Source organism: Trematomus bernacchii, unplaced genomic scaffold (assembly GCF_902827165.1).
Source record: "Trematomus bernacchii unplaced genomic scaffold, fTreBer1.1, whole genome shotgun sequence".
NCBI lineage: Eukaryota > Metazoa > Chordata > Actinopteri > Perciformes > Nototheniidae > Trematomus > Trematomus bernacchii.
Genome location: NW_022987560.1, coordinates 13,238 through 301,595, shown reverse-complemented (window position 1 = coordinate 301,595; position 288,358 = coordinate 13,238). Strand labels below are relative to the sequence as shown.

The window sequence follows — 288,358 nt, the reverse complement described above, 5'->3', positions numbered from 1 at the left end:
GATTCACTTTGGAAATAAGTGCAGAAACATTTGATGGGCACTCAGATCAGAGTTTTAAGATATGTGTATATAAACTCATTTTTGTGGAGTTTTTATACTTTAGTTATAAAAAAAAATTGGAATACCTTTACCCAAGATATCTTGCAAACCATTGTATGATGTATTTCTGTAAACGTCATCATTTCTATTAGCTGAGGTCTGTTGGTATTTGATCACAAATTAAAGGTACAGACAGCTGGAAATCAAAGCTGGAAAACATGTTCACCAACGCTTTAAAACTCCAGTTAACATTTAATGCAACTATATTTTATGCATAAGTTAAAGGTGGGGTAGGTAAGTTTGAGAAACCGGCTCGAGATACACTTTTTGTTATATTCCATGGAATGCTCTCAACATCCCGATAGCAATGAATATCTGAAGTGCTTTGACAAAAAATCCATAAATAAATATCATCTGTGGAAGCCGTAATACTGTTAAAAACACGACCAATCATTTTAGCCGGCCCGGCTAAAATAACTGGATGGCCTACCTGCCTGTCAGCCTTCCATCTGTGCACAAACTTATCTCGTGCCCTCATTGGTCATGTGCGCGTTCGTGTGTGTTGGAGGAGGGGCAAATTCTAGCGATCTCGAGCCGGTTTCTCCAAAATTACCTACCCCACCTTTAAAGGAACCTCAGCCTGTAATGGACACAACCAATCACACTCAGAAACAGAAGAACTGGATCGTTTTCACATGCGTGAGGATAGGAATTACTATGTTGTCTGTCATTAAAGTGAAAATGTGAGGAACAGATGCATTCAGAGCTGAGAGCGTAAAACCAAAGGATGATCCTCTTACTGCAACTCTAGTAAAACATTTTGTTTGATTCTTTCATTTGTGATCATTTACCAGCAAAGTTATACATTCCCATCAACTCCAGCAAATGTAAACTATGATCGTGAACATACGTATCCTCATACAAAGAATTTGATGATATCTTACAAATAATTATTACATTTTTGTTGTTTATAAAGTAAATTCTCATTCAAAAATGTCCCCAAAAAGCATTTTTAAGCAAATATGGATATGTGCAGTCTCGTATGAATGTGTGAATTTCCAGCCTTTTGAAGTTAAGTTTTCACAGGAATCAACTTGGATAGGTTTAGGAAAAGACTGTGGCTTTATTTAAGTGTGGAAGCTACGTCATAAATAAGCAAACGATGGTTTCATACGGGACACGGACAATTGATTGTGGGAGAAGGTACGCCTTTATTAGACCCATGCATTCACCCCAATTTATGCCTACACCGTCCTTGTAGCTCTTTGTACTTCCTTGTTACCAATTACATTGAATATAAATGTATTTGTTTTGGATATAAACACAAATTAAAGTGTATTACCTACAAACAGTGCATGAGAATACCCTGATTTGCCTACATCTGGTAAACATCATAATGTTAGCACAGTCATTGCTAGCATGCTTACATTAGCAATTAGCTCAAAGCCACGTGCCCAAAAGCATGTAACTGTTAGCGTGACTTCAGTGTTGTATTTCCTGGAAGGACTCTCCTGATCTGGCCTCAGTTCCTTCTTTAATCTAATCAAACAAAAGGATGAAAGTTACGTTTTCACAGGAACCTGTTGAGGTTGAGGAAAAGATTGTGGTTACCATAAAATAAAAGTGGCCAAAAATAAGCTGGTTTCATACGGGAAACGAACAATTGATTGTGGATTAAGGTACGCCTTTTTTAGACCCTCCACCATCTTTCTAGTTCTTTGTACTTGTACCCAATTACGTTGAATTTAAATATATTTATGTTTGGGATATATACACACATTAGAGTGAATTATCTTTAATAGGTTACAAACAGTGGATGAGAATAGCCTGAAACATAAACCTAAATCTGCTAAATATCTGACTTTAGCATTTAGCTTAAAGACACGTGCCCAAAAGCATGTAACTGTTAGCATGACTATTTCCTGGAAGGACTCTCCTGATCTGGCCTCAGTTCCTTCTTTAATCTAATCAAACATTGAGCATGCACTCAGCCTCTCCTCCATAATTCATCCATGGAGCTGAGCAGCGACATGAGGAGACACATAAGAGACACATGAGGGACGAGAGGATGCTCTCTGCAGGGCTGGGGTTAGAAAGGAGGCGCTAACGAGGAGAAACAGAACGACGTGGTGACGGATCCCTCAGGGCGCTGATGGATGGAGGGACGAAACATTGGCTCACAACGAGTGTAGCCTCGAGGAAACTGAAGCAACGACAAGAGTCTCCAGCTGAGCTCCAGTTAATCCAAACACCATGCTTTTACTGCGTCTCCCAGCAGAGCCTCACTCCACACACACTCACACACTCGCACATACTCTCCACTCACTCCCCGCTCATGCATTTTTTAATCCGCTGTCTGCTTTTGTTATGCATCTTTGTGACTGTGCAAGAAGTTTGAAACAAATATCATAGCTGCAGAGGGAGTCTGGTACAACATTTTTTAATGCTTTAAAAAATGTCTGCAGACATTTAGAAAGACAAGACTCTGGAATTTAATTTCAATGGAATCTTCACCCTGCAAATATGCAATACTTTATGTCCTAAAATCTCTTTTTACTTGTGTTTTTTACATATTGAATGACCATTATTAGAGGAAGCATGACATTTGGAACTTGTATTGTTTCTCGTTGTCTTTACAGATTCAGATCAAGGTTTTTTACAGCATCCGTCGTCCCCAACACCATACATGCACTATCTACATTGATATTATATGGATGATTAATGGTTTCTGCATGCCTGACTGCAGAGTATAAGATCAGATACTGGTTTCTTTTTGTCTTAACCAACAACAGAGCGACTGCAGCAGGTACAACCTTAGCTTTCAAGAAAACTTCTCTCTGCAGCTTCACTGAGTCTGAAAGTGTTTTAAAGCTATGTAAGATATAAAACTCAACAAAGATGGAGAGAATGAGTCTCCTCAGAGTCTCAGCTACTGCATTTTATAATTGTTCAGCGTGAAGCGCTCCTCGTACCAATTACAGCGCATTAGCAGCCGCCGCCAAAGTCATTTTAGCGCCACTCATCGGGGAGCTGAAAACAAGAAGAAGAAGAAGAAAGAGGAAAAAGAAGAGGAAGCCACCCTCCCTCTCGCCGCCTGCAGCCTCACAGCATCAAATGAGCTGAGGACTTAAGATGGAGGAGATAAGATGAGATTTAAAGATTAGACGGAGAGATGTGAGTGAACCTTTGGTGACTTGTTTTAAAACCACGAGATGAAGCAAGTCCCGCTGCTGCGAGGGTGACAGGAAGCTTCTTCAGAAACACAACACAGGAAAGATGGTTTCAATAAAACCACAACACAAAGAAAGATCCTCTTAGATAACATCAGAGGATGCATCATTTATACTTCTGGTATATGTGTATACTTCTACATACTTCAGAATATCTAACATGCTGTTGTAAAACAGCAGATATACCTGAAAGCACCTGTGTGTTACATTACGTTTTTTACATGGATTTAGTTTTGAGTGTGAATGTGACAAAACCATAAATCAGGGATAGTCATGTTTTTGTATTTACGGAAATATCCTACAAGAGACAATTAAGTGATTAATGGCCGATGTTTCCTAAGAAGTACATTCAGAAGTTATTGCGTTTTTTTTTTACAGCATGCATCGTCCCCGCCACTATATACAGACTATTGACGTTGAGATAAATGGGAGAGGAAGCTTTTTCTCCATGCTCGACTGAAGCCTACAAGATCAAACATCTGGTTCCACTGGGGATTGAACCCAGGACCTTCTGCGTGTAAAGCAGACGTGATGACTACAACACTATGGAACCCCTGTGAGAATGTAATTTAACTAATTGGAATATAAACATGGTTCTGAATATAGTTCAGGAGTTAAAAAGCCGCATTCAGAGTCTCAAAATAAATGTTAGACATACAGTACTTCTGGGGATTGAACCCAGAACCTTCTGTGTGTGAAGCATGACATGATGACTGCTAAATTAATTGCATCATTCATGTCATTCTCTTAAATATGTTGGTGTCTTGGTCACATAAGTCACAGTGGATGTACAGAGACTGATGTTAGGTTTCATTGTTATTTAGTTCAAGCATTGTTTTAAATCTAATCAACGTTTATTTTTACATTTTCTCTATTTACAGTTGGTAATGATTAATTAGGCACAAAGACTTGTGATTTCCAATAGGTTCTTGGAACAAACCCTATTGACTCGACGATTGACCGGATGCTATAAGACCAAAGTCTGGTTCCACTGGGGATTGAACCCAGGACCTTCTGCGTGTAAAGCAGACGTGATAACCACTACACTATGGAGCCTCTGTAATGTAGACTTTTTAAATGAATGGGGATGTATCTGGTTCTCACGAAAGTTTATTTTTTACTAACAATTGTAAGAGTTTGTGGGTTACATTGATGCAAGGTCAGAGTAAGTATATGGCTTCGCCCTCTAAGGCTATCGCTATTGGGTAATCCCCCTGCGCACCCGCGCAGCACTGAAACACTTGTAGTCCACGCCCGCCCGCAAGGTGGGCCCCACCCTCGGGCTCCCTTCCGGTATAAATAGGAAGGAGGCCCGACAATCTGCTCCCTCTTTTTCTTCAGCACCCCGTTACCGAAGCACAAGAGACACGTAGTATATCCGAGAACATGAGCAACAATTGCGTTAGAGATTGTCCCTCATGTGGATCCGGCTATATTATGAGCTACGATCAGCACACAGTATGCGAATCCTGCCTGGGGTCAGAGCACGCGTACGCGGCTCTCAGCCAGCAGGTCGCATGCCAGCACTGTGCCCGTCTCCCCTCGGACGACAGGAAGCGTAGAGCGGACGCTCTCGCTGCTGCGGCCGAGGAGGACGATTGGCCCGTCCACGGGCTCGTGGACGGCAGCCTCGTGTCCCTGGAGCCGAGTGCCGGGCAGGAGTCGGACGACTCCTACCCCATCTCCCTCCACGGTTCACCGTATGGTTCTCCCCTCCCTCCTCTCCCCCGGACGGGGGAGACAGAGTCGGAGCAGGGTGCCGACTTGGCGGCCGAGCACGCGGTCCCCTTCTCCGTCACCACGGCGCTGCCGGCGATAGGTGGCATCTTGGGGGAACTACCAGGGATCATTTGCAAGGAGAGGTGTGCTCCGGACGACATGGCCGGAGTTTTTTCGCGGGTGCAGACGGTCAGGAGTGACCCGATCTGGCCACACTTCCCCGCCATCAGGAGGTACCAGGAGGGGGCGGCGGCGAACCCGAGGACCCTGAAGGCTCCGGTGGCCACATTTGTTCCCCTCACCAAGGTGGAGGGATTTACAGATGCTGGATTCCCAGCCACCCCTTCGCTGGAGCCGGGCCTGACGGCGTTTTTTGGGGTGAGGCAGGCCAACATGATCGCCGGACAGCGCCCTACGTTGGCCTCCCCCAGGGACCAGTATGTCGCCCGCCAGGCCGACCGGGTGCACCAGTGTGCCTTTCAGGCGTCGGCGGCGGCGAACAACATCGTGCTGCTGTCTAACTCGGTGGTGACGCTGGTGGAGCGGTCCACCACCTTGGCCGCTGATGAAGCGGAGGAGATCGCCAAGGCTGCCAGCACGGCGCTCACACTGTGCGTGTCTGTCGCTGTCTCCCAGGCTAGGATCGCCGCGTGGGTGACGCAGATCCAGCGCCAGCAGCCGCAACAGCCGCAGCAGCCGCAACAGCCGCAGCAGCCGCAGCGTCCAACCCGGCCACAGCGGCAGGCGGAGAGCTCTCAACCGCAGCCGCGGCGTCAGCCCCCGTCGGCGGCGGCAGGGGCTCCGCCCCGCGTCTCCGCTCCCCCGCCACCCCAGAGACGGAGGGGTCTCTCGGCGGTGAGTCAACGGGGAGTGAGGCACTCCCGCTCTGTTTCTGCTCCACGTGAGCCTCCAAGGAAACAGAGCCGCTTCTGACGTGTTGGGGGGGATAGTGAGAAAAATAAAATGGGTTCATTTTCCAACTTTTTGTCTGAGTCATCAGTATCAAGTGTTTCTCACATATCCTCCACTCTGTGTAAACCAGCTGTCTATAACCTATCGGTTAGTAGCCAGCAGGGTTCGTTGCAAAAACCTGCACTTTTTAATCTATCGGTTAATAAACTGCAGAGTTCGCTAACTAAGCCAGCTGCCACCAATCTGTTGATTAGTAGACAGCAGGGCTCTTTGCAGAAGCCTGCTGGTTTTAACCTATCGGTTAATAAACCGCAGAGCTCGCGGCATTCCTCTGTCCGAGATACGTCTCCTACACACGGTCATAATAAACCCATGAGCGCCGTTAAAACGCCTCATGTGGTCAACACTGCATACATCTCCATTTATCCCCTGAGCGTGTACACGCCTCATGATGAGAGCCAGAGTGAAACGCAGCGTGTGGAGGCTCCCTCAAAGCCCTTTCGCTTCAGGCCCACCTTGGGTTGCCTCACAGGCAGCGGCGGCAAGGGCTCTGACGTGGCTCGTCGCCATGACGACTACAACACATCTCGAGCATGTGCGCCCGCTCTCAGAGAATTTCTCAGAGTGGCAGCGCGTGTGTCTGATGGACAGATGGATGAGCAGGCTGATCAGCAGAGGGTACACCCTGCAGTTCGCCTCCCCCCCCCCCACAGTTCAATGGGATACAGGAAACACTCCTGTCATCCCAGGAACAGTGTCTTGCGCTCCAGGCAGAGCTGCGGGAACTCCTGTTGAAAGAGGCTATTTTCAGGGTTCCTCAAGGGGAAGAAAATCAGGGGTATTACTCCCGCTATTTTCTTGTCCCGAAAAAGACGGGGGGAATGAGACCCATCCTCGATCTGTCAGTTTTCAACAAGGTCATAATGAAAAGGCCTTTTCACATGCTGACGATCAGACAGGTGCTGGAGTGTGTTCACCAGGGGGACTGGTTCACATTGATAGACCTGAAGGATGCATACTTCCACGTAGCCATCATCCCAAAACACAGGAAATACCTGCGTTTCTCTTTCCAGGGAATATCGTACCAGTACAACCGTCTGCCGTTCGGTTATTCCCTGGCTCCTCGCACTTTTTCGAAGTGTGTAGAGACGGCGCTGCAGCCGCTACACAGAGGAGGGATGAGAGTGCTGTTTTACCTGGACGACTTGCTATTGCTGGCTCGCTCCAGAGAGGAAGTTGCTTTACAGACGGTACAGCTCGTATCACATCTGTCAAAGCTGGGTTTCATCATAAACTGGAAGAAGAGCTGCCCTCTTCCCTCCCAGAGTATTATTTACCTGGGTGTGGAATTGAACTCAGCCCGCATGAGAGCGCGACTCTCACAGCAGAGAGTGGAGGCACTGACAGCTCTTCTCCGACGCGTCACACCTCGCAGCGTGGTGACAGCCCTCTCCGTGATGCAGCTGCTTGGCATGATGGCAGCTGGTCACGTGGTGATTCCCCTGGGTCTCCTTCACATGAGGAGACTCCAGAGGTGGTTTATTCGCCTGCGCATCGACCCCGTGCGACAGAAGAGGCGCATGGTGGCCATCCCTCCTTCCGTGGGTTCAGACTTAACCTATTGGAAAAGTCCCCACGTCCTGTCAGCGGGTGTGCCCCTGGGCAGAGTTACGTCACACATCTCGGTGTTCACAGACGCATCTCTCTCAGGGTGGGGAGGAACGTGTATGTCACAGGCAGTGGGGGGACAGTGGCCGGCTCACATGTCCCTCCACATAAACGTGCTGGAATTGCTCTCCGTACGGAGAGTAATCCAGTATTTTGCCCCGTTGCTGCGGAATCAGCATGTGTTGATTCGCACAGACAACAAAGCCGCGGCAGCCTACATCAATCGCCAGGGCGGAGTACGCTCAGCGCAGCTTCTGAACACAGCCAGGCCGCTGTTGATCTGGGCGTGCGCACACTTGCTCTCTATCAGAGCAATGTATGTTCCCGGCGAACTGAACAAAGGGGCAGACCTCATGTCCAGTGGAGGTCCTCGCCAGGGGGACTGGAGCCTCCATCCCGAGCTGGTCTCCCAGGTATGGAGCCGGTTCGGGAGAGCAGAGGTGGATCTGTTCGCCGCACGCGGGAACGCGCAATGCGCCCTCTTGTTTTCCCTGAAAGCGCAGGGCCACCCCCCCCCTGGGGGTGGACGCGTTCGCACATCGACCATGGCCCAGGGGACTGTTGTACGCTTTTCCACCAGTCCCGCTGATCCCTCGGCTCCTGGACCGAGTGCAGGAGGAGCGACTGTCAGTGATCCTAATTGCCCCGGAGCGCACGGGCGCTTCCTGGTTTCCATGCCTACAGCGTACGCTGTCAGGCAGACCGTGGGAAATTCCGTGGCGCGGGGACGCTCTCTCGCAGGTGGAGGGAGCGATCAACAGTCACCCTGTGATAGGCCAGCACTTATGGGCATGGCCTCTGAACGGGAACACTTAGAGGGGCTGGGCCTCTCTCAAGATGTTGTACGGACCATTCAGGGAGCCAGGGCCGCGTCTACCAGAGCGTCCTACACAGCCAAGTGGACAGCTTTCCAGCGTTGGTGTGTAGAAAAAAGCCTGGACCCCATTACGTGCCCCCTGCCTCACGTGCTGTCATTCCTCCTGCTGTTGTTGGACAGGAATTTGGCTTTCAACACAATCAAGGTGTATGCTGCTGCCATATCATCTTGTCATGTGGGTTTCGGGGTCGGGACGGTGTTTAGTCACCCCCTGATGAAACGTTTTCTGCGAGGAGTACGGAGACTCAGACCTGTGTCACGCGCACTAGCGCCTCAGTGGGATTTGGCTTTGGTGTTACGCGCACTAAGCAAAGCCCCATTTGAACCTTTAGATCAGGTTCCCCTTAAGATGTTATCAGCCAAAGTAGTACTACTTTTGGCTCTAACATCAACAAAGAGGGTGAGTGATTTGTCTGCTCTCTCTGTGGCTCCGTCATGCCTCCGGATCCAAGGAGATGGCAGTTCAGCTGTTTTACGCCCAAACCCAGCTTTTATGCCAAAGGTCATCACAAGCTCTTTTAGGTCAAGAGAGGAAGAAGCCAGGTCTCATCTCCTCTGTCCTGTGCGCGCGCTGTCCTGCTATGTGGCGCGCACGGCTGCCTTGCGCCATTCTCAGCGCCTGTTTGTGCATTACAGAGAGCGCTCGATCGGGCAGCCTCTGTCTGCACAGCGGCTGTCACACTGGCTGTGTGAGGCTGTGTCACAGGCATATGTCTCCTCTGGGGTGGATCCCCCGGAGAACATCAATGCGCACTCCAGAGGAATTTCCTCCTCCACGGCTTTGCACGGAGGAATGTCAGTGGAAGACATTTGCACTGCTGAATCTTGGTCTTCTCCCTGTTCATTTATTCAATTTTATTTGAGGGATGTCTCCCATTCCTCTCTGACACACCCTGTGCTGAGTGTCCTGTCAGAGTGAGTGACGTCAGGGATCCAGCTGTGCGCCTCTCTCCTGCCTCGGCACACGGAGAATGGCCTGTATTCCCTCTTATGAGAGGAACGTCCCCCTTTTTCCCCTGACACATTTCGTACGGAATGTCTTGTCAGAGTGAGTGATGTTGGGGACCCAGCTGTGCGCTCTTCTGCCTGTCTGCACGCAGAGAGCTGCTATTTCCCCTCCTTTCTGTCACTGGGCAAAGTGTGACCTTCGTCTCTACTTTCTCACAGCGGCAGGTATGTATTATTCCCAGCCTTCGTCCCCTCATGGTAAATATTCATGTTATGATATATTCCAGGGACTGTGATGCGCCATTCGCATGGCGCAATAGGCATGGGTTATTATCTGAGCAGGTGTGTTTGTGCTTCTTGTACCGGGGCGACCCAGTGGGGCGCAGACTACATCTTGCTTCGCCCTTAACCCAATAGCGATAGCCTTAGAGGGCGAAGCCATATACGAAATAGAACTGAAGTTACCTACTGTAACTCCAGCTTCTATGAGTATTGGCGTAGCCCTCTAAATTCTGGGCCCCACTGGCTCCACGAATAGCTGAAGAAAAGTTGTTTTGTGTGGGAGCAGATTGTCGGGCCTCCTTCCTATTTATACCGGAAGGGAGCCCGAGGGTGGGGCCCACCTTGCGGGCGGGCGTGGACTACAAGTGTTTCAGTGCTGCGCGGGTGCGCAGGGGGATTACCCAATAGCGATAGCCTTAGAGGGCTACGCCAATACTCATAGAAGCTGGAGTTACAGTAGGTAACTTCAGGTTATGAACATGGTTTTCCATTTTTTAAGGCGGAATCTTGATTCATTTTACCTGAAATAAGACCCAGGTAACAACAAGACAGACATCCACTGGTTCTTGGAACAAACCCTATTGACTCGACGATTGACCGGATGCTATAAGACCAAAGTCTGGTTCCACTGGGGATTGAACCCAGGACCTTCTGCGTGTAAAGCAGAGGTGATCACCACTACACTATGGAACCTCTGTAATATTACATTTCCTAATCAAACCTTTAACACATGGTAGAATATAAATGACTAGCATAAAATACTACTAGTGATGGCAGCCAATAGGATAAAGCTTTGGTTCCACTGGGGATTGAACCCAGGACCTTCTGCTTGTAAAGCAGACTTGATGACTACTATATGGAAACTCTGTGACATTTAAATTGCTAATCAAATATCCAAGACAAGGTAGAATATATATGACTACTATATATAATACTACCAGTGAGGTCAGGTGAGCATAAAGCTTTGGTTCCACTGGGGATTGAACCCAGGACCTTCTGCTTGTAAAGCAGACTTGATGACTACTATATGGAAACTCTGTGACATTTAAATTGCTAATCAAATATCCAAGACAAGGTAGAATATATATGACTACTATATATAATACTACCAGTGAGGTCAGGTGAGCATAAAGCTTTGGTTCCACTGGGGATTGAACCCAGGACCTTCTGCGTGTAAAGCAGACGTAATAACCACTACACTATGGAACCTCTGTCATGTAGACTTTTTAAATGAATGGGGATGCCTCTGGTTCTCACCAAAGTTTATTTTTTACTAAGAATTGTAAGAGTTTGTGGGTTACATTGATGCAAGGTCAGGGTAAGGTTATGAACATGATTTTCCATTTTTTAAGGCGCAATCTTGATTCATTTTACCTGAAATAAGACCCAGGTAACAACAAGACAGACGTCAAGTTCCACTGGGGATTGAACCCAGGACCTTCTGCGTGTAAAGCAGACGTGATAACCACTACACTATGGAACCTCTGTAATATTACATTTCCTAATCAAACCTTTAACACATGGTAGAATATAAATGACTAGCATAAAATACTACTAGTGATGGCAGCCAATAGGATAAAGCTTTGGTTCCACTGGGGATTGAACCCAGGACCTTCTGCGTGTAAAGCAGACTTGATGACTACTATATGGAAACTCTGTGACATTTAAATTGCTAATCAAATATCCAAGACATGGTAGAATATATATGACTACTATAAAAATACTACCAGTGAGGATAAAGCTTTGGTTCCACTGGGGATTGAACCCAGGACCTTCTGCGTGTAAAGCAGACGTGATGACTACTACACTATGGAACCCCTGTGAGAATGTAATTTAACTAATTGCAATATAAACATGGTTCTGAATATAGTTCAGGAGTTAAAAAGCCGCATTCAGAGTCTCAAAAGAAATGTTAGACATACAGTACTTCTGGGGATTGAACCCAGAACCTTCTGTGTGTGAAGCATGACATGATGACTGCTAAATTAATTGCATCATTCATGTCATTCTCTCAAATATGTTGGTGTTTTGGTCACATAAGTCACAGTGGATGTCCAGAGACTGATGTTAGGTTTCATTGTTATTTAGTTCAAGCATTGTTTTAAATCTAATCAACGTTTATTTTTACATTTTGTCTATTTACAGTTGGTAATGATTAATTAGGCACAAAGACTTGTGATTTCCACTTGTTCTTGGAACAAACCCTATTGACTCGACGATTGACCGGATGCTATAAGACCAAAGTCTGGTTCCACTGGGGATTGAACCCAGGACCTTCTGCGTGTAAAGCAGACGTGATAACCACTACACTATGGAACCTCTGTCATGTGGACTTTTTAAATTAATGGGGATGTATCTGGTTCTCTCCAAAGTTAATTTTTTACTAACAATTGTAAGAGTTTGTGGGTTACATTGATGCAAGGTCAGGGTAAGATTATGAACATGGTTTTCCATTTTTTAAGGCGCAATCTTGATTGATTTTACCTGAAATAAGACCCAGGTAACAACAAGACAGACCTCAGGTTCCACTGGGGATTGAACCCAGGTCCTTCTGCGTGTAAAGCAGACGTGATAACCACTACACTATGGAACCTCTGTAATATTACATTTCCTAATCAAACCTTTAACACATGGTAGAATATAAATGACTAGCATACAATACTACTAGTGATGGCAGCCAATAGGATAAAGCACTGGGGATTGAACCCAGGACCTTCTGCGTGTAAAGCAGACGTGATGACTACTACACTATGGAACCCCTGTGAGAATGTAATTTAACTAATTGCAATATAAACATGGTTTTGAATATAGTTCAGGAGTTAAAAAGCCGCATTCAGAGTCTCAAAAGAAATATTAGACATACAGTACTTCTGGGGATTGAACCCAGAACCTTCTGTGTGTGAAGCATGACATGATGACTGCTAAATTAATTGCATCATTCATATCATTCTCTCAAATATGTTGGTGTTTTGGTCACATAAGTCACAGTGGATGTGCAGAGACTGATGTTAGGTTTCATTGTTATTTAGTTCAAGCATTGTTTTAAATCTAATCAACGTTTATTTTTACATTTTCTCTATTTACAGTTGGTAATGATTAATTAGGCAGAAAGACTTGTGATTTCCAATAGGTTCTTGGAACAAACCCTATTGACTCGACGATTGACCGGATGCTATAAGACCAAAGTCTGGTTCCACTGGGGATTGAACCCAGGACCTTCTGCGTGTAAAGCAGACGTGATAACCACTACACTATGGAACCTCTGTCATGTATACTTTTTTAATTAATGCGGATGCCTCTGGTTCTCACCAAAGTTTATTTTTTACTAACAATTGTAAGAGTCTGTGGGTTACATTGATGCAAGGTCAGGGTAAGGTTATGAACATGGTTAGGTTATGAACATGGTTTTCCATTTTTTAAGGCGCAATCTTGAAATAAGACCCAGGTAACAACAAGACAGACGTCAGGTTCCACTGGGGATTGAACCCAGGTCCTTCTGCGTGTAAAGCAGACGTGATAACCACTACACTATGGAACCTCTGTAATATTAAATTTCCTAATCAAACCTTTAACACATGGTAGATTATAAATGAGTAGCATAAAATACTACTAGTGATGGCAGCCAATAGGATAAAGCCATTGTTCCACTGGGGATTGAACCCAGGACCTTCTGCGTGTAAAGCAGACGTGATAACCACTACACTATGGAACCTCTGTAATATTACATTTCCTAATCAAACCTTTAACACATGGTAGAATATAAATGACTAGCATAAAATACTACTAGTGATGACAGCCAATAGGATAAAGCTTTGGTTCCACTGGGGATTGAACCCAGGTCCTTCTGCGCGGGGAGCGCGTATAGTAAGGTCTAACTCTCTTAACTTTACCATTCATTCTCTATGGTAGTTCTTACACTGTGACTGCAATATATTTCTGGCCACAAGCGAGAAATTGGGGGCGCTGTTGCACCCTTTTGGTAGAAGTAAGGAGACCCCGTTTCCAGTGACAGAGAGTGAGGCCCCAGCTCCACGGGAACCCATACGGCAAAACGCATCGGAGTAACGCAAATGCAACGGCAAAAAACCTTCCGCCCACACGCAATATACACCGGATTGTGTCAAGCTCCACGAGACGGCTCCGTTTACATCCAACCGCTGGAAAAGCTGCAGTACATATGCCAAACCTGTACGTGGCGCTGTAACTTCCTCCACAAAAGCAGCAACTTCCTCCACAAAAGCAGCGAAGAAGAATGGTTGTCATGGCTGCACTTCTGTTTATTCTCCGCGGTGGGGGCGGAGGGAACCGCGCAGAGTTTTTCGCCGGTCAATGTGTGTTAAAGTTTAAATCTTCATGCTTCCTCATGCAGCAGCTGATCCAGTAAGTAAACCCGACAGTAAAAACAAACATATTTATAACTAGTTTAGGTAGTTTGAGAGGTAATTAAAATAGCTAAGGGTGATGATCTGACTTGAAGTGTGTGTTTTGCTCCCGCTGCTTCACAGCCGGAGGAGCTGCGTGTCTCCGTCCTGTCAGATTAGACTTCACTCGCGTTTATGTTCATATCGAGATAAAGATAAATAATCTGAATTCAGTGTGCAGTGTACTTTTGCGGGGGTGAGCAGCAGAGGTGGGGAGAGGCGGGGAGAGGCGGGGCTATGAAACGGATGACCGTATAGGCGACCCCACGGCCCCGTTGGACCCCCCAGAGCGCTCCGTTCCCAGATCTATCCACCTTTGGACCCGTTGTCGTTTGCGGGGGTCTGTTTCTACGTTTCTGTTATGGCGTCGTCGAGCTTAAAGGGCTATACGCATGAGAAATATGCGGATTCAACCCGTTTTCGTCCTCGTGGAGCCTAGGCCTGAGAGACAGAGCAACAGCAGCAGCATCTTGCAGACAACGACACAATTCGACTTCTAACATCACGTCAAACTTATCAAACGTAAGTGGGGCTTATTTTTCTATGACTGAATTAACACTTATCATATTGTTACACTGTTTTTGCAATAGTTGTTAGTTGTTTGTTTGTTTGTCTTTAACTCTGTGTGTCTGAGGTACTGTAACTTTTGTTAGCTAACGTTACACTAACGTCATGTATTTACAGTAAATGTCAGCGTTAACAGCAGCTGATTTATTACTCATTACACATGGCAAAAGAGCTGTCAAATGTGTTTTACAGGTGTATCTTGTTAACACTGATCCAAAATACTGCATTATTATTGCTGCAGTTCTTAATCGGGTAAATACTACAGTATTCAGTCTTAAAACTCTTTTTTTGCAATCTTCTATTGTACTTTTGTTATTATTTTATGGCTAACGATGTTACCCATCTGCTTTTCAGTCTGTCTGTTCATGTAATAGAGAAGTTGTTACCTAGTCATTACAAATCCCAATTAATGTAAACATGAAATAAAGTGAGTTCACTCACATTGACAGTGCAATACATAACACATCTTCCTGCCCACCTGCCCCTCTGTTTGTTTGTTTGTTTGTTTGTCTACCTGTCTGATCATGTAATATAAATGTGTTACCTATACAAATCCTGGTTAACGTGAATGAATGAAATGAATAACTCTGCTAATATAACAGTATGATGATTTTTGCACTTCTTAATATATATACTTTGCATTGTGTTTTTCTGTGTGCAGGAGATAATGAAGAAAACCATATTCTTCCCAGGAAAGATGAGAGTGTCTTTCAGGAAGGGTCCATCTGGCCACCTGAGACAGGACCCTTCAGAGGAGGGTATGAGAATAAAAAAAAATCCTTCCCTTCAGGACAAGTCTGCCGCTCAGAAGCATGAGCATGTGAGGACAAATGCTCTCACTGAGGTCCTTCAAAGGGGAGGGGATGTATCTGACCGACTCAAGGTGATGGGGGAGTACGTGCTACAGTTCGGAAAGTATAAGGGGAAACTGTACAGGTGGCTCCTTGAGAATGACGTCGGCTACACCCTCTACCTGATGGACAAGGTGGACGAGGAGGGGAGAGGTGGGACCTTCAACCCCCAAGGGCCTAGCAAGGACAGCCTGCTGTCGTTTCTGGACTACGCCAGGAGCTTCCAGGAAATTAAGGATCTGAGGAAGTACCTGTGCTCCAGGAAGCCTGCCCCACCAGTGGCGTCAGAGGGGGAACATACTGTCGGCTTTGGAGCCAGGGCCAAAGACACCTGGAAGCAGATCTGGGATAGCAGGGCTGATGGTTATGCTGCCTTCGTTTTAGGAGTGAAGTGCATCACTAACAGCAAGATGTACAACCTTCAGCAGTACATCCTCAAGCAGCAGAGGGCTGAGCCCTGTCCACCACCTGCTGAAGGCTGCATTGCATCAGCTAGCTCCACTCTGACATCCAGCACTCCAGGTCAGCTCACAGTAATATGCAAATACTGCTTTAAGGTGAACATGACATTGACATAATAAATGTTATTGTTTAATCTCCTAGTGATGGAGGAGGACGAGGAACTGGAGAGGGCGATGTTGAATCTGTCTCCTTCAAAACTCTACACTGAACGAAGTAGGTGGATCCAGTTAGATATACAGTGATTATATAAACTTACTGTACATGTTAAAACTTTGTTCATTGTCACCTGTGCTTTATAGGGCCACCAGCAGCAGTCTCCAGAGCCCCGGCTGTGTCTACACCAACAGGTTTTTCTCCAGCAGTGTGGAGGGATAACTCTGTGTTCAACAGATTTCCCTGCCATTACTATTCTCAACTAGTTTGTTATTTTGGCCGTGTTCTGGTCTGTTCTGATGCTTGTGTTATTCTGTTCTCCAACTAACTGAAGGAATTAACATGTCAGCAATGATAGTAAGTGTTTTTCCTTTTTTGCATGCTTTTTTTAGACTGTCATACAAGGATTTGGCATTTTAAATATTGGCTTAGGAAACGTAGCTTCTTACCCTCTAAGATATCATGCCACACCTTTGAATGAAAGATGTGCTTGCTATATATGTATGCTGTTTCTCTGCTTTACCAGTTTCCAAACACATATAGACATTATGTTTTTCTATTTCAAATAATTGGGATTCACAAGTTAATACAACGGGGTATTTTAATTCTGTTAAAGAGACAACAGGTAAAGACAGATTGTGAAGCTTGAAACAACTTAACACTTGAGGAACATGACACAGCATTGTTTCTACAGCCCACAGGACTTATCCAACTGCCACAGCCACTGTGTCCAGACCCGATGGACCTGCTCCTCTGAAAGGTTATTGGGTTTTTATACTCCTCACTTGGATCCATCTTGAATCTTTTTCATACATATTATGTATATATACCCTCATGTTTGCCTTTCATCCTTCAGCCACAGTGAAGGCACCGCTGCCGGTCCCTCCTCAGCTGCTCGCCATTGCCCCAAAGCTCGGGATAGAAGAGCAGGCGCCAAATGTGTTGAGACAAAGTATGTGTTCTTCTTATACTACCAGTGTATCTCACAAAAACTTCAATTTCATTCTGACAAACTACATTGTCACGGTGTCATACAGTATAGTGCTCAGGTAAAGTTAAGTAATGATATCATCGTCTCTGTTTTCATTTTTCACACCTTCTTAAATGCTGCTTCTGAATTTCGATGTATAATGTGTATACATCACTTGCCTGTTTGTATCTCATCATCCCAGATTCATCACCACATAATATGGCCCCTGTGGAAGCGCAGGGAGACACTGTCCTCGATGAAGGTATGGATATCTGTGACACTGTATTATAGCAGTCATTTATATAGAGCTTTATTCAATTGTATCTGATGTAACTGGTGTTTTACTGTGTTTTACAGCTCTGACTTGCCCAGGGAAGTATATCTACTGCCCCTCCAGAGTCTTCTCCTTATATAATGCACAGGGCATGGAGCAGGAGATGACGTGGCCGGAGTTCCAGCAGTCGGACTTCTATGATGCTGAAAGGGACAGATGGATTGCAGACAAAAGGAAGCCCTAACCTACCCTCACATACACACAGGCACGCCACTTCCTGGGTCTACTAAGTTGCATACTAACTTAACATACAAACTAAGACGTTTTGCCTGCAACAAAAGCGAGACCCCTAAACTATCAGCCTTTTCCTCAGTCCTGACAATCCTGCCAATAACAAAACAGTTTTGGTTAATGCCCTCAAAAAACTCAATTCATAATAAAGAATAATAATCATTTCAGGGATTTCTATAGGTCCTCCACTCCAACCTTGTCTGTGCTGGGGCCTTAAACATGTAATGTATTTAAATGTTGCACTAGAATATTATATACTATACTAGAATAAATAAATGAACAATAATTGCACTAGAATAAATATAATTATTGCACTAGAATAAATTAAAAAACAAATACCAAGTAAGAGGGTATAAATCACTAAAATGAGAATAGAATGCAGAATAGAAACCATACAAGAACATGAGGTGAAAAACATTTCAGATAATGGATGGTGGTGAGATCAAATACATCTATAACAAAACAATACACTATCTTAGACTAAATTATAATATTATAATAAATATAAAGGTGCAATATAACCTATCATATAGTACAAAGAATATAATATAGTTCAATCCTTTTTTCAGGATATGATTGTTCTCTCTGTATTATGTTTTCAGTGTTTTTTATATATTTGTAGTTCTATTTGTAATATTTCTGTTTTTGAATAAATGATCTTGAATGCATCACTGTGACTGTCTTTACTTGATAGAGGAAGTAATAGTGATAGAAATGAAACAATGAAGCACACTCATATGCTCAATGTAAACATCTGTACAATCAACATATTTAAAATATTAATTATAAGTAAAAATACAAAGATATTATATAAAACATTAGTATTACTAACATTATGATATCATTATTTGTGTTATTATTGTTATGATTGCTATATATTAATATTAAAATAACTATTATAAGAAGCAGCAAGGAAAGAATAATTCATTTCTAACTCCAAATATCAGTTTCAACTCTAACTTTAAACGTTTGAAAAGATAAATGTAGTGTTTGTGTATAATGAGCAACATTTTGAAACTGAATGTGGGAAATTTTGTTTGGGTCAGGTGGGTTTCGAACCGTCGTTCTTTTGAAAAGGCTTCTGGCCAATAGAAAGTCTTCTATGGGTATACACGGCTTACCTTCGTGTGTAAAGCAGACATGATAACCACTACACTATGGAACTTCTGTCATGTACACTTTTTAAATTAATGGGGATGTATCTGGTTCTCACCAAAGTTTATTTTTTACTAACAATTGTAAGAGTTTCTAGGTTACATTGATGCAAGGTCAGAGTAAGGTTATGAACATGATTTTCCATTTTTTAAGGCGCAATCTTGATTCATTTTACCTGAAATAAGACCCAGGTAACAACAAGACAGACGTCAGGTTCCACTGGGGATTGAACCCAGGACCTTCTGCGTGTAAAGCAGACGTGATAACCACTACACTATGGAACCTCTGTAAAACTAAGTGTCCTAATCAAACCTTTAACACATGATAGAATATAAATGACTAGCATAAAATACTACTAGTGATGGCAGCCAATAGGATAAAGCTTTGGTTCCACTGGGGATTGAACCCAGGACCTTCTGCGTGTAAAGCAGACGTGATGACTACTACACTATGGAACCCCTGTGAGAATGTAATTTAACTAATTGCAATATAAACATGGTTCTGAATATAGTTCAGGAGTTAAAAAGCCGCATTCAGAGTCTCAAAAGAAATATTAGACATACAGTACTTCTGGGGATTGAACCCAGAACCTTCTGTGTGTGAAGCATGACATGATGACTGCTAAATTAATTGCATGATTCATGTCATTCTCTCAAATATGTTGGTGTTTTGGTCACATAAGTCACAGTGGATGTCCAGAGACTGATGTTAGGTTTCATTGTTATTTAGTTCAAGCATTGTTTTAAATCTAATCAACGTTTATTTTTACATTTTCTCTATTTACAGTTGGTAATGATTAATTAGGTACAAAGACTTGTGATTTCCACTGGTTCTAAGAACAAACCCTATTGACTCGACGATTGACCGGATGCTATAAGACCAAAGTCTGGTTCCACTGGGGATTGAACCCAGGACCTTCTGCGTGTAAAGCAGACGTGATAACCACTACACTATGGAACCTCTGTCATGTACACTTTTTAAATTAATAGGGATGTGTCTGGATCTCACCAAAGTTTATTTTTTACTAACAATTGTAAGAGTTTCTAGGTTACATTGATGCAAGGTCAGAGTAAGGTTATGAACATGGTTTTCCATTTTTTAAGGCGCAATCTTGATTCATTTTACCTGAAATAAGACCCAGGTAACAACAAGACAGACGTCAGGTTCCACTGGGGATTGAACCCAGGAGCTTCTGCGTGTAAAGCAGACCTGATAACCACTACACTATAGAACCTCTGTAATATTAAATGTCCTAATCAAACCTTTAACACATGGTAGAATATAAATGACTAGCATAAAATCCTACTAGTGATGGCAGCCAATAGGATAAAGCTTTGGTTCCACTGGGGATTGAACCCAGGTCCTTCTGCGTGTAAAGCAGACGTGATAACCACTACACTATAGAACCTCTGTAAAATTAAGTGTCCTAATCAAACCTTTAACACATGGTAGAATATAAATGACTAGCATAAAATACTACTAGTGATGGCAGCCAATAGGATAAAGCTTTGGTTCCACTGGGGATTGAACCCAGGACCTTCTGCGTGTAAAGCAGACGTGATGACTACTACACAAGGCTCTGCCCTTGCATGGTTCAGGTCCTACCTGACAGACCGTAGCTTCTCGGTACAGCTAGGTGCCTTCTCCTCTGCCAAAGCCCCTCTTACCTGTGGGGTTCCCCAAGGCTCGATTCTGGGCCCCATCCTTTTTCTACTGTACATACTGCCCCTAGGTTCAATACTCACAAAACATAACATTCCCTTCCACTGCTACGCCGACGATGTACAGATATATCTGCCTCTCAAAGCAAATGTCAAACGCTCACTACAGCAGCTGATGGACTGCTTAGCAGAGATAAAATCCTGGCTGAGCAAAAACTTCCTCAACCTCAATGAGAGCAAGACCGAGGTAATCTTTTTTGGACCGCAACCTCCAGCCTCTCCGGTTGATATTCTGGGCTCTATCAAAAAAAACATCCTCCCCTCGGTCATGAACCTTGGAGTGACATTCACCAGCACTTTTAAATTTGACAAGCAGGTCAGCACCGTAGTAAAATCCTGCTTTTTTAAAATAAGACTATTGGCCAAAACCAAGTCGTATTTATCTTTTAAAGACTTAGAAAGGGTTATTAACGCCTTTGTAACCTCGAGACTGGACTATTGTAACGCTCTGTATGTGGGTATGGACCAGGCCTCAATCAAACGCTTACAGCTAGTCCAAAACGCTGCTGCACGTTTGCTGACTGGTCACAAAAAGCGCGACCACATCACCCCTATTCTGGCCTCACTACACTGGCTTCCAGTTCGGTTCAGAATTGATTTTAAAATCCTTTTATTTGTTTTTAAAGCCCTAAATGGGCTGGCTCCGGCCTATATAGCTGAACTCCTCCAGCGCTACACCCCAGCCAGAGCTTTAAGGTCTGCTGACCAGCTGCTGCTGGTAGTGCCCAAGACCAGGCTAAAAACCCGAGGGCACCGAGCCTTCGCAGCAGCTGGCCCTAGGCTCTGGAACACTCTGCCCCTCCATGTGAGGTCGGCCCAGACCCTAGGGGTTTTTAAATCAAAACTAAAAACACACTTCTTCTCTCTGGCTTTCTAGTTAGAGCGGAGCACGACTCCTGACTTTTCCGTGTGTTCTATTCTTATTTTGTTTTTTGTTTTTTTAAGTTATATCTGTTGTAATTTATTGTCGTTTATTGTGTTTTGTAGTAATGTGTTTTTATTACATGTACAGCACTTTGGCTCGACCAAAAATCGCTTTTAAATGTGCTTTATAAATAAAACCTGATTTGATTTGATTTGATTTGATGGAACCCCTGTGAGAATGTAATTTAACTAATTGCAATATAAACATGGTTCTGAATATAGTTCAGGAGTTAAAAAGCCGCATTCAGAGTCTCAAAAGAAATATTAGACATACAGTACTTCTGGGGATTGAACCCAGAACCTTCTGTGTGTGAAGCATGACATGATGACTGCTAAATTAATTGCATCATTCATGTCATTCTCTCAAATATGTTGGTGTTTTGGTCACATAAGTCACAGTGGATGTACAGAGACTGATGTTAGGTTTCATTGTTATTTAGTTCAAGCATTGTTTTAAATCTAATCAACGTTTATTTTTACATTTTCTCTATTTACAGTTGGTAATGATTAATTAGGCACAAAGACTTGTGATTTCCAATAGGTTCTTGGAACAAACCCTATTGACTCGACGATTGACCGGATGCTATAAGACCAAAGTCTGGTTCCACTGGGGATTGAACCCAGGACCTTCTGCCTTTAAAGCAGACGTGATAACCACTACACTATGGAACCTCTGTCATGTAGATTTTTTAAATTAATGGGGATGTATCTGGTTCTCTCCAAAGTTTATTTTTTACTAACAATTGGAAGAGTTTGTGGGTTACATTGATGCAAGGTCAGGGTAAGGTTATGAACATGGTTTTCCATTTTTTAAGGTGCAATCTTGAAATAAGACCCAGGTAACAACAAGACAGACATCAGGTTCCACTGGGGATTGAACCCAGGTCCTTCTGCATGTAAAGCAGACGTGATAACCACTACACTATGGAACCTCTGTAATATTAAATGTCCTAATCAAACCTTTAACACATGGTTGAATATAAATGACTAGCATAAAATACTACTAGTGATGGCAGCCAATAGGATAAAGCTTTGGTTCCACTGGGGATTGAACCCAGGACATTCCGCGTGTAAAGCAGACGTGATAACCACTACACTATGGAATCTCTCTAATATTAAATGTCCTAATCAAACCTTTAACACATGTTAGAATATAAATGACTAGCATACAATACTACTAGTGATGGCAGCCAATAGGATAAAGCTTTGGTTCCACTAGGGATTGAACCCAGGACCTTCTGCGTGTAAAGCAGACGTGATGACTACTACACTATGGAACCTCTGTGACATGTAAATTGCTAATCAAATATCCAAGACATGGTAGAATATATATGACTACTGTATATGTCACCAGTGTGTGACCGGTCAACTTGACTGGCACGAAGGGTAATTGTTGTGGGAACACTGAGGCACTTCTTTATCGGTGTTTGTGGGCTCTAGGATGTGAAATCCTTGAGGCCATGAGCGTCGGACGCAGGTGACTCAGTGTTTAGTCTACTCCTTCAGAGATGTTGATTTCTCTCTGTGAACCCGTTAAAAGGTCTAGCATAGAGAGAGGTTCTTCAGAATTGACGTGGCAACTCTACCGTGTAGTCAGAACCTCTGACTCTTTGATTTGTGATGTGAATCCTCCGGCCGAATACTCTGAATAAACCCATCAGTGTTTGACATCAAAGCTCCAACTCTCACCGTGTCTCCTTCCTGAGTCGGTGACTCCATGCATTACTACACAGAAGTGTCCTCCACAAATTGGCGTTGTCGGCAGGATACCAACAGATCTTCAGAAACTGGTAAGTGTGATTTCAAATCTACATTTGGACATTGCCTTACCAGAATCTGTGATTGACGGTATCCTAAAATTATCTGTGAAGCTAAGCGGCTGCATTTCGTTTTGGTTAATGAACATTTGGGGCTAGTAACCCCAGGGGATCATCCAGGGACTCTGTCTTGGCTGGTTCCCTCTGTGTGTGCTGCTCGGGACGTATGTGCCGTGCAGGCATACACGGAGATGTTTAAAAAGACCTTAATGAGGGCAGCAGTAAAGTGGAACTTCTGTGTGAAATCAAAATAGAGATTTGTAATGAACAAATCGCCGAGATTCCAGGGGTTTCAGCGGCCAACACTAGCAGTTAACTAAAGCAGCCAGAGATATTACCCCCAGCGCCTCTAAAAAAAACACGGCTCCAGCTGCGGCTCCGGGTGTGTGTGTCCTCTGTGTGTGCTGCTCGGGACATGTGTGCCGCACAGGCAGCCGTTTTGCTGCTCGGGGCATGTGTTCCGCACAGGCAGTCGCAGGGATGCAAAATACCTCCCCGTATCTGCATGGGCTGGTGAAGTGAACTCAGAGGGAGAAAATCACAGCTTTTGTCTATAACTTTAACTCACACCACCGCCGTCTCTATTAAAAACGAGACTGTTTAAAAGCACTCTCGTGGCTTGTGGCCGTTTACGACGTGCTGGCCGGTGCGAGTTGCGTGCATTACCTGATGCGACAGGCTCCCTACATTGCTGGAGGAGCTGGTGTCGGTCCGGGGTGCATACATAAAATTATAGGCTAATTGATCATGGGTGGGCAGTGGTATGCAAGTGTAGAGCAAAACTGTGTTTTATCGTTGTGATGAACATGATGGGAGGTGTGTAGGCTGGTCGAGTAGGACTACAGTTAACTGTGTGGTTTCGGATAGAAAGGGTAGAGGAAAAAAGTCTATGTGCTCCAGATCGGGGGGGGCATAGCACCACTAGAGCAGGGATAGTGGGGTCGCAAGAGGATAAGCTAGTTATTGCTCTTGGACGGTCTTCAGGCACCGATCTAAGGACTTGTATACAAGGGTGGGCGCACGAGTCAAGGTGCCCCACTGGATTCCCCATTGGGGAGAGATCATATAGTCCCTACCCCCTCTGAAACCTCTTTAATCCGGACTAAATTGAGCTGGATGAACTTTGCTGTCGCACTGGTGTTTATTACGAGTTCATCATGTTTGTTTGTCTGATTGTTTGTATCAGGGGTCTATATTGGTTTGTCTAACCGCCGTCTTGTGCATGTTTTGTAACAACTAATAATGAATCAGTCCATAGCCAGGGTAAAATAAACTAAGCTTTAGTTAACTCACCAAAAGTAAATGACTTGAGAAAGATAAATAATATATAGTGTTTTGCAAAATTCTGGTAGTATAGATGTGCTGCAAAATGAAAATAAATAGCAAAAGAGTGTTTTTATGTCCTGCATCTGAGTGTGCAGAGGAAACGTAAACAAGAAGCACACTGTTCAGGGTGTGCGCTGCATCTAAGTGTGCAGAGGAAATGTAAACAAGGAGCACACTGTTCAGGGTGTGCGCTGTAGGTGTAAGAAGAAAATAAGATTATATTACTTTTAAGAATACATTCTTAAATTGTATTGCTGGTATGTTAAGATATGTTTGTGACCTTTTATAAACCCTATGCCCCGTCCTGCACCCTGAGACCCTCAGAGGCATCACTGCTGGTCGTAAAAAACCTGCCTGAGGAGGTCAGGGTGGCAAAATCTGTCTGCTGTTTTAGGTCAATATTGTATTATTTGTTTCATTTATTCTTAAATCTATGTATTGTATGGTAATAATGAAAAAAAACGTAATGTATTGAACACATTCCGAAACAAAGCTGATAAGACAGAACTTGACTCAGACATAATACAAATTATTGTTGAAACCTTTTGCGCTGTTGCTGCAAAATGGAAACTTTGTTGATTATCTGTTCCAACTGGCCACTGGATTCAGATAATTAATATAAGTTGAAGTTTAATTACAGTTTTAAATATAGTTTAACATTCTTTATTAAACTGCTTCAAATGATTTCTCGTATCAACCAATTGGTCTCCATAGACATTACTAAAATTCTAATAGTTGTTAAACTACTGACAAGTTTTCTGAATCCGAGCTTATGAACAAAAGAGTAAAGGTCGCTGGTTAAGCCAGGATCAATATATTTGTTGACGTTTTCATTACAGTGTGCATAATAAATGTGTTAAATGAATTGAGCAATTATTTAAAAAGTATAATGTTGCAATCTCTTTACAATAAGTAATTACAGTTAACAAAGAAGTAGAGGTTGTTTTCCAAGGGCCTCACCTTCACAGCCCTACACTTTAAATCATGAGACTTTCAAATCATAACAGACAGAGATCGGTATCACTTTGTGTTGCAAGCCAAATCCATGTAAAGGTTCTACTTGAGCCCAATTTAAATACCATAAAGAAAGTATTGAACCCAGCTCAAGCTAAATGTCAAATGTATTTAATTAATGTACAAGTGTTTTGATTTATTTCAAATGTTCTAATCTCAGCTTCTTTCGAGTTCAGTCTAAGCAACAAATTGTTTCTCATAACATTCTCACTGCTGTCCCAAATGTTTTAACCTTGGGCAGACAAGCTGTTCACACACCCACACACACACACACACACACACACACACACACACACCCACACACTTTGGATAAGTAGTCACCTTATCCACATTGTAAATTGTTGCCTTCTTTAAAGTTATTAGTAATTTAAGATTAATTATTAAATTAAATGTGGTACATAAGATAAAATAAATAAAATAACTTGACTTGATCATTTTGTTCACAACATTAGACCTGTCCTCTAATCTCTACTAGAATAAGATAAGTGTGCATGTTTGAATGTTTTAACACTCCTGTAATGTACCTAATCTTGATATCCTTTTCATTACAGAGCTGGGAAAATGGTGTATTGATTAGATTCTGATCCGTGCAAGTCCAATTTTGACTGACTTTAGTTCTAATGTTAATTTGACTTCAACCCATAAGTAATTATTTAAATTAACTCTAAATGTCACATGATGATGGATTAGGGTTCCACATTTCTTCCACTAATTTGTTTTACAATTAGGCCAAAGGTAAAGAGAGACATTGATGACCTTGTGTCCCTTTTGTTAGTACGTGGTTCCATTTTGTCTATGGCCTTGGACGGCTTCACTAAAAGTCACCCAGTTCTGCCCTGCTGCAGTCCGGCTGAGTGCAGTCACAGAGATGCTATGGCTGCTCTACATGACATTAATGGTCTGGTCTGAATGGACACCATTTCCTGCTCCCAGAGAGAATGACACTCCTCAAACTGAACATTACAGCTGTTGATACTGTCTCACATGTATCCCCCCCACTGAGCCATGAACTGAAAGCATGACATCTGCTATGAACACTTGGAAGCCTCCCTGTCACACCAGCACCAACCCTTGGGTCAGTCAGATGAGACTAACGGCTTCACTTAGGGCATTTGGTTCAGATACATGACTCTCGTTACCGCAGAGTGGGTTGTTTTTAAGGCTATTCATACTGCTATGCAGAGGATGCCTGTAAGTTGGCGAGCTAGTAAAAGCCCCTACTATTGTTTCAAATAGGCCTAATGTCAGGGGTCTCTTAATGTCTAGTTCTACATGTATTCACATTATATAGACAATGTTTCCACCTGGTAAAACTAAAGGCTGCACAAAACTCAGGCTACAATACAACCATTATGTTCTGCTCTAACGATTCAATATATAGATTCTACATCAAAACAATTAGCTTTTATTGTTTCCAATGATAACGTCACCTTCAGTGGAGGAATGCAAACCTGTTTTCAAATGTAAGGTTTTGATTTTGTTTGACATTTCTCAGTAATGACACCCTCAGACACCCAGTATCATTCATGCTATGCCATCAGTAATAACTCAGATGTTAAAGGGATGAAACTTTTCCTCCCAAATCAGATATGCTTTGTTTTTCAACAAATGTATCAATTTCCTGCATAATATAAGTTTCTCACAATGGTTTTTTGTAAGCTGCACACAGGTGATACTGAGTCTTCTCGATTAATAGATTATAAACTATACCATGTTTAAATAGACTCCTATGTTATTATTTCATATGTACCATATGTAAGAAAAGGGAGGGAAGAGTCAATTATATTGAGTAATTTATTTCTCAAACCTATGTTTTATGGAAGAGACAAAATATTTCTGATAAACCAACATTTTATCAAAAGGTAAATGGTGAATTAATATACATTTAGAATCATTGAGAAGGGGTTATATCCACAGGGACAAGCTCACCTTTAACTTACAATAACATGTCTCTGCTATGGACTGATGAGTATATGATTCTTGCATGTTAAATGACTAACACAAACCTTCAAAATGATAATGTGCATGTGTCAGGAAGGCTCCCAAATAATTCTGAGGGGCCTATCCTATTTTTGTAATTAAATGATAATGTGCTAATCCATTACTTTGACTTGTCTTCACTCAGAAAAACATCCCTATCAGGTGTTAACCCAATAACTAGGACAGCTCTCAAGGCCAAGGGTCAGAGAGGGAGGGTCACACTCTCCGGGTGCAGAGAGCACCCCCAGCCACATGCAAGGAAGCACGAGGTCGTTCGAGATGGGATGCTTCTCTTCACCTTTCTGCTAAGAGGGGGTTCTTCTCTTCATCTTTCTGCTCGGTGGGCTCTAGCAGACAACCCTGCAGGACGAGCGAGGGTTTCAGAGGCTTCTATAATACAAGGTTCCATGTTTCTTGGAGGAGTTTGATGTCTTCCTAACCTCTCCCATCACGGGGGGGACACCTGGATGCATCAGGAATACGCAGTTGTACTCAAGCAGATAGCAGAAGGAATACCGGCAGATGAGCCTCCGTCTCACTGGGGGATTAACTACAGTGCTCACTGAATGAGCCACACAAAAGCAGAGCAATTGGGGGGGGTTGAAATATGGCGCTCTGATGAAGAAGAGTTTGAGCCAATCAGCACCTCAGTGCTAATCTACAGTATCAGGATGCCTTTACACACCAGACACTCGGTGTCATAAAGGGAGGAGGAGAACGAGTCAGGAAGACTGACGGACATGTTCTTCCAGCTCTCGTACAAAGATGAACTTTGAATTGAATGACCAGATGTTTAAAGATGTACAATTAATGATTGTTTTTTATATTTCCAATGACCAGACATGTGTTAAATAGTGGTGATAAATATATTTAGTCAGATCAGATTACATTTTCACACTAAACAAAATTAATAAATAAATATTCTCAGATTATAAGGTATTGAATAATAAGGTATTTCTAATATTATAACAGATAATGTTAATATCCTTAATCATCCAGCACTCAGGCTTAACAACACTACTCTGTAATGTATTACCCATGCACAGACAGACCTACAATGATGTTTCAAGTACACTGGATTAATTTCAGTTTTGGCCCAAAACAAATATTTATAATAATTCATATAACAATTATGTAGCATATTTGATCCTCAAATTAGAGAAGTATAATTTAAAGAAATTGATATTCTATATTCAACATTAGATAAACACAGAAGAACCCTTTCCAAGTACCATAAGTAGATGATCAGGTAAGTATGGTTAATAAGAATAATTGATAGACTTAATTTGGTACAGATCAGTTGTAGCATTTACAAATGTATGAATTAAAGTTTTAAGAATGTTTAATCCTTCCTTTCCAGGTTTTTACAAAAGTCTTTGAATATTTGCCTAACTTTTCCTTTTCAGATTTTGAACAATGTACTTGACTAAAATTAATGTATTGATTTTACTAAGACTAAGTGCCTTACTCTTGGCTAAAGCGTAATTAAGTAAACGTAAAGTAATCCTAAAATTGAGGACACTGCAACTTTGCTGATTACAGATTGATCAAATCACCACTGTGAATTTTATGCCTTAGCTGGATCTCTTATGATCCTACGTTTTAAATGCTTTTGACTAGTGATTGTCTTAAAGCAAATCTTTAAGCTGCTGCTGGTTTTGATTTTATAGTTTGATAAATGACATTAACTAATGGTTTAAATGATAAAAGATATTAGTTTAAAACAAATATTTTGCTATTATGTATCTGTGTTTTTATGTGTGTTCATTATTGTACTTATTGACAAAAGATGCTCCAAACACTGATGAGAGATAATTGTTCCTATTATGATTGCCTGTATCAATCATTGTGATTGAATGTTTCAATCTCATTCTACTTTGTGATGTAATTGAATGTAAGGTGAGACCACACTCGAATCTGAAGACGCCTATTGATTTAAGTATTGAACAGAATTATTAGACTAATGTTTTAAGGTTATCAAAAATGATAAAAAGAGAGGAACTGTTAAGGAATAATTCTTCTAGATATCTAACCTTTTACTCTGACATGTGTTATCTCCTCTAAGGAAAGGCCTTGGTGCCATATGTGTTGTTGTCACCAGTGTGTGACCGGTCAACTTGACTGGCACGAAGGGTAATTGTTGTGGGAACACTGAGGCACTTCTTTATCGGTGTTTGTGGGCTCTAGGATGTGAAATCCTTGAGGCCATGAGCGTCGGACGCAGATGATTCAGTGTTTACTCTACTCCTTCAGAGATGTTGATTTCTCTCTGTGAACCTGTTAAAAGGTCTAGCATAGAGAGGTTCTTCAGAATTGACGTGGCAACTCTACCGTGTAGTCAGAACCTCTGACTCTTTGATTTGTGATGTGAATCCTCCGGCCTAATACTCTGAATAAACCCATCAGTGTTTGACATCAAAGCTCCAACTCTCACCGTGTCTCCTTCCTGAGTCGGTGACTCCATGCATTACTACACAGAAGTTTCCTCCACAATAACCACTACACTATGGAACCTCTGTAATATTACATTTCCTAATCAAACCTTTAACACATGATAGAATATAAATGACTAGCATAAAATACTACTAGTGATGGCAGCCAATAGGATAAAGCTTTAGTTCCACTGGGGATTGAACCCAGGACCTTCTGCTTGTAAAGCAGACTTGATGACTACTATATGGAAACTCTGTGACATTTAAATTGCTAATCAAATATCCAAGACATGGTAGAATATATATGACTACTATAAAAATACTACCTGTGAGGTCAGGTGAGGATAAAGCTCTGGTCCCACTGGGGATTGAACCCAGGACCTTCTGCGTGTAAAGCAGACGTGATGACTACTACACTATGGAACCCCTGTGAGAACGTAATTAACTAATTGCAATATAAACATGGTTCTGAATATAGTTCAGGAGTTAAAAAGCTGCATTCAGAGTCTCAAAATAAATTTTAGACATACAGTACTTCTGGGGATTGAACCCAGAACCTTCTGTGTGTGAAGCATGACATGATGACTGCTAAATTAATTGCATCATTCATATCATTCTCTCAAATATGTTGGTGTCTTGGTCACATAAGTCACAGTGGATGTACAGAGACTGATGTTAGGTTTCATTGTTATTTAGTTCAAGCATTGTTTTAAATCTAATCAACGTTTATTTTTACATTTTCTCTATTTACAGTTGGTAATGATTAATTAGGCACAAAGACTTTTGATTTCCAATAGGTTCTTGGAACAAACCCTATTAACTCGACGATTCACCGGATGCTATAAGACCAAAGTCTGGTTCCACTGGGGATTGAACCCAGGACCTTCTGCGTGTAAAGCAGACGTGATAACCACTACACTATGGAACCTCTGTCATGTAGACTTTTTTAATTAATGGGGATGTATCTGGTTCTCTCCAAAGTTTATTTTTTACTAACAATTGGAAGAGTTTGTGGGTTACATTGATGCAAGGTCAGGGTAAGGTTATGAACATGGTTTTCCATTTTTTAAGGCGCAATCTTGAAATAAGACCCAGGTAACAACAAGACAGACGTCAGGTTCCACTGGGGATTGAACCCAGGTCCTTCTGCGTGTAAAGCAGACGTGACAACCACTACACTATGGAACCTCTGTAATATTACATTTCCTAATCAAACCTTTAACACATGGTAGAATATAAATGAATGGCATAAAATACTACTAGTGATGGCAGCCAATAGGATAAAGCTTTGGTTCCACTGGGGATTGAACCCAGGACCTTCTGCGTGTAAAGCGTCTTTGGGTCTTAGAAAAGCGCTATATAAATAGAATTTATTATTATTATTATTATTAAAGCAGACGTGATGACTACTATATGGAAACTCTGTGACATTTAAATTGCTAATCAAATATCCAAGACAAGGTAGAATATATATGACTACTATATATAATACTACCAGTGAGGTCAGGTGAGGAGAAAGCTCTGGTTCCACTGGGGATTGAACCCAGGACCTTCTGCGTGTAAAGCAGACGTGATAACCACTACACTATGGAACCTCTGTCATGTAGACTTTTTAAATTAATGGGGATGTATCTGGTTCTCACCAAAGTTTATTTTTTAATAACAATTGGAAGAGTTTGTGGGTTACATTGATGCAAGGTCAGAGGAAGGTTATGAACATGGTTTTCCATTTGTTAAGGCGCAATCTTGATTCATTTTACCTGAAATAAGACCCAGGTAACAACAAGACAGACCTCAGGTTCCACTGGGGATTGAACCCAGGACCTTCTGCGTGTAAAGCAGATGTGATACCCACTATACTATGGAACCCCTGTGAGAATGTAATTTAACTAATTGCAATATAAACATGGTTCTGAATATAGTTCAGGAGTTAAAAAGCCGCATTCAGAGTCTCAAAAGAAATGTTAGACATACAGTACTTCTGGGGATTGAACCCAGAACCTTCTGTGTGTGAAGCATGACATGATGACTGCTAAATTAATTGCATCATTCATGTCATTCTCTCAAATATGTTGGTGTTTTGGTCACATAAGTCACAGTGGATGTTCAGAGACTGATGTTAGGTTTCATTGTTATTTAGTTCAAGCATTGTTTTAAATCTAATCAACGTTTATTTTTACATTTTCTCTATTTACAGTTGGTAATGATTAATTAGGCACAAAGACTTTTGATTTCCACTGGTTCTTGGAACAAACCCTATTGACTCGACGATTGACCGGATGCTATAAGACCAAAGTCTGGTTCCACTGGGGATTGAACCCAGGACCTTCTGCGTGTAAAGCAGACGTGATAACCACTACACTATGGAACCTCTGTCATGTAGACTTTTTTAATTAATGGGATGTATCTGGTTCTCACCAAAGTTTATTTTTTACTAACAATTGGAAGAGTTTGTGGGTTACATTGATGCAAGGTCAGGGTAAGGTTATGAACATGATTTCCATTTTTTAAGGCGCAATCTTGATTCATTTTACCTGAAATAAGACGCAGGTAACAACAAGACACACGTCAGGTCCCACTGGGGATTGAACCCAGGACCTTCTGCGTGTAAAGCAGACGTGATAACCACTACACTCTAGAACCTCTGTAATATGAAATATCCTAATCAAACCTTTAACACATGGTAGAATATAAATGACTAGCATAAAATACTACTAGTGATGGCAGCCAATAGGATAAAGCTTTGGTTCCACTGGGGATTGAACCCAGGACCTTCTGCGTGTAAAGCAGACGTGATAACCACTACACTATGGAACCTCTGTCATGTAGACTTTTTTAATTAATGGGGATGTATCTGGTTCTCTCCAAAGTTTATTTTTTACTAACAATTGGAAGAGTTTGTGGGTTACATTGATGCAAGGTCAGGGTAAGGTTATGAACATGGTTTTCCATTTTTTAAGGCGCAATCTTGAAATAAGACCCAGGTAACAACAAGACAGACGTCAGGTTCCACTGGGGATTGAACCCAGGTCCTTCTGCGTGTAAAGCAGACGTGACAACCACTACACTATGGAACCTCTGTAATATTACATTTCCTAATCAAACCTTTAACACATGGTAGAATATAAATGAATGGCATAAATACTACTAGTGATGGCAGCCAATAGGATAAAGCTTTGGTTCCACTGGGGATTGAACCCAGGACCTTCTGCGTGTAAAGCGTCTTTGGGTCTTAGAAAAGCGCTATATAAATAGAATTTATTATTATTATTATTATTAAAGCAGACGTGATGACTACTATATGGAAACTCTGTGACATTTAAATTGCTAATCAAATATCCAAGACAAGGTAGAATATATATGACTACTATATATAATACTACCAGTGAGGTCAGGTGAGGAGAAAGCTCTGGTTCCACTGGGGATTGAACCCAGGACCTTCTGCGTGTAAAGCAGACGTGATAACCACTACACTATGGAACCTCTGTCATGTAGACTTTTTAAATTAATGGGGATGTATCTGGTTCTCACCAAAGTTTATTTTTTAATAACAATTGGAAGAGTTTGTGGGTTACATTGATGCAAGGTCAGAGGAAGGTTATGAACATGGTTTTCCATTTGTTAAGGCGCAATCTTGATTCATTTTACCTGAAATAAGACCCAGGTAACAACAAGACAGACCTCAGGTTCCACTGGGGATTGAACCCAGGACCTTCTGCGTGTAAAGCAGATGTGATACCCACTATACTATGGAACCCATGTGAGAATGTAATTTAACTAATTGCAATATAAACATGGTTCTGAATATAGTTCAGGAGTTAAAAAGCCGCATTCAGAGTCTCAAAAGAAATGTTAGACATACAGTACTTCTGGGGATTGAACCCAGAACCTTCTGTGTGTGAAGCATGACATGATGACTGCTAAATTAATTGCATCATTCATGTCATTCTCTCAAATATGTTGGTGTTTTGGTCACATAAGTCACAGTGGATGTTCAGAGACTGATGTTAGGTTTCATTGTTATTTAGTTCAAGCATTGTTTTAAATCTAATCAACGTTTATTTTTACATTTTCTCTATTTACAGTTGGTAATGATTAATTAGGCACAAAGACTTTTGATTTCCACTGGTTCTTGGAACAAACCCTATTGACTCGACGATTGACCGGATGCTATAAGACCAAAGTCTGGTTCCACTGGGGATTGAACCCAGGACCTTCTGCGTGTAAAGCAGACGTGATAACCACTACACTATGGAACCTCTGTCATGTAGACTTTTTTAATTAATGGGGATGTATCTGGTTCTCACCAAAGTTTATTTTTTACTAACAATTGGAAGAGTTTGTGGGTTACATTGATGCAAGGTCAGGGTAAGGTTATGAACATGATTTTCCATTTTTTAAGGCGCAATCTTGATTCATTTTACCTGAAATAAGACGCAGGTAACAACAAGACACACGTCAGGTCCCACTGGGGATTGAACCCAGGACCTTCTGCGTGTAAAGCAGACGTGATAACCACTACACTCTAGAACCTCTGTAATATGAAATATCCTAATCAAACCTTTAACACATGGTAGAATATAAATGACTAGCATAAAATACTACTAGTGATGGCAGCCAATAGGATAAAGCTTTGGTTCCACTGGGGATTGAACCCAGGACCTTCTGCGTGTAAAGCAGACGTGATGACTACTACACTATGGAACCTCTGTGACATGTAAGTTGCTAATCAAATATCCAAGACATGGTAGAATATATATGACTACTATAAAAATACTACCAGTGAGGTCAGGGGCCTCATTTATAAAGGGATATATGCTCAAAAAATGGCGTACGCCAGTTTCTACGCAATGTTTGGGATTTATAAAATACTAACTTGACGGGAAAATGTGCGGTCCTCCACGCAAACTCTAACCCATGCGTACGCACTAAGCACAACAACGGGAGAGACGAGAAACTGCGACACCGTTGGCAGAAGGAAGAATGGAGAGAAATATGTGGAAATAAATAAAATGTTACCTCTCATTTATCATATATGAAGAATTCATTTTCAAACATTGATTAAAGCCAATCTTAAAATGATTAAACAAACGCCTGTTTGAGACTACTCAGTGCACATAAAAACATAACTTGGAGAAATAAATAAATACGGATATGTTATTTAAAACCACCTCGAATATATTGTGTTAATGTTATGAAATGTTTTCTCATAAATGATGCGGTAAGCAGGAGGACAGAATAACGTCTAAACTAATGCCGTTTTGCTTTTCTATAGGTTGTAGATACGAGCATGGTTTCATATACTATCACGTTTAATCGTATTTTATGCCGTTTGCCAAGACTTGATAAGTCACTCGTAAAACACAGGAGGTATGGAAACTAAGAACACCATATGTGGTAAATTGTACAGCTAATATAACACAACACATTGTATTTCCTTTAACTGGTGGATTATGGATATATAGTTGCTGATCGACAGCTGGAACACAAACCACCAAATACAACAAAATAATTCAGATCCAGTCGTCATGACTCCACTCCGGAGGGATTCCCCGATCATTTCTTACAGTTTCTCATCAAGGGGGGGTCTCCTGTCCCCGGGACAAACACACTGCCTGAGGAAGGTTATGTGTATTTTTTTTGCCATTAACTTTTTTCGGACCACTTATTTATTCATTTTGGTGACGATCCGACCTCCATGCTGCTACTCTGGTTCAAACTGCATCCACCAAACAATATGATTTATCTCCACCTTCCCAAAATAACCAAAATCTGACACGGTGTGAGATGTCTTTTTTAGCTGTTCTATCGTCATTTCCTGCGATCTTCTTCATGCAGTCAGTCAGAATGAATGAATGAATGGGCGTTTCTTTGACTATGTATAGGCAAATATGGGCGTTACGAGTCGATTGTGATTTATAAAGGGAAACAGGCGTAGGAAGTGCCGTCCGCACTTCTCTCACCGGTACGCAATGTTTTGTGAATCGGAAAATGGCGGAAAATGTATGTACCTATTTTTGTGCTTTGTACTACGTAAGCAACCTTCCTACGTCAATCCTACGCAAGGCGTTATAAATGAGGCCCCAGGTGAGAATAAAGCTCTGGTTCCACTGGGGATTGAACCCAGGACCTTCTGCGTGTAAAGCAGACGTGATGACTACTACACTATGGAACCCCTGTGACATGTAAGTTGCTAATCAAATATCCAAGACATGGTAGAATATATATGACTACTATACAAATACTACCAGTGAGGTCAGGTGAGGATAAAGCTCTGGTTCCACTGGGGATTGAACACAGGACCTTCTGCGTGTAAAGCAGACGTGATGACTACTACACTATGGAACCCCTGTGAGAATGTAATTGAACTAATTGCAATATAAACATGGTTCTGAATATAGTTCAGGAGTTAAAAAGCCGCATTCAGAGTCTCAAAAGAAATATTAGACATACAGTACTTCTGGGGATTGAACCCAGAACCTTCTGTGTGTGAAGCATGACATGATGACTGCTACATTAATTGCATCATTCATGTCATTCTCTCAAATATGTTGGTGTTTTGGTCACATAAGTCACAGTGGATGTACAGAGACTGATGTTAGGTTTCATTGTTATTTAGTTCAAGCATTGTTTTAAATCTAATCAACGTTTATTTTTACATTTTCTCTATTTACAGTTGGTAATGATTAATTAGGCACAAAGACTTTTGATTTCCACTGGTTCTTGGAACAAACCCTATTGACTCGACGATTGACCGGATGCTATAATACCAAAGTCTGGTTTCACTGGGGAATGAACCCAGGACCTTCTGCGTGTAAAGCAGACGTGATAACCACTACACTATGGAACCTCTGACATGTAGTCTTTTTAAATGAATGGGGATGCATCTGGTTCCCACCAAAGTTTATTTTTTACTAACAATTGTAAGAGTTTGTGGGTTACATTGATGCAAGGTCAGGGTAAGGTTATGAACATGGTTTTCCATTTTTTAAGGCGCAATCTTGATTCATTTTACCTGAAATAAGACCCAGATAACAACAAGACAGACGTCAGGTTCCACTGGGGATTGAACCCAGGACCTTCTGCGTGTAAAGCAGACGTGATAACCACTACACTATAGAACCTCTGTAATATTACATTTCCTAATCAAACCTTTAACACATGGTAGAATATAAATGACTAGCATAAAATACTACTAGTGAGGGCAGTGAATAGGAAAAAGCTTTGGGGACTGGGGATTGAACCATGCAGGACCTTCTGCGTGTAAAGCAGACGTGATGACTACTACACTATGGAACCTCTACAAGGAACCTTTCACCATTCGGAAACTTACATATAGGATTGAAATAACACAATATATATAAAACCCTTAAACATTCATATAAAATAACTAGGGCTGTCAGTCGATTAAAATAGTTAATCGCGATTAATCGCAAATTAATCGCACATTTTTTATCTGTTCTAAATGTACCTCAGAGGGATATTTTTCAAGTTTGTAATACTCTTATCAACATATGAGTGGACAAATATGCTTTATATGTTTGTTTATTATCATTTGAACAATGACAAATATTCTCATGAATATTAAACACAACAACCTCTGAACATTACAAATATTCGCCTCAATTCAACCTGGAACCTCTCTCATACAATAATACAATACAAAGTGTGTGTGTGTGTGTGTCTGGCTCGTGCGAGTCGCGCCACACATACACACACCCTCCCGGTCTTCCCGATGGCCAGTCCGGGCTTGCCGGTGAGCGTGGAAGTGTGGTCTGCCACAAGCGGGCGGCAGGAGCGGGGCTGTCAGCATCAGCTCGTACAGTAGATGGTATTTTAATCTCGATGCGCTCTGAAACTACGGGGCGGGGCGGCCGAGGACAAAAAATACACATGCGTTAATCGCGTTAAAATAATTTGTGGCGTTAATTTTTTTTTGCGTTAACGCGTTATTAACGTGTTAACTTGACAGCCCTAAAAATAACCCAATTGCCCCTTGGCTCCACCAACACACACACCACCCCATGCTTATTGAATATATTAAATAGGTAGTTTGAACCTCTTGGTGCTCCAATTTGACTCTGCCAGAGAAACATGCTGCTCAGCCTTCTGTGCCCCTTCCCCAAACACACACACACACACACACACACACACACCACACACACACACACACACATACACACACACACACACACAAACACACAGATCCCCTTTCCGCCCTCAGGGCCCCCATATGGACTCGATGGATGAGCCTTTTCAAGACTCCTCGTACAGAGATTTCAGAAGTGTCTGCACATGTCCAACATTGCAGTACACAGTAAAGATATACCAGAGTTCAGTACTAACAGTATAGTAAAAATATTGTCAGCATCAATCCAGCATGGACCTTTTATAATGTAGTTTGAATTTAACCAATAAATGATAACATCTGTTCAAAGAATCTCACAAAAGAGACTTGGATTACCTTAACAAAATGTGATAGTTTGTAAATGTGTTCAAGGTAACATGGGTTGCGTAAACATTTTCCAGCGGTGAAACATTCCCATCAATCATTCAAAGTTAAACAGTGAGATGTCATACAACAGAGGTTCCATAGTGTAGTAGTCATTACGTCTGCTTTACACGCAGAATGTCCTGGGTTCAATCCACTGGAGCCAGAAGTTTCTCTTGTTGTTACCTTGCTGATGCCTTATCTCAGGTAAAAGGAATCAAGATTGCCCTATAATAAATGGAAAACCATGTTCATAACCTTACCCTGACCTTGCCTTAATCTAACCCTCAAACTCTTGCATATTTGTACAAATGACGCTGTGGTCAGAACCACATATATGTGTTTTAACTTAAAAAGTCTACATGATGGAGGTTCCATAGTGTAGTAGTTATGTCTGCTTTATATGCAGAAGTTACTGGGTTCAATCCCCAGTGGAACCAACATTATTATCACATGCGTCCAATCGACTGTTAGAACAATGAACTTTAAAAACGGATAAACCTGCTCTGTTAGGTCAGTGTTGGTATGACTGTCTCCTATTATACCTGCATGAAGTCTGCAGTTTGTGGACGTCAGCAGAGGAGGATACATCTGTTCCTCGCATGTGCACTAAACACCAAAACCTATATGAGTGTATGCAGCATTATTCTGCAAAATGTGCACAGATATGCATCGCAATAACCACCGACACACGTCTAGTCTCAGGAAGAATTTTAGAATACGTAGCGGCTGATATAAAGAAAAATATGTTCTCTTATGTTCTCACACGTCAAGTTTTTCATGCAATAGTGACACGATCTGTAAGTGTGTGTGTGTGTGTGTGTGTGTGTGTGTGTGTGTGTGTGTGTGTGTGTGTGTGTGTGTGTGTGTGTGTGTGTGTGTGTGTGTGTGTGTAGAAGCCTCAAGGGTAAACACAGCTATGCGACAGCTCCGTGGGTGTGTGTGTGTGTGTGTATGTGTGTGTGTGTGTGTGTGTATGTGTGTGTGTGTGTGTGTGTGTGTGTGTGTGTGTGTGTGTGTGTGTGGTGTGTGTGTGTGTGTGTGTGTGTGTGTGTGTGGTGGTGTGTGTGTGTGTGTGTGTGTGTGTGTGTGTTATCTTTGCTCTCACTGATGTTCGTCTGCAGACAGGCTGGAAATATGTCTGTGTGATTCAATCTCTTGTCTTTTTTTGTATTTTGCACACAGCATGTGCATCATATCTTTTTAATAACCAGTCGCAAGGCTTTGTTCATACACAAGCAACTCACAAAACTATTTTACACATTACATTACATGTTACTTGTGGTAAGAGCGATATTTAACTGAAAATAATAGGGAAATGTTTACTCAGAAGTTTTCTTCCACCCTTGCCCCTGCTAACATCTCAGTAAATGAGCTAGTAGATCATTTTAATTAAAAATTAAAAATGTTATAAATGCCATTACTCCAACTAAGGTAAAGGAAGTGACTGGGAAGAAAATATCTCCATGGAGAAAGGCCATGACCGTGAGAACAGAGAACAAAAGAGTTTTGAAAAGCTGAACGTAGGTGGCGAAAAACAAATCTCCAGGTTCACTTTGAAATCTATAAAGAGAGACTTGGCCTTTATAATTTGGAATTGAAAATTGCCCGACAGTCTTTCTTCTCTGACATCATTGCCAAAAACAAAAACAATGACAATGACTTTGCCTCCTTCTTCACTGACAAAATTCAGAAAATCAGACAAGCAGTCAGTCCCTCTGCATCAGGTACAGCAGCATTTTTTTAAATGTTTTCGGATTTCACATCGCATAAACACCAAATCCCAGCGTGCATAGCGGAATATCAGTATGAGAAAAACTGCTTCATCTGTCCTTTGACCCTCACATCGTACAAGGAAAAACTTCCAGAGAAAAACCCACAGTTAATATACACACATTCCTTCACATTTACATTTAAATTTACATTTTTTTTAAATATAACTACGGTTGTAGTTGAAGAGTTTGTAAATTAACATGAACCGAAGCTGTTGCCTGTTGCAATATACAGTCTATGGTTGCTACAGAGGATTGTGGGTAATGTAATGTCTTCGGCCATCCAAAACTCATAGAAAACGACTTGTTTCTCAGAATTGAAGGGGAAAACGTGACAAAAGCTTTGTACACACACTAAAACCTATCAATGTCGTTTAATTAACAAGGATAATCTGGTGTTTTTGAGTTGATGAGTAGTGGAGATATCACTGTCAAATCAATCGACAGTAAGGGGAATACTTACTTCCGGGTGTACAATTCTCCGTTATCCAATGGGAATGGACGCTCACATTGCCTTTAACAGCCTCCGACACAAACGAAAGCCGTGCTTCCATGAGCGTCAAATCCCGCCGCAGATGGGAATACATTGCAATCAGTTGAAAGCTATTTGCGTCTGTTTATGAAGCTGAAGGAGCCTAGGAGCGTCCCAACTGCACGCCTCGGGACCCTGACCAAGCGTCGCTCCTGGACGTTTATGGAGTGAGAGTGTGTTGCAGTGTGAGGAGCACACTACTGAGCATTAACCCCCGCAAGACTGCAGGACCTGACAACATTCCTGGTCGTGCGCTGAGGGACTGCGCGGAGGTCACAGATGTCCTCACAGACATTTTTAACATCTCCCTGAGCCAGGCTGTTGTTCCCTCATGCTTAAAGGAAACCACCATCATTCCAGTGCCAAAGAAGTCATCTCCATCCGGCTTCAACGACTACCGCCCCGTCGCACTAACTTCTACCATCATGAAGTGCTTCGAAAGGCTGGTCATGAAGCAGATCAAATCCACCCTCCCCCCATCGCTGGACCCATTTCAGTTTGCCTACCGAGCTAAATGGTCCACAGAGGATGCAATCTCCTCCGCTCTCCACCCAGCCCTCACACACCTGGACACTAAGACCAATAACTCATATGTTAGAATGCTATTTATAGACTTCAGCTCAGCATTCAACACTATCATCGCCCAGCAGCTTGTACAAAAACTTACAGACCTGGGCCTCAGCCCCTCTCTCTGCAACTGGTTGCTGGACTTCCTCACAGAGAGACCACAAGCTGTACGGGTCAACAACAACACCTCAAACACCCTCATACTGAGTATGGGGGCCCCCCAAGGATGTGTGCTCAGCCCCCTTCTCTTCACTCTGCTGACCCACGACTGCAAACCCATCTTCAGCTCCAACCACATCGTGAAGTTTGCAGACGACACTACTGTGGTGGGTCTCATCAACAACAACGATGAGACTAACTACAGGAAGGAAGTGAACCAGCTGGCCTTGTGGTGCCAAAATAACAACCTCTTCCTCAACCTGGAGAAAACAAAGGAGAGAGTTGTTGACTTCAGGAGAACCCACCGCCGACCCCCTCTCCCCCTGACCATCAATGGCGCTGCATTGATTCCTTGGTGTGACCATCACTGATGACCTCACCTGGGAAAACAACACCACCGCACTAGCGAAGAAAGCCCAGCAGCGCCTGTACTTCATCCGGAAGCTCAAGCGAGCCGGAGCATCACCCCCCCATCATGCTGTCTTTTTACCGAGGCGCCACTGAGAGCATCCTCAGCAGCTGTATCACGCTGTGGTTTGGAAGCAGCTGCGCCGCCGACCGCAAGAGCCTGCAGCGCATAGTGAACTCTGCCCAGAGGATCATCGGTGCCTCACTCCCATCACTACAGGACATATATAACACCCGCCTCACCCGCAAAGCACTCAGCATTGCGGGTGACTCCACCCACCCCTCCAACAGCCTCTTCAGCCTCCTGCCTTCAGGAAGAAGGTTCCTCAGCCTCAGCTCGCGCACCTCCAGGCTGGGGAACAGCTTCCTCCACCAGGCGGTCAGGATGCTGAACTCTCTCCCCCCTCCCTCCCCTCCCCCTCTCTCTGACATCTCTCCCCTGAACTCTCCACCCTGCCTCCCACCCTTCTCCCCTGCCCCAAATGGTCCTGGACTTTAACCTTCCCCCCCCCCCCCACACACACACACACAACCTTCCCTCATCCAGCACCAGTCACTTTTCTGCCCATCTCCGCTGCTACTGCACTGAAACTGTACTTTGAACACTTTAAATATATTATTAACATTTTAAACTGTATACCATGTTTATCTAGGCCCTTTTTGTTTTGTTTTATGTATACATGTCACACTGTAGGACTGCGGGAAACGATATTTCGATATTTCTGGATGTATAACACATGTAGAAGTTTTGACAATAAAGCTGACTTTGACTTTGATTATTCTGCAAATATCTGGAACAAACTCCCAGGAACCTGCAGGTCCGCTGCAACTCTGACTACTTTTAAATCCAGGCTGAAGACTTATCTTTTTGCCGCTACTTTTAATTGAACTATTCACATCTTAAACAGCACTGCAACTTTTTATTCATGTCCCTTTTATTCATGTACTTTTTATTCATGTACTTTTTATTCATGTACTTTTTATTCATGTTTTTTTTTCTTTTAATGTTTCTTTTATTATCTTTTCTTCTTAATGACTGTTTTTAAATGCCTTTGTCTGAATGTCTTTCATTTTTGTAAAGCACCTTGGATTGCCTTGTGTTGAAAGGTGCTATATAAATAAACTTGCCTTGCCTTGCCTTGTTAGACGCTTTTATCCAAAGCGACTTACATACTCAACACTGTGGGCAATCCCCACAGGAGCAATTTGGGGTGAAGTGTCTCAGGGACACAACGACATGCTGACTGCAGTGCGGTTTAAATCTGTGACACCCTGATCCCAACAACAAGGCACTAGTCCACTGTGCCACACGCATCTTTGCACAGAAGCTAGGATCATTTTAATTTAATGAACAGGATCCCGTTTAGTTATTTTTTGAGTGCAGAGGGAGTTGGAGTGCAGCAGCCTTCATTCATCTTCACTGCCACATGTGCCACGTGTTATCATGTTCTCAATCAGCTGAATGTGCACATCACCTGGCTGCAGAAGGTCACACACACTCTTCAGGACAAGCCTTATCTGTCATATCCAAATATTATGTGACATCTCAAAGCATCATATGAACAAAGTGAGTGTTTCTGCTGATCAGTGTCACCTTCAACGACCTGAAAGCTGTTTCTAGATATCATAAACCTGTTTAAACCTGAAAAGCTAACATTAGCCACCATATGGTTTTTATTATATTCTGATACATATAACTATAAAACTACAATATTGTACGATGTTTTGATATGTTTTAAGGCATGTGTGTGTGTGTGTGTGTGTGTGTGTGTGTGTGTGTGTGTGTGTGTGTGTGTGTGTGTGTGTGGTGTGTGTGTTTGTTTGTTTGTTTGTTTGTTTGTGTGGGTGTGTGTTTGTTTGTGTGTGTGTTTGTGTTTATTTGTGTTAGATTAAATATGTTTTCGACAGTTGTTACCTTTAATAGTATAACTAGTACTCTGAATGGAAATAATAAGTATGACACCCTTCCGGCAAAACATGTTTTTAATTAACTGTTACATCTTGAAATTGTTTGGGCTATTTTGCTTCAATAACAAGTCTTCTTTCAGACTATTGTAAGGATAACTAAAAAATACAGATTGATGTCTTGATTTTACTTAAATTTACTCTGTTTGTGTCTGAAGATTTCTCCCAAATTCACCAAAAGTTAGCATTACATAATGCCTCATTTGCATATTTTAAAATAACATTTCAGAAAACTTGCAATATAAAAATAAATTGTGTTAATCTCAGTAATGAGGTGGGGAAGTTTCATGGTGATATATGTTAGTTCGTTTTTTTACCCTATTCAACTTTAGTGACCTTGTGCTTATCGTATCTAAATAATCCCAAAACATGGATTTAAAGCTGGATATATTTAATTTTTGGACTAATTATGACCTGAGACAGTTTTTATCCCAGACAATTATCTCTGGTTTGGTCTCCACCACCTAAAAATCTTTATATCCAATAAGAGTTACCCTTTCACATTTGTCATTTAGTCCATATTATAGATAAGATTAGTTTAAAAAGTATTTTTATGACTGAATTCTGTCGGCTCTGACTGTTTATACCTTTTCCTCTTTGGTTTTCTTCCAATCATAAGCCTTAAGACTCCCCCTGCTTTGAACATTGAACACGGCTGTGTGAAATAAACAGGGGAAATGAATTTAACTGGTGTTGAAAGAAGCCTCTCTGGCATCCATTTCGTAAATGTTTCAGGGGGGGCGTCAGGCTGAGTTTAAGAGCTCTAAACTGGATAAAGTTAATCCTTTTATCCGTATCCTTGCCGCGGGGTGACCAAAATAAACGCTGGAGTCAAGAGGAATCGTAGAGAAAGAGCTGTGACTGTGAGAAGAGAGAAATACAGAAGGGAATTCATAAAGATGTGCTTTTATTTGACTTGGAAAGTGACTTCTGGCTAATAGATTTATCACAGCTTCGCCCTCACTAACTCTTGTCTTGTCTCTGTACCATGTTGTGTATAGAAATGGCCAATACAGCAACACATAAAAGGTTGGGGGTCATATAAAGAATATAAAGTCGAGAAATATAACCTGGATAAAAGCTTCCATGCAAAACAAATATGCTGTGTTGTTAATGGCATGTGTTTCTATGTGTGCAGACTTGGGTAGAATACAACAATAGGTTTGATGAACTCATCAAATGATATCCCTGCATCTGACCAACACTATCGCCGGTATTCTACAAAACGCAAGATTATGTTTAATGCAGTGTCAGAAACTAAGGGGTACAAAGGGGTAAAATTACCCAAGGTGATGGTACAGACGGGTACAAATGGACCCCAGTTTTCCAAATAGAGAAGTTGATACCAAAACCAGTGAGTGTCCGCAATTACCACAGTAACAACAACACAATAAATCCCATGTGCTTTATAGTACAATGATCCGGTCATATATGCATTTATTATATTCCAGATTGATTGTCTACATGAATTCCCCGTTGTGTTACTTCCAAACCAGTTCTGACGTTGGGAAGTCAACGTCCTAGTATTGACTAATAAGTCATGTTGGCCATAGAAGAGCTTGTATCATTTATCATGTTTTATCCTTTAGCTCAGAAATGCTTTTTGAAGTGGTAACCCTAACCCATAACAGTTAATAAGAAGTCTATGATGGGAGGTTAACTCTAGTCTCCTGCATGCAAACTTGACACGATTATCAGCCACATTGACCTCAATATTCGTACTTTCCCACCTCTCTAAGTCCCTACATTAACCTTTAGCTTGCAATGGCATATAAACAAACTATATTTAAACCACAAGGTGCAAAATATTAAACTAGGACGCAGTTCTGCACCTTCAGAATCCACTGACTCTATCAAAGTCTGGATTTAGAGCAAATGCATTTACAATCCTGGCCGCCTAAAATAACCCAGAGTGAGTGAGCAGGTGACGGCCGCTCATTCATCCTGATCGACTCTCACCTGAGCAGCAGAGAGGCTGAATAAATCACAGCAGCGTCTCTAGACACCCAGGAGCTAAAAACAGGACGGAGGAAACGGAGAGACTCCATCGCAACGAGACACAGTAGTGTCGTCTGCAAACTTCACGATGTGGTTGGAGCTGAAGCTGGGTTTGCAGTCGTGGGTCAGCAGAGTGAAGAGAAGGGGGCTGAGCACACATCCTTGGGGGGCCCCCGTACTCAGTATGAGGGTGTTTGAGGGGTTGTTGTTGACCCGTACAGCTTGTGGTCTCTCTGTGAGGAAGTCCAGCAACCAGTTGCAGAGAGGGGGCTGAGGCCCAGGTCTGTAAGTTTTTGTACAAGCTGCTGGGCGATGATAGTGTTGAATGCTGAGCTGAAGTCTATAAATAGCATTCTAACATATGAGTTATTGGTCTTAGTGTCCAGGTGTGTGAGGGCTGGGTGGAGAGCGGAGGAAATTGCATCCTCTGTGGACCGTTTAGCTCGGTAGGCAAACTGAAACGGGTCCAGCGATGGGGGGAGGGTGGATTTGATATGCTTCATGACCAGCCTTTCGAAGCACTTCATGATGGTAGAAGTTAGTGCGACGGGGTGGTAGTCGTTGAAGCCGGATGGAGATGACTTATTTGGCACTGGAATGATGGTGGTTTCCTTTAAGCACGAGGGAACAACAGCCTGAAGAATCTCCGCTGCCCGGTAAAGGCTGCCGGAGGAAACTGAGGGATAAAACGTTTTCAATGATGCACCAATGAATGACTCCTAAAGTGATCTCTGAAGAACAGAACTGTTTATTATGCTAACCCACCAAGACCAGAGACTTTTCCTGACATTTTCCATGGTATTTTTACTTTGATGTTATAAGAGTTACAGTACAATGAGGCAGGATTTGATGGTAATGTTTTCTGGTTCCCAACCTTTCATATTCACAAAGCCTTCTCCATCGAATGAACAGCCTCAAACTGCTGTAGAAAAGTACTAATTAAAGGCAACAGAACAACGACAAAGCATCAGCGAAAATAAAACACAACATTTGTCAGAAACAAGCTTATTAAGCAAGTATGGTAGAGAAAGTGCTTAAAAATACCCAACCTAGATTTTATTAGATGGGACTGTTTCTGTATTTAACCATTGGTTCCCAACTTCATTAAGAAAAGTACGTAGTTAAAACAACCAAAGATTAAATTATCAAGAATAAGGGAAAAGAAAACACTGAATTATTCATAAAAAAGCGCATTAAATATGTTTGATTGAAAAAAAAGAGGAATATTTATCGGATGTAATATTCACAAGAAAAATTCTGCTTGATATTAATTTATTTTAAACTCACTTCCTGCAGTTACTGTGTTTAGTATTGGTGCTATTTGTTCTCTTGTTGGTTATTGTTATGCATTCAATATACAATTAAACATACATCACATAACATATCATAAAATTGCTAGCTGACTAAATAAACAGGTAACGATGCATTCTAGGACATTTTAGGAAAATAATTGTGCTTATCGTATCTAAATAATTCAAAAACATGGAATTTAAAGCTGCATTTATTACATTTTTGGACGATTTTATGACCTAACATTTATCACAGACGATTAGCTCTGGTTTGGTTTCCACCACCTAAATATCTATATATAAAAAATAAATAAGATGTGTCACATGTCAAGGGTTGTCAGTCCTTTAAAGACAACGTTTTAAAACCACTTTCTTAAGCCACTGGACCGGCAGAAGTACCAACAACCAAGATGACTTTGCTCAAAGTGGAGAAATCGTTTCTCAGCTCATTCCCTTCCCTTCTCATTTGTACGTACTTGCCCGCCTATATCAAATAATTGTACTTACTTAAGTTATCTTAATTTGTATCAACTTCTCTATTTGGAATACTGTATATTTTTCTACTTTTTAATGCTGTTTTAATTCTATTTTGAGATTTATTTCTACTCTTTAATTTCTATTTATGTGCAATGCTTGGTTTTGTTTTGTTGTTTTTTATGCTGCAATGCAAACATTTCCGTATTTCGGATCAATAAAGTACCTCTTATCTTATCTTACATGCGTTTTCAGATGTGTCAATTTGCACTTTTTTTTAGCTCTGCTCTGCAAGGGCAGATTCAGTGAGAACAGCACCACCTACTAGCCTGGCATATGTACTACAGCGTCTCCAGCGCTTTCGAACGGCAATGGTCGTGGCTGTCTCCTCCTGATTGGTGGAGTTGGCCCAATAGCCGTAGCGCCACCGTCCTGACGTCAGGACAGTGTTCAAATCTGGATCAGTTTTTATCAGATCCGTTGCAGCCCCTTTTTTAGAGATTTGGGTATGGAGGAAAATAGAGAGGGTTGTGTTTTCTGACACTTGGTGAGTTCCCTGGAACACCGGGGACACATATTCATGTAGAAAAGACGTACAAAAGTGCATTTTGCATGATAGGTCCCCTTTAAACACAAGTCCAAATGTGAACGTCTCGTGAGAATAGAAAACAAACATATGAATTGGTTTGGACTAAGACTAGCATAAGTGCCCTCAGTAGTTCATCTTGCTGCACTAACACGGAAAAAATCTTCTCATTCCTTAAAGCGAATACCAAGAAATGTACAGCATCTTAATTCATTTAAATGCAGATTTGATGGACACATACGTCATCTGATTATAAAAACTCACACGGAAAAGATGCATCCTGACTTTTCTGAACTCTGGATCCAGGTTTGACTCATTAGTTTAAAGTCAAACAGATTTGACATTGTTGTGCTTTCATATTTATTCCCAGTAAACCTGTGTTACTCAGAGGTTATCGTTCGTTAATAACTCACACACACAGCGTTTCCCTGCTGGATTAACGGCACATGCTGGGAGCCGCACAGATTGATGCTCTTGCCCTAAAAACAGTATTGTTAGCGGGTGACCAATGGTGTGGATGTTTGGGGCGTCATTAATATCTCAAGGGGCCCCTTGGAGCAGCAACACTTCTTTATCTTCCTCGACTGAGACGCTGCACGCCGGGCCAGGTGAGAATCCATCATGGCTATTATTACCTGAGGCTACGCACTGCATCCATCATACACACACACACACACACACACACACACACACACACACACACACACACACACACACACACACACACACACAAGGATACTGTGTCTACACCAGCAAAGTAAAGACACCTGTTTCCAGGTTTTAAAAAATAGACTTAAATTAATTGGAAATGGTCCCTGTTTAGGTCGATTATAGACACACACACACATTCCTGTCTACATGGCATACAGAGGACTGTCGGTGTAGGACTGTTACTACACCGACAAAATGAGGACCTATGTGTTCAACATTTTTTCCAAAAGATCCAAAAAAGAAATGTGTATTTTCCCCTCTTTTTTCACAACATAAATTGAACTTTATTTTTCTTACTACAGACTTGCAATATTAATGTATGTCTACCTATCAAAGACGGGGCCGACTTACACCTTAAACTTACATTTACGGTACGTTTCCAACAACAGAGACAGTTGTCCAGCTTTATAATCCTAAACGTCACCAAGCGCTCCGTCCCAGCTGTGTGCGTCACTCTTTAGTGTCCCCTGGTCTCCCAGTCACGTGCGTCACTCTTTAGTGTCCCCTGGTCTCCAGCTGTGTGCGTCACTCTTTAGTGTCCCCTGGTCTCCAGCTGTGTGCGTCACTCTTTAGTGTCCCCTGGTCTCCCAGTCACGTGCGTCACTTTTTAGTGTCCCCTGGTCTCCCAGCTGTGTGCGTCACTTTTTAGTGTCCCTGATCTCCCAGCTCTGTGCGTCACTCTTTAGTGTCCCCTGGTCTCCCAGTCGTGTGCGTCACTTTTTAGTGTCCCCTGGTCTCCCAGCTGTGTGCGTCACTTTTTAGTGTCCGCTGATCTCCCAGCTCTGTGCGTCACTCTTTAGTGTCCCCTGGTCTCCCAGCTGTGTGCGTCACTCTTTAGTGTCCCCTGGTCTCCCAGCTGTGTGCGTCACTCTTTAGTGTCCCCTGGTCTCCAGCTGTGTGCGTCACTCTTTAGTGTCCCCTGGTCTCCCAGCTGTGTGCGTCACTCTTTAGTGTCCCCTGGTCTCCCAGCTGTGTGCGTCACTCTTTAGTGTCCCCTGGTCTCCAGCTGTGTGCGTCACTCTTTAGTGTCCCATGGTCTCCCAGCTGTGTGCGTCACTCTTTAGTGTCCCCTGGTCTCCCAGCTGTGTGCGTCACTCTTTAGTGTCCCCTGGTCTCCCAGCTGTGTGCGTCACTCTTTAGTGTCCCCTGGTCTCCCAGCTGTGTGCGTCACTTTTTTAGTGTCCCCCTGGTCTCCAGCTGTGTGCGTCACTCTTTAGTGTCCCCTGGTCTCCAGCTGTGTGCGTCACTCTTTAGTGTCCCCTGGTCTCCCAGCTGTGTGCGTCACTCTTTAGTGTCCCCTGGTCTCCCAGCTGTGTGCGTCACTCTTTAGTGTCCCCTGGTCTCCCAGCTGTGTGCGTCACTCTTTAGTGTCCCCTGGTCTCCCAGCTGTGTGCGTCACTCTTTAGTGTCCCCTGGTCTCCCAGCTGTGTGCGTCACTCTTTAGTGTCCCCTGGTCTCCCAGCTGTGTGCGTCACTCTTTAGTGTCCCCTGGTCTCCAGCTGTGTGTGCGTCACTCTTTAGTGTCCCCTGGTCTCCCAGCTGTGTGCGTCACTCTTTAGTGTCCCCTGGTCTCCAGCTGTGTGCGTCACTCTTTAATGTCCCCTGGTCTCCAGCTGTGTGCGTCACTCTTTAATGTCCCCTGGTCTCCCAGCTGTGTGCGTCACTCTTTAGTGTCCCCTGGTCTTCTAGCTGTGTCCGTCACTCTTTTTGCAGCGTTTGGTTTCTGCAGCTTTTAGTAAACGCTGCGCATGTTTTTTACATCAATCGATTTAAAAGATTACATTTCTTCCTGTTTTTTCTTTTTTATGCAATTCAAGGTGTCTGTTTGTTTGTCACTTTCTTTAACTGAACCCTGGGTGTTTCTCAATGTCGAGGAAAGCTGCTCCAGAGCCACTATTTCAAGGATGCTATGTCATCGAGTGCCGCCGAAGTACTGTTCCAATGTCCAGGATACTTGGAATTCTACCGAGGCCGACGTACTTCGTTGCGGGAAATTTCGACCAATTTCGACCAATTTCCAAATCTTTGGCGGAAATCGCGCTCCATTTAAGGCGGGGCCTCGCATATGACGCACACCTGCACACCTGTTAGCCTGTTCCACCATTCTTCGTTTTTCGAGGCTAGGAAGGATTATTGCCTCGCTTCTGAAGCCAGTGACTCGGAGGTACATGTGCTACCAAGCAAGCGTCCTCGACATTGAAAAACACCCTCTGTGTGACTCATATTGTGTGTGTTAGCCTCCACCGTAATGAGTTCACCTCTCCATCAACCCGAGGGAAATGTGTGTGTGTGTGTGTGTGTGTGTGTGTATGTGTGTGTGTGTGTGTGTGTGTGTGTGTGTGTGTGTGTGTGTGTGTGTGTGTGTGTGTGTGTGTGTGTGTGTGTGTGTGTGTGTGTGTGTGCCTAAAGTGCAAGAGGAGATACCCCTGTGTTAAAGTGCATTTAGCGGTGATTGCACGTCTGTTTGTTCCTCAACCATTCTTTGAGTTGACCTTTAAAACTATTGAGAGTGGGACAATCCCGTATCTCAGCTGGGAGGCTGTTCCACGAAGAGCTGCCGTTAATGGAGAGGACATTTTTTTGTGTTGTTTTAATTATCTTTGGTCTCCTTGTGGTGTTATTTTATCTGGTTTTAGTCATTTGGTGTCTCTTGTGCTTATTTTGAGTCTCTTTATGGTGTGTTTTTGGGGACATTTCAAGTGCCTCTAGTCAGTTTTTGTATAGTTTTAGTTAAATTGTGTGTCCTTGTAGTCATTTTGTGTCTCTCGATTGGCTGTTTTACCCTTTTTAAATACATGTCTCAAGTGTCTTTGTTGTCTCTTTCCCGCTGCTTTAATATGGACGTGAACAACCCAAACACTTTTTAAGTTTTAAGTCATCTTACTTTCATTTTCAGACCCAGAAATCACCAGTTTAAGGCTAAAATAAGAATATATGTTCTTGTAAAGACTCCCACACGGTGCTGATTTGAAGCTCTGCCGTTCTGATGTTCTTCACAAACAGCTCAGAGTTACATCAGCGTTTCATCAGCAACACAACACAGACCAACAAAGATCCATCAGGACCCTGAACGCAGCGTCAGAAAGGAATCAAAGGATCTTTGGTCGACAGCAGCCAGAAAAACATACACAACAACACAACAACAAAAATATATACAAACTGCAGACAGAGAAACAGAGAGAGGAATCAAGAGAAAAACAAGAAATACAAAATGTGCTGCGGAGAATAAGAGAGGAGACAGATTTAATGCAGACTTTAGGGATGTTTCTGAAGTATTGATGCTCAAACTTCAAATGAAAGTGTTATCTAGCAGACGTCTATGAAATGTCTTAGAGTGTCTGTTTAAGGCAGCTGTTGATAAAAGGCATGTGGCGCAGTGGGCTAGTGCGTTGGTGTTGATTGGTCGGATCAGGGGAGCACAGGTTCAAACCCCACTGCAGTCAGCATGTCGTTGTGTCCCTGAGACACTTCACCCCAAAGTGCTCCTGTGGGGATTGCCCACAGTGTTGAGTAAGTCGCTTTGGATAAAGATAAATACAGATGTTATTACGGTGGCCCTGAAGTGCAAGTCAAAACAGCATTTCAGGAAACACCACAGCATTTCAACTTATACGGAAAGGGTATTCCTTTAGGGCAGTGGTTCTCAAACTTTTCCTGTCATTCCCCGCTTTGAACAGGTGCCTTTTCAAGCCCCACCTGTTCCTCATCGCTCCAATAAAATGGTAGGCCAAGCTTAAAATGGTCAAATGTATCGTTCTATCTCAGGGGTCTCCAACCTTTTTTAGGATGAGAGCTACTTTCACAAAATAAAACAAGTCAGGGGCTACTTTTACTCCTCTGTTTTGTTTGTTTTTTGCAGTGTATATATTTAGCACATTTTAACATTATGATATGCTGACCTTTAACCTTTGTGTGCTGTTTGGGTCTGTGGGACCCGTTTGCAGTGTTTACTAAAAGAACATGTATGCAATTTAATTATTTTAACCTGCTTTATTTGGGGGTGGACGGGCCTCACATCCACTAGGGGGGACCTCACATCCGCTAGGGGGGTCCTCACCTCCTCTAGGGGGGTCCGGGGCATGCACCCCCGAGAAGATTTATTTTTAAATGTTGAAGTGAAAAGCATCAATCTGGAGCACTTTGAGCACAACATGAATTGATGGAAACAGCTCTCAACACTCAGATGAAAGGGAGCTGTATACTGTGTGTGTGAGCAGGCTCGGATTGGCCCATTGGCGGCGGATGCGGTACCGGGCACAGCGGCGCTGTGAAAGTCCACCACCTATCACATCTCTGCGCCCCACCACATGAACATATTTGACCGTGATTTAATTGTAATACACGTTTCAAAATGATGCCGAAGTAACAACATACTGATACCGGTTAGTAAAAACCATGAATTAATGCTTTGTCAAGTCTGCAGACAGACGGCAGGCGAAAAACCTTTTAAAATGCGTGTTGTCTGAATGGAGATCGGCTAAGCTAACGCAGTATATGCTCCGACCGTCCACACTCACAACAACGGCCTATACAGACATAAATAAAGCAGCGACTGTATTCACCATGACACAGGCAGTCTGTGGTTTGTACTTGTTTAACTTTTGTCTAGTTTCTGAACATATATGAGGAGCTGTGAGCTCTGAGGGCTAAGAGCTAACGGCTGATGTTTCGGGACATGTTGCGCTGTCGGGTGCTGACCAATCACGAAGCGTCATTTCTTGACTGGCAGCAAAAACAACCAATCACAGCAGTGCTTCTCTGGTTGGCTCTGTCCAATCACAAACAAGAAGTGTTCTACCTAAAGGAATACCCTTTCCGTATAAGTTGAAATGCTGTGGTGTTTTCTGAAATGCTGTTTTGACACTTCAGGACCACCGTATGTTATAAATAATAAATAAAGACATTATAAATGAGTCACACGGACTGAAATGTGTGTGTTTTAAATACTGTCTATTTGGTGTCTCTATTCTCAACTTCAGATAGCTTATCAGCACGTCACATATTTCTCATATGTCTCATCTTTTGGAAACCAGTTCAGTGGACTTCGACCATCACTATATCAAAATCCTGATTGATTTTAAATGTTATATTCTTCAAATTGACCTTTTATTGTTTTGTACAACTGTTTTATATAGTTTATAATGTTATATGTTTGTATTTGTCACAATAGCCATTGTACTTTTTAAACAGTTTGTTGGTCTGTCTTGAGACGTAGATCTTGTTCTCAGTGGGATTTACCTTATTAAATAAAGGTGTGAATAACATTTCCACAGAAACGTCAAAAGCAGCTGGTGATTTTACTTAAAGAGGAAGAGGAGGATGAAGAGGAGGTGTTTCCATCTAGAGGGGAGAGGTGACACCAGGTACACAAATCAAGCACACCCTTACACAATCTAAAAAAGAGTCTAAATATAAAGGGTTTCACTCATAATGTGTCTTAAAGGTCCCATGTCATGCTTTTCCGGTTATTACCCGTCCCCTTGTGTGTTATGAAGGTTTTTATGTAAACGGTGTGCAGAGTCACAAACCCTCAAAGTACACCCTGTAGCGAGTAAAACTCTAACACAGAGAAGACCTCCCCAAAACACCTCGTTGGAGATACGCCACTGGCCATTTGAGTCTTCCGGGTACGGCATGATGTCAAGCCGTACCCGGAACGAAATGGACCAATCCGTGGAGCCGTTACGTTAAGCCCCCGCTGATTGGTCCAAATTGACCAATCCACGGACTTCCTCACACACACATCTGTGTGCAGGGAGCAGGCAGCTCAGCTGATTTCTCCTCCCTGGCTGCAGGCTGATAACAGACAGTTGGGATCGCGGCAAAATTCTCTCTGCAGACCCATTCTCTCTGCAGACCCATTCTCTCTGCAGACCCATTCTCTCTGCAGACCCATTCTCTCTGCAGACCCATTCTCTCTGCAGACCCATTCTCACAGCGTTTATCAACCTTTTTCTTACTCAATATCAAGCCACACTTATTGTTTTTACTTCGGCTGTGAGTTTGTGTGTGCTCAGGATGAGTTTGGCTGTGTTTCGCTAACAAGGAAACAACACCTCCACGGAGCTCAGCGCGATTCACAACGTCCCGACCAATCAGAGCACACTGTGCTCACAGGGAGGGTGGGGGCTGGAGCTTTGGGAGCTACAACGAGCCGTTAAAGGCAAATAGTGAAATTCAGTGAATACAAGTAGTTTACAGAGATGCTGTTTGAGAAACCAATGTTTGGAAAAATGCACAATATAAATCTATTTTAGTAGACCTCAACAATGGAATTATGATCAGTGGAAATGGCCATGACATGGGCCCTTTAATGTCACAATAATGAATACGAGAAGGGGTGTTGAAACACCACCTGGGGGTGTGTGGTGTGTGTGTGTGTGTGTGTGTGTGTGTGTGTGTGTGTGTGGTGTGTGTGTGTGTGTGTGTGTGTGGTGTGTGTGTGTCTGTGTGTGTGTGTGTGTGTGTGTGTGTGTGTGTGTGTGTGTGTGTGTGTGGTGTGTGTGTGTGTGTGTGTGTGTGTGTGTGTGTGTGTGTGTGTGTGTGTGTGTGTGTGTGTGTGTGTGTGTGTGGGTGGGAAGCCTTATTAAAGAGATACCTCGTTATGAAGAATAATGCAGTAACAGAAGAAATACTTTCTGTTTCATGAGGGAGAAAGAAAAAGTTTTCAGATTCAGAAAACAACAAAGAGTTTGAGAGGAAGCATCCGTATTAGGAAGCAAGGACATAGGAAGCTTCCTTATGAGGATGGAAGATGGAGGAAAAAATTGTTTGTAGTTTCTGAATGCGGAAAAATAAACGACTTATTTTTGGGGGTAAATTACGCTCTCCAAAGAGGAAGAGGAGGAAGTGAAGTCCTCAAGTTACAGCAGAGACAGACCTACCGGCTAACGCTCTACCACACACACACACACACACACACACACACACATACACACACACACACACATACACACACACACACACATACACACACACACACACACATCATTTGTGCAGGAGGGAGAGGTGATATTAACGAGCAAGGACGCAGCTTTTATTTGGAAACATTTATTTTATTTATTTAGATGATTGAGTAATGTCCCTGTCAACCTCCACAAACACACACACACACACATACAAACACACACATACAAACAAACACACACACACACACACACAGCAAACTTTATGTAATTAAATGTTCCATAAATAGAAATAGAACACTGCGGAGCGACTGACGCCTGAAATCAGAATTTAAATGGATTTTGGAAACACAGCCTCCCACACACACATGTGGCTGAGAGATAACAGTGTGTGTGTGTGTGTGTGTGTGTGTGTGTGTGTGGTGTGTGTGTGTGTGTGTGTGTGTGTGTGGTGTGTTGTGGTGTGTGTGTGTGTGTGTGTGTGTCTGTGTGTGTGTGTGTGTGTGTGTGTGTGTGTGTGTGTTGTGTGTGTGTGTGGTGTGTGTGTGTGTGTGTGTGTGTGTGTGTGTGTGTGTGTGTGTGTGTGTGTGTGAGAGATAGTGTCTCTGCCTCAGGAGGAATATTACACTCAGGATTTGACCGCTGACAGTTTGCTGAGTTTGTGTTTCAGCGTCACGTTCGGGTTTCAGACGCTCAGCCTATTCTTCCTTTTGCAACACTGCTCCAGACTGAAGGAGGCTTTTATTTGTCTTTCCTAAAACCACGAAGGTACGCTCTTTAAATTAGGACTCTTCTTCTTTCCTTGCTTTAAGACTCCTGCTTCCTTGTGCACTAGCTTGAACACTTCTTCCTTCTTTAACAGCTTACTGAGAAGCCTCCCATTAAGCTTCCTTTTTAATTTCTTCGTCTTTGCTACTTAACTTAAGACCTCCCTTATTCCTTGTTCCCTTCACCAGAACCCTCCTCACTTCCTAGCGTAAATTAAGAGTCTCCCATTACTACTTCTCGTTTCCTTGCTTCCTACCTAGGAAACATCCCTCTTTCCATCTTTTTATTATTTATAAACTATCTATACTTCCTCCTTTTTCCTTCCATTTCCCATTTCTTTCCCTAACATAGATGCTTCCTACCTCCTTCCTTTCTCATTGAATTGAACGTGTTTATCTTCCTTGCTTCCTGACATAGATGCTTTCCTATCCCTTGCACCCTTTTTAGAAAACGTTTCCTTTCTCTCAAAATAGAAAGCTTCCTTCTGCATTTCTCCTTCTCTTGTTTCCTCATAAGGAAGCACCTGTTCTCGTCTAATTCTCCCTTAAAGGAATGTTACTTGCTTCCTAAATCCCCCATCCCTCTCACCTTATCTTTTTAATTAAAGCTTGATATGTCCTTCCTCAGTAAATAAAAGGATTTCTATCAGCCCCTTCTTTGCATTATTGAAGGAAACTTTAATTGTCCTTGTTTCCTATCAAGGAAGCTTCCTTCTACATGCGTCCTACCTTTCTCACACATGAGGAAGCGTTCCTCTTGAGGGAGAGCAGGCTTTCTTTTTCCTTGTTCCCTTACAAGTACGCTTCCTTCTTCCTTTCTCACACGGTAAGAAGCGTTCCTCTTCCATGCATCAGAAATGAAAAATATCTCCATTTACTTGTTATCCTTTTTTACAGACATCAGTCTTCTCCTCGTTAAGCCGGTATGTGTCGGGTTATAGAAGCAACTTCATCTACTTATTGAGCTTCTCTGGACAAAATTCACCTCTAATATTTCTGGTTTTCTCCAAAATAAAAACTACAAATGCCTTTAAATGAAGAGATTATCACCTGCTGTTGATTGTTCCGTAAATACAAATCAAATCTAATCAAAATGTATTATTGCCCCAAATCACAAGAAATGCCTCAAAGGGCTGTACAAAGCAAACACAAGCAAAGACAAAATACCATCGTCTTAGCATAAAACATATAAAAACATTATACAACATAATACATCAATGAATGAAAAGGCTCTGCCATCTACGGATGATATTTGAATTCTGGGGATGGACAGGAGAGTGGCTTTATGTGATTATAAATACAGAAGATGGACGGAAGTTCCCCGTCCTTTAAAAAGAGGTTCTCTGTACAAGTTTCTCTGTAAATATGTCAGCTCGGAGACAGGAATTAAATCGATACGGTGAGAAGCTACAGGGCAAACAAGAGAAGAAGACATCCAGAAAAAACGTCTCCTCGACTTTCGTTAACTTTGCTCGAAGTTACCGAAATGCTCAGAGAAAAGACGACCTCCTCCTCAGAGATGATTTCTCAATGACAGCGTGTCAGGCCGCTCTAAGAATAGCCGCTCAGAATAAAAGATGGAGGAGCTTCTTCATCCATCAGCTCCACTCGGCCCACTTTCACACAAACATGGCCGCCGAAAGTCACGGAGAAAAGTCATCGACGAGGGCGAGGATCTTCGGGAAGAAGACGGTTTCTGTCTCCTTTTATTCTGCTCTGATTTTATGTGAAGTGTCTTTGAGCATAGGAAAAGCGCTATTCAAATCCCATGTATTATTATTATTGTTATTCTTTTATATATAAGACCTTTTTATACACTCAAAAAAAGAGCTGTAACTTGAAATAAAGTCTCAAAAAAGTTTCACAAGCTATCGTTATTAGATTCATTCATGTTGAGATGAATTGAAACTAATTAAACTGGTTTAAATCAAACTCAAGCAGTGGTGAGAAGTAACTAAGTACATTTACTCAAGTACTGTACTTAAGTACAATTTTGAGAGTATTTCCATCTTATGCTACTTTGTACTTCTACCCCAGTTCAGAGGTACATGGTGTACTTTTACTCCACTACATGTATTTAATACCTTTAGTTACTTTACAGATCTGGATTAATGATGTGAAATATAATCAAGTGTTAAATCAGACTTTCTTTCATTAACATTTTAACATGATTACAATTCTACAAGATTTCCATTATAGAAACATGCTAAATATTATATATATAAGAGTTGCACTGAACAAATCTTTTTGTAAGAAAATGCTGAAGTGTATTTCCCAAATGTGTGTGTGTGTGTGTGTGTGTGTGTGTGTGTGTGTGTGTGTGTGTGTGTGTGTGTGTGTGTGTGTGTGGTGTGTGTGTGTGTGTGGTGTGTGTGTGTGTGTGTGTGTGTGTGTGTGCGTGCGTGTGCGTGTGCGTGTGTGCGTGTGTGTGTGTGTGTACAGGAATGTGTGTGTATGTGTGTGTGTGTGTGTGTGTGTGTGTGTGTGTGTGTGTGTGTGTGTGTGTGTGTGTGTGAGAGAGAGGCAGCAAGACAGACGTGATCTGTCACCTTCAACATGCCGTTTATTTTTTTATTTTTCTCTCTCTTTAGATGATAAATTGAAGGACAAGCTATACACACACACACACACACACACACACAGAGAGAGAAAAACAAACATCTTTGCATCATGTGTCTCCCTGGTGGTATCAAAGAGAAAAATAATCACACACACAGAACTTCTTTCATTTGTCATTTGGATTCAGAGTCCTCAGGGACACAAACACACACACACACACACACACACACACACACACACACACACACACACACACACACACACACACACACACACACACACACACACACGAAGATATGGGTCTCTTCTATAGATGCTGGTGGATGTTTTACTGCAACTAAACGCTGCAAAGATCCCGTAGAGCTCCATTATAAAGTCATACACCGTGATGCTGCCTTCAGGTCAAGAGAAACAATCTGACATTTCACAATTTCGTGAAGAGAAGTTTCCTTCAGGAGTTTATGAGTCGAGAAATATTGTGCATTTATTTTTCTTACAAATGTTTTTATACTGCTAATATGCATTTTAATTAACAACTAGTTGATGGTTAATGTGTCTACATTAAAGGTGGGGTAGGTAAGTTTGAGAAACCGGCTCGAGATACACTTTTTGTTATATTCCATGGAATGCTCTTAACATCCCGATAGCAATGAATATCTGAAGTGCCTTGACAAAAAATCCATAAATAAATATCATCTGTGGAAGCCGTAGTACTGTAAAAAGCACGACCAATCATTTTAGCCGGCCCGGCTAAAATAACTGGATGGCCTACCTGCCTGTCAGCCTTCCATCGGGGCACAAACTTATCTCGTGCCCTCATTGGTCATGTGCGCGTTCGTGTGTGTTGGAGGAGGGGCTCTATAAGGAAGTGGCAGATTTTCTCCGGTTGTGTATTTTCAAATTCTAGCGATCTCGAGCTGGTTTCTCCAAACTTACCTACCCTACCTTTAATATAAAGTGTTACCAATGTTGTATATAAAATGTAAAAAACGTCCACCTGCTGCTTTTGTGTGTGTTGTCTGTGTGATTAGCTGAAATAACTCAAGACAACCACAACGTTATGAGTCAATTATCAGGAGTAGTTATTGTAATATTTCCACAAATATTATAATAATTATAATGTTTTGAGAATATTGAGAGGAAAACATTTGATTCTCCAAAAACATTTTTAGAGAAATAAAGTAGTTAATATTCGATGATTAAACTTGAAAGAAATAGCGATAATTCTTTAATATTTGATTATATATATTATATATTTCTGCATGAAAAGTCAAACAGAAAGAAGTCATTTTTTTAAGAATCTTTTTTGTAATAATCCCAATTGAAAATGTTAATATAAAAAAGTATTAATACTCCAGCTGTGTGTTGTCTGTGTCATTAGTGCTGCTTTAGTTCAGTCTTCTTTTCGTTTTCCTTGACAAAGAAGAGCTCACATTGCACATGAAGCTTTTATCAAAACATACATATGCACAACTGGGAGGAATAAGAAGTGATAATATTGCTTTTGCACCAATACGCTCAGAAATACTCCTAAAACGTCACAAGTTCTTGCTTTGACTTTACTGTAAATACATTTTCGGCCCCAACGAATCAAAGCTTACTAACTTTTACAACGTGCAGCATCGATTGGTTAGCCATAAAACATGTTTCAAGTCAATCTAAAGGCACTCAAGATAAAACAAGACGTTAGCAGTGGTGGAAAGTGCATTTACTCAAGTATTGTTTGGACATAAAGCTGTGATTTAACCGTTCATTAATAATGCAGAACAGTTATTTCATTAGCAGATGGGAAGTGTGTGTGTGGAGCTCAGTGATGATAATACTGCAGAGGAAACTTCAAGGAGAAACAGCAGGGGGTCAGCTTACGATTCAAAGAGAAAGGAAATTATTTAAATTACAGAAGTACGGTAACGGTAGAAAAAGATGATGTACATCTGCATAGAGTCATAATTTATCAAAATATGTAGATGTAGGAAAGAAAGAATGGAGATTATTATTAAAAACAGTCAGAGTAAAAGGTGATCTTTGTGTGGCTCCATCAATCAGAAAACCTTAAAGAAATGTGTTAGGGTAATACTTAGAAAGAATACAAAGGTATAGTATTGCATCTTCTCTGTAGCCTGCATCTCATTGTTGTTGTTTAGTTGTTTGCGAGTTTCTAGAAGTGATTTTTCTTCAGGTTATTTCCCAGCTGCACTAAACTTTCCCTTCACAATAAGAGCGTCTTCTCTAATCCCACAAAAAAGTTGAACCACTGAGACAAACTCCTCTGACTGATGAAGACAACCACTCTCTCTGAGCGAGAACAAAGAGGAGAAGAGAATATCTTTGTATGCAAATCAACCTCCACCTCCACCGACGCTGGGAAAAACACGCCGACATCAAAGGCAGCGGCTGACAGGACTGCAGGAGAAGCAGCAGCTAAATGCTCGTTAGCTTAAATCCTGCAGGGAACCCCACCTCAACACCTACACAGACACATAAATAACATATAGGAATCACAATTATATCAATTTACTGTGTGAGGTATCATCATCGAGAAATATGTGTTTATGTTATGTAGTGTCTCTACTTTAAAGAGTCCTCTCCTGCTGATGTTCAGGTGTATATCAGTATGTAGTGTCTCTACTTTAAAGAGTCCTCTCCTGCTGATGTTCAGGTGTATATCAGTATGTAGTGTCTCTACTTTAAAGAGTCCTCTCCTGCTGATGTTCAGGTGTATATCAGTATTTAGTGTCTCTACTTTAAAGAGTCCTCTCCTGCTGATGTTCAGGTGTATATCAGTATGTAGTGTCTCTACTTTAAAGAGTCCTCTCCTGCTGATGTTCAGGTGTATATCAGTATGTAGTGTCTCTACTTTAAAGAGTCCTCTCCTGCTGATGTTCAGGTGTATATCAGTATGTGGTGCCTCTACTTTAAAGAGTCCTCTCCTGCTGATGTTCAGGTGTATATCAGTATGTAGTGTCTCTACTTTAAAGAGTCCTCTCCTGCTGATGTTCAGGTGTATATCAGTATGTAGTGTCTCTACTTAAAGAGTCCTCTCCTGCTGATGTTCAGGTGTATATCAGTATGTGGTGTCTCTACTTTAAAGAGTCCTCTCCTGCTGATGTTCAGGTGTATATCAGTATGTAGTGTCTCTACTTTAAAGAGTCCTCTCCTGCTGATGTTCAGGTGTATATCAGTATGTAGTGGTCTCTACTTTAAAGAGTCCTCTCCTGCTGATGTTCAGGTGTATATCAGTATGTAGTGTCTCTACTTTAAAGAGTCCTCTCCTGATGATGTTCAGGTGTATATCAGTATGTAGTGTCTCTACTTTAAAGAGTCCTCTCCTGCTGATGTTCAGGTGTATATCAGTATGTAGTGTCTCTATTTTAAAGAGTCCTCTCCTGCTGATGTTCAGGTGTATATCAGTATGTAGTGTCTCTACTTTAAAGAGTCCTCTCCTGATGATGTTCAGGTGTATATCAGTATGTAGTGTCTCTACTTTAAAGAGTCCTCTCCTGCTGATGTTCAGGTGTATATCAGTATGTAGTGTCTCTACTTTAAAGAGTCCTCTCCTCCTGATGTTCAGGTGTATATCAGTATGTAGTGTCTCTACTTTAAAGGGGACCTATCATGCAAAATGCACTTTTGTACGTCTTTTCTACATGAATATGTGTCCCCGGTGTTCCAGGGAACTCACCAAGTGTCAGAAAACACAACCCTCTCTATTTTCCTCCATACCCAAATCTCTAAAAAAGGGGCTGCAACGGATCTGATAAAAACTGATCCAGATTTGAACACTGTCCTGATGTCAGGACGTTGGCGCTACGGCTATTGGGCCAACTCCACCAATCAGGAGGAGACAGCCACGGCCATTGCCGTTCGAAAGCGCTGGAGACGCTGTAGTACATATGCCAGGCCTGTAGATGGTGCTGTTCTCACAGAATCAACCCTTGCAAAAACAGAGCTAACATTTTTCAAATTGAGCGAAATGAGGCATGGCTAAAATGCATGATCTGTTTGGTATTTTGAAAAAAAAAAAGTATAAATATGCCTTATATAGGTATGGTCCTACACTATATTATTCAAATATAGCATGATAGGTCCACTTTAAAGAGTCCTCTCCTGCTGATGTTCAGGTGTATCTCAGTATGTAGTGTCTCTACTTTAAAGAGTCCTCTCCTGCTGATGTTCAGGTGTATATCAGTATGTAGTGTCTCTACTTTAAAGAGTCCTCTCCTGCTGATGTTCAGGTGTATATCAGTATGTAGTGTCTCTACTTTAAAGAGTCCTCTCCTGCTGATGTTCTGGGGCCTCATTTATAAACGGTGCCTACGCTCAAAAGATGGCGTACGCCAGTTTCTACCAATGTTTGCGATTTATTAAAAAACAATCTTGACGGGAAAATGTGCGGTCCTCCACGCAAACTCTGACCCATGCGTACGCATTAAGCACAAAAACGGGAGAGACGAGAAACTGCGACACCGTTGGCAGAAGGAAGAATGGAGAGAAATATGTGGAAATAATACCATATATAAAATGTTACCTCTCATTTATCATATGAAGAATAAATGTTCACAAATTGATAAAGCCAATCTTAAAATGATTTAACAAACGCCTGTTTGAGACTCCTCAGTGCTCACAAAAACATAACTTGGAGAAATAAATAAATACGGAAATGTTATTGATCACCCCTCGATTATGTTCTCTTGTTAAGAAATGTATTCTCATAAATGAGGTAAGCAGGAGGACAGAATTACTTCAAACTGACGCCGTTTTGCATTTCTATAGGTTGATACGAGCATGGTTTTATATACTATCATGTTTAATCATGTTTTATGCCGTTCGCCAATAGCCTACTTGATAAGTCGCTCGTAAAACACAGGAGGTATGGAAACTAAGAACACCATATGTGGTAAATTGTACAGCTAATATAACACAACACATTAGTTGTATTTCCTTTAACTGGTGGATTATGGATATAGTTAGGAACTTGGATTCACAAGGGAAAAAGGACTCAAATGCACGACCCGGGAGCCAGAGATAAAGTATAAGCAATATACTTTTATTTGCCAAAAGGATATACAAATTGAGTCCAGAAAACTAATGTTATTAAGGGCTGTAAATATAATAAGTCTATGTCTAAAATGGACAACATTGTTAGGAGATTTAAACTATACAGCGATTCTGCACTGCGGTCAACTCAGCCGTCCCTCGCGTTTGTTTTTTCAAATCAGCTGCTCTTCATTTTTCCTGCTATATTTGACGAGTGATACAAATATTTTTTACCTCAAGTTCTTAAGAAAACTGACACTGTTGGACTCGGTTCTAGTTTAACTTCTACCAGAAATAAAATGAAGTACTTTTGCTGTGTACTTTGTGATTAATCCTCTGTCAGAGTCCCCTCCATAGTAGGCTCCATAATGCATGTTTTTCTGCTATCTTTGATGAGTGATACAAATAAAATGTTCTTAATGAAATTGATACTGTTTGATACTTTGTATTAGTAAGCCTACTACTAACAATACATTGAAGTACTTTTACTGTGTATTTTTTGAGAAATACTTTGTCAAAGTCCCCTGCTGAGAACAAAATCAAGCCACTTCTGCTAAGTTTGATGAGGGAATTCTTTTTTGTTGCCATTAGTTCTTCGTGAGATTGATCCTGTTGGACTCAGTACTAGTGAAACTACACCCACAAGTACTATGAAGTACTTACTGTGTAGTTTTCCAGTAATGCTCTGTCAATGTCCCCTCCTGAGAACAAGAATGCATGTTTCTCTGCTATTTTGAATAAGCGTTAAAACACCTTTCTTCATGAGACTTATATTGTTGGACAGAGTAGGCTATTTTAAGAGGATATGGTAGACAGAATATCAGCAATACTTTCAGTCAGTACTCCAGCAGCAGCATTTTTACCCCTTTGAAAGTCTTTAGAGACTGGCCTGGATAGCTGGTCACAAATATCCTTCAGCAAAGTGACACACTCTGTCACTCTTGTTGGCCTCTTATGATGCTGCTGTCTTTTAATATATGATTATTTTTCAGCCGCTAGTTCATTCCTCACCGATTCTTCAGTCTCATCAGCCTCATCAGCCTCATCAGCCTCATCAGCCTCATCAGCCTCATCAGCCTCATCCTTCCATCAGTCCCAGTCAACGCATCAGCCTCCAGCACACTTCCAGTGTCTGACTCCATATGATATTGTACTGATGCTGTAAGGGTGATGCCCAAGCCCCCAGGAAGTGCGCCGGACTCTGAGGAAAATATTCGTTGTGGTCAAACGGCGGTACTACACTTCCGTATCAGTCGCTGGGCCCGGAAATACTTTTTCCCATTGACTAACATTGGGAAAGAGACGTCTGCAAATCATTGGATCATTTTTTTTAAACTAAATAAACTACCCAGTATGAACATTTGTATAGCCCTTATTAAAAAACATTCGGTCCTCAAGTTGTAAAATGTGCTAATAACGTTATTCTGAGAGTTATTTTCCTCTGCATTATGAACGCGGATCTAACCCACGGGACCGCGCCGCCCGGCACGTGTGACGTGTTCAGTACTACATGAGTTTTACCTTTACCCATGGATGCACAATAAGAACAGATTATATGATTATATGAATACTTTCGTGACGTTTCGCTCTCTCAAAAGTTGGGCCATTTTGTCTTCATGCGCCAATGAGCAACTCTCATAGGAATGAACGAGGCCCCGCCTCCCACGCTGTATCCAGTTCTTATTATTCATCCATGGTGATGCCCCATGATCACAAAATGACCCCTCTAGAGTCTGAGTGCCAAGGACCTCATATTATGTATGTCATTAATGTTACATCACCCATTATAACAATTTGCTTTCCTTTTTTCTCTTCTCTTAACTGAATAGCCCTGTCTTTAAGTATAATACAATGTAAAGTCCTTTTCCTGCACCATTTTAAGGCTTCAAAACAGGCATTTTTACTGTATGTGTTTGGAGAAATTACAATAAATGGCCCAGAATTGTACTTTATAAACTCTGAATCTTGTGGTGCTTGAAAAAATACACACTGGCTAAGCCGGCCAGGTTATATATTCCTTTTTTGGAGCCCTTTTTTGCAATATTTATTAAAATGTCACTAGTTATACAAACCACTATCTGAGGATAATACAAGCAACTATACAACGCCCTTTATCTAGAGAGCCATTGAAGCCCATGAAGAATTTATCCTTCCACAAATATTTTCAGCTGCTGTATTAATAAAGTTGCCACGTGTTTTCAAACCAATGTGAGTTTGGAAAATTGCACAATATAAATCTATTCTAGTAGACCTCAACAATGGAATTATGATCAGTGGAAATTGCCATGACATGGGCCCTTTAATTTATCTGTGCAAAAAATTTAAAATATTCTTCATTTGCAGTATTTTTTTTTTTAAATGTTCAGAAAGACTGCATCAATTATATGCTATATATATAAATATAATATCAATATTTGTATTAACTAACCAAAGTCAATTTAAATATCATCATCATTATCATCATAAATATCAATCATTTTAAGATCAATTTGTGAACATTTATTCTTCATATTTGATAAATGAGAGGTAACATTCTATATATGGTATTATTTCTACATATTTCTCTCCATTCTTCCTTCTGCCAACGGTGTCGCAGTTTCTCGTCTCTCCCGTTTTTGTGCTTAGTGCGTACGCATGGGTCAGAGGTAGGTGCCGATCTGATTTAGATCTATTTGATAGGAAACAGTTGCACAAACACACACACACACACACACAAACACACACACACACACACACACACACACACACACACACATGATTGTATTGCCGCTAACAGTGTGCAGTCTGCAGAGAGTGGAGGTTACATAACAGCTGTTCAAAGATGATTAAAAGAAGCTCCAGAGAGGAAGCAGAAACTCTGATACTGAAATCAGACAGGAGCTAGCAGATAATGAGAGATCACAAATACAAAGTCTAATAAAAAAATTATATGGGAGATATACTGTATCTATTTTTAGAAGGCAAATAGCTCAGTGTTTAAAGGTGGGGTAGGTAGGTTTGAGAAACCGGCTCGAGATACACTTTTTGTTATATTCCATGGAATGCTCTTAACATCCCGATAGCAATGAATATCTTAAGTGCTTTGACAAAAAATCCATTAAAAAATGTCATCTGTGGAAGCCGTGGTAGGGGAGAAGGGGGTAAGTTGAGCCAGTGGGTAAGTTGAACCACCCCCTGTAACCAGGCAATGCTTTATAGTTGTAATCACGTGACCAGAAGTTATGCAAGCTTCTCCCATTTATCATTGCCTGTGAAAGAGAGATGCTCATTGTGGTCTGGTAAGTAAACATTTTTACAAAAAAACGTTTTTTGCTTGTCAAAGTACATTTTCTAGATGTCAGCTATATCGGCTGTCATGTCAAAAAAAATGTATCCAGGTTTAAACAAATATATTGTATATGTTGATGTGTTGGCAGGGTATTAAACCATGTGAGTCATTAAGCTAAAGATGACTCTGAATTTTAATGCTAGACTATTTTTTCTAAAATGGTGGCTATGGGGTAAAGTGAACCATGGGCCTTGGGGTAAGTTGAGCCAGTTTTTCAATGGAGAAATTAATGAAAGTAGGCCAAGTTGATAATAAGAGCTCATTGTAGGCTACATTTAAAGTTGAATTTACCCTGTGTTTGATTGGTAAGATGTATGAAATTGTATCACCATTTGTATGATTACTTTTCCTTTTATTAAAAATATTTGAAAAACTAAACTTGTATTTGGTTTGTTATTTATTGTTTAAAGTTACCTTTAAGATTTTGTGTAGGTATGCCCAGGTTTGAACAGGTATGCCCAAGTTTGAACAGTGGTTCAATTTACCCCCTGACCTGGATCAACTTACCCCTTACCCGGGGCAAGTTGAGCCACAAGACTTTTTTTTTTGTAGAAGTAATATTTTCACTGTCCTTTATCAAATATTAATTCTTATCATTGCCATTGATAGGAGACATCCTGAATTATAGGTGTGTGCTTTCATTTTTAATATGTGTAATTTCTCCTTGCTTAGAGGACAGCATAACTAAAAAATGGCTCAACTTACCCCACTCTCCCCTACTGTAAAAAGCACAACCAATCATCTGAGCCGGCCCGGCTAAAATGATTGGATGGCCTACCTGCCTGTCAGCCTTCCATCTGTGCCCAAACTTATCTCGTGCCCTCATTGGTCATGTGTGCGTTCGTGTGTGTTGGAGGAGGGGCTCTGTAAGGAAGTGGCAGATTTTCTCCGGTTGTGTATTTTCAAATTCTAGCGATCTCGAGCTGGTTTCTCCAAAATTACCTACCCCACCTTTAATGATCAAACTAACTTCAGTGTTTTAAATAGGATGTAATATGCAAAAAACATAAAACTAACTTCATGTTAAAAATAATTAAATAATTATAAATAAATTATAAATTATAAAATAAATATTTTTGAAGTCATTATAATTATAATTAGAGATGAATGTGAGTTCCTCAAAGTGCACATTTCTAAACAAAGCAGTATAAAAAACAACATCTAAAAAAACTCAAGGCTTAAAATAGGACTTCAATTATACGTTTTTGAAAAAGAAAATCGTGTTCAGAAAGTTATTCCACCAAATACCATTAAAAGTGTTTAGACACTGATGGAGAAACACACTTGTTGGTGTTTAATATGCAGTCAGCGGCTCACCATGTCCGACTTTAGGGGACCTGCCTCGGCTTCACACGGTGTCAAGATGCTGTGTGTGTGTGTGTGTGTGTGTGTGTGTGTGTGTGTGTGTGTGTGTGTGTGTGTGTGTGTGTGTGTGTGTGTGTGTGTGTGTGTGTGTGTGTGTGCGTGCGTGCGTGCGTGCGTGTGTAAGTGTGTGTTGCTGCACAAAATCGTTTGAAGTTGCTGCTGCAGCCCGACACATGGGGATGGGATTGAAAAGCATGAACGTATTTTTCAAAAAAGCAGCGGATGTCTTACCTTTGCTGCTGGGTTTCTTAGCCGGAGAAAGGTGCTCTTCGCCGGGGAGAAGCTCCAGGATCACCGGGGTCTCCGTGAGTGGTGTAGCCGGTTCAGATCCGCTCCTCCCCGGGTCGCTCGCTGAATCCTGCGGGGAAGACTCCATCCATGCACCGGGGGTAAAAACAGAAAAGCTCCAAAACGAATAAAATCCCGTCAGAAGTCAGTGGTTGTTAAATGGATGAAAAAACACCCAGTGAAGAACCGGCGGAGAAGCGTGTGTGAGAAGCGGGAGAGAAGCGACTGATGTGCGGCGTTTAGAGGAGAGGAAGCCGGGAGGAGAGAGGGGGAGGGCGGGGAGCTGAGGAGAGCTTTCTCCCTGGAGGCAGAGATCCAGGCACTGACACTTTACCATCTTTCAGACACAAATCAGCAGGGATGGAAAGGAACCAGTACATTTACAAGTACCACAATTAAATACTATTCTGACATATTTGTACTTTGAGTATTTTTAATTGTATAGTACTTTCCAATTCTTCTCAACTACATTTCAGTTGCAACTTGTACTTTTTACTCCACTACAGTTCTTAAATACTTAATATTTACATGATTATATGATATGATGCAGTACTGTCATCTACACAGAATTTTACACAGAAATTAAATCAGTTTTCAGAATTATTGTAGCACTGTTTGATCAATGACCAGTTATATCATTGAAATAAAAAACATCTGTGGTATATTTAATATATTTTTTTAAGGATGTGAGATATGATTGAAGGTTGCAATGCATGTTAAGTGGCAGACATTTATATGGGTTTTTTTTTTACTTTAAAAACGATAATTCAAGACAAAGGTACGGTGGCCGACAGGTGCAAACGAGCTACACCGACCCAAAAGTCTTCCATCGGGAGAAACGATGCAAATGTAAAAACACAAATGTTCCAAATGAACTTGAAGAAACATCTTCAGCAACTTGACAACACATGCAGCATTTAGAAAACATTCAGCAACTTGAGGAAACATGCTTACTAAATGCTTATGTTATGCTATGTTTACTAAAAGCTGCAGAAACCAAATGCTGCAAAAACAAAGTCAACTTTAATGTCAATCTTACTCAGTTTGTGTTTACAGACAGAGAGATCGAATTGAAGTTTCCAACAATCCCGAGTGTACATTTATACAGTATACAGATATGTATACAAATATGTACAAAGTATGTATATCCTATATACACAGTCAACAGACAAATGTACACATTTGCACACAACAACAAAAAACACAACAATCAATATATACAAAATAGCAGTCACTTCAATATCAATATCTTTGGTATTGGAAGCGGACGGCCCGGGGGCAAAGCAGAGGCAGAGGATGGAGACTCGGGCGGACTGCCCGGGGGCAAGGCAGAGGCCGAGAAGGGGGACTCGGGCAGACAACCCGGGGAACAACAAAAGAGCAGGGAAGTCCGCGGCGGGGAAACTCAGGGGGGCGAAGACAGGGGCGAAGGCCTCGTCGGGGTAACTTAGGGGGCCGGGCTCGAGGGCGAAGGCAGCGGCTGGGAAACTCAGGGGGCCCGGGCTCGAGGGCAAAGGCCGCGACGGGACAGCTCCGGAGGACGGGCAGGACGGAGGCGGGACAGCTCCAGAGGACGGGCAGGATGGCAGCGCCAGGACAGCTCTGGAGGACGGGCAGGGAGACGGCGTAGGCCGCGATGGGACCCCTCCGGGGTCAGCTGGATCGCCGGAGCAGGAGCACAGGGATCGGGAGCACTGGGAGCTGGAGATGGCGGAAACCCCGGTGGGACAGGAACCGGTGTCGGCCGGACAGGAAACGAAGCCGTCGGGACAGGCACAGACGGGACCCTGGACAGAACATGGGCTGGTGTCAGGACCCTCAGCGGAACCCCCAACGAAACAGGACATGGAGTTAGCAGGACCCCCGACGAAACAGGCGTCGGCTCGACCCCCAACGGAACAGGACATGGGTTTGGCAGGACCCCCGGCAGAACAGTAGTCGTCGGGACCCCCAACGGAACAGGACATGGTGTCGGCAGGACCCCCGGCGGAACAGGTGACGGCGGGACCTCCAACAGGACACGGGGGGGTGGAGTGGGCCGGAACCCCGATAGGACATGAGGGGCTGGAGTGGGCTGGAACACCGACAGGACACGAGGGGCTGGAGTGGGCCGGACCACCGACAGGACACAGAGAGCTGGAGTGGGCCGGAGGGCCGGTACTGGAGCCGGAACCATGGCTGCAGGGGCCGGAACTGGAATCCTGGCCTTGTGTTTCCTTCCATTCTGCCTTGAAGCCTTGCGGAGGCTCAGGGGTCCTCCAAAGGCCAGACGAGACCCAGCGAAAGGGTCCTCGAAAGGAGCCTTGTTGGGAACTGTGGCAGGCAGGGGGCTAGCAGGCCGGGAAACAGGTTTGACCTCAAAGCTACCGAAAAAGTCCTCCACCACTCGGGTAGTAAGTCTCTTAACTAGGGCCTCGAGGTTACTTCTTGGCGTGCCTTGGAGATGATAGACTGCCTTTCCTCTCTACTGGAGGCGTATCGGCAGTCATTTTTAAAGCAAATTCAATTGTACGTAACCATGTGCTGGGTCCATTCTTGGTGAGATCCTTCTGTCAGGGTTGAGCGAAGCAGGCAGGTTTAACTGAAAAAATACCTTTATTTCAAGGATACAACTAGACATACATAGCAGAACTCTCTCCCCTGTGAACACATTCAAAAAACAACAAGGATCTCACAAAGACTAACAGGAAAAGCAGAACCTAAATGCACACAGGACTAATCAAAGACACAAGACACAGGTGAGGAGGGAGGAGAAAACAGGGGCACAAGGTGAACACAATCAGGGGTTGAACACTTTTCAAACTAAAACAGGAAACCAAAAAGACAAATCTACACAGGACCAAAATAAAACACAGACAGATCGTGACACAGGGGACACTAAAGAGTGACGCACACAGCTGGGACCGGAGCGCTTGGTAACATTCAGGATTATAAAAATATATAATCTTGTTCTTTCCATTTTGACGGGACTCTGTTATAATAATCAAGTAATCAAGACCATTAGACTCAATAATCTACCTCTAAATTAGCTGTCTGTTTTATATTTGTATTTGCCTGCCTCTATACCTTTTTCAGCAGCAGCTTTTTCAACGTCTAATTTCCTTTTGCCAGAAGCTTCACAGTGCCGGGAATATTTAAAAAAAAAAAAGGAGGATATTGCTCCAGATTTCATCACTTGAATTAGTTCAGATTAAATAAAAGAGCTGAATATGATGTTTATTCAGAGCTGCTGGTTGACCTGCAGTGAAACGCCTCGGAGCGATCACACGTTTCTCATTTCCACCTGCTGCAGATCAGAGGAACACTTTGCATTTAAAGCATTTATAATCTCATCCATGAAGTTTCCAACTCTAGGGACACAAGCAACATAATAATAATAATAATAATATTAATAATATAGCTTAGATTGATATAGCGCCTTTCATGGGACCCAAGGTCGCTTTACAAAGAAAACAGGAGTAAAAACAAAAACAAAAAAAACAAAAGGCAGTCAGACAAACAGTCAGACAGACAAAACAACAAATAAATTAGGGGCCGAAGGCAACGAGGAGGTCAAAAATCACCCAATCAGCAACATCACGCCCAAAATTAGCTGCCTTTTGCTTAGCGGTGGTGACGTGAAGTCATGTGACCGTGCTGTAGTTCCTTTATAGTCCAACATTAGCCTCCTTTAGCTTAGCGGTGGTGACGTGAAGTCATGTGACCGTGCTGTAGTTCCTTTATAGCCCAACATTAGCCACCTTTAGCTTAGCGGTGGTGAAGTGAAGTCATGTGACTGTGCTGTAGTTCCTTTATAGCCCAACATTAGCGGCCTTTAGCTTAGCGGTGGTGATGTGATGTCATGTGACCGTGCTGTAGTTCCTTTATAGCCCAACATTAGCCGCCTTTAGCTTAGCGGTGGTGAAGTGAAGTCATGTGACTGTGCTGTAGTTCCTTTATAGCCCAACATTAGCGGCCTTTAGCTTAGCGGTGGTGATGTGATGTCATGTGACCGTGCTGTAGTTCCTTTATAGCCCAACATTAGCCGCCTTTAGCTTAGCTGTGGTGATGTCATGTCATGTGACCGCGCTGTAGTTCCTTTATAGACCAACATTAGCCACCTTTAGCTTAGCGGTGGTGACGTGAAGTAGGCTAATGTGACCGTGCTGTAGTTCCTTTATAGTCCAACATTAGCCTCCTTTAGCTTAGCGGTGGTGATGTGATGTCATGTGACTGTGCTGTAGTTCCTTTATAGCCCAACATTAGCCGCCTTTAGCTTAGCTGTGGTGATGTGATGTCATGTGACCGTGCTGTAGTTCCTTTATAGCCCAAAATTAGCCACCTTTAGCTAAGCGGTGGTGACGTGAAGTCATGTGACCGTGCTGTAGTTCCTTTATAGCCCAACATTAGCCTTCTTTAGCTTAGCGGTGGTGACGTGAAGTCATGTGACCGTGCTGTAGTTCCTTTATAGCCCAACATTATCCGCCTTTAGCTTAGCTGTGGTGATGTGATGTCATGTGACTGTGCTTTAGTTCCTTTATAGCCCAACATTAGCCACCTTTAGCTTAGCGGTGGTGACGTGAAGTCATGTGACCGCGCTGTAGTTCCTTTATAGCCCAACATTATCCGCCTTTAGCTTAGCTGTGGTGATGTGATGTCATGTGACTGTGCTTTAGTTCCTTTATAGCCCAACATTAGCCGCCTTTAGCTTAGCGGTGTTGACGTGAAGTCATGTGACCGTGCTGTAGTTCCTTTATAGCCCAACATTAGCTTTTTACTTCAGAAATCATGAAGTGTTGTAAATATGTGGAGATTATCCTGCTGAAACATCACAAAAGTTTGTTTTGACACAGAGATTATTTTCTGCAATAATCCAAAATTCCATGGACCAGGGAGATGATGCCTTCAGGGACCAACACAGGAATACTTCATCCTGCAGAACTCCATGTTGCCTTGCTGTTTATCTGTTAGGGTAACATCCCCTCACATTGCTCTGATGAATAAAAAGTACGTCTCCTCAGCGATCAGAGGAAAGTGAAGCTCTCAGAATAACAGCGTGACTCATCGTCGGACTAACAGCTCAGTTCAATAATTCAGCGCTCCTCTGTAAATATGAATTATTGAGTCTGGGGGCCGTGTCCTTCACCGAGAAACACTTCTGCTCTCATCAACCGCACATTTCCTTTTCTTAGATCATGAGCAACGGGACCGTTTTATGTCTATATGGCACATTTCTGCACAATACCTCCACTTTGTAAACACACAGAGATTCTACATAATTGTTCCTGTTTTTGCTCATTAATTTCTTGTCAACATGTTGTATTCTGTTATATTTCTAATAATATATAATTTCTCTTACTGTGTACATGTTTGTACCACTTGAGCAAATTAAACCTACTTTACTAACTGGATTCTGATTTTAAAAACTATCTACTGAGTTTGCAAAGTGTTAACTTTAACGGTTAATGTTGCTGCAGTTTTACAGTAATGGCAGTGTTTTACGTCAGATTCCCGTGTTTTACCGTGTGCAGTGTTTGCAGAAAGGGCCATGTTGAAGTGACATTTGGGTGCAGAGCTGAAAATGTGTTTAGAGTTTTGAAGCTATGGTTTTGCTGTTTTGAGTGCCAGTTTAAATAAGTGTGCTTTCTGAGACATTTTAGTGTGTCAATACCTGAAAAAACCCAAGCAGAGGGCGCCAAACCTCTCTCTCATCAACCAGCTCTGACTGAGAGATTCAAGGCAATCCTTACTGCCTTATTATACTTATAGAGGTGGAGAAATACTCAGATATTGTACTTGAGTAAAAGTAGAAGTACTCAGATCTTGTACTTGAGTAAATGTAGAAGTACTGAGAAAAGTATTATAACAAAAGTAAAAGTCATTGTGCAGATTGTTCCATTTCAGAATAATATATATGATATGTTTTATAATGATTGATCATTAAAGTGTTCTCAAAGCTGGTAAAGGTGCAGCTAGTTTGAATGACTTTGTATACTGCAGGGTAGCTTGTGAATTTACTCCAGGTGGAACTAAAGTCTGATTTAACACTTGATTATATTTCACATCATATCACCCATTTACTTGACTTTTGAATTATTATTGAATTTTGAGCAGAACAATGCTGTCATCGTTGCCCAACACTAATATATATAACAACGCTGATTTCTCCTGGGGCATGTCCATATTTCCGTCGACAATTTATTTAAACAGTTCCCTCCTGTCTTTATTCATTAAAACAAGGGAATGACATGTTTATACTCTGCTGAAAAACACCACAACTATGCAGGGAAGTGAGTCTTTTTTATTTTGGTACAGTCTAGTTTAAAATAAAGAGAACAGAATCAAACTGAAAACATCGTAACATTGTATTAACCTGTTAAGCCCTGAGCCTGTTTTTCAGGTCTCAGGCTAGAAAATGACATTCCCAGAACAAATGACCATATCTTCCCTTCTAAAAGGGGAAAATTAATAATCTTTTTTCTCAAAGTAATGATAAACCTGTGAGTTGGATGTTGAAAAGTCAGAATCAATATAGATGTTTTTTATTTTAAAGAAAATTCAGATTTTACATAGTGAAAAACTGTAAATGATAATGTCCGTCCAAAAATTATTTTTTACTTACAGGCCCAATCCCAAACCACTCCCTCGACCCTACCCCTCCGTGGCGGAGTGAACTGAACTCCGTCTGTAGCCACACTCGCAGCTCAACGAGGCTCCCTCCTGTCAGATGGAGGGAGTAAATACAGCGGCAAGCTTTGGGACAAACTCCCCTCTCTCCGGCAGAAACAGGAAATGCCGTAACTGTATGTAACAACGGTTTCAAATCAGCATCTCTTAGACAAAAAATGTAAATTAAGAACTCAAATAAAACTCCAAACATCTTTCATTGTGTTACTTTTTTGTAAAGCTCTTTTAGTTTTAAACCTGATGTTTATAAGCTTCTTAGTTTTTGCAACAGTCTGTAAATATACACAACTTTATAATAAAATGCACACATTTACCTTTTTCTAGACTAAACACAGGTATGATCCTAAGTTAAAAAAATATGAGGTTATCATGAGGTTGTTAACATCGCAATTTATCAGTGGATGTTTGCTGGAACTACTTGTAAACAGCGTGTTTCCTGACGGTCACACACAGCGTGACTCCGGTCAGGTAGAGACCAGTCTCAAGTCAGCACCGATGCAGACTCGCTGTTTGAGGGCTTGATAGCTCACTCCCCCTCCACACCTCTCCACACTCATTGGTTTGGAACAGCACTTAATGTGGCGGACCCTCCGCGCGAACGCGCAAACGGAGGGGTAGTGTGTAGGGGTAGGGTGTAGGGCGTGGTTTGGGATTGGGCCGTAGTGAAAACTACCCTTGGATGATGGTAAGGTGTGGTGGCTGTACTCTCCAGCCGCCTCCCTTGTGTGTGTTTTCTCTTTCCCTGTCTGTGTGGGCGTGGTGGCTGTCACTCCTGGCTGCCGGCTCAACCTCCACCTGCTGCAATCAGCTGTGCACCCTCCCTTACTACACACCTGATTCCCATCAGCCATTTACAAATGGCATATCAGCGGAGGCTCCACAACCTGTCAGCGCCAGATCGTTGTTTAACCCCAGTGGTAAAACTCTCAGCCTTCTTAGCCTTCTTAGCATTGTTAGCTATTTTCTCAACACTGAATGTTCTTCTTACGTGTTCTTCTTGTGCTCCAGGATCACTCTCCGGCCGCCTTGTTGTCATCACCAGCCGCCACCAGTCGCCATTCCAGCCGGATTATTCTCCACGCTCCTCCACCTCAAATAAAACCTTTTTTCCAACACACTGCCGTGTCCTGCGTTTGGGTCCTCTCGGATAACGTAACAGAACGATCTGGCCAGTATGGACCCAGCGGACACAGGCCACCAGTCCAAGACTGCGGACGAACTCAGCCAAGCCCTGGCCAATCAAGGCGCTCTCGTGGGGCATCACGACGTGGTTCTCCGTGAGGTTGTGGAGACTCTCCGGAACCTCTCCGCTAACGTGCAAAGGATCGGCACGCAAGCAGAACTGCTCACCTCACAGTCTTCTCCCCCGCAGCCCGCTGCACAGCCGACAGCCCCTCCCCCCGCTCCTGCCGCACCTCTCCATCAGCTACGAGAGGCCGTCATTCCCACACCGGAGCGATACGCTGGAGATTTGGGTATTTGTAGAGCCTTTTTGTTCCAGTGTATGTTAGTTTTTGAGCAGCAGCCTAGTACTTATCATACAGATGGGGCTAGGGTAGCATATGTAATGAGTCTGTTGAGGGGGAGTGCTTTAGATTGGGCTACAGCCGTTAGGGAGAGCCAGCCACAAATTTGCTTTTTATTTGATACTTTCATTTCCGAAATGAAAAAAGTTTTTGATCACCCGGTACGGGGGAGGGACGCTTCCAGGCGCCTTCTTTCTCTCTGGCAGGGCTCCCGTAGTGTAGCCGAATTTTCAGTTGAGTTTAGAACAGTTGCTGCCGACTCAGGCTGGAATAACGAGTCATTGCAGGATGTTTTTCTTCAGGGGCTGAACGAAGCAATTAAAGACGAGCTAGCTGCTAGGGATGATCCAGTTAGCTTAGATAATTTAATTGCCACAGCTATCAAAATTGATAATCGCCTCAGAGAGAGACGCAGGGATAGGAATAGCCGTCACCCCAATCCCAGCTACTCCTCACTTGATCCCCAAATTGGCACTGCCACTGCCCCAATCTCCAGATCCTTTCCGACTCCTTTCTCGGTTTCACCCCCCGAAGATGAGCCCATGCAAGTGGGAAGGGCCCGCCTCTCACCATCTGAGCGGGCTAGAAGGATCCAGGCTGGGGAATGTGTTTATTGCAGCCAAACCAGTCATCTCGTTTCCTCCTGTCCTAATCTGCCCAAAGGTCAGGCTCATCAGTAGCTGTGGGGATTCTGGCGAGCCCTTCCTCCTCTCTCAACCCCCGACCCAGAACGCAGCTAGAAGCCGTGCTTTGCTGCGACCAACAGTCCCTACCCCTGCTCGCCTTAGTGGACTCGGGGGCGGACGAGAACTTTTTGGACATTGACATTGCAGCTCAGGCAGGAATTCCCTGCGAAGTGTTGGATTCACCTCTTAATGCCAATGCTCTAAATGGACAATTCCTGGCCCAAGTCACTCACCGCACCAAGCCAATAAACCTCATTCTGTCTGGAAACCATTGTGAGTTTATTCAGTTTCACCTAATTTCCTCACCTCATGCTCCCATAGTGTTGGGCCATCCCTGGTTAAGAACACACAACCCCCAGATTGATTGGGTAACTGGCAAAATCATTAGTTGGAGTTTTTTTTGTTTATCCTCATGCCTGCAGTCTGCCCTACCGCCAGCAGAGGCCGCCGCTCCACCACCCAAGATCGAGCCACCTGACCTGTCCCCACTGAATATCATAACCTAGGAGAGGTGTTCAGTAAACAGCGAGCTCTTTCTCTTCCTCCTCATCGACCCTACGACTGTCCCATTGACCTCCTTCCCGGGGCCCCTCTGCCTTCCTCACGTCTGTTCAACCTGTCTCGCCCTGAGAGAAAATCCATGGAGAGTTACATCCATGACTCCCTGGCTGCTGGTGTCATCCGCCCATCCTCCTCCCCGGGCGGTGCTGGTTTTGTCTTTGTGTCCAAGAAGGACCGCTCACTGCGGCCCTGCATTGATTACAGGGGTCTTAATGCCATCACTGTAAAAAACAAATATCCATTACCCCTCATTAACTCCGCCTTTGAACCCCTCCAGGAAGCCACCATTTTTTCCAAACTGGACCTCCGCAATGCCTACCACCTCGTCAGAATCCGTGAAGGGGACGAGTGGAAGACTACCTTTAACACACCACTCGGTCACTTCGAGTATCTGGTGATGCCTTTTGGACTGACGAATGCCAATGTTTTTTTCTGGACCCCAGAGTGCGATGCAGCCTTCTCAGAGCTAAAGAGACTCTTCACCACTGCTCCTGTGCTCATCCACCCTGATTCCTCTCGCCAGTTAGTTGTGGAGGTCGATGCCTCCAACACCGGGGTAGGGGCAGTTCTTTCCCAGCGCTCGGAACGAGTCAAAGTTCATTCTTCTGAAAATTTGACAGAAGAAGGTGTCGTAGCAACTTTAAAATCAGCTGTGGTCTAGAGAGAATAATCAGTTAGGTAACAAACGTACAGCAACACAATATTCGCATTAAAAGCAATAAGGACCTTTATACTTGCAAGCATGACGTCTCCTCCAAAGAGCACGTCCTGTTCTGAGTAAAACAGGCTCTCTTTATAAGAGGACATCAAAAGCAGATTTACATTACAACATCATTCTGGGAGGCTGATACCCCCTCTTGCACTGTATGCAAAACCTTCACTCCCTACAAGACAATGGGATATACAGATACCCCTCAGACACAGTATGCAAAACCTCACCCCCTCTGTTGACCACACATACATTTAAGGCCCCTACACACCAGGCAGTCACCAGAGAACTCGCCGACATCCGACACCGACAGATCCATCGACGAGTTCTCCTGCGTCTTGGCCGTGTGTACACTGAAATACACCGCTTTACTACAGCCGAGCACGTACGAACTGCGCATGCGTGAGTGGCAATAACTCTCCTTACCAGCAGCCGGCGGTAGTGTGTATTCGTCATTCAAAATAGGCAACAACCGGAAGACAGAGAAGAAGAACAGACTGATATACAAACAAATAGCGGCGGGTGCCGTTCCATTTTCACTCTCGTCCATCGAAAACATGTTTTAGAATATAAAAATACATGCATGATGAAATGAGCACATAAAGTGCAGACATACTATAAAATCACAGTTAATAGACCTGCATCTGATGATCGCAGTGTTCTGGCGGGTGTGTAGTTTATTGAGTCAGCAATGTAATAATGGCCACTTCTTGCTAAATTTACGATGAGATGAAAAACCGGACTTGACCAAACAAATCACGGAGCTCTCAGCAGAGGACAGCCGGGGACGCTCCCGCCGATATCAGAGATGTCCCTGCTATGTGTGGGAGGTAAGAGAGGACATTTAAGGGCTATGTTTGATGTCTTTAAGTATCACCTGCTGGGGTTTAGCTGCTGTCTTGTGCCTTAAATCGTTTGTTTACGTCCCTCACTTCCGTTTCGCTTCTCATTTGCAAGCTGAACAGCTGATCAGAGTGGTTTCTTGGCCCGATAGCTTGTGTCCAACACCCGGCCGATTCAACATGTTGAATCGGCCGGGTGTCGACCGTGAAAGGCCAAATAAGGCGTGTCACGGCCGAGGGTTCGGGACACACCAAATTGAATTTGGGCGACAAGGAACCCGTTTTCGCCCAACAACGCAAGACGGCCGATATCGGCCTGGTGTGTAAGGGCCAAGGATCACTCCCAGAGAGATGACCTAATCAGAGAAACTAAGGTCAGCAATGTTAACACATTTGATTGCACAATTTCCTTAACAAAGGTAAGATCAGGAGACAGGAAGTATTAGATGAACATCCTAATGTATATGAGGAAAGAAATTCGTTGCAGAGTGTTGTAAATGTACCTTTTTCTATTCAAGAGTTGAGAAGAGCACTAAGTAAATGTAAAATGACTGCTCCTGGGAAAGATAATGTATGTTACATAATGTTGGCCAAATTAAGTGATTTTGCATTAGGAAAGCTGCTGGAGATGTACAATAAGATTTGGGAGAAAGGGAAGCTGCCAATAATATGGAAAGAGTCTGTCATTATTCATATTAGAAAACCTGGGAAAGATCCAACCAGTCCAGGCAGTGATAGACCTATAGCTCTGACATCGCACTTGTGTAAAGTTATGGAAAGAATGATAACAGAAAGGCTGACATACTATGTTGAAAAAATGAACTAATGACTCCTTATCAGAGTGGGTTTAGAAGAGGGCGGAGTACTTTAGATCCACTGCTGTGCCTGGAATCTGAAGTCAGGAAAGCCCAAGCGAATAAGGAGTGTGTTGTAGCTGTATTATTTGATGTGGAAAAAGCTTACGATATGATGTAGAACAGGGCTATTCAATTAGTTTGGAATGGGGGCCGGTTGATGAAAATGATCCAAAGCAAGGGGCCGGGAAAAAGATAGCTTGAAATATGAGCAATCATATTTAAGAGCTTCAGATACAGTAAATACTACAACAGCATAGTGGAGTGCATATATTGTGTTTAATTCAATCAAACAACATAGCCCCAAGGCCTTTATAGATCTAAATGGCAAGTTCAGAACTCAGTAGGCCTACATGTTTCATTTGATTTCATTTAGGTGAAATGATCTAATCATTCACGCAGAGATGCAATCAATGACAGGAGTTGTCACTACAGTATAGTAGGTGGGTTCGAAACCCGAGCCCGTCGAAGTTTTCAGGCATTGTCTACCCCTCTACCTCTCAATGTAACACCCTCTCTGGAATAAAGGCATTATGGCACAAAATAAATAAATAAATAAAATCTTAAAAAAAAAAATTGATGACTTTTTAACATTATACTCAAAGGGCCAGTAAATATCACCCCGGGGCCGGATTTGGCCCGCGGGCCGCCAATTGAATAGCCCTGATGTAGAAGGAAGGATTATTAATAAAACTGGACATTATGGGTCTGGGAGGTAACGTATATAATTGGATTATGGATTTTTTGTTTGGCCGTGCCATCAGAGTCCGAGTTGGCAATTCTTATTCTCGAAGGCATGAAGTTGAAAATGGAACCCCACAGGGGAGTGTAATAAGTCCTCTTTTGTTTTCTATCATGATAAATGATGTATATACACAAGTAGGATCTGATATCGGTAAGTCACTTTTTGCAGATGATGGAGCTATTTGGAAAAGGGGCAGAAATGTAAATTATATTGTAGGTAAGATTCAGGAAGCCATTACGGAAATTGAAAGCTGCATGGTGGAAAAAACTGAAACTTTATTTTTTACGAGGAAAAGGATAGGTGAGGAGGTTAGGTTAAAACTTTATGGACAAGAACTAAAGAAAGTGAAGACATTTACATTTCTGAGAATATGGTTGGACGAGAGAGTCACATGGAGTACTCACATTGATAAAGTAGTAGATAAATGTAAAAAAGTTTTAAATGTTATGAGGTGCTTGGCAGGCACTAATGGCGCATTTCCACTACACGGCCTCGCTCTGCCTCGCTCGGTATGGCTAGGCCTCGTTAGGACTGGCTCACTTTATGGCGCATTGCCATTACAGTTTAGGAACTGGGGTAGTATCTATAGTAACGCAGTGTAGGCGGAGCCGTGACGTCATCTTCAATGAGAACCCCAGAAAAACAACATAGCCGTTAGCTGTTAGCACTCAGAGCTCACAGCTCCTCATATCTGTTCAGAAACTAGACAACCCTTTCATGCATGAATTATGAAAGCCTCACTCAGGATTTTTTTACCAAGTGTTTTTATTGCTCTTGGGGCATGCAAATCAAGATTTTAACTTTAGTTTTTTTTTATCTAGTTTTTTCAAATTTAGGAAAAAAAAAATGTATATGTCCACTCAGGTGGACAGTATGCGTTAAAGTCTAAACTGAAAACTTATACATTTGGAAAAAATGATAAATAAAGATTTGCAAACTTAAAATTACATTATAATAACTTAAGTATATATATTTAAGGCCCAAAAAGATATTGCAAATGAAGTATTTTCAAGAAGAACAGTAGCAGTAACAGTATGAAGTTTAGTTGAAATATAGCCAGTGATGCATGACGTCCACTGTAGTGGACAGGCGAATAATCATGATTTCCTGCAATCATAAAATCAATACTTTGACAATTTATGAATTATATGATTCCTTAGTTGTTACTTGATGTCACCAAATGTTTTATACCTGCAGGGAGCGCTTTCCATGAAAGGATTGGCAGGATATCGGCAGGTGACTTGGTCCATCTGGCTTTCTGTCGTCCATCTTGGTTTAGAGACATGTATCATGCACTTGCACTGACTTTCCACTGAGTGGCAGTGTATGGGATGATGCAATAGGGTCCTATGTAGTGGCTGATGGTGCAAAAAAAAAACATGCATATACAAGAAAACACCTTTTGAATAGCTGTCCACTGTAGTGACCTCTATGCGTGAAAGGGTTTTAAACAAGTACAAACCACAGACTGTCTGTGTCATGGCGAATACAGTCGCTGCTTTATTTATGTCTGTATAGGCCGTTGTTGTGAGTGTGGACGGTCGGAGCATATATTGCGTTAGCTTAGCCAATCTCCATTTAGAAAACACGCATCAAGGTTTTTCGCCTGCCGCCTGTCTGCAGACTTGTCAAAGCATTAATTCATGGTTTTTACTAACCGGTATCAGTATGTTGTTACTTCGGCATCATTTTGAAACGTGTATTACAATTAAATCACGGTCAAATATGTTCATCTTGTTGTAGTTGTAGCCCCCTTGCCAGCGATTCTCTCTCTAGTTTAGCATACTCAGCCCGACTCAGCCTGGTTGTTCCTGGCCCTAGAACCACGATTTTATGGGGCCAGAAAAACTGTGAATTAGGACCCGCTAGCCGGTACTAGGCCAAGTGGAAACGCAACCAAAAACGGGCCCCGCAGTGCTCGGCACGCTTAAAGCGAGCTCCGCGCTGCAGTGGAAACGTGCCATAAGTGGGGGGCTGATAAAGCTGCTTTGAGGAACGTATACACAGCCTTAATTAGCTCAGTCATAGAATACGGACTAATAGTGTATGGTTCAGTTGCATACTCTTCTCTTCAATAATTAGATAGAATCCAGGCACAAGCACTAAGGATATGCTGTGGGGCAGTCAGATCTACACCAGTGTCGGCACTTCAGGTAGAGGTCGGAGAAATACCCATTTTTTTTAGGAGAAAAGTTAATTGTTAATTACTGGGCAAATCTACAGGGCCATGAAGATACTCACCCTACTAAACAAACTGTAAAAACAAGTTGGGAAAGTAACAAAATTAAGAAAGAACGTTTTTGTGTTTGTGTTTCGGAATTATGTAAGGAATTCAAAGTTAAAGAATGGAATATTAGTCCGACGGTGTTGTTATCAGCTGTTCCACCATGGTTGCTACCTCAACCTATAGTAGATTTATCTTTATTGAAACGGTTACATTCAATTAAAAATATGCTTATGTGAACACTGTTCTACATGAACAATATGGGCAGTTTATACAAATATTTACTGATGGATCCAAAAATCCAGAAAATGGTCAAACTAGTTGTGCATTTTATGTTCCTGAATTAAAGGTCAAAGTGGGAAAGCGAACAAGTGATCTCATCACAGTATATACAGTAGACATGATGGCTATCTCACTAGCACTTCAGTGGGTAGAGGAAATACAGCCAATGCGAGTGGTCATTTGCTCTGACTCCAGTGCAGCTCTGGAGAGTATAAACAACTTCTCTTCAGAATGTCGTCAGGATATTTTACATGACATTTTACACATCATGTTTAGGTTAGTACATTTGGGAATTGTGGGTATTAGAGGGAATGAGGTAGTGGATCAACTGGCAAAATGTGGTTTGAAAGCAAACCAGATTGATATAATGAAGTCAAATCTGTTACAAAAGTAGTTATCAAGCAACAATGGCAAAAATTAAGGGACAGTAACACTAAAGGAAGACATGTATAGGAGATACAAAGGGAAGTAGGAACGGGAAGCACTTGGGGGAGTAGTAGAAGAGAACAGAGCATTAACAGCAGGACAAAATTGGGTCACTCTGGATTAAATTCTACATTCCATCTGATTGGAAAACATCCAAATGGCACTTGTGATGGTTGCCAACATCCAGAGATAATACATCATGTATTTTTTAGCTGCCCGGAATATAACAGACAAAGACTCATTCTGAAAACTGCACTGGAACAACATAACATCAAGGACATGGATTTCAAGTCAATATACGAAAGTAAATCAAGAAATGAAGCAAACAAGTTGATCTTCAAATTCCTCAAAAACACTGGTCTGAGGACAAGGATTTAATATGAACATTTAATAAATCAACAGTAGGTGGCGATAATGCTCCAAGTGGAAGCGATTCACCATTAAAGAAGAAGAAGAAGAAGAAGAAGAAGAAGAAGAAGAAGAAGAAGAAGAAGAAGAAGAAGAAGAAAGTGCAGTCGGATTCTCTGAAGTACCGCAGTCTCTTCTCCTAAGCTTTATATATACAGTCTATGCTCTGTAAGAAATTAAAATCAATGTTTAATGATGCAATTTAGTTTAAACATAGAGTAATCTTAAAACTATTTTATTGTGAAAACATTTCCAGTTAGCACCAGCCTGTGGTTAACGTTGATTCTAAAGTTTATTTTGAAAAGCTATTCCGGAAGAAGTCATCCGGAATACCAACAGTAAGCTTGACTTCCGGTTTTACGCAAGTAACGTTTTGAGCCGTTAAAATGCATTAAAGAAAAAGTCATGAAAGAGAGTATGAGGAGAAGAGGCGTGTGGAGTTATGCAATGAATATACAACGTTTAAATCCTCTGTTATGCGCGATATCGGACACAGAAGACCGAGGAGGGCCCCTACGTCACCACAGCCGCCATTGAAGAGGAGGAGCGAACGGAGGATATATAGAGCAGACGAGCGTTGTCTGTCCTCTCCTCACCCCTGCACCCCTTGGGACCAGAAGACTCCATTAGTCTCTTTATTTTAAGTTTCTCTCCTGGACGCGAGAACAACGAATACTTCTAACAGCTCCGAAGTCCTTTTGAATTCTCCTATCCACTATCCCTTAACCCCGTGACGTTTCACACAGAGGTCAAGGGATAGACGATAGACGTTAGGAGCTGATTTTTGGACTATTCGACTGCAACCATGGCCTCCGCAGCTCCGGAGGATTTACCGGAGAACCGGGAGGGTTTAACGGCCTCAGGAGACACCGGGACACCGGGGGAAGACAGTAGGACACCGGGGGAAGACACCGGGATGGCGGGATCCGGGAAAACAATCTTCGTTCAGGTGAGTTTGCACTGGGAGCTATCGGGAATTAATGGGAGCTAACGGGAGCTGTGGGAATTGTAGTCTTTTATAGTGTGTTGACTACAGACGTGACAATTAGGTGGCCTTTCTTATGAAAACAAAATACTGGCTGTAACACATATATAACCTACGTTTCTCGTAGACTGGAACCTTAAATAGAGTTCTTGAGTAAATGTACTTTGTTACTTCTCACCTCTGCTATGAAACTAAGACGTAGCTGTAGATTTGTTTTGTTGTGTCTGTCGGTTGTATTCAGTTGTCTTGTTTTGTGTCAGCTGTAGTTGTGTTGATTATTTCAGAGACACAGCCGGAGAAGGAGCACTGATATCTAATCTATACAGCAGTGCGTCCCACCGTCCGGGACGTGTTATTTACAATATCGAAGTAGATCTTTCAATTGACTTGTCCGGCGGACAAGTGACGTTTTTCGCCCTCATTTATTAACAAATTATTGATAAATTCAGTTTACAAAAGGCAGAACTCATTCGCAAATTGTCCGTGTCCGCCATTGTTCCTTTAGAGGTGTTCTGCTGAGAAGGGTCCAGCTGCGGCCGCGGCAAGTACACGACACGACACGACACTACGGTGGCTGAGAGATCGTACATGGCAGATTAAAAACGAATTGCAAATGTTATTGTAGCATTTTAAGCAACTATTAGGCAAATAAATTAATAACCTAGTCTATCCGTTTGAGACACAACAGTATAACTTTCAACCCAAATCATTTTGTCAACAAACGGTGGTTTAGTAAACTTTTTTTTAATATATAAAATAGGTATTAATGAGATAATCTATTAATTATGTTTGTCTAACTGCTACACATGTATTTATACATAAATGTAGATATTTGTGAACATCTAAATATAGTTGTTAACGGTTTTAAGATATACATAATCACATCATGGGGTCATTAAGGACCAAATTAGGAGGGCCAGTCAGGCCACTAATGAGCTCAATCATTCACATGTATTATTATTACTTTATAAATTAAAAGTACTAGGGGTCTATTACAAAACCTTTGAAGGAATCGTCATGCATTCTGAATGTTTCTGTACTTTAAAAACATCATGGCTCAAGATCCTGTTCTTGTTCAAGATTATTCATACTCATTTGTGAATTTAACATCCATATTCACTCAAAACTGAAACAACACCAACATTTTTTTTGAAAGCATTGCAGGCGTAAAGCTCCACGTCAGTGACCTATATTTTAATTTCTTCCATCAAACTTTAAAAATGGCAAACAGCATGTTTTTAAAGATTTAATCTTTTAAGAAACAAAATATCAAATTTCAACAGAAGGGTTTAAAAACACGTTTTTAATGCAAATAAACTTGAAACATAAAGCTATTTGTCATTTCAAAATGAACTTGTATTGTCTGCGTGAAAGGCACAGTAGGCTATGAGCGAATACATATCAACATTAAAAAAAAATGACAAAGTCGTACAATATATACCATGTGCTACTGTCTAGGATTAAGTATGATGAGACTTTTTTTAAGGAGGGACCCCAGAGCCAAGGGCAGGCCGAGCAGACCGCCTTCTCCCGCCGCAGGCTTCCCCGGTGATGGGCTCCGTGTAACAAGTCCCCTCAGTCTGTGCGGAGAGTTGCACCACGGTGATGCTGCTGTCATCGCTCGCCTCTCCTCCGGTGGTGTCCTCGGCTCCCTCCGCCGCCACACTGCCCAGCACACTGGAGATCACTAATGTCTCTCAGCCACCGTCGTGTCAGGTGGGCGTGTCGTGTACTTGCCGAGGCCGCAGCTAGACCATATTGGTTCTGCTTGTCGATTCCCAAGGAAATGCTTCTCGCCACTTAAGAAGCGAGAGAGCGGAGAGCGATAGAGCATAGAGCGAGGAGCGAGAGAGCGAGAGGGAGCGGAGAGAGAGAGAGAGAGAAGGCGAGAGAGAGAGAGCGAGAGAGAGAGAGAGAGAGAGCTCGAGAGAGAGGCGAGAAGAGAGGCGAGAGAGAGAGGAGCGAGAGAGAGAGAGAGCGAGAGAGAGAGATAGCGGAGATAGCTAGAGGAGAGAGATAGAGGAGAGAGGAGGAGATAATCTCTCCTCTCTCTCTCTTCTCCTCCTTCTAACTCTCTTCCCTCTCTCTCTCTTCTCTCATTCTCTCCTCTCCTCTCTTCTCTCTCTCTCTGCTCTCCTCCTCTCTCTCTCTCTCTCTCCCTCTGCTATCTTCCTCGCTCTCTATATTATCTCTCTCTCTCGCTCTCTATCGCTCTCGATCTCGTCGTGCTCTCTCTCTCTTATTCTATCTCAAACACGACCCCACCACAACCCATCATTTATTCTATCCTAGATTGTCTAGGCTATATAAACCGGAGGAAGCTGTCACAACTTTCTTGGTTTGTGAGTATCGAGAGAGAGAGAGAGAGATTGAAGCTCAAGCTGGTGAAAAGTGAGATATATATATATATAATAACAATTTCATTATATGGATTCAACTTGTGTCCCGCTCGACTTTTCTGTGGTTTACCCGTTACTGTGACATATCAGCCATGGACGATTGTTTGTTTCATTCTAAGCTATCCAGCAAGGTTATTTTCATTTATTTTGTATTTTTTCTGCACAGTGTAGAGCAGGGGTCGGCAACCCCTGGCACGCGTGCCAGCATTGGCACGCGGCACCGTAGCCAGTGGCACACTAGGAATAAGTCGAATAAGTGTGCAAAATATTTAAATTGTATTTTCGGATCCTGAACGAGACCGCCGCCAGAGCGCGTCTCCCCGTTACCTGCAGAAGGAAGCCATGCACGCAGCGCAGCCCCGCTCTCTTTAACTCCAGGTGACTTTCTGCCGCTTTCCTCCGTGGTGCAGTGCTGATCGTTTCACCACGGAAGAAAGCACTTCACAAATTGCAGTACCCATAAGGAGCTTTACAAATGTCGCAGTTTTTGCGTGGCTGTGTGTGTCTTTAGTTGAAAGCCCAGTGGCGATCTGCTCATCTCTCATTGAAATAATATGCTACAAAGGGGCGGACTGGCCATCTGTGTGTTGAACTTTCCTGTCGGCTCCCAGACCGTAGTCGAGGAGGGCAGAAGCAACGAGCTTCAGGTTCAATAACCCACTTTAGCTTAAATGACTGGAGAGAGGCGAGCTCTTCTTGAGAGGCCGTTGCATTTATTTAGCTGTTCTTCTGTTTCACAAAATACATCACAGACCTCTGTTTTTCTGCTGCCTCGTTTCACTTCCAGAAACATACTCACACGCACACGCAACACCCCTCTCTCTCTCTCTTAAAGGGACAGCGATCTCATCTCACTCTGCATGACCCTAATATCATAACATGTGTGTTCTGGAGAATCACAGAACGGACGATCGTCCTTATTATTATGCCGTTTAAACCAATTATTTAAATGTGTTTGTTAAATTCGGTATCATGTAAGTTGCGCTGACAGGTCCACACACTGCTTCCCCGCAGCGAGGCCCCCCCGCCCTCCTGTTGATAGATCACGAGCGTCAAGCTCCTCAACATCCTCAACACCCCCCCCCCCCCCCCCCCCCCCGTTGATAATTCTCGATCGTTGGCACGCTGATAATTTTTTTTTTTTTAAATGGCACTTCATATCAAAAAGGTTGCCGACCCCTGGTGTAGAGTCTTGTTGTTGTGATGAGAGGGATGGAGGTATTTAATAAAAACCTTACTCGCTGGAGAATAGCTACAGAAGTCCTGTCACAACTTAATCGGAGAGGATCACAGCTTGCCACGGACCTCGATGCTGCATTCGGGCTGTGAGTAAACAATAAACAACTTGTGTCTTACTTTTAGGCTGTCTGAAGGTATGGACAGCTATCAAAGCTACTAAACATCACATTAACAACGATGTACAAATGAAAGTCGGAGACAAATATATATTTGAAATGATTTATTCACGTTTGCAATGTTTTGAACAGACATCCCCAGTCACCTCATTGTCATTGTGTAGTCCTCGCTGTACGCGTCCGGATATCGGCATCGCAACCACAACCTCACACACTGGTACTGAATGTGCATCAAAGTTTTCCTATGGAGCCAAATATACCAAAAGATAAATGTAAACAACAGAAGAAGCGATCGAAATGTGTATTTCCTGGTTATTCGTGGCTCCTCAAAGTACACGCCCCTGACACATTCCTGCCGTTATAGAACGTCACGAGTTCCCCGGTGTCACCAGTTAAACGGTAACACCGTTACCTGAGTGGCCGCTGTGTACTCGTCGTGTTGTTGTTGGTGGTGTTTGTATTAGATTGGTCGTGTTGAACGTAGCTCTGTTCTTTCCACCACGCGGAACCTCCGCCTTGCAAACATTGCATCTGGCTGTTACACTGCCTTCGCTTTCAATTTTATAATACTTCCAAACTCCTGACATTTTCTCTGTCCCGACTCCCGAGTCACCAGCTGAACGTAGCCTCTTGTTAGCTTACTGCTACTATTAGACACTGCGCCCACTCTGTTGCCAGATTTGAGAGAAATAAGCAACCAGGTCTATGAAAACAAGCCCAAAAGAAGCAACACATACATGATGTTGTGTAATTTTAACCCAAAACTAAGGCCTCAGGATGACTTTAAGACGTGAACATGGTCATTTTTGTTTTGTAACATTAAACAAAATGTATAAAAATATTTTATATAAAAAATAAATTCCGATCCCCGATTTTTTTCTCCCGATCCCCGATCACGTGAAAATCACGTGATCATCCCCGATCACGTGATCGGATCGGGACATCCCTAGTGCATTCGTCTTTGCGTTGTAGAAAGCGCTAGGCCTATGTGTTGGACATGTCTGGTTGGACTCTGTCTCACAGGCAGGTTGCAGTATAACATCAGAGGAGACTGGGCCAATTGTACATTCTCAAACTGCACCACTTGGAAATAACTAAACAATGCAGAGATTATTTTTATATAATTTTATTCAATAACCGTAACGAAATTAAACAGTATGAAGTGATTTGTAAATAGGAATACAGATTTGACTTAACGTTTTCATAAATATATTTTTCTCCCAGTTTGTCATGGGACTTATTTTTACCCTTTCAAAGAACCGGAATCGAGAACCGAAAATAACCGGAATCGAAAATCAGAACCGAAATCGTTAAAATCCAAACGATACCCAACCCTATGTGTGATGCAGTAAAATCTTACCGCTCACTTACGTTAGCGGTGTCGTAAAAACCGTGGGAAAATGTAAAATACGATGGCGAAGAAGAAGATTTCCAGTGGCCCCAATTTTTTTCCATTCTGGACAAGTGAAAAATGTATTCGGACAAGTAAATTGCCAAACTCACTTGTCCATGGACAAGTACTCTCTAAAAACTTTTTCTTACACTATACAGCAGGGGTCGGCAACCCCTGGCACGCGTGGCACCGTAACCAGTGGCATACTAGGAATAAGTGTGCAAAATATTTAAATTGTATTTTCGGATCCTGAACGAGACCGCCGCCAGGGCGCGTCTCCCCGTTACCTGCAGAAGGAAGCCATGCACGCAGCGCAGCCCCGCTCTCTTTAACCTGTTCCACACCATCCCCCCGGTACCGGGCGGATAAACGCGTCATTTGCAGGAAACAACGTCTAAGGAATCTTAATATTGAATAAAACTATGAATGTGTTATATCCATGTAACGGGAAGAAACTCAGCTAACTGATCTTTTTAATTTTTTTTTTCAAAAAAAAACCACAATGCTAGCACTCAGCCTCTGAATTAGCCTCGAGCGAAAAAACGGAACCTACAAAGGCACTTAAACTCACTCATAACTCCCTTATTACTTATCCTAGATGCACAGCCAACCACTCGTTTTTTGGTGTCCTGGAGACACTGAATCTGTGTAAAAAACCTCAACACTCAGTGATAAACATTTGCGACGCTATAAACGAAAGCGTACATCATCACATGTGGAGCTAAGTAGCTAAAAAACGTAAACATGGCTTACCTTGGTCAAAAGTGGTCTTCAATGGCATTAAAACGATAAAAAAACGATGCTGCAGTTAATCCATAGGTTCATCCTATGTGTCTGTGCCTTCTTTGAAATTATTTCTGATAATCCATAAGCAATAAAACGGCTTTTTAATTTCCAAATTCCAGAAGGAGACATTCATCCACTTTGCTTTCGATTTCCACACGCGAAGCGCCCACATTTTTTCTTTACAATGTGTGTGTATGTGAGCCTCCCCCTTCGATTCTATTGGCTCTAACAGTCACAAGGGTGTGTCAACCAACCAAATCGACCAAGGGGGGGCCAGAGATAGGTCAAATCCACCCAAATGACCCCAGAAGTGTTTTTTTTTTTGGCTAAACCTCTCTAAAAAGGTCAAATTTCACTTGTTTTGCATCAATCTTGATACAGGGTACTTATTATATGTTGTACTTTGGATTCCTAAAGCTTTTAGTCTACTAACCCATCATCCAAGGGTAGTTTTCACTATCTGTAAAAAATCATTTTTGGACGGACACTATAATTTACAGTTTTTTACTATGTAAAATCTGAATTTTCTTTAAAATAAAAAACATTTATATTGATTCTGACACTTCTACATCCAACTCACAGGTTTATCATTACTTTGAGAACAAAGATTATTAATTTAACCCTTTTAGAAGGGAAGATATGGTCATTTGTTCTGGGAATGTCATTTTCGAGCCTGAGACCTGAAAAACAGGCTCAGGGCTTAAGAGGTTAACTCCAGGCGACTTTCTGCCGCTTTCTTCCGTGGTGCAGTACTGATCGTTTGACCACAGAGGAAAGCACTTCACAAATTGCAGTACCCATAAGGAGCTGTACAAATGCCGCAGTTTATGCGTGGCTGTGTCTTTAGTTAAAAGCCCAGTGGTGATCTGCTCATCTCTCATCGAAATAATATGCTACAAAGGGGCGGACTGGCCATCCGTGTTGCGGCTTTCACACCAGCGCTTTTTCCCATTCTAGCTCCGTGCTAGAGCTTTTCTGGTTCAGCTACGGTTTCCCTTTTCTGCTCCCGCTTTGTTCACACCGCCCAGAGCCCGACGTTTACGACATCACCGTTTACATCGCTGGTTTGCTCCCCAACGGCGCTCACAACAACAACGGGGGACTGCGTCGGGTCAATGATCATGTTGCTTTTAATCATACGAAGCCAGATTTAAATTAAATAACGACTTCTCCAACCTTATACTTTTCTCCAGAGTGCCGTGGTTCATTGTTTATTAATGTGTTTCAGCGGCATTTACCGACCGCTGCAGTGCTGGCTGCTCTTCCACGGGAGTTTATTCTCCCGTTAGCTCCGGGTTAGCTCACACGGCTCTAAAGTATTCACTGTCTGACTGTCACACAAGCAGCTGATACATATCCCCAGTTCCCCTTAAGTGAATGTGTGTCAGTCTGAATTGACGCTGTTTGGCATCACAACGCTGTTATGAAAGTTTCTCTGGTATAAAATGGGTGATGTTATCATAGCAACCGAAGCTAAACTGACTACTTGCTATTGCTATCCTATTGTGGCATAAGCCGTTTTCTACAGGCACATTTTAGCGGCGTATTTTTCATTATGATTCTACTTGTGATAGTCGGACATGACAACCTGTGCAGCCCATGTATTGATTCCATCCGATAGCTGCTATAATACAAAACAAAACGTCTGCCTGCTCTCCACAATGATCAATAACAGCGAACGGATGGTCAATGTAAGGTGTAGGCAGGCATGACGAGACTCTTCAGTCGACCCATGTTCAGGGGAGGTGGGTTTAGTTTCCTGCACGCCTCGACGTAAGAGAGACGTAAGCGACGCCGCCTCTTAGCTCCGGAGTCTTGCTAAGTTGCTTCTAGACCGACAATTTTTTGGAGCTGGAACCGGATTCTGGAGCTAGGAGGCGGCGCCGCTGCGGTGTGAAGAGGAAAAAACCGGTACTTTTCAGGCTCTAGCTCCGAGCCGGCCCTGAAAACGCGTTGGTGTTTAAGGGGCATGTGTTGAACTTTCCTGTCGGCTCCCAGACCGTAGTCGAGGAAACGGGAGGATGACTCTCTGTCATCTCCCAGGGCAGAAGCAACAAGCTTCATCAGGTTCAATAACCCACTTTAGCTTAAATGACTGGAGAGAGGCGAGCTCTTCTTGGGAGGCCGTTGCATTTATTTAGTTGTTCTTCTGTTTCACAAAATACATCACAGACCTCTGTTTTTCTGCTGCCTCGTTTCACTTCCAGAAACATACACATGCTCACTCTCGCTCTACCATCCACACACATGCACACATGCCACACCCCTCTCTCTCTCTCTTAAAGGGACAGCGATCTCATCTCACTCTGCATGACCCTAATATCATAACATGTGTGTTCTGGAGAATCACAGAACGGACGATCGTCCTTATTATTATGCCGTTTAAACCAATTATTTAAATGTGTTTGTTAAATTCGGTATCATGTAAGTTGCGCTGACAGGTCCACACACTGCTTCCCCGCAGCGAGGCCCCCCCCGCCCTCCTGTTGATAGATCACGAGCGTCAAGCTCCTCAACATCCTCAACCCCCCCCCCCCCCCCCCCCCCCCCCCCCCCGTTGATAATTCTCGATCGTTGGCACGCTGATAATTTTTTTTTTTTTTAAATGGCACTTCATATCAAAAAGGTTGCCGACCCCTGGTGTAGAGTCTTGTTGTTGTGATGAGAGGGATGGAGGTATTTAATAAAAACCTTACTCGCTGGAGAATAGCTACAGAAGTCCTGTCACAACTTAATCGGAGAGGATCACAGCTTGCCACGGACCTCGATGCTGCATTCGGGCTGTGAGTAAACAATAAACAACTTGTGTCTTACTTTTAGGCTGTCTGAAGGTATGGACAGCTATCAAAGCTACTAAACATCACATTAACAACGATGTACAAATGAAAGTCGGAGACAAATATATATTTGAAATGATTTATTCACGTTTGCAATGTTTTGAACAGACATCCCCAGTCACCTCATTGTCATTGTGTAGTCCTCGCTGTACGCGTCCGGATATCGGCATCGCAACCACAACCTCACACACTGGTACTGAATGTGCATCAAAGTTTTCCTATGGAGCCAAATATACCAAAAGATAAATGTAAACAACAGAAGAAGCGATCGAAATGTGTATTTCCTGGTTATTCGTGGCTCCTCAAAGTACACGCCCCTGACACATTCCTGCCGTTATAGAACGTCACGAGTTCCCCGGTGTCACCAGTTAAACGGTAACACCGTTACCTGAGTGGCCGCTGTGTACTCGTCGTGTTGTTGTTGGTGGTGTTTGTATTAGATTGGTCGTGTTGAACGTAGCTCTGTTCTTTCCACCACGCGGAACCTCCGCCTTGCAAACATTGCATCTGGCTGTTACACTGCCTTCGCTTTCAATTTTATAATACTTCCAAACTCCTGACATTTTCTCTGTCCCGACTCCCGAGTCACCAGCTGAACGTAGCCTCTTGTTAGCTTACTGCTACTATTAGACACTGCGCCCACTCTGTTGCCAGATTTGAGAGAAATAAGCAACCAGGTCTATGAAAACAAGCCCAAAAGAAGCAACACATACATGATGTTGTGTAATTTTAACCCAAAACTAAGGCCTCAGGATGACTTTAAGACGTGAACATGGTCATTTTTGTTTTGTAACATTAAACAAAATGTATAAAAATATTTTATATAAAAAATAAATTCCGATCCCCGATTTTTTTCTCCCGATCCCCGATCACGTGAAAATCACGTGATCATCCCCGATCACGTGATCGGATCGGGACATCCCTAGTGCATTCGTCTTTGAGTTGTAGAAAAGCGCTAGGCCTATGTGTTGGACATGTCTGGTTGGACTCTGTCTCACAGGCAGGTTGCAGTATAACATCAGAGGAGACTGGGCCAATTGTACATTCTCAAACTGCACCACTTGGAAATAACTAAACAATGCAGAGATTATTTTTATATAATTTTATTCAATAACCGTAACGAAATTAAACAGTATGAAGTGATTTGTAAATAGGAATACAGATTTGACTTAACGTTTTCATAAATATATTTTTCTCCCAGTTTGTCATGGGACTTATTTTTACCCTTTCAAAGAACCGGAATCGAGAACCGAAAATAACCGGAATCGAAAATCAGAACCGAAATCGTTAAAATCCAAACGATACCCAACCCTATGTGTGATGCAGTAAAATCTTACCGCTCACTTACGTTAGCGGTGTCGTAAAAACCGTGGGAAAATGTAAAATACGATGGCGAAGAAGAAGATTTCCAGTGGCCCCCAATTTTTTTCCATTCTGGACAAGTGAAAAATGTATTCGGACAAGTAAATTGCCAAACTCACTTGTCCATGGACAAGTACTCTCTAAAAACTTTTTCTTACACTATACAGCAGGGGTCGGCAACCCCTGGCACGCGTGGCACCGTAACCAGTGGCATACTAGGAATAAGTGTGCAAAATATTTAAATTGTATTTTCGGATCCTGAACGAGACCGCCGCCAGGGCGCGTCTCCCCGTTACCTGCAGAAGGAAGCCATGCACGCAGCGCAGCCCCCGCTCTCTTTAACCTGTTCCACACCATCCCCCCCGGTACCGGGCGGATAAACGCGTCATTTGCAGGAAACAACGTCTAAGGAATCTTAATATTGAATAAAACTATGAATGTGTTATATCCATGTAACGGGAAGAAACTCAGCTAACTGATCTTTTTAATTTTTTTTTTCAAAAAAAAACCACAATGCTAGCACTCAGCCTCTGAATTAGCCTCGAGCGAAAAAAACGGAACCTACAAAGGCACTTAAACTCACTCATAACTCCCTTATTACTTATCCTAGATGCACAGCCAACCACTCGTTTTTTGGTGTCCTGGAGACACTGAATCTGTGTAAAAAACCTCAACACTCAGTGATAAACATTCGCGACGCTATAAACGAAAGCGTACATCATCACATGTGGAGCTAAGTAGCTAAAAAACGTAAACATGGCTTACCTTGGTCAAAAGTGGTCTTCAATGGCATTAAAACGATAAAAAAAACGATGCTGCAGTTAATCCATAGGTTCATCCTATGTGTCTGTGCCTTCTTTGAAATTATTTCTGATAATCCATAAGCAATAAAACGGCTTTTTAATTTCCAAATTCCAGAAGGAGACATTCATCCACTTTGCTTTCGATTTCCACACGCGAAGCGCCCACATTTTTTCTTTACAATGTGTGTGTATGTGAGCCTCCCCCTTCGATTCTATTGGCTCTAACAGTCACAAGGGTGTGTCAACCAACCAAATCGACCAAGGGGGGCCAGAGATAGGTCAAATCCACCCAAATGACCCCAGAAGTGTTTTTTTTTTGGCTAAACCTCTCTAAAAAGGTCAAATTTCACTTGTTTTGCATCAATCTTGATACAGGGTACTTATTATATGTTGTACTTTGGATTCCTAAAGCTTTTAGTCTACTAACCCATCATCCAAGGGTAGTTTTCACTATCTGTAAAAAATCATTTTTGGACGGACACTATAATTTACAGTTTTTTACTATGTAAAATCTGAATTTTCTTTAAAATAAAAAACATTTATATTGATTCTGACACTTCTACATCCAACTCACAGGTTTATCATTACTTTGAGAACAAAGATTATTAATTTAACCCTTTTAGAAGGGAAGATATGGTCATTTGTTCTGGGAATGTCATTTTCGAGCCTGAGACCTGAAAAACAGGCTCAGGGCTTAAGAGGTTAACTCCAGGCGACTTTCTGCCGCTTTCTTCCGTGGTGCAGTACTGATCGTTTGACCACAGAGGAAAGCACTTCACAAATTGCAGTACCCATAAGGAGCTGTACAAATGCCGCAGTTTATGCGTGGCTGTGTCTTTAGTTAAAAGCCCAGTGGTGATCTGCTCATCTCTCATCGAAATAATATGCTACAAAGGGGCGGACTGGCCATCCGTGTTGCGGCTTTCACACCAGCGCTTTTCCCATTCTAGCTCCGTGCTAGAGCTTTTCTGGTTCAGCTACGGTTTCCCTTTTCTGCTCCCGCTTTGTTCACACCGCCCAGAGCCCGACGTTTACGACATCACCGTTTACATCGCTGGTTTGCTCCCCAACGGCGCTCACAACAACAACGGGGGACTGCGTCGGGTCAATGATCATGTTGCTTTTAATCATACGAAGCCAGATTTAAATTAAATAACGACTTCTCCAACCTTATACTTTTCTCCAGAGTGCCGTGGTTCATTGTTTATTAATGTGTTTCAGCGGCATTTACCGACCGCTGCAGTGCTGGCTGCTCTTCCACGGGAGTTTATTCTCCCGTTAGCTCCGGGTTAGCTCACACGGCTCTAAAGTATTCACTGTCTGACTGTCACACAAGCAGCTGATACATATCCCCAGTTCCCCTTAAGTGAATGTGTGTCAGTCTGAATTGACGCTGTTTGGCATCACAACGCTGTTATGAAAGTTTCTCTGGTATAAAATGGGTGATGTTATCATAGCAACCGAAGCTAAACTGACTACTTGCTATTGCTATCCTATTGTGGCATAAGCCGTTTTCTACAGGCACATTTTAGCGGCGTATTTTTCATTATGATTCTACTTGTGATAGTCGGACATGACAACCTGTGCAGCCCATGTATTGATTCCATCCGATAGCTGCTATAATACAAAACAAAACGTCTGCCTGCTCTCCACAATGATCAATAACAGCGAACGGATGGTCAATGTAAGGTGTAGGCAGGCATGACGAGACTCTTCAGTCGACCCATGTTCAGGGGAGGTGGGTTTAGTTTCCTGCACGCCTCGACGTAAGAGAGACGTAAGCGACGCCGCCTCTTAGCTCCGGAGTCTTGCTAAGTTGCTTCTAGACCGACAATTTTTTGGAGCTGGAACCGGATTCTGGAGCTAGGAGGCGGCGCCGCTGCGGTGTGAAGAGGAAAAACCGGTACTTTTCAGGCTCTAGCTCCGAGCCGGCCCTGAAAACGCGTTGGTGTTTAAGGGGCATGTGTTGAACTTTCCTGTCGGCTCCCAGACCGTAGTCGAGGAAACGGGAGGATGACTCTCTGTCATCTCCCAGGGCAGAAGCAACAAGCTTCATCAGGTTCAATAACCCACTTTAGCTTAAATGACTGGAGAGAGGCGAGCTCTTCTTGGGAGGCCGTTGCATTTATTTAGTTGTTCTTCTGTTTCACAAAATACATCACAGACCTCTGTTTTTCTGCTGCCTCGTTTCACTTCCAGAAACATACACATGCTCACTCTCGCTCTACCATCCACACACATGCACACATGCCACACCCCTCTCTCTCTCTCTTAAAGGGGTAGCGATCTCATCTCACTCTGCATGACCCTAATATCATAACATGTGTGTTCTGGAGAATCACAGAACGGACGATCGTCCTTATTATTATGCAGTTTAAACCAATTATTTAAATGTGTTTGTTAAATTCGGCATCATGTAAGTTGCGCTGACAGGTACACACGCACACTGCTTCCCCGCAGCGAGGCTCCCCCGCCCCCCCGTTGATCATTCACGATCGTCGGCACGCTGATAACAATTTTTTTTTGTAATGGCACTTCATATCAAAAAGGTTGCCGACCCCTGCTATACAGCATAGTATCGTGATAATAGCCTTGTTATTCTGTTAAAATAAGTCAAGTTAGTTGTCAGTTTGTTTAGCATTTGGCCATGTAATAAGCCGGATAATGTGCAGCGAGCCGGTCATTATTGGAAAAAGAAACCCTGACAGTATGATCAGAGAGACGGACGTGAGGCGGAGGGATCTTGATCGGGTGGTTTTTTGTTTACGTTTGAGATGTTCCCGCATCACTGTGGTGCTCCCGTGCCATGCAAGTTCGACTTTACACAGTTTGCAAGTTACACACTTTTTACTGTTGTTTAAAGTGAAGTGCAACATCTTGCAAGAAACAGCGTCTGAGGGCTTCTTAACATTTAAAAAACTATGAATGTTTCGTACCCACCTAACGGGAAGAAACTCAGCTATCAGACAATATTAACAATTTCTTGTAAAACGAAACATAAGGGTAATAACAAAGGCTCTGAATTAGCCCTGAGCGAAAAAATGCTAACGCACTTAGCACAGAACCTCCGTTAAAATACCCTTATTACTTATCGTATCAGCAAAACAATATATCGACTAGCAAGCCGACGTGAGATTCCACAGATTCCAGACATATATAAGTATCATCACTGAGCGATCAAAACTTGCGACATGAGAAACAAAACCAGACATCACAACACGTTGCTTCACGGAGCATTTACGGGACATTGTCTCACCTGAGCTCTTCTGTTCAATGGCATTAAAACGATAAAAACCCTGCTGAAGGTTAATCCAATGTGTCTGTGTCACTTTGAAATGATTACTGATAAACCATCCTCATATTTATGTCAATAACGGAGATTTCATATGTAGCCGCTCTGATAGCTACCAGAGTGTAGGACAGCTTCCGGTTCCGGGGCACTCTGGCTGTGCATCACTCATTCACCAATGGGTAATGTTTAGATGGATTTTAGGAACTTCCCCTCGATTCTATTGGCTCCAACAGTTAAAAAGAGAAGTCAATTTCATCAAAATCGAAGGAGGGGGGCCAGAGATATGGCAAATCCACCCAAATGACCCCAGAAGTGGGTTTTCTTCTAAATCTCCATAAAAAGGTCAAATGTCACTTGTTTTGCATCAATCTTGATACAGGGTACTTATATGTTATAGTTTGGATTCCTAAAACTTTTAGTCTACTATCCCATCATTCAAGGGTGGTTTTCACTATAAGTAATGTTTTTTTTTTGGACGGACACTATCATTTACGTTTTTTTTTACTATGTTCAATCTGAATTTACTTTAAAATGTAAAAAAAATCTATATTGACTCTGACTGTTCTACATGCAACTCACAGGTTTATCATTGCTTTGAGAAAAAAGATTATTAATTTACCCCTTTTTAGAAGAGAAGTTATGGTCAATTGTTCTGGGAATGTCATTTTCGAGCCTGAGGCCTGAAAAATAGGCTACCGTGCCCCCGGTACCGGAAGATGTTCAGAGTTGGTCGGCAACCTCTGTGTGACCTCATGTCAGCAACACATGTTTTTGTCAATTCTCCGACCGTAACTTCATAATAAACCTTCGGTGTTTGCCATAAAGCTCCAGCTCTCCTGTGTTTCACTCATGGATGTTTAATAAGAACTGGATACTGCATCGGAGGCCTCATTCTTTGTTATGAGAGCTGCTCATTGGCACATTAAGTCAAAATGGCCTGACATTCTCAAGAGCAAAACGTCACAAATTACCCATCATGCCTTGCTGTCGAGAGCATAGAGCATGCGCAGTTGAGTTTTCCCTTAAGCCCCGCCTCCAATCTCCCTCACTCGGCTCAGTAGAATGAATGGAGAGAGAAAATACATCTGGATTCAGCTTTTAGTGCATTTTACAACTTTTAAAACCTAATGATTCAAATAAGGGCTATACAAGTTTTATTACTGGGTAGTTTATTTAGTTAAAAATATTTACAGAAATCTCATTCCCAATGTAGAACGTTGCTGTGTTTACTTTGGTTAGAATGTTGCTGTATTACTGCATCAAATATATTAAACGCAAACAGTTAGTGAAATAAGTATTTTGTTAACTGAAGGTTTGTATTAAGCAAGTTTTTATTGTGTTAACTGTATATGTATTTATGCTTTTTAGATTTACTTTCTCTCTTTCTCTGTCCGTCTGTTTTAGAAACCGAAAGGAAGAGAGAGATGTCACATTTGTCAGCAATGTGACAAATCGTTTACAATATCTGGAAATTTAAAGCTCCACCTGCTTATTCACACTGGAGAAAAACCATACAGCTGTGAAGAGTGTGGGAAAACGTTCCCTACATCAAGTACTCTCAAAGCACATCATCGTATTCACACTGGAGAAAAACCGTACAGCTGTGAAGAGTGTGGGAAAACATTCCCTACATCAAGTACTCTCAAAGCACATCATCGTATTCACACTGGAGAAAAACCGTACAGCTGTGAAGACTGTGGGACAACTTTCACTCAATCAGGTGCTCTCAAATCACATCAACGTATTCACACTGGAGAAAAACCGTACAGCTGTGAAGAGTGTGGGAAAACATTCACTCAATCAGGTACTCTCAAATCACATCAACGTATTCACACTGGAGAAAAACCGTACAGCTGTGAAGAGTGTGGGAAAACGTTCCCTACATCAGGTGCTCTCAAAGCACATCATCGTATTCACACAGGAGAAAAACCGTACAGCTGTGAAGAGTGTGGGACAACTTTCACTCAATATGGTGCTCTCAAATCACATCAACGTATTCACACTGGAGAAAAACCGTACAGCTGTGAAGAGTGTGGGAAAACATTCATGAAGTTAGCTAATTTTCAAAGACATCATCGTATTCATACTGGAGAAAAACCGTACAGCTGTGAAGAGTGTGGGAAAACGTTCACTAGATCAGGTGATCTCAAAGTACATCATCGTATTCACACAGGAGACAACCCGTACAGCTGTGAAGAGTGTGGGAAAACATTCACTTCATCAGTTGCTCTCAAAATACATCGACGTATTCACACTGGAGAAAAACCGTACAGCTGTGAAGAGTGTGGGAAAACGTTCACTCAATCAGGTGATCTCAAATCACATCGACGTATTCACACGGGAGAAAAACCGTACAGCTGTGAAGAGTGTGGGAAAACGTTCACTACATCAGGTACTCTCCAAAGACATCACCGTGTTCACATGAGAGACACACCATAGTAGTGTTAAGAGTGTGGGAAAACGTTTTCTCAAAGTATTCACCTTAATGTCCACGAGCGAATCCACACTGCATTGTTTTGAACAACTATGAGAGCCAAGCTAGCTGTTTCCTCCTCCTGAAGTCCTGAGAGCTGTATTGTTATATTTTAAGAGTCTTTCTGAATTGAAGTCTGACTAACAGACTTCAATTCACAGTCAGTCTTGTTTTATGTACCAGGACAAGCCCTGAGGTCCTCCTCAGCTTTTTAAATATCCCTAAAATCCCCCAAAATAAAATGGGCGAGGGTTTTCTCCACTACACTCCCAAACTGTGGAACACCAGGAAATATCAGAGAGGCTCAGTGGACATTTTTAAATGCCAGCTAAAGACACATCTCTTTAGATTAGCTTATTATTAGCAACCCCCCACTTTAAATGGTCTTTTAGTCTTTATTATTTACCTACTTTTATCTTATATTAGTTTTTTTTAACAGTTTCAATAACAACATTTATTTTTACATTTTAATCGTTTAACCTTAATTAGAATTATGACGTTTTTATTACTATTAATTTGTATTTGTATTTCTGTTGTACCTATATGTTCACTTTATTTGATAGGGTTTCATATTGTTGAATCTATTCACTTGTCTTGTGTCTTATCTTTCTGAGAGAAACCATAATTTAGTTTTCATAATCCTTCTCCTCTGGGCTGCATGTGTGACGTGGCAGCATGTGTAGTGTGGTGTCTCTGTGTGAGACCTGTTTGTTTAACTTGTTCATTGTTAGGAGATGTGCTCCAGTTTATCTTTGTGCATTGAGTCCTACTTCAGTCACTTTCTTTTAGGAGAAAGTTGTTCTCAGTTCATCTTAAGTTTGTTTTGTAAATTGGCTGGTGAGCCTTCTTCCTTTTCAAAAAAGTTAAACATTATCTACTAATTTTGCCAAATCAGTTTCCTCTCTCCCGGTTATTTTTACATGTTGTTACTTCCCTTTGTACCCCTAGTTTAGGAGGGAACATAACACTGTATTTAATTTGTTATTATCATACCTTTTACCTCCTTGTGTATCTTAACCTTTTAAAATGTTATATTTAGCTGCATGTATCTGTAAAGGTCTTAACATCTGAGGGGACTTTCTTGTTGTTTATTGAACTATGAAGAAATGTTTTACAATGCCGTGTTTCAACCATGGTTTTCTAATAGCCTTGTTATTCCATATATAAAATATTATATATCCAGGGTTAAACTGCTAGCCTCTTTAAGCTGCATTGAAGGAATTTAGTTTCACTGTTCACTAATCTGCAGAGTAGTTTCTCAAATAATCTGTTAATAAAATGTTGTGACTTTAAACTTCTATTGGGGTGTTTTTGATAGTTCCTGTTGAGTTAGCAGTCTGTTCTGCGTTGCAGTCGAATTGTCCAAAAATCAGCTCCTATCGTCTTTTCCTATCCACTATTCCTTAACCTTAGTGTGAAACGACACGGGGTTAATGCCTTTACTTATGTTTACCGACTGTTAAAAATCAGTTTTTATTAAAGTACAGGCTGCATATGTGTTCTCAGCCTTGGAGAAACTTGACATGTTTTGGTATGTGTCTGAACCTCTCTTTAGTGGTTCATTAATAAAACAGATATTTTGACATGTGCCTACTTTGTTCATGTGCTGTTGAGGTTAATTTCAGTGTGTGTTATAATATATTTACAAAGTGTCAAGAGTAGACAACTTTAGAATAGGGAACCTGTTCAGGTCAACTAGAGTCAAACTACTAGCTTATTGGTTATGAACAAGACTTCACTTTAAAATAGGTGTTACAATGTGAGGTGCAGGTGAAAAAACAATATATGGAGAGAGGGTTTTCTTTCAAAAATAAACAGGTGTTTTATTTCTTTGCCTTCCTTATTCTTTTACAGGAACACAAAACATCATGCCTGGTGCTGCGTTCACCAGCAAGGAACAAACACAAATGCCCCCCTCCCCTCTCTTCCCAACCACATTTATAGGAGACTGCCCGCCTTCCCAATCCAACCTGTTCAATCAGGTCATGGTTCTGAAAGCGGAGTGAAGGGTTAAATACAAAATGAAACACTGTTGTCGACATTTAATAAAACCCTAAAGGCTTAAGTAAATTCATAATTGCATCAATATAAATATGGTACCTTCAGAAACAACAAGGTCTGCTTAAAACGGATAATTTTTAACCTAATTGATACTCATAGTCACACATTTAGGCTTTACTGTAAGGAGTCAGCACAATTATTAGCATTAGAAGGAAGTATAGAGGAGTGCTCAAATCAAGTCACAATGCACATTAAAGAAGCAGCAAATAAAACTATACCAAAAAGAACAACAGAGGGTAGGAAGAAGGTGGTGCCGAGGTGGAATGAGGAATGTAGCAGAGCTATTAAAGAACGAAACAAGGCATTTAGGTCTTTAAAGAAAGACTTGTCCCAAGACAATATTACAGATTATCAAAGGAAAAGGGCAGTAGCCCGTAAAACAATAAAATACACAAAAAAGACGTAATGGAGAGAGTTTTGTTCCACCATTGGAAGAGGAGTAAAGTTAGGGGATGTATGGTCTATGTTTAAACGGATGAATGGGAAAAGGAAGTTGGTTAAAATTCCCGCTTTGATTGATGGGGATAAAGTGGCAGTTTCAAATGAAGAGAAGGCAGAATGTTTAGGTAGGGCATTTGCCGCGGTGCATAGTGGGGAGCACCTGGATGACAAACATAGACAGCAAAAAGAGTGTGTATTAAGAGAAAATGAAAATGTGAGGGAAAAGAGACGGGATGATAAATCAGCTCTTGATGTAGACTTCTCAATAGCAGAACTTTTAAAATAGCTTTACAGGATACTCAGTACCAGGACAAGATCAGTTATGCTATGCCATGTTCCGGCAATTACCTGTGGAAACATTCAAATTAGTACTGAGACTATTTAATAAAATCTGGAGAAATTGAGTTTTACCAAGGAGTTGGAAAACGGCAGTCATATTGCCATTTAATAAGCCAGGGAAAGATCCTGCTAATCCCAATGACTACAGACCCATAGCACTTACATCACACTTGTGTAAATGGATGGAGAAGATGATAGTGCATATCACACGTCTTAGAACAGAGAGGGTTACTGAGTCATTTTCAGAGTGGTTTTCGTAAAGGAAGATCCACAATTGATGCTTTGGTAAGAGTAAGCAATGAGGTTGAAAAGACAATGAAAATGAAAGAGTATATTTTGATATTGAAAAGGCGTATGACTATGTTGAGGGATGGGTTGCTCATCAAATTGAGTAGAATGGGTGTTGGGGGGAGAATGTATAACTGGATCATGGCTTTTTTATCAGACAGGAAATTCAGAGTTAAAGTAGGGGCAGAGGTTTCAAAAGAGTGCAGTATAGAAAATGGTATTCCTCAAGGGAGTTCAATCAGCCCGATATTATTTAACGTTATGATAAATGACATTTTTAGTAATTTGGACGGATGCATCAAATCTGCGCTATATGCAGATGACGGGGCCATATGGATATGGCTTATTGGGTCAGGTTAAAAGGAAGTGGGGAAGGTAATGTCACAAACAAAACATTACAGGAGTGCTGGGAATATTCCAAGTTTCAGGGGCGTGGGTTTGGATGGACAAGTAAAGGAAAAATAAGGACATATGGCATGAGTTAGAGTTTTCACCATCAAATCCATTCAGTAGTGGATTCACCCTCATGGCTTTTTCCAATAGCAAATATAGATGTGAGTATTGTAGAAAAGAAAAGAGAGTGGCAAATAAATGAAGTAGGATTCAAAACAAGTTTGTACCTCAGGAGTAATTATCACAATTACCTCAAAATGTACACAGATGGTTCTAAGAACAAGGAAGAGTGTGTCGGAATTGGTATATATATCCCAGAATTTAAAATATCGATATCAAAAAGAGCGTCAGACCAACTTATCAGTGTACACAGCAGAAATGCTTGCTGTAATAATAGGATTACAGTGGGTTGAAGAGGTCAGACCAGATAGGGTGGTGATGTGCACAGATTCATTGTCCAGTTTACAAAGCATACAATCAACAACAACTGCCAGAGAAGACATTCTCATAGAACTGAATCACAGCCTGTTAAGACTCCACAGAGGCGGCATAGATCTGCAGTTCTGCTGGGTGCCTGCTCATGAGGGGGTGAAAGGGAACGAGTGTGCTGCTAAATGAGCAAAAAGTGCACTACAAAAGGAAATCACATTACCAGTTCAACTTGGAGAAGGAGAAGGAAAAGCAGTCATTAAGAAGAAAGGCATGGAGATCTGGCAGAAAAGGTGGGAGAAAGACCAGAAAGGCAAAGAATATCACAAAGTACAAAAGACAATTACAATTCATATTTATAAAGAAAGAAACAGAAGGGAGGAAATCACGATCGCTAGACTCAGAATAAATCACACGGCTTTGAATGGTACTCTGTATGTCATGGGGAAAAGTGACAGAGACAAGTGTGGGAGCTGTGGAGTAAAAGAACATGTGGAACATATTTTATTACATTGTGTCACCTATAGAGATGAAAGAGGAAAATGAAGGGATCAAGTTTTAGAGGCAGAGAGGGAGTGGGATGTAGCTGGTATTCTGGGAACAGAAGGAGAAGGAGAAAGAGCTACCAGAAAGGCACTGTTCACCTTTTTGAGGGAAACTGGGATAGGGAAAAAAATCTAAAAGTAGTTTAGAATAGACCATGGATGATTTTTTTTGTTTTGTTTTATTTATTTTATGGTTTCTTAGTTTTATGTTTTCGATATGCTGGTTTATTAGAGGGATGACATGATGATACACACTCTTGTACAGTAGGTGGCGGTATGCAACCAAAAGCTGTTTGCGATCCGCCATTAAAAAGAGAAGAAGAAGAAGAAGAAGCTACACGTTGCTAACAGACGTTGATGCAGATTTTATACCGAATGTAATGTGTTCAAGAGACTTTTAAAACACATACAACGACCTAGTTTATCCTTGGAGGGTGATTTATCCGTTAAACCGTGTTTTTGTTGCCTCCCGTTCTTTGTTCGTAGCTTTTTATACCACGTTGCTGATCGGTAAACACAAGTAAAGGCATTAAAGGGAGATTAGTGTGTTTAACGGCAGTGTTTTCTCAAGGAGAAGAAAGTCTGAAGGACCAGGACGAAGAGGAGAGAGAGAGAGGTAACTATGGAGCTAATTTCCTGCCATAACTCCACAAACAAACTAAACAAGTTTGACAAATGCCTTATGATTCACTAACAAACACAGTGTGGTTTGCAAATACAAAACACCATCTACAAACTAATGCATTTAGTTTTGCAAATAAAAAACGTATCTATCAAACAAACACATAACATTTTTCTAATAAATCATGTTTCAGAGACAAATTCAGCATAGGTTTTACAAGTACAAAACTTTTTCTTCTCACGGCGGAATATTACTGCCAAAAGTCACGTGACTCACTCACTCACCGTGGCCGTTTCTCAATCGCGAGTACGCTTGCTTGGTAGCACAGCCGAGCCGAGCAACTTGCTTCAGAAGCTAGGCAAGAATACTTCCTGGCATTCGGAAAACAAAGAGTGGAACAGGCTAGCAAGTGTGCAGGTGTGCGTCATATGAGAGGCCCCGCCTTACATCTTCCGCCACAGATTTGGGGAAATTGGTCCATGCGCAAAGCATTGTGGGGATTTTAAGGACGCGAAGTCTACCCATGTGCAGCCTCGAAATTTCCCCCAAACCAAGAACGCAGCCTCGGTGGAATTCCAAGTATGCTGGAGATTGGAACAGTCCTTCGGCGGCACTCGATGACGTAGCATCCTTGAAATATTGGCTTGGAAGCCAATATCCTCGCGATTGAGAAACGGCCAGTGACTTTTGGCAGTAATATTCCGCCGTGGTTGTGCTCATGCTCATACACACTCACACATGCTCCACGGCAGCAGGGGGCGCTACTGAGTCCATTTGGACAGCGGGAGGTTGAGCAGAGCATGGAACAGCCCCTGCCAGTCTGATGACAGCGGTGTTTCTAGCGATCCGATACCAGACTAACAATAGGCCTATCATGTTCAATATCTCTCATTGTCTGGCCTTAGAGAAATTAACCTATGCTTTAAAGGGAAAGTCTGATATCTTTAATAAAATATGGGGGAAATTATTACAGTTTTAGAAAGGAACTAGATATGACTTTGGCGATTTATATGCTAGATATGATTGGATGTGATGTAGCTTCTTGTCTAGCAGCTTTGTAACTTAAATGCCCATTTATATAATTTTTTATAATTTATCTTGTTTTGAGTTTTCTCTTTTGAATTATGCTGACAGCATCTGTATATTTTTGTATTTTATTTAAGTATAACTTTTTTTCTTGTTTATTGTGTTGTATTTATTTTTTCTTTCTTCTCTTGGGGATTATGTGTTTGTGTCTTTTGCTGAAAGAAAAAATTCCAACAGAAGAGTTTGTTGTTGTTTCTGGTGAAAAATGTTAAACTCCACAAGTTACTGTTTTATGAGTAGGATGATATCAAGGAGACTGCAGGAGCTAGCTTACACCAATTATATATATCTTTATATATATTTATATATGAAAATGTGGCTTTTGCCCACCAGTGATCAGTGGAGGAATGAGTGTATACACTGAGTTAAGTTGAGTTGAGTTAACATTGGCTCTTTCACCAGAAAAATCTACAAACTCACCTGTTGGCCGCTCATTGTGAAATGAGGTCCGGTATCAGATCGCTGGATCGCTAGAAACACCTGTCATCAGACTGGCAAGGGCTGTTCCATGCTCTGCTCAACCTCCCGCCGTCCAAATGGACTCCGTAGCGCCCCCTGCTGCCGCGTCCACACGGCGGCGTGCGTTGAAGCTTGCCGGTGGGCGTGTCTGAAACTTGACCAACAACCAATCACATTAATCTCCCGCCCCGGACACACAAGCACGCGGTTTGATTGGCTAGAGCTTGTACTGGCATATGATTTGATTGGCTGACGCTTCCGTCGAAGCTTCAAAAGTTGAACATTGCTCAACTTTTGACTCGAGCAACGCGAAGCGCAAAGCGAAGCGACACGACCACAATGCAGTTCGGCAAAGCGTGACGTCACCCCATTCAAAGTGAATGGGAAGAAGCGTTGAAGCTTCAACGCACGCCGCTTAAGTGAAATGCATCAATCTGGTACACTGAGCACAAAATGAATTTATGGATACAGCTCTCAACACTCCTATGAAAAGGAGCTGTATACTTTTCAATAATTCAAACATCTTTAGAATATGATCACAACCAATAACAAATCATTTTTTTTATCTTATGTTACCTAGTTAGTATTCTTTCTTTTTATGCATATTTTACTAATCACTCCCCTTTTAAACTGTTTTTTTGTACTGTCCTATACACATTGGAATGATTTCTTATTTTATTTTTTACAACTATATTAAAATAGATAAAGGTGTGCTCTCTCGCTCCTCCGTGGCGATGACGCGAGCACCACCTATTATTATTTTAATGTATAAAAATGTTTGGTACCTGACTGGCGCCCCCCATAACAGCAGCACACATACATTCAGCAGCGGCGCAGCACCGCTGCTGAATGTATATAGGGGAAACACTGGAAGTACCAGAGTGTAGGAATACTCTGTTACAGTAAAAGTCCTGCATTCAAAATGTTCCTCAAGTAAAAGTAAAAAAGTATTATCATCAAAATATAGTGAAAGTAGCGACAGTAAAAGTAGTCATTGTGCAGATTGGTCCATTTCAGAATAATATATATGTTATGTTTTATAATGATTGATCATTAAAGTGTTCTCAAAGCTGGTAAAGGTGCAGCTAGTTTGAATGACTTTGTATACTGGTAGCTTGTGGATTTACTCCAGGTGGAACTAAAGTCTGATTTAACACTTGATTATATTTACCATCATTCATTCAGATCTGTGAAGTAACTAAAGGTATTAAATACATGGAGTAAAAGTACACAATTTACCTCTGAACTACAAAGTAGCATTAAATGGAAATACTCAACCTCTAAATGGTACTCAAAGGGGACCTATCATGCAAAATGCACTTTTGTACGTCTTTTCTACATGAATATGTGTCCCCGGTGTTCCAGGGAACTCACCAAGTGTCAGAAAACACAACCCTCTCTATTTTCCTCCATACCCAAATCTCTAAAAAAGGGGCTGCAACGGATCTGATAAAAACTGATCCAGATTTGAACACTGTCCTGACGTCAGGACGGTGGCGCTACGGCTATTGGGCCAACTCTCCACCTATCAGGGGAATGTGGGGTTGGGCCACGGCCGGCCATTGCCGCTCGAAAGCGCTGGAGACGCTGTAGTACATATGCCAGGCCTGTAAGTGGCGCTGTAGTCTGCCACAAAAGCAGCGAAGAAGACTTCCCGCGCATGGTTACCATGGTTACCCTTCTGTTTATTCTCCGCTGTGGCTTTTTTTCTCCCTCCCCGAGGCAAGCGTTTGCTCCTGCTGCTTTAATTCAATGCAATCCCTCCCCGTCGAGGCAAGCACTGTAATTCTCTCCGGTTAGTCCACCAGCAGATAAATGAGTGTTTCAATAAAACTATTACATATAAATGTATAGTGCAGTTTTTGTTTTCATTGCAATATATTTTTTTTATATGTATCAATATATAGCCATACATGGTCCATGCATATATTGCAATATATTTAAAAATATAAGGACTACTTTCCCATATATGGAAATGTATGATCCAGTATATTGTATTATATTTACCAATATATTACAATATATTTTTGTTTCATAAGGGAAGGCCCGGGGGCCAAATCAGGCCCTTGGTGGATTTAATTTCGGCCCGCAGGATAATTTTTAATTACTATTAGATCTGGCCCGCCGGTATATTGCACGCACACCTTCACTCCATCCTGAGGGTTTCCTCAGCTCAGAGCCTGAGCCCAAACATTGATGAACTTGCACCCAAGATGAGATGCCAAGTATCTGGCTTGAACTAGCATCACAGAGCAGCACACTGAGTTTACATGGATGTTTCCTTCTGCACTTTTTTTCTTGCGACAACAGGGCATGTTTGGTTTTTTCTTTGAGGGAAAGTGTTTTTTTGAAGCTGAGAAATGTAATCATAAGAAATGACTGAGGAAAAGCTGCAGATAGAGCCATAAGAAATGAATGCAACTGATTATTTAATGTTTAATGTTGTTTTTATAGGCAATAATTTAAGCTTTGTTAGTTCCAGGTTTAATATGTGCAATAAGTTCATTTCAATAAGTTTTGCAATAAACATTGAACCAGTCCGGCCCTCGACTAGTACCCATTTTTTAATTTTGGCCCACTGTGTATTTGAGTTTGACACCCCTGCTCTAAAGGGTTTTAGGTTCCTCTCTACTGATCACTCTGCATATCAAACAACATGGAAACAATGACATTAGAATTGTAATGACTTTTAAAACACATACAAATAAAAAATATGGTGGTTGACACTTTTTAAACCTTTTTAACTTAACTTACTTTACTTTGCTTGGTAGCCGCATGCTAGCGGCTAACGTGCATCACGCTGTTCAGACGTCTCCCTGACTTTTCCCGCGCCACGTTGATACACCCCCCTCTCCAGCGGTGTCATCCCAGGCCACTGTTTCCACGCCTGCCGTCTCGCTCTCTGGCACCACCCAACGACCAGAGGCTTCTATGCCAGTGCAGCGTCCCATTTGTGTTGTGGCCTGCTTACACAGGCTGGTGACTCGGACTGAGAACAGAGGATCCAAGGGCTTCCGTCTGAATGTATCAAATGTTGCAGTGATTCTACGTGCTCCACGTTCTGTCATTAACAGTCAGAGTGGTGGTATGTCAAACACACTTAAACTGGCTTTATTAAATGTCAGGTCTTTAGCAGGTAAATAATTTTTAATCAATGATTTTATCACCAAGTACAACCTGGATTTTATGTTTTTAACTGAAACTTGGTTAGACCAAAACAACAGCACCGCTGTTCTTATAGAATCAACTCAAAGGGTCTGAACATCTCTACGCTTGTGGTGACTGATGTTGCACTCTCTGATCATTCCTGTGCTTTCTTTGAGAGCTCTATTACCGTCCATACAATTGTTAAGAAAGAGGTAACCACTAGACGTCACTTAACTGAAAATGCACAAGAAATGTTTGCTCATATCTTTACTCCCTCAATTGCCCATGCTAACTTCTCAGTAAATGAGCTAGTTGATCATTTCAATTCTAAAATAACAAATGTCATGGATACCATCGCTCCCATTAATATAAAGGAAGTATCTGGCAAGAAAATATCTCCATGGAGAAAAGCCATGACTGTGAGAACAGCAAAAACTGAGTGCAGAAAAGCTGAACGCAGGTGGAGAAAAACAAATCTCCAAGTTTACTTGGAAATATATAAAGAGAAACTCAGGAAATAAAAAAGGCACGACAATCGTTCTTCTCTGACATCATTACCAAAAATAAAAACAACTCACGTACCTTGTTTGCTACCGTCAACAGACTAACAAACCCCCCAGTGTCGATAGCCTCAGAATTTCTATCCACCAGGGCCTGCAATGATTTTGCCTCCTTCTTCACTGACAAAATCATGCAAATTAGACAGGCAGTCAGTACCTCTGTATCAGGTACAGCAAATGTACTGTCCCTGTGTTCACCTAAAGCCAATTCAGACACCATGTCACAATTCCGTCTGATAAATGCTAAAGACCTGGAAGACATTATCCAACATCTGAAATCCTCCTCCTGTAGCCTCGACATCATCCCGACAGGATATTTCAAAACTGTTTTTCATTGCTTGGCCTCAGATATACTACACATAGTAAACAAGTCTCTTCAATCAGGTGTATTTCCACAGGCCCTGAAAACTGCAATAATTAAACCGCTCCTAAAAAAGCATAACCTAAACGCAACCATAATGAATAACTACAGGCCAATATCAAACCTTCCTTTTTTAAGCAAATTGATTGAAAAAGCTGTTTTTCAACAGTTGAGTGATTTCATGTTTTTAACTGACGGTTTTGATGTGTTTCAGTCAGGCTTTCGACCTAACCACAGCACTGAGACTTCACTTGTTAAGGTCTTACATGACATCCATTTGAACACAGACAGTGGCAGAATATCAGTGTTAGTATTATTAGATCTCAGCGCTGCCTTTGATACTGTTGACCACAACATATTGCTAGACCGTCTTGAAAACTGGGTGGGAGTCTCAGCAACAGCTCTAAACTGGTTTAGTTCCTACTTAAAGGACAGAACAAACTTTGTCTCAATAGGCAATTACAAATCAACCCTGATAAATATGTCATGCGGGATTCCTCAAGGCTCCATCTTAGGACCTTTGCTTTTTAATATTTTTATGCTACCTCTGGCTGAAATTATTAAAAAGAGCAATCTAAGCTATCACATCTATGCAGACGACACCCAGATTTATTTAAAAATTACACCGGGAGACTACTCTCCGATTAGAACACTGAGCAAGTGCATTGAGCACATCACTGACTGGATGACTCAGAACTTTCTCCAATTGAACAAACAAAAAACTGAGATCATTGTGTTTGGAGCAAAGAAGGACCGATTAAAAGTAATCACAGAGCTTCAGTCGGCAGACTATAAAGTAAGTCACAAAGCATGAAATCTGGGTGTAGTGATGGACTCAGACCTGAATTTTAACAGTCACATTACAACAGTTATTAGGTCTGCATACTACCACCTGAAGAATATATCAAGGATTAAAAAACTAATGTCGCAACAGGATTTAGAAAAACTTGTCCATGCTTTTATTTTCAGTAGACTCGACTACTGCAATAGTGTATTCACAGGGCTCACTAAAAAATCGATCAGAAAGCTGCAGCTGATTCAGAACGCTGCTGCTCGAGTTCTCACTGACACTAGAAAAGTGGATCACATCACTCCGGTTCTGAGATCATTACACTGGCTTCCAGTCTGCCAAAGAATTGATTTTAAAATACTACTGCTAGTTTTTAAATCACTAAATGGCTTAGGACCGAGGTATATAGACGACCTCCTCCATCACTATGAAGCATCCAGGAGTCTCAGGTCTTCTGGGTCGGGTCTGCTCTCTGTTCCGAGAATAACAACTAAACATGGAAAAGCAGCTTTGAGTTATTATGCCCCAACAATCTGGAACAAACTGCCCAAATTGTGTACGTTCGCTGAAACACTTCCTATTTTCAAATCCAGACTAAAAACGCATCTGCCGCTGCTTTTAATTGAGCTGCTCATACTCACACTACAGTATGCCTTTTAGTCATGTATTCTGTACCTGCTGTGTTTATTTATTTATTTTATTTCATTATCTTTGCTTTTTATGGCTGTTTTTAAATGCCATTTAATAATGTATTTATGCTGTATTTGTTCTTAAATGTCTTTTGTTTTTATTTTGTAAAGCACTTTGAATCTCCACGTGCTGAAAAGTAATATATAAATAAAATTGCCTTGCCTTGCCTAATAAACTGTACAATAGAGTGGTGCAGTAACGAGTCCTAAAACCCGGAAGTGAGTCAGCATTTTACCACTTCCTGTTCCCTCGAGCCAATGGGATTTCTCCATAGGATTTGGGAAAATATCTGAAAATAAGGTCTGTGGTTGACACACATTGAAGAGACGGATCACGTTTTGTTCTACGACATTAAATACATCAGCAATGACCCCACTGGTGATTTTTGAAGAGTTTCTGTGTCTGAAAAACGATGGTTGTTAACAAATGGCTGAATAGGACAGAAGTTGTCGAGGACGTTGTTTGTCATTACGCCAAACACGTAAACACTCTAAGTTTGTTTGCGCTGTTCTGCTTGAAAGCAAGTACCTGCCTCCTGCAAACTGTTCAAACAAACGCTTCAACTCGTACCATTTAGAATCTGTATGTTTGAATATGGATCTGAAGTTGGCGTGACGTTGAAGTCGTGCTGCTGGACTCGGCTGTAGTTCCTTTATAGCATAACGTTAGCATGTTGCTTCTGGCCATTAGATTTATGATTCGAAAATTATAAAAGTAGGGTAGACATGTGGAGATTATCCGGCTGAACAAAACGTGCATTTATCAAACAGGTTCGTTTTCCACAGACCTTATTTCGAGCTGTTTTCCAAAATCCTATGGAGAAATCCCATTGCTTTTTTGTCGAGGGAACCAGCAGCTTACTTCCGGGTAAATACTTCATCCCTGCACCACTCTATAGGGTAAACGACCCACTGACTTCACTGGTGACGACATGAAGTTGCTGGTGGGTATTTAGCGAGGCCCATAACTCTGACCCAGTTTATCAGTCTGCCCTCACTGAGCACAGGCCTGCGACCTTGGGCTGCTCTCTGTGTTTTATCTCCCTATTCCTGCCTGTTGGCCTCAGCTGATAGAGGTGTTTTAGTGCTTTGTTTGATCTTGTTTCAAGTTTCGAGGCTTTATTGTCATTTTCACATTAGTTACAGTGTAGATAAGGCAATGAAAAACTGAAGTCACAGGCTCCTCCAACAGTGCAACATATATATATAGGACATAGAACAGATAAAACAGTGCAAGAGAATGTTTTAAGATGCGCAAGTAAATACAAATAAAATAGAATAGAATAGAAATAGTGCAAGATGTTACGCAGCGTGTTGATTATTCTCTCAGAGCTAAATACATGGGACTGGAGGAGAGATCTTCAGAGTTGGTCGGCAACCGCTGTGTCACCTCGTGTCTGCAGCACATGTTTTTGTCAATTCTCGGACTGTAACTTCATAATAAATTATCCCTTAATGTGGCCAAAACAAATTACATATTATTCAATACAAAGTCTGAGAGTACAAATTACTGCATTATACGTATTTGCAATACCGAGATAGAAAAAGTTGATGCATGTACATTTTTAGGACTGCTTGTTGACGAAAAACTCAACCTGAAGAACCATATCAATTATGTACAAACTAAACTGTCAAAAACGGGAGATTTTGTTTATTTTAATGAAAAAAACAACATAAGTAATGCATTTAAACAAACTACTAATAGTTAACTACTTTATTCAAAGGTTTACAGTAATTCTGGATAATAAAATCTCGTGCAGCTCGCTGAACCTGTAATAAGTGACCCGACAGTAAAGAATAAATATATGTTTAGCTAGTTCCATAAACTAGCTAAGTGTGTTAGGTCTAACTCTTATGGCGCATTTCCATTGCAGGGCCTCGCTCGGCTTAGTACGGTATAGTTAGGCCAGGCTCACTTTATGCTGCGTTTCCATCACAGTTTAGTAGCTGGGGCAGTAACTATAGTAACGCAGTGTAGGCGGAGCCGTGACGTCATCTTCAATGAGAACCCCAGAAAAACAACACAGCCGTTAGCTGTTAGCACTCAGAGCTCACAGCTCCTCATATCCGTTCAGAAACTAGACAAAAGTTAAACAAGTACAAACCACAGACTGCCTGTGTCATGGTGAATACAGTCGCTGCTTTATTTATGTCTGTATAGGCCGTTGTTGTGAGTGTGGACGGTCGGAGCATATACTGCGTTAGCTTAACCGATCTCCATTTAGAAAACACGCATTTTAAAAGGTTTTTCATGCATTTAAACAAACTACTAATAGTAGGTTAACTACTATTAGTAGCTTTACAGTAAATCTGGATAATAAAATGGAAAAAATAAACGGGGTGCTCTCTTTTCTTCTCCCTCTCCTGACAGCCCGTCAGTCTCGTGCAGCTCGCTGAACCTGTAATAAGTGACCCGACAGTAAAAAATAAATATATGTTTAGCTAGTTCCATAAACTAGCTAAGTGTGTTAGGTCTAACTCTTATGGCGCATTTCCACTGCAGGGCCTCGCTCGGCTTAGTACACTGTAAAACCTGACAAGTTAATAGAACTCAAACATTTCTTTGAAACTGATTACATAGAAGTTTTTGAGTAATACTTATACCTTAACTGAAATGTTCTAAGTTAAAGTATAATCTTATCAATTGAGTTCTATTTAGTAGTAATTTTCAAGGGACACAAACATATTGTTTGTAAGTTAAAGAAACATTATATTAAGTTTCTTTTAACTAATCATTTGTGTTAACACTGTACGTATAAAGATCAAGTATTGTTGACTTAAAAATGTTCATATCTTTTCAACTAGCTATTTTGTTAGCACAGTACAAATGAAAATCAAATATATTTAACTTGAATATTTGTATTATCTCTAACTAAAAAACTTTTCGCTGTATAAAATGCGATATGAATTAAAAACGTCAATTGATTAGTACTCAAAACTGACTGAATGTAGAGTACTTAAAACATTTTTTGAAAACCGATTACATGAATATTTTCAGATAACTGTAACTCAAAATCCCTAAGTTAACATTGAGTAAACATTCAAAAGCACTTTAACACTGACAATTTAAATGCAAATCACTGTTTTATTAAGGGACAATATAGAAAACTCAAAATATATATAGTATAGCAAATAACTCTTTTAAATAAAAAAAAATACCTTAAAAACAGTGCTAGGGCCTTGAGAAATATCTGTGTGTATTTTAACCATCACTTATGAGTGAACACAATTTTCAGGAACAGTTCTGTGTATTAATTTAACACATGGACCATAAAGACCCAATACATATAAAAGTATAAAACAACATCTACAAACAGTCCTTCAACTTGAAGCTGAACAGTAACAAATCTGTAACAAATCTGTCAATGCAATACGGTATAGTTAGGCCAGGCTCACTTTATGCTGCGTTTCCATTACAGTTTAGTAGCTGGGGCAGTATCTATAGTAACGCAGTGTAGGCGGAGCCGTGACGTCATCTTCAATGCAATCCCCAGAAAAACAACACAGCCGTTAGCTGTTAGCACTCAGAGCTCACAGCTCCTCATATCTGTTCAGAAACTAGACAAAAGTTAAACAAGTACAAACCACAGACTGCCTGTGTCATGGTGAATACAGTCGCTGCTTTATTTATGTCTGTATAGGCCGTTGTTGTGAGTGGGGACGGTCGGAGCATATACTGCGTTAGCTTAGCCAATCTCCATTTAGAAAACACGCATTTTAAAAGGTTTTTCTCCTGCCGTCTGTCTGCAGACTTGACAAAGCATTAATTCATGGTTTTTACTAACCGGTATCAGTATGTTGTTACTTCGGCATCATTTTGAAACGTGTATTACAATTAAATCACGGTCAAATATGTTCATTTTGTTGTAGTTGTAGCCCCCTTGCCAGCGATTCTCTCTCTCTCTAGTTTAGCATACGCAGCCTAACTCAGCCTGGTTGTTGGCCCGCTAAGAACCTCGATTTTATGGGGCCAGAAAAACTGTGAAATAGTCGGTACTACGCCTAGTGGAAACGCAACCAAAAACATGCCCCACACTGTAGTGGAAATGCGCCATTAGTGTATTTAATTTTGCTCCACTCAACGGTCCGTCACAGCGGACCGTTGAGTGGAGTGTCCGAGTGTGAAATATACCAATTTTAGGAAAAGTAACGAAGTTTGAGCAGTGTGGGTTTTATATTAACAGAGTTACACATATTTCAAAACGTGAAGTGTAATAACTGCAGTTTGCCTCCCTGTCACGGAGAATGACAAAGATCCTCAGTGAAGCACAAGCCCATGTTTCTCACTAAATTGTAAGTAGGCCTACAACTTATTAAAAAGATCAGTTCAATGCAACTAATGTCGTCTAATGGATTTAGTGATGGATTGTAAACATTTGAAATGTAGCATTTAAGTGTTTCTCAGTTACAATGTTGTTGTTTTAATAAATCAGACACTGGTGGTGCAGCACTGTACTGTACCTCTTTATATAGGCATTTTTTCCTTAACAAATAGTTTTTGCGCTGATCAGGGGGTACTTGGCTGAATTCTTTTTTCAAAGGGGGTACATTATTGAAAAAAGTTTGAGAACCACTGCTGTAGAACAACCATCAAATCACACGGCTTATCCATAATCGGAGTTAGAACGTGGAATGGACTTCACCCAGACCTTTCAAGTATCACTTGTCATCAACAATTAAAAACTAAGTTCAAAAAAAGATATATTTGCAGATTACTCCAGCTAACAAATATTGGGTATTCCCAGAATCAATATTTGTATTGGTGTATATGAGTGCATTTGTGTACTTATACACCTGGTGCTTGTGTATATTTTGTGTATGTGTGAACATATGAATGTAAAGAAAATCACTTGTAAATAAGTGTCCACAATGTTTATATGCATATATTAATATATGCATTTATTATTATTTATTTGCCAAGTACATGTGTACATATATATATTTTTATATATAGTATTTTCCTTTTCAAAAAAGTTAGTCAACTGCTATTGACATGTGCAGAAAATGACCCTATATCTAGTTTTCATATATATATATGCATTTTTATTTTTTTTTTTCCCTAACTTCAATTTTATTTTTTCACTAGTTTTTCTTTATTTCTTTGTACTCCTTAATTTCTACACGTTTTTCACGCAATAATGCCAATGTTATATTAGGATGATTCACGGGAGGGCTACTTCCCATAAGCTATGCTTCAGCCCTCCCGCTTCTACTCATTTTGTTTATCTTTGTGTGTATGAATTATACTTTTTTATTTTTTGGATGAATTAGTAGAATAAATAAAAAGAAAATATGTTTGCCATCAAGCTCCAGCTCTCCTGTGTCTCACTCATGGATGTTTAATAAGACCTGGATACTGCATCGGAGGCCTCGTTCATTGTTATGAGAGCTGCTCATTGGCACATGAAGACAAAATGGCCTGACATTCTCGAGAGCAAAATGTCACAAATTACCCATCATGCCTTGCTGTCGAGAGCATAGAGCATGCGCAGTTGAGTTTTCCCTTAAGCCCCGCCTCCAATCTCCCTCACTCAGCTCAGTAGAATGAATGGAGAGAGAAAATACATCTGGATTCAGCTGTTAGCGCATTTTACAACTTTTAAAACCTAATGATTAAAAAAAAGGCTATACAAGTTTTATTACTGGGTAGTTTATTTAGTTAAAAGATTTAGAGACATCTCATTCCCAATAAAGAACGTTGCTGTTTACTTTGGTTAGAACGTTGCTGTATTACTGCATCAAATATAATACAAATATAATAAACACAAACAGTTAGTAAAAAAAGTATTTTGTTAACTGAAGGTTTGTATTAAGCAAGTTTTTATTGTGTTAACTGTATATGTATTTATGCTTTATGATTTACTTTCTCTCTTTCTCTGTCCGTCTGTTTTAGAAACCGAAAGGAAGAGAGAGACGTCACAGCTGTCAGCAATGTGACAAATCCTTTTCAACATCTGGACATTTAAAGCGCCACCTGCGTATTCATACTGGAGAAAAACCGTACCGGTGAGAAGAGTGTGGGAAAACATTCACTAGATCAGGTTCTCTCAAATCACATCAACGTATTCACACTGGAGAAAAACCGTACAGCTGTGAAGAGTGTGGGAAAAAATTCACTCAATCACATCATCTCAAAGCCCATCAACGTATTCACACGGGAGAACAACCGTACAGCTGTGAAGAGTGTGGGAAAATGTTCAGAACATCAAGTGAACTCAAAAAACATCAACGTATTCACACAGGAGAAAAACCGTACAGCTGTGTAGAGTGTGGGAAAATGTTCAGAACATTAAATGCTCGCACAAATCATCACCGTGTTCACACAGGAGAAAAACCATATTGGTGTGAAGAGTGTGGGAAAATGTTCGCGACCTCAAGTAGACTCACAGACCATCATCGTGTTCACACAGGAGAGAAACCGTACTGGTGTGAAGAGTGTGGGAAAACATTCACTTCATCAGGTGCTCTCAAAAAACATCTACGTATTCACACGGGAGAAAAACCGTACAGCTGTGAAGAGTGTGGGAAAACTTTTCCTCAAAATATTCACCTTAAACTCCACAAGTGCATTCACACTGTATCGTTTTGAACAACTATGAGAGCCAAGCTAGCTGTTTCCTCCTCCTGATGTCCTGAAAGCTGTATTGATATATTTTAAGAGTCTTTCTGAATTGAAGTCTGAATAACAGTTGTTTATGTTCTAACACTTCACCCCAAATTGCTCCTGTGGGGATTGCCCACAGGAGCAATTTGTTATGTTATGTTATGTAATTTGTTAGTTTTTAATATTGAGTATGTAAGTCGCTTTGGATAAAAGCGTCTAACAAGTGACATGTAATGTAATATAATGTAACCAGCGTTCACGCTATGCCAACACAAGGCCACAGAGATGCTGTTTCTCCCAATTTAATTCATGTTTGTAATGGTTCCTGATCTATAAATAAATGTTTAACTATGCTGTGTTTCAACCATTGATTTCTTATAGCCTTGTTGTTCCCTTTTTTTTTATTATATCTCAACTGCTAGCCTCGTTAAACGCCAGCTAAAGACAAATCTCTTTAGATTGGCTTATTATTTGCAACCCCCAACTTTAAATGGTTTTTTAGTCTTTATTATTCACTTACTTTTATCTTATATTAGTTTTTTTAACAGTTTCAATAAAAACATTTATTTTTATGTTATTTTATTTTACATTTTAATCGTTTAACCTTAATTAGAATTATGACGTTTTTATTACTATTAATTAGTATTTGTATTTCTGTTGTACCTATATGTTCACTTTATTTGATAGGGTTTTATATTGTTGAATCTATTCACTTGTCTTGTGTCTTATCTTTCTGAGAGAAATCATAATTTAGTTTTCATAATCCTTCTCCTCTGGGCTGCATGTGTGACGTGGCAGCATGTGTAGTGTGATGTCTCTGTGTGAGACCTGTTTGTTTAACTTGTTCATTGTTAGGAGATGTGCTCCAGTTTATCTTTGTGCATTGAGTACTTCAGTCACTTTCTTTTAGGAGAAAGTTGTTCTCAGTTCATCTTAAGTTTGTTTTGTAAATTGGCTGGTGAGCCTTCTTCCTTTTCAAAAAAGTAAACATTAACTACAAATTCAGCCAAATCAGTTTCCTCTCTCCCGGTTATTTTTATATGTTGTTACTTCCCTTTGTACCTCTAGTTTAGGAGGGAACGTAACACTGTATTTCATTTGTTATTATCATACCTTTTACCTCCTTGTGTATCTTAACCTTTTAAAATGTTATATTTTTCTGCATGCATCTATAAAGGTCTTAACATCTGAGGGGACTTTCTTGTCGTTTATTGAACTATGAAGAATTGTTTTACTATGCTGTGTTTCAACCATGGGCGTCACAGCCATTATATGAGGGTGGGATAAGTCCCCCCCCCACCTTTTAAAATGATTAGTTTAGACCCCCCCACTTTTACCATGTGGAAAGTCCGTGAATCGGTCTATCCACTCGCCGCTCTTTGTAGAGCGCTGTGTCAGTGCTTCATTATCAAATCCATTCCACTTGCTTATTGTGAGAATGCCCAAATCAATGAAATTCCGTACCATGTTTTCACTGCTACTTTGTACCAAGGCAGATTTTCAGAGCCGTACACATTTGCTGTACACATGCTGCGTTTTTTGCGTAGCTGTGTCTTTAGTTGTAAGCCCAGTGGCGATCTGTTCATCTGTCATATGATCATACAATAAAGTCATCGAAAAGAATAGGATACAGTATTAAAAGTTATTTTGGGTCTTTGTGTGTCAATCAAGCTCGGCTGTGTATGTGGCACGAGCGCATTTTGTGTGAGCGAGCGAGAGAGCGCACGAGAGAGCGCTAACGTACACAAAGGAGTTGTTTCTACAACAAGGAGGAGGAGAGCTCTCTCCTGTCAGACAAATCTTATAACGTCAGCTCAGGGAGGTAAAGGACTCTCTGAGTGTTTAGATCGTTAACTTTAGTCTAAGTTATCTCATGTAAACAAGTATTTCCAAGGCACACCTTTTATATGATCATTATACAAAATAAGAGAATAACAGGTATGAAATAATTCCAACTCATACTACAGGACTGTAAAACAAAAATACAGTTTAAAAGGGGAATGATATGTAAAATATGCATAAAGAATAAGTAAGTCTGTTTACAGTACTGTTTCACATGGGTGTTGTTGAGAGATGTATCCATAGATTTAGTCCCTAATTTTGCTCTCAAAATGCACCAGATTAATGCATTTAACTTCAACATTTAAAAAGAAATCCCCCCTAGAGGATGTGAGGTCCACCACCTGCCCGTCAAATTATCCCACCCACATTGAGGATGCTTCCTACGCCCATGGTTTTCTTATAGCCTTGTTATTCCATATATAACATATTATATATCCAGGGTTAAAGCGTTAACTTGACAGCCCTAATATAAACTATAAAAAATGGCCACCTGCACACACACAGAAAAATATGAGAGGCCGTCTAGCTCACAACTCATACTTGGTCTTACAAACAATATCAGAATCTCACATGTACACCACCAGATTCTTTAACACACAGTATCATACCGTCTTTAACGTACTGTCATTCCTTCCTTAATTTACTATCATACTATCATACATAAATAACTATTCTCTCTCACACACAAAAACAAAATCTCTTAAACGCAGCATCATACTCTCGTACACACACCACTATCGTCTTTCACAAACAACTATAATCTAATAGAACATTATAATAGTGTATGTGAAAGAGGATAGTAGTATGTGTGTAATCGGTAAACAATGTATGTAAGACAGAATAATAACCTATATTAGAGGGAATAGTATTTCATGTTAATAACAATAGTCATATATGTAAAACAGAATAGCAGTGAATGAAAGGCCGAATGATAGCTTATAAGAGGTAATAATAGTTCATGTGAATGACTATAGGTATGTGTATAAAACAGAATGATAGGGTGTGTGCATAAGAATAGTTATGAGTGTGAGAGAGTATGATTGAAAAGGAAGTGAGTTTGATTGAAAAGGAAGTTGGACTAAATTCTCAGTTCCTGATTGGCTCTACGTTTTTCGTTTGACGGACACCGCCCAAGAAAGGCAGTAGAATGCTACTAATTTTCCCAATGCAACCTGAAGAGTAAAAGGGTCAAGTCCGTCAGAAAGCAATGATGACTACTTACACTGTAAGGATTAGTGTACATGTATTGTGTTTATGTGATGACATTTGGAGATGTATAAACTCAATGAGAAAATGCGTTAGCATTCGCGCTAGCGTTAGCATTCGCGCTAGCATGTTTTATTTAGATGCTTTTATTTTGAAGGCGAGTTTACACTGTTGACAGGAAGTTGTTGTTGCTATGGAAACAACATGACTGCGAAAAGAAATATCTTTTACATATAAAGACGGAGAAAGTAAAGAATAAAATGTATGTTTAAATGTTAGCACCCCCCGAAGAGGCACAAGGTTGGTATTTACTATAATATAAAATGGTAGGTTGTGTCCTAATTCGTTTATAAGCTGTTTTGTAGCTTTGCTGTCTGTTCACAGTTAACTTTTGGTAGTATGCTCAAGTGATTCTAATACGGATTGGGCCTAAATGTATTTGTTATTTTTGTGTCTTTATAGCTCTTACGTTGACTCTGGAGTTTCAATAAATTCTAAATCATCAGTAAAGTCTATGACCATATTTCGGAGGGATATGCTACAGCTAGCATTAGCTATATTTACCTTGTTTACACTTAGCGGTCCTAAGTGTTAATCTGTGTATGTTACACTTGTATGTATGAGATCATTAAGTGCCTTGTATCTTCTTTTTTTATAGTTTCACTCCGTTTGAATGTCAGTGGACTGCAAATAATTCAATAAAGGAGCATGGCGGCTCATTCCCTGGCTCTCAAAAGAGTTTGGCTGGCTGTTTAATCTATGTTCACACTGAGACAGTACAACACATAGAGAAAACATTACACCTATTGTGTAAGTCAGTGGCAAACCGTCAGGGCCTTCAAGGTATTCAGAGAATACCCTGGAACACTCAGATAAAACAAACAAAAAATCGATTTAATTATATAAATAAAATGTAATAAAATCTATTCAAGTTTCTCCAAGGCTGAGAACACATATGCAGCCTGTACTTTTTAATAAAAACTGATTTTTAACAGAGTTTATCTATTTGTGATCATACTGTGTGACCTGCTTGTATGTACTTACACCAGTGGCGAACCGTGTCTATCACAACTGGACCTTCTGTAGACACACACACCCCCCACCGCCGCCCCTATCAAGGATATAGAATACCTTGGTTGAATGATATTCTACCCAGAGACCCAGAACAAGATCTGATTGGTTGCTTTCTTTTCTAACACAAAACCACTGAAATGCGTAGTGCATGGACCGAGAAGGACAAACAAATCAATGTAACACTGTAATATTACAGATCAACAACACTATACGATTCTCATTTATTCATTTTATCATGTTTTGGTATGTGTCTGAACCTCTCTTTAGTGGTTTAATAAAACAGATATTTCAACGTGTGCCTACTTTGTTCATGTGCTGTTGAGGATAATTTCAGTAGTTGCGTGCTATAATGTATTTACAAAGTGTGAAGAGGAGGCAACTTTAGAATAGGGAACCTGTTCAGGTCAATTTGAGTCAAACTAGCTTATTGGTTATGAACAAGACTTCACTTTAAAATAGGGAACATATTCTTCGATAGAAATACCTAATTTTGAGTTATTTAGACTTAATCAACACTTATAGTTTCATGTCTTGTTACATAAGGATAGATCATATGTATTATGGGAATTACTATTCATGTGGTACTACTGCCTTGTTAGGCCCATATTGAGCATATTAAGACCAAACAACTTCCTTACTTGCAATAAATAAGCACCATTTAGAGGGTTATTGAGGAAAAACAATCAACTAATGGCTTATTACTTGTAGAATATGGTCATGTAGAATAAGGCATTAATAAGTGTTTTATAATGACTAATAAAGAGCCAATATACTGCTAATAAGCATGTTAATTAACAACTAGTTGATGGTGAGTTTGTGTACCTTAAAAGTGGGGTAGGTAAGTTTGAGAAACCGGCTCGAGATACACTTTTTGTTATATTCCATGGAATGCTCTTAACATCCCGATAGCAATGAATATCTTTAGTGCTTTGACAAAAAATCCATAAGAAAATTTCATCTGTGGAAGCTGTAGCACTGTAAAAAGCATGACCAATCATTTTAGCCGGCCCGGGTAAAATAACTGGATGGCCTACCTGCCTGTCAGCCTTCCATCTGTGCACAAACTTATCTCGTGCCCTCATTGGTCATGTGCACGTTCGTGTGTGTTGGAGGAGGGGCTCTGTAAGGAAGTGGCAGGTTTTCTCCGGTTGTGTATTTTCAAATTCTAGCGATCTCGAGCCGGTTTCTCAAAATTACCTACCCCACCTTTAATATAAAGTGTTAACAAAAGTTCTTATTGCAGCTCAAATTTAGCTAGCAGTGCTCTGAGCAGCTTCAGGCTTTGTTTTCAAGGCTGTGAACCAGTCAAAGAATGAATATTTAAACTGGCTTCCTGTTGGATCAACCTGACTTCCTTTTAAAGTATACTCTCTCACAACCAGTACAATGTCCTCTCACATAAACTGTTGTAAGCTCTCAAAAACACAAGCATTGTCTCTCACATACACTATCATTCTCTCTCACACACACACTACTATACCCTCATACATACTACAATTCCTCTCTCACATACACTATCATTCTCTCCCACACACACTATACCCTCATGCATACTACAATTCCTCTCTCACATACACTATCATTCTCTCTCACACACTACTATACCCTCATGCATACTACAATTCCTCTCTCACATACACTATCATTCTCTCACACACACTACTATACCCTCATACATACTACAATTCCTCTCTCACACACACTACTATAACCCTCATGAAGTACTACAATTCCTCCTCTCACTCACACACTACTATACACTCAATACAATACGACAAGTCCTACTCGCACATACACTATCATTCTCTCACACACACACTATTAACCCTCATACAATACTACAATTCCTCTTCTCAACACACACTACTATAACCCTCATCACATACTACAATTCCGCTCTCACAACACACTACTATACCCTCATACATATCTACAAATGTCTCTCTCTCACATACACTATCAATTCATCTCACACACATCTACTATAACCCTCATACATACTAAAATTCATCTCTCACAACACCTACTATAACCCCTCATAACGTACTACAATTCCTCTCTCACACACACTACTATAACCAACTCATACATACATACTACAATTCCTCTCTCACATACACTATCATTCTCTCACACACACTACTATACCCTCATACATACTACAATTCCTCTCTCACACACACTACTATACCCTCATGCATACTACAATTCCTCTCTCACAAACACTATCATTCTTTCTCACACACAAAGTGTTCTATCTTGCATACACTACTAGAGTATTATATTCTAGTATGATGTTGTCTGTAAGTGGGAATAATAGTGTGTCTAAGAAAGTACAGTTTGGTATGTAAGTACGTTTGATTTATGACCCAGACAAAAGTATTGTGAAGTGCATTTCTTTTTCTTTCTAAATGTTGTATATAACATATAAAAAACGTCCACCTGCTGCCTTTGTGTGTCACGATCTGTCTGTGTTGTGTTTTGTCTTGTCTTTTTCTGTCTTTGGTTTCCTGTTTTGTTTTGAAAAGTGTTCACCCCCCCGTCTTGCCTGTTGCTTCCTGTCTCTGTGTTCCCTCCTGCCTGATTGCCCGATTGTGTTCACCTGGTGCCCCTGTGTTTTCTCCTCCCTCCTCACCTGTGTCTTGTTTGTGTGATTGGTCTTGTGTGTATTTTAGTTCTGGTTTTTCTGTCTGTCATTGTTGGTTCATTGTTTGCCTTAGACTGTGTCACAGGGTAGTGTTCTGTGGTCTACTTTGTTACCTTGGATTAAAGGAATATTCTTGGAAATCTGCATTTGGGTCCTGTCTGCTGCACTCAACCGTGACAGAATGAACCAACCAGAAATGGGCCCAGCAGATCTATTTGAGGTGGATTTACAAAATGTTACCTTTTCTTTGGCTTGCTGCTATGGTAGGTGGAGGGGAGCGTCCAGTGTTCAGCAGAGAGAGGCTGCTCTGGCAGAGGCTCACCAGGTGGCAACAGTGGATCCATCTCTAGTTAAGTTCTTACCTGACTGGATTTTGGATTTCCTTTCGACGTGTGATTCCCGGCCTGCTAGCCCCAGGCATGCTAGCCTCCTGCCTCCCAACTCCCAACCTGACACCATACATCTCGGTGTGTTCCGTCTGGAGTCAACCCCTGCTTCTTCCCCATTTCCTGCTCCTGTCCAGGAGCCGTTCTCGGGCACTCGTCTGGCTTTTGGAGGTCCACGGAGCCTCCAAAAGGCTCCTAAGAGAAGGAGTCGCAAGTCCAGGCTAGCAGCCCGAGCCCCAGAAGCCTTGCTTTGGGCTCCAGTACAGGCCCCAGCAGCCATGGTTCCGGCTCCAGAACCGGCCCACACAGCCATGGTTCCAGCCCCAGTTCTGGCCCCAGCAGCCATGGTTCCGGCCCCAGCAGCCATGGTTCCGGCCTCTGTTCCGGTCCAGCACGCCATTTCTCATCAGGGAGGTTTTCTGGGCCAACATGAGCAGATGATGCGAGCCTTGGCTGAAACCAGTCGGTCCTTGGCTCTACACATGTCAAACCTTGCTGCTAAGGTCTCAACTCTTCTGCCGGGGGTCTTGCCAACCCTATGTCCTGTGCCGTTGGAGTTCCCGCCGACAACTCTCCTGCCGGGGGTCTTGCCAACTCCATGTCCTGTCCCATTGGGGGTCCCGCCGACTACTCTTCTGCCGGGGGTCCTGCCAACCCTATGTCCTGTGCCGTTGGAGGTCCCGCCGACTACTCTCCTGCCGGGGGTCTTGCCAACTCCATGTCCTGTCCCGTTGGGGGTCCCGCCGACTACTCTTCTGCCGGGGGTCCTGCCAACCCTATGTCCTGTGCCGTTGGACGTCCCGCCGACTGCTCTCCTGCCGGGGGTCTTGCCAACTCCGTGTCCTGTCCCGTTGGGGGTCCCGCCGACTGCTCTTCTGCCGGGGGTCCTGCCAACCCTATGTCCTGTGCCGTTGGAGGTCCTGCTGAATACTCTCCTGCTGGGGGTCCTGCCAATCCTATGTCCTGTCCCATTGGGGGTCCCGCCGACTACTCTTCTGCCGGGGGTCCTGCCAATCCTATGTCCTGTCCCGTTGGAGGTCCCACCGACTACTCTTCTGCCGGGGGTCCTGCCAACCCTATGTCCTGTGCCGTTGGAGGTCCCGCCGACTGCTCTCCTGCCGGGGGTCTTGCCAACTCCATGTCCTGTCCCATTGGGGGTCCCGCCAACTACTCTTCTGCCGGGGGTCCTGCCAACCCTATGTCCTGTGCCGTTGGAGTTCCCGCCGACAACTCTCCTGCCGGGGGTCTTGCCAACTCCATGTCCTGTCCCATTGGGGGTCCCGTCGACTACTCTTCTGCCGGGGGTCCTGCCAACCCTATGTCCTGTGCCGTTGGAGGTCCCGCCGACTACTCTTCTGCCGGGGGTCTTGCCAATCCTATGTCCTGTCCCGTTGGGGGTCCCGCCGACTACTCTCCTGCCAGGGGTCTTGCCAACTCCGTGTCCTGTCCCATTGGGGGTCCCGCCGACTACTCTTCTGCCGGGGGTCTTGCCAATCCTATGTCCTGTCCCGTTGGGGGTCCCGCCGACAACTCTCCTGCCGGGGGTCTTGCCAACTCCATGTCCTGTCCCATTGGGGGTCCCGCCGACTACTCTTCTGCCGGGGGTCTTGCCAACCCTATGTCCTGTGCCGTTGGGGGTTCCGCTGAGGGTCCTGCCAACTCCACGTCCAGTATCGTTGGGGGTCCTGCCGACACCTGTTCCGCTGTGGGTCCTGCCAACCCCATGTCCTGTCCCGTTGGGGGTCCCGCCGACAACTCTCCTGCTGGGGGTCTTGCCAACTCCATGTCCTGTCCCATTGGGGGTCCCGCCGACTACTCTTCTGCCGGGGGTCTTGCCAACCCTATGTCCTGTGCCGTTGGGGGTTCCGCTGAGGGTCCTGCCAACTCCACGTCCAGTATCGTTGGGGGTCCTGCCGACACCTGTTCCGCTGTGGGTCCTGCCAACCCCATGTCCTGTCCCGTTGGGGGTCCCGCCGAGTACTGCTCCGCCGGGTTTCCTGCCAACACCAGATCCTGTCCTGTTGGGGGTCCCGCCGACACCTGTCCCGCCGGGGGTTCTGCCGGCTCTGTGTCCTGTTCCGTTGGGGGTCCAGTCGGCGCCAGCCCTTGCTACATCCGGGGTCCCATTGACACCGGCCCGTGTCTTGTTCGGGGTCCCGTCTGCGCCTGTCCGGTCGGCTCCGGTTCCTGTCCGGTTGATGCTGGGTCCTGCCCGTCCTCCGGAGCTGTCCTGTCGACGCCTTCCTGCCTGGCCTTCGGAGCTGTCCCTTCGGCGCCTTCCTGCCCGGCCTCCGGAGCTGTCCTGTCGACGCCTTCCTGCCAGGCCTCCGGAGCTGTCCCGTCGACGCCTTCCTGCCCGGCCTCCGGAGCTGTCCCGTCTGCGCTTTCCTGCCCGGCCTCCGGAGCTGTCCTGTCGGCGCCTTTCTGCTCGTCCTCCGGAGCTGTTCCGTCTTGACCTTCGAGCCCGGCTCCCTGAGTGCCGCGGTCTTCGCCCTCGAGCCCGGCCTCCTGACTCTTCCGGCCACTGCCTTCGCTCTCGTGCCCGTGTCCCTGAGTTCGCCCGCTGTGGCCTTCGCCCCTTTTTGGACTCTGCCTTGCCCCCGGGCCGTCCGCCCGGGACCCCTTCCGGGCCCGTCCTCCGGACCCCCTCCACCCACCCTGTTGGTCCTGGTTGTGCGTCCCTCCTCCGGACCCCCTCCAGCCACCCTGCTGGAATTTTTTGGACTTTTTGGGACGTCTGGGATCCGTCCCTTGAGGGGGGGGTACTGTCACGATCTGTCTGTGTTGTGTTTTGTCTTGTCTTTTTCTGTCTTTGGTTTCCTGTTTTGTTTTGAAAAGTGTTCACCCCCCCGTCTTGCCTGTTGCTTCCTGTCTCTGTGTTCCCTCCTGCCTGATTGCCCGATTGTGTTCACCTGGTGCCCCTGTGTTTTCTCCTCCCTCCTCACCTGTGTCTTGTTTGTGTGATTGGTCTTGTGTGTATTTTAGTTCTGGTTTTTCTGTCTGTCATTGTTGGTTCATTGTTTGCCTTAGACTGTGTCACAGGGTAGTGTTCTGTGGTCTACTTTGTTACCTTGGATTAAAGGAATATTCTTGGAAATCTGCATTTGGGTCCTGTCTGCTGCACTCAACCGTGACATTGTGTGTGTTGTCTGTGTGATTAGTTGAAATAAAACCACAACGTTATGAGTCAAATTGTAGTTATTGTAATATTTCCCCAAATATTATAATAATTATAATGTTTTGAGAATATTTAGGGGACATTTTTTTTAGAGAAATAAAGTAGTTCATTTTCGATGATTAAACGAGAAAGAAATTGCGATAATTCTTTAATATTTGATTGAAAAAGTCGTGATATTTCTGCATGAAAAGTCAAACACAAAGAAGTCATTTTTTAAGAATCTTTTTTGTAATAATCCCAATTGAAAATGTTAATATAAAAAAGTATTAATACTCCAGCTGTGTGTTGTCTGTGTCATTAGTGCTGCTTTAGTTCAGTCTTCTTTTCGTTTTCCTTGACAAAGAAGAGCTCACATTGCACATGAAGCTTTTATCAAAACATACATATGCACAACTGGGAGGAATAAGAAGTGAAAATATTGCTTTTGCACCAATACGCTCAGAAATACTCCTAAAACGTCACAAGTTCTTGCTTTGACTTTACTGTAAATACATTTTCGGCCCCAACGAATCAAAGCTTACTAACTTTTACAACGTGCAGCATCGATTGGTTAGCCATAAAACATGTTTCAAGTCAATCTAAAGGCACTCAAGATAAAACAAGACGTTAGCAGTGGTGGAAAGTGCATTTACTCAAGTATTGTTTGGACATAAAGCTGTGATTTAACCGTTCATTAATAATGCAGAACAGTTATTTCATTAGCAGATGGGAAGTGTGTGTGTGGAGCTCAGTGATGATAATACTGCAGAGGAAACTTCAAGGAGAAACAGCAGGGGGTCAGCGTACGATTCAAAGAGAAAGGAAATTATTTAAATTACAGAAGTACGGTAACGGTAGAAAGTCATCATTTATCAAAATATGATTATTATTAAAAACAGTCAGAGTAAAAGGTGATCTTTGTGTGGCTCCATCAATCAGAAAATACTGCATAAAGAATCCTTTCCTGCACGTTAAAGAAAAGGAAAGAAAGGAACACAGTCCTAATAATTATATAATCCAAAAAAAAAAAAATACATATTTGGAAAAAAAGGTATTTTATAGAAAACATTTTTTATTAATAAATATAAAATTATAATATTTTAGAGGAACATAAATGTATTTTTTAGGAACATAAATGTTGTAATATTCCACAAAAATAATCTTATAATGTCAGGAAATTATTTGTGATAATTAGAGGCAGAGTTGAATCTCTAAGAGCATTTTGGAGGTTTTAATATTTTGACGTTGTAACGTTTAAATATCTCAAGGAAGGAAGTTGATTAAACTGAAACATTTTTCATCATAATAATTCTGCAGAAAAAGTACCTTTCAAATACTTTTTAAACAAATTATTAAAATGTCATAATTCAGGAAAACAACGTTCAGTGAAGTCAAATATTTGGAGTAAAAAGTAATTTCTTAAGACTTTTTTTTAAGACTTCTAATTAAAACCCTAAAAAATGGGTTAGGGTAATACTTAGAAAGAAGGTATAGTATTGCATCTTCTCTGTGTGACAACCTCTCCACACCACGAGGGGTGCCGTCGGCTCTGTGTGTGTGTGTTTGCAGGATCCAGTGCCTGATGAGCTGCACCTGCCTGACGAGAGGCCTACAAGAGGAGAGTCCAGCGCCATATAGATAGAAGAGTTACGACAGCGGAAGTCCAAAATGCTTGATCGTCACGTGGTTCAGGGAGAGTCAATAGTTCCCCGGAAGTTCGTGGCGGGACATATGAATGCATGATTACCGGAGATAGAACTACGATTTTTGGTAATAAGTAGTGAATAAAGGTCTTGATTTGCAATATTTATACAACATACCGATATGTGTATGTATTTACATCAATATGTTTTAAAAAATAAATAGAATCTGCTAATATTTATGGATAATATTAGGAATAGTGTGAACACAGGGTTCCCGCGGGGTCTTAAAAAGTCTTAAAAAGTCTTAAATTTGATCATCTGAATTTAAGGCCTTAAAAAGGTCTTAAATATGACCAAAAAAATAAGAAAGGTCTTAAATATGATTAAGAAGGTCTTAAAAATGATGGGATTTGAAAGGTACTTCTGTGTTGCGATCGCGTCTAAAATGTGTTTTGGGGGAAATGTCCGGGCTGCAAAGTAACGGTAATAGCCTTTCAGTTCCCCCCAACAATTTGTATTGAAATAAATCAACATGGAACCAGTAATCACTAACTTTGTTTCCCCCGGCCCCTTAACGGAGAACACCCAGCTAGTAACCTAGCAACCAAGCTTCAGCTAGCGGCAGTCAGAAACTCATGTCTCTTCGAATCTACTTACAAATAAATATGGGGAAGTGTAAGTTCAACCGTATTTGGTTGGAAAACATTGAATTTAGTGCTTGGTTGAAACCAGTGGAGGGGAACGTGTTTGAAGCCCGCTGCACCTTTTGCAAAAGAAATTAGCGTTTGTTTGGCTAATGTAGCGTTAGCTAGTGCAGCGTTAGCTAGTGCAGCAGCTCCCGCAACAACACCGTTGGACCTCCGGGCGACGTTTGGGTCTACGTCAACCCTAAAAGCGGAGGTGCTGTAGTGTATACGCTAAATACCGTAGTTAAACACCAATCATACAACAGCAACGATGAAAGATTGTAGCCAAGGCAGCAGAGCTCTGAATATAGCTCTTGTTACTCACTCTCTCTCTCTCTCTCACACACACACACACACACACACACACACACACACACACACACACACACACACACACACACGGGCTGCTCGATTATGGCAAAAATCATAATCACGATTATTTTGGTCAATAATTGATATCACGATTATTAAATAAGATTATTCATTGACTTTGAAAACATCCATTTATTGAACTTTAAAACAAATAATAATTTGAACAGTATATTTTTAACTGTTGATTACCCTGAACGTATAATTCAACTGAAAAACCAATACAAAAATTAATTAAATAAATGATATATTTAAATAAATAATATCAAAATAATAAATACCAATAAACAAGATCAACAAATATTTTGGAGCGCACTTCCACAAGCTACTAAACATATATAAATATGATAAATAAAAATAAATTAGACTAAAATTAATTAGATCAAATATGTCGTAGTGCACTGTCACAACCTAGCAAAGCTAAATAATAGTTTTTTTCGATTATGTTGTTTTTGTAATTGTGGCAGGCCAAAATCGTAATTGCGATTAAAATACGATTAATTGCACAGCCCTAACACACACACAAGCACACACAGAGACACATACACACTTTTTGGCTAACACAGTTCTATACTGTTATGCTGTTATGTTCAGTCATTGTTCTTATGTTGAACATGAATACATTTGATTTGTAAGTAATTATGGGACGTATTTCTTCTTTCATAGCAATTTTCCTTCATACTTTCTTGCCGTGAAATAGGTCTTAAATTCTATTCGAAGTGGTCTTAAAAAGGTCTTAAAAAGCCTTAAATTTGAGTTGGCGAAACCTGCAGGAACCCTGGAACAGCTAGTTTACTTGTTAACATATATACATGTTAGGCTCTTGCCTTGGTTAAAGAGCCTGTTGCTGTTGTGTATTGCTTTGAATTATTTAAAACAAATATTATCTTCTTAAACAGGTATGGTAGTCAGGAGCATCACTTCCTAATGTTTATTGATATATTTAGAGGGAGGGGATGGCAAGGAATGCTTCAAAATTTAGATTAGATTAATTTCTACCATTTTTTTTATTCATGGTGGTTTCAGTAATCCCATGGTACTTGAGGACATAAGTAATCTAAATGACTAATGTCATCTTTATGACTTTCAGAAAGGACAGGAGACCAACAGGTGACTATCAATGGACTAGCAGCAACATGATTATGACGTTAAAAGTGTTGTTTTAGGAACATCCATTGTAAATACATGGAATTCAATAAACATTGAATAGCATGTCATGCAGTTTGTCTGTGCCTTTTCCTCCGTGTTGTCCTGGCATATCGTCTCCACCATGGTTTGCTGTGCTGCCTGGGGATGCTCCAATCGCTCAGAGAAAGGAGTAAGAATCAGAATGTACGGCTTCCCCACTGACACAGAGAGGAGGGAAAAATGGCTAGCTCAAGTCAGCAGGAGCAATTTAACAATCAAAACAGACAGCCGCAACAAAATATGTGAGGTAATCATATTCAAACACTGCATTTGCACTTTTTCCACAAAACGAAGACCACACCATTGGGAAGCTTAATGTTTGGTTTAATACAAATAACGGAAAGGCTTGAAAAACTCTGAGAGTTGAGACTCAGGGTGCAGGGTGAGGGTCTCAGTGCAGGTATTCAGGCTCTATTGAATCCCCCTCTGGTTCTTGTGCTGAAAGAGGGAGAAACAGACAGGAGAAAGGGTTATACACACCTATATAGCACACCTATTGGATGGGAAATTGCCTTGGGGAGATAAGGTGTGGTCTTTGTTTCCAACTGAAGTTATGGAACTTTATTATTTGTGAGTTTAACAAAGTATGACAAATGGCATCAGTAATGGATGTGATATGAATTTGTATAAAGTTGTCTCACATTCTTGGTCGTATTTTACGTACAGTATGTAATGAGTGTATACATGTCGAGTAAGTCCTCCACCTGTAACATCACTGCCCCTCCACCTGCCATACAGTAGGTTACTAATATACACTAACAAGATTACTTATATAATACAGTGACAGAATACATGTTTAGTATGCTTACTTATATACAACAGTAGTATTAAATGTACCTTGTGTTTTCACTCTCACTTTGCCATCATTTCAAAATCAGCTGAGCTGCAACATAATACAGACAGGTAATAATCAACAGAATACACTAAAAACACTCACCCATAAGTTACGTTTTTGTTTACTGTTTGGAAGTCTCAAATATGCACTCTAAATTCATATCAATAGCGATGTATCACACAAATAGTTCTGAATTGATTGATTGATTGAAAAGTTTATTAACAGCTTGTATATTGGGTACAGTACAGTACAGCTCAAAACATACAATTGTTAAGGGGATGCAGACCAGAGAAAGACTTTCGTCTTGTTTACATCAGGGTCCCCCATTTCCAATTCATCATATCATTTAAGACATATAAGACATATTTGACATACAGATGGCTTATTTACAATTTACATACAGGTGGTTTTTTACATACAGATGGCTTATTTACAATTTTCATTTTAGATTTCGTTCTAATACATCCTAACCGGACATTTAAGACATACCAAGTCTACAGATATACAGTTAGTAACAGAGTCTAAAATGCGAGTATATACATAGATGGGGGGGGAAGCTGTCCATTGTACGACAGGTTGAGATTTGTACCATTACCGGGGCCAGTTTTGCAATGCTTTCCCCCGAAGGTGCTCTTTAAGAGAGGTTTTGAAGGTAAGTATAGTTTTACTTTCCTTTACAGTTGTGGGAAGAGCGTTCCACCTTGATGTGGCATAATTGCGAAACGTGTATTCCCCTTTTTTTGTGCCAAATCTGGGTTTTACATGATTTGTGGAGCTCCCTCTGGTGTTATGATCATGGTATTCCTTGACCTTTGGGAAGAATTTTGACATGTACATGGGTACCATAGAGGTGTAGTGGATCTTGTAGACCAGGCCCATTGCAAGTAGCTGTACTCTGTCGTCTACTCTAAGCCATCCTAGGTTGTCAAAGTGGGCAGAGGTGAGGTGGGTTCTAGATGAAAGGTCAAGCAGTAGTCTGACCAGTTTATTTTGCGATGTTTGAAGTTTTATTTTTAGCGCCTTGGAGGTGCTATGGTACCATGACGTGCAAGCATAGTCATAGTACCCTTGAATGAGTGCTCCTGCCAGAGTTTTCAGGGTGTTTTCTTCCTTATTATTGTGTAACGTTAACTTTATTATACTAGTTTGTAGGCCTACTCCAAAATGGAGATCGTAATTTCTCCACCTCCACTCATTACAATCACACGTGCCCCAATGTTATATTTAACTAATATTATATTCCTCCACCCCACAAAAAATCACGTTTAGAAGCCCTTTTTCTCTAATTCCACAACGTTGGATGAAATAACATTAGGAGAACGGATTAATAGGCTGTTCATGGTTACCTTGTGTTGCTAACTTTATCCGGTATCCTAGCCTAATCTGTTATCTGTAAACGTTCCCTAAATCTACTGATTTAGGGATAATCCACTAACAACCTTTAATACACATGTTCATTTGACTCAGATGTGCTGATAATATCTGCAATATAAATCTTTAAACGTCTTCTTACCTTTAAAAGTCCATCACGAACGGTCTATTATGCTGCAACTCTACTGTGTTGCTGGTCGCAAAAGTTCCCCGGAAGTCAGCGGCAAGCTAACTTCCGGGGAACTATTGACGGCTGCACGATCCGCCATTGCTGTAAAAAAACTGGTCCATTGGAGTGAACGGAGATGTCGTAACTCTTCTATTATACGGCTCTGGGAGAGTCCAACCGGATTCGTGTGCTCGCTCTCATTCCTCTGGGCACTCTCTCCGTGCCAGCCTCGGGGGACCTGTTGCTGGCTTTTGTTAATTTATTTATTTACAATCAATAAATAATTGTTATATTCTCGCACCTCGTCTCGACTCTCCGGTTTATGTTATAGCATATGGGGGCTCGTTACTTTGAACCTGGGAAAACGTTTTGTGAATAGATGTCCGTTGATGGGAACGGACTACGCACAGCTGTTGTCACTTGGTGCGGCTGATTGTTTGGGAGTAACGGGACGAGGGTAAGTGCTGCTCCTCCCGGTAGGTGAACAGGGACTGATCATAAAGCACCGGGTGATTCCCTACCGCTACGATTATTTTCTCCTCCATTTTTTGGCATATGAGGAAATGAACTGCGGTCTGGCTCTCCCAGCATACACGCGGTTTGATTGGCTAGCGCTTGAACTGTCAGATTTGCATACGCGGGATTTGATTGGCTGCCGCCTCCGCCTCAGCTTCAAAAGTAGAACATTGCTCTACTTTTGCCAATATGGTCTAGCTGCGGCCACGGACAGTACACGACACTACACGACACGCCCACTACACGACACGCCCACCTGACACGACACTACGGTGGCTGAGAGACATTACCGTACATGGCAGATTAAAAGCGAATTGACGACACTTATTATTATTGAGATCGTACATGGCAGATTAAAAACGAATTGCAAATGTTATTGTAGCATTTTAAGCAACTATTAGGCAAATAAATTAATAACCTAGTCTATCCGTTTGAGACACAACAGTATAACTTTCAACCCAAATCATTTTGTCAACAAACGGTGGTTTAGTCAACTTTTTTTTAATATATAAAATAGGTATTAATGAGATGATCTATTGATTATGTTTGTCTAACTGCTACACATGTATTTTATACATAAATGTAGATATTTGTGAACATCTAAATATAGTTGTTAAAGGTTTTAAGATATACATTATCACATCATGGGGTCATTAAGGAACAAATTAGGAGGGCCAGTCAGGCCACTAATGAGCTCAATCATTCACATGTATTATTATTACTTTATAAATTAAAAGTACTAGGGGTCTATTACAAAACCTTTGAAGGAATCGCATAAATTAAAATAAATGTATGGCAAGTATGATCAAATTAACATAATGTCAAGATATAGCCAATAGACAATCAACATGCTTTGAATATAAAGGAAGAAGAACAATAAACAGATGAACATTTAGGTTTTATGTGTAAATTGTGAACAAACCATCTTAATACAACTGGCAGTCTAAGACAGCAAACTAAGCTTCTTTAACTGCTGCTAGAACACTGTTTTACCATGGGGTATTTCTAACAAGACCAAAAGATATACAAGGCTTCCAAAACAGAAGAAACCAACTCAATACAGTATTTTAATTTCCTTCAAAACGACAAAAGCACTAATAAAAACCAAATAACAATAACATAAAGGAAAAGTAATTGAAGTGGTTGCCTGTTGTAAATACCTTGGTATCTGGCTTGATGATTGTCTCTTCTCTAATAAGTCAAAGATATGTTTACTGTATATTATAAAAATGCTTGTCATGTAGGCATACTGGAGATGGGAAGGCTTTAGTCAGTGTTGTAGCTGAGATTCTTACCGTTCCAATGATGTATTAATAACTTGGATTTATATAGCGCCTTTCATGAGACCCAAGGTCGCTTTAAAAAGAACAGGAGTAGAAACAAACATAACAAAAGGCAGTTAGACGAACAGTTAGACAGACAACACAAATAGATTTGGGGCCAAAGACCTTGGCAGACTTGAGGGCCCTTTTGAAGGCGTCAAGCGTGGGGATGTTGCAGATCTCCGCAGGGAGAGCGTTCCAGAGAGTGGGGGCTGCCATACTGAAGGCTCTGTCCCCGAAGGATCGCAGGTTGGTGCGGGGGGCCAGAGTCTGAAGACCGCAGGTTCCGGGGTAGGGCATGTGGGAATTGTATTGATTTGATACAAGCAAGCCAGTGTTTCATTGTGTACTTTCAACTACAGTATATGGTCCGGCAAGTTCAGCATTCACTGCACTCACTGTGGTGAATATACAATAAGACACTGATACCGTTTTCCTCAATGAACATTTATTGAACAGAACATCATGTGAAAAATGTTCCTTTTTAGTTGTAGGCTACAAAAACAACATGTTGTGGTTTTGCGCTTTGACATCAAAATGTTGGGGGCTGTGGAAATATTGTGCCATGTTGCTGCAGCAGCCGGAGCCATCACTGGAGCGGCCGTCGGAGCCATCACTGGAGCGGCCGTCGGGGCCATCACTGGAGCGGCCGTCGGGGCCATCACTGGAGCGGCCGTCGGGGCCATCACTGGAGCGGCCGTCGGGGCCATCACTGGAGCGGCCGTCGGGGCCATCACTGGAGGAGTCGTTGTGGTTGCTGGGGCCGCCGCCAACGTAGTTGGATGTTCAGTGCAGCAGTTTTTAAAGTGACTAATAAACATCTCCTTTCTCCCAATGATTCTTGGGCAAAAGCCACAGTGATAATGGCTGCTGGCCACTCATTTGAGATGGCATTTATAAACATTATAACCTAAAAAAAAGAGACAGAAAGTAGTTTAGAGGATTCTAGAAACAAACCAACATGAATTTCTTGTAAATATGCAATTTGAAACAAGGTGTTTGTGCGAGAGCAATAAATAATCATGTCACCAACAATAATATTTTTGCCTATAAACTGATTTTTTGCAGATTGAATGTGTGATTATGCTCATATTGTGCCTACCCCAAATAAGGATATTTTTCCAGCATTATTAACACTTCATAACCTGAATATAAATCTAATTTTTAATGTTCAATTTATAATTCAAAATGAATTTACACCAAGGATGTCCTGGGGCACAGAAATAACACATGTATCCATAATGTGTGAGGCATTAAACACATCTAACAAGTAACATGTAATGTAATGTGATGAAGTATACAATGATCATATAGAATTATAGATGTACTTACCTCCATATTTCACAAGTGCCCTCTGGTGGCTCTGCAAATGAGCCATCAGACCAGGGTATGACCCGGTCCTTTCACAAAATGGACACTGGAAGGTGTCCGAGTCCAATTTGTTGAGCTCAGGGCGTGCTCCATCACGGAGTGTTGTGTTGTTTGTCTATAGGTGAATAAAATAGAATACAATTTCAGTGACTTTAATATTGGAAATAGTTAACTCCTTAAACAAGCAGCAATGGACTGGCCTGTATAATCCTATGGGACAAAGCTGGTCATACTTCCTCACTTTCAGAAGGTAACCCTTTAACTGCCAGCGCCACCATTTGGTAGAGCACATTTTGTGTCTTGATATCTTGTTGAAAAAAAAAAAAGTTTAACTCCATCTGATTCAGCCAGCTCTACCTTTTTGGTTGACATGTTATGCACAAAACAACCTCTAGATGTCACTGTGGTTCGAACAGAAAGCCCTTCAGCTAGTTTAAATCTTTATATATACGGTCTATGGTTTAAATGTCAGGCCTACAGCATGGCCACAAACCCCATCTAAAAACAGAGGCCTGATTGCATCCACCTGGGTTACTTGGCTCTACCCAATAACTATATATCATTTAACTTTAAACCACACTTAAAATAATAATATAATTATACATATGTGCATGTCAGTATAGCAGCTAATACATGTTTTTTTTTTTAAAACATTCAAATGTGAAAGACACCTTCAATGAATATTTAAAATCAGATTCTTGTAAAAATGCGAGTACATGCATTGTTCCATCTGTCAAGCTAAAATATATACATATATCTTAGCTCTTAGCTTGACATGCTAACTGAACGAGCATGTTCAGTTAGCATATATGCTAACTGAACGTCGAGCATGTCAAGCTAAGAGCTAAGATATATATATATTTATATGTATTCCATTCCTTTACATTTAATATTTAAAATACAAATTAGCTAAATAAACACAATTACACTGCGCTAAACAGCCACATCGACAAACAAACGAGAACCTAAATAGTATGTAATTATATCTAAATCCACAATACGTTAATTACCTGTACTCGGTGCGCCATATTGTTTGTCTGTTCTCTGAACCTCATGTCTCTTTAAATATCCTTGCATCAGCGTCAGTGTCGTCAATTCGCTTTTAATCTGCCATGTATGGTAATGTCTCTCAGCCACCGTAGTGTCGTGTCAGGTGGGCGTGTCGTGTAGTGGGCGTGTCGTGTAGTGTCGTGTAGTGGCCGCGGCCGCAGCTAGACCCTTCTCACTTTTGCAGCGAGCACCGCGAGAAAAGCTACGCTTTGCTCCCACAATGCAGTTCGGCGAATCGTGACGTCACCACATTCAAAGTGAATGGGCAGAAGCGTTGAAGCGTCAACGCACGCCGCCGTGTGTAGGGGCCGTAAGTAATTGTCGCGTCAGAATAGTTTCACTGTGTAGGGAAGTGAGTGTGGTCGTGATGAATAGTGTAGAGGAGTTTTTGAGAGCGCCTTCGGAGGAGCTTCTAGAGGGCCTTTCACGTGAGCAGTTGGTCCGTATTGCCGAACATTTTGACTTGGAGGTGGGTGATAAAAGGATGAAGGAAAATATTAAAGGCATTGTTAAAGCAAATCTGACGGATTTGGGGCTGTTTGAAGGTCAAATGTATTCTGTGGATCCTAGAAGGGACAGTGTTGATGTGTCTGGCTGCCGTGATGCAGGCCTGACCTTTGAGCAGAGAAAGGAGTTGGTCCTGGGAGAAGTCTAGCAGACAGACCCATATTGAGTTTGCCAGGGATCTGGTTACTTCTTTTAGTAGGTGGTGTAATGCCCTAAATGTGGATACGTCTGCTGCATTATGTGAGTTGATGGTGTTGGAGCACTTTAAAAATTCTGTACCCAGTCACATTGCAGTGTACATCAGCGAGCGCAAGGTGAAGACGGCTGCAGAGGCCGCTGTACTGGCTGATGACTACATGCTGATTCACAGGGGCGGTCGAGACTTCAGGGTCCAGGAGGAAGGAATGTATCATGCAGCAGGTAGATGGGAGGAGAAAGCTCATGCACACTTGGGTAATGCTGAACGTGCGATGCGAGGTCAGCCACGGGTTGACCCATCGGAGATCTGTAACTTCTGCAGCGGGAGAGGGCACTGGAAAGCTGACTGTCCCAAAGCTAATGCCAGAAGGGGGAATAATGGGGGTCAGTTTAACTCTGCTGCTTGTGCTGTATCTGTGATACCCTTACCTGTCATCTCTCCCTGTCAGCCGGTTAGCGAGCAATGCAAGCTGAGGGAACCTAATTTTTCTGCATTTGTGTCGGACGGCTGGATGTCATTGGTGGGAAGTAACATCAGCGTGCCAGTAAAAATGTTGAGAGACACTGCTGCGTATGATTCATACATTCTGAGCTCTGTGTTGCCATTTTCAGACAATTCTGGAACTGGGGACTTTGTCCTAATGCGAGGTATGAGAATGAAGGTTGTACCTGTTCCACTGCATTCTGTTGTGCTTGACTCTAGTATGGTGCTGTAGTTCCTTTATAGCCCAACATTAGCCGCCTTTAGCTTAGCGGTGGTGACGTGAAGTCATGTGACCGTGCTGCAGTTCCTTTATAGCCCAACATTAGCCGCCTTTAGCTTAGTGGTGGTGACGTGAAGTCATGTGACCGTGCTGTAGTTCCTTTATAGCCCAACATTAGCCTCCTTTAGCTTAGCGGTGGTGACGTGAAGTCATGTGACCGTGCTGTAGTACCTTTATAGCCCAACATTAGCCACCTTTAGCTTAGCGGTGGTGACGTGAAGTCATGTGACCGTGCTGTAGTTCCTTTATAGCCCAACATTAGCCTCCTTTAGCTTAGCGGTGGTGACGTGAAGTCATGTGACCGTGCTGTAGTTCCTTTATAGCCCAACATTAGCCTCCTTTAGCTTAGCGGTGGTGACGTGAAGTCATGTGACCGTGCTGTAGTTCCTTTATAGCCCAACATTAGCCTCCTTTAGCTTAGCGGTGGTGACGTGAAGTCATGTGACCGTGCTGTAGTTCCTTTATATCCCAACATTAGCTTTTCACTTCAGAAATCATCAAGTGGTGTAAATATGTGGAGATTATCCTGCTGAACTAAACATCACAAAAGTTTGTTTGACACAGAGATTATTCCGGTGTTTTACTTACAGAGCCGTGTGCAGTGTTTGCAGAAAGCGCCATGTTGAAGTGAAATTTGGGTGCAGAGCTAAAAATGTGTTTAGAGTTTTGGAGCTATGGTTTTGCTGTTTTGAGTGCCAGTTTAAATAATTGTGCTTTGAGACATTTTAGTGTGTCAATACCTGAAAAGAAACCAGCAGAGGGCGCCAAACCTCTCTTAGCAACATCAACCAGCTCTGACTGAGAGATTCAAGGCGTTCCTTATTGCATTACTATACTTACAGAGGTGGAGAAGTACTCAGATATTGTACTTGAGTAAAAGTAGAAGTACTCAGATCACTCAGATCTTGTACTTGAGTAAAAGTAGAAGTACTCAGATCACTCAGATCTTGTACTTGAGTAAAAGTAGAAGTACTAGTAGTACTAGATATGTTTATAATATGCTGCAAAACTTTGGGATTATTTTTGTATCATAAAGATAAAGCAACACTTTCTCAGAATAAAGCAAAACTATGAGTTTAAAAGAAGAAAAGTCACTACACCACAGATCATACAGTGCAACTCATGCAGCAAACTCCGGAGTCCACTCGGCCACGTTAGTGTTGTTGCCTCCTGGGGAGTTTTCATGAACATATCGGACTTCTCTTATGGATTGCTGTGCATTATACTTGTGTTGTGTAGTTTATACTTTATTCCAACTTTAAATATTTTAATACCTGAACACACTGCTGCTGTTAAATAGTTTCCCAATTTGGGATTGATAAAGTGTCTGTCTGTCTGTCTGTCTATTTATTTATTTTATAGATTAAAAAAACACATCTATGTATTTTCAAGCTAAAGGTGATACTGTAGTGATGACTAATTAACTAGGTTACATAATTCACTCATGGAACTACAGGTCGGGGGTATTGTTTCCGCACGGACATATGTGTTGCTGACAGTATTTATTGTGTGCCCTCCTGGCTTCTTTCTCTTCTCTTCCTGGGCTGCGACCCGACAACATGTCCGTTTCTGCTGCTCAATAAAGCCAGATTTGCACCTTCGATGCACCGCCTCCGACTCCTATCTCTCGGCACTACAATACACAATATAAACTGTATACTATTATTTTTTCAAAGACATGTTACATTTCAAAAGCATATATGGCTATGTTTAGGACAAACAATTAAAGACTACTGAACAAATTCTACAATATAAAAGTGGCAGATTTGCTTTGTTAAACAGACCAGACCTAGGTTGCATACTAACACAATTAGGAACATGCTCACATCTTACTATGTTGGTCTGAAGAGCTGAAGCATTCATACACAATGGATAACAACTGTGTTGTCTCATTCTATATCCTGTGAGAAAATGATATACATTTAGCATTAAAAACTCAACATACTATTCCTATCCTGAGGAAGATATGAATAATCAACAGATTTGAATGGAATCTCTAACATTTTCATGTAGAATAAAGACAAAAGAGTGATTATACAAATTACATTTATTGAAATTTGAACCACAAGATGAAGTCTCAAAGAATGTTTTAAATAAAAGGATATAAAACAAAAAGGTGGATAATAATAACATCTATTAAATGTATATGTAAAGACATTTGGTCAAATGAAATGACACTGAGCCAGTGATAACAGTAACGCCAGCGTGGATGAAGATGGTGCAGGTCTCTCTTCATGCCCCCCCTGTGTGCTGTCCCCTCAGAGGAAGTGGGAAAACGGGATAAGACTCTGGACACCACGCTGTCTCAATGATCCACACTGTTAATATGAGAGGAAAATAAATGTTTTAGTTAATGAAAAAAATGAAGTTAACAAATAAAACACAGCTCAGGGGCATCATGGACGGTAGGTTTTCCTACAAAGTTAACTCAGCCTCCATTGATTTTCATATCAAATTAGCGTGTTAATAAAATAAGATATCATGGCTTATACTTGCATATCTAAACAGAATCATGAAAGCCTGTTGGTAGAGTCAGACAGGCACACGAGTCCGTTTGAGTGGGTGCACCGGTGTCTGAACGCTCACTCACTCACTGCTCGCTTTGTAGCTAACTGTCCCTGCTATTAGGCTACTAGCTTGCATTGTTATGGATCTAAAGTTAGCAAAAGCTAACTTTCATAACACAGCTTTTCTTTACTTCTCACTTAAAGCTCCCATGTCATGCTTTTCCGGTTATTACCCGTCCCCTTGTGTGTTATGAAGGTTTTTATGCATGTAAACGGTGTGCAGAGTCAAAACCCTCAAAGTACACCCTGTAGCGAGTAAAACTCTAACACAGAAAATACCTCCCCAAAACGCCTCGTTGGAGATACGTCACTGCCCATTTGAGTCTTCCATTTAGTTCCGGGTACGGCCTGATGTCATGCGGTACCCGGAACGAAATGGACCAATCCCAAAGAGCTATGGCCACACCCAGCGGCGCTGGCCGCACCCTCTGCCAGCCTAACATTTACTGTTGGAAGCTCTGGTTCAGTTCACAATCGATCCAGTCATGCCACTGCCAAGGACCTGTTTCCTGAAATGTGAGGAGAAATCTGAGCTGTTTGTCCTACCGACGGAAGAACCACGACGAAGTCAGTGGTTGAAATGTCTTTTTAACACTGTTCCTCCAGAGGTTCGAAGAACCGGCATTTCACAGACGAAAGCTTCCAAAACATTGCCCAGTTTGAGGCCGGATATGCACAGCTTGTTTGGACCGTTTGGAGCAGGGGAAGATTCGGGTACACAACCTGTAAGTTTGCATTGTTATTTGTGTATTTATCAAACAAGGTATCTACCACGACTGTTTAAATGTGTAAATATGTTTCGGACTGCTAAGCCAGTGCTAACTGTGCTAACTAAGTTGCTAGCGTTTCCATATATCAACTCCAATATTAGCAGATCGCCTTACATACATGTTCCTCATAGCTGGATAATGTCTGCATTCACACACGAAATAGTCATAGACCGTATACTCCTGGTGATTTACCGTACGGTCAGTCGCGAAACGTAATTACATTATAGCTGTCGTAGCGTGTATGCTACCAATCTAACCGACGGAGCTAGACCTTAGTTTGGTCGGAAAAACATTTTTGTTATGCTACGTTGCTAGCGTTTAAATATATCAACTACAATGTCAGCAGATGGCCTTACATGTTTGTCATGGCAGGAGAATGTCTGCAGTCACACACACGGAATACTCATACAGTATACTCCGGGTGATTTACCGTACATTGTGACAGTACATGTACATGTATAGCTAACGAGGCTAGCTGTATGCTAGCGCAAAACAATGTATTCATGCAAGTTACAATGTATGACCGAACGTAGCAGAATACCCGTATAATATTGCAATTATAAACACGTTATTGCTAGCCTAATATGAACCACTAGCTTTTGTTCATAGTAGTTTTATTACACTACATTATAGTTGCCGTTCCTCCAAGCTAACGTTCATATCGTGTTAGCTACCAAAGTAAACAAAGCTAAGTTAGCATATTAGCAGGCAAGCTGTTCATTAGATAGATCCACACTCCTACCACAACTACTACTAACGAATCTAAAACGACTAAGTTTCTCTAATATTTTGTGATTTGCATTTGATTTCGTCCAGGTAGATCCGGCCGGACAATACATGACTGGACTACCACACTGAGGCATCGTCTCAAAAAGCCCCGGCTGCTATAAGCAAGATGCCGACAACGGGGAGTAATTGACGATATACCGTGTATGTATATTTACGTTCATTTTGTACATTTCTAAAAATAAAGTTTAATGGAAATACTTAGTAGGCCTATCCTTTCTTCCCTGAATTATTTGCTCCTATAACATATCATTCATATATAGCAAACCATGATTTGATTTCTCATCAAACAGTAGTAGTTTATAACGGGTAAAAATAACTTACTCTTTGTTATGAGCGGCTCGTAGGCCACAACGGAAAGACAAGGAGACATACACGAGTTTACAAAACTACGGCACATTTATTGTGGTAAATGCAGAGATAGGTGGTCGAGGGGAGAGGATCGCTGAGCTGCTTTGGAGAGAGAGAGGGGCCGCCGTTTGACTCCGGGCAGCTGGCTAGCACCTCGGCTCCGGCCAGGTGTCCGTGATCGCGCTGATTAGCCTCTTCAGCTCCACCCCATCGTAAGACAAAGGCCCTGGGGCCGTCACACTCTTCTATAACAACAGTTAAAAATATATATATGTATATAAAATATACGGCTGTACCGACCCCATGATAAGACTGATGTTCGGCTGAGAGCAGCCGTTTAGACATGGGCGCAGCCTCTCTGGTGGTTGACTAATCAGAACAGAGTGGCCGAGCTGACCAATCGGAGCACACTAGGCTCACAGGGAAGGGGGGGCAAGAGCTCCAACGAGTCGTTTAGTGGAGAGAGTGAATACTGCTGAATACACATGCTTGACAGAGATGCTGTATGCGAAACCAATGTGAGTTTGGAAAATTGCACAGTATAAATCTATTTTAGTATACCTCAACAATGTAATTATGATCAGTGGAAATGGCCATGACATGGGCCCTTTAACTAACACAATAAAGAAACAGACCGTATAGTATAGCACAAACAACACAAATGATCAATACTTACATATATGTGACCCGCTCTATCGAAATCAGTCGGATGTCGCTACGGCTCATTTCAAAATAAACGTGGATTTGCGGAAAAAACTATTTTTTCGGGGTTCGGGTGTTTTGTTTGATTTTAAATAAACAAAGTCTTGGCTTTCAGAATATGAAACTTTTATTTCCAAAATCACACGATAAATACATTTGTGAAGCTTGTAAAGGGAAGATGACAGGCACCTCTCAATCGCAATCTGCTGTTCCGTAGCGCAGCTACCCCTCCCCCCGGCTGAAATTATGAATGTAAGGCATATAGTTATCTAGATAACACGGCGGGTCCGTTACAGTTTGTTTTCATCTGATTTCAATTAAACAAAGTCTTGGCTTTCAGAATATTAAACTTGTTTCGGCAAATTTAGATGATAAATACAACTATGAAGCTTGTAACGGCATATTTACAAGCGGAGAACGGAGTAACTTAACGTCACAGCAAGCATAACAACAGCCGGTGTTTCTCGTGAGTGTTTTCCCCGGGAAACAAACACAATACACACAAACGCAAAAATACACAAACACACACACACACATACACTCACACACTCGCGAGCTTCCCCCAGACCAGTAATCCAAACGGAAATATTTTCCCTCCGGACTATTTTGATCATTTGCTCCGCTAATAATCAATCAGATCGATGGATTCCAGAGAAGAGGAAACTTTAAAGGCCTTTTTCTCAAAATGATGACTCGGTGACAGTCATTATATAATGTGACATATTTTGCTTAATATTTGGAGTACAACAAAAATCTTGATATCATTAGAAAGCTAGGAATCTCCTCTTTCCAACAGTGTATACAACTCAAAATGTGTCTTCGGGTCAATGCGACTGATTTCGATAGAGCAGGTCACATATGTTCACTTGTAGTATTATAATAATTGAAATGCTGGTTCTTCTGGGGGTCTTCTGTCCACGCTCAGCTACCGCACCGCAGCTGCCTGCACTGTACAATCGCTGGAGGACTGGGCTGTAACTCAAAAACTGAGTAGCCAATGGGGACGCACCCCTGAAAGTCCCGCCCACCTGGGAGGTTTGTGTCAGAATCTCAAACAAAAAGTGAAGGAGCGCAAAAGAGAGTGCTGCAGCGAGAGCAAAAGTCTGATCATTGAGAAAGAAGAAACAAGAACTGCAAACAAAAACCTATGTTAAAACAAAGAAAAAATACTTATAGTTTACATGATTACACAAATGATTTGTTTGCAACTTAGTTTTAGTTTTGACATTTATTTTATTTTGCTTGACTCAGTTTTCTTTTCTTTTAAACTCATAGTTTTGCTTTATTTTGAGAAAGTGTTGCTTTATCTTTATGATACAAAACTAATCCCATACGAAACACCACAACTATGCAGAGAAGTGAGTCTTTCTCTAAGGCTTTTTTATTTTGGTACAGTCTGATAGTTTCTTAACCGCTAGTGCCAATGGAATCGAGGGGAGGTTCCACATACACACACACATTACCAAATAAGGAGTGAGAGTGACGCGTAGCCAAAACCGGAAGCTGCGATACACTCTGGTGGCTACCATTAGCAGCTAATTTTAATTCTCCGATTTTTACATAAAAATAGAATTATGGATTATCAATAATTTGTTCAAAGTGACAGACACATTGGATTAACCTATGGATTAACCCTCAGCAACGTTTTTATCGTTTTAATGCCATTGAACACGACTTTTGATCAGAATAACAGCTAAGGTGAGACGATCTCCCGTGTTTGCTCCGTAATGCTACGTGTTGTGATGTCTGCGTTTGCTTCCCCTGTCGCGAGTTCTGATCGCTCAGTGATGATACTAATACCTATATAATCTGTGGAATCTCAGTTTTAAACGGATATCTTGTATGTTCAGTTAAGATAAGTAATAAGGGTATCTTTACCTTGAGCTCTGTGCCAAGTGCGTTAGCATTTTTTCGCTCAGGGGTCATTTAGACGCTTCTTATGAGACTTGTTTTGTTTTGGTAAAAATGGTTCGTATCGTCAGTTAGCTGAGTTTCTTCCCGTTAATCTGGTATGACACATTAATTAACCTGTTACGCACCGCCCCCCCGGTACCGGGCGGATAAACGCGTCATTTGCAGGAAACAACGTCTAAGGAATCTTAATATTGAATAAAACTATGAATGTGTTATATCCATGTAACGGGAAGAAACTCAGCTAACTGATCTTTTTAATTTTTTTTTTCAAAAAAAACCCACATTGCTAGCACTCAGCCTCTGGATTAGCCTCAAGCGAAAAAAACGTAACATACTAAGGCAACTAAACTCACTCTAACTCCCTTATTACTTATCCTAGATGCACAACCAACCACTCTTTTTTGGTGTCCTGGAGACACTGAATCTAACGGTGCCCTCCTCAACACTCAGTGATAAACATTCGCGACGCTATCAACGAAAGAGTACATCATCACATGTGGAGCTAAGTAGCTAAAAACGGTAATATATCTTACCTTGGTCAAAAGTGGTCTTCAATGGCATTAAAACGATAAAAAAACGATGCTGCAGTTAATCCATAGGTTCATCCAATGTGTCTGTGTTCCTTTGAAATTATTTCTGATAATCCATGAGGAATGAAATTGATAATCCATGTTATTCCGTTTCTAGATGTCAGAGCTAGACTGTAGCTTCACTCTAATGCAAAATTACATGCGCAAAGCCCCCACATTTTTTCTTCATAACGTGTGTGGGTGTGTGCCTCCCCCTTCGATTCTATTGGCTCTAACGGTCACAAGAGTGTGTCAACCAACCAAATCGACCAAGGGAAGCCAGAGATATGGAAAAAAAAACATTTTCACCCAAATCACCTCAGAGGTGGGGTGGTTTTGGCTAAACCTCTCTAAAAAGGTCAAATGTCACTTGTTTTGCATCAATCTTGATACAGGGTACTTATTATATGTTGTACTTTGGATTCCTAAAGCTTTTAGTCTACTAACCCATCATCCAAGGGTAGTTTTCACTATCTGTAAAAAATAATTGAATTTTCTTTAAAATAAAAAACATTTATATTGATTCTGACACTTCTACATCCAACTCACAGGTTTATCATTACTTTGAGAACAAAGATTATTAATTTAACCCTTTTTGAAGGGAAGATATGGTCATTTGTTCTGGGAATGTCATTTTCGAGCCTGAGACCTGAAAAACAGGCTCAGAGTGGAACAGGTTAAATAAGAAGCCCTGAGACACAGTTTCGTGAAGAAAAAAAAACCTGCAGCCCCCTCCACCGGGGGCTCTCTGGGCTAATCAGGTTAAATTGCGGATACAAATAGTTTCTAGAGTTATTCCACCACAAACCATTGAAACAATGATTTTAACCTTCTGAATTCGACTTATTTTCAAGGTGTTCAGAGACTTAAACTGTTGGAGAAACACACTTTTTGTTTAATACCTCATTGTGTGCTGTAGTCCTTCACTGGGAACAAACCAGGACAAACACACTGAGTTTAAAAATATATTTTTCCTTCAAATGTAAGTTTGAGTGACACGGTTCATCCAGCAGTCAGTGGCCCTAAAACAAGGGAATGGCATGTTTATAATATGCTGCAAAACACACAAAAATATGCAAAGTTGTGAGTCTGTTTGTAAGGCCTTTTCATTTTTGGTACAGTCTGATCATTTAACAAAAGAGAACAGAATCAAACAGAAAACACCGTAAATATTTTCTGGATACATGAATCATTGGTTCTTCTTTTAGACCAGAACAGACTAACTCAACTGGAACTATCAAAAACATCCCAATCAAAGTTTAAAGTCACAACATTTTATTAACCAAACAGATTATTGGAGAAACTACTCTGCAGATTAATGAACAGTGAAACTAAATTCCTTCAATGCAGCTTAACGAGGCTAGCAGTTTAACCCCTGAGATATAATATTTTTAAAAAGGAATAACAAGGCTATTGGAAAACCATGGTTGAAACACAGCATAGTAAAACAGCTCTTTATAGATCAGGAACCATTACAAACATGAATTAAATCGGGAGAAACAGCATCTCTGTGGCCTTGTGTTGGAATAGTGTGAACACTGGTTAGAACATAAACAACTGTTGTAATAATAAAGCTTTATTTATACAGCACTTTTCATACAGCACGTGCAGCTCAAAGTGTTTTACAAAATGGCGACACATCACAAGTTAAAAATAAACAACAAGAAAGTCCCCTCAGATGTTAAGACCTTTACAGATACATGCAGCAAAATATAACATTCTAACAGGTTAAGATACACAAGGAGGTAAAAGGTATGACAATAACAAATTAAATAAAGTTACAAAAAACGATGATTTCTCTCAGAAAGATAAGACACAAGACAGGTGAATAGATGCAACAATATAAAACCCTATAAAGTAAAGTGAACATATAGGTACAACAGAAATACAAACTAAAATGAATAGTAATAAAAACGTCATAATTCTAATAAAGTTTAAACGGTCAAAATATTTCAAAAAACGTAAAAATAAATGTTATTGAAACTGTTAAATAACTAATATAAGATAAAACCCTTCCTATATCATAAATGAAACAATATAAAAGTAGGTAAATAATAAAGACTAAAAGACCATTTAAATAAAAATAAAAAGTTAATCTAAAGAGATGTGTCTTTAGAAGGCTTTAAAAATGTCCACTGAGCCTCTCTGATATTTCCTGGTGTTCCATAGTTTGGGAGCGTAGTGGATAAAAGCCTCACCCATTTTATTTTGGGGGATTTTAGCGATATTAAAAAAGCCGAGGAGGACCTCAGGGCTTGTCCAGGGACATACAACGAGGCTGACTGTGAATTGAAGTCAGACTTCAATTCAGAAAGACTCTTAAAATATAACAATACAGCTCTCAGGACATCAGGAGGAGCAAACAGCTAGCTTGGCTCTCGTAGTTATTCAAAACGATGCAGTGTGGATTCGCTCGTGGATTTTAAAGTGGACCTATCATGCTATTTTTAGGCAATAGCATAGGTCTCAGATATATAAAAAAATATATAAAAAACATGTCTATGAAGTTTTTTGCTCAAAATACCAAACAGATCAACAATTCTAGCCATGCCTCATATCCCTGTATTTCACTTCCTGTTTCAAAAGTGCTGATTCAGGGGAAAACATTTTTTTTTTTAAAGAAAGGAGGGGTCTGAGCTCATGCAGGACTCGGCAGCTACTGTCTAAACCAAATACTGCGGTGATGAAACGCCATATCATGGATTATCAAGGATTCTTTCTGAAACAGTATGGAGCTCAAAGGCTTTCTCTCTTACTGGTTTACCACAAGGTGAGTTCCTTTTTATTTCCTGCTTCTTTACACATGTGCTCTACAGTACAGGTTAGCTCTGAGTGTTAGCGATGCTTGCTAATGTAAACAAAGGCCATATTACGTCCAAAACACGTCGGGAATTGTTTCTGATAGCAACTTTCTGATAGGGCCGTGGGTGCCATCCGCTATGACGTAAATAACGTCATAGCGGATGGCAAATCTGGATCAGCTCTGTTGTAGCCCCGTTTTTAGAGATTTGGGTACGGAGGAAAAGAGAGAGGGTTTTATTTTCTGACACTGCGTGAGTTCCCTGACACACCGGGGACACATATTTATGTATAAAACACATCAAAAAGTGCATTTTGCATGATAGGTCCTCTTTAAGGTGAATACTTTGAGAAAACGTTTTCCCACACTCTTAACACCACTATGGTTTTTCTCCAGTGTGAATACGATGATGTGATTTGAGATTACTTGATGTCGTGAATGTTTTCCCACACTCTTCACACCAGTACGGTTTTTCTCCAGTGTGAATAAGTTGATGTGTTGTGAGATTACCTGATTGAATGAAAGTTTGCCCACAGTCTTCACACCAATACGGTTTTTCTCCAGTGTGAATACGTTGATGTGTTTGAGAGCACTTGATGTAATGAACGTTTTCCCACACTCTTCACAGCTGTACGGTCTTTCTCCAGTGTGAATACGTTGATGTGTTTTGAGAGCACTTGATTGAGTGAATGTTTTCCCACACTCTTCACAGCTGTACGGTTTTTCTCCTGTGTGAATACGGTGATGTGATTGGAGATGACCTGATGTCCTGAATGTTTTCCCACACTCTTCACAGCTGTACGTTTTTTTTCCAGTGTGAATACGGTGATGTCTTTTGAGAGCACTTGATTGAGTGAATGTTTTCCCACAGTCTTCACACCAGTACGGTTTTTCTCCAGTGTGAATACGTTGATGTGATTGGAGATGACCTGATGTCCTGAATGTTTTCCCACACTCTTCACAGCTGTACGGTTTTTCTCGAGTGTGTTTATGTTGATGTGATTTGAGATTACTTGATGAAGTGAATGTTTTCCCACAGTCTTCACACCAGTACGGTTTTTCTCCAGTGTGAATACGTTGATGTGTTGTGAGAGTACCTGATTGAGTGAAAGTTTGCCCACAGTCTTCACAGCTGTACGGTTTTTCTCCAGTGTGAATACGGTGATGTCTTTTGAGAGCACTTGATTGAGTGAACGTTTTCCCACACTCTTCACACCAATACGGTTTTTCTCCAGTGTGAATACGTTGATGTGATGTGAGAGTACCTGATTGAGTGAAAGTTTGCCCACAGTCTTCACAGCTGTACGGTTTTTCTCCAGTGTGTATATGTTGATGTGATTGGAGAGTACCTGATGTAGTGAATGTTTTCCCACAGTCTTCACACCAGTACGGTTTTTCTCCAGTGTGAATACGTTGATGTGATTGGAGATTACCTGATTGAGTGAAAGTTTGCCCACAGTCTTCACAGCTGTACGGTTTTTCTCCAGTGTGTATATGTTGATGTGATTGGAGATTACCTGATTGAGTGAAAGTTTGCCCACACTCTTCACACCAATACGGTTTTTCTCCAGTGTGAATACGGTGATGTGTTTTGAGATTACTTGATGTAATGAACGTTTTCCCACACTCTTCACAGCTGTACGGTTTGTCTCCAGTATGATTAAGCAGGTGGAGCTTTACATTTCCAGATGATGTAAAGGATTCATCACAATGCTGACGTTTCTCTCTTTCTTTCGGTTTCTAAAACAGACGGACAGAGAAAGAGAGAAAGTAAATCTAAAAAGCATAAAAACATATACAGTTAACACAATAAAAACTCACTTAATATAAACCTTGAGTTAACAAAATACTACTTTTACTTACTGTTTGTGTTCATTATATTTGATACAGTAATACAACAACATTTTAACCACAGTATATACCAGAGGTGGGGGACTCGAGTCACATGACTTGAATCGAGTCACATGACTTGAATCGAGTCACATGACTTGACTCGCATGTTTTTTTACTTGAGACTTGCTCGACTAACATTGATAAAAGACTTTGAAAACTTGACTTTGACTTGGTATTCACAACTTGAGACTTGACTTAGGCTTGAGGCAGATGACTCGAAAGGACTTAACTTTTTTAAATAAAATGTTTGCATTTATTTTTGTATTGTACGAAGCCCCTTAAAGGCAATGAAAAAATAAAGAGAGAGAGAAAGTATCTCGTTCGCATTAGAAAGTTACCGGTGCGCCAAGTAGGAAGTGGAGCGCACAGGAGACAACCGTTTCATTGCAGACCGTTATGTTTATGTGGGGAAATAGCAGTGCATACATTATTTGAGATATATTTCGAACTCAGAGCTCATTTTAGGGACATTTCGGCCAGGAGAGCTATTTGTTTAAGCACCGGATCGGCAAAACAGGAGAGTCTGTGAACCAGTCTGCCTTGATCTATGAATTAATGTCCGTGACTCTCACAGTATCTGCTGCCCACAGCTGTTTTATAGAAGGAAAACCTCCTTCACTTCATGAAATCTCTGCAGCATCAGGAGACAGTAACGTGTAACTCAGCAGAATCTGAGAAGAGCAGCACCAGCTGCAAAGAGCTGTGCCTTTTACTGTTTACTTCACTGTGTTTACCTTCATTATGATAGCTAAAGAGCAACCGCAGGCTGCTACGTTTTAACCACACACACACATTGAATTGCCCGATTATTACTATTTGACTATTACCTGTTTTATGATTTCAGAAGTGTTGAAAATAAAACTCTACTTTTCAAAACCAATGTCTTCTAACTGATATAAATGCAGAAACTGGGGTTATTCATCAGGATTTGGTATGACTTGACTTGCTTGACTCTCACCCCAGTAACTTGAGACTTGCACATGTATGACTTACTCCCACCTCTGGTATATACAGGAGACAGAGGGAGATGGCATCCTGTCACTGCGCGTCTCAGTATGTTCCGTTCGTCTTGTGTTTTGTTTGTTTGTTTGGTCTAATTATTGTCTAAACTTTGAGACATATGAAACGTCATTTTGAGAGACCATGCTTTTGATCCTGTGGATTACATTTGCCTTCTACGGACCATGTCTGGCCATACAACTTTCCAAGACACAACTGAGTGACAGCACAAACAGGTTAGTGCGAGGAGCCCCGGCCTCTACGCTGCTACAGCCGTGAGGCTATGCTGGAGCTACAATGCGATTGGCCTCCTACGAATACACCAAGCCATCTGTGCTCTTCAATATTGGATGACATCCCTCGGGAGCCGCTTAGAAACACCAGCAAAAAGAGACGAGGAAGGAGGGGAGGCGTTCAGAATCGCCTACGGCGGAGATTCAGCCGGCCACCACTTCCATCCATCATTCTCACAAACCTGCGCTCATTAGCCGCGTTCACACCGGAGTACTTTTCGCGCTTAGTTCCGTTAGTACCCCTTATGTCGCGTTCACACCAAAAAGAGTACTTCATCACCCCCATTTTTAGTGCCTGCTGAGAGATCGTACTTTCCTTGGGGAAAAAAGTGCCCCAGTTCTGATTGGCTGGGCGAATTGCAAACCGCGCCCCGTAAAACTCTGAAATGTTTTGTAGAGCCGCCATTTTATTTGCTCGCTACAAAAACCCAGCGCACCAACGGAGAGTAGTTTGTTTTGAAAGCAGTTATGGCAAGCATCAATAAATAATCGAAGCGGTGGAGTGATGAGGAGGTGTCGGCGTGGTAACGACCGGAAGACCAGTAAATGGTACGAGCGCTTGGATGCTCTGCTAGGCCACAGACCTTTTCTCCGGGACAGCATCGACCTTCGATTCGGGCACGATGGTGTGGGTGGCCGCTCAAACGGCGGATTCAGTGGGCGACCACGACGAAGGTAAAATCAACTACATGCACTGGGGTTTTAATCTGCACAATAATGGTCTCAGATGTACTTTTATTTGCTCAGTAGATCAAGCTAGCCATGCTAGGCTGAACTGGCTAATAACATCTAGCTAGCTAGATATTCTCGGCCGCTATGAAAACGTTTTGACTTGTGAATAACTGTGCAGTGTTTCTGTAATTTGCTTCACTAACTCATGGAACTAATCGTGTGTTTCAGGCGAGGCTGGACAACTCTCAGGATTAGAAACAAGCGAGCTTTCCCTTCCAGATCACAGCGCTTGCTCGTCCCCCTTACCAGCAACCAAACGCAAAGGTACACACACTGTAACTTGGTCTTGAAAGAACGTTACGCATCGAACTGATGTTCACAATCACGTTTATTTCCTTCTTGGTACAATTATGAAACAGCGTGAAAACGTATTCGCCTAGACCGGCGTTTACACATTTCCGCGCCGTTTTTACTCTCTCACAAACATTGTAAACATCCGGGCTAGAGGTCACATGACTTCCGGTAAGAAAACTTGCCTCAACAACATTAAACAAAGTTCAAGCATACAGGACTACAAACAAAGTAGTCCTGTATGCTACAGGACTACTTTGTCCTGTAGCATATAGGACTAGTTTTGTATTTTTGAAGCACTCTTCAAAAATACAAAACAATAAATAAGGGCACTTTGAGCGGCAGCTACACACACTCAGTGTGTGTGTGTGTGTATATATATATATGTTATGCTATTTGATCCTATATTATCTTCTACTATACACCTGCATTGTGTACACTGTCTTGTCCCGGCCTGCACCCTGTCCAATGTTGACTAGTAAACACATTCCTAGTATGTTGTAAAACTACATGGCGACTAAACAGATCTTGTATCTTGCTTATTTTCCCTCTGAGGAAAGCGGGCACGGCATGTGAATTTCTTTGACACCGTCGAGGCGTTGGAGGACCGGCGTGCCGTGGTGAAAGAGTCGATGCACGGGGATCAGATGGTGCTGTTAACCAAGGCCCAGGAAACGGAGGACAAGATGCTCACGATGATGGAGCGCCAGGCTGAAGTGGCAGATGGAGCGCCAGGAGCACCAGGATGAAGTGTCGGTGCAGGATGAGCGACAAACCACTTTTCAGAATGGGTTTCTGGAAGTGCTTTCCCAGCTAGTGAAAGCCAACAGGTCTTCCTCCCTATAGTTGCCACTGTTAACAATGTCTGCTGCTGAGCCTATCCCTACACCTGGGACAGTTCATTTTGTATTGTTTTTATTAATACTGACACACAACTTTGCACTAAGGTGTGTATGCTGCTGAGCCTATCCCTACACCTGGGACAGTTTATTTTATATTATTGTTATTACTGTTATTATATAGTCTTGATACAACTGACACTTTATTTTATATTGATAATGTTAACTTACATGTACAACTTCTATTTTATTTACATAAAAAATGTGAACTTCTATTTACTGTTATATCTTGAGAGTGCAATAAAGAGAACCTACATGGCGATTAAACAGATCCTGTATCTTGCTTATTTCTCCTGACACTTTATCTTTAGTGACCTGTGTAGCATCCTATACATCACATGTAAGTGATTATTCTGATACCATCATGTTTCATCGGTTATAAACTGGCGAAGCTTTATTTGTCATTTATTTATCATCAATGTTGCAACCTTGTGGAGGAATGGCAGGGGCACATACACAAATATGATAATTTATATAATTTTAAATATTATTTGACCTAAAACTAAATGTGTTTATGATTATCCTCTGAGGAGGACATGGGGATTTGCAAACTTTGAATTCCCCCCCCATTTTACACAACACAAAATGGAGTCCAGTATGGGCCGAAACTAACATGTAGGTTTCCATAGTGTTTATGGCAGACGGATGCAGTGGGTCTCAGGAAGATATATATATAATAAATAATAAAGGTGGGTTTGCTGCTGAGCCTATTTACTGTGCATACAACACACCTGGCACAGTTTATTGTTATTATATTGCCACACTGTACACTATTGTAATGTTGCCTGTCTTGACTGGAAAATAAAAGAGAGAAACAAAAGCACTGTACAAAAGATCAGCTTTATTGTCAAAATGTTTACAATGTACAATTTACACGCTGTTCAGATGCCTCATAAGGGCTGTGCGTGTGTCTTGCCCCCCAGCCTCGGCAATGGCTGGCGCTGGCCCATCAAGCTGGGTCGCCGGTAAGGCAGTCCATTCGTCCCTGTACTCATCATCATTACTTTCACAAAGGTTATGTAATATGCAACATGCTGCCACCTGGATTTTGATCTTGTCCATCTTGCAGTCGTTTCTTTTCATCAAGCACCGCCACCTGCCCTTCAGTCTGCCAAAAGCGTTCTCCACCACCACTCGTGCTCGGCTTGTTTTGTTATTGTACGCAAGTTGCTCAGGCTGCATTAACTCAGTTACAAAGCTGTATAACATGAGCACAAACAGCACAACTTCAGTCGACTCCATCTCCATCATGTCTGAGGTCGGAAGGTAAACAACAGACGCCTAATGTACAGCGAGTGGGTGGGTGTCGCAGTATACGCGGGAAGTTTTTCTTCTTCTTCTTCTTCTCCTGTTTTTGTAGCGGATTGCAAACAACTTTAAGGTGCATACCGCCACCTACTGTACTCGCCGTGAAGTGTTTTGTGGCCTGCCAGTAAACCCAAAGCAGAAGAAGAAGTGACGTCAGCGACTCATTTGCGTAATCTTCCCTCAGGGAAAAGTACTCCGGTGTGGTACTTAGTGCCCTGGGGTAAAAAGTGCCGGGGCACTGAGTGCTGGAACTAAGTACTGCAAAGTACTTGGTGTGAACGCGCCTATTGAGCAACAAAGTGGACACACTAAGGACATACACAAGGTACTGTCATGAATTTCGTGAGGCCTCTTTATTATGTTTCACGGAAAGTTGGCTACAATCTACAATGCCTGAATCTCTCTTTGAAGTACCCGGATTCACCGGTTTATTCCCGTTTCGCACCCTGTCCGATGCAGCCCCAACAACAGCCTCTGATTCGTCAACAGACTTCATGCAATGCTTCATGGGATGCATCATTAGATCTATAAACTCTAACCCTAACCCTAAGACACACGACCAAGCAAATCAAGTATAATTTCTTACATCCCCTTCTGACCCAGAAAGCGACGCAGGTTCTGGTCCAGGCTCTCGTCATCTCACGCCTAGACTACTGCAACTCCCTCCTGGCTGGTCTACCTGCATGTGCCATCCAACCTCTGCAGCTCATCCAGAATGCAGCAGCTCGTCTGGTCTTCAACCTTCCTAAATGTTCCCACACCAACCCGCTCCTCCGCTCACTTCACTGGCTTCCAGTAATTGCTAGAATCGTACCATGCTGTGAATGGTTCTGGCCCTTCCTACATCCAGGACATGGTTAAACCATACAACCCAGCACGTGCACTCCGCTCTGCATCAGCCAAACGGCTCGCTGCACCCGCACTGCGAGGGGGACCCATGTTCCCATCAGCAAAAACACGTCGGTTTGCTATCCTGGCTCCAAAATGGTGGAATGAGCTCCCCATTGACATCAGGACAGCAGAAAGCTTACACATCTTCCGGCGCAGACTGAAAACTCATCTCTTTCGACTCCACTTCGAGCAATAAAATGAAAAAAATATATAAAAATAAAAAGCACTTATATACTAACAAAGGACTGGCTTATCTAAAGCCAGTTGAGTAGCACTTAAAATGGTTTGGCTCTATGAAACCTAATGTACTTATATGATTCTGTTTTCTTAATGTTTGTATCTTCTTGGTCGAATGCACTTATTGTAAGTCGCTTGGGATACAAATGTAATGTAATGTAATGCCTAATGTAAAAAAGGGGCGAAATGGTTAGGGGCGAATTGGGAAGGGGCGAAATGGGAAGACACCGGATTCCCCCTTGTTCGAGCAGACAAGGATGTGAACTCGGGGAATACCAGAGGAGGCGGTATTTGTGTGTATATTAATGATCTGTGGTGCCGATCATACTCAGTAAAATGTAAAACCTGCAATCCCAACGTAGAAATTCTCGGCATGACGTTAAGACCCTTTCATTCTTCTATCTGCCTAGATAATTTGTATTTTACTGTTTGTTGATTACGTGCCTCCCAGCGGCAGAGCGTCACTGGCGGCCGGCTCCATCGCTGACTGTGTTCACGAGCTGCAACTCAGCCACCCCGATGCAGGTCAGAAAAACATTTCAGTACACCTGAAACACAACACAAGCCTAACGTGTCATCACGTGGTATATGTCTCGTCTGATAGGGGTGTAACATGGACGTATAATAAGAACAGGTGTATTAAGTTGTAGTGCTGCCGGAACGCACCAGAACGCCGCTCCAGCCCTTCACAAATTGCAGTACACATAAGGAGCCGTACACATGCCGCAGTTTTTGCATAGCTTTGTCTTTAGTTGTAAGCCCAGTGGCGATCTGTTCATCTGTCAGACAGTCAATGACGCCATCGAAAAGAATATGCTACATTACAATACAATTACTTCTGGGTCTTTGTGTGTTATTCAAGCTCGGCTCTGTGTGTGCGTGTGCGTGTGTGTGTGGCACGAGCACATTTTGTTTGAGCGAGAGAGCGGCGTTATTAGCATCTGGTTAGCTAGCTATGCTAACAAATATAATGAGCTTTTTCTACAACCAGGTGGATGAGAGCTCTCTCCTATCAAACAGAGGCTCAGATAACCTCAGCTCAGTGAGGTAAAGGCACACCTTTATATGATCATTATAGTTATACAAAAATAAGAGGAAAAAAAAAAAAGTTGTTATTAATAAACAAGAATACAGTTTGAAAGGAGAGTGATTTGTAAAATATCCATAAAGAAAAAGAAATCTGCTTACAGTTCTGTTTCATATGGGTGTTGAGAGATGTGTCCATAGATCTCTTAATGTCGCTCTCAAAGTGCACCAGATTGATGCTTTTAACTTCAACATTTAAAAAATCTTCGCGGCGGAGCATGCATCCCGGACCCCCCTAGAGGTTAGGTCCCCCCCCCCCCCCCACTTAAATCATCTTCACATGGATAGGAAACTAAATACATCTGCACACATGTTGTGTCCATATCTTTCTGTTGTGGTGGTCATGCCACAACCGTGCACATGCATGCATGCGCGAGTCATGGTAAGATATCTGGATTAAGAGGTTGCTTTTTCTTTGCACAGCATGAAAGAAATGTGAAATGAATGGGCTGTGATTTTAGTTTTTTTAAGCAAAGGTTGAGTTCAGTAATGTGTACGGCCCTCGGAGGATGTTGTAAAAATTGAAATGGCCCTTAAGAGGAAAAACCCCTGCTCTACACTGATGATTGTCGTACCAACACACCACATAAATGCATAATTAAGTACTCTGATGATACTGCAATAATATCTCTGCTAAGTAACACAGACGACCCTGAGCTGCACCAACAGGCTGTAAATCAGGTGGTCGAGTGGACTGATAACAATGCTCTTGAGATTAGAGATGGGCGAGTCCTGATTCATCCGGATCATTAACCCGGATCCTAGAAATGAGCTGGTCGTGACGAGTCTCCCCTCTCCATTAACCCGAGTCCTTGAGTCCCACACTTGGTGTGACGTACAAATTAAAACTATAAATTGCGTCACTCGCTACTCTCTTTATAACATGTAAAATCACATTACAACGTACCCCAGTCCATCTGCCTACCCTTTAGCAAGTATACAGGATAGCTGCCTGCCAGAAGTTATCGTTTGGCTCAGGGGAGGGGACGCGGATCAGTGAAACTTCCTGCAGACTCGTGGGGACTCAGAGGAGCCGACGGCTCCTAACCGTAATAGCATAGCAGATCCAGCGATCCATACTCGTCATGTGCACGAGCATAGCCCCTCCTCCAGCACCCGGCTCCCGCGCTATATTATGCACGAGCAGATTCGCAGATTCGCAGATTCGCAAATCCTGACTCGCTGCAACACACAGCGGATCAGACTCGTGCGGACTCGGAGCCGTATATAGCAGCAGATCCAGAGATCCAGCAGACTCGTCGTCATGCACGAGTCAACAGCAGACTCAGATTCGCAAAGCCTGACTCACTGTGCGCAACACACAGCAGAGCAGACTCGTGCGGACTCAGAGCCGTATATAGCAGCAGATCCAGAGATCCAGCAGACTCGTCCTCATGCACGAGTCAACAGCAGACTCAGATTTGCCAAATCGCAAAATAACCCTTTTTTTTGTGATCAACATTTTTTATTAAAGCAAAGTACACTGTGTAGCGGAGGTTAATATAACGTCAGTTTAATAGATAGATAGATAGATAGATAGATAGTACTTTATTGATCCCAAATTGGGAAATTGTTGTTACAGCAGCATAAGGCATTTTACAATAAAACAAAACTACAAAATATACAAGAATAGAAAGAAAAAGAAAATAAAATATAAAATATAAAATATACATGTCGAAATAGAAAATATACATGCAGATATTATATATATATATATACAAATATATATATATATTCAAAATATATGGAATAATAATATGCTCGTGAAATGCATCAACTTTTCGGTTTCACCGATAGGATTTCTACGGTCTTGGTGATGCTGACTCATATGACTCAAATGACTCGTATGATCCGGATCTCTTCAATGACTGACTCAGAAGACCCTGAGTCCGTAAAAGGATCCGGATTTGCCATCTCTACTTGAGATCAACACCAGGAAAACTGAGGAAATCGTTTTTGGCTCACCATCTGACTCCCATAAAGTCCCCATTGTCATCCATACAGATCAAATCAAGCAGGGAGTTTCATACAAATACTTGGTGTAATGATTGACCGTCTGCTGTCATGGAAAGAGCATATTGAATATCTGTGCAAAAGGACAAAACAAAGAATGTATTTTCTCTGCTGCCTTAGGTCTTTTTGGTCGAGCAGAGAAATTATTCTGTTGTTCTTTACATCTGTGATTGTGTCTGTTCTGCAATGCTACCAGAGGCCTGTACTACGAAGCTGGTTCAACCTAACCTGGATATGTTTGAGTTAGCCGGTTGGCCTAATCCAAAACATACGCGCTCTCGCTAAGCTGTACTACGACGCTGGTTATCAAGTGGATCGCTCAAGCCAGCCGTGTCCTATCTAGTTAGGTGCGCGTTCACATGAAAGGGGTGGTATTTGGAGCATTCGACCAATCACAAACACGGACAAGCGTACTGACAGCGCAGCGTCATACTTCCTGAATGAAAAGTTAACTATAATATTAGTCAAATATGAAGAAGTTAAACTTTAAACATCCATGACTTAAACACTTTATCCAGGATAAAAGCCACATAGCTGCACCTGCAAGGTGAATACAGCTGGTAACAGAAAAAGTGTTTGAATGCGTACATTAACAGGTTTATGAAATCACTGCCCCGTCCAAGACACGATCTGACTTTAATTACATTTGACTCGAGTGTTTCGTCAACTTAATGTGTTGCTTAAAATAATACTTCTGCATACAGTATGTGACACTGTGAGTGTTGCACGGCCAGATACTCAAGAAGCTGAAATATATGATACATTATGATGTGATATGATATGAATGATAATGGGATACATCGACGTCTGCACTCACAGTGCTGCGGACTGTACGTAATGTTACTTTGATCCGGTTACTTATGTCGTGGCAGATATTTAAGTAAGCTTTCTTAACGCTAATGTTATAATAGTCAGATTGCTCTGAAGATGGGAGGGGATATTCTATTCATTTTCACGTTCACACAGTCAGTTGATTTTTGCCAGCCGTCTTTCCTGCAACGGCAGTTCTGTATTTCCTCTATCCTGTAATATGACTTGATCGCTTTAAACTCCGCACACGGAGCTCTGATTGGTCAGCAGGCGGTGCTTAAACGGTCTGCAGAGTCACTAACCCTCAAAGTACACCCTGTAGCGAGTAAACTCTAACACAGAAAAGACCTGTCTATGCTGCCCCAGAACGCCTCGTTGGAGATGTCTCTTTTTCCATTGTTTACTTCTTGGGTATAGTGACGTATTTCGGGTATAGTGACGGGGGGGAAATGGCCATGACATGGGACCTTTAAAGTATTATCGTATCGTATACAACAACGTTCTAACCTATATCCAACCATAGTGTGCATTAATATTGTATTTTATAAACAGGTTGTGATCTTTCATTTGGGGATAACAGTGTTAGGAATATATTGTGATGAAGTGCACACTGACCTGAGCTCCAGGGGTCTCTTTGTTCTCCTCCATGCTGCTCTCAGAGCTCCTTCTCCGGCTGTGTCTCTGAAATAATCAACACAACTACAGCTGACACAAAACAAGACAACTCAATACAACCGACAGACACAACAAAACAAATCTACAGCTACTTTGTAAGTTCATAGCAGAGGTGAGAAGTAACTAAGTACATTTACTCCAGAACTGTACTTAAGATTCCAGTCTACGAGAATCTTAGGTTATATACGTGTTAGAGCCAGTATTTTGTTTTCATAAGAAAGGCCACCTAATTGTAACGTTTGTAGTCAACACACTATAAAAGACTACAATTCCCACGGCGCCTGCTCTAACTTGTCATCTACTAATATCTCACAGTAACTTGGATCAGTGTGTATTTATGTAATCACCTCTGTTGTACAGCCTGTGCTGAAACACTGTTTTATATGCAGGCTTTTATACTGTTTTAAACAGTTTTAATACTGTATTGATACTATATTGATACTGTTTTAATACCACTTTAAACACTGTTTTTAATACTATTTTAATACAGTTTTTAATACTATATTAATACTGTTTTTATACTGTTTTTACCCCTGGCAGAAGCAGCTAGCTCACATCAGCTCCGGTTAGCTCCCATTAGCTCCCGATAGCTCTCGTTAGCTCCCGGTGCTAACTCACCTGAACGAAGGTTGTTTTCCCACATCCGTCCATCTCGGTGTCTCCCCCCGGTGTCCATGTGTCTCCCCTCGGTGTCCCGGTGTCTCCTGAGGCCGCTAAACCCTCCCGGTTCTCCGGTAAATCCTCCGGAGTTGCGGAGGCCATGATGTCTGGGTCCTTAACAGGGTTGCCAACTCTCACGCATCTGGCGTGTGACACATGCTTTCACTCTCAATCTCACGCTCTCACGCTGCCCAAACTATTCTCACGCCAAAAACAAGAATACCGAAGACTAGAAACGGTTTTGAAAACTTTTGTCACGTAGTGATCTTCTTCTCAATAGAACATCTTTGATAATGTCTTCTGACCAATCAGAATCACGATAACGGCGTGGTGTTGTTGCAGGAAGTCCCGACGGAGAATACTTTTGCGGTAGTACATCTCTATACATCGATACAACATTACGTGTTGATTGAAATCAACACGTAATGAAATAAGACCCCACGGTTTGATGATTGATAGGTGTGTGGGCTGTCTTTCATTTTGACACACAGAACAATGGGGGCTATCCACCCTTATCCACAATGTAAAGTTATTCACACAGCCTCTTCCCTCTTCTCTCTGTGAGGAGCAGCAGGTTCAGCTTTCAGAACAAAGTCACACAAAACTAAAATGGCATTCATTTTTTTAAATATGTCGTGACGTGTAGTAATAGATTGATTTATTTTTCTTCTCAAGAGAGTACCAGAATGTGTATTTTATGTTAGTATTTAAAAAAATCTCCTGGGGGAGAATCCCCCAGACCCCCCTGCAGGGGTTGGGTTTTCAGCATGTCAACTCTTTCACTTAAGGGGAAATTGCAGGATTGGCTCCAGGTCGCCCTTTTTATTTACTACAAGACAAATGTGCCTTTTTATTTCATACAGTTCAATTTGGATTGAGAGAGACAGGGAAATAATCTAAACCTCACGCGTGGCGTTTCACTGTCGGGGGGAGCGTGTATGTAATTACATTGCAAATACTGACTTGAGCCCCACCACTGTAAGGGTTAGCCCTACCATAGATTACGCAACAAAAATACTCTGGAGCCGCAACTGCCGACCCGTATTGCGCATGCGCAGATCTAAGATCCAGTAGAAATTATAAAAAAGTAAAAGTCTGCTGCTTATTGTTCTACTTGGCCAAAATAGAGTCAAAGAGTATATGAGAGTGAGAGTGTGTTAATTAATATATTTGGCAGTTTGGAGTAAGTCTGTAGATTTGTTTGTGTGTGTGTGTTTCATGTATAGGCCTCTCACGATAATTAATTTTGTTGGATACATTTTCCCGGAAATTATTGCGATAAACGATAATATTGTCGGCACCGTTGTATGACCATTTTAGACCACTGACATAATGAAAATATATAATAATAATTCAAGTACATCCTTTCAAACTGCTAATCACATCCTCATGTAAATGGCAATTTATCGAGGTCAGAAAAGTTATCGAGTTCATTTTTATTTATCGTACGATAAATCAATGAATTGCTTATCGCGACAGGCACACAATAAAACAGTGGAAACAAACATGTTTGACTTTCATTAGTGAATGAAACTGTGTGCCCTTTATAGTCTGTGTCCATTATTGTGTATTTGTATATATTGTATATATATCCTATATGCTAAGGTCCCGCTGCTGACACGATAGCAGTCATTTCGTGCGCATATGTGTAATTAAACCGAATTAAACCCATGATATCAAAGTCTCACTACAGCCAGGTACCCAAAGTTGGCAACCCTGGCCTTCTCAGTAGTGATGGCAGTTTGACACTGAAGCTTTGAACGGAGCTTCAACCCTGGACTTCTTATTCCATAGAAGCAGTGATTCGAAGCTTGCTTCAAATCACGTGACATATGACGTCCGAACCAGCAACTGCTTCAAATCACGTGACATATGACGTCCAAGCAGCAACTGCTTCATTTCCTGAATGAATCACTTGACTGGTTCGCGGTCCAATCACGCGATTCAATGCACTGCCTCGTCTCTATTCTGACAGGTGACAGGTTGAAACAGTTTCGAATTTGAGCGCTTCAACACTTATAACCTCTCTAAACAATGCGCAATGTGTGGGTAGTTTGCGTTGTTGCTGTTGAGTTGTTGTTGGTATTGCATTTTAATTGGATCATTATAGAGCAAGCCAGGAAGAAAGATAGGTCGTTCTGGCTCGGGGAACACTTCGAAATGTGGAGAAGTTGTGAACAAAAAGACAATTAACACGAATATAAAAAACATATGAATAGCTTAAGGTATAGATAGCCCAGTGGATAGACAGTGGATAGAGCCAGCGGCCCGAAGCGGCGATGTCCTCCGCGCAGCTGGTTCAAAGCCCGGAACAGATGAACTTTGAATCATTCCTTTTCAACTTTAATACTTTATTAACTGATAAAAGGCCCTCTCCGCCCAAAAAAAATTCCAGCACTCTCTAGTCTCTTCTCAATAACCCAATACACACAATTATCAATATTTAATTGCAAATAGAACATGATATTCAGTCTTAGTGTGTGTGTGCATCGAATATTTTTCAAGGCAAAGATACGTTAAACCCACTGCAGCCTTGCACTTCGCCAGGAGAGGTCGCTGTAACTGAAGCTTCGAGAAATGAGAGCAGTTTCCCAGCGGAGTGAAGAAAACACATGAAACTCACGAGAGTCACTCCTCAGTTTATACTGTGTTTTGTTTCAATGAATGCATCATTCAGTTACAAATATGTGATATATCTGAACAACAAAGTGGTAAAAAATTATTTTATTCATTTATTGGAAACATTTTCATGATCGCTTTTTTCGTTTTACATTTTCATTTATTGTCATTTCCAGTCATTAAGTGCTATTTAAAATGTTAAAAGGTTATGTCCAAACTATAACATATAATAAGTACCCTGTATCAAGATTGATGCAAAACAAGTGACATTTGACCTTTTTAGAGAGGTTTAGCAAAAAATAACCCACCTCTGGGGTCATTTGAGTGGAAATGGGTGTATTTGCCGTTTCTCTGGAACCCATTGGTCGATTTTTATGATTGACACCTCTTTTGAACCGTTAGAGCCAATAGAATCGAAGGGGAATTTCCACATACACGTTACCATTGAGGAGTGAGAGCTATGCGCACGCAGTTTGCCCAAAGCGAAACCTCTGAAAATGTTACGCTCTGAAAACTAGGTTTATTGCTGATGGATTATCAGAAATCATTTCAAAGTGACACAGACACATTGGATTAACCTTCAGCAGCGTTTTTATCGTTTTAATGCCATTGAAGACAACTTTTGATCAGAAAACAACAAAGGTAAGACATATTGCCGTGTTGGCTACGTGGTGTGATGTCTGTGTTAGCTTCTCATGTCGCGAGTTCGGATCGGTCAGTAATGATCTCAATACCTGTCGAATCTGTGCAATCTCAGATTGCTAATCGATATCTTGTTTGTGCAGATACGATACGTAATAAGGGTATTTTAACGTGAGTTCTGTGCTAAGTGTGTTAGCATGTTTTTGCTCAGGGCTAATTCAGAGCCTTTGTTATTACCCTTATGTTTCGTTTTGCAAAAAATTGTTAATATTATCTGATAGCTGAGTTTCTTCCCGTTAAGTGGGTATGACACATTAATAGGTTTTTAAATGTTAAGAAGCCCTCAGACGCTGTTTCTTGCAGATGCGATTTTTTTCCACGGGGGAATGCGGCTTAACCTGTTAAGCACCAAGCCTGTTTTTCATGTTTCAGGCTCGAAAATGACATGCCCAAAACAAATGACGACAACTTAACTTCTAAAAGGGTTATATGAATAATTTATTTTTATCAAAGCAAGGTTACATCTGTGAGTTGGATGTAGAAGTGTCAGAATCAATATAGATGTTTTTTATTTTAAAGAAAATTCAGATTTTACATAGTAAAAAACTGTAAATTATAGTGTCCGTCCAAAAATTATTTTTTACAGATAGTGAAAACTACCCTTGGATGATGGGTTAGTAGACTAAAAGCTGTAGGAATCCAAAGTACACCATATAATAAGTACCCTGTATCAAGATTGATGCAAAACAAGTGACATTTTACCTTTTTAAAGAGGTTTAGCCAAAACCACCCCACCTCTGAGGTGATTTGGGTGAAAATGTTTTTTTTTCCATATCTCTTGCCCCCCTTGCTCGATTTTGATGGTTGACACCTCTTTCTGACCGTTAGAGCCAATAGAATCGAAGGGGGAGTCCCCCACACACACACGTTGTGAAGAACACAGACACATTGGATTAACCTATGGATTAACTGCAGCATCGTTTTTTTATCGTTTTAATGCCATTGAAGACCAGTTTTGACCAAGGTAAGCCATGTTAGCGTTTCTAGCTACCTAGCTCCACATGTTATGATGTACGCTTTCGTTTATAGAGTCGCAAATGTTTATCACTGAGTGTTGAGGTGGGCACCAAACGATTCTGTGTCTCCAGGAGATGCTAATCGATGGGTTGGCTGTGCATCTAGGATAAGTAATAAGGGAGTTATGAGTGAGTTTAGGTGCAGTTAAAGGTTACATTCTTTCGCTCGTGGATAATTCAGAGGCTGAGTGTTAGCATTGTGGGGGTTTTTTGGAGAAAAAAAATTAAAAAGATCAGTTAGCTGAGTTTCTTCCCGTTACATGGATATAAAACATTCATAGTTTATTAAATATTAAGATTCCTTAGACGTTGTTTCCTGCAAATGACGCGTTTATCCGCCCGGTACCGGGGGGGGCGGTGCGTAACAGGTTAAGGAACAAGTTTTTTATTAAAACGTTTGAAACAAATAATGTATTTAATTCTTATTTTTACCACTTTGTGTTTTTAGTTTTAGTAAACATTTTATTTTCACATTACATTTCTTTAAATATATATGTTTTTCAAGTGGTTTGCCTCGTACCTCAGTGGGAGAAGTTTCTCCGTGGCGGTGGGCCCGTTCTCATCACACAGCACTCCCCCATCCTGCGGCCTGCCCCAGGGTTCTGTTTCAGCCCCCCTTCTTTTTTCCCTTTACATGCTCCCATTAGGCCCCTTAATTAGCCAATTCAATGGTGTCTCGTATCACCGTTACGCAGATGATATCCAGATATATTTCTCTTTCAAACCCGTCAAAACTGAGAATTTAAACACCCTGGTGATTACATGTCTGTCTGCAATTGAGGAGTGGATGTCAAGCAACTTCCTACAGCTCAATGCATCAAAAACGGAAGTCTTGATCTCAGCGGCTGATAACATCGCCTCTAAGGTAGCAAGCCACCTGGGTTCATTTAGTGGTAACGTTAGGGCAAACATAAAAAACCTTGGTGTAACCTTCGATCAGTCTATGCTAGACAAACACATCAAACTCCTGACCCGTACCTGGTTTTTCCACCTCAGGAACATTGCCAAGCTCAGGGGTTTTCTATCCAATGCAGAACTGGAGATGGCTATCCATGCCTTTATTTCATCCCGGCTTGATTACTGTAAAGCTCTGAGGCTTGTACTACGAAGCCGGATTTTCCTAACCTGGATATGTTTGAGTTAGCCGGTTGGCCCAATCCAAAACATACGCGCTCTGGCTAAGCTGTACTACGACGCTGGTTATCAAGTGGATCGCTCAAGCCAGTCGTGTCCTATCTAGTTAGGTGCGCGTTCACATGAAAGGGGTGGTATTTGGAGCATTCGACCAATCACAAACATGGACAAGCGTACTGACAGCACAGCGTCATACTTCCTGAATGAAAAGGGAACTTTAATATTAGCCAAATATGAAGAAGTTAAACTTTAAACATCCATGACTTAAACACTTTATCCAGGATAAAAGCCACATAGCTGCACCTGCAAGGTGAATACAGCTGGTAAAAGAAAAAGCGTTTGAATGCGTACATTAACAGGTTTATGATATCACTGCCCCGTCTAAGACACGAGTGGATCTGACTTTAATTACATTTGACTCGAGTGTTTCGTCAACTTAATGTGTTGCTTAAAATAATACTTCTGCATACAGTATGTGACACTGTGAGTGTTGCACGGCCAGATACGGCTCAAGAAGCTGACTCAAATAAGGAAATATATGATACATTATGATGTGATATGATATGAATGATAATGGGACACATCGACGTCTGCACTCACAGTGCTGCGGACTGTACGTAATGTTACTCTGATCCGGTTACTTATGTTGTGGCAGACATTTAAGTAAGCTTTCTTAACGCTAATGTTATAATAGTCAGATTGCTCTGAAGATGGGAGGGGATATTCTATTAATTTTCACGTTCACACAGTCAGTTGATTTTTGCCGGCCGTCTTTCCTGCAACGGCAGTTTTTCTGTATTTCCTCTATCCTGTAATATGACTTGATCGCTTTAAACTCCGCACACGGAGCTCTGATTGGTCAGCAGGCGGTGCTTTCACTGAGTCTATCTATTAGCCTGCAACCTAACCTCCTCCCGAGGAGGTTAGCCGCTCAGCATAAGTTACCATGGAGATCTAGCCCGCTAAAAAGAGAACCAGCGTCGTAGGACCGGAAAGCCCGAGTTTTCCCTGAAGTCAGCCCGCTAAGCAAAAATCCGGCGTCGTAGTACAGGCCTCTGTTCTCCTGGCTCAACAAAACATCAATAAACCGGCTACAACAGGTCTAAAATGCTGCAGCCAGGTCACTCACTCGGTCTAAAAAACATGCCACATCACTCCGATCCTTTCTGCCCCCCCCTTATTATTATACTGTCCATCTCAAAACCCAATGTAAGGTATTGGTTTACACATATAGAGCTGTCCATGGCCAAGCTCCCGCCAACATTAACGACCTTATCCACCCTCACAGGACAACCCGGGCCCTGAGGTCCTCCGAGCAAGGACTCTTAAGGGTGCCCTGAACCAGGCTAAAAACTAAGGGGGACCGTGCCTTTGAGGCGGTGGCCCCTATGGAATGAACTCCCCCAGAAACTGAGAGCCTCTGTCTCAGTGGAGGTTTTTAAGGGACAGCTAAAGACTCACCTTTTCCGACAGGCTTTTGGGGCGTCGGAGGAGGAGGTGAGTTTGTAGCTGTTTCTCATTGGTGTTTTATCCTATCTTTTACTTGCTGTGTTTTATGCCTTTTATTCTACATTTTACTGTATGTAAAGTACATTCGTGTTGAGAAGGGTGCTATATAAATAAAGTTTTACTTACTTACTTTATTTTTATTGTTTTAATAAAACATATTTTTTAATATTACAAATCTGTATATGTTATTTTCAAGTTTATTATTTTATTTTATTTAGTTCTTTATTATTATTATTATTATTATTATTATTATTATTATTATTATTATTATTATTATTATTATTATTATTTCCTTTTATTATTTTATTATATTTGTTATTATATTTTTTTTTTGTCCAATTTTTTTATTCAATATTGTTTTAAAGTTTCCGATAAAAATAGTTGAAAAAAATAATGCATTTAATTCTTAATTTTATCCCTCTTGCTTTAGTAAAAAAGTTGTTTTTATATTACATTTCTTTATATATATTTTATTTTATAAGTTAGTTTTTGTGATTTCATTACATATTATATTATTTTTGTATTTTATATATTTCATTATTATTTTCTTATTTTAATTATTATGTATTTTCCTATTGTTTTTTTCTCATTTTGTTTTATTTTACTCATTTTATTATTTTAATTATTATTTTATTATATTTGTTATTATATTAATAATAGTGATTTCAATCACAAAAAAAACAAAACAATTTTTTTCCAACATAATTACATCTTTCACTATTATTTTATTTAGTTATCTTTATTTTCAAATATTATAATTTTTATTTCATTATTTGTGTTATTATTTATAATTTTTATTTCATTATTTGTGTTATTATTTATAATTTTTATTTTATTTTGTAATTCTTCTAATTAATTGTATTTATTATATTATTTAAAAAAAAAAAAAAAATGTTGGTTATGTCCCTCGGTATACAAAATCATTAAAACTAGCTGCAACTTTACCAGCTTTGATAACACTTTAATGATCAATCATTATAATCAAAACATATATAATACCAAAAAAAAGTATTATCACAAACAAAAACATTTTTCCCAACGTTTAAGATCTTTCATACCCATCTCATCTTTATATATCTATTACTATCATAATTATTATTAGCATTATTATTATTAATAATAATAATTTATTTTAATACCGAAAAAGGCTGTAAAAGTGCTCATTCCCTTCACCTCCAACCCAGGGGCGGACTGGCCATCTGTGTTATTTTGTAGGTTTTTAAACGGCATCATTTAAGTTGCGCTGACAGGCGACAGGTCTGTTCAGCGAGGCTCCCCCCCCCCGTTGACAGTTCACGAGCACCCCCCCCCCCGTTGACAGTTCACTAGAGTGCTTACTGCTCTACCAATTTGTGTGGGCTGGGCTGAGTGAGATTCCAGGGCTGATTTCTAGTCCCAGTAGCCCCTGCCCCCACCTACCTGTGCGAGTGCGGGTTTTCCGCATTGACTTTGATCAGAAGCAAGGCTGCAGCCAGAGGATGATCTGCATTTATTCCTGTCTACATTGCATCCTCGCATCATCCGCCGGTGCGCATCAAAGACGCAGACTCATTGTTCCCACTAAAGTAGGGGTGAGTGTAATAAGGAGGCAAAGTTGACGTTCAGTGTGTTGCCGGGAGCACATAAGGATTTATCCACGATGTTGAAAATGTTAACCTGTTTCACGCCTTCCCCCCGGTACCGGGCGGATAAACGCGTTATTTGCAGGAAACAACGTCTAAGGAATCTTAATATTGAATAAAACTATGAATGTGTTATATCCATGTAACGGGAAGAAACTCAGCTAACTGATCTTTTTAATTTTTTTTTTCAAAAAAAACCCACAATGCTAGCACTCAGCCTCTGAATTAGCCTCGATCGAAAAAAACGGGACGACAAAGACACATAAACTCACTCAGAACTCCCTTATTACTTATCCTAGATGCACAACCAAACACTATTTTTTGGTGTCCTGGAGACACTGAATCTAACGGTGCCCACCTCAACACTCAGTGATAAACATTCGCGACGCTATCAACGAAAGCGTACATCATCACATGTGGAGCTAAGAAGCTAAACACGTAAATATATCTTACCTTGGTCAAAAGTGGTCTTCAATGGCATTAAAACGATAAAAAAACGATGCTGCAGTTAATCCATAGGTTCATCCTATGTGTCTGTGCCTTCTTTGAAATTATTTCTGATAATCCATAAGCAATACAACTGCGTTTTAGTTTCCAAACTCCAGAAGGAGACATTCCTCCAGTTTAGTTTCGCTTTCCACACGCGAAGCGGCAACATTTTTTCTTTACAATGTGTGTCTATGTAAGTATCCTCCTTCGATTCTATTGGCTCTAACGGTCACAAGGGTATGTCAACCAACCAGATCGAGCAAGGGGGGCCAGAGATAGGTCAAATCCACCCAAATGACCCCAGATGGCCCAGTTTTTGGCTAAATCTCTCTAAAAAGGTCAAATTTCACTTGTTTTGCATCAATCTTGATACAGGGTACTTATTATATGTTGTACTTTGGATTCCTAAAGCTTTTAGTCTACTAACCCATCATCCAAGGGTAGTTTTCACTATCTGTAAAAAATAATTTTTGGACGGACACTATAATTTACAGTTTTTTACTATGTAAAATCTGAATTTTCTTTAAAATAAAAAACATTTATATTGATTCTGACACTTCTACATCCAACTCACAGGTTTATCATTACTTTGAGAAAAGATTATTAATTTAACCCTTTTAGAAGGGAAGATATGGTCATTTGTTCTGGGAATGTCATTTTCGAGCCTGAGACCTGAAAAACAGGCTCAGAGTGGAACAGGTTAAAAAAATAAATAAAATAAAAACACACTAACCCTAACCCAAAGGTTTAAAAAAGTTATTGTTTAATGTTTTAAGGAGGTGACGCTACTCAGCCAATCAAATCGGTGCAGGCAGTGAGTCAGCACGATAGATTCAAACACACACAGAGATGAGACAAGAAGAGAGAAACAGTCGGAGTCATTTCAAATGGCGTGCTCAAAAAAGAGAAAGGTAGACAGCGAAAACAGAGCATTTCATGACATTTTCTCTTACTGGACCTTTTTGAAATGCAATTGAATACCCCTGCATTATAGCAACAACAACAATAATAATAATAGCAACAATAATTGGGAGGGGGGGCGCGGCTGTTCTTATTTTCTCTGAGGGGAGGCTCACCTTCCTACACTTTGAAAACCCCTGGTCTAGATATGACAAGTCATGGTTGATGACCTTCCGGGTCTGTCCAGCAGAGGGCGCTTGTTGCTTGCCACTGGTGCATAATACATTGGACTTGAAGCAAGTAACAACGTTTCTGTTTCTTGTCTGATATTTTCCCCATATTAGGGGCATAACATTTGGAGGCACTGCCGAGATTTGTGTGCGTTGTGGATCGGCTGCTGCAAGAGGTAGATGTCCCCAACTGTCACGCCGTCCTTCATAATTTACCCAGACATTGAGAGCAGGTGGTGAACCGGCTACAGTGAGATCCTGACAACCTGAGGAGGGAGTACATGCAATCTGAGGTGTTGCTACATACCAGGAAAGCTGCTACCAACCCCACATACGGTTAAAAGGGAACAAATCATACCGTTTAACCCATGCTCTAATGCAGAAATTGAGTCAGAGATGGAAAAATTACAGCTAGAAATAATCAGAAAACTGTGTGGGCTCCCCAAAGACACTTTGGTGGAGTTATGTAACTTTCTAATCATTGCAGGTCCAGAATTTGAGTTTGTTACAGGCAGGAGTCGAACAGCTCTCATGACATTGATTTCAAATCAGCATTCAGTGTTCACACACTGAAGTTGTATAAACGTAGCCGGCCGATCAGGGCGAGCCTACAGGCACACAGTATATAAGGCAGCCATGCCTCCTGACATACACCCTCTTCAGCGAGCGGCATAGGAAAGACAGGGCCCTTAGGTAGAGGGCTCCGCCTGTGCTTATATAACTAGGGTTACAATACGTAACCCCCCGTTATATCTCACACAGGCTCCGCCCTCTACTGGACTCTATGGGTACAGTGGGTGGAGCCCCGATGGATAAACGCCCTGTCGTCTACAACATCGACCCATCACACTGCCCCTGACCGGCCTTTGGTTAACAGCCACTGCACCCCAACTTCCTCTCATCCGGTTGTGACCGTGGAGAAGTCGGGGTCGCAGCTTACTTGGCTTGGTCTGAATAAGCCCATAGCTCCACCCTGCAGGTGCCAGCGCAAGTGACTAACACTGCGCACTACGTTTCCCAGGTCCCTACGGAGCATGGGGAGAACGTAAGTGCACCATGTCCCCCACACTCACACATGCTTACCTCGTGTAGAGTGTGCATGGACGATACTGGGGAAGGCTCTCCTGGCAGACACACCTGGGCGGTGGACTTCATCCTCCTCCCCGGCAAACGGAGCCATCCGCCCCGCTGGAATGGCGAACGTGAATGGCACCGCCTCGGCCATATCCTGGTCCCTCAAACACTCGAAGCAGAGGTGGTGGGGATCGGCGCCCGCTATTAAGCCAGGGCACGAAGGACAGGCCCGGGTCTCTAGAAGTGGCGACTCCATGAAGGTATGATAACTTCTTTCTTCTTCTTTCAAACGTTATACTTTTCACTGTCAGGTGTTGTCCTGCTCGCTGAAGAGAAAAGGATGACAGTCAGGAGGCGTGGCCGCCTTATATACTGTGTGCCTGTGAGCGCATTCAGGTAGGCTCGCCCTGATTGGCCGGCTACGTTTATACAACTTCCGTGTGTGAACGCTCGCGTATCATTGATGAGAGTAGTACCCATATTGAGAAACACCCTGTGTCTGCCGGTCCGGCGCGCTGTGAGGGGCAGGGCTCACACACAGCCCATGACACAGGGTGTTTCTCAATCGCGAGTACGCTTGCTTGGTAGCACATGTCTGCCGAGCATCTTGCTTCAGAAGCGAGTCAAGAATACTTCCTGGCATTCGGAAAACGAAGAGTGGAACAGGCTAGCAAGTGTGCAAGTGTGCGTCATATGAGAGGCCCCGCCTTACATCTTCCGCCACAGATTTGGGGAAATTGGTCCGTGCGCAAAGCATTGTGGGGATTTTAAGACCGCGGAGTCTACTCATGTGCAGCCTCGATATTTCTCCAAACGGAGTACGCCGGGCTCGGTAGATTTCCAAGTATGCTGGAGATTGGAACAGTACTTCGGAGGCACTCGATGACGTAGTATGCTTGAAATAGTGGCTCTGAAGCAGCTTTACTCGCGATTGAGAAACACCCACAGCCAGGTCAGGACACTCCGCGTGCAGCAGTGTAGCAGCCAAATTAATAATATAGAGATAAGCAGGAGACGACGTGTGACTTACTCAAGGGAAATTTGAAGTTGAATGGAAGTGGTTGCAAAACCTAATAACACATCTCCGGTGCGGGAATATTTTTGGATTAAAGCCAAATCAACGAGGCGAACCTACGGACTTGAATGAGCCGGGCGATTTGTCGCATTTGTTTTAAAAAGGTAGCAACAAAAGCTAGCAATACGACCAACCTTGAACTGCACCTGAAACACAACCACCCCATTCCTTTTTCCCAGCTGGGAGCAAACACGGCAGCTGGAGATGGAGAGCCCCCACCTTCCCTACAGTTTACAATCAAAGATGCATTTGCCCGACAATGCAAACATCTTTCTGTTCCTTGCTCGAAATCTTTGAAATACAGATTTGGATATGGCCTGTTGAGGCATCTGGGTCTTTGTATGGACAGTGGGCTGTACACTTGACTGTTGTTTTAAGGAGGTTTTTTTTGCTTGTGAGACAATGTGTGCTCATATTTATTTATTTATATATATATAAATATATATATATATATATAAATAAATATATATATATATATATATATATATATATATATATATATATATATATATATGAGAGAGAGAGCTCTGTTTTCCAGCCTGAGTCTATTTAATTGATTGTTTTGGTTGTGTGTGATTTTAATTAATTTGTTATAATTAAATGTATTTGTTTTATTTATTATATATAATTTATATATTTGAATATTATTTCACATTTCATTTGCAATGTTGAATGTTCAATAAAAAATTCAGTTTCAAAGGATTTACTTGCATTATTATTATATATTATCATTATGTCAGTGGTCTAAAATGGTCTTACAACGGTGCCGACAATATTATCGTTTATCGCAATAATTTCCGGGAAAATTTATCGTCCAACAAAATTAATTATCGTGACAGGCCTAAGTGTACCATGTTGTTGTTTGGCATAGTACATTGGACTTGAAGCAAGTAACAACGTCTCTGTTTCTTGTCTGATATTTTCCCCATATAAGGGACATAACACTAACAGATGTTGATGCAGATTTTTTACCGAATGTAATGTGTTTAACCTGTTAAGCCCGAGAGCCTTTTATCGTATAGGCGCATGCGTTTCTTTCTTTTTTTTAAATGAGCCCTGAGCGAAAAGATGCTAATGCACTTAGCACATTACTCACGGTAAAAATACCCTTATTACTCATCGTAACTGCACATACAAGATATCAGATTGAAGCTGAGATTCCACAGATTCTATAGGTATTAGGATCATCACTGAGCGATCAGAACTCGCGACAGGGAAAGCAAACACAGACATCACAACACGTAGCTTTACGGAGCATTCACGAAACATCGTCTTACCTTAGCTGTTGTTCTGATCAAAAGTCGTGTTCAATGGCATTAAAACGATAAAAACGCTGCTGAAGGTTAATCCAATGGTTAATCCAATGTGTCTGTAACTTTGAAATGATTACTGATAATCCATCATTCCATTTTTATGTCAAAAACTGAGATTTCATATTAGCTGCTAATGATAGCTACCAGAGTGTATGACAGCTTCCTGTTCCGGGGTATTCTGGCTATGCATCACTCATACACCAATGGGTGATGTTTAGATGGATTTTAGGAACTTCCCCTCGATTCTATTGGCTCTAACGGTTAAAAAGAGATGTCAATCATCAAAATCGAACGACGGGGCCAGAGATATGGAAAATCCACCCAAATGACCCCAGAAGTGTTTTCTTTTTTCTAAATCTCTCGAAAAAGGTAAAATGTCACTTGTTTTGCATCAATCTTGATACAGGGTACTTATTGTGTTATAGTTTGGATTCCTAAAGCTTTGAATCCACTATCCCATCATTCAAGGGTGGCTTTCACTATAAGTAATTTCTTTTTTTTGGACGGACACTATAATTTACATTTTTGTACTATGTTCAATCTGAATTTACTTAAATATTTAAAAAATCTATATTGATTCTGACTTTCTACATCCAATTCACAGGTTTATTATTGCTTTGAGAAAAAAGATTATTAATTTAACCCTTTTAGAAGTGAAGTTATAGTAATTTGTTCTAGGAATGTCATTTTAGAGCCTGAGACCTGAAAAACAGGCTCAGGACTTAACAGGTTAAGAGACTTTTAAAAACACATTCAAAGAGTTCGTTTATCCTTGGAGGGTGATTTATCCGTGCTTTTATACGTTAAACCGTGTTTTTGTTGCCTCCCGTTCTTTGTTCGTAGCTTTTTATGTGGCTAATCGGTAAACATAAGTAAAGACATTAACCTGTTAAGCCCCGAGCCTGTTTTTCAGGTCTCAGGCTCGAAAATGACATTCCCAGAACAAATGACCATATCTTCCCTTCTAAAAGGGGTAAATTAATAATCTTTTTTCTCAAAGTAATGATAAACCTGTGAGTTGGATGTAGAAGTGTCAGAATCAATATAGATGTTTTTTATTTTAAAGAAAATTCAGATTTTACATAGTAAAAAACTGTAAATTATAGTGTCCGTCCAAAAATTCTTTTTTACTTATAGTGAAAACTACCCTTGGATGATGGGTTAGTAGACTAAAAGCTTTAGGAATCCAAAGTACAACATATAAGTACCCTGTATCAAGATTGATGCAAAACAAGTGACATTTGACCTTTTTAGAGAGGTTTAGCAAAAACCACCCCACCTCTGAGATGATTTGGGTGAACATTTTGTTTTTCTTCATATCTCTGGCCCCCCTTGGTCGATTTTGATGGTTGACACCTCTTTCTGACCGTTAGAGCCAATTGAATCGAAGGGGGAGTCCCCCACACACACTCATTGTGAAAACAAAATGTGGGGGCTTTGCGCATGCAGGGTTGCATCAGAGTGAAGCGATCTCTCGCTCTGACATCTGGAAACGAAAAAGCAGTTTTATTGCTTATGGATTATCAGAAATCATTTCAAAGAGGACACAGACACATTGGATTAACCTATGGATTAACTGCAGTATCGTTTTTTATCGTTTTAATGCCACCTGTTTTGACCAAGGTAAGCCATGTTAGCGTTTGTAGCTACCTAGCGCCACATGTTTTGATGTACGTTTTCATTTATAGAGTCGCAAATGTTTATCACTGAGTGTTGAGGTGGGCACCCAACGATTCTGTGTCACCAGACGATGCTAATCGATGGGTTGGCTGTGCATCTAGGATAAGTAATAAGGGAGTTATGAGTGAGTTTAGGTGCAGTGATAGGTTAGCATTTTTTCGCTCGTGGGTAATTCAGAGGCTCAGTGTTAGCATTGTGGGTTTTCTTTGGGAAATATTTTTTAAAAGATCAGTTAGCTGAGTTTCTTCCCGTTACATGGATATAAAACATTCATAGTTTATTAAATATTAAGATTCCTTAGACGTTGTTTCCTGCAAATGACGAGTTTATCCACCCGGTACCGTGGGGGGCGGTGCGTAAGAGGTCTGTGACGTTACACACAGGGGTCAAGGAATAGTGGATAGGAAAAGACGATAGGAACTGATGTTGACAATTCGACTACAACCCAGAACAAACTGCTAACTCAACATGAACTATCAAAAACATCCCAATAGAACACAACAACAATAGAAGTTTAAAGTCACAACATTTTATTAACCAAACAGATTATTGGAGAAACTAGTCGGCAGATTAATGAACAGTGAAACTAAATTCCTTCAATGCAGCTTAACGAGGCTAGCAGTTGAGATATAATATTAAAAAAAAAGGAATAACAAGGCTATTAGAAAGCCATTGTAGAAACACAGCATAGTAAAACATTTCTTCATAGTTCAGGAACCATTACAAACATGAATTAAATTGGAGAAACAGCATCTCTGTGGCCTTGTGTTGGCATAGTGTGAACGCTGGTTAGAACATAAAAAACTGTTGTAATAATAAAGCTTTATTTATACAGCACTTTTCATACAGCACATGCAGCTTTACAAAATGGCGACACATCACAAGTTAAAAATAAACAACAAGAAAGTCCCCTCAGATGTTAAAGGAGAGGTGTCATGGCCATTTCCACTGATCATAATTCCATTGTTGAGGTATACTAAAATAGATTTATACTGTGCATTTTTCCAAACTCACATTGGTTCCTCATACAGCATCTCTGTAAACTACGTGTATTCACTGAATTTCACTCTCTGCCTTTAACGGCTCGTTGTAGCTCCAAAAGCTCCAGCCCCCACCCTCCCTGTGAGCACAGTGTGCTCTGATTGGTCGGGACGTTGTGAATCGCGCTGAGCTCCGTGGAGGTGTTGTTTCCTTGTTTAGGATACATAGCGAAACACAGCCAAACTCATCCTGAGCACACACAAAGTCACATCCGAAGTAAAAACAATAAGTGTGACTTGATATTGAGTAAGAAAAAGGTTGATAAACGCTGTGAGAATGGGTCTGCAGAGAGAATGGGTCTGCAGAGAGAATTTTGCCGCGATCCCAACTGTCTGTTATCAGCCTGCAGCCAGGGAGGAGAAATCAGCTGAGCTGCCTGCTCCCAGCACACAGATGTGTGTGTGAGGAAGTCCGTGGATTGGTCAATTTCGACCAATCAGCGGGGGCTTAACGTAACGGCTCCGCGGACGTAACGTAACGGCTCCACGGATTGGTCCATTTCGTTCCGGGTACGGCTTGACATCATGCCGTACCCGGAAGACTCAAATGGGCAGTGACGTATCTCCAACGAGGCGTTTTGGGGAGGTATTTTCTGTGTTAGAGTTTTACTCGCTACAGGGTGTACTTTGAGGGTTTTGACTCTGCACACCGTTTACATGCATAAAAACCTTCATAACACACAAGGGGACGGGGAATAACCGGAAAAGCATGACACCTCTCCTTTAAGACCTTTAGAGATACATGCAGCAAAATATAACATTTTAACAGGTTAAGATACACGAGGAGGTAAAAGGTATGATAAAAACAAATGAAATACAGTCAAAAAGATTATGATTTATCTCGGAAAGATAAGATACAAGAAAAATGAATAGATGCAACAATATAAAACCCTATCAAATAAAGTGAACATATAGGTACAACAGAAATAAAAACAAAAAAATTAATAGTAATAAAATCGTCATAATTCTAATAAAGGTTAAACGATTCAAATATAAAGAAAACAACGTAAAAATAAATGTTGTTATTGAAACTGTTAAAGGTGGGGTAGGTCATTTTGGAGAAACCAGCTCGAGTGCGCTAGAATTTGAAAATACACAGCTGGAAAAAATCTGCCACTTCCTTACAGAGCCCCTCCTCCAACACACACGAACGCGCACATGACCAATGAGGGCACGAGATAAGTTTGTGCACAGATGGAAGGCTGACAGGCAGGTAGGCCATCCAGTTATTTTAGCCGGGCCGGCTCAAATGATTGGTCATACTTTTTATAGTATTACGGCTTCCACAGATGAATTTTTTTAATGGATTTTTTGTCAAAGCACTAAAGATATTCATTGCTATCGGGATGTTAAGAGCATTCCATGGAATATAACAAAAAGTGTATCTCGAGCCGGTTTCTCAAATTTCTACCCCACCTATAAATGACTAATATAAGATAAAACCCTTTCTATATCATAAATAAAACAATATAACAGTAGGTAAATAATAAAGACTAAAAGACCATTTAAAGTGGGGGGTTGCTAATAAAAAGCTAATCTAAAGAGATGTGTCTTGTGGACGATGCCCCTGCAAAAGTGCCCTAAATGAACTGGAGAAAGAGAGTTATCCTGTAGCTGTGTGTAGTGTCGTGGTGCAGGACGCAGTATATATGTTGTGCAGCTCTGGATGTCCGTGCATGCAAACTCTGTGTAACTGTGTCGCTGTCTGCGTGGCTGCTGCGCACTTTATTTCCACATTCAGCAGTTGTTCGTCTCTGAACTCCAACACACACTCACGCACAGGCAGATAAAGAGAGAGTCTCACACAGCTGTTACAAGTCTGACCTCCAAAATTATACTAAAACCTTATATGGCTGTAATAAAGGACACATCAAGCCCCGATTGAAAAGCATGAAATAACCAGAAATAGCACAAAAGCGTTGTTTTCTCTCTCAGTATTCGCTTAGGAATGCTAATGATTTGCATAGAAATTACACATTAATTAACGCTTCATCTGTGAACGTTTTATTTCATTTAATAATGTCCACTGAGCCTCTCTGATATGTCCTGGTGTTCTACAGTTTTGCAGCGTAGTGGATAAAAGGCAAGGCAAGGCAAGGCAAGGCAAGGCAAGGCAAGGCAAGGCAAGGCAAGGCAAGGCAAGGCAAGGCAAGGCAAGGCAAGGCAAGGCAAGGCAAGGCAAGGCAAGGCAAGGCGATTTATATAGCACCTTTCAACAAATGGCAATTCAAAGTGCTTTACAAAAATGGAAGACATTAAGAAAATGGCATTTAAAATCAGTCATTAAAAATAAAAGATAATAAAATAAACATTAAAAGAAAAAATACATGGATAAAAGTTACAGTGCAGTTTAAGATATGAATAGTTCAATTAAAAGTAGCGGCAAAAAGAAAAGTCTTCAGCCTGGATTTAAAAGTAGTAAGAGTTGCTGCGGACCTGCAGGTTTCTGGGAGTTTGTTCCAGATGTTTGGAGCATAATAACTGAACGCTGCTTCTCCATGTTTAGTTCTGACTCTGGGGACAGAAAGCTGACCAGTCCCTGAAGACCTGAGAGTTCTGGATGGTTCATAATTTAGCAGTAGGTCAGACATGTATTTTGGGCCTAAACCATTCAAAGCTTTATAAACCAGCAACAATATTTTGAAATCTATTCTTTGACACACAGGAAGCCAGTGTAAGGACTTCAGAACAGGAGTGATGTGATCCACTTTCTTAGTGTTAGTGAGGACTCGAGCAGCGGCGTTCTGAATTAGCTGCAGCTTTCTAATAGATTTTTTAGTGAGACCTGTGAAGACACCATTACAGTAGTCCAGTCTACTGAAGATAAAAGCATGGACAAGTTTTTCCAAATCCTGCTGTGACATTAGTCTTTTAATCCTGGATATATTCTTTAGGTGATAGTAGGCTGATTTAGTAACTGTTTTAATGTGACTGTTGAAACTCAGGTCAGAGTCCATGACTACACCTAGATTTCTGGCTTTATCTGTTGTTTTGAACATTGCAGACTGAAGCTCAGCGCTAACTTTTATACGTTCTGCCTTGGCTCCAAAAACCATTACCTCAGTTTTATCTTTGTTTAATTGGAGAAAGTTCTGACACATCCAGTCATTGATTTGTTCAATGCACTTACTTAGTGTTTGAATTGGAGCATAATCTCCTGGTGAAATTGTTACGTAAATTTGTGTGTCATCCGCATAGCTATGGTAACTTATTTTTTTGTTTTTCATTATCTGAGCCAGTGGTAGCATGTAGATGTTAAAGAGAAGAGGCCCGAAGATGGAGCCTTGAGGTACCCCACATGTCATATTTGTAAACTCAGATGTGTATTTACCTATAGAAACAAAGTTTTTTCTGTCCTTTAAGTAGGACTCAAACCAATTTAGAACTGTTTCCGAAAGTCCCACCCAGTTTTCTAGTCGGTCTAGTAATATGTTGTGGTCAACAGTGTCAAACGCAGCACTGAGATCTAATAATACTAACACTGAAGTTCTGCCACTGTCTGTGTTTAAGTGGATGTCATTGAAGACCTTTACAAGAGCAGTCTCAGTGCTGTGGTTTGGACGAAATCCTGACTGGAACACATCCAAACAGTTATTTAAATGCAAGAACTTACTCAACTGTTGAAATACAACTTTTTCAATGATTTTACCAAGAAATGGTAGGTTTGATATTGGCCTGTAATTGTTCATTACTGAAGCATCTAGATTATTCTTTTTTAAGAGCGGTTTAATGACTGCAGTTTTCAGGGCCTGTGGAAAAATACCTGAGTGAAAAGATGTGATTACTATATGAAGTAGATCTGAGGCCATGCAATGAAAACATCTTTGAAAAATCCTATTGGAATAATATCAAGGCAGCAGGAGGAGGATTTCAGAAGTTGAATAATGTCCTCTAAGTTTTATCTATCATTAATCTGATGGAATTGTGTCATGGTGTTTGAATGGATATTAGGTGGACACAGGGACAGCACATTTGCTGTACCTGATGCAGAGGCACTGACTGCTTGTCTGATTTTCTGAATTTTGTCAGTGAAGAAGGAGGCAAAATCATTGCATGCCCTGGTGGATAGAAATTCAGATGCTACTGACACTGGGGGGTTAGTTAGTCTGTCGACGGTAGCAAACAAGGCACGTGCGTTGTTTTTGTTTTTGGTAATGATGTCAGAGAAGAAAGACTGTCGTGCGTTTTTCAATTCCAAATTATAAAGGCCAAGTCTCTCTTTATAGATTTCAAAGTGAACCTGGAGATTTGTTTTTCGCCACCTACGTTCAGCTTTTCGACACTCTCTTTTTTCTGTTCTCACGGTCATGGCCTTTCTCCATGGAGATATTTTCTTGCCAATCACTTCCTTTACCTTAGTTGGAGCAATGGCATCTATAACGTTTTTAATTTTTTAATTAAAATGATCTACTTGCTCATTTACTGAGATGTTAGCAGGGGCAAGTGTGGATGAAAAATTATGAGTAAACATTTCCCTAGTATTTTCTGTTAAATATCGCTTTGTGGTTACCTCTTTCTGAACATTTTTGTGAACAGAAATAGAGCTCTCAAAGAAAACACAGAAATGATCAGAGAGTGCAACATCAGTCACCACAACCTTTGAGATATTCAGACCCTTTGAGATAATTAAGTCCAGAGTGTGCCCCTTATTGTGCGTGGGCTCCGCCACATGCTGAGTCAGTCCATAGTTATCAAGAACACAAAACAGTTCTTTAGCCCCTCTGTCCTGGGGGTTGTCAACATGGATGTTAAAATCACCAACAATGACTAAACGGTCAAAGTCAATACACACTATCGACAGCAGTTCAGTAAAGTCATCAAAAAAGCTTGCACAGTATTTGGGTGATCTATAGATATTTAGGAACAGAGCTCGAGAGGAGCATTTCAGCTGAAGGGCCACATATTCAAAAGAAGCATTGAACAAAATAGCAACTCCACCCCCTTTCTTATGCATTCTTTCCTGACTCATAAAACTAAAGTTGGGAGGGGTTGATTCGATAAGAACAGCTGCACTGTTATTTTGTTAAATCCAAGTTTCCGTTAAAAACATAAAATTGAGATTGTGCTCAGTGATAAAATCATTGATTAAAAATGTTTTTCCTGCCAAAGACCTGACATTTAATAAAGCTAGTTTAAGTTTGTTAAATACACTATCAGTAAAAACATTTGTGACAAGCTGTGGCTGACATGGAATCACTGCTAAATTTGATAACCTCACACAAACGTTTGAGCACTTCCTGTTTCTAAGCTGATTCGCCGCTCTTAATCTATTACCTATCAACACAGATATCGGCAAAGCTACAGGCAGGAAGGGCCCTGGCATGTGCTGGAAAGAGTTGAGAGTGCCAAACGCCCTTGAGCCTGGACCCAGCACATATCAGTAAGAGTTTGTTGCGTTTTGTACACACACATCCTTATCAGGCTTCAGAGACTGCAGATGCTTTCTTGAAGGGAGGGGAGGTGGTTGACGTAGGCACGGTGATGAAGACGGGGGAGATGGTGCGCGTCTCTGCTTCGGTGATTTTGGTGGGCGTTGTGGAAGGGCGGGGGTAAAGGACATGCTGCCAGGGGGGGGAGGTGGTTGACGTAGGCTTGTCTTCGGTGATTTTGGTGGGCGTCGTTGAGGGGCGGGGGTAAAGGACATGCTGCCAACCCTGCGTATCGCCTTCATGCGGTCATCGAACTCCAGGGGGGAGGGCGAGGGTGAAAGGGTGAGTGGAGAGTAGAGAGAGCTGGGGGATGAATGAAGAGTATCCTCAAAGGCGTTGACAGGGGGGGTGACGGGCAGTGGAGACTCCTCCATTTGTGTCATAGGTCTCCCATAATCAGAACATTCCTCAGGCAGGTGCAGTGATACTTCTTCAGGGTTTTCTGCGTGATGTGTTGTGTCTTTCTCCTGTTTTGATTCCTCTTGCCGCTTGTCCTTGGCAGAGGGAACAGATTGATGACGCAGGCAGTTGAATATGTTAGAGATAAACAATTTCACTCCCGACTTGTTCAGGCAAACTCCATCTGCCTTAAAAAGATGTCTGCGATCCCAGAAAAAGTTAAAATTGTCAATAAAATGGACAGAATGGTCAGTACAGGCAGCTGAAAGCCACGTGTTCAGTGCAAACAGTCTGCTGAATCTCTCCACTCCTCTTCTGACTGGCGGTAGAGGGCCACTGATGAACACCTCCGCATTTAGAGAGCTGACAGTTTCCAACAGACATTTAAAGTCTTCTTTCAGCGCTTCTGACTGTTGTTTCACAACATCATTTGTTCCAATATGTAGTACCACATTCTTCACAGTCGGATGTTCAGCCCCAATATGCAGGATCTTCTCAGCCAAGTCAGAGACCATATTCTTGGGAAAACAGAGTACTTTGGTGTTGTTCTTACTACACAGACCTTTTACATCTCTTACAGCAGTCACCCACAATCAGAGTTTCAGGCCCAGCCGTTAGCTTTCCCTCTAGACTTTTACTTTTGGAGTAGCTATTGGTCCTTACCCTGCTGTGTGAAGAGGACAGGTTATCCAGGTCATCAGAAAGAGATCTCCGGTTCTCGGTCAACGGAGCGTATCTGTTCTGGATTGGCACACTTGGTGGTTTAGGAGGATTGTTTGTAGTTCTCCCTTTAGCAGCTGTCCACGGCTGCTTCCTAGTATGAATAGGGGTTGAAGAGGCACTCTTCCTGGGTGATAACAATGCAGGCCAGCCGGTCGCATCACAGATTTCAGAGCGCTGGGCTCTGCCAGTTATTCGTCCTCCCAAATCCCATGGAAATGATTTACTCTTAGGCTTTGCACCCAGAGAGTTCCAGGGAGGACTACCACTTGTAGATTTATTACCCAGTACACAGCCCTCCTGTTCCTTGGAAACCTTGTAGCTGCTAACTAGCTGTGAGTTAGCATACCCTTTTCCATTATTTTGCAACACTGGTAAAGTGGTGTTATTCCCACAACATAGTCCATTCACTTCCACGTTAACTTCCAACCGTTGCATTTTCATTTCCAACACAGCCATCTTCTGTAGAAGTTTGTGGAAGTCATCTGTAGAGAACGGAGGCATTTTGCTGCTAACTAGCTTAAGCTAAATAGCATGCAGTAGCCTACCAGGCTTAAGCTGTTGCTAGGCCACGCTACTGTAAGACTGAGGTCGTCGTAAAAATGTTGAAATATGGCTGAAACCCTCCGTCTATTTACGAAGAATAACTGTCCCAGTGATAAGTTAATGTCCAGGAGCCGCTGCTCGAAGTTTTCAGAGAATAAGAATAGGAAAATCAGCATAAAAAGTAAGCAGAGGCCAAAAGCCTCACCCATTTTATTTTGGGGAATTTAGTGATATTTAAAAAGCTGAGGAGGACCTCAGGGCTTGTTCAGGGACATAAAGCGAGACTGACTCTGTAAATTGAAGTCTGTTAGTCAGACTTCAATTCAGAAAGACTCAGGAGGAGGAAACAGCTAGCTTGGCTCTCTTAGTTGTTCAAAACGATGCAGTGTGGATTCGCTCGTGGAGTTTAAGGTGAATACTTTGAGAAAACTTTTTACTACACTCTTAACACCACTATCGTTTCTCTCCATTGTGAACCCTATGATGTTTTTGGAGATTACCTAATTCCGTGAATGTTTTCCCACACTCTTCACAGCAGTACGGTTTTTCTCCTGAGTGAATACGTTGATGTGATTTTACTTTACTTGATTGAGTGAAAGTTTTCCCACACTCTTCACAGCTGTACGGTTTCTCTCCTGTGTGAATACGTTGATGTGTTTTGAGAGCACTTGATGTAGTGAATGTTTTCCCACACTCTTCACACCAGTACGGTTTCTCACCCCGGTGAATACGTTGATGCGTTGTGAGATAACCTGATGTATTGAACGTTTTCCCACACTCTTCACAGCTATACGGTTTCTCTCCCGTGTGAATACGTTCATGTTGTTTGAGATTAGCTAATGTAGTGAACATTTTCCCACACTCTTCACAGCTGTGCGGTTTCTCTCCCGTGTGAATACTTCTATGCGTTGTGAGATAACCTGATGTAGTGAATGTTTTACCACACTCTTCACAGCTGTACGGTTTCTCTCCGGTGTGAATACGTTGATGTGATTTTAGTTTACCTGACTGAGTGAAACTTTTCCCACACTCTTCACAGCTGTACGGTTTCTCTCCTGTGTGAATACGTTGATGTGTTTTGAGACCACTTGATGAAGTGAATGTTTTCCCACACTCTTCACACCAGTACGGTTTCTCACCCCGGTGAATACGTCTATGCGTTGTGAGATAACCTGATGTAGTGAACGTTTTCCCACACTCTTCACAGCTGTACGGTTTTTCTCCTGTGTGAATAACGTGATGTTTTTTTAGATTACCTGATGTAGTGAACATTTTTCCGCACTCTTCACAGCTGTACGGTTTCTCTCCTGTGTGAATAAATCGATGAGTTTTGAGATAACTTGATGTAGTGAACGTTTTCCCACACTCTTCACAGCTGTACGGTTTCTCTCCTGTGTGAATACGTTGATGTGTTTTTAGATCACCTGATTGATTGAATGTTGTCCCACACTCTTCACAGCTGTACGGTTTTTCTCCTGTGTGAATACGTTGATGTGTTTTGAGATTACCTGATGTAGTGAAAGTTGTCCCACACTCTTCACAGCTGTACGGTTTTTCTCCTGTGTGAATAACGTGATGTTTTTTGAGATTACCTGATGTAGTGAACATTTTTCCGCACTCTTCACAGCTGTACGGTTTCTCTCCTGTGTGAATACGTTGATGTGTTTTTAGATCACCTGATTGATTGAATGTTGTCCCACACTCTTCACAGCTGTACAGTTTTTCTCCAGTGTGAATAAGAAGGTGGCGCTTTAAATCTCCAGATATTGTAAAGGATTTGTCACATTGCTGACAGCTGTGAAGTTTCTCCCTTCCTTTCGGTTTCTAGAACAGACGTACAGAGAAAGAGAAAAAGTAAATCTAAAAAGCATAAATACCTATACAGTTAACACAATACAAACTTGCTTAATACAAACCTTCAGGTAACAAAATACTTATTTTACTAATATAACTGTTTGTGTTTAATATATTTGTATTATATTTGATGCAGTAATACAGCAACGTTCTAACCAAAGTAAATACAGCAAAGTTCTACATTGGGAATGAGATGTCTGTAAATATTTTAACTAAATAAACTACCCAGTAATAAAACTTGTATAGCCCTTATTTGAATCATTAGGTTTTAAAAGTTGTAAAATGCACTAAAAGCTGAATCCAGATTTATTTTCTCTCTCCATTCATTCTACTGAGCCGAGTGAGGGAGATTGGAGTCGGGGCTTAAGGGAAAACTAAAATGCGCATGCTCTACGCTCTCAACAGCAAGGCATGATGGGTAATTTGTGACGTTTTGCTCTCGAGAATGTCAGGCCATTTTGTCTTCATGTGCCAATGAGCAGCTCTCATAACAATGAATGAGGCCTCTAGTCTCTGTTAATAAATTAAAGTATAAAGTTTGCATATTTGAAATTAAATGTTTAAAGAAAAAAATTGATTCTAAACATGACATTGACAATGTGTTCTCCTTTCATGAAAAATGTTCATATTCCCTCTTGTAAAAATTGCATATTATTACTATAAGTCTTTATTTATTTTATTTTAACTTTACATTTTTAATTGTTCATTAACCTGTTAAGCCCTGAACCTGTTTTTCAGGTTCGAAAATGACATTCCCAGAACAAATGACCCTATCTTCCCTTCTTAAAGGGTTAAATTAATAATCTTTTTTCTCAAAGTAATGATAAACCTGTGAGTTGGATGTAGAAAAGTCAGAACAATACAGATGTTTTCTATTTTAAAGAGAATTCAGATTGAACATAGTAAAAAACTGTAAATTATAGTGTCCGTCCAAAAATTCTTTTTTACTTATAGTGAAAACTACCCTTGGATGATGGTAAGGTAGACTAAAAGCTTTAGGAATCCAAAGTACAACATATAATAAGTACCCTGTATCAAGATTGATGCAAAACAAGTGACATTTGACCTTTTTAGAGAGATTTAGCAAAAAAACTCCACCTCTGAGGTGATTTGGGTGGAAATGGGGGTTTTACCGTTTATTGGTCGATTTTGGTGATTGACATCTCTTTCTGACCGTTAGAGCCAATAGAATCGAAGGGGAATTTCCCCACTCACAGATGTTAAAAGAAAAAGGTGGGGGCTTTGCGCATGCAGGTTTGCATCAGAGTGAACCGATCTCTCGCTCTGACATCTGCAAACGGAAAAGCAGTTTTATTGCTTATGGATTATCAGAAATCATTTCAAAGGGACACTGACACATTGGATTAACCTATGGATTAACTTCAGCAGCGATTTTATCGTTTTAATGCCATTGAAGACCACTTTTGACCAGACAACGACACAGGTAAGCCATGTTAGCGTTTTTAGCTACCTAGCGCCACATGTTTTGATGTCTGTTTTTGTTTATAAAGTCGCAAGTTCTTATCATAGAGGAATAATGTATGTACCCATCGATTCTGTGTCATCTCACGATGCGAATCGATGTGTTGGATGTGTAGAAAAGATAAATAATAAGGTTTTATGAGTGAGTTTCGGTGCAGTAATCTGTTAGCATTTTTCGCTAGTTGCTAATTCAGAGGCTCAGCGTTAGCATTGTGGGGTTTTTTTGGAAAAAAAAATAACAATGATCAGTTAGATGAGTTTCTTCCCGTTTCATGGATATAAAACATTCATAGTTTATTAAATATTAAGATGCCCTCAGACACTGTTTCCTCAGATGACGCGTTTTTCCCCCCGATATCGGGGCTGCGGTGTAGAAGAGGTTAAGTAAAAGTTGAACCTATGTGACCTCCTTCTCCCTCAAAGATAGAAAAGGGGAAACCACCTGATGCAGAGAGGGAGGAGAGAAGAGACTATAAAAGATGATGTGTGAAGAAAATGGGGGGCTTTTTAGGCTTGGAGGCTTGAGAGCTTGGGGGAAGTTTTTGGAAGCTGGATTCTGGGTCTTGGGCCCTGGGCCTGGGCTCTTTTAGATGGCTTTTTTAGGACATTTGACTTGTGAACCTGTTGCTTTTGTATTTTGACTTTGTGTCTTGTTATTTTATGGATTTTTGTAAATCCGCAATTTTTGTTAAAACCTTAATAAAACCTGTTTGTACTTAGTACATTTCGACCCACGTCCTGGTCTCTCTCTCGTGGTCTCTGAAGGTATCTGCTTGGTCTTAGAGTGAGGTAAGAACACCCTTCCTTGGAAAAGGCTGACATTCGTTGATCATTTGGATTTGAAATTGTTTAAGGGGAATAGGAACCCTGCTAAGGTTAAACTATAGTTTCACATTGGTTACTGTGGTTGATGCAGTTTTGATTGATGTTGAAATATGACATATGCTCTGCTGATGTGGTAATGTCACTGCTGTGATATTAATATTTAACTCTGGCTGGTAATGTCACTGCTGTGACATTAATGTTTTACTCTGGCTGTGTTTGATATTACATTTGCATTGTTTTAATTGGTATAACTGGGGATCAAAATTGGGGGTTAGGGATTGTGGGTCCTGAAGCTGCCCTAATTACCAAGGGGTCTCCCAACGACAAGGGTTTCTCCTCCAGGGGCAGTTTAGATACTGCTCTGGGGTTCTATCAGCCCACCAACACCTACTACACTATACACTCCTAGCGGTCGGACATCCGAGGCTGCAGTGCCTAAAATAGGGATACGACGGGCAGTTTGGTGTTAGAGGCCACGCTGTAAACGCCCCCCTAAGCAGATTACGTTGATCTTGCGTGTAGATTCTGGCGGGTTTAGTCCTAAAAAGATTGGACGGCTGTTCACCGGAGCCTTATCAGCACCGGAGTTCGGTATCGGAGACGGCCTACATATTAACATTGGTTGTATCGAAGTTAGATTCCTTTTCACAACAATGGAATTATGATCAGTAGGAATAGACATGGGACCTTTAAACTATGCCAATTTATTTTTACATTTTATTTGTTTGCAAGTTTGCAGAAAATAGGTCGGGTTGAGACACTGCTGTATGTATGTGTGTGTGAGAAAGTGTAACTGCTGTATATATATGTGTGTGTGAGAAAGTGTAACTGCTGTATGTGTGAGTGTGAGAAAGTGTAACTTCTGTATGTATGTGTGTGTGAGAAAGTGTAACTGCTGCATGTATGTGTGAGAAAGTGTAACTGCTGTATGTATGTGTGTGTGAGAAAGTGTAACTGCTGTATGTATGTGTGTGTGAGAAAGTGTAACTGCAGAGACAATCTACCTATTGGTTGTAGCAAAGCCTGTTAACACTTTGTGATTCACAATTTTATTTTGTATTTTTTATAATTTATAATTTTGTATAATGTATATTATTTATAACGGCTCAGGTCCATTAACCTGTTAAGCCCGAGAGACCCCGGTACCGGGGCCCTCCCGCAACATCTTGCAGGAAACAGTGTCTGAGGGCATGTTCATTTAATAAACTATGAATGTTTTATATCCATGTAACGGGAAGAAACTCATCTAACTGATCTTTTTTTTTTTGTTTAAAAAAAACACCCACAATGCTAACGCTGAGCCTCTGAATTAGCAACGAGCGAAAAATGCTAACAGATTTACTGCACCGAAACTCACTCATAAAACCTTATTATTTATATTTTCTGCACATCCAACCCATCGATCTGATCGTGAGATGACACAGAATCGATGGGTACATACATGATCACTCTATGATACAAACTCGCGACTTTATAAACAAAAACAGACATCAAAACATGTGGCGCTAAGTAGCTAAAAACGCTAACATGGCTTACCTGTGACGTTGTCTGGTCAAAAGTGGTCTACAATGGCATTAAAACGATAAAAACGCTGCTGAAGTTAATCCATAGGTTAATCCAATGTGTCTGTGTCCCTTTGAAATGATTTCTGATAATCCATAAGCAATAAAACTGCTTTTCCGTTTCCAGATGTCAGAGCTAGAGATAGGTTCGCTCTGATGCAAAACTGCATGCGCGAAGCCCCCACCTTTTTTTTACCATGTGTGTGTGTGGGGAAATTCCCCTTTGATTCTATTGGCTCTAACGGTCAGAAAGAGACTTAATTCGTCAAAATCGACAAAGGGGGGCCAGAGATATGGAAAATCCACCCAAATGACCCCAGGAGTGTTTTTTTTTTTGCTAAATCTCTCTAAAAAGGTCAAATTTCACTTGTTTTGCATCAATCTTGATACAGGGTACTTATATGTTGTACTTTGGATTCCTAAAGCTTTTAGTCTACTAACCCATCATCCAAGGGTGATTTTCACTATAAGTAACGGCCCGTCCACACAGCAGCGTTAAAAAAATCTTGGAGGTGGGCGTATCTGAAGCTTGGGGATTTTTTGCGAGCAAGGCACCAACAACCAATCACATGAATCTCCCGCCCCCGACATACGAAGCAAAAAAGCCCGAAGTAAACTGGATATAAACTCCCCAAACAGGCGAAAACCTACCACTGTCTCTGCCACCTCCCTCCATGCCTGGCTCCTCCGGTTTGTATCCCGGTAGGTAAATAGGGACTGGTCATAAAGCACCGGGTGATTCCCTCCCGCTAATTTCTCCTCCATTTTTTGGAATATGAGGAAATGACCTGCGGTATGTCTCTCCCAGCATACACGCGGTTTGATTGGCTAGCGCTTGAACTGTCAGATTTGCATACACGGGATTTGATTGGCTGACGCTTCCACCTCAGCTTCAAAAGTTGAACATTGATCAACTTTGAATCCTGAAAATCCTGAAAATCTCCGCTCTGCTGCCCACAATGCAGTTCGGCGAAAAGTGAGGCAAAGTGACGTCACCCCATTCAAAGTGAATGGGCAGAAGCGTTCCAAGATTTTTTAACGCTGCTGTGTGGACGGGCCGTAATGGTTTATTTTTGGACGGACACAATAATTTACATTTTTTTTTACTATGTTCAATCAGAATCTACTTTAAAATAAAAAAAATCTATATTGATTCTGACTTTTCTACATCCAACTCACAGGTTTATCATTGCTTTGAGAAAAAAGATTATTAATTTACCCCTTTTAGAAGAGAAGTTATGGTCATTTGTTCTGGGAATGTCATTTTCGAGCCTGAGACCTGCAGGTCAAGCCCCAAGCCTGTTTTTCAGGTCTCAGGCTCAAAAATGACATTCCCAGAACAAATGACTATAACTTCCCTTCTAAAAGGGGTACATTTTCTCAAAGCAATGATAAATCTGTGAGTTGGATGTAGAAAAGTCAGAATCAATATATATATTTTTTATTTTAAATAAATTCAGATTGAACATAGTAAAAAAAAAACTGTAAATTATAGTGTCCGTCCAAAAATAAACTATTACTTATAGTGAAAACCACACTTGAATGATGGGATAGTAGACTAAAAGCTTTAGGAATCCAAACTATAACATATAATAAGTACCCTGCATCAAGATTGTGACATTTTACCTTTTTAGAGAGGTTTAGCAAAAAATAACCCACCTCTGGGGTCATTTGGGTGGAAATGGGTGTATTTGCCGTTTCTCTGGAACCCATTGGTCGATTTTTATGATTGACACCTCTTTTGAACCGTTAGAGCCAATAGAATCGAAGGGGAATTTCCACATACACACACACGTTACCATTGAGGAGTGAGAGCTATGCGCACGCAGTTTGCCCAAAGCGAAACCTCTGAAAATGTTACGCTCTGAAAACTAGGTTTATTGCTGATGGATTATCAGAAATCATTTCAAAGTGACACAGACACATTGGATTAACCTTCAGCAGCGTTTTTATCGTTTTAATGTCATTGAAGACAACTTTTGATCAGAAAACAACAAAGGTAAGACATATTGCCGTGTTGGCTACGTGGTGTGATGTCTGTGTTAGCTTCTCATGTCGCGATCGGTCAGTAATGATCTCAATACCTGTCGAATCTGTGCAATCTCAGATTGCTAATCGATATCTTGTTTGTGCAGATACGATACGTAATAAGGGTATTTTAACGTGAGTTCTGTGCTAAGTGTGTTAGCATGTTTTTGCTCAGGGCTAATTCAGAGCCTTTGTTATTACCCTTATGTTTCGTTTTGCAAAAAATTGTTAATATTATCTGATAGCTGAGTTTCTTCCCGTTAAGTGGGTATCACACATTAATAGGTTTTTAAATGTTAAGAAGCCCTCAGACGCTGTTTCTTGCAGATGCGATTTTTTTCCACGGGGGAATGGGGCTTAACCTGTTAAGCACCAAGCCTGTTTTTCATGTTTCAGGCTCGAAAATGACATGCCCAAAACAAATGACGACAACTTAACTTCTAAAAGGGTTATATGAATAATTTATTTTTATCAAAGCAAGGTTACATCTGTGAGTTGGATGTAGAAGTGTCAGAATCAATATAGATGTTTTTTATTTTAAAGAAAATTCAGATTTTACATAGTAAAAAACTGTAAATTATAGTGTCCGTCCAAAAATTATTTTTTACAGATAGTGAAAACTACCCTTGGATGATGGGTTAGTAGACTAAAAGCTTTAGGAATCCAAAGTACAACATATAATAAGTACCCTGTATCAAGATTGATGCAAAACAAGTGACATTTTACCTTTTTAGAGAGGTTTAGCCAAAACCACCCCACCTCTGAGGTGATTTGGGTGAAAATGTTTTTTTTTTCCATATCTCTGGCCCCCCTTGCTCGATTTTGATGGTTGACACCTCTTTCTGACCGTTAGAGCCAATAGAATCGAAGGGGGAGGCCCCCCACACACACGTTGTGAAGAGAAAAGGTGGGGGCTGCGCGCATGTAAATGTGCAGCAGAGTGGACTGATCTCTCGCTCTGACATTTGGAAACGAAAAAGCAGTTTTATTGCTTATGGATTATCAGAAATCATTTCAAAGAGTAAACAGACACATAGGATTAACCCATGGATTAACTGCAGCATTGTTTTTTTATCGTTTTAATGCCATTGAAGACCAGTTTTGACCAAGGTAAGCCATGTTAGCGTTTCTAGCTCCACATGTTATGATGTACGCTTTCGTTTATAGCGTCGCAAATGTTTATCACTGAGTGTTGAGGTGGGCACCAAACAATTCTGTGTCTCCAGGGGACCCAAAACGAGTGGTTGGCTGTGCATCTAGGATAAGTAATAAGGGAGTTATTGTGAGTTTAGTTGCAGAGATAGGTTACATTTTTTTCGCTCGTGGCTAATTCAGAGGCTGAGTGTTAGCATTGTGTTTTTTTTTTTTGATTTGTTTTTTTAAAAAGATCAGTTAGCTGAGTTTCTTCCCGTTACATGGATATAAAACATTCATAGTTTATTAAATATTAAGATTCCTTAGACGTTGTTTCCGGCAAATGACGCGTTTATCCGCCCGGTACCGGGAGGATGGTGCGTAACAGGTTAACAGGTTAATGGAGATATCAACATTTAAATACGGCGATATCAAAACATAAAGTTTACATTGAAGTATTAGCAAGAGGCACAAGGTTAGTGTTAAAGGTCCCATGTCATGGCCATTTCTACTGATCATAATTCCATTGTTGAGGTCTACTAAAATAGATTTATATTGTGACATTTTCCAAACTCACATTGGTTTCTCATACAGCATCTCTGTATAGTATGTGTATTCACACTGTCCTAAACGGCTTGTTGGAGCTCCTGCCCCCCCTCCCTGTGAGCCCAGTGGCCGTCTGGGAGACAGCGAGACACAGCCCCGAAACCAGCGAGCACACACACCCGCAGCCTGGCTGGGAGTTTGTGTGTGTGCTCACACACAGACTCACCGCATCCCGCCGTCTCAGGGAGGAGAAATCGGCAGAGCTACAGCTGAGAAAAGATTGAGTGCGTGTGTGTGTGGGGAAGTCCGCGGATTGGTCCATTTTTACCAATCCACGGACTTAACGTAACGGCTCCACGGACGTCAATTTAATTATGAATTATCAATAATTTGTTCAAAGTGACAGACACATTGGATTAACCTATGGATTAACCTTCAGCCGCATTTTTCTCGTCTTAATGCCATTGAAAACAACTTTTGATCAGAATAACAGCAAAAGGTGAGCATATCTCCGTGTTTTGCTACCTAAAGCTACGTTGTATGTTGTCTGTATTTGCTTCCCCTGTCGCGAGCTCTGATCGCTCAGTGATGATACTTACATTTCTAGAATCTGTGGAATCTCAGCATGTTAGCTAAACTTGTTTGTGCAGATCCGATAAGTATATCGATCGATTTATACCTAGAGGTCTGTGCTAAGTGCATTAGCATGTTTTCGCTCAGGGCTCATTTAGACCCTTCTTGTGTTTTGTTTCGGTAAAAATGGTTCGTATCATCAGTTAGCTGAGTTTCTTCCCGTTAGGAGGGTATGACACACTCATAGTTTTTTTTAAATATTAAGAAGCCCTGATGCCCCTTTCACACCAACACAGTTCCCGTTCTAGCTCTGTGCTAGAGCTTTTCTGGTTCGGAACCGGTTCTTCTTTTCAGCCCCCCGTTTTGTTCACACAAAAGCCCGACTGGTGCTGCTGCGTAATGACGTCACCGTTTACGTAGCTGATTTTCTCCCCAACGGCGCTCACTGTTGCTTTTAATCATACAAAGCCAGATTAAATTAAATAACGACTTCTCCAACATTATACTTTTCTCCAGAGTGCCGTGGTTCATTGTTTATTAATGTGTTACAGCGGCATTTACCGACTGCTGCAGTGCTGGCTGATCTTCCACGGGAGTTTATTCTCCCGTTAACTCACAGCAGCGGCCGCTGTAAAGTATTCACTGTCCGACTGTCACACAAGCAGCTGATACATATCCCCAATTCCCCATAAGTGAATGTGTGTCAGTCTGAATTGACGCTGTTTGGCATCACAACGCTGTTATGAAAGTTTCTCTGGTATAAAATGGGTGATGTTAGCATAGCAACCGAAGCTAAACTGACTATAGCTTGACTACTTGTTGCTATTCCATTGTGGCATAAGCCATTTTCTTCAGGCACATTTTACTGGCGTATTTCTCATTATGATTCTACTTGTGATAGTCGGACATGACAACCTGTGCAGCCCATGTATTGATTCCATCCGACAGCTGCTATAATACAAAACAAAACCAAACGTCTGCCTGCTCTCCACAATGATCAATAACAGCGAACGGATGGTCAAAGTAAGGTACAAATAAACAGAATCACACGAAGCCTGGTTAGTGTTGCCTGACTTTATAAAGTGTGTTTTTTTTGTGTGTGGTTGCGTTCTAGTCGCTTTGCACAGCACTATTGCTTGTTACAATTTTTATTTGCCGTACTCGCCTTTAACTGTTAGCTCAGGTTAATCTCGCCCCCCGCCGCCGTAAGCGTGACGTATGCGGTTCTTGCTTCTAGACCGACAATTTTTTGGTGCTTGAAACGAACTGGATTCCAGAGCTTAGAGGCGGCTCCGCTGCGGTGTGAACAGGAAAAAACAGTGCTTTTCAGGCTCTAGCTCCGAACCGGCCCTGGAACCGCGATGGTGTGAAAGGGGCATGAGACAGTGTCGAAAAGAAGAAAAAAAAAAAGCCCCGTCACCGGGGTCTTTGGGGCTTAACCTGTTAAGCCCTGAGCCTGTTTTTCAGGTCTCAGGCTCGAAAATGACATTCCCAGAACAAATGACCATATCTTCCCTTCTAAAAGGGTTAAATTAATAATCTTTTTTCTCAAAGTAATGATAAACCTGTGAGTTGGATGTAGAAAAGTCAGAATCAATATAGATGTTTTTTATTTTAAAGAAAATTCAGATTTTACATAGTAAAAAACTGTAAATTATAGTGTCCGTCCAAAAAATATGTTTTACTTATAGTGAAAACTACCCTTGGATGATGGTAAGATAGACTAAAAGCTTTAGGAATCCAAAGTACAACATATAAGTACCCTGTATCAAGATTGATGCAAAACAAGTGACATTTGACCTTTTTAGAGAGGTTTAGCCAAAAACACTCCACCTCTGAGGTGATTTGGGTGAAAATGTTTTTTTTTTCATATCTCTGGAACCCATTGGTCGATTTTGATGGTTGACACTTCTTTCTGACCGTTAGAGCCAATGGAATCGAAGGGGGAGTCCCCCACACACACACTCATTGTGAAAACAAAAGGTGGGGGCTTCGCGCATGCAGGTTTTGCAGCAGAGTGAAGCGATCTCTCGCTCTGACATTTGGAAACGAAAAAGCAGTTTTATTGCTTATGGATTATCAGAAATCATTTCAAAGAGGACACAGACACATTGGATGAACCTATGGATTAACTGCAGCATCGTTTTTTATCGTTTTAATGCCATTGAAGACCAGTTTTGACCAAGGTAAGCCATGTTAGCGTTTGTAGCTACCTAGCGCCACATGTTTTGATGTACGTTTTCGTTTATAGAGTCGCGAATGTGTATCATGGAGTGTTGAGGTGGGCACCCACAGATTCTGTGTCTCCAGACGATGCTAATCGATGGGTTGGCTGTGCATCTAGGATAATTAATAAGGGAGTTATGAGTGAGTTTAGGTGCAGAGATAGGTTAGCATATTTTCGCTCGTGGCTAATTCAGAGGCTCAGTGTTAGCATTGTGGGTTTAAAAAAAAAAAAAAAAAAAAAAAAAAAAAGATCAGTTAGCTGAGTTTCTTCCCGTTACATGGATATAAAACATTCATAGTTTATTAAATATTAAGATTCCTTAGACGTTGTTTCCTGCAAATGACGCGTTTATCCGCCCGGTACCGGGGGGGCGGTGCGTAAGAGGTTAACAGGTTAATGATCAATCATTATAAAACATATCATATATATTATTCTGAAATGGACCAATCTGCACAATGACTACTTTAACTATATTTTGTAGATAATACTTTTCTACTCGAGTAAGATTCTGAATGCAGGAACTGATGCGCCGGTGAAGATGGCCGCATCGTCTTTTGGCTCCTCTCCAACTTTGCCCCTTTTCGTATTTTGTGCGTATTTATTTTACTTTTGCCGTTTTACTTTTAACATGGTTCGCAACATGCAAGCCGACCGCACCTACTCGGCTATACAATATAGCAGAGAGGAACTTCTTCACATTCGAAACTTCGTGGACAATAATAACCCTCCGACAGACAATGGAGATTCGCCATGGCTACCTGTTGCTGTCCTACCTGAGAGACGCAGGAGGAAGACCAAGCGAGGGTGCCGGGCCGGGTTGCTGGTCAGACTGAGGAAACGAGAGAATCGACCCCCTCTTCCGAGTATTCTTCTGGCTAATGTTCAATCCATTGAAAATAAGCTAGATGAACTCAGAAGCCGGATTGCTTTTCAACGGGACATTAAGAACTGTAACGTGTTAATTCTCACTGAGACTTGGCTCAACCCCGCTATCCCGGACTCCGCCATTGTTCCTGACGGATTCACTATTTTTCGTCAGGACCGGACTGCTAACTCGGGGAAAAGTAAGGGAGGCGGTGTGTGTGTAATGACTAATAACAACTGGTGCACAGATGTGAAGATTATTTCTTCGGACTGTTCCGCTCATCTAGAGCACCTCATGATCTCATGCCGGGCTTTTCACCTGCCGAGGGAATTCACATCTGTTGTGATAACAGCAGTGTATATCCCGCCGCAGTCGCTCGCCGACAACAACACGGCACTCGATCAGCTGTTTGGGATTATTGATAAGACCGAGACTTCACGGCCAGATGCGGCGTTCGTTGTGGCCGGAGATTTCAACACCGCCAACATGAAGAAGGTTTTGCCAAAATATTACCAACACATCAGCTGCCCGACGCGCGGGGGAAACATACTGGACCATGTTTATTCCCCTTTTCGACATGGATATAAGGCTCTCCCTCGCCCTCCCTTCGGCAAATCAGACCACATCTCACTGCTGCTGCTGCCTGCTTACAAGCAGAAACTTAAAAGGGACAGACCGGTAACAAGGACAGTACAGCGATGGAGCGAGGAGTCAGATGCAGCACTGCAGGATTGCTTTGCATCTACGGATTGGAGTGTGTTTGAGGACAATAACATCAACACACACACGGACACTGTCATCTGCTACATTTGGAAATGCATCGATGACGTGGTACCGAAGGTTACTGTACGAACATTCCCAAATCAAAAGCCCTGGATAAACGGCGAGGTGCGCGGCAAGCTGAAAGAGAGATTTGGAGGAGTACAGGAAATCTAGGTATGATCTCCGGAGAGCAATTAGCAATGCAAAGAGACAGTACAAAGAGAAGGTGAAATCTGACTTCAAAGGCTGTAACACCAGGAACATGTGGGCGGGACTAAGAACAATGACAGACTACAAAGGAGCAGCGGGGGGTGCTGCGGGAGTGTCTGCGTGTGCATCTCTCCCAGATGAGCTGAACAGTTTTTTTGTACGCTTTGAGAGCAGCCGGGCTGTGGAGGTACAGAGGGACCAGGAGCTACCCTGCCCTTTTGTTTTAAACAGGGCAGATGTGTGTAAATCCTTTAAAAGGGTTAACCCACACAAGGCTCCTGGACCTGATGGCATCCCTGGCCGTGTTCTCAGGGTGTGTGCAGTTCAGCTGGCAGAGGTGTTCACAGACATCTTCAACAGGTCCCTGCTGCAGTCTGTAGTCCCCACATGCTTCAAACACTCCACTATCGTTCCTGTCCCGAAAAAGACAATCATCACCTGCCCCAACGACTACCGCCCAGTAGCACTCACCTCCATCATAATGAAGTGCTTTGAGCGGTTAGTCAAATTATTCATCACCTCCTCCCTCCCTGAATCTCTGGACCCCCTGCAGTTTGCCTACAGAGCAAACAGATCCACAGACGACGCCATAGCCCTCACCCTCCACACTGCCCTCTCACACCTGGACCCGAAGAACAGGAACACATATGTGAGAATGCTGTTCATTGACTACAGTTCAGCATTCAATTCCATTGTGCCCTCCAAGCTGGCCATCAAGCTCAGAGACCTCGGGCTCAACAGCGCCCTCTGTGACTGGATCCTGAACTTCTTGACGGGCAGACCCCAGGCAGTGCGGGTGGGAAACATCACATCCTCCACCCTGATTCTCAACACCGGTGCCCCTCAAGGCTGCATGCTCAGCCCTCTCCTCTACTTCCTGTTCACTCACGACTGCGTGGCCACACACAGCTCCAACACCATCGTGAAGTTTGCTGATGACACGACCGTCATCGGCCAGATCACAGACGACGACGAGACGGCGTACAGAGAGGAGGTCAAAAACCTGACATCTTGGTGCCAGGAGAACAACCTCCATCTCAACATCAGCAAAACAAAGGAGCTGATTGTGGATTACAGGAAGCAGCAGGGAGTGGGACACGCCCCCATCGCCATCAATGGGACTACGGTGGAGAGAGTCAAAAGCTTCAGGTTCCTTGGGGTCCACATCACTGAGGACCTGACATGGACTCTTCACACCACCACCAAGAAAGCTCGACAGCGGCTCTTCTTCCTCCGCAGGTTGAGGAGGTTCAAAATGGATTCCAGGATACTCTGCAACTTCTACAGGTGCACGATAGAGAGTATCCTCACTGGCAGCATGACGGCCTGGTACGGCAGCTGCACCGACCTCAATCGTAAGGCTTTACAGAGGGTGGTGAAAACTGCACAGCACATCACCAGGACGGAGCTGCCATCCATGGAGGACCTTTACTCCCAGCGGCTCAGGAAGAAATCACTACGGATTATCAAAGACCCCCATCACCCCAGCCACAAACTGTTCTTTCTGTTGCCGTCTGGCAGACGTTACCGCAGCATCCTGACAAAGACAAGAAGATTCGAAGACAGTTTCTTCCCGCGGGCAGTGAGACTGTTAAACAATTGAACTGCTGAAACAATTTCAAAACATTCATCTGCTACTTAGTAATATGTATCTAATATATATCATTCCAATAACTTGTATATAGACTCGTACTGCACTATTCCACATACTCACTTTATTATTTATTTTAGAACTATTTTTCTTTTTGTATTACTTTTACTATCTGTATTATTATGTTGCAGAAGCCTGTGACCTAAGATTTTCAACGACATAATTACTCTGTAGCTATGTTAGTTTGACAATAAAGAACCACACACACACACACACACACACACACACACACACACACACACACACACACACACACACACACACACACACACACACACACACACACACACACACACACACACACACACACACACACACACACACACACACACACACCACACACACACACACACACACACACACACACACACACACACACACACACACACACACACACACACACACACACACACACACACACACACAGCTCAGGAGAATTGGATGTTCTGTCTACACCTGTTGATGTGGGGCTAATGCAGGATTTGCTAGCTTGATGCTACTGGCATTTAGCGGCAGTGACTCAACAAATTGCCTCTTAAAATGTATCGTCAGCAATGTATGACAAGCAGACTGCTTGTTTAATGTTAGACTCACACCAATAGCTCAATATGATCATAACACGATTGCTTTCATATCAGAGATCAGATGAGGTGGAGCTGCCTCCAGCAACAGAGAATGAGGCAGAGAGAAGCAGCACAGGGTTGCAGCAGGTATGTTATATGCTGTAAATCTGATTTTGTCAGAAATCGGGAGAAATGCGGGAGAAATATGACCCCGGGAGGAAACCGGGAGAGGGCAATGAAATCGGGAGTCTCCCGCGAAAATCGGGAGGGTTGGCAAGTATGTACTAGTCAGGTGATTTAAATGTATCAATGAAAGGAAGAAGTGTAGGCTACATGATAAGAAGGGAATACAGTTTGAATAATAGTAATACAGTACAGTGTAACACTGTACTGTATTACTTTTTAATGTACAAATACTTTGTTACTGTACTTAAGTATAATTTTCAAATATCGCGACAAGCAGCACAGGTCCGGTCACAGGATGACAGGATTCGACCAAACTTGGCTGTCAGAGAGTACATACTCCTCCTGGCTCTACAAGACAGAACTAGGTAAATAAATAAATGTATAAAATACATAAATATACCAATAAATGAAATGCAGAGTACATAAAGAATGAATCGGAATTATTACAATTTTCTGTTTTGGATTTAGGAATGTTCTGCTGAATATGTAGGCAACACAAACAGGGGGTTGTGAGAGGAAGCCAGACCCGGGCCTTTATAGAGTCACCCTGCCAGTCCTACAGAAAGGACAAACTTCATGTTCATATGGCATCTGAGCATCACAAAATAGCCTGTCAGCGCCAGTCGGGTTTGACAACAGGTACAAATGATTGATAGATAGATAGATAGATAGATAGATAGATAGATAGATAGATAGATAGATAGATAGATAGATAGATAGATAGATAGATAGATATATAGATATATATATATATATATATATATATATATGCTATTTAAATTATAATTGTCTCAATAACAGACAGACAGAATTGTGCTCCTTGATAATGATGATACATTTCCTTTCAGGCAACACCGTCCTTGCGTCATTTGAGCCAACAGTTGTCCTGGAGCATGAGGCTGTGGTGGGGGCATTGAAGTGCTTATATTGGCTCATCAAGCATGAAATAACCCACCACACAAACTATCCAGCCTCGCTGGAACTGGCTAATCTTTTGGGCTGCACCTATTTCGACAAGCTTAATGTATGCTTTTTTTTTTATTATGTTAAAAATACGTTTTGTATTTTTTTGTTAGTTTTAACAGATCGTTATATTGACAATTATTTGTATGTTTTTATGGCATAATAATACATTTGTTTAATAATTAATATGCATTTAAATGTCCAGCATCTTTGAATGTAACATTTTCCAACTATTTTTCAGATTGGCTACAAAACCAACTACAGATCTCATCGAATAATAGACGAGATGTTAGAAATTCTTGCAACAGTGGTTGAGCAGCCCATATTAAGGGCCATTGCTCTGTCAAAAGCGATTGGACTTGAAATAGATGAGACCACAGATGTCTCTGTGTGCAGACAAATGGACATCCATGTCAGGTAAGCGTAATCAAAGTGTAACATTTCATCGACTAATAGCATTTCAATACATAGTTTGAGGGGATAATTTAAATGTATATATGAAATGTTGTCATATGGACATAGATACTTGGACCAAGAGGGGAAGCTCTGGAGCCAATTCCTGGATCCGATCTGCCTGACTGACAGGAAAGCAGATTCAATAGTGTTGGCTCTCAAAAACATTATTCAGATGAAGGGCATCCCTGTACATTTAATCTTTGGATTAGGAACTGACGGCGCTGCAGTTATGACAGGTAGGTCAAACAGGTGTTTTGTATTCAATTAAACTGGATTTTGAATATTTCTTTCTTGTTAAATTCATTAACAAATATATTCAATAGGAAAACACAATGGGGTTGCAAAACAGCTGTCCAACGAATGGCCATGGCTCCTCAGTGTCCATTGTACTGCACATAGGCTGGCTTTAGCCTGTAAGGACGCATCAGAAGATGTGCCTTACATGGCAACATTCAGAGACCATTTGGAACAGCTCCACCTGTACTTCAGGAATAGTGCAAACCGCTCTGCTTCTCTGAAGGCAGCTGCAGAGGTTCTCGGTGTGTGTGAGCTGAAAGTGAAGGTAAATATTTTAAACCTCAAATAAATTGAGATTTGAATATTTATACTAATTTTTTAAAACAACTGTTTTATCTGTCATTATTAGCAAGTAAAGGACACACGGTGGCTCTCAACATGAGGCTGTAAAAAACCTCAGTAAAAATATCTCTGCTGTACTGGGAGCCTTGGCAGAGGAAGTGGAGACCCGTAAATGTCCTACTGCTAAGGGACTCTACTCATTCCTTGCCACCTATCGCTTCATTGCCGCCCTTCACCTGCTAGCCGATGTGCTTCCGCACCTGGCACGTCTCTCTAAGCTCTTTCAAAGGGAGGACGTCATGTTCCTGGCAATCAAAGAGCAGGTGTTTTTACTAACCCAAATCATCTGCTATATTTTAAATTCATGTTGATTTTGCAAAACATAGGTTATCACAATTTATCTTTTCATCCGAGTCAATTTGGTTAATTTCCTAGGTCCCCGTCACACTGGCATTGCTAAAGGGCATAAAAGATTCTGGGGGTCATCAACCGGGCTCACACTTGGCCAGACTAAATCAAAGTCTTGATGACCCTTTGGGACTGGGTGCATTCAGCATCTCTGCCGAACAGGAGAGAGGAAGAAGAGGCCAGGATAATACAGGGGGCAGACCGCAGTATTGGCAAATATTTCAATCACAGGTATGATTATGTAGCTTTTGGCTGACATCATTGATGTAACTTTAATTTAGACTTAACAGGTTACTGACATTTTTCCCCCACTGTTTGATGAGGTGATGGATCTGTATTTGGATGGCCTGATTGCCATCTTGAGAGGCGGTTCAGTGAGGTTGGAGTCTTGGCTGCTTTCGGAATACTGGGTCCACAATCAGCTACACTCCCCAATGATATTACACACACACACACACCTGAGGACACTGGTGGGGAAGTTTTGTTCCGATGTCGATTTCGACACAGTCCTTGAGGAATGGGCTTCTTTCAAGTCGTCTCTGGTCCTCTGAAGGTAACTTTAAAATGTAACATTCTCACATGACATTATCATGAACAATGCAGTGTGTTAATCAAATGAACCTTTTCAGAACAAGACACAGCTGGACATATTGTCAGACCTGTCCTCAAAATATGAGGAGTTTGGGGTCCTGTACCCAACCATAAGTCAGCTGGCTGCCATTGCCCTCACTGTCCCAGTCAGCAGTGTAAATTGCGAAAGGGACTTCTCCACCCTGAACAGGGTAAGAAATACCTCTCACAATGGCATTTGCTGTTTTAAGTTATCAGTATTTTTAAGCGATCAGCGATCACTTTTAAAGCTTAACATTGAATTTATTTGCAGGTCAAGACAAACATCTGCAACAGGCTGCAGGGGGACCATCTTGCAGCCTGCATGCGTATCTCAATAAATGGGCCAGAGGTGTCGGACTTCCCATACCAGGAGGCACTGGAAACCTTCTTCAGAAAACCCAGGAAGATCCACTGTAGCAAAAATAATTGCACACTGTGTGGATAAACACAGTGTGCCAGGATGTTATACTGCATCATTCGGCATGCTTTTCTATTTCCAAATGTATATCTGATGCACTTTTGTTGTATAAAGTCAAACTTGAATTTTTGTGTGTAAATATGTGTTAATTAATAAGGATGGTGGCATTATCGTTGCTGTGGTTTCTGCATAGAGTTTGTACTGATGTTGTGTTAATATTTTAATAAAAATAATACGATATTACGACGGCTTCATGTGCGCAAATTACATTAATAGACGTTTTTAAATTAATTTAAAAATCGTTTTTGTGTCTGACTTGTTTATTTTCTGCAAATTTGACTCGGATAACGACTGACTTTCATTTTAATTTGTGAGTTTAGTGTTTTTGACCCGAAGAAACACTGATGCATTAATCAATAACAATAATCCACAGCTCCTCTCTCTGCTCCAGAGGATAAAAACATTTCAAAATTAAAAAAAGAAATTCCGGTCAGCACCCTGCCAAGGCAGTAAACCTAGGGGAAACACTGCTGACCACAACATATTACTAGACTGACTAGAAAACTGGGTGGGACTTTCGGCAACAGTTATTAATTGGTTTGAATCCTACTTAACCTGTTAAGCCCCAAGCCTGTTTTTCAGGTCTCAGGCTCGAAAATGACATTCCCAGAACAAATGACCATAACTTCTTCTAAAAGGGGTACATTAATAAACTTTTTTCTCAAAGCAATGATAAACCTGTGAGTTGGATGTAGAAAAGTCAGAATCAATATAGATTTTTTTTATTTTAAAGTAAATTCAGATTGAACATAGTAAAAGAAAATGTAAATGATAGTGTCCGTCCAAAAATAAACCATTACTTATAGTGAAAACCACCCTTGAATGATGGGATCCAAACTATAACATATAATAAGTACCCTGTATCAAGATTAATGCAAAACAAGTGACATTTGAGCCTGAGACCTGAAAAACAGGCTTGGGGTTTAACAGGTTCTCAAACCTTTATTTATCCAGATTGTCCCTTGAGACCATAGATCTCTTTTTCAAGGGAGACCTGCAGCAATTAGGTTCCACAGGTTAAAGGACAGAAAAAAGGTTGTAAATACTATTTTCTGTCTTTCACTTTTGTAAAGCACTTTGAAATAAAACTTGCCTTGCCTTACTCTCTACACCAGGGGTGTCAAACTCAAGGCCCGGGGGCCAAATCCGGCCCGCGACTTCATTTCATGTGGCCCACAAGAGCTCTGAAAGAATATAATATGTTTATTATACGGTTACATGCCGCTTTACAGAAGCACGTTGCCCATAAACTACATGTCCCACAATGCATCTCAAACTTTACTTTTTTCTCAGAATTTGACTTTTTTTCCCAACATTTCACTATTTTTTCTCAAAATTGTAATTCTTTTTTTGGATTTTGACTTTTTTCCCCCAGAATTTGGCTTTTCTTTTGAAATGTTATTGTAACATTCTCACTGAAGAGACTTGCAATTATTTGCCCTAGACTTCATACGTAGTTAATCATGAAGTTATTCCCCTATCTGATAATAATCCAATGCAAAGGCAATAATGTAATATAATACATTATTTTATACATGTTAAATATTTATATATGTATTTTTATATAGTCTTAAAGTTACAACCGGCCCTTTGAGTACAGCCATAATGCTGATGTGGCCCGCGATAAAATTGAGTTTGACACCCCTGCTCTACACTGATGATTGTCGTACCAACACACCACATCAATTCATAATTAAGTACTCTGATGATACTGCAATAATATCTCTGCTAAGTAACACAGACGACCCTGAGCTGCACCAACAGGCTGTAAATCAGGTGGTCGAGTGGACTGATAATGCTCTTGAGATCAACACCAAGAAAACTGAGGAAATCGTTTTTGGCTCACCATCTGACTCCCATAAAGTCCCCATTGTCATCCATACAGATCAAATCAACCGCAACCCGCAACTATAACCTTGCTTCGTGCAAGTGACAATTGTTGTCGTCTTCTCTGTGAACGTTTTTATCGCTGTTCTTTTGCCATTTTGAGATTTAAATTTCCAGCGGAAAGCTAACCAGGAAGTGTTTTAGCACACCACGTGACGCATCTGAACGAATCACGTTGTCAGAAATTGACACCAGCCAATGAGATTTAGTTTTTTGGTTTAAGACCCCTTTGTACTTTCATGATTGGTTGCTGATACAAAGGAAATGACCATATTTGGATCTGATGAGATTGTGCAGGAGAGACGGAGCTTTCCAACGATACCTCTGATTTCATGGTGCAAACAGCGGTCGCGGCAACCCCCCCGTTGACAATTCACGTGGCGGGGATAGCCAGTCTCTGGCACAGCTATTTTGGGGGTCGCGGGCTGAAAAGTTTGGGAACCCCTGTTCTACAGTACTGCAATGCTACCTGGTACAAGTGTTTGTCAACAGCTTTAAAATCAAAACGGCTCCACCTGTTAAAAATCTGCTCAAAGATTGTTGGTCACCCTGTCAGAGACTTTCTGACTCAGCAGACCATAATAACCTGAGAGGCTGTCCAACAACATCATTTGGGACTCAAAGCATGCTCTGAACAGAGAATATGAATTGCTGCCATCTAATGGAGATTCAATAAAGTCAGACTGAAGCATCCTTTGTGCTCCAGTCAGTCCTCTCAGTAAACACAGAGCTGAATCCAGATCAAAAGCACGCTGAAGGCTCTTTGAGCAGGTTGTCTCTCACTGATCCTGCTGTTATGTTAAATGTTTGTTTGTTTTTCATGTATTGTGTCTTGATATTTGTTTATGTTGATGTTACACATGTTACACATTTCATCGGACTGTTCCGCACAGCTAGAGCACCTCATGATCTCATGTCGGGCCTTCCATCTGCCGAGGGAATTCACATCTGTTGTGATAACAGCAGTGTATATCCCGCCGCAGCCACTCGCCGACAACAACACGGCACTCGATCAGCTGTTTGGGATTATTGATAAGACCGAGACTTCACGGCCAGATGCGGCGTTCGTTGTGGCCGGAGATTTCAACACCGCCAACATGAAGAAGGTTTTGCCAAAATATTACCAACACATCAACTTCCCGACGCGCGGGGGAAACATACTGGACCATGTTTATTCCCCTTTCCGGAATGGATATAAGGCTCTCCCTCGCCCTCCCTTCGGCAAATCAGACCATATCTCACTACTGTTGTTGCCTGCGTACAAGCAGAAACTTAAAAGGGACAGACCGATAACAAGGACAGTACAACGATGGAGCGAGGAGTCAGATGAGGCACTGCAGGATTGCTTTGCATCCACGGATTGGAGTGTGTTTGAGGACAATAACATCAACACACACACGGACACTGTCATCTGCTACATTGGGAAATGCATCGATGACGTGGTACCGAAGGTTTCTGTACGGACATTCCCAAATCAAAAGCCCTGGGTAAACGGTGAGGTGTGCGGCAAACTGAAAGCGCGCACTCTCGCGCACACAGCGGGAGATTTGGAGGAGTACAGGAAGTCTAGGTATGATCTCCGGAGAGCAATTAAAAATGCAAAGAGACAGTACAAAAACAAGGTGGAATCTGACTTCAAAGGCTGTAACACTAGGAATATGTGGGCGGGACTAAGGACAATGACTGACTACAAAGGAGCAGCGGGGGGTGCTGCGGGAGTGTCTGCGTGCGCATCTCTCCCAGATGAGCTAAACAGTTTTTTTGCACGCTTTGAGAGCAGCCAGGCTGTGGAGGTACAGAGGGACCAGGAGCTACACTGCCCTTTTGTTTTAAATAGGGCAGATGTGTGTAAATCCTTTAAAAGGGTTAACCCACACAAGGCTCCTGGACCTGATGGCATCCCTGGCCGTGTTCTCAGGGTGTGTGCAGTTCAGCTGGCAGAGGTGTTCACAGACATCTTCAACAGGTCCCTGCTGCAGTCTGTAGTCCCCACATGTTTTAAACACTCCACCATCATTCCTGTCCCCAAAAAGACAATCATCACCTGCCCCAACGACTACCGCCCAGTAGCACTCACCTCCATCATAATGAAGTGCTTTGAGCGGTTAGTCAAATTATTCATCACCTCCTCCCTCCCTGAATCTCTGGACCCCCTGCAGTTTGCCTACAGAGCAAACAGGTCCACAGACGACGCCATAGCCCTCACCCTCCACACTGCCCTCTCACACCTGGAACCGAAGAACAGGAACACATATGTGAGAATGCTGTTCATTGACTACAGTTCAGCATTCAACACCATTGTGCCCTCCAAGCTGGCCATCAAGCTCAGAGACCTCAGGCTCAACAGCGCCCTCTGTGACTGAATCCGGAATTCCTGACGGGCAGACCCCAGGCAGTGCGGGTGGGAAATATCACATCCTCCACCCTGATTCTCAACACCGGTGCCCCTCAAGGCTGCGTGCTCAGCCCTCTCCTCTACTCCCTGTTCACCCACGACTGCGTGGCCACACACAGCTCCAACACCATCGTGAAGTTTGCTGATGACACGACCGTCATCGGCCAGATCACAGACGATGACGAGACGGCGTACAGAGAGGAGGTCGAAAACCTGACATCTTGGTGCCAGGAGAACAACCTCCATCTCAACATCAGCAAAACAAAGGAGCTGATTGTGGACTACAGGAAGCAGCAGGGAGAGGGACACGCCCCCATCGCCATCAATGGGACTACGGTGGAGAGAGTCAAAAGCTTCAGGTTCCTTGGGGTCCACATCACTGAGGACCTGACATGGTCTCTTCACACCACCACCATCACCAAGAAAGCTCGACAGCGGCTCTTCTTCCTCCGCAGGTTGAGGAGGTTCAAAATGGATTCCAGGATACTCTGCAACTTCTACAGGTGCACGATAGAGAGTATCCTCACTGGCAGCATGACGGCCTGGTACGGCAGCTGCACCGACCTCGATCGTAAGGCTTTACAGAGGGTGGTGAAAACTGCACAGCACATCACCAGGACGGAGCTGCCATCCATGGAGGACCTTTACTCCCAGCGGCTCAGGAAGAAATCACTACGGATTATCAAAGACCCCCATCACCCCAGCCACAAACTGTTCTTTCTGTTGCCGTCTGGCAGACGTTACCGCAGCATCCTGGCAAGGACAAGAAGATTCGGAGACAGTTTCTTCCCGCGGGCAGTGAGACTGTTAAAAAATTGAACTGTTGAAACAACATCAAACATTCAACTGCTACTCAGCAGTATGTATCTAATACCTAATATATATATATCATTCCAATAACTTGTATATAGACTCATACTGCACTATTCCACATCATAACTTTATTTCATTTTTATAACTATTATTATTTTTGTATTGCTCATGCTCTTATTGTTATTATGTTATGTTATTATGTTGCATTGTTGGAGAAGCCTGTGACATAAGATTTTCAACTGCATAATTACTCTGTAGCTATGTCAGATTGACAATAAAGAACCTTGAACTGCTGTGATGCAAGTCACATTTCAGACTTGATCTGACCATTAAAGTTTTATCTTATACAACAACGTTCTAACCATCTAACCATATTGGGCATTCATATTGTATTTTCTAAACAGGTTGTGATCTTTCATTTGGGGATAACAGTGATAGGAATATATTGTGATGAAGTGCACACTGACCTGAGCTCCAGGGGTCTCTTTGTTCTCCTCCATGCTGCTCTCAGAGCTCCTTCTCCGGCTGTGTCTCTGAAATAATCAACACAACTACAGCTGACACAAAACAAGATAACTCAATACAACCGACAGACACAACAAAACTAATCTACAGCTACTTCTTAGGTTCATAGCAGAGGTGAGAAGTAACTAAGTACATTTACTCAAGAACTGTACTTAAGTACCATTTAGAGGTACTTTTACTTTACTTGAGTATTTTCCATGTAATGCTACTTTGTACTTTTAGAACAGTTCAGAGGTACATGGTGTACTTTTACTCCACTACATGTATTTAATACCTTTAGTTACTTTACAGATGTGGATGAATGATGTGAAATATAATCAAGTGTTAAATCAGACTTTAGTTCCACCTGGAGTAAATTCACAAGCTACCCTGCAGTATACAAAGTCATTCAAACTAGCTGCACCTTTACCAGCTTTGAGAACACTTTAATGATCAATCATTATAAAACATATCATATATATTATTCTGAAATGGACCAATCTGCACAATGAATACTTTTACTGTCGCTACTTTAACTATATTTTGATGATAATACTTTTCTACTTTTACTTGAGGAACAATCAGTGGTGTTTTCTCCTGGAGTCCAAGGGAAGCCAGGCTTCCCCTGTTTTTTTCGGATTGTAGTTATAATTTTAATAAATAAATAAAAACTCTTCGTTTAGTTTCGGTCATTCTTCTTTGCTGTGTGTTGCTGCCGGTGTTGTGCCAAATTATGCCCCCCTGTCATGAAATGCCCCCCTTAAAAATATGCTGACAAAGACTATGTAACATTTGTAAACATATATTTTGATTATTATATGACAAATATGTAAAATTAAACAATACATTTTAAAGCACGTGTATACAGACAGGACGTAACAATAACAAAAAAAAAAGATTTAAAAAAAAAACTGAAAAGGAAGTGACGAATGAATTTCGACACCACTACCATCAAATACGGAGCGAAAAGTTTAACCACAAGAATCAAGACTATATGAGCTACCACTAAACAACTCACAGTCTGAAAATTACCATTAATAAAAACCCTGAACGTTTACTTTTCGTTTTAAACATCGTTTTAAGGTGTAAACGTGTCATTTAGAAATGCGCGTTCCCGTGACAAGGGGGGCATTTCATGACGGGGTGCATAATTTGGCACAACACCGGCCCATCTCTCCCCCATTCTCATTGAGTATTTTACAAAGAGGGAAACAGCGCCCCTCTAGATGTTATGGTAAAACAGTAGATTGCACTCACTGTTGCGAGAGGAGGCCAGCCGAAATTGGCTTCCCTTGGTGAAAAAAATGGAGGGATTGACCAATCAGACGAGGCTCACGTCATGCCCTTGCCAACCTGTGATTGATCAGGGCCATGCCAAGGGAAGCCAGAGGCGGCTGGCTTCCCTTGCCTCACAATCCAATCAAATCGCATCAACTTAGTGGTGCAATGACGCGTCCTAAAACCCGGAAGTGCTGCGCTTTTACTGTAACAGAATATTCCTACACTCTGGTACTTCTACTTTTACTCAAGTGCAAGATCTGAGTACTTCTAAGTACTCAAGTACAAGATCTGAGTACTTCTACGTACTCAAGTACAAGATCTGAGTACTTTTACTCAAGTACAAGATCCGAGTACTTCTGAGTACTTCTAAGTACTCAAGTACAAGATCTGAGTACTTCTAAGTACTCAAGTACAAGATCTGTGTACTTTTAAAGCGACCCTGCAGTATAGTCATTAAAAAAAAACACACACACGTTACCTCTCTCTCTCCTCTTCGTCCTGGTTCTTCACTCTTTCTTGCAACGTGGTATAAAAAGCTACGAACAAAAAACGGCAACAAAAACACGGTGTAACGGATAAAAGCACGGACAAATCACCCTCCAGGGATAACCTAACTCTTTGTATGTGTTTTAAAAGTCTCTTAAACACATTACATTCGGTATAAAATCTGCATCAACGTCTGTTTGCAACGTGGAGCTTCTGAGGACCGGAAGCTAGAAACGGACCACCGCAATGCATCATGGGATTTTAGTTTTTCTTTTAAACATAATTTCACTGCCCCCTGTGGTGAAAAAACTAACGGTATTAAAATAAATAATTACATTATTATTAATAATAATAATAATCATAAAAATAACAATATATACACATGGGACAGATTTTAAACATTGGGAAAAATGTTTTTGTTTAGAATAAAAGGCATAAAACACATCCAGTAAAAGATAGGATAAAACACCAATGAGAAACAGCTACAAACTCACCTCCTCCTCCTGCCTGTCGGAAAAGGTGAGTCTTTAGCTGCCCCTTAAAAACCTCCACTGAGACAGAGGCTCTCAGTTGGGGAGTTTATTCCATAGGGGCCACCGCTAGTGATGGCGAGATGAAGCCTTATGAAGCTTTGAAGCTTTCCAGCAAATCGGTTAACTAAGGTTCATCTCATGAGGCTTCATCATGGGCTTCATGTGCACACAAGACCCCCTGTTGGTGAACAGGTGTAAAACAGCCAAATATTATTTGTAATCTTTGACATACTAAAAATACTGGAAATAATGATACAAAAGTGTAAAATATGTAAAATGTATTTGTAATCCTGTATGAACAGAATTTTGCAGCATGAAGTGTTTTAAAATGACTGTATATAATAATAAAAACAATGTATCAATATAGTATCTTGTTGTTATATCTATACATAAATAAATGTAAATGTCTGCTGCCTTCTATAAAGACAAAAGAAGCAATATATGTTCGAAAACTGGAAAAGAAGAAGGGTTTAACTTGCCAGAGGGCAGTGAATATGCTTGTGTGACTTTGCAAAGGGCAGTGAATGTGCTTATGTGACTTTGCAAAGGGCAGTGAAAATGCTTGTGATATGGAACCATTTTATTGTTTTTTGTTTAAAAACAATATTTTTTCGACAGTTTTCGGGCATAGGTGATTTCTTTTCTTTGATACAACTTGCCTTTGAAAATACCCTTTCACACGGGACTGAGGAAGCAGGTGTGCACAAAAAAGTGACTGCAAGTTTATGCAGGTTTGGATACACATGTTTTTGTGTCTGCCAGTAGTTCAGAGGGTCCTCCAAGCGTCCAATATTTGGTTCGGCCAGGTACCGCTGGACTTCAACAGTTGCGTCAGCTGTCGCATTCTTGGTCTTCCTGGACAGCTTTACAGTCTGATCCGATTTATGCCAGAGTTTGTTTCCTGAAAAGTATACACAGAGAGTGTCAGTGGATGTAGTAATTACTTCAAATTGCTTTAAAATTAATAAAAATGACCTGGGGTTTCTTGTTCAGGTTGAGATGTGGATGGATTTTCTTCCTGCACAGCTTCAGGTGTTCGGATTAGTGCACCACATTCAGTCACAAGCCTTTTTGTGGCTTCTGCAGCTTTTAAAGGGCTAAAAAATCAGATCAGTTTGAACCTAGGGTCCAGTAGTGTTGCCAATGACATTATGCTCATTGATTGGAGTGTGTGGAGCCTCTCTCTTAGCTGCCTTAATAGATGTTCTCCCATTTCTTTGGCCACTGCTACTGCGGTTTTTGCCATCTTTTCTTGAAGCATTTGCTCCAGCATTTTGAGGAGGGGCACAACCTTGGAACCAGATACATTTTTCTCCTCAGAAAGCTCAATGGTGGCATCATTGAATCCAGACAGCAGAGAGAGGCACCCACTTATGGTGGTGAACTCAGCAGAGGTCAGTGTGGTGATTTCCGTGTTCAAACTGGCTAATACCGCACCAACTGGTTCTCTGAGGTCCACCAGACGTTGCAGCATGTGATAAGTGCTGTTCCAGCGGGTCTCCACCTCTTGCAGGAGCTTCAGTGTGGGCCTTCCCAATGCCTTTGCACCAATACAAGCTTCTCCTTTAACACAAAATTAAAGATGTATTTAATTGTCAAAGTAGCAGTAACATAAATATAGCATTATTATTATTATTATTATTATTATTATTATTATTTATTATTAACCAATGTAAGAAAGGTCAAAGCACATACCTTAGCAAGGGTGCTGCTCCTGAAATATCCCACCAGTTTTCTTGCCTTGGCCCGAATATCACACAGCACAGGGGTCATGCAAGAGATTTTTTGACAATCAAATTTAGTGTATGTGCAATGCATATTGCATGACGTAGCTTTAATTGTTTGCCACAGGAAATCATATTGGCTGCACCATCCGTCACAAGGCAAGTGACCTTGTCTGTGATTCCCCATTCCTCCATGAGGGAGGTTTTCACTCTGGCCAGGTTTTCAGCAGTGTGTGTTTGGGGAAATTGTTGCACTCCTAACAACACAGAATTAAGACGTGTGTTATCGTCAACAAAGTGGCAGGTTACAGCCAGATAGGCATCCATATTGATGGACGTCCACATGTCAGAGGTCAAGCTCACTGCAGCCACCTTCTGCATTTCAGCTATGGCCTTGTTCCTTTCTAGAACATACTTGGCATCCACCATAGCCTTAACAGCCTAAAAGAGGGGATGGTTAATTCACTGGTTCATTGTCAAATGCCATGAAAAAATTAAAATGTTGCTCTATACATGAAGTCTTACACACCTGCCGTGTGGGGATGACATAGTTTGGATCCAATAAGGCCACAAATGCCCTAAATCCCACATCCTCCACAACACTGAATGGCTGTGTATCCTTCACAATCAGGTTGACCAAGGCCTCATCCAGATCCTGTTTTCTGGTAGGCCTAGCTGGGGGGGATAAGGGAAGCTGTGTTAAGAATGAGTATCTTGTAACTTTCTTTATTTGCATGATAAAGTGAAGTTAACATGGTTAAATTATAAAATATATTATTCCAAAATATTAAATTACAAACCTTGAGCAGGTCCACCTCCATGTCCCTCCTTGATCTCATGTATGGCACGATAATGCCTTAGCATGGATGAAGTATTATTATTGTAACCCAGTTCCCTGGAGCACAATAAACACTTCACCTTTGAATGAAATAGAAAAAGGAAAAAAATGAACCATTCAAAATCTAACATAATACATCTGTTGTAATATACTATGTATGCAACCTACCTTATTGGGAGAAATCAGATCAATGTGTTCCCACACAGGGGAAGTCCTTCTCTTCTTTGCTGGCTCCATTCTAACGAGTTGCAAAAATATCGTACAACCAAAACTGGCAAACGACAAGTGTTCTCCTCTATCACAAGGTTCACACATCTTGAATTGAATCCCATGGGTTTTTATCTGTCAGAAGCTCGCGCCAAGATCTGAAGCGCTTCCTGAAGCAGTCATGTGGTATCGACAGGCAGCGAGGCTTCGTTTGTCATCGATGACGTCACTGGCCCAAAACGATACAAGCCTCGATACAGGCTTCACAAAAAGCTTCGGGGATTACTCGACACACGCTCCGAAGCCTCGGCGCAATACGTAACATCACTAGCCACCGCCTCAAATAATAATAATAATAATAAATTCAATTTATAAAGCACCTTTCATTGCTAACAGCAATCCCAAGGTGCTACAGGAGGCATAATAAAAACAAACAAAATAAACAAAAGTTTTAATCAAAAGCTTTTTTAAAAAGAAAGGTTTTTAGGCCTTTCTTGAAGGCGTCAGTGGCGTCAGTGGTCAAAGGCACGGTCCCCCTTAGTTTTTTTAGCCTGGTTCGGGGCACCCTTGAGAGGCCTTGCTCGGTTGTCCTGTGAGGGTGGATAAGGTCGTTAATGTAGGCGGGGGCTTGGCCATGGACAGCTCTATATGTGTAAACCAATACCTTACATTGGGTTCTGAGATGGACAGGGAGCCAGTGCAGGGCAAAAAGGATCGGAGTGATGTGGCATGTTTTTTTGGACCGAGTGAGTAACCTGGCTGCAGCATTTTGGACCTGTTGTAGCCGGTTTATTGATGTTTTTGTTGAGGCAGGAGAACAGATCATTACATTAATCAAGCCGGGATGAAATAAAGGCATGGATAGCCATCTCCAGTTCTGCATTGGATAGAAAGCCCCTGAGCTTGGCAATGTTCCTGAGGTGGAACAAACAGGTACGGGTCAGGAGTTTGATGTGTTTGTCTAGTAGCATAGACTGACCGAAGGTTACACCAAGGTTTTTTATGTTTGCCCTAACGTTACCACTAAATGAATCCAGGTGGCTTGCTACCTTAGAGGCGATGTTATCAGCCGCTAAGATCAAGACTTCTGTTTTTGATGCATTGAGCTGTATGAAGTTGCTTGACATCCACTCCTCAATTGAAAACAGACAGGGTTGGGTTGTAACGGAATACATGTAACGGCGTTACGTAATCAGAATACAAAAATCAAGTAACTGTATTCAGCTCGCGTTACATTTGAAAAACGAGTAATCTGATTACAGTTACTTTCGTAAACCTGAAGTGAATACATTTTGGATTACTTATTGGAATTATTGGTGGAAAGATTTCCTCACAACATTTAATATTCATTACTAAAGGTACAGCCGAATCATCACAGCGCACAAAACCTATTACCGCCGCAGGTGGACCAAAAAAAGGGAGCGTTTAAAAAAAAATTGCGGGTCCGCTCAGTGAAACAATAACAACGTAACATGGAGGAACAAAAGTCTGCGTTTAAATTGTGTGTGTGTGTGTGTAGAGGTGTGTGTGGCTAAAACACATCAGCCTGGGGTCGCTCTTTAGCCTTTCTAATGATTCTTTCTGAAGGTAAGCACAGTGAAGGCGGTGCATGAAAGGCACTGCGCGCTCCTCTTCTCAGAGGCTGAGTTAACCCTCCCGCTGCCTCCTGGTGCCGCAGAGATTTCATGAAGTGAAGGAGGTTTTCCTTCTATAAACCAGCTGTGGGCAGCAGATACTGTGAGTGTCACGGACATGAATTCATAGATCAAGGCAGACTGGTGCACACACTCTCCTGTTTTGCCAATCCGGTGCAATCCGAAATGTCCTTAAAATGAAGGCTCTCAGCCTACACACGGCGGCGTGCATTGCCGCTTGGCGGTGGGCGTGTCTTGAGCTTGGGGAGTTAACGCGAGCAACGCGACGAACCACCAATCACATGAATCTCCCATGTCTCTCCCCAAGGAGGAGCTGGAAAATGGAAGAAGTCAAGGCCGTATTCATGGAGTCAACATTGGGGGGGACCAAAAATTCAATCAAAATTTGAATACAAATTTCTTGCCATTCTAAAGGAAAATATATAAAAATTCACTAACACATGGGATACTTTAAAACCTGTTAAACCCCATGCCCCCGCCCGTGGGGGCAAAAAACAACAATATTCACGAAACTGTGTCTCAGGCATGGGCGTAGGAAGCATCCTCAATGTGGGTGGGACAATTTGACGGGGGGTGTGGGCAGGTGGTGGACCTAACCTCCTCTAGAGGGGTCCGGGGGCATGCTCCCGCGGGAAGATTTTTTTTTAAATGTTGAAGTTAAATGCATCAATCTGGTGCACTTTGAGAGCAAAATTAGGGACTAAATCTATGGAAACATCTCTCAACACCATATGAAACAGAACTGAACAGATTTACTTTTTCTTTTTCTTATATTCTTCACCTAAAGAATATATCCAGGATTAAAAGACTAATGTCACAGCAGGATTTGGAAAAACTTGTCCATGCTTTTATCTTCAGTAGACTGGACTACTGTAATGGTGTCTTTACAGGCCTCACTAAAAAATCTATTAGAAAGCTGCAGCTAATTCAGAACGCCGCTGCTCGAGTCCTCACTAACACTAAGAAAGTGGATCACATCACTCCTGTTCTGAAGTCCTTACACTGGCTTCCTGTGTGTCAAAGAATAGATTTCAAAATATTGTTGCTGGTTTATAAAGCTTTGAATGGTTTCGGCCATGGGCGTCGCAGCCATTATATGAGGGTGGGACAAGTCCCCCCCACTTTTTCAAATGGTTAGTTTAGACCCCCCCACTTTTACTATGCGGAAAGTCCGTGAATCGGTCTATCCACTCGCCGCTCTTTGCAGAGCGCTGTGTCAGTGCTTCACTATCAAATGAAATCCATTCCACTTGCTTATTGAGAGAATGCCCAAATCAATGAAACTCCGTACCATGTTTTCACTGCTACTTTGTACCAAGGCAGATTCTCACATAGCGCGCGCATGTTCAAGGAGTGTTGTCATAGTTGGACAGCTCAGATCTGTTGTATGAAGCGATGCCGGTAGCGGAGGTAAGGCACACAGGAAATGGTTAATACAGCGAAAATCAAAGCTGACGATCTCTTGGTTTGATATGTTTTCTCCCCCAGACAACATGGACATAAGAACATTTTTTTCAAAGAAGAGGAAAGTAAGTCATCAGCTGGTAGCAGTTAACAGTGATGGCGGCGTCTCACTTCTGGAGAGGAGTTTCGTCTTTATGTCATGGTAGAGAGATACCTACTGCTTGGGACTTTGAGTCTTCAAAATGTCCAATGTCACAGACTGGGACTTACTTTAGAGTCAGTTGTATTTACATTCAGTATGACTTGTTATGATTCAATGTGAAAGAGTATACTGCTCAATAAATAATTATCACTTCACCACCTCTCTTGACATCTAGGCACTTGAGAGTGAGTCAGAGGCAGAATACAGGGACAGAGAGAGAGGTCCATTGCTGAGGTGAGTGATGAAAGGGAAATGACAGTTGAGAGTAAATTGTGATGTGGACTCTCATCCCAGGATTTTAAGGAAATCAGTGGGGATATTGAACAGGAAACATTTCAGTCAAGGGGCATCATATGACCAATATAGACAGAAGAGCAACATTTATTTGAACTTAACATCTGTATGGAGTCAGATCAGTCTCAATATTAATAAATGCTCACAGAAGGATTCACAAATGTATTTTGCGATTTATATATAAATGACTCTCCACAACAATATCTCTCAATGCACTCAAATATTTATTGTTGTATATAAATGTACAAAAAATGGGCATTTAAACTGCTTTTTATTAATTCAAAGACAGCTCTGAATTAATAATCAAATATGTTTCCTTTCTTTACTACTGGATGAAATTACAAAATGTACCCATCATTTTCCTCATGCTAGTATAGCTACATAAAAGTATCAAACCACCTGTTAAAATGCACCAGAATACAGGAAATCTATATTTTTTTTCGCCCCCACACCCCCCGTTAAAAATGTCCCCCCCACATTCAGGATGCTTCCTACGCCCATGGTTTGGCCCAAAATACATGTCTGACCTCCTGCTAAATTATGAACCATCCAGAACTCTCAGGTCTTCAGGGACTGGTCAGCTTTCTGTCCCCAGAGTCAGAACTAAACATGGAGAAGCAGCGTTCAGTTATTATGCTCCAAATATCTGGAACAAACTCCCAGAAACCTGCAGGTCCGCAGCAACTCTTACTACTTTTAAATCCAGGCTGAAGACTTTTCTTTTTGCCGCTGCTTTTAATTGAACTATTCATATCTTAAACTGCACTGTAACTTTTATCCATGTATCTTTTCTTTTAATGTTTATTTTATTATCTTTTATTTTTAATGACTGATTTTAAATGCCATTTTCTTAATGTCTTCCATTTTTGTAAAGCACTTTGAATTGCCTTGTGTTGAAAGGTGCTATATAAATAAACTTGCCTTGCCTTGCCTTGCCTTATGCATATTTTACAAATCACTCCCCTTTTAAACTGTAGTATGAGTTGGAATTATTTCATACCTGTTATTCTCTTATTTTGTATAACTATAATGATCATATAAAGGTGTGCCTTGGAAATACTTGTTTTGCATCAATCTTGATAGACGGTACTTATTATATGTTATAGTTTGGATTCCTAAAGCTTTTAGTCTACTAACCCATCATCCAAGGGTGGTTTTCACTAATGGTTTATTTTTTGGACGGACACTATCATTTACACTTTTTTACTATGTTCAATCTGAATTTACTTTAAAAACATCTATATTGATTCTGACTTTTTCTACATCCAACTCACAGGTGTATCATTGCTTTGAGAAAAAAGATTATTAATGTACCCCTTTTTAGAAGGGAAGATATAGTCAATTGTTCTGGGAATGTCATTTTCGAGCCTGAGACCTGAAAAACAGGCTTGGGGCTTAACAGGTTAAAATGTTTTACCATAATGTCTAATTGTGCATTGTATTACATCGCCCTATTTTATCTTTAGCTTTTCTTGTTTCGTTGTTTGTAATGGCAGAGATTAGGGATGAATAAAGTACAACTATAACCATAATCATATTAAAGCATTTCTATCCATAGAAAGGTCTGTGCCACGCAATTTCAGGAGAAACAGGAACACTTTATTGCCCTTTTGTTTTGTTGAAATACTATTTCATAATAATTGTAGAGTATTTATTTAATTAATTCTGGCACCTTTGGTATTCCATAGTTGTCACACATCACAGTTTTAAATCTTTCCGAACTCTACAAATGACAAAATAAAATAGAAATAATCCACATGAATAAATATGTATTGGATTACATCCAAAACGACACCGTCATTTTCCACATAGCTGACACTAGCCCGCCAAACCCTGGCTAGCAACTGAAACCAGCTAGCCCACAGCTAGTTAGCTACTATTCCTGAAAAGTTCGGTTTTAACATCAGAACTACAAGTTACTTACACAAAGAAGCTAAACCGGAGGGTTCATTAACATTACCATTACGAAATAAAATAATATAGATTACTTTAGGGCTAACTAGAAAAGATACCAGAACTGATGGAGGGCAAATTAAAACATGACTGACCTGCTTGGAGCATCAAGCTAACTGAAGCTGGACTCAGACGTGCGACAGCGAAATACACCCCCGGGTACAAAATAAAGGTATGCATAAACATGGGGGGGGGTTCTGTTTGCAGCGGGGTAAAAAGGCTTTAAAAAGGCTCCCGTGTATGAATCTCACCATAGACATTAATGTCTAAAAAGAGATTTTTAATTAATGTCTATGGTGCTGTTGAGAACACGGCGTGCAAAAGTATACGGGTCGCGCTGCAGCTAGATTACCTAATACCCCATCTAGCCCTTTCTTCAGCAGCAGGAAATCACTCTCTTTCCCAGTCGTGAAACTGATTAGCTTGGGCCACGGAATACCATATGAGGAAGATATGGCCATCTCCATCAAGTTTGGCATATGTGCCGCTGGCTGGGACTGAGTGTGCATAGGCACATTATTATGAACTGGCTGGAGAAAAGAGTTTGGATAGCTAGTAGAGTCAGGCAGATGCGTATGGAGAGCTGAGTGCGGAAACGCATACTGTTGGCCAGCCGCCTGACTGGGATGCTGTGATTGGAGAACAGGAGGCTGCCCCAAAGGAAGTGAGTTTATGCTGGGAATCATAGCAGGCCCGTGCCGTGGGTCCTGTATAGGATTTGGATGTGCCTGAGGAGGAGCAGGTTGCCAAACAACAGGAGACGGAGGTGATGGCCATGCAGTTGAATATGCTGGAGGCTGCTGCTCCCTGTACTGCTGTTGCTGTAGCAAAGGTGGATATGGTAGGCCAGCTGGAGCGGATCCAGGCCGTGGCACCAGAGGGGGATGCATAGCTGATACAGGCATTTGAGGAGAGGGGACTTGATGTCCTGGGGAAACAAACCCAGGAGGCAGTTGGACTGGAGCTTGTGATGGACTGAGGAGGGATGCTTGATGCTGACAAGGTGGCTGGAAAGAGAAGGAATGTACATTTGGAGGCAATGTGTGGAACACAGCAGGTAATGACTGCATCGAGGTAGGTGATGTAGGTGGAGGCATATCCACACGGCCTTCATCAGTGTTGATTGCAGGTCGTCTGATGTCTGAATAGAGGAGAGGCGGACCAACAGCACGTCCAGGCGTAAGCTGGTGAGCATGTGGCGTACCCCTACCGGGCTCCAACGACATCTGTAGTGTGCTCTGTAACATCCTGACCTGCTGCTGTACATCCCATACACACTGTTCCATTTGACGTAATCTGTCCGTTTCATGGTCTTCTCTCATTTCAGTCCAGCGTCGTTCTGGTGAGGATGTTTGATAGTTCAACCCTGGTTGATAGTCAACGTAGCTGCTTTGTATGTACTCTGACGTAGGGGGAACAAGCCGTCGGGGTGGATGAGCCAGAACATAGTCCTCTAGATGTCCTGGGACCCTGTGGGTCCGTCTAGGACGAGCACCTTGCTCCTCTTCCTCATCATGATGTCGTGATGTCGCCATTAGGAAAAGCTGTCAACACATTCCGGCTCGAAGGACCATTTGTTGAGAACACGGCGTGCAAAAGTATACGGGTCGTGCTGCAGCTAGATTTTCCTGTCCTCTGTTAGAAGGTGTCGGCGACAGACGTGCGAGGAAGAACGGCTTTCCACAGGCTGTTCCAATTGAACTACTTTATTAATTGTCCAGGGTAGTGAATGGTACATGCAATGGTAATTGGATGGGTGTGGTATCTGTAATATAAAGATAAACAGGTATGAATAAACATGTATTATAGAGGGCAGTGGCGTCGCCTGGCCTGGGCATCCGGGGCTTTAGCCCCGAATGTTTTTTCTGTAGCCCCGGACAATTCTCCCTCAATAATATAATACATTAACCGTGCTTTACGTGAACCTCATCATGACACGAGAGGACGGCAGCACTGTAATTTCCTGTGTTCAGTGAATGCAACAGAGGCATGACACCAGACCAATCAGAGAGTTGCATGGAAAAAACGTGTGCTTGGCCCAATCCCAAACCACTCCCTCGACCCTACCCCTCCGTGACGGAGTGAACTCCGTCTGAAGGCACACTCGCAGCTCAACGAGGCTCCCTCCTGTCAGATGGAGGGAGTAAATACAGCGGCAAGCTTTGGGACAAACTCCCCTCTCTCCGGCAGAAACAGGAAATGCCGTAACTGTGTGTAACAACGGTTTCAAATCAGCATCTCTTAGACAAAAAATATAAATTAATAACTCAAATAAAACTCCAAACATCTTTCATTGTGTTACTTTTTTGCAAAGCTCTTTTAGTTTTAAACCTGATGTTTATAAGCTTCTTAGTTTTTGCAACAGTCTGTAAATATACACAACTTTATAATAAAATGCACACATTTACCTTTTTCTAGACTAAACACAGGTATGATCCTAAGTTAAAAAAATATGAGGTTATCATGAGGTTGTTAACAGGGGCGTCGCCTGGACCTGAAAACATTCGGGGCTTAGCCCACAGTGGCGGCGGCACTACAGTGGCATTTTTACTGCAACACTCCCCACACGCACACACACAGTACACCCGCGACTGTTACAATGAATGCTCGATAATCAGCTCACGGCATATAGGCAGGGGTAAAGTGGTATTTTTTATGAGTGGGGACGATCACCTCCTCCAGGGGGGTCCGGGGGGATGCTCCCCCGGGAAGATTTTTTTTTAAATATTTAAGTTAAAAGCATCAATCTGGTGCACTTTGAGAGCAAAATGAAGAGAACTATGGATACCTCTCTCAACACCCATATGAAACAGAACTGTAAACAGATGTACTTTTTCTTTATGGATATTTTACTAATCACTCCCCTTTTAAACTCTATTCTTGTTTTACTGCCATATAGTATTTCATAACTGTTTTTCCTTTATTCTCTTATTTTTTTTATAACTATAATGATCATATGAAGGTGTGCCGCGGAAATAATCTTTTGAATAATTTGTGACCAAACCGTTAGAGACCCACTGAGATAACTTAGACTAAAGTTATGTATCTAAACACTCAGAGAGTCCTTTAGCTCACCTGAGTCTCTCAGTCTGAGAGGAGAGGACTCTCCTCCAGCTTGTTGTGGAACAAACAGCTCCATATGTCCGTTAGTGCAGCTAGCTAACCAGATGCTAACAACACGTCCATGCTGGCACCGGTCCCTCCCTCCCCCTCTCTCCCTCTCTCTCTATCACACTAAATGCGCTATTAGCCGCGTTCACACCGGAGTACTTTCACCGTACTTTTCGCGTTTTAGTTCCGTGAGTACCCCTTATGTCGCGTTCACACCAAAAATCGTACTTAATCTCGGGTACTTTTACCCCCATTTTTAGAGCCAGCTCAGAGAGCGTACTTTTCTGTGGGTGAAAAGTGCTCCAAAAGTGCCCCAGTGCTGATTGGCTGGGCGAATTGCAAACCACGCCCGTACAACTCTGAAAATGTTGTGTGGAGACGCCATTGTTTTTCCTCGCTACAAAAACACAACGCTCCGTGCGTTGTTTTTGAAAGCAGTTATGGCAAGCATCAAGAAATGATGAGGAGGTGTCTGCGCTTCTGGAGATCTACGCAGAGGACGCGACCCAGGGAATGCACTGAAGCCAGTTCAGTAGCTTTCACTCGACCTGGGAATGTGCACAGCCCCACGGCACACACCGGCTAAAAATAAAGAAACTCAGGACTACAAACGGCGGATTCAGTGGCCAACGATGACGACCACGACGAAGGTAAAATCAACTACATGCACTGGGGTTTTAATCTGCACAATAATGGTCTCAGATGTACTTTTATTTGCTCAGTAGATCAAGCTAGCCATGCTAGCCATAATAGGCTAACACCGGCCCCGAGCACACAGTACACACACACTGTAACTTTGTCTTGAAAGAACGTTACGCATCGAACTGATGTTCACAATCATGTTTATTTCATAATATTCATCATATTTTATGTTTAACTTGCCTCAACAACATTAAACAAAGTTCAAGCATACATGAAGCACTCTTCAAAAAGGAACAATCCTCCGTGTTTGAACCTCTTAAATCGCTGCATAGCCGATTTATTTGGACTGGATTATCCCAGAGAGGCCAAACATTCTTTATAACACAGTTTCAGATTTGTGAAACCTTAATTCTATTTGTGAAAATTAAAAAAAAGGGAGATTTCAGTGCTTTTTTTTACATGTAGACCACATTAGACCAGGTCCTGATCTAAAACCACTATACCTAGACTCATCAAATCTGGACTGGATTATCCCAGAGAGTCAAAAGATTCTTTATAACACAGTTTCAGATTTGTGAAACCTTAATTCTATTTGTGAAAATACAAAAAACACATTCCTAGTATGTTGTAAAACTACATGGCGACTAAACTTGTATATTGTATATTGCTTATTTTCCCTCTTAGGAAAGCGGACACGGGATGCGAATTTCTTTGACACCGCCCAGGCGTTGGAGGACCGGCGTGCCGTGGTGAATGAGTCGCTGCGTGGAGATCAGATGGTGCTGTTCACCAAGGCCCAGGAAACGGAGGACAAGATGCTCACCTCGATGGAGCGCCAGGCAGAAGTGTTCAAGCAGCAGATGGAGCGCCAGCAGCACCAGGATGAAGTGTGGGCGCTGCGCCATGAGGAAGCGTCGGCGCAGCGGCAGGATGAGCGACAAACTGCATTTAATAACAGTTTATTTGGTATAGTTTTTGTAAATACTGACACACGACACACAACGTTGCACTAAGGTGTGCATGCTGCTGAGAATATCCCTACACCTGGGACAGTTTATTTTATATTGTTATTACTGTTATGACTTTATTTTATATATAATGTTTACTGACATGTACAACTGACACTTTATTTACATTTAAAATTGTTCTATTTAATGTTATGTCTTGAGAGTGCAATAAAGAAAACCGACATGGCGATTAAGCTTATTTCTCCTGACACTTTATCTTTAGTGACCTGTGTAGCATCCTATACATCACATGTAAGTGATTATTCTGATACCATCATGTTTCATCGGTTATAAACTGGCAAAGCTTTATTTGTCATTTATTTATCATCAATGTTGCAACCTTGTGGGGGAATGGCAGGGGCACATACACAAATATGACAATTTATATAATTTTAAATATTATTTGACCTAAACTTTTAATTCCCCCCCATTTCACACAACACAACATGGAGTCCACTATGGGCCAAAACTAACATGTATGTTTGCATAGTGTTTATGGCAGACGGATGCAGTGGGTCTCAGGAAGATATATAATAAAGGTGGGTTTGCTGCTGAGACTCCCTACACCTGGGAGTTTATTTTATATTGTTATTACTGTTATTATATAGTACAACTGACACTTTATTATATATTGACAATGTTTACTGACATGTACAACTGACACTTGAGTTACATTTAAAATATTTCTATTTAATGTTATGTCTTGAGAGTGCAATAAAGAAAACCGACATGGCGATTAAACAGATCCTGTATCAGTTTTTCTTCTTCTTCTCTTGTTTTGTAGCGGGTTGCAAACAACTTTAAGGTGCTTACCGCCACCTACTGTACTTGTAATCTTACCTCAGGGAAAAGTACTCCGGTGTGAACGCGATCTGTACTAAGTACCCTGGGGTTAAAAGCGCCAGGGCTCTTAGTGCCGGAACTAAGTACAGGAAAGTACTTGGTGTGAACGCGGCTATTGCCACACACACACACAGAGCCGAGTTTGAATGACACAAGCACACGTTTATTTCCATGCAACTCTCTGATTGGTCTGGTGTCATGCCTCTGTTGCATTCACTGAACACGGGAAATTACAGCGCTGCCGTCCTCTCTTGTGTCATGATGAGGTTCACGTAAAGCACGGTTAATGTATTATATTATTGAGGGAGAATTGTCCGGGGCTACAGAAAAAACATTCGGGGCTAAAGCCCCGGATGCCCAGGCCAGGCGACGCCACTGGTTGTTAACATCGCAATTTATCAGTGGATGTTTGCTGGAACTACTTGTAAACAGCGTGTTTCCAGACGGACACACACAGCGTGACTCCGGTCAGGTAGAGACCAGTCTCAAGTCAGCACCGATGCAGACTCGGGGTCCTTCTCAGGTCGATTAAATGGAATCCTTGCGTCCCTCACTTGCGTCGTTTCCCTGCGTTTAGTCCCTCCCACCAGGGAAGCATGGAGAGACGCAAGGAAACCACGAGAAGCAGGGAAATGAGTTTTAAGAGCAATGGGACGTCCTTTACTCCGGAGCGTCACGTGAAGCGACGTCCGTTTGTGATGACGCCGCACAGCTGTTCGTCTGACAGCAGCTCTGTCCCCGTTATTTTCACAAACACCCCCGCCTCTGTTAGTACACATTTACTGACACTAGCAAATATTCAAACGAGAACTTTGAAGGCCGAAGTGGAGAAGGGTTCCATGTGAACAGCAGTTGAATATACTTTACAAACATTTGTATCATCTGTTGTAGACCTAAATACATTAAATAAAATAAGAACTCATTCTCAAAAAAGATAAACACCATTCTTAAAATGTATAAACGAACAATAGTTGGATTAATATTGATTAGAGTGCACAATAGAAATAAAATAATTCAGAGAAGAAAAAGAGATATGTGTTATCTATCAAAACCCAGTTAGATTAACATTCATTGGATTGCACACTTAGTTTGTGTGGATATGTAGCAAATTAACATGTTAAATAGCACTTAATGACTGACTGAATGGAAATGACAATAAATGAAAATGTAAAACGAAAAAGCGATCATGAAAATGTTTCCAATAAATGAATAAAATAATTTTTGACCACTTTGTTGTTCAGATATATCACATATTTGTAACTGAATGATGCATTCATTGAAACAAAACACAGTATAAACTGAGGAGTGAGTCCCGTGAGTTTCATGTGTTTTCTTCACTCCGCTGGGAAACTCTGCTCTCATGTCAAGAAGCATCAGATCAGTGCATGCGCTGCATCGTCCAATCAGTGAGCGATACACAGTAAGCGGGCGGGGAGAGTATCAGAGGATTTCATCGAAGGATGGTCTGGTGGTTCCTCGGTTATCGCTCCTCCATTATCGCTCCTCGCTCCTCGATCCTCGGTCCTCCGGCAGAAATAAGAGCCATGGGACGCTACTCAAGATGGCGCAGACAAATCAACTTCCGGTGATACCGAGGACCGAGGACCGAGGAAATGAAAATAGTCGACCTGAGAAGGACCCTCGCTGTTTGAGGGCTTGATAGCCCACTCCTCCTCCACACCTCTCCACACTCGTTGGTTTGGAACAGCACTTAATGTGGCGGACCCTCCGCGCGAACGCGCAAACGGAGGGGTAGTGTGTAGGGGTAGGGTGTCGGGCGTGGTTTGGGATTGGGCCCTTGTGTCATTCAAGCTCGGCTCTGTGTGTGTGTGTGGCAATAGCGCATTTAGTGTGATAGAGAGAGAGAGGGGGGGAGAGAGGGATAGAGGGGGAGGGAGGGAGGTGCCAGCATGGACCGTGTTGTTAGCATCTGGTTAGCTAGCTGCACTAACGGACATAAGGAGCTGTTTGTTCCACAAGAAGCTGGAGGAGAGTCCTCTCCTCTCAGACTGAGAGACTCAGGTGAGCTAAAGGACTCTCTGAGTGTTTAGATAGTTAACTTTAGTCTAAGTTATCTCAGTGGGTCTCAAACGGTTTGGTCACAAATTATTCAAAAGATTATTTCCGCGGCACACCTTCATATGATCATTATAGTTATAAAAAAAATAAGAGAATAAAGGAAAAACAGTTATGAAATACTATATGGCAGTAAAACAAGAATAGAGTTTAAAAGGGGAGTGATTAGTAAAATATCCATAAAGAAAAAGTACATCTGTTTACAGTTCTGCTTCATATGGGTGTTGAGAGAGGTATCCATAGATCTCTTCATTTTGCTCTCAAAGTGCACCAGATTGATGCATTTAACTTCAATATTTAAAAAAAAATCTTCCCGGGGGAGCATCCCCCCGGACCCCCCTTGAGGAGGTGAGCCCCCCACTCATAAAAAATATCACTTTACCCCTGCCTATATGCCGTGAGCTGATTATCGAGCCTTCATTGTAACAGTCGCGGGTGTACTGTGTGTGCGTGTGGGGAGTGTTGCAGTAAAAAATGCCACTGTAGTGCCGCCGCCACTGTGGGCTAAGCCCCGAATGTTTTCAGGTCCAGGCAACGCCCCTGATAGAGGGATAATGACCATTGACATTGTTACACAGTAAATTAGGTGGATAAAGAAATGGCACAATTAGCTGGCCTATGCTGCCCTCTATTGGCCAAAGGCCGCAACAGAATGGCGATAGAAGTGACACGTTATTACATAAAGTAATTAACTATTATAAACAATCACGCATGAACAACATACAGGAATGCACACAATGAAGTCTCTTTAATGACTACAATATCAAGAACACTGCATACATTGGCCCCTGCATCAACTTGGCGTTACATTGTTCATTATGCAAGGTGAGGGAGCGTGCCTGGTGCAGCCGCACCTCGTGCTTTCCTATAGTCAGCATGACAAAGTTAGCGGCTAGTGCTAACTGCCTTCTATTGCAGAGTGAGCTCTGTATTATGAACATCAACCCACAAATAACAGAACTAGGCAAGAATATATGCACTTACATTTTCATGCACGCACACGCACACGCATGTCCACAACACACAAAATGAACAACACTCTCAACAGGGTTGCCAACTTTGGGTACCTGGCTGGAGTGAGATTTTGATATCATGGGTTTAATTCGGTTTAATTACACATATGCGCACGAAATGACTGCTCTCGTGTCAGCAGAGGGACCTTAGCATATATATAGGATATATATACAATATATACAAATACACAATAATGGACACAGACTATAAAGGGCACACAGTTTCATTCACTAATGAAAGTCAAACATGTTTGTTTCCACTGTTTTATTGTGTGCCTGTCGCGATAAGCAATTAATTGACTTATCGTACGATAAATAAAAATGAACTCGATAACTTTTCTGACCTCGATAAATTGTCATTTACATGAGGATGTGACTAGCAGTTTGAAAGGATGTACTTGAATTATTATTATATATTATCATTATGTCAGTGGTCTAAAATGTTCATACAACGGTGCCGACAATATTATCGTTTATCGCAATAATTTCCGGGAAAATGTATCCAACAAAATTAATTATCGTGAGAGGCCTATACATGAAACACACACACAAACAAATCTACAGACTTACTCCAAACTGCCAAATATATTAATTAACACACTCTCACTCTCATATACTCTTTGACTCTATTTTGGCTATAGTAGAACAATAAGCAGCAGACTTTTACTTTTTGATAATTTCTACTGGATCTTAGATCTGCGCTTGCGCAATACGGGTCGGCAGTTGCGGCTCCAGAGTATTTTTGTTGCGTAATCTACACTCAAAAAACTAAATCAGTGGCTTTGTAGATATCACAATAATAAAAAGCTATATTACCTTAATAAAATCTCTAAATATCACTAAAGTAATTGTTTGAGTTGGACATACCAAAATAAATGCTTTCAAATCCAACAGTTAATTTTGTCTTAAATTATTACTATTATTTAAGTTGATTACACGAAAATAAATGAGTATTTGACTAACAAATTATATATTTAAGATATCCTTAATATCTTTGGTAAATTTCAGTCAAAATATTTGAGAATTGGCTAATTATACTGATCAGTTTCAGGAACAGCAATTATTACTCATTCCAAATCAAAATTCTTCATCTTTAACAACAATTTAAGACATTGAGTAAATTACACTAAACGTCATGACGTGGACCCCATTAACAATCGCGCGCAAATATAGTGTGCTCATGGGAAATCTACTTTTCTATCTGCGCCACATGTGGCAACGCAACAAGCAAAGAAACACCACGACGAGAACCACCAGGAAAACTCCCTGCAAATCCTGGTAAGTAGCCAGCTAGCAAAAGTTAATGAAATATTGACCCTGTCTTTGTGCATATACAACTTTATGGTGTGTAATTATCTAAATACTGTCACACTTGCAGCCATGCTGTCGTAGGTCTAGCTAGTTCTCTGTCTGCTTCTCCACACGCATGGTGGACACAGTCAACCAGGTGAAGTGAAGCTAACGTTTTACTCGGGTAAAAAGTAGACACATTAGCACCTGCTTTGTCTGCAGTTGTTGTTTTAATGTACTTAACCAACCAGCTGTCTGTATGTAGCATAGTTAGCTGTTTCTTTTAAGACCACTGTTATTCAGAAATGCTGTAGTAAAGAAGATCCGCCATTACGTCGACTTTTTAATACTTAACCAGGCAATGCCAGCATAATGCTGCCCCAGTGTATGATATTAGATGGCATGCCGGCCTGACGTGTAACACAACAGCGCCGGCGAATATGTGTGTCTGCATGTCCCGCCATGCCGGAATAACGGCGCAACAGTCTCGCCTTGAATAGGCTGTGAAGGGGGCTTTGCCGCCACACCCGGTTACTAAGCAACGCTTATTGTTTAGATATCCCTGATAAGGAGGCAGTCATATAATTAACTAAAACTAGCTAGATCTCATCGATATGGACATAAACGCGAGTGAAGTATAATCGGGAGGGAGTGATCAGGTTCTGCAAACTGAGACACGCAGCTCTGCATGATCACCTGCAGCTCTGCCGCTGTGACCAGTGAGCAGAGCACACGCTTCAAGTTAGACCTAACACATTAAGCAATATCTACCTCTGGAAGTAACCGAACTAGTTATACATATGTTTATTCTTTACTTTTGTGTCACTCATTAGCTGCATGAGACTAAACTGACGGGCTGTCAGGAGAGGGAGAGAGGAAAAGAGAGCACCCTGTTTATTTCTCGTGTTTTTTTCCGAAGTTACTGTAAACTTTTGAACAGTGTAGTTAATCTACTATTAGTTGTTTGTGTAAATGTATTACTTATGATGTTTTTTGTAGAAGCGCTGATAAAAGTATGGATAATATAAAGATAAATGCACCTTGTTTGTGTAAGGTGGCTGTAGTGATTTCAGATAACGTCTGCCTACTGCATCCGCGGTCCAGCAGCTGTTACTAGTCTTGCCTATATGCTTATGAAACTGTTTCATCTTTATTATAATAAGGCATTGTATTTTCTTAAGAGGAGTGGCCTACTTGCCCAACTTATGTTTTATTACTTATGTCATATTTATGAGGGAACACTTGATGATGGCTAGAGCAAGTAAAGTTGAATTTTGTGAAGCATGTTAAATATTTTTAATATCTGTTTCACAGCACCGACTGCGCTGAACGAAGTTGAACGAAGATAACAAAACAGAGGAGGTAAATGTCATTATTTTATTGAACACTGAAACAACGGTGCCAACATATTAGTTTGCTTTATACAAGTTTAAGAAATCGGGAATAAGCAACATTTGTTGCACCTTGATTTTGACCATGTTTGAGTGCAAAGGCCAGGAAGCATTTGTTACGGGCCGTCTCCACGGCAGCGTTAAAAAATCTTGAAACGCTTCTGCCCATTCACTTTGAATGGGGTGACGTCACTTTTTTTCGCTTTCGCCGAAATGCATTGTGGGCAGGCGAGCGGAGATTCTCAGGATTTTCAAGATCCAAAGTTGAACAATGTTCAACTTTTGAAGCTGAGGAGGAAGCGTCAGCCAATCAAATCCCGTGTACGCAAATCTGACAGTTCAAGCTCTAGCCAATCAAACGGCGTGTATGCTGGGAGAGACAGACCGCAGGTCATTTCCTCATATTCCAAAACATGGAGGAGAAATTAGCGGTAGCGAATCAATCACCCGGTGCTTTATGACCAGACCTACCGGGATATAAACCGGAGGAGCCAGGCATGGAGGGAGGTGGCAGAGACAGTGGTAGGTTTTCGCCTGTTTTGGGGAGTTTATATCCAGTTTACTTCGGGCTTTTTGGCTAGTCAGTTTGTGTTAAGTGTCATAGAAACAATGGTGCAGTCTTTAACATGTCAAATTTGTGACTCATTTTATCCTAATACAAAAGACTATTTTCAACATATCAATTCCCACATGAAAAGACATGAAACCATAGAATGTGCTTTTCATGGATGTGATTTCAAGACAAACATATATGGGACTTATGCGACGCACAGAAGTAGACAACACAGATCCTATTCATGGAAAGATTTTAAGACTGATGTGATTGCAAAACATCCAGTTTTTACTGAGAATGAAATCCACTTTCCAGTGTTGGACTCGCATGGTCATGTGGACATAGATACAACCTTAGAGTTGGGTTGTGAAAGGGATAATTCAAGTGAAATAGTGCAACATATTGCTTCTCTCTTGTTAAAATTGGAAAGCATCTATAATGTCTCTGGCAAATGTGTTGATGACTTGGTGGAACAGCTTCAGTTTATCTGCACATCCTCAACTCAGTATATTCCAAAGTTAGTTAATGATATTTTTACAAAGAATAACTGTGCTGTTGATGAAGCAATTGTCAGTGAATTGGTAGACAAACTGTGTCACTCTAATTGTGTTGACATTGATAGAAAACCAGACAAATATAACTAATTTGAATGACAGTTCAATTTCTGCTACTGATTCAATGGACCAGACAGATGGCATGTCAGTGTCATCACAAGACACTGTTCTACTATCTCCCAGTGAAAGCCCTCATAGGACATTATGGCCAGATACAATTGTCATTCCACTTTTCTCTATGGCAACAGAGACGGTACTGAAAAATGCCAATGAACAATTTGTCAAAGATTGTACTGTGCTGAACAAAACTCTGGTGAAGTCTGAAATCATGGAAAAATTGGCAGACTACATGTACAGTTACACAGCATACCCCTCAGGCCTTCAGATTGGTGAGGTGGCAGAGGCTTTAGTCAAAAAGCACCCATGTCTGACGGAACAAGGCAGTCGTAATGGCTGGATTGGATGGATGTATAGTCTGAAATACAAGATGGGAAATTACAGGTCGAAGCTCCGAAGTCTTGGATTTCCTGAGGTTACCTGCAATTCACTTAAGAATAAGCGCCCTGATGACAGGGCACCTGCAAAGAATATAAAGAAAGCACGGAAAGGAGAAGTGGTGTTTCTCCCACATTATCCCGCAGGAGACACGAAGGAACAACACGAGCTGGATCGACACCAACTAATCGCTGAATCAAAGAAGAAAGACAGCACAGCCATCAAGGACTTGATGTGCAGAACTTTTGCACATAGAAGACATGATGTCATCAGTCTACAGATGAGCATAGAAGACATCAAGGACAGATGGCCTGTCTTGTTTGATGTCTCGCAAGTGAGTAAATGGAATTTTCTTCAAGCGGTGGTCAACACAGACATTACAGACGGATAACCTGCATGTGTCACAGTTTTACATCCAATTGAAAGCTATATGGACTTTAGTTTTTGATGGCTTGAAATGACAATAAATTGAATCGAAAGTAATTTTTTCTCTTTTCTCATCTCTCTCTCTTCCAGGTCAGCGCAGAGTTTCAGAGGATCACCACACTGAATCTTGAGCCAAAGTTCATGTCAATGTTGGACTTCTATTCCCCAAAACTGTTGTCCATGTTCCAAGGGGAAAAGGGTGCTGTCGGAGAGCGACATCGGGCAAAAATGAGTATTCTACTTCAGATATTAACATGTTATCCCCCACTTATACAGTTACTTCCTTAACTGCCGTAATAATTCCACCTGTCTCAATCGCATTTCTTTGCTTTGTGTAAGTTAATTACAATCACTAATTACTTTAGATATTCATTTATCCTAATCCGACAACTCCTTTTTATCCCCTCGGACGTTTTATTCTTGCATCTACTTTACATCCCTCCACAACATACTACAATGTTTCATTTCTTTAATGTTAATTAAATTGACATTGAAAGTTGTTACAGTAAAGCAAAATTCTGCTGAGTAATGTGCAGAGTAATAAATTGTATTAGTTGTTGAAAGACTGCTCTGTTCTGCAGAGTGGAATCCCCATTCAGCGAAAACGAGAGGTTGTCATCCGATGTCTCATCGACCATCTGGGAGAAGATGCAAGTGCCTTGATCAAGGACTTTGAGGTTAGTACTAGGGCTGAAATGATTCCTCCAAGTAACTCAATTACTAAAAATGATTGGGCAGTGGGACAGACATACACGCACTCAGTCAAGCAGACGAACAGACAGACAGTGTGGCACAGAGGTGAGACCGAGGCCGATACAGATGTGCAGTGATCAGTTACAATTATATGTTTCATATTCTGAAAGCCAAGACTTTGTTTGTTTAAAATCAAACAAAACACCCGAACCCCGAAAAACTATTTTTTTACGCAAATCCACGTTTATTTTAAATGAGCCGTTGAGACTTCCGACTGATTTCGATAGGGCGGGTCACATATTATTGTATGCAATTTAAACAATAACAATGTGGATTTTTCTTGTTGTTCATTTTAAGAGGCCAATCTTATTTTCTCTTTTCTATATTTACTATTGCTCTTTTAATAAAGCAAAATAATGTATTATCCGATTAATGAATTCATCGTTAGAATACTCTATATACTATAGCTGCAGCCCTAGTTAGTACAATAGTTTTCAGGATTTTTAAGTGTTAGTTTTGAAGTTTTAAATAATGTAATCATGGATGACTGTGAGATGATCAAGAACATACATAGAGTGAGCAGTGAGGAATTGCTCTTTGTGTGTCTTGTAACATGCAGGCTGAAAGTAAGCACTAACCAGTTATCTTTTCAATGTCTGCAGGATGCTGCTGATGCACCTGTCAGTGTACAAGAGGAGTTGGCAGAGGAGGTGATGAAGATGTACCTGCTGCAGAACCAAGATGGGTCAGTCGATGAACCTACTGATGTAGGGATTGTGATTGAGGGCATCCCTGTCCTCAGAAGTCTTAGGGATCTTAGCAGAGCCTGCTGCTATCTGTTTGGACTAACCTATGCCTTGGATCTGAGATACCCCAAGAATCTCAAATATAGTTTTGAGGTATTCCAAAAACTACTGTTGGAGCTGGATCCTGGCAACCTTTCAACCAAGGTTCAGAGACTGAAAAATTGCCTGCATATGTAGTTGCCGACTACTGTTCAGCAAGATGCTAAAAGGTACGAGTTGAGAGTTCCATTGATTGAATTGTATTTTGGACTGGTATTGTTGTAAAGTGTCACTGTTCTTGGTGCATTTCAGTCATATGCAGAGTTCAGTTCAGCCCGTTGCTCCCATAGCTCAATGGAAATGTTCACATGCTCATTGGCAAAAATATACCTGGTTGAAAGTTAAGCTAGATAAAATGCCTAAAAGTTTTATTGCTAAATAATCCAAGTTGAGATTTCCATTAATGCTAAGATGTCTCTGCTGCAATTGGTCTTGTTGCATTTTACCCGTGTTTAAAAGGACCGCTTAGTTATATGCAGAGCTCAATTCAGCTCATCGTTTTTATAGCTTGGCCATTGTTACCAGGGCTCTCCCTTCTTAGTCGATTAGTTGACTTTATTTGTGGTTTTGGTCGATGAAGATTTCTTTAGTCAATTAGTAATATTTTAAAATATTTTTTTTCATGGTGAATGACTTATTTGTAAGAAACGTATATCTATGAGTGGCCGTTAGGGACATTATTCAGAAATACCGTTCACACACACATGTCAAGCACTCTCACACACACACAACTGAAACCAAAATCATTTACAAACATGTAAAAATCTCTCATATACACATGTGAAACGCTCTCACACACATATGAAACAATCTCTTATACACAAATGAAACGCTATCATATACACATGAAATGCGATTTCAGTATGTTGTGTGAGAGGGATTTCAGTTGAAACGGAAGGCATCTCAGTTGATAAAGGAAGTCGATTTCAGAAAAGCAAACACAATATTTGGTCCGTTTGCGATTGTTCCATCATGTCTGCTCAGCAGCATGCACAAAGCTTAACTGAGGCAGCAGCGTTGTTAAATAATATCCTGGCCTCAGCGGGGTGCACAGTCTCTCCTAAGGGGAGCTGTAGTGGGCCGTTGCCTGCCGCGGGACGGGAAGAGGGACGATACATGGTGTTGAGGCCAGGATATTATTTAACAACGCTGCTGCCTCAGCTTTGTGCATGCTGCTGAGCAGACATGATGGAACAATCGCAAACGGACATAATATTGTGTTCGCTTTTTTTAAATTTGCGCTTCTTCGCTGTTTTTTTAAAACGACTTCCATTTCAACTGAAATCCCTCACACAACATACCGAAATCGCATTTCATGTGTATATGATAGCGTTTAATTTGTGTATAAGAGATTGTTTCATGTGTGTGAGAGTGTTTCACATGTGTGTGTGAGAGATTTTTACATATGTTTGTAAATTATTTTGGTTTCAGTTGTGTGTGTGTGAGAGTGCTTCACATGTGTATGTGAACGGTATTTCTGAATAATGTCCCTAACGGACCCTCATAGATATCTCTGGTAAACACAAGGATTTAAAGTGGTGTGTGATTCTTTGTGAAGAATATGTTGATTTAATCGATTAGTCATCAAATGTGTATGAGTGTTAGTCGACTAAGAATGTATTTTGTCAAGAACAGCCCCTAATTGTTACAAATGTAATATGCTAACTAAACCAGGTTGAGACTTAATGTGATGTGTTATACTGGTCAAATTTGAACAATAAATTTGTAATTAAAATGTCAATGTGTACAATTGCTCTTTTGGTTTTATTAGATGTATTGACCTCAGGTAAAGCACTCCTGGAGTAAAGGGTAAATACAGTTAAAAAAAAAAAGTAAATGTAACACATATATTTTAGGGCTGTCAGTCGATTAAAATATTTAATCGCGATTAATCGCATGATTGTCCATAGTTAATCGCACATTTTTTATCTGTTCTAAATGTACCTTAGAGGGATATCTTTCAAGTTTTTAATACTCTTATCAACATATGAGTGGACAACTATGCTTTATATGTTTGTTTATTATCATTTGAACAATGACAAATATTCTCTAGAATATTAAACACAACAACCTGAACATTACAAATATTCACCTCAATTCAACCTGGAACCTCTCTCATACTGTGTGTGTGTGTGTGTGTGTGTGTGTGTGTGTTGTGGGTGTGTGTGGTGTGTGGTGTGTGTGTGTGTGTGTGTGTGTGTGTGTGTGTGTGTGTGTGTGTGTGTGTGTGTGTGTGTGTGTGTGTGTGTGTGTGTGTGTGTGTGTGTGTGTGTGTGTGTGTGTGTGTGTGTGGTGTGTGTGTGTGTGTGTGTGTGTGTGTGTGTGTGTGTGTGTGTGTGTGTGTGTGTGTGTGTGTGTGTGTGTGTGTGTGTGTGTGTGTGTGTGTGTGTGTGTGTGTGTGTGTGTGTGTGTGTGTGTGTGTGTGTGTGTAGACAGACAGACAGACAGACAGACAGACAGACAGACAGACAGACAGACAGACAGACAGACAGACAGACAGACAGACAGACAGACAGACAGACACTGTGATGGGTCGTTGGAGCTATGTGCAGCTCAAGGCATATATGCTCGAATGGGAGCTGCCTGGACGCTGCAATCATGTTGCGCGTACTATCCGTGCTGAGTGCGCTGACTTTTCGTACAATGTCCCACTGTCTGGCTACCTGCATAAAGTCAAGTGCTCGGCGCAGTTGTCGGCGAAATGTCATTGAAACAGCTCCTTATATCCGTTAGCGCAGCTAGCTAGCACCAGATGCTAACAACAACAACACGTAAGGTGTGCCTCGCTCGCGCGAGTCGCGCCACACATACACACTCCCTCCCGGTCCTCCCGATGGCCAGTCCGGGCCTGCCGGTGAGCGTGGAAGTGTGGTCTGCCACAAGCGGGCAGCAGGAGCGGGGCTGTCAGCATCAGCTTGTCGATGGTATTTTACACTCGATGCGCTCTGAAACTACGGCGGCCGAGGACAAAAAATACACATGCGTTAATCGCGTTAAAATAATTAGTGGCGTTAATTTTTTTTTGCGTTAACGCGTTATTAACGCGTTAACTTGACAGCCCTAATATATTTATATAATTAATAGTCCAGTTTTAATTAAATGTAGTTAAAATCATCGAGTACATTTCACACATTTGTTTTGTTTAATAGTCTCCTTTTCAGTTACATCTACCTAGTATTTAAGTGATATCTACTAAAAAAAAATGGTGGTTTTGACTTAGGGTTACTATTGCATTGACTTAGGATTTTAATTATATTTACTCAATTGTATATGTTCTGGTACTAAATGTAGTTATTTAGACCTACTTGATTTTTTTACTTACATTTACTCAATTCATAAGGTACATTTAAATGATTTCACAGCTTTAAGATTGACTCAATATTTTTAAGTGTAAAAATGTTTCACCAATTAAATTGAGTACAGCATCGTTTTAGTTTTTTGAGTGTATGGTAGGGCTAACCCATACAGTGGTGGGGCTCAAGTCAGTATTTGCAATGTAATTACATACACGCTCCCCCCGACAGTGAAACGCCACGCGTGAGGTTTAGATGATTTCCCTCTCTCAATCCAAATTGAACTGTATGAAATAAAAAGGCACATTCGTCTTGTAGTAAATAAAAAGGGCGACCTGGAGCCAATCCTGCAATTTCCCCACAGGTGAAAGAGTTGAGATGCTGAAAACCCAACCCCTGCAGGGGGTCTGGGGGGATTCTCCCCCAGGAGATTTTTTTAAATACTAACATAAAATATACATTCTGGTACTCTCTTGAGAAGAAAAATAAATAAATCTATTACTACACGACATGTTTAAAAAAAATGAATGCCATTTTAGTTTTTTGTGACTTTGTTCTGAAAGCTGAACATGCTGCTCCTCACAGAGAGAAGAGGGAAGAGGCTGTGTGAATAACTTTACATTGTGGATAAGGGTGGATAGCCCCCATTGTTCTGTGTGTCAAAATGAAAGACAGCCCACACACCTATCAATCATCAAACCGTGGGGTCTTATTTCATTACGTGTTGATTTCTATCAACACGTATTGTTGTATCGATGTATAGAGATGTACTACCGCAAAAGTATTCTCCGTCGGGACTTCCTGCAACAACACCACGCCGTTATCGTGATTCTGATTGGCCAGAAGACATTATCAAAGATGTTCTATTGAGAAGACGATCACTACGTGACAAAAGTTTTCAAAACCGTTTCTAGTCTTCGGTATTCTTGTTTTTGGCGTGAGAATAGTTTGGGCAGCGTGAGAGCGTGAGATTGAGAGTGAAAGCGTGTGTCACACACCAGATGCGTGAGAGTTGGCAACCCTGAATAAAGTCAACATTTCACAGTGTTTACTGAGCTGTGTGGGGTTTGTTCAACTTTTAAAAGATGTTTGAATGGTGATATACACAGTGATTGATGTTAAGGACTAACGTTTATAATAAATACATTTGTATTGATTTTAAGATCTTTTCATACAATCATACGTATTGGGATCATTTGTATTAATGTGGACCGGAGGGAGAGGGTGACGAGCATAAGTTTCACTTTCCTTTTTTATTTCAATTCCAACTTTGGTCATGAAGAATATGTTTCTCTGTTGTCCACGTTCATAAAGCATAAAACAACAGCATCAGAGCACGGTGCAGAGTCTCTAGATGAGTTTACAGTAGTCCCTCTTCTTATTAAACATCCATGTTGTAGTCCGCTGTATAGAAAACTGTAGTTTCCATAGTTTCCCCACAGCAGCAGGCGCACATTTATGACCTCCGCTGGCGCATCATAAACACGTCGGATAGTGAAAGTGCAGTCGGATTCTCTAAAGTACCGCAGTCTCTTCTCCTAAGTCCTTTTGAATTCTCCTATCCACTATCCCTTAACCCCGTGACGTTTCACTCAGAGGTCAAGGAATAGAAGATAGGGTTAGAATTTAGGAGCTGATTTTTGGATTATTCGACCGCAACCCGGGCCTCAGAATAGACCGGAAACTATTTTTACCGTTCAGTTTTAATTTCACAATAAAGTTAGTAGTAATATTTTGTTTTGATATTATTGTTTTTTATGAACTACTAGACCGCTGGGTCATGTTAAGACCATCTTTTCTGTGTTGCTGTGGGTTTTTTCCATCGCTTTTGTGTTACAAATATCAAAACAATAACAAATTATATCCGTCGTAAACTAAACCGGAAACAGCAGTATATTTTATTTTGACAGCTTTTTAACCCAAACCACCTACTGGTTAAAGCACGTTATTACATGTTTAGAGTAATTGCAATGTAGGCGTGTGGCGCTTTGGCGCTAGTTGGCGCAGGACCGTCTGCTCAAGCTCCAATCTATCACCCAATCATGATACTCGCTGTCCATTGTGAGATTGGACCTAAACCAATCACGACGCGAGTTCACAATGGACGGAGCCAATCACGTCACGGCATCACAATGGATAGAGCCACTCACGGCACGGCTTCTCCCCGAACCCGCCCCCCTCACGCTTTTGGTTGACAGTGGACAAGTCGCGAGGCGCATCAGAGGTATTCAGAGTAAGTAACAACACTACATGTTTCTATTTTCCCGTTTACAGTCATAAAACCTATTTTTACAACCGTCGTTTTGGCGTCAACTTTTACATTACGGTATACAGTCGGCAACTTCAGTCTGCATAAAGTTAGCAAGCCAGCATTGCTAATGCTATCGTGTCTAGGTTAAATACACGTTATTATATTAATCAATGTCAACAGCCATGTGTTATACATCCGATTGACAACAGTAATTTAAATAAGTTGTTAAACGACTCTTGCATGAATGGGCATGTTGTAATTAGTAACTACACTTCTGTGAGCAGTGGTACATTAGTCATACAGCATACTGTATACACAGAGGTGGGAAGTAACTAAGAACATTTACTCAAGTACTGTACTTAAGTAGAATTTTGAGATACTTGTACTTCACTTGAGTGTTTCCATATTTTTCTACTGTGTACTTCTACTCCACTACAATTCAGAGGTAAATGGTGTACTTTTACTCCACTATGTGTTTAATAGCTTACCTTAGTTACTTTACAGATTTGGTTAAGATGCCTATTGGTTACTGGTGGCGTTTTATGAGTTTATGTTTATCAGTTTATTTGTTCATATAGACACCTAAAGTATATCATATATTATATGACATAAATATCTTTATGTGAGATAAGGGATCGTTGCTCAGTATGATATGATACAGTGTGTTATATGCTCCAGGAAGGATACAGTATATTGTTGAATATATATTAAAGATAGCTATATACTGTATATAACATTACATTAATTGTAATTCAATATACATGCATCAATCATTTATGGATAAAAGGATAACTTCACCGTTTATGAACATGATGTGTTTATACATGATTATATGTGTAAAATAACCTGTATAAATAATGGTTAACATGGTATCAGTGTTGTTCGCTTTGCAGTGTAGTTCTCTCTAACACTTGCATTGTTATTTTACTTAAAGTTTAGATGATCACTAAACCTATAAGCCATAAAGAAATGGGAGATGCAGAATGGACAGGCTTTGGCCTTCAGGAGGGATGAACCCGCTCCAAGGAAACGGAAGTGACGTGACCTCTGTCAGAAGGTAAAGTATAGAAACATATGTACTCATTTAGAGTGTTATTTTGTTATACTGCACCTTACTTACTTTTCAGGGTTGTTTTACATTGTATTAAGTTGAAGTACTTTAAAATAAAGGTTTGGTTCTATCAAGTACGTGACTGTCCAATAATTGAGTGGAGTGCTATGTTTAGAATTTCTATATGTTTTCTCTTTGTTTGTTAAAAGACAGACATTATAACACCAATACCTTCTTAGTTCATATTACATGTAATGGTTACATTTCATTATTTATCCACAGCACACAAACCATGAGCTTCAATACAGGTCCATATTGGTTACTTCAAAACTATCCCTGATAAAGAAAATAATAATAATTGTATGTAATAAACTTGAAAGAAGTAGATACGTTTTACTTAATATTTATTAGAAATATATAATATTTAATAGAAATGTGTTAATAGTTAACTGCATAACACAAGTGTATTAGTCAACAAACGCATACTTTGTTGGTCTTTATTAAAGTACTTCTGTATATAAATACTTTTACATGCTACAGAAGGGAAACAGGGAGCAAGAGAATCGTTTTTTTCTCCTCTTTTTTCTTCTTCCCCCTTCTTCTTCTTTCTCCCCCCCCTTGCAAGACTATTGTTCCCCAGCTTGCGCCAAAGCTGGGGAACAATAGTTTCCAACAAAGTATGCGTTTGTTGGAACTACTGCAGTTAACTATTAACACATTTCTATTAAATATTATATATTTCTAATAAATATTAAGTAAAACGTATCTACTTCTTTCAAGTTTATTACATACAATTATTATTATTTTCTTTATCAGGGATAGTTTTGAAGTAACCAATATAGACCTGTATTGAAGCTCATGGTTTGTGTGCTGTGGATAAATAATGAAATGTAACCATGACATGTAATATGAACTAAGAAGGTATTGGTGTTATAATGTCTGTCTTTTAACAAACAAAGAGAAAACATATAGAAATTCTAAACATAGCACTCCACTCAATTATTGGACAGTCACATACTTGATAGAACCAAACCTTTATTTTAAAGTACTTCAACTTAATACAATGTAAAACAACCCTGAAAAGTAAGTAAGGTGCAGTATAACAAAATAACACTCTAAATGAGTTTTAACATCAAAGAAACATTATCATAAACTTAATCAAATATATACATATCATATATATAAATAAATAGAGGGTGGAGCAGGGAACAGCTACATCTCCACCTGAGGGCCAGAGGGTGGAGCAGGGAACAGCTACATCTCCATCTGAGGGCCAGAGGGTGGAGCAGGGAACAGCTGCATCTCCATCTGAGGGCCAGAGGGTGGAGCAGGGAACAGCTGCATCTCCACCTGAGGGCCAGAGGGTGGAGCAGGGAAGAGCTACATCTCCACCTGAGGGCCAGAGGGTGGAGCAGGGAACAGCTGCATCTCCATCTGAGGGCCAGAGGGTGGAGCAGGGAACAGCTACATCTCCACCTGAGGGCCAGAGGGTGGAGCAGGGAACAACTACATCTCCACCTGAGGGCCAGAGGGTGGAGCAGGGAACAGCTGCATCTCCACCTGAGGGCCAGAGGGTGGAGCAGGGAACAGCTACATCTCCACCTGAGGGCCAGAGGGTGGAGCAGGGAAGAGCTACATCTCCACCTGAGGGCCAGAGGGTGGAGCAGGGAACAGCTGCATCTCCATCTGAGGGCCAGAGGGTGGAGCAGGGAACAGCTACATCTCCACCTGAGGGCCAGAGGGTGGAGCAGGGAACAGCTACATCTCCACCTGAGGGCCAGAGGGTGGAGCAGGGAACAGCTGCATCTCCACCTGAGGGCCAGAGGGTGGAGCAGGGAACAGCTACATCTCCACCTGAGGGGGCCGAGGGTGGAGCAGGGGACAGCTGCATCTCCACCTGAGGGCCAGAGGGTGGAGCAGGGAACAGCTACATCTCCATCTGAGGGCCAGAGGGTGGAGCAGGGAAGCGCTGCATCTCCATCTGAGGGCCAGAGGGTGGAGCAGGGAACAGCTGCATCTCCATCTGAGGGCCAGAGGGTGGAGCAGGGAACAGCTGCATCTCCACCTGAGGGCCAGAGGGTGGAGCAGGGAACAGCTACATCTCCACCTGAGGGCCAGAGGGTGGAGCATGGGAACAGCTGCATCTCCATCTGAGGGCCAGAGGGTGGAGGCAGGGAACAGCTACATCTCCACCTGAGGGCCAGAGGGTGGAGCAGGGAACAACTACATCTCCACCTGAGGGCCAGAGGGTGGAGCAGGGAACAGCTGCATCTCCACCTGAGGGCCAGAGGGTGGAGCAGGGAACAGCTACATCTCCACCTGAGGGCCAGAGGGTGGAGCAGGGAACAGCTACATCTCCACCTGAGGGCCAGAGGGTGGAGCAGGGGAACAGCTGCATCTCCATCTGAGGGCCAGAGGGGTGGAGCAGGGAACAGCTACATCTCCACCTGAGGGCCAGAGGGTGGAGCAGGGAACAACTACATCTCCACCTGAGGGCCAGAGGGTGGAGCAGGGAACAGCTGCATCTCCACCTGAGGGCCAGAGGGTGGAGCAGGGAAACAGCTACATCTCCACCTGAGGGCCAGAGGGTGGAGCAGGGAACAGCTGCATCTCCACCTGAGGGCCAGAGGGTGGAGCAGGGAACAGCTACATCTCCATCTGAGGGCCAGAGGGTGGAGCAGGGAAGCGCTGCATCTCCATCTGAGGGCCAGAGGGTGGAGCAGGGAACAGCTGCTCCTCCTTGCTTTGATGCTTTGTGATCTGGAATGTGACAACAGCGAAGTTGAGGCATTTATTAGAAATGATCTATAGCAGTTAATGTTTCCAGATTTATAACCAAACACATTTATATAAAAACTAGTTTCTATTGTTATTGTTTAAAGTAGAGTTTAACAAACATGGAAATCAAATACTCAGTCACGTTATATTTGACCTTTTTGGTTGAGTCCATCTTTAAGATGGAACCAAATATGGAGGTGGTGCTGGTCCATGTGGGAGAGGATATCCCTGCCGTACATGGACAGCACCCAGAGACTGCTTGGGAGGAGGCTGGGCTCTGGGGGCTCCTGGCAGACCACAGGGAGGAGGATGGGCTCTGGGGGCTCCTGGCAGACCACAGGGAGGAGGCTGGGCTCTGGGGGCTCCTGGTAGACCACAGGGAGGTGGCTGGGCTCTGGGGGCTCCTGGCAGACCACAGGGAGGAGGCTGGGCTCTGGGGGCTCCTGGCAGACCACAGGGAGGAGGATGGGCTCTGGGGGCTCCTGGCAGACCACAGGGAGGAGGCTGGGCTCTGGGGGTAACTACTGGGGGTGTGATATAAATGTATGCATGAGGCATTTCTTAATCTGAAAACTATCATCATTATGTTTTAGTCTGGAGTGAGTCACTCAGTGTAAATCATTTGATTGATAATGTTTGCACCAGTAAATTGTAAATGTTCAGTAATATACTTATCATTTGTGAATAATAAGTAAGAGGTACATATGTTTCTATACTTTACCTTCTGACAGAGGTCACGTCACTTCCGTTTCCTTGGAGCGGGTTCATCCCTCCTGAAGGCCAAAGCCTGTCCATTCTGCATCTCCCATTTCTTTATGGCTTATAGGTTTAGTGATCATCTAAACTTTAAGTAAAATAACAATGCAAGTGTTAGAGAGAACTACACTGCAAAGCGAACAACACTGATACCATGTTAACCATTATTTATACAGGTTATTTTACACATATAATCATGTATAAACACATCATGTTCATAAACGGTGAAGTTATCCTTTTATCCATAAATGATTGATGCATGTATATTGAATTACAATTAATGTAATGTTATATACAGTATATAGCTATCTTTAATATATATTCAACAATATACTGTATCCTTCCTGGAGCATATAACACACTGTATCATATCATACTGAGCAACGATCCCTTATCTCACATAAAGATATTTATGTCATATAATATATGATATACTTTAGGTGTCTATATGAACAAATAAACTGATAAACATAAACTCATAAAACGCCACCAGTAACCAATAGGCATCTTAACCAAATCTGTAAAGTAACTAAAGGTAAGCTATTAAACACATAGTGGAGTAAAAGTACACCATTTACCTCTGAATTGTAGTGGAGTAGAAGTACACAGTAGAAAAATATGGAAACACTCAAGTGAAGTACAAGTATCTCAAAATTCTACTTAAGTACAGTACTTGAGTAAATGTTCTTAGTTACTTCCCACCTCTGTGTATACAGTATGCTGTATGACTAATGTACCACTGCTCACAGAAGTGTAGTTACTAATTACAACATGCCCATTCATGCACGAGTCGTTTAACAACTTATTTAAATTACTGTTGTCAATCGGATGTATAACACATGGCTGTTGACATTGATTAATATAATAACGTGTATTTAACCTAGACACGATAGCATTAGTGTAACGTCCGAGGTGTTAAGGCTTCAAGAATACTTCTGTGTAACAAGAACTCAGGAACTTAGTACTTTTTGGAGCGTCACAGATGCCTCCGTTTATTAACGTCGAGTCACACACATGTCACACACCACTCTAGCCCCGACTGCGCATGCTCACAACACATGACCTCTCAACCCAATGCTTACATGCGTCCCCCCTTACTGAAAGAAATGTCCCCATTTCCACACACATGGTGAAAACACAACAAAACATAAAAAAACAATACAACCACGAAAAACCCCAAAAACATAACAAACCACACACTACCCCGCAGAATAATACATGCAGGCATGACGTACATTCGAAAAAAATCTTTGAATAAAAACAATGACAAACAAAACACATCCACAGCCCAAATAAAACATCAAACTAGGTATGACATAACTTATTCCCCTGTCCTGCACACTCGAAACATGAAAAAAACCAATTATGCAGCATAGAATACACAGGAGAAAATAATCACACAAGCACGTAACCACCAGTCATTCAGCCCATAACAAAGTCCAAAAATCGGACAGGAGGCCGCGCTAACCTCCCAGCCCGGGACACCGTCGGTGCGGCTTGTTCGAGCTCAGGGGAATCACCAGCCCCAGAACCCGGCCCAAGATCACAGCCACTTTCCCCATCGGAAAACCTCAAGCGTCCAGAGCTCTGTGGGGAGACTGCATCTTGCAACGGAAGAGGCTGAGAAAGGTGTAAGAGAGACCTTGATGGTCCCTCCAAGGGAAAGGCTACCGGCAGGTTGTATCGCCGTAGTCTGTCGTAATGGACAGTTTGGAGAGAGGCTTCATCCCCAAACGGGCTACTTAGTTGGTACGTGACCCCCACTTCATCACCCCTATCCATTCGCCTCTGCACCAGATAAGGCCCCTTCCAGTGGGGAGCCAGTTTACGGCGGCTCTCAGTGGGATCATTTAACCACACCAAATCCCCGACTTCATACGGGTCGTGCCTCACTCTGGCGTCATAGTACGACTTCTGTTGCTGCTTGCAGCAAAATTGTTATCCCTTGTCTGATCAAACGCCGTGTCCAAGCGTCTGAGAAGGGAACCAGCAAAGTCTTCCCGGGGACCCTGCACCAGATCATCCCGCTTTGGACCCAGTAAAACATCCACAGGAGTCCTGGCCTCCCTGCCATGCGTGAGAAAATACGGCGGGAAGCCTGTGCTGGAATGTACACTGGTATTGTACGCAAATGCGACCTGTGACAGAAAAGAGTCCCACTCCCCTCACATGATAGAAGAGATTTCGCCAACTGATCGATAAGTGTCCTATTAAACCTCTCTACCATGCCATCAGACTTCGGATTGTAAGGCGTGGTGTGCGTCTTCTTCACACCTAACACGCCGCACAAATGCCTCACAACATCTGATTCGAACTGTCTGCCCATATCAGTGTGGCAGAGTTTCCATTAGCCCCATGCTCCAAGATGTAGTTCTGGAAGAGACACTCCGCGACCGTCGGGGCTTTTTGATCGGGGATGGCATACAGATTTACAAATTTTGTGAAATAGTCCTCAACAACCAACACATACCGGTTGCCTTTTGATGTGACCGGCAACTCCAGTATGTCAGCCGCCACCCGCTGGAAAGGTCTAACTGCATGTGAAGTTCTCATGGGGGGCATGGTGTTTAGGCACCGGGGACTTCCTTCTCTGACAGGCATAACATTGGTCACACCACGAACGAATGTCACTGTGCATGGAGGCCCAATAGCACACACTTCTTGCGCGTGCCAAAACGCGATCATACGCCAGGTGAGCAGTCAGTGGAGCACCATGCAAGTGTCCCAGGACCTCTGGAACTAAGACAGCAGGAACAACAACCTGAGTAGACTGCCCTGCCTCAGACAGCCAAACAACTCTACATAAAAGTCCCTCCACAAAAGTCAGCCGGGGAAAACTCATGCCAAAGTCTCTTCACACCCCCGACTAGCATCTTTTAACCTCCATCTAGGGGGCCGTTGGCCATGCTCCAGCCAGGCCAAAACTTGTCCGATGTCTGCATCCTTTTGCTGGAGCTCCCTAATACCGGAGCCATCATGTGACAGAGTGAAGATTAGGGTCTGGTCCACTGAAGACCCTGAGTCAGGAGAAGGAGGTCCTGAAATCGGTCCCTGGGCTTGGGCCGTGGCAGGAGTGCCCACAGCACACACATCACTAGGACCACTGTCCCCAGCGCCAGGGAGAATTGTACTCAAGGGAGCGGATGTGGCATCGAGACTGCCTGAGTTCTCCAAAGCTTCAGTGGTGTCAGGCCTGCGTGAAAGGGCATCTGCATTTGTGTGTTTGGCCCCACTCTTGTGCACAATCATCCAGTCGTATGGGTCCAGCTCCAGAGCCCAACGGCTACGACGCCCCGTCCTGTCATTGTCAACCTGAAGTCGTCGCAGACCCAACAAAGGTTGATGATCTGTGATAATTGTGAAGGGGAGAAGACCCAAGTAATGCCTGAAATTACGCACTGCCCACACTATCGCCCACAGCTCCCTGTCGTAGGTGGACCAACGCCGTTCAGCTGCTGTGAGGGAGCGACTAGCGTAGGCCACCACTCTCTCCAGGCCATCCACTTCTTGTGACAGCACAGCCCCCACAGCAATCTGCGAAGCATCTGTACCCAGCACGAAACTCTTGGTGAAGTCCGGGTGACACATGATAGGTTCGGCACAAAGACCATCCCGCAAAAACTCAAATGCCCCCTGGCAATCCGCCGTCCACTGAAAAGGGACATCCTTCCCTGTCAGATGGTTGAGGGGGGCAGCACGCTGGGCAAAACTCCTCACAAACCTCCTATAATAAGAGCAGAGACCCAGAAAAGCACGCACCTCTGTAGCGGGACCGTGGAACTGGCCAAGTCTTCACCTTATCTGTGTTACGGGGGTCAGGACGAAGCCCCCCGGCGGAGACGACGTGACCAAGGAATACCACATGATCACGGGCAAGATGGCACTTCCTGGCGTTCAATCTAAGCCCAGCTGCCCCAATCCGAATGAAGACCTCCTCCAAAGCAGACATGTGGGCCTCAAACGAACTACTGTAAATTAGTATATCGTCAAGATACACCATGCAGATGTGCCATGGCAGCCCCCTTAACACCAGCTCCATAACCCTCTGGAAGGTAGCGGGTGCATTGGTTAGACCCATAGGCATGGATTTGAACTGGTATAGGCCCTGGCCAGTGGTGAATGCTGTCTTTTCGCGGTCCTCCTCAGCCATTTCCACCTGCCAGTAACCGTCAGAAAAGTCCAAGGTGCTGAACCAGGAGGCCCCCGCCAATGCGTCCAATGTGTCATCCACCCGTGGCAGTGGATGAGAATCCTTTATTGTCACAGAGTTGAGTCCCCTGTAATCCACGCAGAATCGCCATGTGTTGTTCTTTTTCCTGACGAGGACCACTGGGGCGGACCACGGGCTACAACTCTCTTCAATTATGTCATCCTCCAACAGGCGCTGAACCTGTCTGCCTATCTCCTTCTGTTTTTCTGGCGAAGTACGGTAGGCCCGACGCTTGACCGGGGAATGATCACCTGTCTGTATGCGGTGTTTGATCAGACCGGTGTTTCCTGTTCTGCCCTTCCCAGAGCCGAACACCCCTTGGTGTTTCCCCATCAAGGCCTGCAGCTGCAGTCTCTGTTCAGCAGACAACGGGAAACCAGCCACATCCGGCAGAGGGGTAGCCCCCTGCTGAGAGGGGAAAACCTCAGCGGGGGTGAGTAGATCACAGTCCTTAACATGGTGCAACACACCTAAATGGGAACCGGTGTGCAGCTTTAACTCCTTCTCTGTCGGGTTGAGCAGCCTTGCCACAGTGCATCCATTCTTCACCGGTGCAACTGTACGTGCAATCACAAGTCCCACGTTATCACGCACCTCAGGCTCCAGGTAGCCTAAGAAAGAGTCAATGGGCAGACCAGCAGTACGGGGAATATTCACATTAACTGGGACAATCATTTCACTGAAAGGGGGAATAATAGCATCAACAGACATAGAGATGTAACAACATTCTGGTATGAAATCTGTGGCATGCATGAGAGGAATATCAACATCCCCCAGGTGAAGCAGACCACGACCAACATCCATAACAGCTCGAGCCTGCAACATGAAATCAAACCCCAGCAGAATAGCTTGTGTTGCCCCTCGCACTACATGCACAGCCTGCTCCCAATGTTTGCCCCCCAACTGTATGGGAAGAGTCACAGTACCCAGAGTGTCCAACAATTGACCATTTACTGTGCGTGAAAAAGTGTACTGGGTATTTAGCACACGTTTACGTAAGGCAGACGTGGACATTCTGAAGTCCTCAGAAATAAGTGAAACATTGGACCCAGAGTCAATCAAAACAGTAACATCAACACCCTCAACAAGTCCTCTAACATAGGCTGTGGGCTTAGACTCACCCACAGAACAAGAGTCCCATGCACGAGCAGGCGCTTTCCCAGCAGAATAGTCCATTTGACCCTGTAGTGGTGAAACCGGCATCTGGGTCTCGACGCCAGTCACTGGAAGTTTCCCTGCAGCCGTCCGTGTGAGGATGGAGATGGTGACCGCCGAGAGGGAGACAAAAACCTCACTCCACGCCCTGGCTGACGTTCCCCAGGGCTGTGTGGTCCTTGCGGGACATCGCTGCCCGGTCGTCGCGGTGAGAAGTCCGCAGAGGTGTCTCGGGTTCCCCGCTCACGTGGAGACCATTCCCTGGCACCAAAACCATCCTGCGGTCTGCGCTGAGGAGAACGGCCCCTGCTGCGGTCGTCCCTGTGGGAATCACCGGTGGTAGATCTGCAACCAAACCCGCCACAGTCACAGTGGCAGGCACGCCGGTGCACCCTCTGCTCCACTTGGTCCTGCTGACGATCCCAGGTCAAGGCGGAGCTCCCTCTGCCATTCTCAGCTCCACGGTTATGCGCTCTCAAGCCTTTTACCTCAGTCTGTAAGTTGTCCACCTTCAAGGTGAGGCGTTCAACCACATTTATGAGCTTATCCGTGGTATTAGCCTTACAGTCGAAAACACCAGCCGACGGTGAATTTAGGGCTGCAACAACAGCAGGATGCGGAGGACAGTAGGGCAAACCAGGCGTGTTCGACCTCATTGCCTGCCTGGCCCGCTCACAACGCCCAGCAATTATCAACGCCTCCTCCATATCAGTCGCCCCCTGTTCATGGCATTTTGCTTGAAGTGCAGGATCAAGGCCAGCCAAAAAACGTCTGAATTTCTCACCATTTACTGCAGCGCGGTCATAATCGGGAAACGCCTCAGCCACGAGTCTGGAAATGTCCGCCGCATACACCTCCAAACACTCGTTCGCCTGGCGGGGCCGTGCAGATACACACGTCTGGAAATAAAGCAGGAACTGTCTCTGGCCAAAAGCTGCCGCCAGCTTCTCCTTCACACGTTCGTAATCACCCTGCACATCTGCCGGTAAACTGTCCCACAGTAGGAAAGCTGCACTGTCCAGTCTGGTAGGTAGAATGTTCAGCAAGGTAGCTGCGTAGCTCGTGCCCCTCGCACCCCTCGTCTGAGCACGAACAGCGGCTTCAAACTGTCTTATCCACGTAGCGAACTGCCTCTGGCCGTCGCCCCTAAACATCGGCGGCAGCTCCACTCTAATATCACTACTCACAGAACCAGTCCAAGCAGCAGTACATCCGTTATAATCGTCTTCCATATCGCCGTCTCCCTTCATTCCTCCGAACATGACGCTTCGACGCTAGCACCGTTAGCACAGCTAGCCAGCAGAGCCGACCAGAAAGTCCAGTAATTGTCCACAGAAAAGAAAAATCCAAGAGCAGATAAAACACACTCCGATACCGCTGCCACCAATGTAACGTCCGAGGTGTTAAGGCTTCAAGAATACTTCTGTGTAACAAGAACTCAGGAACTTAGTACTTTTTGGAGCGTCACAGATGCCTCCGTTTATTAACGTCGAGTCACACACATGTCACACACCACTCTAGCCCCGACTGCGCATGCTCACAACACATGACCTCTCAACCCAATGCTTACATTAGCAATGCTGGCTTGCTAACTTTATGCAGACTGAAGTTGCCGACTGTATACCGTAATGTAAAAGTTGACGCCAAAACGACGGTTGTAAAAATAGGTTTTATGACTGTAAACGGGAAAATAGAAACATGTAGTGTTGTTACTTACTCTGAATACCTCTGATGCGCCTCGCGACTTGTCCACTGTCAACCAAAAGCGTGAGGGGGGCGGGTTCGGGGAGAAGCCGTGCCGTGAGTGGCTCTGTCCATTGTGATGCCGTGACGTGATTGGCTCCGTCCATTGTGAACTCGCGTCGTGATTGGTTTAGGTCCAATCTCACAATGGACAGCGAGTATCATGATTGGGTGATAGATTGGAGCTTGAGCAGACGGTCCTGCGCCAACTAGCGCAGAAGGCGCAGTGGATAGAGCCTTGGTATGGGGATCGGATGGTCACAGGTTCAAACCCCACTGCAGTCAGCATATCGTTGTGTCCCTGAGTCACTTCACCCCAAATTGCTCCTTGGGGGGTTGCCCACAGTATTGAGTATGTAAGTCGCTTTGGATAAAAGCGTCTAACATGTAACATGTAATGCAGGAAGATTGTGTTGCTTTTTAATGACTGTTTTAAAATGCCTTTTTCTTAATGTCTTTCATTTTTGTAAAGCACTTTTGAATGTGTTATATTTTATGAAAACATTTAAATATTAAGAGTACATACAAAATAGGAGGAAAGTAGAAGGTCAATGATAGAAATATAGAATAGAAAATATCAAGAAGATACTGTAAATGATATCTAGAATAAAACGCCGGATGTACAAAGATATTAATAGGAGGATGTGCAAAACAGACAAACTAATTAGGCTTTATTTAAACATTAAATAATACTTTAGGTTAAGGTCTTCTTTTAAATACATGTAAGCAAAAAGCTTTGGGGGTATCTATATTAAGCCTGACAAAGTACTTAACGTTTAATATATTGCATGGTTTGTTTTGGGACTTGACAATCAACTTTCCTGCAATGTTAACTATGTTGAAGCACTTATTTTAACCGATATTATACATATTTATTATACTCTTATAAGATGTATGTAGATAGAATAAGAAATGTGCAGAATATGACAGTTTAATGGTGGAGGTACACACATATTGATAGATGTCTTGTTGAGGAACCTATGACCCAAGTTTGTCATCATTGCATAACTACACCGTAGTTGTGTATATGATATGTCAATAAACCTTTGAAAATCTTGAAATCTTGAAAGGGATGTGCAAAATAGCCATTATATACAGTTTTTGATGAACAATTAGAGAATAATGAGTAATGAATATGCTTTATAGGGATCTGCAGATACATTTTTTGTCTTCTCAAGCACCAACTATCAAATATCTTGCCTGATTGTTTGCACTTGACAATCACCTTCACTGAATTTTACTCAGGTGTAACTAAAGTCTGATTTAAGGGTTGTTTATGTTTCACATAATTAATCCAAATCTGTAAAGTAACTAAAATAAATGTAGTGGAGTAAAAATACCAGGTTAACCTTAAAGAAAGCCCTTAGGATTATAAAAGACCCCATCACCCTAGCCACAAACTGTTCTGTCTGCTGCCGTCTGGCAGGCGGTACCGCAGCATCCGGACTAAAACCACCAGACTCAGGGACAGCTTCATCCCACAGGCCGTAAGACTATTAAACACCTGAACTTTGAAACAACATCCAACATTAATCTGGCTGCTACTCTGTCTAATATCATATTCCAATCACTTATATCAGTAGACTCTTATTGCCACTATTTCACTTTTTACTATTTTACTATTTTTCTTTTTGTATTTACTTGCACTATTTTTTCTGTGTATCTGTTTTATTGTGTTGCACTGTTGGAGGAGCCTGTGACCTAAGGGGTGGGGGGTAGGACACGTTCAATTCCTGTTTTGAACAGTGTGCCGTCGATGGGATTCATTCCATTTCAAAGTGCTGTTTGACGCTCTGTGTAAACTTCGCGCACTGCCGCTCCAACATCCAATCACAGAGCTTGAGGACTAATCACTGGGTTTGTGAAGCAAAGCACATGGTGTAGTCCCAAACGATAGCTGAGGATTCTGGGTAGTGTAGTGTCTTCTGCCATTCTAAACTCCGAAAAAATATTTGTTACTCCAAATCGAAGGGGAAAAATACAAAAGCATTGCACACAATTTAAACCAATCAATGTTGTGTAATTAACAAGGATAATCTGGTGTTTTTGAGTTGATGAGTAGTGCTGATATCACTGTAAAATCAATCGACAGTAAAGAGAATACCTATGGCGCGTTTCCACTACAGCGCGGAGCACGGTTTAAGAGGGCTGTGACGTCAGCGGCCCGTTTTTGGTTGCGTTTCCACTTGGCCTAGTACCGGCCGGCGGGTCCTAATTCACAGTTTTTCTGGCCTCATAAAATCGTGGGTCTAGGGCCAGAGACAACGAGGCTGAGTCGGGCTGAGTATGCTAAACTAGAGAGAGAATCGCTGGCAAGGGGGCTACAACTACAACAAGATGGACATATTTGACCGGGATTTAATTGTAATACACGTTTCAAAATGATGCCGAAGTAACAACATACTGATACCGGTTAGTAAAAACCATGAATTAATGCTTTGACAAGTCTGCAGACAGACGGCAGGAGAAAAACCTTTTAAAATGCGTGTTTTCTAAATGGAGATTGGCTAAGCTAACGCAGTATATGCTCTGACCGTCCACACTCACAACAACAGCCTATACAGACATAAATAAAGCAGCGACTGTATTCGCCATGACACAGGCAGTCTGTGGTTTGTACTTGTTTAACTTTTGTCTAGTTTCTGAACAGATATGAGGAGCTGTGAGTTCTGAGTGCTAACAGCTAACGGCTGTGTTGTTTTTCTGGGGTTCTCATTGAAGATGACGTCACGGCTCCGCCTACACTGCGTTACTATAGATACTACCCCAGTTCCTAAACTGTAATGGAAATGCGCCATAAAGTGAGCCAGTCCTAACGAGGCCTAGCCATACCGAGCGAGGCCGTGTAGTGGAAACGCGCCATTACTTCCGGGTGTAAAATCCTCCGTTATCCAATGGGAATGGACGCTCACATTGCCTTTAAATGCTGCCGACATGGACCGATGCGGTGCTTCCCTGAGCGTCAAATACCACCGCCGATGGGAATACATTGCAATCAGTTGAAAGCTCTTTGTGTCCGTTTATGAAGCTGAAGGAGCCTCAGCGCGTCCCAACTGCACGCCATGGACCCTGACCAAGCATCGCTCCTGGACGTTCAGGGAGTGAGACTGTGTTGGACAGGCAGGTAGGCCATCCAGTTATTTTAGCCGGCCCGGCTAAAATAACTGGATGGCCTACCTGCCTGTCAGCCTTCCATCTGTGCACAAACTTATCTCGTGCCCTCATTGGTCATGTGCGCGTTCATGTGTGTTGGAGGAGGGGCTCTGTAAGGAAGTGGCATATTTTTTCTAGTGCACTCGAGCTGGTTTCTCCAAAATGACCTACCCCACCTTTAAAAGACTACTTTTATTGAATGAGAGTTTTACCTAGCACAATGAGCATGGGGTGGTGGGAAGGGAGAACTGGGCCTCGGCATCGACAGGAGTTGTAGTCGCCTATGAGTATTATAATTTAGATGAACAAAGGCATAGAAAAATCCTGAAATATGTACTGACACAAAGCTACAACCCTCGATTTTGTAAGTAGTAGTAGTAAATACAAACGTATATACAATATACAACAATACGCATAGTGCAATTAGCAGTACCAGTAATAAAATAACTGAATAAATAACTAAGCTGAATAGTGAATAAAGTGATATGTGAAAAGTAAAATGACAGTGAAATGAAATGACAGTGCGTTCCTCACCACTGCGATCTGGCTCCTCTGTCCTCTTGACTTGTGGTTCTGCAGGCTTAGTTCGACCTATGAATTTCAACAATGCTCCTGTAAAATATATAGTTATAGTATTATGGGTCAACATTAAAATAACATACATTGGAGAGCAAAATGTGAAATTCCATTGACTGTAGGCTACATATTATCCACACAATTGTCAGCAGGGGCAATAACAACTAAAATGTGAACTAACTTGAATGCATTAGTCCACAACACATAGCCTAACTAATGTTAGCCTACATAGTTACTAACATCAGAACACTTACACATATAGAGCTCTCCATGGCCAAGCCCCCGCCTACATTAACGACCATATCCACCCTCACAGGACAACCCGGGCCCTGAGGTCCTCCAAGCAAGGCCTCTTAAGGGTCCCCGAACCAGGCTAAAAACTAAGGGGGACCGTGCCTTTGAGGCGGTGGCCCCTATGGAATGAACTCCCCCAGAAACTGAGAGCCTCTGTCTTAGTGGAGGTTTTTAAGGGACAGCTAAAGACTCACCTTTTCCGACAGGCTTTTGGGGCGTCGGAGGAGGAGGTGAGTTTGTAGCTGTTTTTCTTTGCTGTTTTATCTTTTATTTGCTGTGTTTCATGCCTTTTATTCTACATTTTATAGTTGTATTTTGTGTATTGTGTACTGTATGTAAAGCACTTTGTACATTCGTGTTGAGAAGGGTGCTATATAAATAAAGTTTTACTTACTTACTTTATTTTTATTGTTTTATTAAAACATATTTTTTAATATTACAAATCTGTATATGTTATTTTTCATGTTTATTATTTTATTAGTTATTAAATTCACAAGCTAAGACTTTAGTTCCACCTGGAGTAAATTCACAAGCTACCCTGCAAGATACAAAGTCATTCAAACTAGCTGCACCTTTACCAGCTTTGAGAACACTTTAATGATCAATCATTAAAATCAAACCATATATAATAACAATACAAATGTATTATTACAAACAAAAACATTTCCCACAACTTTTAAAACCTGTCTGACCCGTCTCATCTTTATATATCTATCATTATCATTAATATTGTAATTATTACTTATTTTAATACCGTTCGTTTTTCTATCTTTTCACCACAGGGGGCAGTGAACTGATGTTTAAAGAAAAAACTAAAATCCCATGATGCATTGCGGCAGTCCGTTTCTAGCTTCCGGTCCTCAGAAGCTGCACGTTGCTAACAGACGTTGATGCAGATTTTATACCGAATGTAATGTGTTTAAGAGACTTTTAAAACACATACAACGAGTTAGTTTATCCTTGGAGGGTGATTTATCCGTGCTTTTATCCGTTACACTGTGTTTTTGTTGCCTCCCGTTCTTTGATCGTAGCTTTTTATACCACGTGGCTGATCGGTAAACATAAGTAAAGGCATTAAAGGGAGATTAGTGTGTTTAACGGCAGTGTTTTATCAAGGAAAAGAAAGACTGAAGAACCAGGACGAGGAGGAGAGAGAGGTAACATCCTTCAAAGTGTGTGTGTGTGTGTGATGACTTTGTATACTGCAGGGTAGCTTGTGAATTTACTCCAGGTGGAACTAAAGTCTGATTTAAGAGTTGATTATATTTCACATCATTAATCCAGATCTCTAAAGTAACTAAAGGTATTGAATACATGTAGTGGAGTAAAAGTACACCATTTACCTCTGAACTGTTCTAAATGTACAAAGTAGCATTACAGGGAAATACTCAAGTAAAGTAAAAGTACCTCTAAATGGTACTTAAGTACAGTTCTAGAGTAAATGTACTTAGTTACTTCTCACATCTGCTATGAACCTACGAAGTGGCTGTGGATTTGTTTTGTTGTGTCTGTCGGTTGTATTGAGTTGTCTTGTTTTGTGTCAGCTGTAGTTGTGTTGATTATTTCAGAGACACAGTCGGAGAAGGAGCACTGAGAGCAGCATGGAGGAGAACAAAGAGACCCCTGGAGCTCAGGTCAGTGTGGTCAGTGAGATGGCTATCCATGCCTTTATTTCATCCCGGCTTGATTACTGTAATGCTCTGTTCTCCTGCCTCAACAAAACATCAATAAACCGTACTGTACTGTAAAGCACTTTGTACATTCGTGTTGAGAAGGGTGTTATATAAATAAAGTTTTACTTACTTACACTTCATCACAATATATTCATAACACTGTTCCCCAAATGAAAGATCACAACCTGTTTAGAAAATACAATATGAATGCACAATATGGTTAGATATAGGTTAGAACGTTGTTGTATACGATACGATAATACTTTATTTGTCAGATCTAGTCTGAAATGTGACTTGCATCACAGCAGCTCCATGTGTAACATCAACATAAACAAATATCAAGACAAACAAACATGTAACATAACAGCAGGATCAGTGAGAGACAACCTGCTCAAAGAGCCTTCAGCGTGCTTTTGATCTGGATTCAGCTCTGTGTTTACTGAGAGGACTGACTGGAGCACAAAGGATGCTTCAGTCTGACTTTATTGAATCTCCATTAGATAGCAGTTTATATTCTCTGTTCAGAACATGCTTTGTGTCCCAGGTGATGTTGTTGGACAGCCTCTCAGGTTATTATGGTCTGCTGAGTCAGAAAGTCTCTGACAGGGTGACCAACAATCTTTGAGCAGATTTTTAACAGGTGGAGCCGTTTTGATTTTAAAGCTGTTGACAAACACTTGTACCAGGTAGCATTGCAGTACAGACACAATCAAAGATGTAAAGAACAGAATAATTTATCTGCTCGCCCAAAAAGACCTAAACCGGTGGAGAAAATAAAATCTTTGTTTTGTCCTTTTGCACAGATATTCAATATGCTCTTTCCATGACAGCAGACGGTCAATCATTACACCAAGTATTTGTATGAAACTCCCTGCTTGATTTGATCTGTATGGATGACAATGGGGACTTTATGGGAGTCAGATGGTGAGCCAAAAACGATTTCCTCAGTTTTCTTGGTGTTGATCTCAAGAGCATTATCAGTCCACTCGACCACCTGATTTACAGCCTGTTGGTGCAGCTCAGGGTCGTCTGTGTTACTTAGCAGAGATATTATTGCAGTATCATCAGAGTACTTAATTATGAATTGATGTGATGTGTTGGTACGACAATCATCAGTGTAGAGAGTAAGGCAAGGCAAGTTTGCCGGCCGGTACTAGGCCAAGTGGAAACGCAACCAAAGACGGGCCGCTGACGTCACAGCCCTCTTAAACCGGGCTGCGCGCTGTAGTGGAAACGCGCCATAAGAAAATGGCATTTAAAATCAGTCATTAAAAAGCAAAGATAATACAATAAACATTAAAAGACAAAATACATGAATAAAAGTTACAGTGCAGTGTAGGATATGAACAGTTCAATTAAAAGCAGCGGCAAAAAGAAAAGTCTTCAGCCTGGATTTAAAAGTAGTAAGAGTTGCAGCGGACCTGCAGGTTTCTGGGAGTTTGTTCCAGATATTTGGAGCATAATAACTGAACGCTGCTTCTCCATGTTTAGTTCTGACTCTGGGGACAGAAAGCTGACCAGTCCCTGAAGACCTGAGAGTTCTGGATGGTTCATAATTTAGCAGTAGGTCAGACATGTATTTTGGGCCTAAACCATTCAATGCTTTATAAACCAGCAGCAGTATCTTAAAATCTATTCTTTGACACACAGGAAGCCAGTGTAAGGACTTCAGAACAGGAGTGATGTGATCCACTTTCTTAGTGTTAGTGAGGACTCGAGCAGCGGCGTTCTGAATTAGCTGAAGCTTTCTAATATATTTTTTAGTGAGACCTGTAAAGACACCATTACAGTAGTCGAGTCTACTGAAGATAAAAGCATGGACACGTTTTTCCAAATCCTGCTGTGACATTAGTCTCAGGTCAGAGTCCATGACTACACCTAGATTTCTGGCTTTATCTGTTGTTTTGAACATTGCAGACTGAAGCTCAGCGCAAACTTTTATACGTTCTGCCTTGGCTCCAAAAACCATTACCTCAATTTTATCTTTGTTTAATTGGAGAAAGTTCTGACACATCCAGTCATTGATTTGTTCAATGCACTTACTCAGTGTTTGAATTGGAGCATCGTCTCCTGGTGAAATGGTTATGTACATTTGTGTCATCCGCATAGCTATGGTTTTCCAGTCGGTCTAGTAATATGTTGTGGTCAACAGTGTCAAACGCAGCACTGAGATCTAATAAAACACTGAAGTTCTGCCACTGTCTGTGTATAAGTGGATGTCATTGAAGACCTTAACAAGAGCAGTCTCAGTGCTGTGGTTTGGTCGAAAGCCTGACTGGAACACATCAAAACAGTTATTTCAATTCAAGAAATTACTCAGCTGTTGAAAAACAACTTTTTCAATGATTTAACCTAGAAATGGGAGGTTTGATATTGGCCTGTAATTGTTCATTACTGAGGCATCTAGATTATTCTTTTTTGAGAGCGGATTAATGACTGCAGTTTTCAGGGCCTGTGGAAAAATACCAGAGTGAAAAGATGTGTTTACTATATGAAGTAGATCTGAGGCCATGCAAGGAAAAACATCTTTGAAAAATCCTATTGGAATAATATCAAGGCAGCAGGAGGAGGATTTCAGAAGTTGAATAATGTCCTCTAAGTCTTTATCATTAATCAGATGGAAATGTGTCATGGTGTTTGAATTGATTTTAAGTGGACATAGGGACAACACATCTGCTGTACCTGATACAGAGACACTGACTGCTTGTCTGATTTTCTGAATGTTGTCAGTGAAGGAGGCAAAGTCATTGCAGGCCCTGGTGGATAGAAATTCAGAGGCTACTGACACTGGGGGGTTTGTTAGTCTGTCGACGGTAGCAAACAACATTAGTTTGAGATATGGCATCTATAACATTTTTTATTTTTGAATTAAAATGATCTACTAGCTCATTTACTGAGATGTTAGCAAGGGCAAGTGTGGAAGAAAACTTCTGAGTAAACATTTCCCTAGTATTTTCAGTTAAATATCGCTTTGTGGTTACCTCTTTTTGAACATTTGTGTGAACAGAAATAGAGTCCTCAAAGAAAACACAGGAATGACCAGAGAGCGCAACATCAGTCACCACAACCTCAGAGATATTTACCTCATTCACACCAACGCAACTCCGGTTCAAGCTCCGTGCTAGAGCTTTTCAGGTTCAGAACCGGTTCTTCGGTTTAGCTGCGGCTCTTTTCACACCGCCCAGAGTCCGACTGGTGCTGCGTCATTGCGTCATCGTTTGCGTCATGACGTAACCGTTTGCGTGCCTGCTTCATAAAGCCAAACCGCGCGGAAACCCCTCACAGCTCACACCGACAACAACAACAATGGCCGATTGTGCTCCAGCTTCCTCTGTACCTCTTCGGAAGACCAGATTCCCAGTAGGTAGCTGGTCTCTTCAGTGGACCACTGCTGCTTGTTAAGTTTCTCCATCGTTGTGTACAAACTGGATTATAAAACGCGGGCTTTTTGTTGTTGTTCAGGAGTTTTTTTAAAAGCTAGTTGCTCTCTACTGGTGAGGAAAGCGGCATTTCAGTAAATCAGGTATGGATTTACTTCCATTTAGGCAATTATTGACACGAAGATGTCTGCTTGTATTGTGTTGAATGCTGCTGAGAAGTCTAGGAAGAGGGCTCTTGCATAGGTGTGACGTTTATCTAAATGTTTAGTAATGATATGAACCAGAGTAGCAACAGCATCTTCTGTACCACCCCCTTGCTTATAGGCAAATTGGTATGGATCAAGTATGTGTTGTGTTGTACTGATAAGAAATCGGGGCAGAATTCTTTCTGATGATTTCATAATCACTGAGGTGAGGGCTATTGGTCTGCAGTCCTTATGTTCTTTTGGGCAATGGTTTTATGTGTGAAGTTTTCCATGACAGAGGGATGGTGTGCGTGTCAATGGAAGCCTGAAAGATGGGTTGCCACACTGGAGCCAGCTCAGTAGCAACGTTTTTCAGCAGAAAACCGCTGCACCCATCTGGCCCAGCAGCTTTGTTGGTGTACTGAAATGCTTTTCTGACCTCTTCGACGACTGATGGTAATTTTGTCAGAGGAAGCAGGGATTATGGTTTAATATAGTCATTGGTAACAGTAGTTATTTCATCTAGTGAACCTTCCTGAAAAATGTCCCAATCTTCCCAATGAAAACAGGCTTTCAACTGTTCCCTACTTTCATTTGTCCATGTCCTTATTACTTTCTTTTCATGTTTACTTCTCTTCAGTTTGGTCTTATACACTGGTATCATATTCACAACATTATGATCAGAGTTCATTTAATCACATAGGCTCCTTTAACATTTACAAAGCATTTGTCCAGGATATTGTCTTTTCTGGTGTGATCCTTAACCTGTTAAGCCCGAGAGTAAACTGAAACTGTGTCTCAGGGCTTCTTAATATTTAAAAACCTATTAATGTGTCATACTCACTTAATGGTTAGAAACTCGGCTAACTGAAGATATGAACCATTTTTACCGAAACAAAGCACAAGTCTCACAAGAAGCGTCTAAATGAGCCCTGAGCGAAAAAATGCTAACACACTTAGCACAGAACTCAAGGTAAAAATACCCTTATTACTTATCGTAACTGCACATACAAGATATCAGATTGAAGCTGAGATTCCACAGATTCTATAGGTATTAGTATCATCACTGAGCGATCAGAACTCGCGACAGGGGAAGCAAACAGAGAGTGGGGCTCAGAAATTATAACCCTAGTTCTAAAGGGTGTCACTGGCATTTGTTTCAGAAGATATTATGATGGTGTCGTTTGTTTCGGTGCACACACACATCATGCGCCTTGGTGACAGGACATCTCCTTCATAAAACGAGTAATAGGGTGAATAATCAGGCAGTTCGATATGTGTAGAGGTGTGTGTGGTTAACACGTAGCAGCCTGCAGTCACTCTTAAGCTGTTCTGAAGAAGGTAAACACAGTGAAGGCGCTGCGTCAAAAGGCACAGCTCTCGGCGCGCTGGTGCTGCACTTCTCAGAGGCGGAGTTACACGTCCCGCTGCCTCCTGATGCTGCAGCCATTTCATGAAGTGAAGGAGGGTTTCCTTCTATAAAACAGCTGTGGGCAGCAGATACTGTGAGAGTCCCGGACATTAATTCATAGATCAAGGCAGACTGGTTTACTGACTCTCCTGTTTTGCCAATCCGGTGCTTAAACAAATAGCTCTACACCCCTGGCCGACATGTCCTTAAAATGAAGTCAGAGTTCTAAATATATCTCAAATAATGTATGCACTGTCATTACCCCACATAAACATAACAGTCTGCAATGAAATGGTTGTCTCCTGTGTGCTCCTCTTCCTACTTGGCGCACCGGTAACTTTCTCGTGCGCACAAGAGGCTGAGACCTTAGGCTGAGCCGCCGAATCCCTCGGAACATCATAAAAGCCATTTTCAACTGTTTTCTGGTGAAAGTTTAACTAGCTACTGGATGAAATAATATGACTGGTATAGGTGCGAAAATTAAAAAAAACATTATGATAAAATATTTGTATATATTTATAATTCTGCAAATATTACGATAAACTCACAGCTATTTCGCGGCCCGGCAGTAACACCTCCGGGGGTTGGGAACCCCTGTCCTAGCGCACCAAATTAAGAGCCAGTCGGCCTCCCAACAAATTAAACAAATACGGACCCCTACTCGTGAACTCACAGCAATCCCATCTGTTATCAATGAGACCTTTAAAACAAGCCCCTGTCCATAATGCGGACAGAACAACATTCTTGGATGATCTGGAATTTCCGTCCATAACACCTGCTCAGGTGGGTGAGTTGGATCAACCTCTAAAGCCCAGTTAAATAGCTGATTTGATCAGGCTGATCCAGAGTGACAAGGCCCAGACGGTTATCCAATTGAGCTTTGTAAAAAATTTATTGATAAATTGCCCCCCCCTCTTTTTGAGAATGCTCGAGGACTCTCTGGACCGGGGAGCTTTTTCTCAAACTCTCATTGAGGCGGTAGTAATCGTATTCTTAAAACCAGGCAAGGAAAATTCTGAATGTAGCTCTTATCGCCCCATCTCCCTTTTGAATGCGGACTATAAGATCCTAGCTAGAACAATAGCCATACGCCTTGAAACAGTCATGACAAACATATCATTAGACCAAACTGGGTTCATGAAAAGCCGACACTCCTTCTCCAACATCCGTCGCCTTCTCAACATCCTCCTCCTGAGAAAGCGTTCAACAGGGTGGAGTGGGGCTTTCTATTTGAGGTCCTTAACCTGTTAAGCCCGAGAGACCCAGGTACCGGGGCACTGCCGCAACATCTTGCAGGAAACAGTGTCTGAGGGCATGTTCATTTAACTAGGTAGCTAAAAATGCTAACATGTTTACCTTGGCTCTGTAGTCTCTCCAAAGTGGTCTTCAATGGCATTAAAACGATAAAAAGGCTGCTCAAGTTAATCCATAGGTTAATCCAATGTGTCTGTGTCCCTTTGAATATAATTCTGATAATCCAGAAGCAATAAAAATGCTTTTCCGTTTCCAGATGTCAGAGCTAAAGATAGGTTCGCTCTGATGCAAAACTGCATGCGCGAAGCCCCCACCTTTTCTTTTCACAATGAGTGTGTGTGGGGGACTCCCCCTTCGATTCTATTGGCTCTAACGGTCACAAAGAGGTGTCAACCATCAAAATCGAGCAAGGGGGGCCAGAGATATGGAAAATCCACCCAAATGACCCCAGAAGTGGTTTCTTTTTCACTATAAGTAAAAAAGAATTTTTGGACGGACACTATAATTTACAGTTTTTTTATTATGTAAAATCTGAATTTTCTTTAAAATAAAAAAACATCTATATTGATTCTGACTTTTCTACATCCAACTCACAGGTTTATCATTACTTTGAGAAAAAAGATTATTAATTTAACCCTTTTAGAAGGGAAGATATGGTCATTTGGTCTGGGAATGTCATTTTCGAGCCTGAGACCTGAAAAACAGGCTCAGGGCTTAACAGGTTAAGCCCGTTACTATTCACCAAGGCGATTGAACCCTTATCAATTGCGCTTAAATCTGCCAGCTTTAAACAAGGAATTACCAGATATGGTTCAGAACACATACTCTCGTTATACGCTGACAATTTACGATTGTTCATTTCTAGCCCCATATCTACCATTCCTCAAATAATTGATCTCGTTTCGGAACCTTTTCAGGGTACAAATTAAACTTTTCCAAGAGTGAGTGCTTCCCTGTAAATGATCTGGCCCTCCAGATCCCCGATAGACTCATCCCCTTTAAGATGTCTAGGAGTAATTTTAAGTACTTAGGTGTGAATATATGTGGAAAACTCTCAGACCTTTACAAAAACAACGTCCCACCACTAATTGACAAGCTCAAATTTGATTTGGAAAGGTGGAATAATTTAGATTTAACTATCGCTGGGTAAACTGTATAAAAAATGAACGTGCTCCCTCGCTTCCTGTACCTCTTTCACTGTCTGCCAGTCTTTCTACCCAAATCACTTTTGTGTACAAGGGACACACTAATCTCCTCTTTTTTATGGCAAGGGAAGACTCCTAGAATTAGGAGAGAGCTTTTACAAAGGCACAGATCTACAGGAGGATTAGCGCTTCCAAACATCAAATCAAGTATTTTTTTATATAGCACATTTTTTAAACGATTTGGTTGAGACAAAGTGCTGTACATACAATAAAAATACTTTACAATAAAAACACTTAACAACAAATACAACAGCACAAATAAAAAAGAACACACAGGGAAATGTCAGGAGTCGTGCTCCGCTCAGACTAGAAGGCCAGAGAGAAGACCGTGGAGACTTTTAAAAAAGGCCTCAAAACCCATCTCTTCAAAAGAGCCTTTGCCTAGACCTTTTTACCACCCTTTTATTTATTTATTTTTTTATTTTTTTATTGCTTATTAATTCTACCGTGTTGTGTCATGTCTATTTATACTGTTCATGCTCACTGCTTGTAGCACTTCGGGATTTGAATTCGAATATGAAGTGCTTTATAAATGGAACCCATTATTATTGTTATTATTAAGTGAGTTTTAAGTGTTGATTTAAAAAACCCTAGGGTCTGGGCCGACCTCACATGGAGGGGCAGAGTGTTCCAGAGCCTTGGACCAGCTGCTGCGAAGGCTCGGTGCCCTCAGGTTTTGAGCCTGGTCTTGGGCACTACCAGCAGCAGCTGGTCAGCAGACCTTAAAGCTCTAGCTGGGGTGTAGCGCTGGAGGAGTTCAGCTATATAGGCCAGAGCCAGCCCATTTAGTGCTTTAAAAACAAATAAAAGGAGTTTAAAATAAATTCTGAACCGAATTGGAAGCCAGTGCAGTGAGGCCAGAATTGGGGTGATGTGGTCACGCTTTTTGTGGCCAGTGAGAAGACGTGCAGCTGCGTTTTGCACTAGCGGCAGGCGTCTAATTGACGCCTGGTCCATACCCACATACAGAGCGTTGCAGTAGTCCAGTCTCGAGGTTACAAAGGCGTTAATAACCCTTTCTAGGTCTTTAAAGATAAAAACAACGTGGTCTTGGCTAATAGTCGTATTTAAAAAAAGCAGGTCTTGACTACGGTGCAGACCTGCTTATCAAATTTAAAAGTGCTATTGAAGGTCACTCCAAGGTTCATGACAGAGGGGAGGATGTTTTTATTGAGGGAGCCCAGAATTTTCAACCGGGGAGGCTGGAGTTTGGGGTACAAAAAAGATGACCTCGGTCTTGCTCTCGTTGAGGTTGAGGACATTTTGGCTCAGCCAGGATTTTATCTCTGCTAAGCAGTCCATCAATAGCTGTAATGAGTTGACATTTGAATTGAGAGGCAGACAGATCTGGACATCATCGGCGTAACAATGGAAGGGGATATTGTGTTTTGTGAGAATTGAACCTCGGGGCAGTATGTACAGTAGAAAAAGGATGGGGCCCAGAATCGAGCCTTGGGGAACCCCACAGGTAAGAGGGGCTTTAGCAGAGGAGAAGGCACCTAGCTACACTGAGAAGCTACGGTCCAGTGTTAATTTCGTCAACGAAAACTATGACGAAAACTGTTCGTCAACGACCTTTTTTACACGACTAAGACGAGCTAAAAATAGATTCTTGATAACGAAAACTTGGACGAAATGTATATTTAATTTTCGTTTGACGAGACGAGACGGGACTAAGGTGTTAATGGTGGACTATCGGACATTCAAAATGCAGCATATTTTACCCCAATTGTCCGTCTTGTCTGTCAAAATGCATCTTACGTTTCTAACTTGCAATATCATTATTTCCGCTCTCTTCACTCCAGAAGAGCGATCTCCCTGTGTCGCTCTGTGTGCGAGGGGCGGGGCCTAACAGATGTTACACAAGTAAAGTGTTAAGAGAGTGAAATGTTGCTTTACGAATTTCAACACTTGATGCTGTCACCTTGATTACAACGTCAGAAACCTGTATTTGCCTAACTGAATTGGTTTAAAGAGAGAAAACATTTTGACTAAAAGTTGACTCAAATGTAAATTTTCATCGACTAAAAGTAGACTAAAACGTTTTGAGTCTTCGTCGACTAATACTAGATTAAAACATTTTGAGTTTTCGTCGACAAACTATGAAGGATAGAAATGTTTGACTAAAACTAATAACCATTTTCGTCTAAAGACTAAGACTAAATCAAAAACAGCTGCCAAAATGAACACTGCTACAGTCTGTCAGGTAGGACCTGAACCATGCAAGTGCAGAGCCTGTGATGCCAGCGGACTGTTCAAGCCGTGACAGCAGGATGCTATGGTCCACAGTGTCGAAGGCAGCTGTCAGGTCTAATAGCACCAGGACAGCTGTGCTGTGCATGGGTTTGAAGCCAGACTGAAACTTTTCATGGATGCCATGCGTGGTTAAGAACGACTGTAGCTGGACATGGACTACTCGCTCCAGGACTTTAGATAAAAAAGGTAGCTGGGAGATGGGCCTAAATGGAGGGATGCAAGAATGGAGGGGTCGAGATTTTTCTTTTTAAGTAGTGGCTGGACCACGGCATGTTTGAAGGCAGCTGGGACACATCCTGAGCTAAGAGAGGTGTTTTATAAGTAATAAAATACTTGCTCCAACTGATTCGAAAACATCTCTGAGAAGGCGAGAGGGAATGCTGTCTGAGGTGCAGTTTGTCGGCCGCAGGTGCATGACTACATCCGAGAGAGAAGAGAGGGATACAGGCTCAAATGCCCCTTTCACACCAACGCAACTCCGGTTCAAGCTCCGTGCTAGAGCTTTTCTGGTTCAGAACCGGTTCTTCGGTTTAGCGCCGGCTCTTTTCACACCGCTCAGAGCCCGACTGGTGCTGCCGCTGCTGCGTCATGACGTCACAGTTTACGTCGCTGAGTTTCTCCCCAACGCCGGAGCTCACCTCACAATAACAACGGGCCGGGGACTGCGTTGCTTTTAATCATACGAAGCCAGATTAAATTAAATAACGACTTCTCCAACCTTATACTTTTCTCCAGAGTGCCGTGGTTCATTGTTTATTAATGTGTTTCAGCGGCATTTACCGACCGCTGCAGTGCTGGCCGGCTGCTCTTCCACGAGTGTATTCTCCCGTTAGCTCCGGGTTAGCTCACACGGCTCTAAAGTATTCACTGTCTGACTGTCACACAAGCAGCTGATACATATCCCCAGTTCCCCTTAAGTGAATGTGTGTCAGTCTGAATTTACGCTGTTTGGTGTCAGTCTGAATTGACGCTGTTTGGCATCACAACGCTGTTATGAAAGTTTCTCTGGTATAACATGGGTGATGTTAGCATAGCAACCGAAGCTAAACTGACTACTTGCTAAGCAGTTTTCTACAGGCACTTTTTACCGACGTATTTTTCATTATGATTCTACTTGTGATAGTCGGACATGACAACCTGTGCAGCCCATGTATTGATTCCATCCGATAGCTGCTATAATAACAAACAAAACGTCTGCCTGCTCTCCACAATGATCAATAACAGCGAACGGATGGTCAAAGTAAGGTACAAATAAACAGAATCACACGAAGCCTGGTTAGTGTTGCCTGACTTTATAAGTGTGTTTTTTTTAACAAGTGTGTGGTTGCGTTCTAGTCACTTTGCTCAGCACTACTGCTTGTTACAACTTTTATTTGCCGTACTCGCCTTAACTGTTATCTCAGGTTAATCTCGCCCCCCTCCGACGTAAGCGTGACGTATGCGGTTCTTGCTTCTAGACGGACAACTTTTTGGTGCTCGAAACGAACCGGATTCCGGAGCTATGACGCTGCTCCGCTGCGGTGTGAACAGGAAAACCCGGTGCTTTTCAAGCACCAGCACCGAACCGGCCCTGAAACACCGTTGGTGTGAAAGGGGTAAAAGTGGTCGAGGACAGCAGGGCACAGAAAAGGAGCAGGATCTGGGGTAGCACTAGTGTGGGCTAGCCTAAGAGCAGATACTTTTTCGATAAAAAATGTAAGAAATGTATCACAGAGAGTAGACGATGGCACAATTGGAGAAACATCACAGGGATTAATGATAGAGTTGAGGACATTAAAAAGAACCTGAGGTTTATGGCTGTTTTTGGAGATTAACAGAGAAATGTGCTCTGTTTTGGCTGCTTTGACTGCCGTCTGGTAGTCGGAAAGGCAAGCACGAAGGATTTCTAGGGAGACATGGAGTTTATCCTTTTTCCATTTTCTCTCTGCACGCCTGCAGGTGCTTCTGAGAGCACGAGTACAGTCATTGAGCCACGGCTCTGAGAGAACTTTGGTGCGTCTAAGCCTAAAAGGAGCAACAGAATCCAGTATTAGGGTACATGTCGAGTCAAACATGGAGATAAGCTCATCAGCACTAAAAGCACAGTTCACCTCTAATTTACAGATCGGAGAAGCATTAAAAACATCAGAAAACTGTAAGGCAGTCAAGGGGTTAATTGAACGCAGACGACGCACAGGGGCACGTGATTCGACTCCTGCGGAAGGGATTGAAGTTGAAAACAATACCGGTAAATGGTCTGAGATACCCGTCCAAACGATAATACTAAATCTAAAGTGTGTCCTTTTTCGTGTGTTGAGCCAAACATAAGACACTACTATTGGGCAGCCAATATCCACAAAATAATTTTATGGATTAAGGAACCAACATTGAGTTGGTGTGAGCTTGAAGCCAAATCCTGTCCTACTACTTCACTTTTGGCTTTGCTTCAGCTACATTACCCAGCCGGCCGACTCAATATTCGAATAACCCGATAGTTGTTTCCACCCTAAGAATATGGTCCCAGTTTAGAAGTGCTCATGAGCCGCGTTCACACCGGAGTACTTTTAACCGTACTTTTCGCGTTTAGTTCCGTTAGTACCCCTTATGTCGCGTTCACACCAAAAAGAGCACTTAATCTCGGGAACTTTTACCCCCATTTTTAGTGCTTGCTGAGAGATCGTACTTTCCTGGGGGAAAAAAGTGCCCCAGTTCTGGTTGGCTGGGCGAATTGCAAACCACGCCTCGTACAACTCTGAAATATTTTGTAGAGCCGCCATTGTATTATCCTCGCATTAGCATTATTAGCATTAGCATTCGCCCAGCGCACAAACGCAGAGAGACTAACTTATGGCAAAACAAAACATGGGAGCGGTGGAGATGAGGAGGTGTCGGCGTTCTGGCGATTTACTCGGAAGGCTTCAGGCTAGAAGCTGCTGGGACTCCCAGCAGCTTCTACTGAAGCCAGTCCCCAACTCCGGGGACTTCCGGCCGGTGGCAGTATACGCCGTGAAGTTGTTTGCTGCCTGCCAGTAAACCCAAAGCAGAAGAAGACGAAGTGACGTCAGCGGCTCATTTGCGTAATCTTCCCTCAGGGAAAAGTACTCCGGTGTGAACGCGATCTGTACTAAATGCCCTGGGGTCATAAGTGCCGGGGCTCTGAGTGCCGGCACTAAATACGGTAAAGTACTTGGTGTGAACGCGGCTATTGACTTCATGGATCCTCTATTCATAGTCCCATTCGCAACAACCATCTCTTTCTCCCCCTTGCACTGATGGGCCCTTCTCTACGTGGCAGACATTAGGCCTTATCAGAGTAAGGGACCTTTACATCAACAATGTTTTCGGTAGCTTTAGCCAACTCTGACAAATTTTGCCTCCCAGACTCATCTATTTCGCTACGTCCAGGTCCGTAACTGGGTTAAACTAATGGCGCGTTTCCACTACAGCGCGGAGCACGGTTTAAGAGGGCTGTGACGTCAGCGGCCCGTCTTTGGTTGCGTTTCCACTTGGCCTAGTACCGGCCGGCGGGTCCTAATTCACAGTTTTTCTGGCCTCATAAAATCGTGGGTCTAGGGCCAGAGACAACGAGGCTGAGTCGGGCTGAGTATGCTAAACTAGAGAGAGCATCGCTGGCAAGGGGGCTACAACTACAACAAGATGAACATATTTGACCGTGATTTAATTGTAATACACGTTTCAAAATGATGCCGAAGTAACAACATTCTGATACCGGTTAGTAAAAACCATGAATTAATGCTTTGTCAAGTCTGCAGACAGACGGCAGGCGAAAAACCTTTTAAAATGCGTGTTTTCTAAATGGAGATTGGCTAAGCTAACGCAGTATATGCTCCGACCGTCCACACTCACAACAACGGCCTATACAGACATAAATAAAGCAGCGACTGTATTCGCCATGACACAGGCAGTCTGTGGTTTGTACTTGTTTAACTTTTGTCTAGTTTCTGAACATATGAGGAGCTGTGAGCTCTGAGTGCTAACAGCTAACGGCTGTGTTGTTTTTCTGGGGTTCTCATTGAAGATGACGTCACGGCTCCGCCTACACTGCGATACTACCCCAGTTCCTAAACTGTAATGGAAATGCGCCATAAAGTGAGCCAGTCCTAACGAGGCCTAGCCATGCCGAGCGAGGCCGAGCGAGGCCGTGTAGTGGAAACGTGCCATAAATAACCCTTCCTTCCCCAATATCCCTCCGGATTCAATAATTGACTCAATTATGGACACTAACAACCGAAAAAGGTCTGGTTTCAAGAATTTACAATTCCATCTCCCGTCTCACAGAAACATCTCTTGGTAAAATCAAACAAGATTGGGAAGAGGAACTAGTCCAAGCAATAGATGATGATATCTGGGATGGCGCATTAGCAAGTGAACAATAGTACGTCTTGTTCCAAGCTCAATCTTATACAACTTAAAGTTGTCCACCGTATCTATTACACCAACTCCAAACTCTCCAAAATATACCCTAATGTCACGGATACCTGTAACAGATGCCACACGTCACCAGCAAACATGACTCATATGTATTGGTCTTGTCCTCGCCTACAAGGATACTGGACAAGCATTTTCAAACACCTTGCTGAGGCCTTGGACGTGGTATTGACACCATGTGCAGAAACTGCCATTTGTGGAATACTACCTGGCCACCAAATGATGAGGAGGAAAACTAAGGACAGTATAGCCTTTGCATCTATTTTAGCAAGTAGAAGAATACTACTAGAATGGAAATCCTTGTTAGCACCTAAAGCATCTCTATGGCTTAACAGGCTTTTTTTTCACGAAACTGTGTCTCAGGGCTTCTCAACATTGAATAAACTATGAATGTGTCATACTCACTTAACAGGAAGAAACTCAGCTAACTGACGATATGAACAATTTCTACCGAAACAAAACACAAGTCTCGCCAGAAGCGTCTAAATGATTCCTGAGCAAAAAAATGCTAACGCACTTAGCACAGAACTCTAGGTATAAATACTTTATTACTTATCGAAACTGCACAAACAAGATATTAGCTAGCAAGCTGAGATTCCACAGATTCCAGACGTATAAGTATCATCACTGAGCGATCAGAACTCGCGACATGGGAAGCAAACCCAGATAACACACAACGTAGCTTTAGGGGGGGGGGGAGAGGGGGATTTGGTTTCACACAAAAAAGATCTGGAACTAGTCCCTAGTTTGCGCGAACCTTTTCACCCCAGATAGTCCCTGCTAGAGAGGTGGTACTTTCCTGGGGAGGAAATGGTTCGTCGGTGTGTCGGCCACACTAACAATTTCTGATTGGCTGGGCGAATTGCAAACCACGCCCCGTAAAACTCAGATTTTTTTTTTAAGCTGCCATTTTATTTGCTTGCATTAGCATTAATCCAGCACACCAACGGAGAGAGACTCATTTATGGCAACACAAAATAAAACATGGGAGTGGTGGAGTGATGAGGAGGTGTCGGCGCCTAAGTGAGTGAGTTTTTATTGTGTTAAAGGTAGGGTCGGTAAGTTTGAGAAACCGGCTCGAGACACAGTTTTTGTTATATTCCATGGAATGCTCTTAACATCCCGATAGCAATGAATATCTTAAGTGCTTTGACAAATAATCCATAAAAAAATGTCATCTGTGGAAGCCGTAATACTGTAAAAAGCACGACCAATCATTTTAGCCGGCCCGGCTAAAATAACTGGATGGCCTACCTGCCTGTCAGCTTTCCATCTGTGCACAAACTTATCTCGTGCCCTCATTGGTCATGTGCGCGTTCGTGTGTGTTGGAGGAGGGGCTCTATAAGGAAGTGGCAGATTTTCTCCGGTTGTGTATTTTCAAATTCTAGCGATCTCGAGCCGGTTTCTCAAACTTACCTACCCCACCTTTAACTGTATGTATTTATGCTTTCTGGATTAACTTTCTCTTTTTCTCTGTCCATCTGTTTTAGAAACCGAAAGGAAGAGAGAGACGTCACAGCTGTCAGCAATGTGACAAATCCTTTACAAAATCTGGAGGTTTAAAGAGCCACCTGCTTGTTCATACTGGAGAAAAACCGTACAGCTGTGAAGAGTGTGGGAGAACTTTCACTACATCAAGTAATCTAAAAAAACATCAACGTATTCACACAGGAGAGAAACCGTACAGCTGTGAAGAGTGTGGGAAAGCGTTCACTCAATTAGGTCATCTCAGAATACATCAAGTTATTCACACTGGAGAAAAACCGTACAGCTGTGAAGAGTGTGGGAACACTTTCACTACATCAAGTGCTCTAAAAGCACATCAACGTATTCACACTGGAGAAGAACCGTATTGGTGTGAAGAGTGTGGGCAAACTTTCTCTAGATCAAGTGCTCTCAAAATACATCAACGTATTCATACTGGAGAAAAACCGTACAGCTGTGAAGAGTGTGGGAAAACGTTCACTACATCATATCATCTAAAAAAACATCACCGTATTCACACTGGAGAAAACCCGTACAGCTGTGAAGAGTGTGGGAAAACGTTCACTACATCATATGGTCTCAAAAAACATCTACGTATTCACACGGGAGAAAAGCCATACTGGTGTGAAGAGTGTGGGGAAACATTCACTGCATCAGGTAGACTCCAAAGACATCAACGTGTTCACACTGGAGATAAACCATAGTGGTGTTAAGAGTGTGAGAAAACATTTTCTCAAAGTATTCACCTTAACCTGTTAAGCACTGAGCCTGTTTTTCAGGTCTCAGGCTCGAAAATGACATTCCCAGAACAAATGACAATAACTTCCCTTCTAAAAGGGGTAAATTAATAATCTTTTTTCTCAAAGCAATGATAAATCTGTGAGTTGGATGTAGAAAAGTCAGAATCAATATAGATTTTTTTTATTTTAAAGTACATTCAAATTGAACTTAGTAAAAAAAGGTAAATTATAGTGTCCGCCCAAAAATAAACCATTACTTATAGTGAAAACCACACTTGAATGATGGGATAGTAGACTAAAAGCTTTAGGAATCTAAACTATAACATATAATAAGTACCCTGTATCAAGATTGATGCAAAACAAGTGACATTTGACCTTTTTAGAGAGGTTTAGCACAAAAAAACACCTCTGGGGTCATTTGGGTGGAAATGGGTGTATTTGCCGTTTCTCTGGAACCCATTGGTCGATTTTGGTGATTGACATCTCTTTTGAACCGTTGGAGCCAATAGAATCGAAGGGGAATTTCCACATACACACACACGTTACCATTGAGAAATGAGAGCTATGCGCACGCAGTTTGCCCAAAGCAAAATCTATTTTACACTCTGAAATCTGAAAACTTAAAACTAGGTTTATTGCTGATGGATTATCAGAAATCATTTCAAAGTGACACAGAGACATTGGATTAACCTATGGATTAACCTTCAGCAGCGTTTTTATCATTTTAATGCCATTGAAGACAACCTTTGATCAGAAAACAACAAAGGTAAGACATATTGCCGTGTTGGCTACCTAATGCTACGTGGTGTGATGTCTTTGTTAGCTTCTCATGTCGCGAGTTCGGATCGGTCAGTAATGATACCAATACCTGTCGAATCTGTGCAATCTCATATTGCTAATCGATATCTTGTTTGTGCAGATACGATAAGTACTAAGGGTATTTTAACGTGAGTTCTGTGCTAAGTGTTAGCATTTTTTCGCTCAGGGCTAATTCAGAGCCTTTGTTATTACCCTTATGTTTCGTTTTGCTAAAAATGGTTAACATAGTCTGATAGCTGAGTTTCATCCTGTTAAGTGGGTATGACACATTAATAGGTTTTTAAATGTTAAGAAGCCCTCAGACGCTATTTCTTGGGGGAATGGGGCTTAACAGGTTAAAGTCCACGAGCGAATCCACACCGCATAGTTTTGAACTATTGCGGCTTTCACACCAGCGCTTTTCCCTTTCTAGCTCCGAGCTAGAGCTTTTCTGGTTCAGCTCCGGTTTCCCTTTTCAGCTCCCGCTCTGTTCACACCGCCCAGAGCTGCCGCTGCTGCGTCATGACGTCACAGTTTACATCGCTGATTTTCTCCCCAACGGAGCTCACATCAACAACGGGGGGGGACTGCGTCGGGTCGATGATCGTGTTGCTTTTAATCATACGAAGCCAGATTAAATTAAATAACGATTTATCCAACCTTATACTTTTCTCCAGAGTGCCGTGGTTCATTGTTTATTAATGTGTTTCATCGGCATTTACCGACCGCTGCAGTGCTGGCTGCTCTTCCACGGGAGTTTATTCTCCCGTTAGCTCCGGGTTAGCTCACACGGCTCTAAAGTATTCACTGTCTGACTGTCACACAAGCAGCTGATACATATCCCCAGTTCCCCTTAAGTGAATGTGTGTCAGTCTGAATTGACGCTGTTTGGCATCACAACGCTGTTATGAAAGTTTCTCTGGTATAACATGGGTGATGTTAGCATAGCAACCGAAGCTAAACTGACTACTTGCTAAGCCGTGTTCTACAGGCACATTTTACCGGCGTATTTTTCATTATGATTCTACTTGTGATAGTCGGACATGACAACCTGTGCAGCCCATGTATTGATTCCATCCGATAGCTGCTATAATAAAAAACAAAACGTCTGCCTGCTCTCCACAATGATCAATAACAGCGAACGGATGGTCAAAGTAAGGTACAAATAAACAGAATCACACGAAGCCTGGTTAGTGTTGCCTGACTTTATAAAGTGTGTTTTTTTTTATTAAGTGTGTGGTTGCCTTCTAGTCACTTTGCTCAGCGCTACTGCTTGTAGGCAGGCATGACGAGACTCTTCAGTCGACCCATGTTCAGGGGAGGTGGGTTTAGTTTCCTGCACGCCTCGACGTAAGAGAGACGTAAGCGACGCCGCCTCTTAGCTCCGAAGCTCTTGCTTCTAGACCGACAATTTTTTGGAGCTGGAAGTGAACCGGATTCCGGAGCTATGACGCGGCGCCGCTGCGGTGTGAACAGGAAAAACCGGTACTTTTCAGGCTCTAGCTCCGAGTCGGAGCTGAAAAAGCGCCGGTGTGAAAGGGGCATAAGAGAGCCATGCTAGCTGTTTCCTCCTCCTGATGTCCTGAGAGCTGTATTGTTATATTTTAAGAGACTTTCTGAATTGAAGTCTGACTAACAGACTTCAATTCACAGTCAGTCTTGTTTGATGTCCCAGGACAAGCCCTGAGGTCCTCCTCAGCTTTTTAAATATCCCTAAAGTCCCCCAAAATAAAATGGGTGAGGCTTTTCTCCACTACGCTCCCAAACTGTGGAACACCAGGAAATATCAGAGAGGCTCAGTGGACATTTTTAAATGCCAGCTAAAGACACATCTCTTTAGATTAGCTTTTTATTAGCAACCCCCCACTTTAAATGGTCTTTTAGTCTTTATTATTTACCTACTTTTATATTGTTTCATTTATGATATAGGAAGGGTTTTATCTTATATTAGTCATTTAACAGTTTCAATAACATTTATTTTGACGTTGGTTTCTTTATATTTTAATCGTTTAACCTTTATTAGAATTATGATGTTTTTATTACTATTCATTTTAGTTTGTATTTCTGTTGTACCTATATGTTCACTTTACTTTATAGGGTTTTATATTGTTGCATCTATTCACCTGTCTTGTGTCTTATCTTTCCGAGATAAATCTTTTTTTTTTATTACTGTATTTCATTTGTTATTGTCATACCTTTTACCTCCTTGTGTATCTTAACCTGTTACAATGTTATATTTTGCTGCATGTATCTGTAAAGGTCTTAACATCTGAGGGGACTTTCTTGTTGTTTATTTTTAACACAAGGCCACAGAGATGCTGTTTTTCCAATTTAATTCATGTTTGTAATGATTCCTGAACTATGAAGAAATGTTTTACAATGCCATTTTTCAACCATGGTTTTCTTATAGACTTTTTATTCCATATATAAAATATTATATATCCAGGGTTAAACTGCTAGCCTCGTTAAGCTGCATTGAAGGAAATTAGCTTCACTGTTCATTAATCTGCAGAGTAGTTTCTCCAATAATCTGTTTGGTTGATAAAATGTTGTGACTTTAAACTTCTATTGTGATGTTTTTGATAGTTCCTGTTGAGTTAGCAGTCTGTTCTGGGTTGCAGTCGAATTGTCCAAAAATCAGCTCCTATCGTCTTTTCCTATCCACTATTCCTTGACCTCTGTGTGAAACGACACGGGGTTAATGCCTTTACTTATGTTTACCGACTGTTAAAAATCAGTTTTTATTAAAAAGTACAGGCTGCATATGTGTTCTCAGCCTTGGAGAAACTTGACATGTTTTGGTATGTGTCTGAACCTCTCTTTAGTGGTTCATTAATAAAACTGATATTTTGACATGTGCCTACTTTGTTCATGTGCTGTTGAGGTTAATTTCAGTGTGTGTTATAATGTATTTACAAAGTGTGAAGAGGAAGCAACTTTAAAATAGGGAACATATTCTTAGATAAAAATACCTAATTAGAGTCAAACTACTAGCTTATTGGTTATGAACAAGACTTCACAATAGGGAACATATTCTTAGATATAAATACCTCATTTTGAGTTATTTAGACACAATGAACACTTTTAGTTTCATGTCTTGTTACATAAGAATAGATCATATTTGTTAAGTGTTATCATGGGAGGATTACTATTCTTGTGGTACTGCCTTATTAGGCCCATATTGAGCAGAGCATATTAAGACCAAAACTCATGAACAACAACTTCCTTACTTGCAATAAATAAGCACTAATTAGAGGTTTATTGGAAAAACTCTCAACTAATGGCTTATTACTTGTAGAATATGGTCATGTAAAATAAGGCATTAATAAGTGTTTTATAATGACTAAGAGCCAATATACTGATAATATGCATGTTAATTAACAACTAGTTGATGGTGAGTTTGTGTACCTTAAAAGGGGACCTATCATGCAAAATGCACTTTAGTACGTCTTTTATACATGAATATGTGTCCCCGGTGTTCCAGGGAACTCACCAAGTGTCATAAAACACAACCCTCTCTTTTCCTCCATACCCAAATCTCTAAAAACGGGGCTGCAACGGATCTGATACAGATTTGAACATTTCTCTGACGTCAGGACGGAGGAGCTCCACCTATATCGCCAACTCTCCACCTATCAGGGGAATGAAAGGTTGCCGTGGCATGGTAACATGACGCTCGTAACTCGGCCCCCTCCTTTGCAGGGGGGCGTGGTCAGCTGCAGCGCATGCAAAGACAGGGGTGGAGGAGAGCAAAATAGAGCGAAATGAGACATGGCTAAAATGCATGATCTGTTTGGTATTTTGAAAAAGAAAACGTATAAATATACCTTACATAGGTATGGCCCTACAATATATTATTCAAATATAGCATGATAGGTCCACTTTAATATAAAGTGTTACCAATATTTTATATATGGAATAACAAGGCTATTAGGAAACCATGGTTGAAACACAGCATAGTAAAACATTTCTTCATAGTTCAGGAACCATTACAAACATGAATTAAATTGGAGAAACAGCATCTCTGTGGCCTTGTGTTGGCATAGTGTGAACGCTGGTTAGAACATACAAAACTGTTGAAATAATAAAGCTTTATTTATACAGCACTTTTCATACAGCACGTGCAGCTCAAAGTGTTTTACAAAATGGCGACACATCACAAGTTAAAAATAAACAACAAGAAAGTCCCTTCAGATGTTAAGACCTTTACAGATACATGCAGCAAAATATAACATAAGCCGCTTTCACACCAAGTACTTTGCCGTACTTAGTGTCCCGGCACTTAATACCCCAGGGCACTAAGTACCAATCGCGTTCACACCGGAGTACTATTCCCTGAGGGAAGATTACGCAAATGAGCCGCTGACGTCAATTCGTCTTCTTCTGCTTTGGGTTTACTGGCAGGCCGCAAACAACTTCACGGTGTATACTGCCACCTGGAGTCCCCGGCCGGAAGTCCTCGGAGTTGGGGACTGGCTGACGTCACCGTTTACATCGCTGATTTTCTCCCCAACGGAGCTCACAACAACAACGACAACGGGGGACTGCGTCGGGTCGATGATCGTGTTGCTTTTAATCATACGAAGCCAGATTAAATTAAATAACGACTTCTCCAACCTTATACTTTTCTCCAGAGTACCGTGGTTCATTGTTTATTAATGTGTTTCAGCGGCATTTACCGACCGCTGCAGTGCTGGCTGCTCTTCCACGGGAGTGTATTCTCCCGTTAGCTCCGGGTTAGCTCACACGGCTCTAAAGTATTCACTGTCTGACTGAACACACTGTGAATGTGTGTCAGTCTGAATTGACGCTGTTTGGCATCACAACGCTGTTATGAAAGTTTCTCTGGTATAACATGGGTGATGTTAGCATAGCAACCGAAGCTAAACTGACTACTTGCTAAGCCGTGTTCTACAGGCACATTTTACCGGCGTATTTTTCATTATGATTCTACTTGTGATAGTCGGACATGACAACCTGTGCAGCCCAACTATTGATTCCATCCGATAGCTGCTATAATAAAAAACAAAACGTCTGCCTGCTCTCCACAATGATCAATAACAGTGAACGGATGGTCAAAGTAAGGTACAAATAAACAGAATCACACGAAGCCTGGTTAGTGTTGCCTGACTTTATAAAGTGTGTTTTTTTTTTGTGTGGATCGTGTGTGGTTGCCTTCTAGTCACTTTGCTCAGCGCTACTGCTTGTAGGCAGGCATGACGAGACTCTTCAGTCGACCCATGTTCAGGGGAGGTGGGTTTAGTTTCCTGCACGCCTCGACGTAAGAGAGACGTAAGCGACGCCGCCTCTAGCTCCGAAGCTCTTGCCTCTCGACCGACAATTTTTCGGAGCTGGAAGTGAACCGGATTCCGGAGCTATGACGCGGCGCCGCTGCGGTGTGAACAGGAAAAAACGGTACTTTTCAGGCTCTAGCTCCGAGCCGGTGCTGAAAAAGCGCCGGTGTGAAAGGGGCATATGAGAGCCAAGCTAGCTGTTTCCTCCTCCTGATGTCCTGAGAGCTGTAGTTATATTTTAAGAGTCTTTCTGAATTGAAGTCTGACTAACAGACTTCAATTCACAGTCAGTCTTGTTTTATGTACCTGGACAAGCCCTGAGGTCCTCCTCAGCTTTTTAAATATCCCTAAAATCCCCCTAAATAAAATGCGTGAGGCTTTTCTCCACTACGCTCCCAAACTGTGGAACACCAGGAAATATCAGAGAGGCTCAGTGGACATTTTTAAACGCCAGCTAAAGACACATCTCTTTAGATTAGCTTTTTATTAGCAACCCCCCACTTTAAATGTTCTTTTAGTCTTTATTATTTACCTACTTTTATATCGTTTTATTTATGATATAGGAAGGGTTTATCTCATGTTAGTTATTTAACAGTTTCAATAACAACATTTATTTTGATGTTGGTTTCTTTATATTTTAATCGTTTAAACTTTATTAGAATTATGATGTTTTTATTACTCTACATTTGGATTTGGATTTCTGTTGTACCTATATGTTCACTTTATTTTATAGGGTTTTATATTGTTGAATCTATTCACCTGTCTTGTGTCTTATCTTTCCGAGAGAAATCATTGTTTTACTGTATCACATTTGTTATTGTCATACCTTTTACCTCCTTGTGTATCTTAACCGGTTACAATGTTATATTTTGCTGCATGTATCTGTAAAGGTCTTAACATCTGAGGGGACTTTCTTGTCGTTTATTTTTAACACAAGGCCACAGAGATTTAATATTCAGCTTTTTAAAGTCTTTTTTTAACATGGAAGTCATTGCAATGCATTTGAGCTGTAACAATTTGATTCAAATCATTTATCTTTTCTGCATTTCTCTGCTAAGTTCAGCAACACACTGACTTGGTCTCTGTAGCTAAAAGCAGCTGCCATTCATCATAACATGTTCAGCTTTTTCTGCATTTTTCTGCCACAAATGTTCACAGTTTACAGCATTCGCACGCATTTTCTGCAGGAAATGCATTTTCTAG

General features: G+C 41.8%; 3 protein-coding genes, 38 non-coding genes and 1 pseudogene across 41 annotated transcripts in view; 1 reads left to right on the top strand and 41 right to left on the bottom strand.

Annotated features, from left to right (window-relative positions):
* The window catches only part of LOC117477337 (nuclear receptor ROR-alpha A-like), a 99,320-nt gene extending 29,998 nt beyond the window's left edge, over positions 1-69,322 (bottom strand). The window contains exons 1-2 of the mRNA XM_034124018.1: positions 69,200-69,322; positions 15,142-15,181 (exon numbers count right to left, since the gene is read on the bottom strand). Of these exons, the coding sequence (XP_033979909.1) occupies positions 15,142-15,181; positions 69,200-69,322 (163 nt within the window). The remainder of the gene's footprint in view (positions 1-15,141; positions 15,182-69,199) is intronic.
* On the bottom strand, positions 3,750-3,822 carry trnav-uac. The gene has a single exon. It is a non-coding gene; the product is annotated as a tRNA-Val (tRNA).
* Positions 4,253-4,325, bottom strand: trnav-uac. Its single transcript has one exon. It is a non-coding gene; the product is annotated as a tRNA-Val (tRNA).
* On the bottom strand, positions 10,296-10,368 carry trnav-uac. Its single transcript has one exon. It is a non-coding gene; the product is annotated as a tRNA-Val (tRNA).
* Positions 10,812-10,884, bottom strand: trnav-uac. The gene has a single exon. It is a non-coding gene; the product is annotated as a tRNA-Val (tRNA).
* trnav-uac lies at positions 11,086-11,158 on the bottom strand. The gene has a single exon. It is a non-coding gene; the product is annotated as a tRNA-Val (tRNA).
* On the bottom strand, positions 11,420-11,492 carry trnav-uac. Its single transcript has one exon. It is a non-coding gene; the product is annotated as a tRNA-Val (tRNA).
* On the bottom strand, positions 11,922-11,994 carry trnav-uac. Its single transcript has one exon. It is a non-coding gene; the product is annotated as a tRNA-Val (tRNA).
* On the bottom strand, positions 12,196-12,268 carry trnav-uac. The gene has a single exon. It is a non-coding gene; the product is annotated as a tRNA-Val (tRNA).
* On the bottom strand, positions 12,864-12,936 carry trnav-uac. The gene has a single exon. It is a non-coding gene; the product is annotated as a tRNA-Val (tRNA).
* trnav-uac lies at positions 13,141-13,213 on the bottom strand. The gene has a single exon. It is a non-coding gene; the product is annotated as a tRNA-Val (tRNA).
* Positions 13,315-13,387, bottom strand: trnav-uac. The gene has a single exon. It is a non-coding gene; the product is annotated as a tRNA-Val (tRNA).
* On the bottom strand, positions 19,031-19,103 carry trnav-uac. Its single transcript has one exon. It is a non-coding gene; the product is annotated as a tRNA-Val (tRNA).
* trnav-uac lies at positions 19,205-19,277 on the bottom strand. The gene has a single exon. It is a non-coding gene; the product is annotated as a tRNA-Val (tRNA).
* On the bottom strand, positions 19,707-19,779 carry trnav-uac. Its single transcript has one exon. It is a non-coding gene; the product is annotated as a tRNA-Val (tRNA).
* On the bottom strand, positions 19,981-20,053 carry trnav-uac. Its single transcript has one exon. It is a non-coding gene; the product is annotated as a tRNA-Val (tRNA).
* trnav-uac lies at positions 20,155-20,227 on the bottom strand. The gene has a single exon. It is a non-coding gene; the product is annotated as a tRNA-Val (tRNA).
* trnal-uaa lies at positions 22,064-22,136 on the bottom strand. Its single transcript has one exon. It is a non-coding gene; the product is annotated as a tRNA-Leu (tRNA).
* trnav-uac lies at positions 22,324-22,396 on the bottom strand. Its single transcript has one exon. It is a non-coding gene; the product is annotated as a tRNA-Val (tRNA).
* trnav-uac lies at positions 22,498-22,570 on the bottom strand. The gene has a single exon. It is a non-coding gene; the product is annotated as a tRNA-Val (tRNA).
* On the bottom strand, positions 22,672-22,744 carry trnav-uac. The gene has a single exon. It is a non-coding gene; the product is annotated as a tRNA-Val (tRNA).
* Positions 30,387-30,459, bottom strand: trnav-uac. The gene has a single exon. It is a non-coding gene; the product is annotated as a tRNA-Val (tRNA).
* trnav-uac lies at positions 30,889-30,961 on the bottom strand. Its single transcript has one exon. It is a non-coding gene; the product is annotated as a tRNA-Val (tRNA).
* Positions 31,149-31,221, bottom strand: trnav-uac. The gene has a single exon. It is a non-coding gene; the product is annotated as a tRNA-Val (tRNA).
* Positions 31,556-31,628, bottom strand: trnav-uac. Its single transcript has one exon. It is a non-coding gene; the product is annotated as a tRNA-Val (tRNA).
* Positions 31,830-31,902, bottom strand: trnav-uac. Its single transcript has one exon. It is a non-coding gene; the product is annotated as a tRNA-Val (tRNA).
* trnav-uac lies at positions 32,332-32,404 on the bottom strand. Its single transcript has one exon. It is a non-coding gene; the product is annotated as a tRNA-Val (tRNA).
* trnav-uac lies at positions 32,604-32,676 on the bottom strand. Its single transcript has one exon. It is a non-coding gene; the product is annotated as a tRNA-Val (tRNA).
* On the bottom strand, positions 32,778-32,850 carry trnav-uac. The gene has a single exon. It is a non-coding gene; the product is annotated as a tRNA-Val (tRNA).
* Positions 33,038-33,110, bottom strand: trnav-uac. Its single transcript has one exon. It is a non-coding gene; the product is annotated as a tRNA-Val (tRNA).
* trnav-uac lies at positions 33,444-33,516 on the bottom strand. Its single transcript has one exon. It is a non-coding gene; the product is annotated as a tRNA-Val (tRNA).
* Positions 33,718-33,790, bottom strand: trnav-uac. The gene has a single exon. It is a non-coding gene; the product is annotated as a tRNA-Val (tRNA).
* On the bottom strand, positions 34,220-34,292 carry trnav-uac. The gene has a single exon. It is a non-coding gene; the product is annotated as a tRNA-Val (tRNA).
* trnav-uac lies at positions 34,494-34,566 on the bottom strand. Its single transcript has one exon. It is a non-coding gene; the product is annotated as a tRNA-Val (tRNA).
* Positions 34,668-34,740, bottom strand: trnav-uac. Its single transcript has one exon. It is a non-coding gene; the product is annotated as a tRNA-Val (tRNA).
* Positions 36,136-36,208, bottom strand: trnav-uac. The gene has a single exon. It is a non-coding gene; the product is annotated as a tRNA-Val (tRNA).
* On the bottom strand, positions 36,309-36,381 carry trnav-uac. The gene has a single exon. It is a non-coding gene; the product is annotated as a tRNA-Val (tRNA).
* trnav-uac lies at positions 36,811-36,883 on the bottom strand. Its single transcript has one exon. It is a non-coding gene; the product is annotated as a tRNA-Val (tRNA).
* trnav-uac lies at positions 37,085-37,157 on the bottom strand. The gene has a single exon. It is a non-coding gene; the product is annotated as a tRNA-Val (tRNA).
* Positions 69,323-85,982: 16,660 nt separating the features above from the next.
* On the top strand, positions 85,983-281,097 carry LOC117477333 (zinc finger protein 850-like). The gene is made up of 4 exons (XM_034124015.1): positions 85,983-86,112; positions 101,780-102,767; positions 121,100-121,484; positions 280,442-281,097. Exons 1-4 carry the CDS (start codon positions 86,080-86,082, stop codon positions 281,025-281,027), a joined length of 1,992 nt encoding a protein of 663 aa, XP_033979906.1. The 5' UTR covers positions 85,983-86,079; the 3' UTR covers positions 281,028-281,097.
* On the bottom strand, positions 154,704-167,319 carry LOC117477334 (annotated as a pseudogene).
* Positions 190,824-218,261, bottom strand: LOC117477339 (zinc finger protein 420-like). The gene is made up of 3 exons (XM_034124020.1): positions 218,029-218,261; positions 216,233-216,298; positions 190,824-192,530 (listed from the first exon to the last, which is right to left on the bottom strand). The coding sequence occupies exons 2-3, from the start codon at positions 216,263-216,265 to the stop codon at positions 191,160-191,162; spliced, it is 1,404 nt and encodes a 467-aa protein (XP_033979911.1). The 5' UTR covers positions 216,266-216,298; positions 218,029-218,261; the 3' UTR covers positions 190,824-191,159.
* Positions 281,098-288,358: the final 7,261 nt, after the last annotated feature.

Excerpts from the sequence above, each read along its gene's own strand:
- LOC117477333 (XM_034124015.1), top strand. The coding sequence starts at position 86,080 with ATGGCGGGATCCGGGAAAACAATCTTCGTTCAG. Across the intron at positions 86,113-101,779 it reads GGAAAACAATCTTCGTTCAG|AAACCGAAAGGAAGAGAGAG; the intron begins GTGAGTTTGCAC and ends CGTCTGTTTTAG. Across the intron at positions 102,768-121,099 it reads GAAAACGTTCACTACATCAG|GTTCTCTCAAATCACATCAA; the intron begins GTACTCTCCAAA and ends TCACTAGATCAG.
- LOC117477339 (XM_034124020.1), bottom strand. The coding sequence starts at position 216,265 with ATGGAGGAGAACAAAGAGACCCCTGGAGCTCAG. Across the intron at positions 192,531-216,232 it reads AAGAGACCCCTGGAGCTCAG|AAACCGAAAGGAAGGGAGAA; the intron begins GTCAGTGTGCAC and ends CGTCTGTTCTAG.